Here is a 288,358-nt window from a genome sequence, read left to right as displayed (position 1 = left end):
TTTGTTTTTTTTTTATGAAAGGAAAAAAAGGAATCAAGAAAATTATTTATACAGGAAATCATACAAGTTCTTTCCATTCTCTGCTGCATTTGAAATTTTCTAGTTCTCTGCTGGTGCATCTTGGGGGTTTTTTCCTCCTTATGACCTTTTGAATGGTCCAAGGTCATAACCTTGAAATGAAAAGAAGAAGAAAAGCTCCGGTTTAGGCCCTGTTGCTATTATAATCTGTACATAGTGCTTTTAATGAGGCATAAACAGTATCTGTAGATTGTAATGGAGGGCTGCCGTGCTGCTGTACTCTGACCTCTTTTTTAAATTTATACCCACGTGACTATGAATTTCAATTTGTTTGCAATTCTGTTCCCCTTCCCTGGTGTTTATGGGCCCTTGCTAGCTATTAAAAGCAAGAAGGGAGCATAAAAGTCAGCCAGTTAAATGCCTAGTGCTTTAGTTAAACAGTATTCGTATTGTACTCAGTAGAACAGATTTCTCGTAGTGAGCCATACTACAGACATTTGATGTAGGTCCCACTTGCCCAGGTTACAATATAAAGCTCATGGTCTCTTCAACTGCGAAAGGAAAAGAGAGAGACTTCCCGGGAGCATTGTTAATTACGTATGGAGATCTAGTAAATAAATGGTGTATGGAACACAGTTGCATGCTCCATTGTGTCCTACTGCTTACCGGCAACAGGCTGCTTTTGGCCAGCTGTGTTCTTTGCTGCATTGTGTTTCCCACAGGCTGCTCCAATCCGAGGTTTCCTCTTGCAAATAACTCAAAACGGTATTAATAGAATCTATTTTATTCACGTTTCATGTTCCTGAAAGGGGTTTATTCCTACAGTGCATGGTGAGACAAAAATGAAGTCATGCTTTGGTCAGATTAGGAACCATATCTTCCTTAGAAATGCACAAGAGGTATTTCTCCATTCTAACAGATGACTGCTTTTGAGGGCAGGTTGCTTGGACTTAGGTGTGTCACTCTGGGCTAACTGTGATCTCCAATAAGATACAGAGTCAGGCCTGCCATCTGTGCCTTTTCTTCAGCTCTGGCAGTATGAGGTATTATGCCAAAGTATTATGGCTCCAATTCTGCAGAATTATGACAAATTGTAACATGAAATTGAAGGCATTTCTCCAGGAAATGAGGAGTGCCGTATGGCTCTCCATGAGGGCAAGTCAGTCCTCTCCAGTGTGGGTAAGTGGAGATCTAGTGATCCAAGTGGAGGTTCACAAGCCCCTGCAACAGTAGTTACTTAACAAATGCAGTTTTCTTTTCCTTTCTGATCCACTCTGTCTGTGGGCAGACCTGGTCAAAAAAAGGGCCATTTTGAATATGTTCTCATTTGCTGAATTTCAAAGAAGCTTTTACCAACTTCCCCCGATGAGCGTCAGCACTGCTCTGGGTAGAGTGGTTGTCATTATGTGGGACCCTGGAGCACACTGGAGGTCGGGGGCCAGAGCCAGGGGTTCACTTCAAACTCCTTTAGTTCTTGTCTAGGTGATAATCGCCACGCTGGGGTGTGCCTCAGAGCCATAAAATGCTATGTGCATAATCTCTCTCACTCGCACCCACACACTCTTCCTGCTCCTCCTGTTTTCATACATTTGCCTGGATAATGGATAATCCCCTTCCTGTCACCCCACATCGTCTCTCAGTTGGAGACAATATTGCTTAATTGTAAAAAAAAATATAAAGCCCCTTGTACAGCGTTTGTTTGGAAAGGAAGGTTTCTCTGATCTCCACGGCTCCTTTATCGTATGCAGTGGAGTTAAAATGTCCATACTTCTAAAAAGCTTTCTCAGTAGTAATTATTTTACTCTTCTGCCAGAGGGACTGCAAGTGCCTTTCTACTCTTAGGCTCATGCTTAATCTGCGGTTTGTTACCCACATTACAGCTGACCCAAGGCTCTTGTCTTAAAATGACTTAGGCATGACTTGCACGGATATCAGCTTCGCATATCCAGTACAGAGGAGTCGTGCCTTTCCTGGGATTTTTTTTTTTAACCGCCTTTATTTGGTGTGATCTATGTATTTTTGCATAGATATCATGGATAGGATTTTCTAGGATCCTAATATGGCTTTGTATCCTTACTTGTGGCATAAGAAAGGGAGGTAGTAGAGTAGAAAAGAGATGAGGCAGACAAGGCATGAGTGGGTGGGTGCGAATAAAAGGATTACGGAATGGAAAAATGATCTGTTTCCAGGAATTAGAACTACATTTTTTACACCTTAGAGTCGCTCCATCTCCAAGACTTTGTGAATTAAAAAGTGATTCCTCCATCTCCACTTCAAGGAAATAATAAAAAAACAAGCAGCATGGTTTCACATCTGGATGAAACAAAGCTGAGTGCTCTGCTAATGCACCAGCACCGAGATAGTCTTATGATTATGACAAACTGCATATTGAACATCATATACTTGATGGTTTAACTCAGTTTCCCAAAAGTTCTAATCCAAGTGTACCATTCCTGTTCCCAGTAAAACAGGAAAATTCATACAGAGCTGGACGAGCTGGACCGTTAATCGCGGCATAGCACCTTTACATTTCTTTCCTCAGTAACAGGCTCTTGAAATGGGTGTAAACATAATTTAGGACAATTTTGTTGCCTATATATGCTCCCAAAGAGGTATTAAGGAGTATTAGTATTCATTAATCGTTACATTCAGACCTACTGACATGAGTGAGAGTAAGTCTGAGGTTTCTTTCCAAAAAAATGTATTTTTCCTAGTTTTTCCTGCTTTTCCGTAAAGTTTGTGAAAAGGATTTTCTCCCCAGGAGCATTAATACTTTTTGCTTCCAGTCAGAGCAGGTTTGTTGTTATTTTTCAGTTCTTCCTCTTTGTCCTGCTAAAATACTGCAGTAAATAATAGAAGAGGGACCACCCTATGGGCATAGAAGACCTACCTCAAATGAAAAAGCCTCTAATAAATATAATTCTGAAACAGCTATGAAGCTGACTGAACTATCTAATAGATCTATGCCCTCTTCCCTAGTTGCATGAAGAGAGAGAGAGCAACCAATCTTTGGTCTGTTTTTCTTTCTTTTAACCTTAAAAGACAGTTTATCTGGAATGTTAAACCCAGTTTCGTTTGTGGTTCTTTTATCTTCTCCAGATGAATTCATCTAACACCTACTGACAGCCTGTAATTTTATGTAGCCAGCAATGGGTAATAAGCTTTAGGTGTTTCTTGCATGAAATAGGATATTTGTTATAACTAAATGGTCCTGGCTGCAGGCAAAAACCGCGTGAAAGACAGGACAGTCATCTCTGAAATAATGTGTTGGATAAAATAAAATGGAGCTTCAATAGGAGTGAAAACAACCACCATAATTTCTCTGATTCGTCACAGATTTAGTGTTCTATGCACACTTTAGGTGAGTACCACAGAATGTAGCTTTGAGAACGAGCAACACGAATTTCTACCCATCGACACATGAGTGTTCAGTGGACCTCTGATGGCTTTGGACCACTCTTCCACCTTCTGTTGCCTCCAGAGTTTTCCCAGATAGCACTTTCTTGGATATGCAACAAAGCAGCAATTACCATGAAAGGGAAATGCCAGGAAGCAGAGCTAAAAAGCAGCATTTATGATTGACAAGGAGATTCAAACAAAATAAAATTTTTGAATTCTAGATTTAACCTATACTTTACCATGATAACAGACAGCACATAACTAGCACAAGTGGAAGAAATTAAGTTCCTTGGAAATGATTTATTGCCTGCAAGTTATCTTGGCTTTCAGCCAAGGTGTCAGGGTGTCAGAGCAATTTGTAACACATATTTACTTTTTTTTTTTTTTTTAATTTTCATCGTGCTTCTCCTCAGCTAGCATGTGGGTGGCAGGAACACTTCATTCAATACTTCTGTTTTCAGTATTGTACCACTGGGCTCTTTTCACCTGCCTATATTTTATCAGTTCCCTTTGCACTCATCCTTCACAAAAGCTGTTCACTTCATCACAGCCCACGCACTGAGACGTATCCCCTTGATAAAGCTGGGGGAGATCTATAAATAGTTTCATTAACACCTTGTCCTCCTTGAAGAAAATCAAGCAGACCATCCATAGGCCAAACTAGGAACAGGAGAGCTAATTCCAAACTGCCAGGTAACTTTGGAGTACTTACTGTAGGGACAATCCTTCCTCCAGCAGAGTGAGCAGGCGATGGTATAGCTCTACACAATGAGAGTAAGATAAACCCTTGAAGAGATTCCTTGATTCCCCGTATGCTGAATAGTTTGTAGTGTCAGTCTACATCAGCTTGAATCATATCGGCAACTCCATAGGGAGCTGTGTTTTTCTGTATTTCAGTGCTTTGGGATAAGTAGTGTGGACAAATAAGGTCATAACTGGTTGACATGTAAGTCTTCCACTCCAAATAGCTTTATTCCTGGCAACTCATCATTTGTCGCTAACATCAGTGTTGTATCATTAGGCAAGTGGCATCATCTGACAGTGAGACTAACACTAACATTTAATTAATTGTTATAAACTGTGGTTTCATGCAGATGCCCGTTCAGTGGATTTGCCCAAATGACATCTTGCCCTTTAGACCCTGAAAAAACAAAGAGGTGTGGCAAGGTAGTCATTAAAGAAGAAAGCACAAAGGATCGCGTTAATGGTAAAAAGCACCAGTCGTGTTAATGATTATTGAAACTTGTAGGTGGGCAAGGAGAACAGAGGGGGAGAGAGAGGTAGTTTGGAGGAGGCTGAGTTAATTTGATCCCTGGTTCCAAAGTAGATTTTGGTTCCTGAGATGCAGTACCATTCACTAGCTAACAAAGGGGATCTTGGCTGATAACACTTCCTATGCCATGTGGTAGGTACATATGCTGCTTCTCACTTGGACAGCATCAGATACCCGCTCTTGTGCTGCTTGCTCCGCAGTAATTTTAGACAGGGATAAGTATACATGCATAGACAAACCCACACTCATACATATAGACTATGTATATAACTTCATAAGACTGATAAAATATTTGAAGCCACAAGGTGTGGGGACTGTATTTGTCTACCAGCATTTTTTCTTCTTGGTTGTGGTTCTGGGAGGTCCTTTGTTGAACTATGGCAAAACACACAGATGCATATTTTAAGCTGTTCAATTGCCCTGTTAAATGGGAGCCCAGGTGCTTAAAGAAGTTGGGGAGCACTGTAAAAATTACTGACGGTACTATCCTGCAGTTCTGACCACATTAATTCCAATTGTTTTCATGGCCCTCATCCAAACTCAAATCCCAATTCAGTGGCTGATTAGAAGAAAAATTCTATCACATGCTTCTCGCCATGACTGAGCATGGATGCTTTTTTAAAAAGCAAGCAAGACGGATGTTCATTTGAGATAATCACCAACTACGTGTCTGAAAAATTTAAAAGGGACATTAGATTTTGGATGCCTGAAGTTTTGGATGTCCGGCTTGAAAAGTAATAAAGGGAACGCATTTTCCATGAGGTTCTGAGCCTGCCGTTTGAAAACCAACCTTCTGAAAGCGCATTACCTGGTTCTTGTAAAGGAAGCAAACACAAATCCCCAGACGTTTTTAAAAACTCGGGGCTTCTCAAGCCTCTAGTTAGAGAAACGATGACTTGTCTCAGAAGATCAAGTCACAGGCTTCAAAATTAAAATGAAAACTGATGACAGATATCACGGATGTAGACACTAAGATTCACATCATGGGCTCTCTCCTGGGGACTCCCAAAGATAGACTTATTTAAATACATTTGCAGGCTCAGTCACAACCTGTCTTTTGTTCCATGGTTTCACGTGCTAGACAGATCTTCTGTGGTAGTGGTAGAAGTGGCAGTGCTATCTAATAGGGGCCAATGGTTTAAAAAAAATCCATCAGCTGACAAATTCTTCAGCTGCTATCTTGTACCAGGCTTCTTCCTCCTCCCTGAAGATGCATCTGTGATAAAGTGGGTAAAGCTTGCCTCACAAGCTGTAAATTAAGGTTTTGGGAAGGACTAAGAGGACAAAACAGTGAAGAATTTCTTGAGTAGGGAAGTATTTGTGAAACACTGGCATCTAGGCATTGTGCTGTGACATGATAGGAGCCTCTGCTTGCCATTTATAGTAAAAGAGGAATGACAGTGGAGTGTTTCTGTGTGATTCTGTGTGTTAGAATGACCTGCACATACATTTTCTTTTTCTAAAATAAGGCCACAGCTAGTTAGCAGATTTATTTAGAGTTACAATGCCTTGGATTACATAGAGCTGGTTTGGCTACCTCCCGTCTTTCTGTGCTAGATGAGCTGTGGAGATAATGATTTACAAATTAAAATATGCTCTTATTAATAGATTTTCAACAAATGAGCATACAGGGACAGTAGAGCCACACAGGATGTTATTTGGTCCATGAGGAGAAATACACTTTATAATTAGTTTCATTTACATGTGTTCAGTGGCCACTGCACAAGTAATTTTTTATCCCTATCTCCAGAAATCATTCTCAAATAACTATCTGTATATATGCAACACTGATGAAAAGGGAATAATATGCTGCCAATGTTGGAGAACATAATAAATTGTTGCATCCCCTGGAAGTCATCAACACAGATAAGGAAATTGCAAAGGCTGATAGGTCGTTGTGAATGTTTTCTTCTTTGGAATTAAATGTCCAGCCTACTCAGATATTCAAGGAAATAAAGGGTTTTATAAGACAGGGTTTTAATTCATGAGAACTAAAGCTATTTCCTAAAACATTCCCGTGCTGTCAGTGGAAAGGAACGTGTTGATGAAACCGGAGGCTTTTGTGCCCCGTGTGGTGCTCAGAACTCTGCAGAGCTCCCACTGGTTTGATCGGGTTACAATAAGCAGACGCAAGAAACTAAAATGAGATTTTAAAAAGCCTGTAGAGAAAAGAAACTCACTATTGCATTATATTAAAGCTACAGAAAGTTTATCTTTTTCTCTCACACACGTGCATATACCTGGCTTTCCTCTGTTCTACAGCCCGTGCACGGAAAAGCATTTGCCCAGCCCACAGGTCCCTAGCTATGGTTGTCATTTGAACACCAGAAGGCATGGAGGAATTTTTGAACCCTGCTGAAGCCACTGGAGGTGCCTTACCATGGCACGGGATTAGTCTTTTGAGGACAAACATTGTCATTCATTGTATGCTTTACAGTCTGAAACACAACACAACCCACTTCTCAGCTGGCACATAAGCATTACTGGAGTAAAAGAGAACAACAACAACAGTAAAATGTTTTAATAAACCAGAACCAGTTACTTTTATTCATTTATTTTCTTGCCATGGCAGAGAATCAAAACTTCCATTATTTGCACGTTACAAGAAGTCTTTTTCTGAAGCTGGAAAAACTGCCATCAACATTGATTTACTGGGATTATTTTTTGCTGGGCCACAAGTCTTTTGAGTTACCACTGCCAGAACTGAGCTTGAGTGACAAGAGGCTGGTTCTCTTCTTGGTTCATGGTTGCCCTTGGCCGTGTCACTGTAGAATTCAAGTGTGTTGATACTCTCAGGGCTATTGCCAAGTAAATACCTGAGGGACTGAAAATAAGCGGTGTTACTATAAGGTTGAGATGTCTTAATTTCTAAACATAGGACTATGTCTTTTAAAGTTATGAAAGCAAAACCTAAGTTTTGCTGGAGACAGTAATAGCACTAGTAAATCATCATACATCATCGGGCATTTCAGTAAGATACTGACGAATGCTTTACATGCAGGAAGAGAATAACTTTAGTAGTAGAGTCCTGTGTGGGCCAGAACTCAAATATTGCAGGGATAACTGCAATATAATTTCCAAGACAGACAAAAAATATCTGAACTTCAGAAAATCATGTAGGACTTGGGAAAGCATTCCGGCTACCTCAGAGAACCTAATGTGTAGCTCCGAGATGAGACGAAGTCCTTGACGATCACCTGAGAAGAGCCAGTCCTGTCCAAGTCCTTGACCTTCTGACATAGTTCCCGTTCTGGACTGCCTAGAAATGGAAAGTGAAAAGAACAATCCCGAATATGTCAAAAGCCTGAAGAAATAATGAGCTCGATGCTAAATAGGGCTAGGGTTAGGGCTAAGGTTAGGCTCAGGGTTAGGGCCAGGGCTAGCATTAGGCTCAGGTAGGCACCTCAGCTGTCTCAGTCCACGGCAAAAACGATCTCAGTGCAGATGGTCATGTTGGCGGTGCTTATCAGCAGGAACTTGCAGGACTGGGAGGAGGGCAGCATCGTTAGCTGGCAGTGGTGCGACTGAGGCAGAAGCAGCCAGGCCGATCTCAGCAACCGCTGGGCCCAGCAGGCGACTTTCTGCATGTCTAAGTAGGAGCTTGTGCAGAGAGTCCGTAGGACGATTGAGCTCTGGTCCTTCGGCAGCTTGTCTTCGTGCTGGTGCAGAAAGCACAAAGTACCCCTCAGCAGCTGCTTCTTCCAGCACACGCACTCCAACACCACACGGATGTTGGAGGGCCTTGCTGGCAGCTGTCCCGTGGTGTCCGGCTCTAGGTGGAAAGAGTGCCCGGGGGGTGGCCGCAGGAACACGAGCAGCTGGTAGTCAATGCTGTTCTCCTGAATACTCCAGGCTTCACAGGTGTCATCCATCCCAGTGGCTGGGTACATCTGCGGCATGGAACTGCTCTTGCAAACCACTCGGCAGACACCGAGAAGGTCGCCCACCAGCTCCTTCAGCTCCTTGCACTTGTTGGGCAGGCCCTGCATTGGCGATGGGGTGAACGTAGCCCAAGACCTGACACCACTGTGTAAACCATTCAGACCTTCCTCCTCCTTCTGCTTCTCCTCCTTGCTGCTGGAGCCCTCCCGCTCACTGCAGCCGTCAGAGGGAAATATCCTTTTCCGGTGCAGCCAGCAGACCAGCGCCAACAGGACCAGGGCTCCTGCAATGGTCCAAACCAGCCAGTGCCATGAGGCAGAACGGAGTGCTGTTTCCTCTGCGCTCCTCTCGATCTCGTACAGCAGCTGAGTCATCTCTCGGTTCAGATATTCCTCGCACTGCTTCACACACTCAGTCGTGGCCACGTCGATCTGCTGACTGCTCTTCAGCCTGTGGTGGAGGGCCAGCACAGCCACGCCAAGGGCAATTGCCGCAGCCATGGTCTGCAGGAGGAGGGAGAAAAGAGGGCTGAGCAGGGCTGGGTGGGAGGGAGCAGGGGCTGGGGGAGGCTGGCAGGAGCCAGCTGGAGCTGGGGGCCCGTAGGAGCGGGGCTGAGGAGAGGAGGTGGGAGGGAGCAGGGGCAGGGTTTGTGAGCACTGCACAGGTGGGAGCCACGGGCTGCCCCAGGAAAGCCTTTGGGCACTGGTGTCGACAGGCTTGAAGGGGCCGCAGGTCCTGGCTGGAGACAGCGTGGGGCCCATCCTGCCCAAGCCGCCCTGTGCCCCGTGAAATGATAAATGACACCCAAGTAGAGTCTCCCAAGGCCCCATCCCTGCCCCCCAACAGCGTCCCAAGGAGCCACGGGCACCCGGCCCATCCCCAAAGCCTCTCTGGGCACCTGTCACCACTGGCCGCCCTGAGCCCCTCTGCCCCCAGCCCCGAGGGCAGCACCGGGCCCTGCCCTGAGAGGCTCGGCTCTCGCTCAGGGTTCGAAATCCCCTGGCCACCCGCCCCGTCCCCCATCCAGCCCAGCCTTCCTCCCGCGTGCTGCACTCACCGATCACCCAGGTCAAACAGCAGTGGGACTGCCTGGTGGTGTCCCTGGGGACACCTCCCATGGTGACCTGTCCTCTGTGCTGTCATAGCCACCAGAGCAGCATCACCCAGCCAGCAAGCCCCACCCTTCGTCACCACTGCCCAGCTCAGTGGGTCCGGGGCATCACACCAAGTGCCATCCTTGACACTAAGATAGAGACGTCTTAGTTTTTAAACACAGGACTATGTCTTTTAAAGTTAGGAAAGCAAAACCTAAGTCTGTAGGAGAGTAGGGAGAAAAGAGCAGGGCTGGGTGGGAGGGAGCATGAGGCTGGGGGAGGCTGGCAGGAGCCAGCTGGAGGTGGGGGCCGGTAGGAAAGTGGCCCCAATACTATCACTGAAATGAAAACAGGGACTGTATGTGGATGTCCCTGATTTAGGTAGAGAGGTGCCGAGTTTTCTGGGCTAGGTAGTCTGGCTGTGTATTTTCTTGAAAAGTAGCGCTACGAGCCCTCGGGCAGAGATAAAACTCCGCCTCCCTCTTCGCCTCTTGGATTCCTTCTGCCACGGCAGGACTTAGCCCTGCAAACACTGAAGATCAAGCCAAACGCAAATCGTGTCCCTAGTGCAAGTGGCAAAGATCCTGCAGCTCCTGTCTCCAGCTACCAACTTGCCCCCTGCAAGGGCAAATGACGGGGCTGGAGAGGCCATGCCGTGGCCCGCCTCTCTCTGCTCCCCTGAGTTCAGGGGAGGCTGGTACCTCTGGTGTACATCACCATGGACACTAAGCTGGAGCACTTTGCTGTGGATCGTGCCTTCCAGAAATGTATCCTGCAGCACATAAGTGCATCACTTGAGACCCAGACACTTCAAAAGCTTTTTTTAGCCTTGCCACATATGTGCCAAGACTGACATGGGTGGCATGCTTCTGTCAGTTCAGCATGTGCAGAACCGTACATCCAATGCATCTACTGTCCAAAGCCTTCTGAAGGCAAAAAGAGGGAGGGGATTTCAGTAAGCGGGAGCATGCCCTGAAGTTCTTTTCTTTGTTAAGTCTCTCTTGTCGAGGTGGTGGGGACCTGAGGTCCCAAGTGGAGAGAATGTTTCTTTGGTCTGTCTGCCTGTGACCCTAGGCACAGCCACCCAAATGATTTCAAAGGGTGCACAGGTGATGTGGCCTGTGGATGGTTTATTCCTGCTCTGCCACCCTGTGAGATGGATCGACTCCCTTGGTGCTGACCTTCGTGCTTGTAGACATGATGGTGCTCTTGGTGCCTTCGTGACACTGATAGGGGGTTGATGGTGTCTTTCCCTGTGCTGGTATGAGGACTCTCCATGTCAGGGTCTCTGCTCCTGCTGTGCTGGTGAGATAGCAACGTTCCAAAAGCGACTATTTCTGAATGGCGATGAGGGGGTGCAGGAGGGGAAGTGTCTGGTGCTGCAGGACACTCCTAAGAACATTCTTTATAGATAAACACTTCATAAGCACATTATTTATAGATACACACTGTATAAAACCACAATATATACACTATAGGTGGACACTGTATATATATATTCACTATATAACTCAATATTTCAACAAAAATGAAACTTAGAAACATTTAAAAACCTAGAAGTCAGATGTTGTACAGCTAATGCTGAAGCAGATGTCCGACTTTTCCTCACATATGGCAATGCTGCTCTCTATGTTGTAGATGGAGAGAATCGGGTGTCTCGGGGATTAAGAATCTCTCTGTAGCCAACAACTGAGAAGCTCTGAGAACCCTCCAGTCTTCTCCTGACCTTCAGCACCTGACACAAGTGTTTTGGAAAGTAACTTTCCACTTTTAGGCAATTAGTTATTCTGAAATGCCAAATATCATGCACATCGCTTCCCCTTCCCTGCTCTGCCCCCATTAAAGATTTAACATTTATTCACTGTTCATGGGGCCAGAAAGAAAACGGGTGATTCAGGGATCATTGTTAGAGTGAGTATCTTAGAAATGTTTTTTCTTTCCTTTCTTGGGCAGCAACAATACCTCCCAAAGTTTGGGGTTCAGACAACAGAGATGTCTAACTTTGTTTTGTATGTCCAGTTGCATACGAAGTATTTGTGTAGGGCTAGCAGACAGGATGTGGGACCTATGGGATGCCATGCCTTTCTGGATTGGCAACTGGAAGGCGAAGCCAGCCTATTTTGCTTCCCATGCCCTTCAGTTTTGCATTTGATTTGGATGCAGCTGGGTATCTAAAACAGTAATAGACATCCCTATTTAAGTAACCAAATCCCTGTCATGGTGACGGGGTTTAGGTGTTGGTCTTAAATGCCCATCTCAGCTGACAGGTCATGGAATGGGCCCATTTGGCTTTGTGATAAGACTGAGCATCCACAGATTTGATGGGTCAGTTTACTTGAACATTCTTAGTTTAAAAGACACTTCATTTTCCTGGATCACCAGTGCATTAGTTGCACCAAGCAAGGCTCATGTATTTATTATCTTTTGGCTCAGTACAAATGGGAATGTAAAGGATAATTGCTGAGTAAGAGAGACTGGTTTAAGAGAAAATGTTTCTCAATCTGTGATGGAGTTATGTTCAGAAACCTGCATATCCCTTATTTGCCACAGGGGGGAAACAATCTCAGGAATTCATCTCAGTAACATAGCTGCAACAGTTCAAATGTAACAGTTAAATACCATATGCTGTACATATGAATGCAGATGCAGCTGATCGCTTCGAACAGCTCTGAACAGAGCCCATGATACATTTTTCAGTAGCTGCCCGAATGCTTCTTTACACCAAAGAGGCTCCTCAGGTTCTGTTCCAATCTAGTATTTAAACAAAATACTAGTTTTGTATTTTACATGGAATAAAATTCCATGGAAAAACTGTTTTTCTTAATAAACTAGATAACTATAAAGAGTCAGTGTACTAATAAACTTCCAAAAGGAAGAAGACCTCAGATCCACAAATGTATTTAGGTACCTAATGCCTCTACGCATTTGTCTCCCATTAGATTTTGAATGGGCAAATTAGGACATTAAACTGCACTTCTGAGTTCAGGCCAGAGGTTTTCTCTCCTATATCACTAGTTTGGGAAGATTTTCCAATGATCAAAGGCAGATACATCTCTAAAGATAGTCTTTTGATGGTAGAGAGAGAGAGGGCATAACACACATCCCTTTTTTCCCTCTACAGACTTGAATAACTGATTTGAAGAGGTGCTCTGAATGCTACTGTTCCTCCCAAATTAGGGACTAGCTAAACTCATTTGACTCGAGGCAGTGGTGTGTGTTGCAGTGCTGGTCTGCTGCTGGTGAGCCAAGCAAGTGATCTCTACAGTCTCCTTTTTCCCACTTGCTGGAAAAATAGAAGATTTCTGTTCCCTAGAGATGCCAATCCAGCAACTTTACAATCTCTTCATATTCAGATTGGAATGAGAGAAGGTTTAACTTTTGACACAAATTGATCAAAAGCCATGACATCTTGCCTGATGCACGCCTACCCCAACTCAGTGTTTTTATACACAGCTGCCTGTGGGTACTTCATTCTCTTCCTTTTACATGACATAGGAGTAAAGGACTTTTAATCTGGGAATCATATTCAGTTTGTATTTTAAAGCAGGTGACATTTCCAGTACAACATCAGGGGGCTTAGTATAAATGGGAACTTTCTCTGAGAAAACAGCAGATAAGTAACAAATGAGCTAATCTGGAGCCTTTACAAGAAAACCTGTAGCTTCAGAAAACTCCAGTTTTAGGCCTTTTCTACTTCGGGGAGACCTTGAAGTATTTTTCCCCCAGTTCTAACACCAATCCAAGCTTTGCAGTGCCAGCAGTACGGGGAGCCCTTCAAGACAATGTGCTGTCACTGGCATTTTAAGGGCTTCACAGATGAGACTTGCTCTGCGCAGGGTTAGGCCTGGTAAATAACTGACAAGAGAGACATTTGTTGTCAAACTCTTTTCTGCCACTTTGCCATTCCTCTCCAGATATGTCACATTTCTTACAAATGTGGATTTCCACATGCATCCGCACTGTAAATGCACTCTGTGCAGTTTCAATTTAAGGCACTGCGGTTCATCAATGGCATTTCAGCATCTGGAAGCCAGGGAAGGCTGCTGGGCCCTTCTGCACAGACCCGAGTATCTGTTTGCTTTCCCCCGTCCCATAAAGCAAGGGAGAAAAATGGTGACAAGTCATTAACAAGATCTTCTGTGTTTTGTTTTATGAGTGCCAGCTGTTCCCCAGCAATCACTCTCATAAAACCAGCACTGAAACGTAACTGTCGTGGGATGCGAGCGAGGACCACGCAAGCAGTGAGCAGCATTTAATTAAGGACAGAGTGGACAGTGCCACGGTGCCGTGCGGGCCAGCAGCTCCCCAGGACCGGGGATGCCGGGAGCTGCGGGGTATCCCCGGGCTGGCAGGGAGGGAGTAGGGCAGCCTGAAGGACACTGTGGCAGCCCCAGCCCTGGACATCGGGCATCTCCCTGGGGATGGAGCAGGCCGAGGCCAGGCCAAGATATGGGCTTGTGGATTGGGGTGGCCCGTGGCCAGGCAGGGCAAGGCTGTGGGGAGCTGGAGCCCAGCCCTGCTGGGTGTCGCTGGGGCAGGGCCTGACTGCCTCAGGGGGCTGACATGGGGTCCTGGGCCATGGGCAGGGTAGGGAGAGCCCTGGAGGACTGGGCAAGGGCAGGCGGGGCTGGTGGTGGCCCCAAGGCACCTCTGGGATAGACGGACTACTCTGGAAATTGTGGAGGACTTTTACAGTGAGGGAGGCCCTGACTTTTTTTTTTTTTTCTAGCCACACCTCAGACAGGTGAACATTTCAGTGCTGCTGCAAAACAGTTGCAAGTCCATGACATCTGGTAGTGGCTAGGCGCAAGCCTGGTTTCCTTGGTAATGAAAATTAATGAAATTAATTGGACAAACAGACAGAAAATTGGACAAAGTTGGACAAACTTCCGGCCCTAGTAAACTCCTCTGACTATTACCCCCTCTTATTATTTCAGGTAGGTAGCGATGAAGTGGGTAGAAGGAGCCCAAGATCGATTAAAAGAGATTTTAGAGCCTTGGGGTGGCGGCTTAAGGGATCAGGAACGCAAGTTGTATTCTCCTCTATCCCTTCAGTGGCAATCACGAATGAGAAAATTAACAGGAAGAGGCATCAGGTCAACTCGTGGCTCTGGGACTGGTGTTATCGGCAGGGCTTTGGGTTTTTTGATCGCAGGCTGCTATATGAGTCACCTGACCTGCTGGTGGCAGGTGAGATGCACCTGTCCCAGAAGGGAAAAAGAATTTTGGGGCAGGAGTTAGCAAGGCTCATTGACAGGACTTTAAACTAGATATGAGGGGGGAAGGGGAGATAACTGGGCCCATCAGGAATAAACCCAAGGGAGGCATGCCAGGGCTTGAAGGATGCTTGACTAGCGAGGACTCTCACTCTGCCATTTCATTTGAGAGAAGGGACAGACATTTAGAAATCACGGAAGCACCTGAGAGGGGTCTGGTAGGAAATGGGGCCCACACTCACAGAAAGGTGTTGGAATCATTACCACATCTGAAGTGCATCTATATCAACGCACGCAGTATGCGCAACAAACAGGGGGAGTTTGAAGCCGTGATGCACCAGGAAAACTACGACATAGTGGCTATCACAGAAATGTGGTGGGATGCCTCACATGACTGGAGTGCCACAATCGATGGCTACAAGCTCTTCAGGAGGGACAGACAGGAAAGGTGAGGCGGTGGAGTGGCCCTGTATGTTAGAGAATGCTATGAGAGCTCGGAAATCAAGTATAGTGATGATGGGGTGGAGAATGTTTGGATTAGGTTAAGGGCCAATAAAGCTGATATCGCTGTGGGAGTCTGCTATAGACCTCCCAACCAAAGCAGTGAGGCGGATGAAGCTTTCTATAAGCAGCTGGGGGAAATCTCGCAGTCACTTGGCATTGTTCTTGTGGGGGACTTTAACCTCCTGGATATCTGCTGGGAATACAACACAGCAGAGAGGGAACAATCCAGGAGGTTCCTGGAATGTGTGGAGGGTAACTTCCTCACACAGCTGGTAAGTGAGCCGACCAGGGAAGGTGCCCTCCTGGACCTGCTTCTTGTGAACAGGGAAGAACTTGTGGGGGAAGTAACGGTTGGTGGCTGTCTAGGGCACAGTGATCATGAGATGATTGAATTTCTGATTCTTGGAGAAACAAGAAGGGTTAGTAAAACTGCCACCTTAGACTTCCAGAGGGCAAACTTTGACCTGTTCAGAAGACTGCTGGACAAAATCCCTTGGGAAGCTGCCCTGAAGGATATAGGAGCCCAGGAAGGCTGGACATACTTCAAGAGAGAAGTCTTAAAGGCACAGGAGGAGGCTGCCCCCGTGTGCCGAAAAACAAGCAGGCGGGGAAGGAGACCGGCCTGGCTAAACAGGGACCTTTGGCTGGACCTCAAGTACAAAAGGAGAGTCTATGACCTTTGGAAGAGGGGGCAGGTCTCTCATGAAGACTATAAGGATATAGCGAAGCTATGCAGGGAGAAAATTAGGAGAGCCAAAGCACAGCTAGAGCTCAACCTAGCTACAGCTGTTAAGGATAACAAAAAGTATTTCTATAAATTCATTAACAACAAAAGGAGGATTAGGGAAAATCTCCCTCCCTTATTGGATGCAGAGGGAAACATAGTCACAAAGGATGAGGAAAAGGCTGAGGTGCTCAATGCCTACTTTGCCTCAGTCTTTGGCAGTGGAACTAGCTGTTCCCTGGGCACCCAGCCTTGTGAGCTAGGAGACAGGGAGGGGAAGCTGGACGAGGTCATCACAATTAAAGAGGAAGTGATCAGTGACCTGCTACACCGCTTGGATGTGCACAAGTCTATGGGACTGGATGGGTTACATCCAAGAGTGCTGAAAGAGTTGGCAGATGTGCTCGTCAGGCCACTTTCCCTTATCTACCTGAAGTCATGGCTAACTGGGGAGGTCCCAATGGACTGGAGGGTAGCAAATGTAGCACCCGTCTACAAAAAAGGCAGAAAGGAGGATCCAGGAAACTATAGGCCTGTCAGTCTGACCTCAGTAGCCGGGAAGGTCATGGAGCAGATCATCTTGAGTGCCATTACAAGTCATGTAATGGACAAGCAGGGGATCAGGCCTAGTCAGCATGGGTTTATGAAAGGCAGGTCCTGCCTGACGAACCTGATCTCCTTCTATGACAAGATGACCCGATTATTGGATGAGGGAAAGGCTGTGGACATTGCCTACCTAGACTTTTGAAAAGCATTTGACACTGTCCCCCATAGAATTCTAATGGAAAAACTGTTGGCTCATGACCTGGATGAGCATTCGATCTGCTGGATCAAGCACTGGCTGGATGGGCGTTCCCAAAGAGTGGTGGTCAATGGAGTTAAATCCAGCTGGCGGCTGGTCACAAGTGGTGTCCCTCAGGGCTCAGTGTTGGGACCATTTCTGTTTAACATCTTTATTGATGACCTTGATAAGGACATAGAGCGTATCACCAGCAAGTTTGCAGATGACATGAAGCTAAGCGGGAGTGTTGATCTGAATGAGGATAGGGAGACTCTACAGAGACACTTGGATAGATTGGACAGATGGGTCAATGCTAATGGAATGAGCTTCAATAAGGCCAAGTGCCAGGTCCTGCACTTGGGCCACAACAACCCCATGCATCGCTACAGGCTTGGGGAAGTGTGGCTGGAGAGCTGCCTGGCAGAAAAGGACCTGGAGGTTCTAATTGACAAGCGGCTGAACGTGAGCCAGCAGTGTGCCCAGGTGGCCAAGAAAGCCAATGGCATCCTGGCTTGTATTAGAAATAGTGTGACCAGCAGAAGTAGGGAGGTGATTGTCCCCCTGTACTCAACACTGGTGAGGCCACACCTTGAGTATTGTGTCCAGTTCTGGGCACCTCAATACGAGAGAGATATCGAGGTGCTGGAGCGAGTGCAGAGGAGGGCAACGAAGATGGTGAAGGGCCTGCAGAATAAATCTTACAAGGAGCGATTGAGGGAGCTGGGACTATTTAGTTTGAGGAAGAGGAGGCTGAGGGGAGACCTCATCACTCTCTACAACTACTTGAAAGGACATTGTAGAGAGGTTGGTACTGGTCTCTTCTCACAGGTAATTAGGGATAGAACAAGAGGGAATGGCTTCAAGCTGCAGCAGGGTAGGTTTAGGCTGGACATTAGGAAAAAATTCTTCACAGAACGAGTGGTCAGACACTGGAATAGACTGCCCAGGGAGGTGGTGGAGTCACCATCCCTGGATGTGTTTAAGACTCGTTTAGATGTGGTGTTAAGGGATATGGTGTAGGGGAGAACTTTGTAGAGTGGAGTTGATGGTTGGACTCAATGATCCCAAGGGTCTTTTCCAACCTAAATGATTCTATGGTTCTATGATTCTATGAAAACTATCCTGAGTTTAGCCAAGAGGGGCCAGTTGAATAATAGGTACAATGTTAATAACCATGGAGTCAAAGTTGGCTCCGTTCATTTATCTGGGGACTCTCCCCTGAAATCCAGTGCTAGTGTCAAACCAAATCCCTTCTGCTAGTGCTTAGAAGAATGCTTGACCTGGAATATTGTGCGTCAGACAAACAACATTCAACATGTTGCTTGAAGAGTTGCCTAAAATAACCAATAAGACATATCATGGGCAAGGAAGCAATTTAGATCATAATTTTCTGAGTTTGCATCTTCAGATTGGGAAGGAGCTTTAGTGTTAGTTACTGATTGCTATGAACCTAGACAGAAACCCAGCTTGGGAGTCTCCACAGACATTCCCATTACATGCACAAAGATCAGGTCATGCTTCATTCTGTCAGTAACATAATTTGGATGAAGGAAAAGCCAAACAAAAAGGAAGACCAAAAGACCCCATGGTGGAGAGCAGAGGATCTTCTGCAATACGAGCTATCCGAAATGAACATGAAATGGCAGCAGCCTCCAGCAAACACTTGGAAGTTTAAAGATGCAACACACAGAAAATGAAGCAGTAATTGTTCCCAACAGTAGCAACATAAGCCATAGCTAGCAATCACCTGAACCATCTGCTCCCCTAAGTAGCAGCTCTTAGCACAGGCATGAGATTGAAAGATCCTCTGACTCCAGGCATAAACTCAATTCACATCAGAAAATGGCAATAAAAATCAAGTGGTTTTCCCTGCACTTCAACATGCGGGAGATGCAACACCAGGATTATCCACAGAAAATACAAACATAGAAATTGTATCAGTCATGAAAGTCTCTGCAGCACAAGCCCAGTCCTGTTTCACACAAATGCTGACAAAACTGATAAGCATATTTTCTCCTTACAGTCAGAATTTATAACCTGAAGTGGCTGTTATAATGGAAAAGTAAATGATCCCTTAATACTCAAATCAATCTTGTGAGAAATAACCTGAATAACGAGTTACAATTGCAAGAGGTGAAATTAAGACAAGAACAGTTAAATAAGGATCTAAAGGAACAGATAACATTTAGTATGGTATTGGGAACCTAAATTAGACTTTAAAATGTATGCAGAGACAGAGGAAGAAGGGGAGAAAATAAGGAACTGGAGCAGAGGCCTCAGATAAAGATGAGCCTTTTGATGAGGAATAATCAGAAGCAATGCCAGATTGACATTATTTGAGGAAAAATCCCCACTTCAAATAGAATTTTTGATGCAACTAGCTTTTAGAGCTTGGAACTATAGGAGGATTTCCATTTACAGTATAAAATACTCCAAAATGCTTACAGCTCAAATCAATTTGTTGCAGATGTGATTAGAAACTGTCTCTAAGAACGTGCCAAAGCACAAGATGTGGCACCAAGCTAGTAACATCTCTTTCGCCCTGTGCTGTTTAGTGCCTTACACTGATGGATGGACTTTACCCTAATGACAGCACAATGAGAAGAAAGTATTACCCCCAATTTAAAGGAAGAGAATGGAATAGATGACTTTTCTAAAATCAACTAGAACACTAATGACTAACTGAAAGCATTTATTGTGGAGGAGGGAGATACAGGATCCTGAGATAGGATCTTGACTACAAAATCAAATTTGAAAACCAAATAATTCCAGCAATAAGACATCTTAATGTTTACCGTTGTTGGGTTAGGTACCATGGTCCATCCAGGTTTAGTAAAACTTTGAGTTTTCCTAGAAGTCCTAACAAAAGTTGGAGCATATGAGGATGGGATTTCTCTCATCTTTATATCCAATGGGGAAAAACAGGCACTCCTAGGAGGTGATTCAACATGCGCTGAAGCAGATGTCTAACTCAGGTCAGACGCCTGATGTTACTGAAGTTCCTATTTCTCTCATTGTCCGCAAAATGAACCTAGTGGGATTAGTGCAGATGTTACCTCAGACACTTATGCTACAGATGTCCACAAGATGAGAGGAGCACCTCAGGCACTGGACAGTGAAAATTAAACCCTAGGCAAGATGCTCTGGTCTGTATTTGGATTATGACACCACCACCCTACACCCATCCCAAGTTCTCCATGTTTCTGTTCTGGCCATTTTTAATTACATCCAATAATAATACAACTGAATCCAGTACCAGGGAAATACAAGAGGAAAGAGACCAGGATCATTCAGACTTTGTCTAGAGGGTAGTGGGGAAGTGAAAGGGAGAAGTTTTGTTAACTGTCGATGGTAACACATAGTGCTTGATGACAATTTTCATCCAGGTCCTCCTGCTTGGCACCTTAAATTAAGAATGTCAGAAACATTAGCAAGAATCTTAAAAAGTACTATTCTGCATTGGCAGGGAAATAAGGATGACATAATAGATCTTCACTACTGTTTGCCTATTTACCTATTCATCCACTGTCTAGCTACTTACTTATCTAGTTATCTCGCCTATTTATATATTTCCCTATGCAGAAGATTTTTAAGGAATCTCTCAGGTTATTGGCCACCTTGGTGGCTGAGTACTTGTGCTGAGTCCCATGATTCTGTCCTGCAGACCATGTGATTGGTGAACCCTGAGGAGACAAGGCCATTATTGAGAGGTTAAACAGTGGGAATGAGCTAAGCGGAAGTTTCGACAGATTGTTTCTGTCATGAGGCCAGTTACACTTGCTTTAAATTTTCCAAATAGCTCTTTGCAACCATAAAAATTGAAGAAATTCTTCTTTACAATGGAATGGAAAACATTAAAGAAAAACTGTGAGAGAGGGCCACTACTGTCCAATTCGGAGCTGCACAGCTTCCCTTCAGGAAACAGTGGCTTAGAAGACCCATAATATTGCCTGCAGTATTTAGAGCTGTGTTTTGTTTTGACATCGGCTGGCATTAGATCAGGTCCTTCTAGCACAGCCTTGATTATCATGCAGAACCCGAAAGATGTTGTAATAATCAAGCTTTCGTATAATCAAGGACATATTTAAAGTATTAAAAGCATACCTAGAGACACGACTGTGTAACAGCTAACAGGCAGTTACAGATCATTGGTGTTGAAAAATCAAAGAGAAAAACAAGTCTTTTATTCCATATTATTATTATTTCAGTGACGTTCTGTAATCCAACCAAAGCCCTATTAGAAAATAATTAAAGAACTTTTTATCTTTATTGTATTGTGTTCTTTAATTATTGTCATGGCATCAGGAGAGACTCTCCTAGCTGAAGATGATTATTAAAAATAAAAGACATGGTAAATAATAAAACAATCCCTAATAGCCATCTTTTCATAAATGGCGAATCTCTAAGTACACGTGGAGGAAAACCTGGTATGTTGCAAAAAGAAAACAAGCATGAGAAAATTTTGTGACTTTTCCCCAAGAAGCTAGTGGCAATAACACCACTATAACCTAGACCATCTGCCTCACAGTCTTATTTTTTTCTGACTAGAATACAGATCTGAAGTGATTCCTGAAGCGAGTCCATTCCTGTTATCAATGACAGTGTTAAATTGCTTAAGCCTGAAGACGTAAAGCACTAACTAAATATAAAGAAGCATCCTAATTCCTGCTTGCTTTTAAATCAGTAGCCAAGACTCTGTGTAGGATGGGATGAAAAGACATGAGTAATTGGATACCAGTAAGGTTCAAGACATGGATTAGATTTCACATAAAAAATAGGGCTTGCTAAGTCATATGCTTGTAGCCAAAATCATATTAATGTTGGCTACCAATCAGCTAGCGTTCTCAGTATCTGATGACTGTGGGTGCTTGAGTTATAAACGTGCCAATAGATGAAAGTGCCTCTTTGGTGTGGAGGAAAAACAGCATTTCATGAGAGGTGAAAGATTTTGGGAAGAAAAAAAGAAATCTCTGCAATGCCAGTGATATTATATGTACAGTTTGTAAGCATGAAAAGGACAGAAATGTACCTGCTTTGCAAAACGAATGCTCTATCTCAATGCATCAATGCATATGAATCAAGGCCGATGTATATGGCTTGAAGATTATGACATTTCACAAATATATGGTTTTGTTGTAATTTTTTCCTTTGCTACAATTTTTAGCATTGGGGACAATATCAGGAAATAGTATCACACTTGGAGGCCAGGATTGAGCTCCGTGGGCTCTGAACTCTGTTCCTGATGCCACTAAGTATTTTTTCTGTGACCTTGTGTATTTTTCTCTCTTCCTTTCTTAAATTCTACTGCATATCCTGGTGATAGGTAAGAAATACACACAGATAAAGCAACCAGTCACTTCTCTGAAGGCTTGATAGCTCAGCAAAGCAGCACAGACAAAGACAAAACAGGTGAAAGGGCCAAACTAAAGCCAGCCAGGAGGTAGAAGGGGGGAAAATTGAATCACTGAGCAGATTTTTTTTTTTCCAAACCACAGCTGTCTCAGTGCAATGTCACTCGCCGAGACAAACAGGTCCAGTGCTGGCACGTTGGCAGCGGAGCTGGGTGATCACGACAAAAAGGGTGCAGAAAGCTGAGGAGGAGAGCTCAGCCGTGGTCTCTACCCGAAAGATGCAGCTCCCTGCGTCTTCTGCGCTTGCCAGAGCAGGCGTAGCCGTGCAAACAGAGCTCCCCTGGCAGCGTGCAGCCACCCAGGCCTCTGGCTGCAGGGAGTGCCTCCACCTCCCCCAGCTAGTGGGGGGTAGAAGGGGTGACAGCTGTGTGAGGTGCGACCAGGTGCATGATCTACTCAGCCTGGTAGCAGAGCTAAAAGAGGAGGTAGAAAGGCTGAGGAGCATCAGGGAGAGCAAGAAAGAAACTGATTGGTTGAATCAGGCTCTGACCTCCCTGGGTAAAAAACGAGAAGAGCCACCCAAAAGAACCCTGAGCCAAAGGAGATCTGGTACCCTCCCCCTGCCGGACTGAAGGCAGTGGCCAATAGGAGGCTAGCGAATGGAGGCCAGTCTGTACTAGGGGAGCCCAGTGAATCCCCTCCTTGCCCACATCCCCTAACCAGGTGCCTCTGTATAATAAGTACGGACAGTGGGATCGAGGGCACCCTCAGCAAGTTTGACAATGACACCAAGCTTTGTGGTACGGTCAACACGCTGGAGGGACAAGTTGCCATACAGAGGAACCTGGACAGGCTTGAGAGGTGGGCCCGTGCAAACCTCATGAAGTTCAGCCAGGCCAAGTGCAAGGTCCTGCACCTGGGCCATGGCAATCCCAGGCACAAATACAGGTTGGGCGGAGAATGGCTTGAGAGCAGCCCTGAGGAGAAGGACTTGGGGGTGCTGGTGCACGAGAAGCTTAACAAGAGCCAGCAATGCACACTTGCAGCCCAGAAAGCCAAACGCATCCTGGGCTGCATCAAAAGAAGCGTGGCCGGCAGGTCAAGGGAGGTGATTCTGCCCCTCTACTCTGCTCTGGTGAGACCCACCTGGAGTACTGTGTCCAGCTCTGGAGTCCTCAGCACAAGAAGGACATGGACATGTTGGAACAGACCACAAAGATGATGAGAGGGCTGGAGCACCTGTGCTATGAGGACAGGCTTGGGGTTGGGGACAGAGTTGGGGTTGTTCAGCCTAGAGAAGAGAAAGCTCCAGGGAGACCTTATAGCAGTCTTCCAGTACCTGAAGGGGGCCTACAGGAAGGATGGGGAGGGACTCTTTATCAGGGAGTGTAATGATAGGACGAGGGGTAACAGTTTGAAACTGAAGGAGCGTAGATTTAGGTTGGATATTAGGAAGAAGTTCTTTACTGTGAGGCTGGTGAGGCACTGGAACAGGTTGCCCAGGGAGGCTGTGGCTGCCCCATCCCTGGAGGTGTTCAAGGCCAGGCTGGATGGGGCTTTGAGCAGCCTGGTCTAGTGGGAGGTGTCCCTGCCCAGGGCAGGGGGTTGGAACTAGGTGATCTTTAAGGTCCCTTCCAACCTAAACCATTCTATGATATTCTATAACCTGAATTATTCTTTGTGTAAGCATTATATTTACCATTGATTCTCTCTCTTTCTTTTGCTCTCACTTTTTTAACTTTCCTCCTCCAAACTTCAGTCCCAATGGCAGGAATTCATAAAGCCATTTGGATTACATGAACTGTGAAATGTTTTAATCAAATGATGAATGCAATTTTCATTTCACTCCAGTCGATTATTTCCTGCAAGAAAAGGTTAGTAGCAATTTTGCAGCACACTGCATCGTAAATCCTAATTTGTGTATTTTATTTCTATTGCAAGGCTATGGACTGTAGTGAACTTGACAGAATTCACTAGGCCCTCTCCAGAGAAAGTCATAAGAACAGAAATAGTGTAGGGGTCTACCAAGTCACTACTTGCACAATGTCCTAGTATTAAAATTAGTTTTGACAACTGTGGCTTTAACCTTCCATCTGCTATTCAGGGTAACTAGGCTGAACAAGTCAAGAGGATACATTTGTTACTCCTCAGCCATGCAATAAAAATCCTATGGGACAAACTATTTTCAAAATAGTCTAGGGAAGGAGGTGGTAGAAATCACTTTACAAAAACTTACTGTTCTCTTCTTGTGAAGAAAGATTTGAAGGGATGAATCAACTTCATACAATTTCTGCTAAGCTTGAATCATAGAATCATAGAATCTTCATGGTTGGGAGTCCAACCAACCAACCAAACAACCTACAATCTCTGCCACTAGAGCATGCCCTGAAGTGCCACATCTAGATGTTTCTTAAACACCTCTAGGGATGGTGACTCAGCCACGTCCTTGGGCAGGCTGTTCCGGTGCCTGACCACTCTTTCAGTAAAGTAATTCTTCCTAATATCTAATCTAAACCTCCCCTGCCACAACTTCAGACCATTTCTTCTGGTCCTGTCATTATTCACCTGGGAGAAGAGGCCAACACCCACCTCTCTCCAACCTCCTTTCCGGTAGTTGTAGAGGGCAATGAGGTCTCCCCTCAGCCTCCTCTTCTCCAAACTAAACATGTCTAGCTCCTTCAGCCTCTCCTCATATGACCTGGTCTCCAGACCCCTCACCAGCCTGGTAGCTCTCCTCTGGACACACTCCAGCACTTCAGCGTCCCTCTTGTACAGAGGGGCCCAGAACTGAACACAGTACTCAAGGTGAGGCCTCACCAGTGCCGAGTACAGAAGCACGATCACTTCCCTGCTCCTGCTGGCCACGCTATTCCTGATACAAGCCAGAATGCTGTTGGCCTTCTTGGCCGCCTGGGCACACTGCTGGCTCATGTTAAGCTGGCCGTCCACCAGTACCCCCAGGTCCTTTTCTGCTGCATAGCTTTCCAGCCACTGAAACCCTGACATGATCCAACCACATACCCACATTCCAACTTAAGCCTGATCTGGATAAAAAAAGTGCTTGTTCTGTGTGCCCCTGATTGAAAGGATATGTAAAGCTTGAGTCTGACTTCTTCCAGTGGTCTAGTGATTACAACACAACCAGTTTTGACTGCTCAGAGCAAAGGCCAACAGTAAGCATGCCTGATGTTCTGAAAGAAACACCCTGAAATAATCTGAAAAGGACTAAAAGCAGCATGAAAAGCAGATTCAAGTTTGTGGAAAAAAAACCCCAAACAACAAAACCCAACCCAACCAAAAAAACCCCAAACCCTCTGTGGGAGTTAAGAACAGAAAAAGAAAGCAATTCTAGATAGAGCTTACGTAGAAGGTAAGATGGTTACTCTCCTTCCGTTCCTGCCCACAGCAGGGGAAGGAAGGAAGGAAGACTGCACCAAGCATGCCTGGACAGTACATGACATTCCAAAGATTACTGAATTTAAGAATAGGTAAAACAATTCCTTGGGTTCTTGGGTTTTTTAGGATGAAAGATATAAGTTATATCTGGGACTATATACCCCGTATATAACTAAATACTAGCAAAACAATAAAAATTCCTGTTGAAACAAAGAAAAGAGAAAGAACAATAGAAATTTCTGAGAATTCACAGGGGAAAAAAGCAGGTGACTTCAATGGGACAATTATAATTTGCTGCTATTGCTGAAGAACGAGCTAGAGGGGGAAAAAAGCACAGGAAAAGGTCGACTTGAAGGAAAAAATATGCCTGAAGTATTGCCCCAATGAACAATTATGTCCCTGTACAGCAATTAGAGCAACGGTTTTCTATTCAGTTTATTCGCTCTGTCTTATCACTCAAGAAAATGGAAATAAATCAGGCTGTTGGCTGACCTTTAAGAAACTCTGGTTCCCAGTGAATCATCCTGCCACTGACATCATTTGATTGTCTCCTCAAGTCTGTTTCTACACATACAGCAGCTGGCAATAACAGACCTGTGGGCCTCGTGTTTTCATGAAACAGCCTTTTTTCCCTTGCTTCTTAAGGTAAATAAAGTATAGCAATTAGAAGCAACTGAAAGAGAAATTTGTCATCGTGTCCACTATGCTTGTAGAGAGAAAATCATTAACAAGAATAAGATCTGCCTCTAGATAAAATAAGATGAATAAGAACAAGAATAAGATGAAGCTCTATCTGAAAACTCAACATGGCATCAAAACATTACATTTTAAAGTACTGAAACCTTTGGTTTCTTTCTCCTCAGAGTTATTTTTAATGTGTTGTCCTGGCTTCCACAAAGCTGAGGTGTCCAACCACCAGAAGAAAAACTCTTATAGCTTGACCTGACTCACAAAGGTCTGGAAATCCCAGAGAAAGACAACTTTAGGAATTTTTCCAGAGAAATCGAAGAGACAAATGAAGGAGCTGGTGGGCGACCTTCTCGGTGTCTGCCGAGTGGTTTGCAAGAGCAGTTCCATGCCGCAGATGTACCCAGCCACTGGGATGGATGACACCTGTGAAGCCTGGAGTATTCAGGAGAACAGCATTGACTACCAGCTGCTCGTGTTCCTGCGGCCACCCCCCGGGCACTCTTTCCACCTAGAGCCGGACACCACGGGACAGCTGCCAGCAAGGCCCTCCAACATCCGTGTGGTGTTGGAGTGCATGTGCTGGAAGAAGTCTGCTCCTGTGTGTTTGTCCAATCTCAACATTGAATTGATTAGATTAGAATTGATATATGAAAAGCTTTTGCCATGCAAATATGACAACAATGTAAAAGAGAGACCCGTAGTTATTTGTGAATATTACAAGGTTCATAGTTAGACTGGATATTATGCCGTCATCAAAAACTAAGAATCTGCTAAATTTGTTGCACCATTTTGTGTCATAAACCATTGGAAGAGCAAACAGTCGCAAGAGATAAGCTGCCTTCTGCGCTTATCCTCCTTTCCACCTCTGCCCTAACCATTTTTTAGGCCAAAGGAGATGATGCAGAAAAAGAAGTAAAAATGAACTAAAATTTATTGCCTTCTCTGGAGTCAGAAATGCAAGGAAAAACATTTGCTTTGGACCTTCAATGTAGTTTCTAGCAGATATGATGAGGTTATGCAGTTTGTGTAAGACCTACATACCTGACCTGTGTAGAAAACCATTATTTGTCCTCCAACTTGGTGTGGAGACACTACTGATACTTTACTGACTGTATATGGAATAGAAATGGAAATAGGAATTTAGGGCAAGTGTAGACCAAGAAAATGCAGCGGATAGAAGCGTATAAAACTAATGCCTCTTTCTTCACATTGACCATTGTGTTTGAACTTTGAAAATCGGTTCATCAATGTTCTGCACATGCTGAATTGACAGAAGCATGCAACCAATGTCAGTCTTGGCACATATGTAGCAAGGCCAAAGAAAGCTTTTGAAGTGTCTGGGTCTCAAGTCATGCACTCATGGGCTGCAGGAAACATTTCTGGGAGGCACGATCCGCAGCAGACCGCTCCCAGTGGTGACGAAGGGTGGGGCTTGCTGGCTGGGTGATGCTGCTCTGGTGGCTATGACAGCACAGAGGACAGGTCACCATGGGAGGTGTCCCCAGGGACACCACCAGGCAGTCCCACTGCTGTTTGACCTGGGTGATCGGTGAGTGCAGCACGCGGGGGGAAGGCTGGGCTGGATGGGGGACGGGGCGGGTGGCCAGGGGGTTTCGAACCCTGAGCGAGAGCCGAGCCTCTCAGGGCAGGGCCCGGTGCTGCCCTCGGGGCTGGGGGCAGAGGGGCTCAGGGCGGCCAGTGGTGACAGGTGCCCAGAGAGGCTTTGGGAATGGGCCGGGTGCCCGTGGCTCCTTGGGACGCTGTTGGGGGGCAGGGATGGGGCCTTGGGAGACTCTACTCGGGTGTCATTTATCATTTCACGGGGCACAGGGCGGCTTGGGCAGGATGGGCCCCACGCTGTCTCCAGCCAGGACCTGCGGCCCCTTCAAGCCTGTCGACACCAGTGCCCAAAGGCTTTCCTGGGGCAGCCCGTGGCTCCCACCTGTGCAGTGCTCACAAACCCTGCCCCTGCTCCCTCCCACCTCCTCTCCTCAGCCCCGCTCCTACCGGCCCCCAGCTCCAGCTGGCTCCTGCCAGCCTCCCCCAGCCCCTGCTCCCTCCCACCCAGCCCTGCTCAGCCCTCTTTTCTCCCTCCTCCTGCAGACCATGGCTGCGGCAATTGCCCTTGGCGTGGCTGTGCTGGCCCTCCACCACAGGCTGAAGAGCAGTCAGCAGATCGACGTGGCCACGACTGAGTGTGTGAAGCAGTGCGAGGAATATCTGAACCGAGAGATGACTCAGCTGCTGTACGAGATCGAGAGGAGCGCAGAGGAAACAGCACTCCGTTCTGCCTCATGGCACTGGCTGGTTTGGACCATTGCAGGAGCCCTGGTCCTGTTGGCGCTGGTCTGCTGGCTGCACCGGAAAAGGATATTTCCCTCTGACTGCTGCAGTGAGCGGGAGGGCTCCAGCAGCAAGGAGGAGAAGGAGAAGGAGGAGGAAGGTCTGAATGGTTTACACAGTGGTGTCAGGTCTTGGGCTACGTTCACCCCATCGCCAATGCAGGGCCTGCCCAACAAGTGCAAGGAGCTGAAGGAGCTGGTGGGCGACCTTCTCGGTGTCTGCCGAGTGGTTTGCAAGAGCAGTTCCATGCCGCAGATGTACCCAGCCACTGGGATGGATGACACCTGTGAAGCCTGGAGTATTCAGGAGAACAGCATTGACTACCAGCTGCTCGTGTTCCTGCGGCCACCCCCCGGGCACTCTTTCCACCTAGAGCCGGACACCACGGGACAGCTGCCAGCAAGGCCCTCCAACATCCGTGTGGTGTTGGAGTGCGTGTGCTGGAAGAAGCAGCTGCTGAGGGGTACTTTGTGCTTTCTGCACCAGCACGAAGACAAGCTGCCGAAGGACCAGAGCTCAATCGTCCTACGGACTCTCTGCACAAGCTCCTACTTAGACATGCAGAAAGTCGCCTGCTGGGCCCAGCGGTTGCTGAGATCGGCCTGGCTGCTTCTGCCTCAGTCGCACCACTGCCAGCTAACGATGCTGCCCTCCTCCCAGTCCTGCAAGTTCCTGCTGATAAGCACCGCCAACATGACCATCTGCACTGAGATCGTTTTTGCCGTGGACTGAGACAGCTGAGGTGCCTACCTGAGCCTAATGCTAGCCCTGGCCCTAACCCTGAGCCTAACCTTAGCCCTAACCCTAGCCCTATTTAGCATCGAGCTCATTATTTCTTCAGGCTTTTGACATATTCGGGATTGTTCTTTTCACTTTCCATTTCTAGGCAGTCCAGAACGGGAACTATGTCAGAAGGTCAAGGACTTGGACAGGACTGGCTCTTCTCAGGTGATCGTCAAGGACTTCGTCTCATCTCGGAGCTACACATTAGGTTCTCTGAGGTAGCCGGAATGCTTTCCCAAGTCCTACATGATTTTCTGAAGTTCAGATATTTTTTGTCTGTCTTGGAAATTATATTGCAGTTATCCCTGCAATATTTGAGTTCTGGCCCACACAGGACTCTACTACTAAAGTTATTCTCTTCCTGCATGTAAAGCATTCGTCAGTATCTTACTGAAATGCCCGATAATGTATGATGATTTACTAGTGCTATTACTGTCTCCAGCAAAACTTAGGTTTTGCTTTCATAACTTTAAAAGACATAGTCCTATGTTTAGAAATTAAGACATCTCAACCTTATAGTAACACCGCTTATTTTCAGTCCCTCAGGTATTTACTTGGCAATAGCCCTGAGAGTATCAACACACTTGAATTCTACAGTGACACGGCCAAGGGCAACCATGAACCAAGAAGAGAACCAGCCTCTTGTCACTCAAGCTCAGTTCTGGCAGTGGTAACTCAAAAGACTTGTGGCCCAGCAAAAAATAATCCCAGTAAATCAATGTTGATGGCAGTTTTTCCAGCTTCAGAAAAAGACTTCTTGTAACGTGCAAATAATGGAAGTTTTGATTCTCTGCCATGGCAAGAAAATAAATGAATAAAAGTAACTGGTTCTGGTTTATTAAAACATTTTACTGTTGTTGTTGTTCTCTTTTACTCCAGTAATGCTTATGTGCCAGCTGAGAAGTGGGTTGTGTTGTGTTTCAGACTGTAAAGCATACAATGAATGACAATGTTTGTCCTCAAAAGACTAATCCCGTGCCATGGTAAGGCACCTCCAGTGGCTTCAGCAGGGTTCAAAAATTCCTCCATGCCTTCTGGTGTTCAAATGACAACCATAGCTAGGGACCTGTGGGCTGGGCAAATGCTTTTCCGTGCACGGGCTGTAGAACAGAGGAAAGCCAGGTATATGCACGTGTGTGAGAGAAAAAGATAAACTTTCTGTAGCTTTAATATAATGCAATAGTGAGTTTCTTTTCTCTACAGGCTTTTTAAAATCTCATTTTAGTTTCTTGCGTCTGCTTATTGTAACCCGATCAAACCAGTGGGAGCTCTGCAGAGTTCTGAGCACCACACGGGGCACAAAAGCCTCCGGTTTCATCAACACGTTCCTTTCCACTGACAGCACGGGAATGTTTTAGGAAATAGCTTTAGTTCTCATGAATTAAAACCCTGTCTTATAAAACCCTTTATTTCCCTGAATATCTGAGTAGGCTGGACATTTAATTCCAAAGAAGAAAACATTCACAACGACCACAGTCACCAGATCGACGTGGCCATGACTGAGTGTGTGAAGCAGTGCGAGGAATATCTGAACTGAGAGATGATTCGGCTGCTGTACGAGATCGAGAGGAGCACAGAGGAAACCGCACTCCGTTCTGCCTCGCAGTGCTGGCCATGACTACATAAAAATTTAGAGCCTTACCATCACCATGCATCATAATGTGTATGAAACACAATGAATATAAAACACTTGTTTGTCTGTGTGGTAGAACCCTTTCCAATGTAACAGTTTAGATAATCTAAATATTCCATATTTTGTCTATTGCTTTTCTGCAGAAATGAACACCGGAACATTAAAAGAATTGATTTTTAAATGAAATCTGATTGAATTGGTGTTGTGTTTTTTGTTAGTTTGTTTTGGGTTTGGGTTTGGTTTTTGGGTTTGGTTTTTGTTTTACAAAGAATGAAGGAAGAAGCTTATGTTCTACTGTTTTCTTGTATTGCCTCCTTGCGTTCATAGTTTAAACCCCTAATCTGAAAGACAACAAAAGGATGAGAAAAGGAAAGAACCAAAAGATTACGCTGTAAATAAATTATGTACTGAGGTTTTATTCTTAGCAGTACTCTATTACACCTGTTTCCTCTACCTGAAAAATAAGGCTAACCAGTATTTAACTATCTCACAAGTACATTGGGAAAATTATGCATTTATTAATCTTTTGAAAGCTTTCTGACATTTTCCGATTTAGAACACTTCAAATTGCAAAGCCTTGTATCACCATAATCATTATTTATGGTGAAGAAATTCTTCAATTTCAGATGTCCTGTTCCTCTATGTCTTTTCTAGTTTTGGTTGTCTCTCTAAACTTCACCAATATAGAGGGGCAGGTCCCTGTACGTTTTATGGATACCTGTAGTTCCTCTACTCCTGTGACGTAAGTAAATCCCGGGCATTGTGATACCATACACGTGGCCACTTTTCTGTGATTTGCACCTTTGCATTTTTAGGAGCTTCCTCCCTATCGGAGGAGATGACATTTTATGTCAATCGCCGAGACAAACAGCTCCGGTGCCGGCACGTCGGCAGCGCAGCCGGGCGACCGCGGCGAAAAAAGGGCTTTTCCCGCGTTTTGCTGAGGCCGGGACACGGCCGCGCAGCCGCAGGGAGCCCGAGGGCGGCTGACGAGGCCGGGGCGGAGCCTGCAGCAGCGGCGGCAGATGTAAACGAGCCGTAACGGCCACCAACGGTCCCTCGCCAAGACGGCGGGGTGGGGGGGGTGGCGGGGCGGCCTGCCGCGGCTGCGGCAGACCTTAGCGAGGCGTACCGGCACCAACGGCCGCCCGCCGAGACGAGGAGGCAGGGACGGAGCCTGCAGCAGCAGCGGCGGCCAGGCCCCACCCCCTTAAAAGGCGGGCCTTGGCAGCGCGAGCGATCAGGAGCGCGGCACGTCAGTTTGGGCCGAAGGGCGCGAAAAGCTGAGGAGGAGAGCTCAGCCGCGGTCTCTACCCGAAAGATGCAGCTCCCTGCGTCTTCTGCGCTTGCCAGAGCAGGCGTAGCCGTGCAAACAGAGCTCCCCTGGCAGCGTGCAGCCACCCAGGCCTCTGGCTGCAGGGAGTGCCTCCACCTCCCCCAGCTAGTGGGGGGTAGAAGGGGTGACAGCTGTGTGAGGTGCGACCAGGTGCATGATCTACTCAGCCTGGTAGCAGAGCTAAAAGAGGAGGTAGAAAGGCTGAAGAGCATCAGGGAGAGCAAGAAAAATTGATTGGTGGAATCAGGCTCTGACCTCCCTGGGTAAAAAACGAGAAGAGCCACCAAAAGAACCCCGAGCCAAAGGAGATCTGGTACCCTCCCCCTGCCGGACTGAAGGCAGTGGCCAATAGGAGGCTAGCGAATGGAGGCCAGTCTGTACTAGGGGTGGCAAGTGAACCCCCTCCTTGCCCACATCCCCTAACCAGATGCCTCTGTGTAATAGGTATGAGGCTCTCAAGGAGGTAGGCTAGCCCATGGATGGCATGGAAGATGGTTCGGCTGCACCAGAAGAGATGCCAGGACCAGTAAGGCCTACCCCCCTTTTAAAAACTGCCTCCGCAAGGAAGAAGAGGTGGGTAGTAGGTGACTCCATTCTAAGGGGAACAGAGGGTCCAATATGCCAGGCAGACCCTCTTCATAGGAAAGTATGCTGCCTCCCTGGGGCCCCGGTCAGGGACGTCACTAGAAAACTTCTGAATGACTTTTTTGCCTTAGTCTTCACTGTCAAGGGCTCCAACCAGTTGCAGAATCCAAAGGCAGTGTCTATGAAAATGAACAACCGCCCACTGTAGGAGAAGATCAGGTTCGAGACCGTCTGAGGAACCTGAAGGTGCATAAGTCCTGATAAAATCCATCCACGGGTCCTGAGGGATCTGGCAGATGAAATCGCTGGGCTGCTTTCCATTATATTTCAAAAGTTGTGTCAGTCTGGTGAAGTTCCTGCTGATGGAAAAGGGGAAACATAACCCCCATTTTCAAAAAGGGAAAAAAGGAAGACCAAGGGAACTACACACTTGTCAGTCTCACCTCTGTGCCTGGCAAGATCATGGAGCAGATCCTCCTGGAATCTCTGCTAAGGCACATGGAAAATAAGGAGGTGATTGGTGACAGCCAACATGGCTTCGTCAAAGGTAAATCGTGCCTGACAAATTTGGTGGCCTTCTATGATGTTGCCACAGCATTGGTAGATAAGGGGAGAGCAATTGACGTCATCTACCTGGACTTATGCAAAGCGTTTGACATTGTCCCGCAATACATCCTGGTCTCTAAATTGGAAAAGCATGGATTTGATGGATGGACCACTCGGTGGTCAAGGAACTAGCTAGATGACCACACTCAAAGGGTTGCAGTCAGTGTCTCAATGTCCACACGGAAGCCAGTGATGAGTGGCATTCCTCAGGGGTCAGTACTGGGACTGGTGCTGTTTAACATCTTTGTGGGTGACATGGACAGTGGGATGGAGGGCACCCTCAGCAAGTTTGCTGACGACACCAAACTTTGTGGTACGGTCAACACGCTGGAGGGACAAGTTGCCATACAGAGGAACCTGGACAGGTTTGAGAGGTGGGCCCGTGCAAACCTCATGAAGTTCAGCCAGGCCAAGTGCAAGGTCCTGCACTTGGGTCACGGCAATCCCAGGCACGAATACAGGTTGGGCGGAGAATGGCTTGAGAGCAGCCCTGAGGAGAAGGACTTTGGGGTGCTGGTGCACGAGAAGCTTAACAAGAGCCAGCAATGCACACTTGCAGCCCAGAAAGCCAAACGCATCCTGGGCTGCATCAAAAGAAGCGTGGCCGGCAGGTCAAGGGAGGTGATTCTGCCCCTCTACTCTGCTCTGGTGAGACCCACCTGGAGTACTGTGTCCAGCTCTGGAGTCCTCAGCACAAGAAGGACATGGACATGTTGGAACAGACCACAAAGATGCTCAGAGGGCTGGAGCACCTGTGCTATGAGGACAGGCTGAAAGAGTTGGGGTTGTTCAGCCTAGAGAAGAGAAAGCTCCAGGGAGACCTTATAGCAGCCTTCCAGTACCTGAAGGAGGCCTACAGGAAGGATGGGGAGGGACTCTTTATCAGGGAGTGTAATGATAGGACGAGGGGTAACAGTTTGAAACTGAAGGAGCGTAGATTTAGATTGGATATTAGGAAGAAATTCTTCACTGTGAGGCTGGTGAGGCACTGGAACAGGTTGCCCACGGAGGTTGTGGATGCCCTATCCCTGGAAGTGGTCGAGGCCAGGCTGGATGGGGCTTTGAGCAGCCTGGTCTAGTGGGAGGTGTCCCTGCCCATGGCAGGGGGTTGGAACTAGCTCATCTTTAAGGTCCCTTCCAATCCAAACCATTCTATGATTCTGTGAGTTTAGATGTAGCATGTTACCAAGGAGAGACATGTGTTGTGTCTTTTCATAAAAGATTTTTGTTGTCTCCTCTTTTTTTCTTTTTACCTTACCCCATACAAGTCACTCAGGATATGAAAAGAAAAAGACAACTCTTTGTTTATGGCAAACACAGCATTAATGTGTATCTTTCTCTGTTGCATTTTCTTTCTGATCTTCCAGTGTGCAGAACAATTTGCCTGCTAATTCATTTAAGGCTGCTTTTGTGAGCCTGTCTGAACGCTTAGTAGAATAGGAAAATTTGCAAGCATAAAAATGCAGAAGGATTTCCTCCTCTAGCCATTTGGAATGATAAATAGCATCTCCAGCAGAAGGGCTACATGCGTGTGTGCTACTGTGATCGTGGCTGAGCAAGGGGCTCATGGGATCCTCTTGCTGCTCAGAGGTGAAATTGAGGGCAAGATCACACGTGCCCTTCTTGCTGGACCAGATCACCTGGGGACATCCTTCCTCCACAGTAAAACCTCTCCTTCTTCCCTTCAGCTCTTGCAGCTGCCTGATAAGTTACTGGGTCCTAATTTCTAACCTCTTCTAGTCAAAGCAACTATTTCTATGGCTGGCCTTTGCTGATCTTTGTCTGCTGGTAATCCCTGGGCTGAAGAATCTGTTCATCTAGTATACCTGTAAGTGAGGAGAGCGACTGAGCTGCTGCTATGGGGCAGAGACTCATTATACAAAATGATACTGAACCCTCAGTACAGGCATGACCCAAATCGTGGTACCTGACCCTGCAACATGCAAAGCATCCACTAAGAGGCACTGTTTTGTACTGTCAGCGGGAGACGGTCACCTTACAGGTGAATCAGGCTTCTCTGTTGCCATACTGTAGGTATAGAGAAAATTTCTGCTTAATTTGGTGCCACTATCCTCATATACTTGCCAGACACTTCTCATTCACCTGCTCTCTTGGTGTTTCTCTGCAGGTTTATTTTCCCACTTGCTCCAGGCAGTGATGATTGATTCATAAAGCACAGAGCTCTGCTTTGCAAGGTCAGCATCAGCAATGTTATTACTGTGTGCATAGTTTATAAATCCAACAAACTTATTTTAAACATTGAGCACAGAGGGATACAGTGCCTGTTAATTGGAAATCTCCGGGTCTTTTTTTTTTTTTTTAAATGTATTACTAAAAAGCAAGCATTCTTTCTTGTATAAATTGAGAAGCAGGTTTTATTTGCATTGTGCTTTCACAATGCTTTCTGGCTAGTTAAGCTGAGTCATGACTGATAATGACAGTGGTTTTTTGTAGCAGTAGAAACACAGCTAAGGTCTTCTCACACTCAGAGCCCAGCAAAAGAATTTATGAAAACATGGTTGAAGAACCAGACTGTTTGTGAAATAACAAGGAAGAAAAACTGTCTTGGAAATGTGTGATCTTGGGTCTCTGTCATGGGTTGGGTTTCAATTCTCTGTGAGCAGGGTTTAACTGGCAAAGAGTACATGTCATGCAACCTACTCAAACACCAGGGGACTCATCTGTGCCTTTGGATTTGGGCTCCCCACTGGACAAAGTGGAATTTCTCATTCTGTGAATTGTCCAAGAACTTATTAATTCAAGGTCAGAATAAATTGATCCAGTTATGATTTCCAGACTTACCAGAGGCCACCTCTCTCCTTTGTCTAGGGATATTCTAGGGAGAAAAGCTGAAATGTTCAGGGGAAGAATAACACACCTTTGCCACTTAGCTTATGAAGGAAGACAGTAGGTCTGGTGTCCTTAGCTCTGTACTGGGTAAGAAGGAAGAAGTTTATTCCTGTAAGCCAAAGGAACGCATTGAGCAGCACATTCCTCAAGGGAAGTAGACAACCTGCTCAGATTTCTCATGAAAATCAGAAAGTCCTGATAGATCCCTATCTCCATGACACATGCAGATAGACTGTTCTGAATTCTTTATTCCAAGTGTTTTGCCTTGGATATGTTGAAAAAGAGAAGAGGAGGGTGAGAATGAACAAAGAAGGGGAAGGGAAGTTGACAAGAAGGCAGGGAATGAAGGAAAGAGGACATTATCAGAAGAGAAGAGAATAACATAGTAAAAACCAGGATGTGTATATGTGAAGGAACAAGTTTGTATCTGAAGGTCTAATGCAGGTGGTTAAAGGGAAGCAAGTGAGAAAGACACAGAATTACGCAGAATAAGCTTCAAAGAGATGTTTCAATATTTTCACATTATAACAACTCTCTCTACAGAAAATGTTGTTTCATTAAAGCTGATTTTAGCTCCATGGTTTGATTTTTAAGTGTGGAAATGAAATTGACAAATATTTTTTCCAGTTTTCCTTTTAATTTAAACAAATAGAACGTGTTGTAAAAATATGCTTAAAATTTAATTTGCAGGGAAAGAAAATATGACACTTTTGTCAATTTAATTTAATTGAAAATATAAACATTTGTTGTTTGGAAACTTTGGAAGCCAGATTGCAGCATTTTTCAGAATTGTAAAACACAGCGTGTTTGGTACAGTGGTGGTTTTTTTGCTCCAACGTGAAGGAAAAGTAATTCTGGAATATAGAAATCTCCAGCCAAAAGACATTCCATTCTTGCACAGTGCCTTAGGTGCTGCAATCACTGTGGAGCTGAGCGCATCCCGTTTGCTGCTCTGCAGCCTGCCTTTGCTCAAAGCTCACCGTAACTGTTCACGTGGGCCCTTGTGGCAGGGCTTTCCTGAGCTGCCAGGGCAGTATTTTTTCCCTTGTTTCATTCTGTTAGTCTCACATGGTTTCCCTCATGGCCTTGTAACCACAAGCCCACATACTGATCGTATAGATGGTTCTTATGGGATGCAATTGCCATTGGCACGGAGAATCGCTCTTCCTGGCCTTTTTCTACAGATCATCTTATGGCTTTTAGTTTATATTAGGGGAGCCCAAAACCTAGAGCATAGCAAAGTAGAGTGGTCATTTAGATACCTGGACAGGATTATCCAATGAAACACATGCAGAAATGTTTAGTGCCAATCCTGTGTCCAACTGAGCAGTCAGCATGAAGAGCATCATGAATGGGAACAGCCCCCAGGATCTGGAGCAAGTCCCGATGGAAGGTACAAAGTGTTAGGATACAAGGACAGTGATGGCTGCCATCACTATCACAACCTGCTATACTGGAGAGACCACAGAGGGGGATGCTCATCTGGCAATGACTCCCAGCTGGCCACAGGAAGAGGCTTTCCTTTTTTTGTTCTCTCTCTTTCTTTTCCCATTGTTTTTAATACCTTTGGTAACTTTGAAGTTTGTGTATGTAGCTTCACCTCCAGACCCCACTAATAAAGCTTTCTGAATTAAGCTTGTCTCAGGATCCTTCATGCAACACTCTTTCGAACAACTACTATTCAGTACAAAGGCTGACTGTTGGTAAATGTGATTTATTGCAAGGTCTGCTTGCTTTGAGTAAGACATACACATCTCTCTCAAACTCTTCCTGATTTGACCAAACAAAGAGTTTTCTTCTTGCAGGATATAATAGGCACCCAGGAATTTATCTGTATCCTTATGTGCATTCTGTGCCATGCATTCCTGTTGTTTCCTCCCTACACAGAGTGAATTTCAGCTTGAGGGGAGGATTAAGCAAACCTGCACAGTCACAGCATCAAGTGCCAATAGGTGGATTGCCAGGAAAGATCAAAGCTGAAATGGAGAGCCAAAAAAGCAAGCTGTTTCTTACTCTTCTCTCATCATTGCTTGCTTTCCCCCATGTATTTCCCCAGTACTGTCAGGTTTAAACAACTTTTGCATAAAGTAGTCCATCCAGGTCCTCTGACAGCGTTAATTCCTTGGCTAATATGGACTAATATATAACCAGTCAAAGGCAATGGAAGGAGTATGGCAGTTGTTGACTAGTCATGCCCAAAAGGATTTCACTATCTTTGATGCTAGTGGCTACCCAGAGAGTGTTTGTGGCCTATTTGCGGGAGACGACATCATCCTAGTTCTGTGAAAGACACCCCTATATAGCACTGGTGGAGTGGAAAGGATTGATCAGCCTCTTGGAGTGCATCCCTCTCTCTGCACAAATGCTGCAGAGGGAGCCTAAATGACTAATATATGCTAGGCACTTAAGTTTTAGATAGCTAAAAGTAGGTAAGACGAATCCCAACCTAAGTGCTCTGCTCCTCTTTATCGTCTGCTTTCCTTAACAGTGCTCCTGCTCTAGCCTTATCCAAAGAGCATGTAGTAGCACTATGTCCTGGCAAAGCACTTGCTTCTGCTCTCCCTGAAGTCAGTGGGAGTTTTTCATTGCTTTTCATAACTGCAGAATCAAGCCTAATGCCCCTTCCCATTTGGTACAAATGCAACTACTAAATAGCGAAGACAGATGCTGCTATCCCAGCAGCAGAGCACGTTAAAGGACTCAGCCCGTGGATCTTCCTGTCCTTCTCTCGGCTGCCCAATTCCCTCCCCACCTCCTACCCTGCAGGAGATCACCCAGGGTAATTATGCACTTTGTTTATATCTGCTTCTTAATCTAACGGAGAATTGATCACACTTACAAAGTAGTTACCACCCAGGGGATGGAAATGGAGCCGCATTTTTCTCCTGATTGGGTACACCTCATTAGGTCCACGACAGCCTTCCGCTGAACTCCCTGCCAGGGTAATTGGTAGTGACAATGGTATCGTTTTGCCACATAGCAGTCAGCATTGGCAGGAACAGCCAGATCTCAGAAACACACAGGAGGAGATGAATCAAAAAGATTACAGAGATGTCACGAGATTAGTAATTAAATAAGACCTCCAGAAAGGCGTGTCTTAATTTTATTAAGAGCTGTTGAGGACAATCATCTGTTTAAAGTAACAGATGACCGAGCATATAATTATGAAGTGCCAGTTAATAGAATTAGCAGCAGACCACAGAAACTTCCAGTATTGTCTGTAAATAGAGCTCAATGGAAGAGATAAACTCATCTTCCCTTTATTTTCCTCCTAGATATGATCCAGAAAGACTTGCATGTGTGGGCTTTTTTTTCCACTGCAAATAAACTTCAGTGAACTGTTTACTGGTGACTGTAAGACCTGCTGGATGGAGTTTATTGTGAAACCCAAGAAGGTGACTATATTTGGCTTACAATGACAGAGCTGCTGTGAAACCGCTGTTAAAATTGTCAGAGATGATATAGCAAGGCTAGATTGACATTGATCTGACCCAGTCTGCTGCTGCTGTACTCTGTGAGCAATCTCATTTGACCTCACTTGCGCCACTTACATATGATCTTGGTGCCACGTAGGCAATTAAATTATCACAACCGACAAACTGGTCACTTCTTTCCATAAAATATGGGAAATTTTCTCAAAAACTTTAATGTTTGATTTGCAAGTAGAGATGCCAAGCGTAAACAGGATCCAGGAATACTTTGATCATAATTTCCAGGATTATTGTAAGAATTTGGCTGGAATGTGACAACAGCATTTTCTACGAATTTTGTAAATACATTTAACTAAATTATATTGCAGTAATGTGCAGGAAAACCTGCGTAGTATCATTACTAGAGCCCATACAGAAGTGCAACAGAAGACAATGCCTGTCACAAGGATCATAAAATCTGAATATCATACTTAAAGGCTTTGCCACCACAACTTTTTACTAGTTTAATTATATTATATACAGAGCTGTTCAAACAATGTGTGGACCAGTCAAAACATATGCTAAATATATAGTTTCTATTAAGCTTTGCAGCATAAACAAACCACATAGCACAGCACACTGTCTGCCAAAAGCTGTCGTGTGGCTGATATAGTCTTAAGGGACATATAAAATTAGAGCTTTTGGAAGTATGGCATTTTTTATGTCAAAGATGATGGGTTTGAAACAAATAAGATTGATTAGCCGTATAGATGTCTTTATTAATACTTCATAGGAAGTGGGTTTCTTCCATGAAAATCTAATCCTGAATCCACTCCCCATTCCTTTCCAGCAGAAATACAAATAAAAAACATTCTTTAATTTATTTTTCATTGTTGAATTGTATTTTATTTCATTTTATAACAAAAAAGAACCCCTTTTAAATGGTAAACTATGCCTTTTATTCCTGAAAAGGAACTGAAATGCTCTGTTTTGACAGTTCTGCAATATTTTCTTGAAAAAATGTGTAAAAATACTCAGAAGGAATGGCCTACTCACATTATTTTTTTTCTTTATTTAATTAATCAGTAATTTCTGACAGGAAACTTCAAAAAATCATTTCATTTCTAGTCAATATAACGTATAGAAGTCTGGGATAATGCCATTGCCTTTAATTGCTTGTAATTTTCACTATCGTATCATGTCTCTCAAAATTTTGCTGAAACTGTGTAAATCATGTAACCTTCCTGATGCAACACTGATGTATCTTTGATAAAGATCTATTTCCCCCCCAGAATCTGGGAAGAAAAGGCATTTTTCCTTCTTTTTTTAATGACATTTTCTGAATCTTTAGTTTCTGCCTTTGTCTCTAGTGTTTGTTCTCCCTTTTTATTTTCGTTTCTTCCAACCTTGATCCATTTTCTTGCATGGCACCAGGTTCACCGTTCCCCCTCCTTTGCTCCCAAACTTTAGAAAGGCAAGGAGAGCTTTTATTTTAAAAGAGTTGAACTGCAGGTGCAAGTAACGTGGAAAAGCATGCTCTCCTCTGTATATTATTTGAGGAGGCAGGAACAGGCCTTGACTTCACTTGGAACCATATTTTTTTAATTTCTCTAAACTAAACATGGGGACCAACACGTTTGTTAGATATACATTGCTTGATTATTTCCTTATGTTTTCCATTATGCTTCATTCACAAGGAAAAGTGGGCACCTTTAAGGTAGTGCCAGCAGCTGTTTAGAAAAGGAACCAGCAAAGATTATCTGCACCAAAGGGGTATTATATAGGTGTAGAAGGCATAAGTAAGCACACCTGCTGCCTCTCAAACTTGAGTGCTGGGCAGCCGTGGTGGGTAATGACAACTGGGTTCAGGACAGCCTCTCCGGGACTAATATGTATGCAGAAATAAATCAAAATAATGATGGACTGTACAAAAAATACAGGCTCCCGAAACCTTAACAACAGGCTTGCTCTACAGCTTTTTTTTGTTGTTGTTGCTCCCATGCCAAGGCAACCACCTGAAAAAGTCAACAAGGAAACTTCAAAAGTCAAAAAGGATATTTGTCTCCTTTAGAGATGTGATGGGAATGGTGCTTAAGGACATACTGCCTCAGATTTGCCTGTTCCCCTTATGTACTCTTTCTCTCTGTAAAGCGATTACGAATCCAGTGCTATTCATGTTGACTGATTTGCCTGCCTGTGTCTTTCCTTACCTACAGAGAATCCCACATGGAGCTTTTAGTACCTGCCCTGACCTTTTTTTTGTGTGCTGGGGCTATCAAAACATAGGCTGTCTGCTGAAGTGTCATCTCTCATTTAGGGGGGCCATTTCTTTTACCTGGTTTTAGAAGCTCTTCTTGTTAACTGCCTTTCCCAAGTGAGTGAGAAAGGCAGCCCTTTCCTCTAAGCCATATTTCACATGGGATAAACCCATGTCACACAAACAGCAAGAAGGGATTTGCCTGTGCTGTGTCTTTAATCCAGACTAATTCAGAGCAGATGGCTCTGAGAGGCATGCATGGCAGTATCTGCAGTACAAGCCTGTCCCTCCCCATGCCAGCACCTGCTCACCACCAGCGGGGCGGTCCTCAGCTGCCCATGCAACCGGAGGGGCAGGCGGCTCCCCTACTCTGTCCCCTGCTTGCAGGAGTCTAGAGTGTCTTTTCACTTGCCTGCCTCATCTTATTATTTGTAATCTTCTGGAAGAGGTTAGTTAACCTTAAACCTTCTTCTGTCCCTTAAAATCCCATGACCTGGAGGACATGGAGGAGGGAGACTAGCTGGTTAGTGGCTTAGGGTGCATGGAGGCTGGAGCCCTCTGAGAGGCAAGGAGCTGCAGGTGCAACATGTGATGCTCAGCTGAGAGGTGACATTGAATCAACAGTGAGAAGTGATGGGTTAACTTGTTGTTTTCCTCTTTCAGAATTGCACTGAAATACCCTTGGAAAATACCTGGTGATGGGTTTCTCCAGCAGGCCCTGGGAAGGACTGACTGCCCTAGCGGGTCTCGTGAAATCTCTAGTTTTGTGTCCTATAGCTGGCTGTCAGTCCTGCCAGATGCTGTAAAAGACAAAGTCAACAGGCTGCATCTAAACTAGGCTTTCTTCTGAAGGGAGAAAGGATGTGGTTTCCTTCTGACCCAATCTGGTACCCAGGATGGATGGCTTCAAGTTTTCAAAAATCATGAGCAAGACTCACTCCAACCCAATAACAAGGTGCTAAGATCATAACTTTGGCATTTGAATTACCTTCTGATTTTCAAATTTAGTCAAGAGGTTTTTTGCCTCAGTCAGGAGGGGTAAAAACTTTTTTTTTTTTTAATGGAAGCTGACAATCTGTCAGAAAATGTAAGTATAGAACCTTTATGAAAGACACCAAATATAACAGTGTCATGATAAAAATCACTGACACTGGATCCATTTTTTGCCCTGAAGCGTACAGAGTGACAGCCCTTAGAAGTTTTATGCCAGCAAGAGTAGCTGCAGATCCTATCATTATTTACCTAAATGAAATGTATAATCCTTTTACTGAAACATTTTCAGCTAGAAATCAGCCCTAATAATTTAGCGGATTTGGCTCAGGTACTTATTCTGTCCCCATCAATCCAGTATCTGAGCAGCTCATAAAATTATACTAAGAATTTCAAGGTCACTGCTTGTTGGCAGTAATTAAAGTAGTCTCTCTTTTCCATGAAGAACTGATTGCCCTTTTTTTTTGTACATATGATTCTACACTTGGTTTTGCATGTCGTCTGTAAATGGCAGAAGATTATGGGATGATTTTGTTCAAAGAGGTCAGATTTGAACCTGAAATCAGGCTAATTGTGCAGAGTAAGGTCAGCTATTCCACAGAATTTAAGTGTGTTTATGATCTCTGTCTTGGAAGGGAAAAAAAATATCCCTTGCTCCAACAAAACAGGAATGCTAACAGTGTTCAAAGACTAAGGAGGCAAGACAGTTTTTTTAAGTCTCCTACAGCATTGATGACATGAAAAATGAGACCAGGAGACAGATACACGTGAACAACGAGATGTCTAAAGTGTTAAATAAATACTTCGTGTATCACCTCCTGGATTTAGAGATTTGAAAAGAAATCAGGCTCAATAATCTAGACGCTTTTGTAAATCTTATTCTTTATTTTTCTTCACAATTAGGTGGCCTAAATACCTTTGTGAAGGCCCTCTCTGTCCTAACAAGAATGTGATCATAATGCAAAGTCTAAAAAACATAAATAAGGTTTGATTAGAGAGTCCCTTCTGTTAGGACAGTAAGCTTCTGGATTCAGCTTTTCAGATAGGCCTAAATATTCTGGATTTAGTACTATGACACCACAAATATGACACGATAACGTGGTCATTAACCCAAAGGACGGAGGACAGTTCTCCAGGTAATCAGTGTTTTGTGATACTCTGGGCAAAGAAATCTTGGTATTTCTGCAGAAATGGCTACTGCTGCATTAAATACAAGCTGTAGATGTATATCCTCTGTCACTAGCATGGTGCAGTGCTGGGCATGGGCTATCAGACTCTGTTCGTTCTCTTTCCTCACTAACCACTCTCATGTTGTTAAGGACTGAAGCAGGGAAACTAACTGCATCTTCTGTCCCCTCTACCAAGTCCCCCCACCATGGGTTACCCAAATAGTACTGTGTTCAACTGCTGTCCCAGCAGTGGCAAAGGGAGTTTGTGCCTAAGGGGTTAACAAGAAAACACATTCAAATTCCCAGAAACTCTGCAAATCCACCTTTCTACTCTAGGAGTCAACCCTCACCACTCCCCTGTGAGGTAATTTGCAGTGATCGTGTTGGACAAACCTACTTTGTTTCCCTTGATTCACAGATCAAAGTCGGGGGTACAATTCTTTGGTATCCAATACATAAATCCCTCCCGCTTCAGAGGCATCCACTTAAAAGAATACATTGACCATATATATGTGTAAGTATATATCAATTTAAGAGATTATGTTTCCCATACAGCAGACAGAATGAAGAGCAGAATACCATGCTAAAAGGTGTACCTGAGAAAAGGATAAACTCCGTAATTAAATATTCAAATTCCAACGCACCCGGTGGGGATGACCTTAGAGACCCAACACTGATGCAATGCATTTATTGCTATTGAGTTTAATTTCACTCTTCTGCCCTCACAGTGCGTAAGGGAAGAAAGTCATGGGAAAAATCATGTAAACCAAGCCAGAGGCACAAGCAGGCTGTCATGGTTCAGCCTCAGACAGCAACAAAGAACCACGCGGCCGCTCTCTCAAACCCCCCACGGCCGTGGGGGAAGAATTGGAAGAAAAAGGCAAAACTCGTGGGTTGAGACAAAGGCAGTTTAACAGAACGGCAAGGGGAACAGGAAAACAACAATAACAACGCTGATAAAGGAATGTACAAACACAATTGTGGTACCACCGCTCACCGACTGGACCCTTCATGCCCCATCCCGCTCCCAAGTGGCAACTTCCCAGCTACAGACTGGGCATGGCTCAGATGGGATGGAATACCTGTATCTCCGCCAGAGCCTGAGGAAAATTAACCCCATCCCTGCCGGAACAAGCACACGGACTCTTACTCATACCTCTGTAAAACACTCTAAAGCTGAAAAGGAAACAACGGGGGTAGGTACTTCATGGCTGCACAGCAGGAGAGCTATTAGGGAGCAGTTGTCCTAAAAGGCACCCCTGATTCTCCAGTCACTCCATTTTAGTTGAACATAGCAGAATTCCCCATTCCCTCCCTTCAGCATCTTGGATATGCAATGGAGGGAGCTGGAGCAAGGAGCCTGCCAGAAGCACTGCCAACTGCAGGTGCATGATGACCTGTGGTAACAGGGATGTATGAGATGTGAAGGTGAGGACACCTACACAAAGTGCCACTGCTGCACCCATGAGTTGATAAGCTCGCTTCGCCTGCCTCGGCTTGTTGGATTCTCATTGTCCTGTCTCGTATTGACCTGAATCACGCTGGTCTTGCAACAAAACTAGGATCCTGATCCCCGAGGCTTTTTAGGTAACTAGTCACCACTGAAATGAAGGATATTTCATTTCCAATGAAGTTAATGATCTTGTGCCATGCAGTGGACTGCAAAAAAACTGTCCCCTACACATCGAGAAATTTCCACCTGCTCTCACTCCAGGGTTTTCTGCCAAGCCCAGCACTGCCAGGCCATTGGCACCCTGCTATCATGATGGCAGGGACCCCCAAGAATCCAGGAGAACTGTAAAAATTGCAGATTATCTCCCAGAAATATGGGTGATCTCCTTCTGGGGCCAGGGGAAGGACCTAACAAAATTTGTGGGGTTTGAATTCACTCAAAAGGTTCCCATTTGAGTCATATGTTTCTAAGTGTTATAGGCTGTCTGCAGTGATTTTTAAACACTGGGATTAGACGTCTCATGCAGCTTGAGAGGTCAAAATGTTGTGAATAGGAGACCAGGTCAATATACATCTAATGATTATTTTTTTTTTGCCTGCCCGATGGAGCAAATGAGTTCTTCTAGGTCACCAATTTTATTCACAGGCACCCTAGGCCAGATTCTTCAGTTGGAATAAATGGGCAGAAGTGTCCTTGAGATTATACCCGTATATACAAACTGAGAAGTGGCCCTGACGCCTCTAGCATTTCTTCACTAGTTTTAAGAGAACTCTGCCTTTGAGGGAGATGACAGCCAGAAAAAAGGGAGAGTGAAGTAAAACTTGAATACAGACTAATTTGGATGTTTTTATAAAGTCTTGCAGACTTCTCTCCACAAACCATTAAGTCCTAATTGCCACACTAATGTTATTTTATATTGTAAGTGCAGCTCCCAACTCCTGATATTATGGCACCCAGTGGAATTAAAGCAGGCATTTAGCTTTACCACCTTCTCTGCTGTAACCTTTTCAATCCGTGATTATTATTCTGTCAACGCACGCTTCTTCATTATTACTTAAAGGTGTCGTCCCTTCCACCGGAACGACATGCTGCTGTGTAAATTAGGGCCATAAGTAACCCGGTTCGGTGCTGAAGCAAGCACCTTTCTTCTGACAAGCCATGAATTAAGGGCTTCTTTCCTCCCAGTGGAAGGAGCCTCTCTCCTTCGTTCTAATAAGGGCAATGCTGAGGTGGATTTAAAAGGTTCTTTTCTGTTAAAGGGGTTTGATCTGCGATAATCTCCTATAATCCGGAGACTAGGAGCAAACTGAGCATTAGGCCTGGATTGCGAATCCACTCTCAGCCTTTTTTTTTTCCGTTTATTTATTTCAAACCTCATTTAAATACAGTACCTTCCTTTTCCTTTCCATAAGGGACATTAAGGAAATGCCTTTCCAATCAGGATTCAAATTTGATTAATTATTATTAGTTAATCCCAGTTCCGGTAATTGAAATTCCTCCTTCAGGAATTTCACAACCCTTTTAGAAATTATACAGTGTTGGGTTGCAAACTGCATGCTATAACTCTATGTTAGCCTCACAGCTGATTTTCTTGCTCTGACTGTATATGGAGTGGATCGTGTGCAGTTCAGGAAACATCATCATTTCCATTTTAACTCACCATTAAAGCTCTTAGACATACATTTTCCAAATAAATCATCTAATGAACTTGATTTGTTTTGTTCTTGTTGTGTTTTCACTCATGAATTGCTTCTGACCTACCCTAATGCTAGCAAATCTTAGTCTTATTTGCACATAATTTTGGAGAAAGACTTTTTATTCTAGGATTTGTGATTATGTTGATAATTTCAGCTGTTACATTCCCTATATAGCTACTCGTGGTAGATCAAATGTTATTACTTCTAGTCCCTTGCTGGATGAGAATAACTTTTTCTATGGCCAAGTAATGAGGAAGACATGATGAACAGCAAATAATGAATGAAGAATACTTGTACTCACGCGGGAGTACTGTATGCTAATACAGGCAGTGGTAGAAGGACCATTCCCTGTGCAGTCATACAAATGAAAAATAACTGACATAAATATTTATGACTTGAAGATAACATGGGATAGAGAAAGCACGCCGGAATCAAACACATTTTGAGTCTGGCTGGGTTTGCACCAACACAGGTGATAAAGAGAGCCTTATTCCTTCATCAGCGGTTTTGTACCAGGTAAAAAAAATAACAGGGAACAAAACAGCCAAGGGAGACTCTTACCACTGCATCAAAAAAGTATCCCCCAGCTGTTTTGGGAAGGGCTGCTAAACAAATCCTGTTGGGTGTGCTGAGGATGACAGAAAAGGAGACAAAAATTTCGACCTGTAGAACTGCTATAATTTATACAGGTCTCTAGCACTGGCTACGTTATAGTAGGGGTTATGAGGCAGGTCAAGGGTTGAAGTTCTGTGCAGCCCCAAAACATTTGGGGTTCAAGTTTTGTGCAGAAAGCATATGTGCATATTTCTGTCAAGAGTTACTTCATATTTAGGTCTAATTGTCCCGCTCCAGTTTTTGTTTGGGGTATAAATCCAAAGAATATCCATTCTTGAAAGACTGGAGATTTACTCTGGTGGATTTTGGAGGATGTTTGGTCTAATGTACAGGATTTCACTCTGAACAGTAGTATCACCCATCTATGCCCACCACAAGTAGAACAGATAAGGGGAACACGCCACACTGCACTATTTATAGGGATAAAGTTATATAGATATGTAAAATAATGTATACAGTAATTAGCTCATTAAACTGAGCAGATTCTCAAAAATATCCAGGAGAGGATGAGAACTCTGAAGGGTATGAGATCCTCTCCTCACTAAAATGAGATCCAGGTCACCTGTCCTAGAGATTAATTCTGAAGCTCTTCACCAGGTGTAATCCATATTAATGCCAGATACAATTTAAACATAGTGGCATTAACAGTGAATCTAACATACCTGACACAGTAATACCTTTTAGCTGTTTGAAAACTGGGTCACCAGTTTGATATTCCTAAGGTCTGTACTTTGTCTCCTGCTGGAACAATGACAAACCAATGGGTCTGTTTAGTCAGTGTATTTATTGTCAATTTGTTTGTTTGTTTTATAGTTGTTCTGAAGAAAGCAGCCTGAACTGGCCGTTCCCAAACTACTAATCAGGAGCAAAAAGATAGCAAGATCCCCAATATTGGACTGTGTTCTTGCCACCTATTTGGAGAACACTGAAGGATGACAGGTATCTCTCAGGAAATTTGGGTCTTTGGTTTGTGAGTGATGAAGGAGCTCGGTTCATCTGGTTGTCTTGTTACGCTGAATAATTGAAACCACTCTAATTGTAATCATCAGTCACTGTAGTCAACAGTGAAGCTGCAGCAGGGTAACTGAGAAAGGAGTATGTCCAGAAAGCACATCAGCCATATTCAGCCTGCCCGTACTCCTGTGGTGAGCAGTTACTTCATAGCATCAGCTGGGCTGAGGTGTATGGTAGATAAAAAATAGCCTGATCCTTGAAATAAAAAGATAAATTAGTGAAGAAAGGGAACGGAGGAGGTGTGAAACTTGGGGGGGGGTAGGGAGAGCGGGGAGGAAGGTTCTGGGTCCCAGAAGGCCAGGCTAGAGATGTACAGTCCTTCCCTCTCAAATAAGCTGAAGCTGTCACAGGCTGATCTAGATAGCAGAAGCAGGGGGCCTCCTTCTGGACCGAGGTCCTGGAGGGATCTGCAACCTACATTCCCCAAGGAGGAACAAGTTCCTCAACCTCATTCAAGATCATGCTTGGTGGTCTTTATGGAGGAAGTCCAACCCAGGTGGCTCTGACCCTCAGACTCTGAATGGCCAATGCCGGCAGCAGCACAGTGATTTGGGCACCCGTCAGCGTGCAGATAACTGTAGTCCAGAAGTCGCAGCCAAAATTGTATTGCTCTCATCTGTATTCATGACTTCTAACCAATGCTAACTATTAGCCAACACTCAGTGTATTATGGGCAGTTACATTTCAATCATTTGAGTCTGTGTAGTCGTTTTGGATGTGTTTGTGTAGCAGCCCAACCATACAGCAAGCTGAGGCTCTCTGGCAGCTGTTCAAAGCATTTGTACTAATGGCCCCAGGACTGTTTGCATTTTCATGCACTTACTGAGTTCTGCACCAGCCTCACAACCCGGCTTTAAATGTCCACAATCCCAATGGGGTTTCTTCAATAGAAAGTCATCATCTTGTGGCTTGTATTAAACAGGAAGATGACAAGATGTCATCTTCTACTCACCTTAAATCTAGGGACATATGTTTCTTAGGATCAAATTGGTGCTATACCAAGTTTTTCGTGTCTCATCTCCAAATATTACTACACAACCTGGTACTGTGCAATGGTCTTTTGGAAGATGGGATCTTTTTTCTATACAAATTTTGTATTATATGCATTGCCAGAGGGGTATTTGAATGGAAGAGAGAATATCTAGTCTTCTGTTTCTCAAAACCATGGGGTAAAGGCACTTTTTGAGGTGATGATGGATTTTTTTCGCATTATGGCAGAGTTTCATATATGATAAAGTTGCTGCTGGCTTTAATGTTCTTGCTGTGTGCTTTGGTCTGTTTTTAGAGACAGTGAGACACACAGGATACACTCTGGCCTTCTTGCAAATGAGGAATGTTCTCATCATCTCTGTAAATACTCACCTGTCCATTTTCAAGCTCCTTGGGCAACCCAGTCTCAGATGACAAGGACTTTTTTTGTAAAGTTGGGCTCGACAGGCTCAGAGGCAGAAACCCCAAAACAGAAGGAGTCATTCAGAGCTCATTCTTGTCCTAGTTTTAGTTCTCAGTAGTGCTTTAATTGTTGGGGTGTGAATTTTGGAAGAAATTCTTTGATTCCTTATAGAGAACAGGACAAGGACTCACAGACCACCAGGCTTTGGGACAGAGCTCTCTGAAGTCTTCCTGGAGGTACTTTCTCTGAAACACTATCACAGGACACTAGGATGAGACCGATTTATTGGCCTAGGCAGGTCTAACATGTTCCTACATCGCCATGCCTCCTGTCTGTGCTGTGACCTGTGCAGCCATACCCTCCTGGGGGTCCTGCTTCACCAGGCCCAGCCTTTGTGCGTGACACCAGTTCCACCAGTGACCAGCATGTAGCTCTCTGCTGTAATAACTCTTAGATCGTACCAGTCCAATGCCATTTTTCTGTCTATGGTACATCAGGTTTATAAGCTAACTATTTGGAATTTCACATCTCTGACTCATGTTCAAAGGAAGGAAGATTAACACATCCACTCTCTGCATTTCTGTTTAAGCCTCGTTACCACAGGTTAAAAAGTAGACATTTCACTGCATGCAGCCCTGCTTATGCCTTCTCAGCTCCTGCATTTCATAGTGATGTACCAATAACATTGGCAAAGAGACCAACTTCCCTGAAACAGTAGCATCTCTTTTGTCCTCTGCAGACACCCATCCTGTGATTTGACTCATAAATGGTACAAGTGCTAATTGGCTGCTCAGTATTAAAATATTCCTGCATTGTTCATTGCAGGGAAGAGGATAGGAGTACTGATATTTTTAAAATAAACTAGTTCCACAGAAGGAACTTGAAAAATGTTGCAAAAGACATCCATTCAATTTCTCATTCCATGAAAAATATTATGGGCAAACATGGCTGAGCAGCTTTAACAATAAGTTGATGCCCACCTCTGTAACTGTACAGGTAACTAATAGAGCATTCTCCTCTCCTATTTCCAAACTAAAATTTATGGATTTTAAAATCAGGATTTACTTTCTTCTAGTGCAGGCCATTGATTTTGCAATGTTTATGTTTCCCACTGGTTTCTCTAGCCTTGTGTCCGGGCATCTCATATGACTCAGTATACCACGATGCTGCCTCTTCATAAAAAAAATCAACTAACAATCTGAAGCACAACATTGTCAGCACATTTAAAAGAGCACCGACAGGGTACTACTGTAGGAACAGTAGTTCCCTACGGCTGTTTACTTCCCTGCAAAACATGGGTCCTCATTGTCAGGAGATTTATCTGTAGCATGTGGTGAGAGAATCAGGTGATTAAATGCCCTAACGTAGGAGTTGAACCTTTGCTGTGGAATCCTTTCACCTCCCGTTAAGCTCATTTGAAGCACTGAACTCTCCCAACTGGGATGAGATGCAGATTATCAATTAATCTGCTTCCTACAAAGAGAAGATTTCTGTTCTCTCTCTCCCATAAGTATTTCATAAAAAAAGTAAATGTTCCTTTATCAGTCAACAAGGAAATCTGTACATCACAAACCATACAATTAAAGACCACAAATGTACATGTGTGCATGTGTTCACATGAACATGTACGCATGAATACAAATGCACGCACTTGCTGACATATCTATATCTGGATATATATTTATATCTCTGGCATTTACCATCTGTTGGGAGTATAATACCGGGAATAAGCATCTGGCACAGTTTCGTATAGTAGGGCCTTTTGACAGCTGATGCTAGGGAATGTTGTTCCTTTGGGGATGAAGGAATAATTAATTAGGACAAGGAAAACATACTGCAGAACATAAAATTCATATATTGAAAGCAAGAGTTTCAAGAAACTCTTTGATTTAGTTTTCGTATGGCCTACAGCCTAAAACCAAATGTAATTTAATGTTTTTGCTGGAATCCCCTCATCATGTTTAGGGGAATTTAAAGGTGAAACATGTAAGATGGTAATAATATCACTTGCTAATTCCACATCCAGAATATTATTACACATCCAGAATTGCCCAAGTATTGAGTTACAAACACTGAACACAGAGGGGAGAGAGACACTGGGAAATAGTTCCAGAGAAATAGGCTGCAAGGGGTAGAAGGGGGTGCTGCATGAAGCATATGGTGTGCTGTGGGTTACCCACGGGTTAATGGGTACAAAACAATCCAAACAGATGTGACATTCAAGCTATTCAAAGAATAAAGTGTTTTCTTGGTTATAAGGTGGAATTAGTCATTGGCCTCCAGGTTAGAAAGTGCGTAAATCTTTGCTGCATTTATTGCACTCGCTTGGAGACTTCCAAGGGCTCTTTTTGGTCATCTGTCTTTGCTACCCTTTGCTGGGTGAAGAGCGAGAATGAAGCAAGCAGAATCTTTTGCAATATTATTTTCTTCTGTTTCCAGAGTGAATCAATCCCATGGTACGGCATATAAACAGGTTTAGCAAAGGAAAAGCTACCACTTTTTTAGTCTTGCATCGTGCAGGGCAGAGGTACCTTTCATTGCTTTGTTGTTACGCATTGCTTTACACGTGAATTAATCCGAATTGTAACCAAGTACTGGGTGTAGTTTGGAAACATACGAAATGGTTATCTTCCTCTAAGGATAAGGGGAAAGTAGATCAGTTACTGTTCTCCAGAGCTGGCAAACTCAGAAAAGACATTTGAAACCAGAAATATATTCCAATTCATGAAATCTCTAAGGAGGATATAAATTGTCAGCAAATAATATTGTCTGCTTTGCTACGCGTATGCACATATGCAGACATACACACGCACATACATTTTTATTTTCATTTCGTATAACCATTTGGTTCCTAGCAGACATCAAATGAAATCCACATCATCACTAATTTCAGAAATTTCCATTTCATCAGCTTGTTTAATAGTCTCCAGGATGATATTTTGGGTATTTGGGTTGGGTTTTTTTAGCAGGACTGTGTGCAGAATTTCACAGTGGAATCATATCCTGTTCTTTCAAGTAAATGGCGTATATTTTTAGGAAAAAAAAAAAAAAAGCAGCTTATTCCACTATTATAAAACATGTCAAAAAAATTAACTTACAGAAGTTCCATACACATATGCAGTTGTCTTCATTATTCCCACAGGCTTCACTTTAAATTCTGCAGCACCTTTAATTTCCCAGGCTTCTCTTTCAGAATGCTCTTATTGATCTCTGTTGTCCTTCTGACTGCCTGCTCTACCTGACACTTGCATCTAAAGCACAGCTGGTACAGCTGCACATCACACTACCACACGTTAATTTATGAGGCAGCACAGTTACTTGAGGTCTGCATAAATTTCTTGGTGTAGGGTTGTGAGATGAGGGGACTTGGCCACTGGAGCTAGCTCAACTCCTCGATGATGTGTGAAAATATTTATTACACCCAGGTAAGTGGATATCTGTATATCATTTCACCAGCCACCGATGTGCAGTTGCACTCAGAAGTGGAACAAGGAAGAATCCCTAGGACACAGAAAAAAATACCAAATCCAGAGATGCTGTGTGAGGTGCACACATGAAAATGGAGGCAAAACAAAGGCAAGGTAGAAATTGGTCAGATTGCACGTGGAGGACCCTGGAGTCACACTTGTTCATTAGCAATTAGGGCATGGATTCAGGATATAACCCAAAAGACAGAGCTGTTTTTAGCAGCTCTCAAAGTGATAAAGGGGGAGCCATGGGATAATTTCAGAAGTCTATTTGGCTGGCTGTGTAAGCAGGGCAGTGGCTGGTGGCACCTGGTGGATGACCACAACCCAGCTGGTGCCCAGGCGCTGGCACCACCGCACCGGGCTGGCTCCATCCCTCTCTCAGGGCTGGCCACTCGCTGACTCGCCATGGGGCTCCCCTCCTCACCTATGAGTCCCTGAGTCCTCTTCCTCTCCCAAACGCTGTGAGCACCAAAAGAAATTACTGGGCACTCATTTAATTTTGCTCAGTATTTGCTAATTTGCTGATGTGGATTGAGCTTCATTCATTAAAGCTAAATGAACTAAAATCACGATTAACAGTAATAAATGCAGCTGTTAGATTGTGGATTTCATTACTTGGGTTCTTTGGCAGCTATCCATTATTTTAAAACAGCATCTGTTGGCTAACTTGCTCTAATCTTGTATGAGAAAGTGAAAGAAATGTTTTCCTTTTTAGTAAAGAAAATAGGATAGGATATTGCTTTTGAAAATTCAAGGCTGCATATGCTACTAATATTGATGGTTAACTCAATGGCTAGATTAAAAACAACTCAGATGTCACGTTCAAAGTGAAGCAGCAACATAATAAAGAAGTCCAACCACACCACAGCGTAACAAGGAAAAGAAAATAATTACATGAACGTCTTTAAGAGTCTTCAGTAACACATAAATGTAAATATCGCTAATGGTTAACATGAATGTGCCATCTGGACAGTTGAATGACGTAGATTCTGGCACTAGAGGTGTCATTCCTCTTGGAAAGCATGAGGAAACCAGAGACTTTGAAAGATGTTGCAAACAAAGTTTGACTAGATCTCTTTTGAATATCTTAATGTTGGCTGTGAACAATAATCAGAGCAAAAACCTACAAAGTCAGATCCTAAGCCTAAAAAGGCTTCCTCTTATTTCTGCAGATTTTGGATCAGGGTTTAGAATACATTAGTGATATAGATCTGCATAAATGTAACCACTGAAAAATAAGTTAAATGCCTTTTTACTAGATTTTTTCTCATGCATTCCAAAAAGGTCTGTATTTCTTGATTCCCGCTTCATACCTAAATTCGTGAAATGAAAGACAGTGTGAGGGAAAGGGAAAGCAAACATCTCCATTTTCAACATAATTTAAAAAATAATTACTGCTCCTTACTTAGGTTTCAGAGCGGACCACAGAACATCAAATAAATGAAAAACAGGTACTTTTCTTTTCCCCAAGAATGTTTTTTACTGTACATTTTGTAGCAAAAAAAAGAAAATAAAGGAAAAATATTCTGATCACAGGGATGTCATTTTCTAAAACTCCAAGTAGGAAACGTGACGAATACAAGATCAAGTACACAGCCATGTCACAATATATTTCTGCACCTTTAAAAAAAAATATACATAGAGTTTTTTCATGTGTTATTTTCTCTGTGCCTTGCACCCTTTCTCCACATCTCTTTTACAAAATCGTAGTAACAATGTGCAATTTCAGAATGGTTCCCAGCAGCTGATCATTGGGAGCCAGCAAATAAATAAACAGATGAAAGGACAGTTGCAGTAGCCACCAGAATGCTGGAAATCACAGTAAAGTTTTCAAGGACAATGACGTCAGCTGGGTGGGCCATGTGCATTTCCACAACCACAGCAATGCTCCCCAAAAACGAATTTGAGAATCAGTTTACAAGCCCTAAAGAGTTCCTGTTAGTGAGCAAGTACCTCCATGAGGGTGAGAGAAGAGGGGGGCAGGAGGACACTGGGGATGGGGGAAGGGCTATCTGTAACGCAGGGGACACATGGGAGACCCCCTGCTCTGAGACACTCACATTGAACTTGGTTTCCGTAGCTAATCTGGAACATATCCAATCCCCTGAAATACACAAAAACTTACATTTCCTGTGATGCTACTGATCCAGTCGAGCCATGTCATGGCGACTGTACAAAGAGCTTTTGTCACAATAGGGTGAAAGTTTGTGTTTTCTTTGTCAGTTGAACAGAGTGACAGTGTGACTTTTGCCAGAAGCCATTGATATTCATAATGTGGAGAGTTCATGGGAGCTACTTTTGTTTTCCCTTTCTTTATCCTTTACTAGGCAATCTTGATTACTATTTTTCCCATTTTTGATAGCAACACCCCTACAGATATCAATAGGTGCTGCAATCTGCCTTGAGCATTGACAAGCAGAGACTATGAAGAAGATGGAAGAAAGAGGGTGATTTTTTAAAAATTTATTAACCCCTAGATTTAATTTTTCCTAGGACATAAAGGGGTTTTATTGGAGGTGGGTTACACAGTACATCAGAAATTTGACCTTTGTACATATCCTCCTTTTCATCTGGGGGATTTTATGTGACTGAAAGCAAAACCAAAAAATGCATTGAAACATACTTTCTGCTGTGGGGAAAAAACAACTCAAAAGCAGCAACAAGGCAAAACAGAACAGAAATCATCAAATCCCAACCAAAAGCCCACTCAACAACAAGTATTCTTTTCCCAGATGTCACAGTTAACACCATGAGATTATGCTGAACAATTTGCTCTGATCTCTCCCTGTGGATGCCCTGCCTGCACTTTTGAGAAAGTCATTTGCAATGACAACCAGATTTATCCTAGCACCAGTCTTATATACACAGAAGTGTATTTCTGTGGTTAAAAGAAAAGAAAGAGGTGCCCTTAAAAAAAAAAAAAAAGAAAAAAAACCTGTAAAATTAAATTTGTGCTGTTAAACCCCTTTTCATCCTCATTTAATCCCGTGTGACGGTTCACCAAGAGTCTGAGTAACTTTTGGAAAGCAATGCTAAATACAACTAGTAAATTCCTTGAAATATTCACGCATGGTTTAGTTGGGGCCAGACAAGAATGGTGCCATACGTGCCTATTCACATTTCATGACCTTCTTTCGCTTTTAGTATCCCTGTTACTTATTTGTTTACTTATCTTTTTGGCCAGTACAACTGAAAACGTTTCTTCCCCTCTCTTTCCAAACGCATGGCCCTGCAGCAAACCACGCTTTATAACACATGAGGGGAGAAGAGGAGGGGGGGAGACACTGATATTTACACTGTGCTTTCCATTACCCACTCCGAGCTCCCGAAAGTCCCTTTCGCCCCTGTTAGGTCATTGTCATCATACTGCAAAAGCATGCCATTCACCGAGAGGCTCCTCTTTGTCCAAATGTTTGTTATCTTTTTTGGGTAGGTGCAACACTGAGATGTGGCGAAGTCCCCCATGTCAAAAGAATGGCTACGCTTAGTTTTGCCCTCCAGAGGCAACATGAGGAGGCTGCGAAATTTGGACTCCGGCTGGCCCAGCAGTGGCTCTTTGTCCGAGTGGCGGGCCACTGTGGAAGTTCTGGAGTCTGTCATCTCCTCCTTTTTCTGACATTTCAGTTCCAGGGAGGCAAAAGCTCCCATTAGCCGGTCAATATTGTGTTTTGACCTGGAAGGAGGCCTCCACTTACTGGACAATGTGCCCTGTTCACTTTGGAGGCTATAGTCATCACAGTCGCGGCTATTTGCAGAGCTGGAGGAAGAAGAGATGCTGCTCCGCGCAGACTGACAGTTAAACTCCATAAGTTCATTTCTCACCACCACTTTGGGATTGACTTGGGGCAAGACTCCGTTCTGAACCGGTTGTGCTCCATTTGTCTGTGAGTAGACGTTGCTGACGTTAGACATCTTCCCCTGGGAATTGTTGCAGACCTTATAGCGGACCATGAGTATTACAATGAACACCAGCAGAGTTGCCACAATGATGCCTCCAATGATCAGAATCATGGTCCCACCCAGGAACTGGCTGTGCATCGACTGGCACTGAGGGTAGTCCTCTTTGGTGAAGAACTGGGCGCATCCCACAATATTGGTGGCAGTAAGGGTCGTGGCGGTGTCATCCCACATTGCCAGGACACAGAGGTCATAGCCTGTTCCAGAAACAAGGTTGTTTACAACAAAGGCTTTGTTTGTAGCTGGAATCATCCTTTAAAGAAAAAGAAAAAAAAAAGAGAAAAAAAAATTGGTTACTCTTCACACTAAGGGAAAAGAGAGAAGAAACATAAGAACAGTGTGGTGTTTACTGTGCTGGGTATTGGCAGAGAGGAGCCAGAGCCATAAAATTCAAACACGCATTCAAGATTCCCAGCTCCTGTGGGTCCAACATCTCGGCATTCAGTAATGCTCAAGTTCTGAGGGCCATCTCCCAAATGTGCAATAAAGGGAATAAGAAAAAGCAGACAAAACTAGACAAGGGTTTTTTTCTCTGCACTTGAGTCTGCCCTAATCTTAAATATATTCAAATCTGAACAAATAGCTCAGAATAAAAATATGTGCCTACAAAGAGCAGTTCTTTCTGAATGTGCAAATGACCCTCGCACTTGCTGAGTCTGAACCTGGCAGTTGCCATATCGCTTCACAGGTGCCTGGATATTTACTGTGTAACATCAGCAGGTTGCTTACCTTGTGAAGACAAGAGGCTACTTTTAGTTTTCTCATTCGCTGAGAATGCAAGGCAGGCAGCCACTTCTCTCTCCACTCCCCACCTACTTTCCCCATCCTCCTACTCTCCACTGTGGAAAATATCTCCTACAAATGCAGCTATCATCTTTGCCAGAAATTCTTCCCTGCAACCACCTTCCTCTGTGTGAGTGAAAAAGAAATACTTGCATTGGCAGTATGGACTGTGGATGTGTAAGGAGAGGTAGGAAGATGCAGGGATGGAAACTAGAAAGTTTCTTTGAAATAAAAAATTCTACTCAAGTACAAATCCATTTTCAAAAACCAAATAGCTAGGCCGAAGCTGTGCTCCAAGTTTGGTCATTTATGGATATTATTCTTTGCTGCCACAAAACTTAAGCAATCATTTGAACTCATGCAATATTAGAGCATCACTAGCATTCAAAATTAGCAGATGGGAATGAAGTTGGTCTACCCCCGCTTCAAACTGGTGAAAATTGCAGCACATTAGTGGAATACAGTGGAGAACCTTAGATTCTGTGCCTGGTGGGTAGCCAAGACTAAAACCAAAGAGATAGCCCATGCATGTTTCTCTTTACTTCCACGTAACAGGCTTGAGTGAGAGAAAAAAAGCTGAAATTAAACCCAGCCCGTTCTGACTTAGAGCTGCAGATCTTTAGCACCAGCAACTAGGGAGCCCTACAGGCACTTACACCACACAGCAAGCTGGCGTGGCTGTAATTGGGATGGTACGGCCTGGCCAGAGGAAAAAGGCATACTCCTTGTGGGAATGCCAGGCTTTCTTAGCCTCAAATCACAGCTAGCATAAATTGCAGCTTTGCAGAGGCCCTTCTGTGCAGTGGGAGGGAACAGGCCTGCACAGAGAAGCGGCAACGTCAAGGCACTGCAAAGATGAGCTTCTGATCATCTTTGCATTTATGCATTCACGCCACTTACACTACCCTTCAGTCTGGCCACAGGCGAGGATGTGGCTCCTTTTTAAAAAGCAAACAAACACACGGAAAAATTCTGTAAGGAAAAGAAACATCGGTGAAAGGCACCTGGAATATAAATATGACCTGGCAGGTTTACTCAATGTTAAATTTGAGATTCTTGGCACATTTATCATCCTAATGGAGATATTCTGCACAGACATAAATGAGCTATTCAGAATGAGCCAAGAGGTCATAAAGCAGTCCTCCTGGGAAACTCCAGATACAGTTGCTAAGATGGTTTCTAATAGCTGAATTGGTTGGTCTCAAGTTATTTCTAATTGTCCTCCTCTCCCTGTGGCTCTGAGAACAATATATCACTGGCCACAGCAGGTGGGGCAATACCTGCACTCTGTTGAATTGTTCAAGGTATTTCATATGCACACACCAAGGATGATACATGGAATAACAGAATGCTATTGATCTTCAAACGTATGATCCTCAAACTGTTGAACAGTTTCACCAATTGCTTCATATATCCTTCCATATCACCTAGTGATATACTCCACTTTCCACCATGTGCTTAAAAAATTCTGCAGTGCGTAAGTCCTTCAGAAATTATTTTGCTGTGAAACCTCATTACAAACAAGTAGCACTGTTAGCAGAAAGAACCGTCAGCCCTATAAACTAGGTCTTGGACTCAGGTCATAACTCTGGAAAAACAGAGCTATAGCACCGTCTGTTAGAGTGGTTCCTTTTGCTTTGCACTGATGAAACACACAGAGACCTCTATATACTCTCCAAACAAACAGCAAACAACTGGGTTTACACCGTATATAGCTTTGCACATATCTTACGCATATAGAAACAGTCTTTCAGCCTAACACAGTATGCCAATTTATATAGAGTGACCATTGATATCTTCAATCGTTTATAACTTGTTTTCTTCAAATACGATTACACACAAGCTTCCAAGGAAATGTAACTGCCTGGAACATTTCAAGGACTGGCAGGCAGTGATAGTGGCACAAAATGTAAAGCCAGCTCATTTTCAAATGTACAGCAGTGAGGCCACAACCAATCCTAAAGCTTGGCCAGGTTAACTGTATTGAAACTTGCCGTAAAAGCTCATCTTAGCCTTTAAAAGAAACTGAGTCATTTCTAAACTCAATCAGTCCTGGAAGCTACAGCTGTGATAATATTGGGACTAATAATAGCTTTATAACAGATGACAGTTGCAATCCCAATTATGGAAAAAGCAATCAACTCTCCATATACATCTAAAATGAAGAATTTTGGATGTTTCCATAAATAAATTTCAAATGTTCTTGTAAAATATTCAAATTAATGTTATTGTAAAAGAACAGCTGAGCATAGGAATAAGCACCAAGTTCAAGAGTACTAGGAGTTAAGTAAGTAATCTCAGACTCAGTTTTCTAGGTTGCAGGGAAGACGATCTCGTTTTCATGAAGATGCCAAACTGTAAGAGTATTTTGGCATTCCTCCATGCTTTAGCCCACCCTCCCCAAACATACTGCCAGTCAGCGATGATGGATGACATCTCTTAATGTTCCCCACACCTAAAATCGATGCAGACACATTTTTACTCTGGGATATTGATGACTCTTTGATTGTCCCCAACACGAGTAGCTGCAAGATGACGCTTCAATCTTTGCTTTGCTGCCTAACAGGAGGAGTCTCTTCATGGCTGCTCTGTATGTCTAACACCATCAATCATGGACCACCATGTGCTGCCGTTGGGACTCAATAGCTAGGGGCTGTTACAAAACAAAAAGGCCACTGAAACTGTGTCTAGGCAGAGATCCTGCAAGGCTTTGTTCAGTCATCTCTTCGGCGAAACACAGAAAGTTGATTTCAGGTAGCAAGAATCTATAGCTTGGTTCACTGGAGATCAAAACCAGCTTTTGAAAGTTGTTAGCTTTTGAAATTCGGAAGATCCTAGTCCTTGCTTGTTACCCCTCAGCAAACATACTTATTTGCAGCAGTATCTTCAGGCAAGGAGCCTGATATTGTCCAGCTGCTCTTCAGGGCAGTGTGATCTTGCAGAGATGCTTCTTATCGCAGAAGAGGAATAGAGATCTAAATTTGATAACTTTCTTTAAGAAAAAAAAAAGAGTAAGAGTTGGCAAACTACAAGAGGAGATCAACCAGCGACACACTTGCTTATTTTTAAAATAATGATAGGTTATAACAGGTTCTAGTGTGTAGAGTTTAAGGACCCTGGGAACAATGAGGACTGGGAAAGAAAGCAAATACTCAAACATATTAACAGTGTAAGTGTAAATATAGTCCTAGCAAGGACAACAAGAAATTTGAAAATCTCTTTATGGAACTTTCACTGTCCAGACATGTAAGACACAGTGATTTCTGTTTTTCTCCTCTGGTTTATTTTCCTTAGGGTAGGAGGCGCAGACAAATCGCCTCCGCTTTGGTGACATTTTGTCTCCTGATTCTTAAGCTAGTTTCTGAATCCTATCTGAAGATCAAAATACCCCAAGGAAAATTAGTCATATAAGAACATGGTTCTGACCTCTCTGAAAATCTTGCCTCTAAGGAACGAAATGAGTATAGGGGTCTTACAACTGACCTTCTTAATTTACAAAAAGGGCCTCTTCTCTCACCCTTTGGCACAATAGCATCACTTATTGGAAGAGGGGGAGACCACTGGCCAGGATTGGGGCATGGCGTAAGCATCTGAAATAAAACAGCAATAGGCAGATGCTCCTCTGAGAGTTTATGTGTGATGAAGAGCTGTGAAGCTGAGATGAAAGTTTGCAGGGCTTTTGCAAAAAATACATTCCCTTCAATCCACGGAGATTTAGTTCTCATTTTGTAAAAGCACCAAAATGAGACCGTGAGCCCCTTTTTAAAAAAAGGAAGGATCCTTCTTTGAAGTCAACCTTATTTTCTACCACCACCACTAAAAAGTCCTTGTTATGTCCTTGTAGACACAACATACGGAAAGCAAGCAATTTTGTAATTACTCACTTCAGTGTGTGCTGATATTAAGGAAATTAGAAAAGAAATTACTTAGAAATGCAGGAGGAAAAGGTTTGCTGCAGACTTCACTCATAATCCCAGATGCAAGTGAGCACTGAAGCTTGCAGGAAGTGAACTGTGCTGAGAATTTAGTAAACCTGAGTTTTATTCTTTACTTTATCAGTTACACTGATATCAGGCTCTACTTTATCAGTAACTCTCAGTTCCTGAGAAATCATTTTGCTGTACTGTAAATCTCCTCATTTATAAAATGGGGATAATGCCAGCAATCTCCTTTCAAAAGAGGCCTGTAGTGTATGGAAGGAAATTAGTAGATATTATGATTACACTGTAATATACAAATGGGTTCTTTTCTTCTTTGCAGCACTGGGGATTAGCAGGAGTGAACTGCTGGTTAACACTGTGGTTATGCAAAACAGACAAATTAGAGAAAAGACAGATTAGGCTAATTGGCTGGGCAATTCTGTTCCTTTTCTCCATCGCAAAGAGGCATACGATACCATCTACTTTTATCCAGAAACTGCTTTAATCACAGAACTTGCAGGGAGCTGTCAAGGCAATTCCTTTGGGAAGGCACTTGCAAGTCCCAAGACTCAGTTTCTCTACCGACCTGCGAGACTACGTTGCCTTTCTCATGGTCCATTTTTTTTGTATTTTCCAGGGCTATATACTAATGTATTGCAGTATGATTTCTCCTTTTGAAATGAATGCTAGGAGTTTGAAATGGAAAGTCGTGCTAATTTATTAAATGATTGTATCTACTAAAAAAATGATTGTATCTATACTAAAAAAGCCTAATTGCTTGCGTGTGAATATTCCATGCCTAAACTGCCCAACTCAAACTCTTCCTGTAAGATTCTATGTCTACATGCCATGTCCCAGGGCAGATACCTTACAAAAATGGTCCATGTCTCTGCTGGTAAGTTCTCTTTTCTTCCAGAGTGACTTCAGAAAGCTGTATATCAAAAATAGCCCTTGGAATATTAACTCCTGAACCATGCTGGAAAAAAAAAACATGCAAGGAACTGCACCAAGACATTAGCAGCATAGATGATGGGGTTCTAATGCATGGGAATGTTTCTAGGCCCTCATTAATTTACCAGCACAGCTGTAGCCTATACACTGATTATGAAGCAACTGCTAAGCATTAGTGCTAAACACTGTCACGGTGCACTACAGTTTGTAATGAAGAGGGGAAAAGGAAGGGGAAGATGGGTGCCAGGGTGAAATAGCTAGTGTTCTGTAAAATCATATTGCAGTTATTTACCACATTAACTTTCCTGCTTACTAATGTCTTGGTGTGAAAATATCAATCTCACCGTACATTCCTAGTCTTACACTTCCTCTTATACAAAGGCGAATTCACGTAAGTGCAAAATATTGCCCTGATTGCTCTCAGAACTAGAAATCAATCCAGAAAATATTAACACTGGAATTTGACCATTTTTCATTTTTTAGTGGAAATCTCAAGCGAAAAATGTTCATTTATTTCATCAATAAGTTTGTCCCCTATTTTAAAATCTCTGGGTTTTTTTCTTTGTTCCAGTTTCACAGGTAAATCTGAAAAAAATAATGATTCCAGATAATCTTCCTTAAAAGTGTTGTAGAAGGCTCTGTTAGGGTCCTACTTTTCAGGCGGAGCGCCCACCTTCAGTCCCAGTGGGATTAAAGTAGGATGGTAGAGAAAGGGGAGAGGGAAAGTATCAATGGTGAGATACTGGAGAAAGACTGGCTAAAGAGCATGTAACAAGAGATGGTAGTCAGAGAATGGAGTTTATTGCCTGAAGAAAGACCGCATAAAGTATCCTTTAAAGCCTGGTGGATGTAGCTGAATGGCACACAGATCTTGCTTCTTACCAGACAGAGATAGTAATGAGGTGTTATTTCATTGAGGACAGGTAAGGAAAGAAGAAGGAAGAGAAGGTTGAAGTGAGAGAGAATGCAAGAAGAAAAGAGCCACCAGTGAACATTGGTGGCTCCGGCAGTGTCAGACCAGCAGAAAATGAGAGAAGGACAAACAGGTTCAAAGCAGCCATTGGCAGGGCACTATCAGGCTACCACCAAAATGATTGAAGAAGTCCAGGTAGCCACCAAATGGGGACCAAGATCACAAAACCAGCTCAATAGATGGTCGAGTGCAATCAAACACAGGTGAAGATCTTTCAGCAAAACCAAGACAATTAGAAAAATAGCGAAGTGAATCAAGGCAGCGGAAAGAGTTCAGATGGTGGACAGATATTAAGAAGGCTGGAGAAAAGGGCAAAAAAAGATCAGAGGAAGACTAGAAGGATCTAAATTGCAGTGAAAATGTCACACGTAACGTATTGCCTGGGAGCAAGAGCACGTAATTGACAAATTCGGACTGCACAGTTGGCATTCTTCTCTGCTGTCAACTTTTGTAATTTCCTTGAAAGTTTTATGGTGTACATTGCTGTCATTTTTTGCTGTGTTTTTATCCTGGAAAGCCCCAGTTTCTGCAGTCATGGAATGAAAGTAGAATCTAAAATGTTATTAAAAGTTAAGTAAGCTAACAATGGACATTAATTTCTGACCCTTCAATTTACAAAAAAGCTTCTGAATATATATCTTCGGATCATCCCAAAGCCGCAAGAATCAAAATACAAAGTACCAAGTATACTACTATGTGAGATCTCACAGTCTTTTGGCGCCTGATTCAAGATTTTTTAATCTAAGAATGTGAGAAAGACAGAGACCTACTGTGACCTGCATCTAGAAAAAAATGACAGTTATATTTCTGGTGTCCTGGGGGAAAAAAAAAAAAAAAGTTGTTAGTATTAGCAACAGGGTGTAATTCCTCTGTCAGTCATGTCAACATAAGGAAATGTCAGATAATACCAGGAGGTAGCCAGACTTGTTCAGTAAACACTAACTCAACCCAGCATGAATAATTTCCTGTATTTTTTATTTTATTAGTTTGTGGGGGTTTTATGACATACAATCATAATTTTGCCTTCAGATGGAACATTTATTATTAAACAGAAATCCCTTCCTGCTTTTCTGAATCTTGTCTCCTCATCACTCATGCATCCAGCTGCCCTTCAGAGAATCTGTCTTGTCAAATGCAACACATAGTACATATCATTTCATTATTATTTCCTAATTTGCTTATGCTCTTTTGTGCTCATTTGGAAAAGTGAGGTGGGGAAGAGAAGACAGAGCCAAAAGCAATTGATATGTCTGTCACAAGGCGGTGAACCAGGGAGATACTGATAATGAATATATCCCCTGTGCTACAGGGGAAAGCAAAAAAAAAAACCCAAAACCAAACAAACATGAACTACTAGCTCAGAGAATATAAATTTCTGGTGATATCTCATAGGCTGCTGAACAGTGTCCCCTGGGGATGCACTGAAGTCATTCGGCAGGTGACAGAACAAAGCGTAGGCTTCTAGGGGACATTACTGCACAAGGCTGAGAAAGGGGGAACCGTGGGACAAGGTATTCTGCTCCCCTCCACCAGCCATTGCTCTAAGAGGGAACGCTCCTCTCTATAGTATTCCCAATCAGATTCTTGCAAACAACAGGGGGCCATAAGCAGGCAGAACTGGTGAGACACTTCTGGATGAATGAAGACCTCCAAAACCAGCCCATAATGCCCTACATCAATGGAGGTGCTCGGTTTGGCTGTCCAGGTGCAAGCTACTGCACGGGGACAGCCTTGTTTTGGTTAATTTTGGTATGACAACACAAAATTAGACTTTCAAGCTCCCTGATCTATGCTATCATTTCTTTCATGTGGGCACAACGGCAGCACACATTTAGTGCCCTGATCATTAAATTTTTTCTTTAAAGGGAATGCAGATATACCTTAGGAACATTTGACAGCACAAAGGATAAATCCAGTCACACCCAAGCTATTCAGCTACTCACAGAACGCCTCTCACCTTAATATATCCAAGATACTAACTGCCTCAGAAAAAAAATCCTCACGCTAACTCAAATCCAACTAAAACACATTTAAACTCATTAGCAGAGTAATTGAAAGATCACACAATATTTCTGTTAGTAAATGTGAAGCTGAAGCGTTTATGGAAACAATGCATAACCATACTAACAAATTCACTCTGTATCGTGTTAATGTAGAGTTAGAAAGTATCATAATTCACAGCAATGTTTCAAAAAGCCAGGCAGGAAATTTGAGATTAATCAAAAAATATCTAAAAACAGTAAGTTACTCTACTGATAGTCACAACAACACGTTACAACTACCCCATTTCTAAAAATGGGAAGAGACCAAAGAGTTATCCATGAAAGGTGTGTTATCATCAAGCAGAGTGTGGGACCTGGGACACTCTTTCCTAGGTTTTTATAGACAAACGGTCCATCCACTTGGCTGAAGTGTTGTGCTTATTCTCTCAGACTTAAGTAATTTTGAACTCTTTTCTGCAGAGTTGGTCAGTTACACCAGAAAAGGTCATCCTACCATACCAACAGAGGTGGCCTACCATACCAACCAGAAGAGAAGCAACATTAGAAGTAATGAGCGCATTTAGGAGCTCAGAGGAACTTAGTTTGCAAAAGGGATTCTAAACACAGCTGTGAGGTTCCGCTATAAGCTGTCCTTTCTTGAGAGTCACAAGTGGGGCTTTCCACTTATTTCCAGGCAGTGAATTCTGTGCAAATTATAATGATAGGATCAAAGAGAGCTGACTGCGATCCTATAGTGGTTGACAGCTTCCCATCCCCTTTTTCTGTGAGAGCTCATGTCAGCTGAGGTGAAGAGGAGGATCATCAGTGACTTACTAGCAATTTCATTCATGCTCACTACGCAGAGCACTTATGCTAGGTTGCAGCTCGTATGTCCTGCAGGAGCTCTGTGTCCTGTCACACAGGCTAGTTTCATCTCTGGAAGGTTGTGTTGGAACGACAGAAACTCCAGGCACTGCTTGAAGTTATGTTTGCCCGTGTTTTGTAATTGACTGGTCAAAGCAAACTGCAGCGTGCTGTTTCAGGCTCTTCTGTCACAAAATCTTTGTGCACTGGTGGGAGAACTGTGGTGCCAGCTAATAGCTGACAGGACTATTCTAAGTATTCCAACCAAAAGAAAGAGTCTTATCAAGTGAATCAGAGGTCTCACTACCCATAGAAATGCTGACGTATCCATTTGTATAAAAAAGTGTTTCAACATCAGTTTAAGACATAATTTATGCGTTATTAAAAAGTTTAATCATACATCATGTGAGTGTTCCCCCACCTCAGTGACTGAACTTGTGGGTAATCTCAAGAGATTGGGGATGGTTATCTACCAGAATTTTGAGAATCTCTCTCATTGTGAAGTTGAAAAAATTAGTTTAATTCCCAGTGGAGATGAGGAGAGAACTACATTTACCAATTCTCCAAAAATGAGCTAAAGAAATACCAATTTACCGAAGATACAGCCAGAGTATACCTATATTCAGAGAGGAACGTAGCCACAAGTTAGAAACATGAAAAGGTGTTTATATGGAGACATTTTTAGCATCACAGGCAGGTTGAAAAGCAAACAGGAAAACTAAGATTGAGGACCCATCCCTCTAGCCTCTCAGCAAACATGGGAAATATCTTTTACTATCAAAAATGGATACAGTAGAATAGCTTGCTTCTTGTGAATTAAGAAAATGTACTGGAAAACAATGTGAGAAAGTTTGAATAACAAACTTCTAGTATCAACCATCAAGCTTTTAGTTTCTGAGTTAGAAGTGCGAGAAAATCTTTTGCAACAAAAATCTCGGTGAAACATGCATAACAATGCACAAGGTAAAGCGAACCAGGATGATTCACGGTGACTTTTGCAATAACATTGAGAAAAAAAAATGTTTTTTTCAATTGCAGAATGAGAACACGGGGTGCAAAAATCACTAATGGTCAAAAGCATTGTCTCCTAGGGGGAAAAAAAAAGGCAGGGAAAATCAAAAAAGCAGCATAGATATGTAATAAAGGCATTTCCTAAAGCAGTGGTTTGACATTTTACCACTTTCTGGGTATTGCATATAAAGCAAAGGAAAAGGAAGGCTAGGACTAGATAGCTGGAAAGACATGGAGACGTTGAATTTCAGAATGCTCTACAGAAGGCCAGAACAGTTACATCCTTTCAGTTTGTGATACCAAAATTAGATAAAAGCATTTCTCAGCAACCAGAGACATCCTGCTTCTTTCAAAGCTGAGCCTGGACCGAAACCATACTGTGTGAAGAGTGACAAATACATTATTGAAAGGGAAAGTAAAATCCATCCAGTAAGAAAACAAGTTTTAATTTATAATGACCTCAGGAGGAAGAAATGAGAAATCAAGGATAGATTCCATTGGAAGCATGATATTACCACCTAGAAATACGTTTCTCTGCTAAAGGATCTTAGGCAAGTGTCACAGATTTCTAGTATACGACCAAAGTGCACTAAAAAGTAGTCTGCTAGTTCCTTCCATGTCATAAATGAGACTCAGAAAACTGATGGAAGCTGTCATGAGACATCTGTTAGGCTAATGGCATAACCCAAAAACTGAACTTAAGCAGTTCAGAATCCCAGGGTGTGCATTGCAATAGTGAACCCTTTGCAAAGAGGAAAAGCATGAGCAGTGTTTGTTGGATTTTCTTCTTCCAGGCACTAGACATATACTTTGCAAATACATGTTTGGCCCTCCTCATGTTAGTTCTCACTCACAGAAAGTACACAGAAGGTTTGGAAGTACTTGCAATTGAATTAAATCCTACTTTTAAGCAAGGTTACCTATTAAATGAGTTTACAAATAGAAGACAGCTCAAATTTGGTGTCACCCTTTTATTTCAGAGAACCACAGCTGATCTGTTTTGTAACATTAAGAGATTAGAATTTCTTCTCATGTTTCAACTTCTCCAGTTGATTAAAGTTTTACCTGGCTCCTGAGACTTACCCACTTCTAGCTTAAGTTACGCAGTTTTGCTGAATATGATTTTAGGACCAAATAGGCAATGAGCAGCTGATCAGCAAGTTAATAAGCTTTCACATGAAAACCAACTACAGCAAATGCTAGGTATGCCATCAGTCTGTTGATATAGCTACATCCAGCTCTGCTAAGTTTATTACTTCTTTACCATGATTAAGTATTAGTCATCATACCTGAAGGTTTTTGCAGTCATGGATATTTCCTTGTCCACCAGTAGAACAAAAGCTTCTACATGTTATAGGCATCCATATGAGGTCATTACAGATAAGAGAAAACAGGTTGTGAATAATTTCATTGAAAAATTCTATAAATACTGTGGCATCGTCTGTGTAAGAGCACCCTATACTGTTGAAAGTGAAATGAAAGAATAGATTTTTTCATTATCTTTGCTTGAAAAACTTTCAAAGCAGTGAGTAATGAAGGAAGAGACTGGCAGATTGCTCTGCTCTGCAGCTTCAAGCATAAAGCCTGCAAAACTCTCTCTTCTTCACTCTGTAAAATCTTCTCTGAGCTTTCCTGCTGTAACTCCAGATAGCACAAGTAAGTAGGACATGCAAAAATGACCCTGAGAGCTAAAAAAGGAGAGCATGGAATAAAATGCAAATTAAATACACAAAGATACCAAACCTACAATTTTTGCCTGCTTGGAGAATACAGAATCATTTGTCACCTCTGCTATCAGAGAAGGCAATGCTGTCCTCATCCTGCCAAAATGAGCAGTAGTAGAAATTTGCCAGATGTTTGTTAATATTTAGGAGCAAAAAAGATGGGCTGAACATTGATTCATAATATCAAGCAGCATCAAAACCTCAGTGTGACCCCTCCAAAAAGACTAAGGAGTAAAAAGCCAGACTCAATCTTTCCTAGAAAGGAGGGTAAAATGAATACTCTAAAGAAATCATTACGTATAAGATTCCAGGCTTCTTGGAGAGTGCAGACAGCACTGCATTTTAGAGTATGTTAGTTCTATGACTCTGTTTTCCCATACATATATTTATCATGAGTATTATCAATAAAGGCACTCGACTCAACATTTCTAATAGCCAATGTAATCCTTCAGAGGAAACTTAAGCATGTCCCTCCTTAACCACTACATGGGCTGTGAGAGTTCCTTACGTCTGCAGTTGAAAAAGAACAAAATCTGCTGCCCTCAGTAAAGCGTTTTCCCTTCTGCAGCTCAGAGTGTATGGTCAAGAGAATAAAGTAGATAAGAACTTTACTCCCTTACAAAGTCCTGCAAAGCTGTGGTCCACTAGCAGAACTGCTGATTTCGGCTTCTGTGCAGTGGGCTGGGTTGGGAGGAGTCCTAAACTCGCCTCTGCACCACTTGATACACAGCTGCTGGGCTCAGAGCTGCTGGGCTCAGAGCTCCCTTCTCTAAATGATGATTGTGTCCCCTTTCTAGGTCGCACCAAGGCAGTGCTGTCCACGTGTCGTATGGAATTTGGGTAGGCACTACCATCAGTCTGTGGCAGGACTTCAGCAAGGCACAGTGTTGATCTTTTTGCTTGAGACGAGAACGAGAGCTGCACTCAAGCATCCTGGCTGACAAGATGGCCTTTCCTACTTTCTTGCTGGAGAAGTCAGACAGCTTTGGAGAGAAGGGACTTACATATTTTTTTAAAGTTTAATTTCCTTCCTTATTTCTATGCCTCACCAGACAGAAGGAGGGAGAATCACTAGCAGAAGAAATGAAGCTGCAAACCTGCTGAACAGCAACTCTGACTAAACAAGAGGGGAAGATGTGGCCTGTACCCAGGTGTCTGTAAGAGGGTTGCCCACATTTCCTCCAAAAGATGTAGGAAAAGAAGCAAAATGGGAATGGTCTAACAAGAGCTGTCTTTTGTTGTTAAAGTCTGCTTGGCAGATGGCTTTGTTCCCACAGTCCCTGGAGACATCTCAAGCGGAACACACCCCTGTTTCATTCCTTATGCCTTTCCCATCAGATTGGAAAGGTAAGAAGAATCCTGTGTCCAAGCACCTCAAGGGCTTCTCATCCACTTTAAGATTCAGGATTTCTTTCAGAAGAGACATTTAGGGTGTAGTCCTTTCCTGGCCATGTGCACACTGTCTTTGCAGGTGTATATTTGTACTATCCCCCCACATTCAGTGCAAATCTCTTCCCTAGATCTGACTTGGGAGATATTGGCCTTATTGTGATGGTGACACAAATCATTATTTAGTGATTGAAAAGTGGGATGAAGTGGAGATAGCTCTGGCACTGCAGAAAACTTCTGTGAGTTTTACGTAACTTGAAGAAGTTACTATCTAATGTGTCTTGTAGGCAGATTAAAATAAACTTCTCTCAGCGAACAGAAACTACAAACGGATCCAAATGATTCCCCACAATACATGTGTTTCTCTCTTCCACATTAGCCTGACTATAAGCCAGAAGCCAAAGACAGTCTTGTCCTAAATTCATGTGGCCATGCACCTCATGAAGGTATAACTGACTTGCGGTAATTACATTTCAATGAAATATTGAAGAATGCTTAATTGGTTTTACCACCTCAGCAGTAGAAAAGAATTTATTCTGTCATGACTAAATTGTAAAACTATGTTTTGGAAAATTAGTTGCTTTTTAATGACCATGCTGGCAACTTTTTGCAGTGCCATAGAAAAGGTGAATGGATGGAAATGTTTTTGTAACCATGAGGGCAGTTTCTCGCTCCATAGTGTAAATACAAGGTGGCCTGCCACGGGTTTCAGCTAGGTCTTGTTTCCTCATGTGCACTGGGTTTGTCTGCAGATACTGGCCTCTCTATTTTCTGAAGTGTCCCAGAATATTCATAGACATATTTCTAAATCCACTGCTCCATGGATTCTTAATTTTTTTTTTTACCGTGCTCTGGAAAGAATCACTCCATCCTCCCACCAGCACGAAGACAAATGTGATAGCTGCTCCTGAACATATGGTACAGCCTAAAAAAAGGGCTATCTTGTAGGAGTTTATCTGTATGGATCACTTATCACACATTCCCCAACGGAGGACTTAGGAGATAGCATCTCTTTTTTGTTCTCAAACTGCTCATGTTCAGCATTTTTCTGTCTACTGCTTTCCAACATGCTTATGATTCCTCGAAAGAGAAAAGCCCACTCTCGTTACAACTGGCCTTTTATGTATTGCGCAGCAAACTTGGATCTGCTCTACTGCCAGGGACTAGTTGCATAAATATGCAAAACTTATCCTCCTTTGCGGGTTAATCATCGTAGATTGGTCTAGATTTATTCCCTATAAGAATGAAATTCAGATTCTGCAGTATTTGGTGACATTATGGCCCAATTTTTTGTCTCTGAAGAGAGCAACCTGTAATCATGTGAAAAGACAGATTTTCAAAGTTACAAATTTCTATGCTGCCCTCCGTTCGAGAAGGAAGATGTTAGCATGATATTTTATCCCAAACCAATTTTCTCAGATTACAATGTTTGTCTCCCTCAAGAACCTATAAACATTTTCAGAGAGACTCATGCGATGAAAGCAAAGGGTCATTATTTCACGGGAATTCACTACAGTTTTAGGCAAATACTTTGAGGATTTCAGAATGCTTTAACCGATATCCAAAAGTATCTAACTAGAATAGTCTCTGAAGGAAATCCTTTATAAAATTCAAGAGACAGGTACCCTGAGTTGAAATAACACGTGGCTCTATTATTGGCTATAAGACAATCCTGTACAGGTGGAGTAGGCTCCTCCGATATTTCTGTGCATTGGCTAAAACAGATTTAAGGCTTGGTAGAGCAACAGCTACCACAGTTGCCCCCACAAAATTTTACTAAGGCATGACAAAAGCAGACCTAGCTAGGAAACCTGACTGAAACACAAACCCCTTACCTAAGCAGAAATTGCGAGTTTGATGATGGCTGGTGTCAGGAGTGCACACTTTTAAGGATGACAGGAAGAAAAATTTACCATGGGTGCAGGATGACTCAGATAAAGGTGAATTGGGAGTATATGGGAGAGTGTGGGCATAAGAGATGATGCACAAAAAATGCAAATGCATCAGCTGTTTTCATCTTGGTTTAAATCAGAGTAGAGTCATGGGGATGTGCACAGCGGTCCTAGGGAGCCTTTTGGTACTGAGACTGTTCACCCAGCCACCAGCACACTGTGCCTTAACTCTTCCTTCAGTCAGTATCAGCAGAAGCGTTTCAAGGCTCTGCTTGTGCTCACTAAACCTGGCCAAACCTGCACCACCGGACTGAGTTTGTTATTATTTCTTAAGAGAAACCTGATACTGCAGTCTCTCAACTGCAGCCCTACTGGCATTGCGGTACTTGAGACCTTGACACGGGCATATCCATAACACCAGCAGAAGCAGCAAAGAGGAAGACACTGATGAACGACTCTGGGGACCACAAACAATCCCAGACAACAATACACCCAAAAAGACAGATCTAGAACAAACCTCTTCTACAATGACTAATGGCACAGAAGGCAGGCTGAAAGGCAGGGAGATCTGTCTGCAGTGCTCAAAAGAGCCTTGGAAACAACTGTCCAAGGGATTGGCCAGTAAAGAGCATCCCTACAGTCAAGTAAGAAAGAAGTACACGTTTTCATGTTTTTCACTCTCAGTTGCAGCCCAGTGCAAAGTATCATAATACACTCTTCTCAGTTTATTCACAAGTACAAATGTTTCTTGCATGCTGGATCTTGCCGAGATAAAATCCACTGAAAAGATTCCAGGGGAAAGGATAGGAGACACTTAATGGACCATAGCTTAATAGCTTACCCAGGGACTAAACAATGAAAGAGAGAGTCTTTGATCCTGTCATGTGCTCTCTGCACCTGTGGACATTGCTTAACGCCTGATAGGATATTTCCTACCAGAGTTCTAGACCAGGAGTCTGAAATGATCAGTACTTTTTTCCATCAGCCTTACTTTCAGGACTGTAAGGGGAGGGCTGGTACTTAGAGACAAACACTGTCTGAAAGCTTGACAGCATTCTACCATGTCAGTTAAAAAGGCTCTTCTTAGTTCTCAAGGAAGGTGAAGCCATGTAGTACCTATTTTTGATACAGCCTAAGAAGATCCACTCAGCATATGACTGCTGTGACATAACTGCCAGTTAAAGTAATAAAGAGTCACACTCACAAAAGTTAAGGTAATTGAAATTGTAATGCATACAACTGTAGCATTAGTGTACACGGAGATGTTCGGTTTTATTGAACCTGCTGACTTTACCAGAAGGCTTTGGTTGACAGTTTGACTGCTTTTACGTTCTTGCCTTTGTAGGTGGCTGCTTCCCAAATGTTAAAAGCAGTACAGGTACTCACGATCATCTAGTCTGACCTTCTGGACAGCAGAGTCCAGCACAGGCTGAGGAGTTTATCCAGGGATTCTTCCGCTGAGCCCCAGCACAGCGGTCTACTGGACATACGGTCTTAAGGATTTCGCAGGGGATTAGGAGTTGATGACTCTACCTCCTCCTACTGGTTCAGACCACAAGGTTAAAATGCCACAGCTCATTTCCGATTTGAATATATGTCTTCACTTCAGACTGAGAAATATAAAGAGTGGTTTACACATCTGCATATAAAGCCAAACCAATAAGCAAGTAACAGACTTTGAGGCAGGATGGAGACAAAGTCAGCCTATTTAAAGCTGTGGTGAATTATTAAAGTTGTGAATTTTGCTTTGGGAAGAGTCAGAAGATCGTATGAGTTTCTGTACTTGGAGGAGTGCAGGGGTTGAGGAGATATGGAATATAAAGAATAATGTCATGGGTGATGGATAGTCTGTTATTGGCTAAGATGACTGGCTAAATAGTCAATGGCTCCTCATAAAATGGTTGAGAGAGAGGCTTGAGAAAGCCCGGGTGGCCACAGGCAATCTTCCCAAGGCCATGATAAACATGGAGACAAGTATCCAGAGTTTATTTATAGGAAAAGACCTAGGACAGCTGGTTGAAATTAAAGGGTATGCAAAGACACCATGGAAAAAGGAAGACTATAACATTTCATGTGCAAAAGGAAAAAGGAGGTAGTCCCAGGTATTTAAAGCCAGTTCTGGAGTGTCCAGAGATAGGTCATTTGTTTTGTATCCAGCCACTTCCACTTGAAACATGCCTGTGTCTGTGAGGTACTTCTGTGTGTTATTATCACTATTAAAAGAGACCTAGAAAAAACCCCCAAACATTTAGAAGCTTTTTCTGAAGGCCACAGGACCACATGAACACAGAAGAACATAAACCCAGTGTCTTTTCAGCTTAGCATGTTAGTTACGGTTTCTACAGTACTGTTCAGTTCTAAGGTGCCTCTACTGACACTTTGATCATCAGAAAGTCTGTGGGGGAAGCCAGTATCGTTCAGCACAAGGGGTTTGTGCAGCAGATCTTTAATGCTTTCATGAGAAGCCATTTTCAAAACTTTTGTCGTGTAGATGAAATAAAGATGACCTTTATCCTTTACTTTTCTCCATTCAAGGTCAACGGCAGTTCTGTGATCTACTGACAATGGCACATGATGCCCATGGAGGATATCCCATTGCTGCCAATGATTAATAGTTGCAGTTCCCTCTCCTCAGCGCCATAACTCACTCAAAGCTTCAGCATATGAGAATGATGGAACATCCCTGGAACAGATAAATGCATAAATCCTTCGAAGCCAACAAAAAATTGCCAGCTCTCTAGGAGTTTCTTCACAAGTCAGGCTATAGTTTTCAGATTAATACGTGCATGTAACACAAGAGGGGGAAAACCAGATAACCAATAGGATAAATCAGAGAAGTAATTTAAGGCTGGTTATTGTCACTTTCTATACTCTGTTCACTGTTGTTCACTTTGCAGGAAGAAAATGTCAGACAGGCACACATCACTTATTGTCCACAGTATCTGCATCTGCAACAGTCATTTCATTTGCAGTTGTGCTGGGAAGTGCATTCTGAAGCACACGACTTATCCCAAAAGCCACCGTATAATAACATCACGAACCAGCCTTCAAAAGGACTGTCTGTGGGAGTAGTGTATCAGTCATGTCATTCGGAGATATGTCTGCCAATTTTAGGCAGCAAAAGTTTTTATATCTGATAGCTCTGTAGAACAAATTAATCTATCGGAGAAAGCTGGACTGTGTTTAGGCTAGTGCATTGTCTACAAATGGCGCAGCCACTAAAAGCTCCACCTTCCTGGCTGGCCAGAGTTCAAAATCGACCACTGCGGAGAGACAGAGTCTTGCCCCTATCCTGGGGCCATCTGAGACGAGAGCCCCAGGGAAAGGGAGGGCGGCTGTCACTCCGCTCTGACTGCGCGCCAGAGCTGGGGAGAGGAGGAAGGGCAACCCGCCTTGAGCTGCCTCTGCAATCGCTGTCTAAACTAGATGCTGGAGCTAGGTGGTACGGAAAGCTCTCCTGGGGAGCTGGGCAGTCTGTTTGTGTAGGTTGTCAACTATATGCACTTTTTCGTAAACAAAGCAGAAGGCATGTGAGATTGCCCAAATGCCAACTGTAGGAACTCTCAGTTATACACTGTAAAGTTCTGCTTTCAAGTTAACAGAGCTTCTCTGGACTCACGACAGAGAAGACTCCTGTAGTTCTCAGAAGCTGTGGTTTATTTAAAAAAAAAATTAGAATGAAGTAGTTTTATTTTCATCTTTTATTTTTAATAAGAGTGTGCACAGGTTCAAGAAAAAAAAATTAGCCTTTTCAGCTATCCATTTTCAGAAGCAGAACTTAGGAAGCTCTTTTTTACTGCTTGTTTTTCAGTGAAAACTTCTAATATTTTAATGGAATAGAATATTATTTCCTACATATTTTTCTTACATGTTGTATAATTTCACTTTTCATTTGGGCGAATAAAGATCTACAATTTTCTGAGTTGTTCTACCTATAGATATTTAGAATTTGCAATGGCCTAATTAAGAAAAGCTTAAATGTTTCTTTGAACAGTCAGTCTCTGCAGAGTTTTGGTGCTTATCCAAACCTGACTGAACAGCAGTGAAATTTCCATAGCTTCTGAGGATGCAAAATAGGACTAGAACCCACAGAAAAGGCTGTTCTGCTTCTATTCCTGGCCTTCGCTACAGCAAAAGAAAGCACCTCATGTTACCTCTGATCTGGAGTAGCGAAAATACTGAATTTTTAGAGAACTGTGTGTGTTAACCCATCCTTGGAAGCAATATTGCATTTCTTATCTCTGAGTCCTCATGGCAGGTTGCTTCCACTTGCGATTATCTCAAGTGTAGTTGCCATTATGTAAATGCTAGGTCCATGTAGCAGGAACATCCTATGCTGACTGACAAAACTGTGTCCTAAGTATATATTCTGCTACCTGTGCTCGCTAAAATAATGGTTAGTGTAGAAAGGTATCTCAAAATAGTGAGGTGAGAAGAGAGAGCATAAACATAAACAGCCAGTCAAATCATACAACACAGTCACAAATAATTTATCTAGCAGAAACATTTAAACAAGAAAATCTCTGCACAGAAAAGTCAAAATTTATAGGTCTCATAATTACACTAGTTAGCAAGAAGCCTCACAAAACCTCCAGCTTGGTAATTCTGAATAGAAAATAAAGCTGAATACATCTCAGTCTGGTCATGGATTAAATCACAAGTGGAAAAAGAGGATCCAGTCCCGACAAGTGGTCTGTTGTCACTTAGCTCTACTCGGCTCCTGATTTGTAGAAAAATCCGTAGGGGAACAAAATGAAAAGAAATAAGGATTGCATTAAGCAAAGTTACATGTAATTCGTATTTGGGAATGGCAAGGGGGAGGAAAGATAAAGAATATTTTTCCCCGAAATTGATCCCTCTGTCTTCATGTACCTTTTTATGTATTCACATGTCACCCTTTTCATGGTGTATCTTCCATCTTCATTCCTCTGCCTTTAGCTAAATGTTGTGCAGCTCTGCCTTTTTGAACTGTCATGAAAACAACGTGTAAGAGACAGCACTGCAGATAAACAGCAATGCGTGTTGCCTGGTAAGTTGTGCTGTCACTGCAAGGAAAAAGACAAAACACCATGCACTCAAAACTGAGCAAAACATCTGAAAATGTAAGAGCGGCTTATTGTTTCACTGAAGTGCAAACCGTAGCGGCGAGGGTGCAGCTGGGATGCGACAAGTGAGGCATCCATTGCTAGTGGCGGAGAATGACTGAAAAATGTGATAGCTCCCAGGACACAAACTTCAGCCGGAGGTTTTTGGCTCCTGCAGCTGCGGCTCTGTACGGCAGAGCCGTCTGGTTTCCGTCTGGCGGAGGGATTCATTACTCATGCCAAATCATCCCCTCCCTGAGGGAACTTGTGTAAAGTGCACAGTATTTCACATCAGTTGGATGTCCCTCGGATTACATATTCAAAGCTTTTACAGGCACTAACACTACATGCATCTAGCAAAACCTTGGTATTCTGACGGCAAAGCTGGTCAGATACCTCAAAGGAAACACATTTTTAGTGTTAAAACAGGGGTTTCTGCTAGATGCAGTTTTTTCTTGTCTCTTGTCAGGAAAATGAAAGGTACAGCTGTGGGGAGCCACAATGCTCTTCCTCTCCCTGGGACTCGTGAGGGATGCTCTGCTTCCAGCCCTTGATGTGTTCCTCTGCTCCTTTCCCACTCTCCCATGCCCCTTCTCCTTGTACGCCCCGACCATCCCTTCACCACTGCAGAGGCTCAAAGCCGGGACAATATGAAAGGAAGGAAGACCTCTGTGGGGAGAGGGGAGAGAGCAAAGTGAAGGTGATGAATTTAGGGAGCTTTGCTTCCAGGAGGAGAATAACTTCCCAAGGGGCATGATGTATGGTGGGGATGGGGCTGTCACTCCCAAAGCTGTAACATCCACAAAGAGACTGATAGCAACACATTCCCAAATGAAATACTTTTAGAGTTTTCTTTCCATAAACAAACAAAGCCACTGTTATGGAGAATTTTCAGACTGATTCTTGACAGAAACAGATGTTGCAATATTGGAATTTCCCATGGGACAGATATTCCAGGGTTTATTCCATTTTAAACAGGGCTAGAAAATAAAACTGAGTTGATATACGGTTTGCGTCTTCATAGCCATTGCAGAGGCAGGTGGTTGGAGGGTGTGCTAGACAGATGTTGCACGCTGCTGCAATGACTGTGAGACCAACTAGTGTGGATCTTCTTTTTTTTTTTTTTAAATTAGTTTTTAAATCTACTCCTTGTTCAGTGTAAGGAGCAATCAATTACTTTGTGGTTCTGTCCCACTATGTCACAGATTAAGGTTTGCTTTGGGTAAACTGAGGTACTAGCTTCAAAATTTCCCCACGACAACAACTCTTGCTTGGGAACTACTAAATGTGACCTAATTTAAAAAGCGGCCTGTAGCTCTTTTTGGTATATGCCTCCCTGTCACCACTAAGGTTAATCAAGGTTAAGCAGAAGGAAGGAAAATGGCAGAAGCCAGGAAAAAACTTGCAGATCATGTCCTCAGGGGCTTTCTCTAAGTAGGAAGAAGGACTCTGCTTCTATCGCTGTTCCTGGGCTCCCTTTGCTACCCTAAAAACATGCAAAGTTTCTGGACTGAAATCACGTAAAGAAAGGTAGAAAACAGGTGTTAACCTGGTGCCGACATACACAGTCTCACTAACTGATGGACATGAAGCTCAGCAGGCAAGCATGTTAATCCAGTCTTAACTGGGGAGGTAAGGGGACCAGCAAACCGTTGGGAGGTGGGTCCCCATGACTAAGAAATCTGGAAAATTCTCAGCACCATGTAGCTGTAAGGTCACAGCTTACTAAGACTTTGCTCGATATCGCCTTTGATAGTTGAACAACATCTCATGACTTTAAATGGACAACTATGAAATAGCAAGGGATGGAGTGTGATCAGCCATCGCCATTACAAGGTTATATGGATTTGGGCAGGAAGTTGTAGGACTTTGCCGGAGTTCGGCACCACTGGAAAAAACGCACATTACAATTCCACGTTACGGCAACATAAATTTTACCACTATGTGTCCTAATCTGGCCAAGAAACAGCTCTCCTTGCCTGCTTCTCTGTGCTGCTCCTTGTCTTTGCGTTTTCCAAGAAAGACCAGACAGCTTTGATTCCATTCACCTGCAACCTATAGTTCAGCACCTCAGTGAACACCTAAATCTTTGTCTACAGTGTACAGCTAGCAACACAGGCAAGACTTATATACCGACAATCTGAGCCTGCTAAGAACAGGGGAATTGTGGTTTTTTGTTTGTAGATGCAAAGGCCAAATTCAAACAGCCTTATGCTTGTTAGGTAAAATGTGTCCTTTAAAGATGTTAATATGAAGGTTAAAATAATTTTTTTCTGGTTTCTGGAGTAAAGCTATATCGTTATTATTATTTTCTACTCTAAAGTCAAAATATCAACTCAATTTTGCAGGTAGTTTTATGTAAGTGTGCTACTTCCAGGAGTATGCCACCTTTGCCCTCCAGAGTGCTATTCCTTTCACTCCATTCAGATAACCAGCATATTCATAAATCCCAATGAAACCAGTTATAAACACCTGTACTACCACACAATGAAATACAAAGAAAATTCTAGGAGAAAACCCAAATGGAAGCTGCTTTAGAACAACTAAATAAAAGGCTTTACTCTGAAAAATACTCCAGCTCTGGCATAATTAGCTAATTAAACCACAGCCACTATAATTATCTACCAGGAGATAGCCTGGATGGGGAAAACAAAAAGAAAAGGTGAAACAAATAACAATATTATGTTTTAGTGGGGAAAAAAAGCCCAAACAGTTAAAACCTCATATGTTTCCATTAGTCAGAGTTTGTATAGCATAAGGTTTTGTCACCTCTTCATCCCACTCCAACCTGGTCTTGTGCAAAGGTGCAGCACAGAGCCCTGAAGTGGGACTGCTGCAGCCCCTCAGGCTTTTGTTAACACTCGTCACAGGCATGAATCCTGCTCCCAGCGTTTATTTCATCCTTCCCTTTGCAAACAGTCCTTCACCTCACAAAAGGTGTTAGTGTCCCCAGAGAAGGAAATTAGAATTTAAACCACTAGCCATACGTATAGCCTTGATGTGGCTCGTCTCCCTAAGTGAATCATACAAGTGCCAGGCGTCCATCGGAGCTACTTCTGCACTGTTTTTCCAGCAGAGAGTTTGCAGCTTCGTTAGTGCCACTAAGGGTGCAGGAGGTTTGTCTGACACTACCCAGAGAAGATGGGTCTGTCACTGCCCTCTGCTCAGTCAGCAGCCTGTGACAGCAGCCGCTCCAGGCACTGTGAGGCCCTGGATGGGAGGAGCCAGGATCTGAAGATGACTCCTTCCATGGTGGCCATTCCTCCTTCTGCTTCCTCAGAGAGCTGGGCACAGTCACGTCATTGACTGGAACAGCAACCAGAGGAGGATGCAAGGATCAAGGGGTGGAGGAGAGAAGCAGGGGTCCCCTTAGCTCCCTGCTCAGCTTACATGAACATCTGGCTCCCTTTTAGGGATGAAAGTGAAGAGGCACAAAGAGATGGGCCAGTTTCAAGACAGTTACCTTCACTCCTCCTCCCCTCTCCCATTGCCAAACCTTGGCAGAGCTGCCACCTTCCTCCCCATGGCACGCCCCGGCTGCGAACGTCTGCATGCAGCAGAGAGAAGAGCAGGTACCAGGCCAGTAACACATCCTTGCCCCAGCATAACCGAGCTGAAATACTGCCTCTACGTACTCAAATTAGCAAGATTTAAGTTGACTTGGACGTTGCCGTCCCAACTCTGCAGTACAGCGCGCGGGGAGGCTCAGTGGTCGCTGCTGTGTCTCTTTCTCATTCTGCAGCAGCCTTCTGGAGAAGAGGCGCAGACGGCCCCCACCCTCCCAGCACCGGCAGAAGGACTGATTCATCAAGCCTGACTCTCTGAGGCAGCCTGCCAGACGACAGAGCTGCTGGTGGGGTGCCTCGATGCTGTCAGCTGCCCATATGTCTATCGGGCAGCTACTGCCTGTGCGATCCCCATTCTGAGAGAAATTCAGAGCACGGTTTTGGATATCTACATAAGAACCAATTCCACAATCCAAGCCGATTAAATAAACAAATAGATAATTAGGGGGAAAAAAAAAAAAGTTTTGGTTTGAGCAAACAGCTCTTTTATTTGTTTTCTTGTCAAAATGAAGTAAATTATGAGGTAATAAATAAATATTACAAAATTTAAACCTAGGCAAATTCAAAGTGATGTAAGGGGAAGGGGAGGGAGGACAGATGGGCAAATTCAGCACAAATTCACACCTAGTGCTGGCCGTCTCAAACTGTTCATGACTGCAAATAAACTAATCTGTAAACCAGGAGCAGCTGAACAGAAGGGGGTTAGGGTATAGGCTTACCTTGGTGTCCACAGGGATTTTTTGGCCACCCTAAAGCACAGCTCTAGCCCCTACTGGATAAGCTCTTTCCCATCGGAGGATGCCAGGCTTGGTATCTCTCTCACTTGCCGGGCACCAATGCAGCCCTTTCTGTTACCATGGCACAGAGCTGATTTTGCTTCCACCCTACAGTACCTTACGCCAAAGGCTGAAGGCAATTCCTGTTTCCTTTCTAGGCAGCATCACTTTGTGGGATTCTTGTCAAATACGCTGGGACTTAATATGATCACGCCGTGCCTCTGCGACATCGGCAGGGCTGCGGCAATAGGGCAGATCAGCCTGCTGGCTGGGCTGCTTTTTCTCGGCTGTGAAAATCAGAACATTTCATTTTAAACACAGAAATTTCTCAATGGCGTTACAGTTTCAAGGTTTCTTTAGACTGCAGTACTAGCCTGTTATCCTCGGTTAGGACTGGATTACCTTTGTGCTTGGCCCTTTTACAGATTATTAAGGATTACAGGGTACATGTCTGTACTGCCCTCATATTAGACTATAAAGCAAGATATGTTTTGGGGGGAAAGGGTAATATGACAATGAAATAACCCATATCATGTTCTCAAAGACATCCATTACCTCACATTTTCTTTCTTTACCGTTGAAAATTTGAGCTACATTTCTACTGTGCCCTTTTAAGAACAAAGAAAGGATAAAAGGCTTCCTTGTAGTATGAGACTTCACTGAAAACCTACAACACTCAAAAAATTACATGTAGCATGAATCTGATTTCTGCCTCGAGTTTTAAGTTCTCAGCTTGTCTGAAATCCTCCTCTTTCATCCTCCCCTGACCAGAGCATTAACACAAAGATTACTCACCATCAACATCTTAATTAAAGCCTCAAAATAGGTTTAAATGAGAAACAAGTGTTGCATTCACCTTGCACTGGATCACCTGAAAAGTATGATTTTTGCTCATACTGAGTACATATACTTTGCTCAGAAAATCTACCTATTATAGGCAAATCCAAAAATAACCAGGCTTGTAGGAACTAAAGGTAATGAAGACTTACTTTATAATTTATTTAGTCTACTGCGTTTTTCTTTTTTATTTTTCCAGTGCTGTGTCTTTTCCAGTTCTATATTTTTCAAATGATGAGTCTTAAATCATTTCTCTAAGGAAACAAACCGTATCATTGTTATCATATGTTAGGGTTAACCAGTGCAATCATTGTACAAAAAAAGTACTTTTTTTTCTGAAAACAATCTGAGCATACAAGCAGAAAGCCTGGTATGAAAGAGAGAGGGTGTAATAGGAAATTCAGAACAAGCAATTAGATGGGTGAGTCTGGAGCTATGGCAGTGAAATGAAGCACCAGGTTTTGGCTGTGTTTGTAACTTTAAGTTATTCTCCCTTTGACATCCTCCTTGTCCTGTCTCATGTATTTGATAGGTAAAATAGTCCTACATTAAAAAAATGTAACATAATTTCTTGCACGAAGCCCAAAGCAATTCCCGCAGTCAGAACGCAACTGCTCAATGCTGGAGAGACAAGGAGTGTTGGGAACCTACTGCAGGAGGAGCAGGTGCCCCCCTCCAAGTACCTCCTACCAAAAATCTAAAAGAGAGAGACAACTTTGGATTGGGTAAAAAGGCTTCATGTGACTTCAGAGGGGAGCTGTACGGGGTAGGGTGTCAGATGGCTGGGGAGGCAGGAGCTGTCAAGGCACCCTGTCTCACCTACCCACAGCCTGGAGTGGCGCGTGAGCAAGTGGGAGCTAAGTTAAGCAGAATGATCTCAAACTGGCAAGGCAAATTTTAGGAACTCGGTATGTTTTAGGAATACAACATGCTTTTAAGATTTTTTTTATTATTATTATTATTATTATTTGTAACTCTCTCACAAAACACCCGCGGATAAAAATAAATCATCCTCTCCTTGAGGCAGATAGCTCTGAGCCGCTGCTTCTACTAGAGGGTCACCACTGTTGAAGGAGATTTCTTAGTAGTCTGGAGATTACCTGGATTGCTGGCGTCCCAGTTAAAAAGAAGGGTGAAGTGAGGGGAGGGAGGAAGTTCTCAGATACAGATTTAGAAAGGCCAGGAGTAGTTGTCACACTCTGTGGTCACTGATACTATTTTGATGTCTCCTAAAAGGACCCAGATGTCGGTAGCTGTGACCCAAATTGAGGAAGGGATTAGAGTGGATCTGTGATGCCATCTGTAACTCACTGGATCAGCACCATAGAGAAAAAAAGTGTTGGGAACCTGCTGCATGTACCAGCTGAAGAAGTGAAAATTCGGACATCAAGTGGAGCATCTTGGGTGCTTAAATTTGCATTACGTGTATAAACTATGTAAGAAATCAAGCCTCATTGTTTTTACGATTCCTTTAAGGAGACAACACACCTCTGTTGTACAGATACATGCTCACAGTGAAGCCCTGATCTGAGTTTGATACTACTGAAGATGCCTTTCCCAAGTCAAACAGATTTATAATCTATATTTAACAACAGTAACAACACCAAGAATGCTATATTTTCTCCCCTCACATTTTAAATGTGAGGAAGGACTTTATTAGGAACGCACTGAAAGCTAAATCAGGACTACTTCCAGCTGTGATTCTGCAGGCATGTTGTTTCTTCCACTGGCTTATTGAATTACCTTAAGCAAACTATTTAACCTCCTTTTTCCTCCATCCGCCTCTCTAGAAAATAATGTTAATCCCTAAAATGCAAGATTTTCAGGCTGAACCAAAGCTCTTCAGTGTCAATGGTGGATACTCATTTCTGAGGGCTTTGAGACAAGCCTTCGGTCAAGCATTTGATCAGTTAATATTTGTAACTGTCCGTGCTATTATCACTTTGCATGACTAACTATTTTGCATGACTACGAATGACATGGGAGGATGTTACTGCTAAGCATTCAGCAAATGGCATAAGTTTTTTTGCACAGAGAAGCGCGTGAACTGCTATAAGTCTGCCCTAGATTTAAAATAGGAAAGATGGTGGTAACTGTGCATCTGTGTGCTGGCTTCTTAATATTCAGGAGTAGCATGAATCTGAATGCGTCAAAACTTTTCATTTAGACATCAAATTCTTGATTCACCTGAAGCTTAATCAAAATCTTCTTTCAATGGTTCATTTTGGCATCAGACGTGTAGCTCGTTATTGCAGTGATGGGTGGGGACAGCTCTTGGCATTTGTGTTCGGAGCAGCTAAGAGAGGGGATGTGGCAGATGTTATGGGCAAGCATTAGCTCGTCCCGAATTCCCCTCCAGTAAAAATGCTGAGCCTTTGATGAGCCAAATAAATAATTAGCAGCGGAGATAAAATGGGAGCAGCGCTGTCTTATGCTGAAAACAGATTCTGATTTCCTTTCCACCCCGTGCAACACCCTTGGCCGTGGTGGGATTACTTCCCAGCAGCACAACAGGGGCTGAGAATCAGGCTCTTTGCCTTTGTATTCAGCTCCTGAGGCAGAGCTCAGGGGTAGAACTGCAGCATACAACCTCTCCTCATACCTCACTAAATGTTATTTGACAGCTGTTAAGCTTTGAAGGAAGTGGGAATGCCTCCAAGCCAGTGAAAGATGCTGTCCTGCCCTTCTCTGCTCTGCTGGGGCGCTGCGGTGTGGGCAGCAAGTGCCCTCTCACATGCTGTCACATGCTTCTCACATACTCACATAAAGGGACATATCTCCTGTAGGGATAAATGGCCATTTAGTATTTTGCCTTTCTGTCGTGGTTATCAAGCAAGAAAACATTGGTCTGGGTGGTGTTTGCACGGTTTACCTCTGCTCATGATGAACTGGATGTCTCTGACCAATGGATTTCTCACGAGTTTCTGTGCGAGCATCAAGTGGATGACAGTTTGTCAACAATCTAGGACAACTTTAGTGACAATGCTAAGATGTACAACTACTTTTCTTTAATTCTCGCTTATTTTTATATTTTTATTATATTTATTTCATAATCTATATTTCTATTTTCTACTTCATTATCTGGCAATACTTGTAATTTTTGTCCTTTTCACTGCATTTTTTTTCTTATTTTTCAAAGATTTCTCATATTGCAAAGGGAAAAAAGAAGAAAAAATCGACAAACCCCGACAAACAAACAAAAACCAACACTGAAATACGCTTTGTCCCTGAATTTCTCCCATTAAGACAAACAAAACAAAAAGAAAAGGCTAGATGAAATTTTTTTCAGCAGAAGCGAGTAAAACCCCATAATCCCAGAATGCGTGCTTCTGTCAAGCATCCTCTTCATTATGTCTGATGCCTTTCAGCAAGCCTGCACTTGCTAAGGGTCCTCTAGAAGTCAATGCACACTACTGCCGCAAACCAGTCTCAAATGACCTGAAGTATCAAATGTTCACGTAAGACTTTCCCCTGCTCTGCTTATATAAATTTTGTTTCTCTTTGGGACTGTGACTTCACATTTTTATTTTTATACAGTTTCTGTCTCAACCTGTCAAATACAAATGATTAGTACGTGATGATTAATGTCTTCATGTGATGTCCTTCCTCCCAATGGTTGTTTTATTCCGTGTTTAATTATATAAATGCTTTGACCAAATCAAGGTTTGTATCCTGGATACAATGCAGCTAGAATAGCTCCGTTCACGTGTTGAGGGTGAGGAGGGGTTTTTGCACCAGCGGTGAGCCACGGAGGAAGGTTACTGCATAGCCAGGTTGGAGACAAGGGTAGAACTGAAAAGGGGGTAGAATAGTGGCAGGCATTTACCCCTAAGTCTTCATCTGAGTGCACCCTCAGCAAGTTTGCTGATGACACCAAGCTGTGTGGCGCGGTCGACAAGCTGGAGGGAAGGGATGCCATCCAGAGGGTCCTGGACAGGCTTGAGAGGTGTGCCCATGCAAATCTCGTGAAGTTCAACATGGCCCAGTGCAAGGTCCTGCATGTCCAAATCATGAGTAAGGATGGATGTTCAGGCCTTTTCAGAATAAATTGATCCTCTACCTTTTCTAAAATTACCAGAACTCTGTATTTCTAACTTTCCTCAGAGACAAAATAATGTAATCACTCTTTACTACAGCATCAGGATGTTGAGATTATTTGCCCTAACAGCAGCAGGGCAGGGCTTCCTCTGTTTCCAGTCTTTAGCTGGTAGACCTCCACACATCAGGCCTTTGTTGCAAGAAGCATTAGCAATATAGAGAGTGGCATCCCCTCCGATGCACGGTGTTCAGTGTGACACCGCTGTTTGAGAGAACATCCTTACATGAAGTTTGCAACACCTTAGTCATAAAGCATTCTCTTATTGACACGCAACGGACTAGAAGAGTGCATGGGTATATTTATCCCACTATGCTGTGGGAAATTCAAATTCCGTTAATTACTTCCTACCTAGGTTAAAGTATCCGTAAGTGCAAATGCCCAAGTTATTTTTTGCTCATAAAATGGAACTGCACTATCACCTGACTGCCAAACTGCAGCTAATATGTAACTGAGAGGTGACAGGATAGCAGTGGTTGGTGGAGTGATCTTCGTTCAGCCGGTCTGTACAGCACTTGCAGTAAAAGGAGCTGTGTAAATGTAAATCATTGTTATATTCTCTAAGTAATCAAATCCATGGTGCCATTGTTTAAAAAGGCTGGAGATGTGGAGCCATTTATTCATATTTTAATGCTTAGACTGCCTGCTGCATAAAATATATATGGAAAAAATAAGCTTTCAGAGATACATTTTTTTTTCCAGTGCTGAATTTATAAGCTAAGGAGACTATAGTGCTACAGTAATTCTTAATTTGTACAGTTGTTTTTATCACTCTTAGTAAGAAATACCACAAAATAAACCAGACCTAAATCTCTCATAAATCTAATGGAAGTGTCGCACTTCAGATGCACATTTTTAAGCGGCTGCATCATTGCTTTAATTCAAAACACAGCCAGCAGGCTCAGTATGACCTGGGAAGTTCTACAAAACACTTGCAGATTTATTCATCTTTTGAAATAGTGGTGAATTTATAAATTACACCAATGCCCGATGGCCAAAACTGAGATTTGGTCCCACATCATGTAGGGTGCTCTACACATAAAAAAGACACAATCTCTGTCCCCAGATGCCTTACTTGAATTCAAGTGCTGCAGTTATGTAATGTTGCATCTTAATCATTCATGACTATCCGGGTTGCTGCAGACCACACAATGATTTCAAAGCAACAGTCTCCCTATTCATTTCTGTGGGCTCCTGGTTCCACAATATTTTCTAATGTGTTTATCCCTATGATGCAAGGCAGTGCTATCACCCCTGCTTACAGATGGAAAACTGAGCCCCAAAGATACTGTTTTCAAAATTTTTGTATATCAGTTCAATCCCTTATTCAAAATGAATCAAGTATGCCAGTGCCTAAGTTGCATTAATCATAAGTCTGATGCTCTTAAATGTCTAAAACACTTTTGAAAGGAGAGTCTAGACTGACGAAAATGTACCTTTAACTTTCCCAGAAGCAGGTAGGATTTCTGTGATAGAGCAGTGACACTCTGGATTACAGAATCACAGAATGGATGTGGTTATAAGGAACCTCTGGAAGTCATCTTGTCCAATCTCCCTGCTCAAGTGCAGCCACCCAGGCGCAGTTGCCCAGGACGACGTTCAGATGGCTTTTGAATATCTCCAAGAATATAGACTCCACCACCTCTCTGGGCCATCTGTGCCAGTGCTCAGTCACCATCATAGTAAAGAAGTATTTCCTGATGTTCAGATGGAACCTCCTGTGCACCTTCAGATGGTGCCTCTTGTCCTGGCACTGGGCACCACTGAAAAAAGCCTAACTCTGTCTTCTTACACCCTCTCTTCAGATATTTGTACATATTTATGAGTTCCCCCCTGAGCTTTCTCTTCTCCAGGCTGAACAGTCACAGGTCTCAGCCTTTCCTCATATGTGAGGTGCTCCAGTTCCTTAATCATCCTAGTGGCTCTTTGCTGGACTCTCTCTAATATGTCCACATCTCTCTTGAACTGTGGAGCCAGAACTGGGCACAGTACATCATATGTGGCCTCATCAGTGCTGAGTAGAGGAGAAGCTACAACCTGCTGGTTATGCTTCTCCTAACGCAGCCCAGGATACCATTAGCCTTCATTGTGGCAAGGGCACATCACCGGGTCATGTTCAATCTCATGTCCACTAGGACCCCTAGACCCTTTTCTGCAAAGCTGCTTCCCACCCAGAGGGACCCAGCATCTCTGGTACATGGGGATATTCCTCCTGAGGGGCAGGACTTGGGATTTTCTTTTGTTGAATATCATGAGGTTCCTCTCAGGCCATTTCTCCAGCCTGTCAAGGTCCCTCTGGATGACAGTATGACACTGGTCTATCAGCCACTCCTTACAGTTTTGTGCGATCAGCCAAATTGCTGAGGGTACACTCAGCTCCATCATACATGTCATTAATGAAGATATTAAATAGGATTGGATGATAAATAGTTGTGGACCAGTATTGACTCTTGGGATATACTGCTAGTTACTGGTCTCCAGCTAGACTCCATGCCACTGATCACAGCCCTCCTGGCTCAGCTGTTTAGCTAGTTTTACGTCCATCTCACTGCTCATCCAGCCCATTCTGCATCAGCTTCTCTACAACGATCTTATGAGACAGTTGAAAGCCTTAGTGAAGTCAAGGTAGACATTTACTGCCTTGTCTACCAACCTAGTTATTTGATAGTAAAAGGTTATCAGGTTTGTCAAGTGTGACTTTGTGAATCCATGCTGATGAATCCCAGTCACCTCTTGTCCATCACGTTCCTGGAAACGGTTGCCAGGATTAGTTACTCCATCACCTTCCCAGGAATTGAGGTGAAGCTGACTGGCTTGTGGTTCCCTCGGTCATATTTCTTGCCTTTTTTGAAGATAAGAGTGATATTTGCTTTCCTCCCGTCCTCAGGTATCTTTCCCAAGTGCCATTATTGTTCAAAATTAACGGCCTCACTCTGACATTAAGGCGGGTCCCTCAGCACTCATGGGTGCATCCCATCAGTGCCATGGTTATCCAGTTTGCTGGATTGGAGCAGCATCAACCATGGCTAATTGTGTCACCCAAGGGACCTTATCATGTAACAGTAGCTAAAAAAATTGCTTGCAATTCTCAGAGAAATTTCCACTTTTATAAACCTGTGTGTATGAACAGAAGACTTATATAGCAATCTATCATCTTCTCTCTGTGGCACCTGCTGGCCATGATGTGGTTTCATAACATTATCAACAATTTCCACACAGGGCAGCATGGGTTTGAACAGCACAAAGATGAATAGGACAGTCAAAGAGAGTGAAGAGGAAAGAAAAGTTAGAATGAGAAAGCAGCATAAATCAGAAAAGGGAAAAAATACAAAACAAGAGAAAAAAAAACAAACAAGAAAAGGGTGTCAAAAAAACCCAAACACGCCAAACCACAAGCAAAACAAGCTTTCACTCTGCCTAGGAAGAGAGAAATCCTGGTTCTCTTCCAGGTGAAACAATATCATTATCTTGGCAGCAGGATTACTAAAAACAGTGCAAGGACAAATCAGAGAGAGAGAAAGAGCTCATTGGGAGCACACATAGATCAGTCGAGCAATGGTGTTTGCCTGTGCGTGACACACAACTCCAGCACAGGCCCCTGTTGTAGGATCTTTTTCAATTTGAGAACAGGTCAAGGCACAAAAAGGAAGCTCTGAGATACCACTAAGAGTTAAGTGCATGCTCCATTAAAGAGGGAACGTTCCCTTCTGCCAATGAAGTGGAAAGATAATATAGCATGTCACCTCTGAGCAGCTTCAGGATATTGATTTGGTACCAATCTTAGGGGCAGACTTTGTCTTTGCAAGTTGACATTGACCAAGCTGCCTCTTTGAGACACTTGCACAAGCTATTGCTCCCTTTCCTTCAGCTTCTCCTTCTCAGTCTGAGAAGCCGTGTGGAACAGAGTGCTGATCAGGACCATGCTCATTACATCAGTGTCAGAAGCATGCATTCTGAATCCACTGAAAGAGATAAAAACATGCTGCTAGCTTCAGCAATGGCCCTGAGACGACAAATACAAAGGAAGGTCAGAGGGGGAAGGGAAACAGTGCTCCTCCTGCTAATCCTCGTTATGATGGCACTGGTGTATCCGGAGCCAAACTTCAGATTCTGATACCATTTCAGTTCAGTGAAAATCAGGAGGCCCAACAAACAACACTTGTCACTATCTCCCACACATTTGAATTTGCTTGGGGCCATCGCAGCCCCTTTTGTACCATCTGCAGCTCCTGCAAGTGGAAGGCCACAGCTGGGATGGAAGTGGGAATGGGACTGGTGTCCTGGGTAATGATGAGGAGAGACGTTAAAATCAATGCGGGGGGGAAGAACTGCTTTCACACTTTCACTATGAGTTCAACGTTTATGAAAAATTCTTAGCAGAGAATGCAGCAAACCTTTGTCTTTTGTGCATACATTTCTTGGTAGTGAGGCAGGATTCCTTCAAGCTGAGTGCAGACAGTGTGCCTCAGACCTGGCATACTGACATATCTTAACGTATATTAAGTGCCCATCATTTTAGCAGCTAAGCAGTATCACATCCCATTTAGCACATACACAGCATTTTATAGAGCAGAGCGCTGTAGAAATCCTTTTCCCTTAGGTTTTTCTACACACTCATTGCAGTGACATGCATCTGACCAATTAAAGCAAAACAGCTTTAGTTAATTAACTCTAAGGGACTGAGTGGTTCCCTGGCTGAAAGTCATGAGAGCTGGTTTTGATATTATGAGTGCCACTGATTAACTCTCAGACGATGGACAATTCACTTCATCTTTCTGCGCTTCATTTTTCCCCGGTGCAAAATGTAGAGAAATAAAATTTGTTTTCTTCGTTGAAGTGCTTTTGAGAGCTGTGAATGAAAAGAGCTATGCATCATCAATGAATACTCAAAAAGGCCCGATGGGAGATTTATAGAAATAGCACTGTCCTCACTGTGCTTCTGGAAAACTGAGCCACAAGCAAGTAAAGCAACAAAGGGCCAAAACCTCACTGAGAGGCAGCATGGGGACAGGATAAGAATTTAGGGTTCCTGACACCTCGACAGCCACTTGTTCCTCTGGACCAGGCTGGCAAGACAGCATCTTTCTCTCATCTTTCCCCACGGCACCTGATTCTCACCCCTCCAGCTACCAGATTGCATGTCTTCACTTCTGCATTGTTTCGTTTTATTTACCCCAACTATCCTCCTCCTCAGCAAATCAATACATCCGATCACTTCCAGCACCTAACGACCTCCACTAATGTCTCTTTCTGGTTGCAAAGATTTTCCTGTTCACTGGGCGAAATTCTCTATACAGTGTCAATATGGCTATACAGAGGATTTTTTCAGACTTCCACTGGGCTCAAGATCTTAAACACTGTTGAGTTTTTGCCAAAAGCTTTGCCTCAGGAAAAACTGACACCAGCATATTTTCTTTCATTCTATTCCTATTATTCTATCATGGTTTTGTCTTATCCTTTCATTCTACTTAACTCCACATAGTTGCAAGTCCCAAAGCTAACACACCAGTTCCACAGTACGTTAGGCAGAGCAAGACAAATAACTTGTACCTGCTAACTGATTTGATTATTTCAACATCTTTTTATAATTGAGGAATGCAGGTGAACAGAACTGAATTTCCTCAGGTTTTTTTCAGTATTTGAATACATATAATTTAAAAAAAAATATTCTTTGGACTTGCTGGTCAGTATTCCTACTTTTGGCAAAGAGTGACTAAGTTTGGAATAGCTAAATAAATAATTTTATTATTTCTGCTCTACAACTGTTTGAGATAAAAGTAGTTCTGACACAAAATTTTGTCCACGTCAAATAGAGTTCTGAAAACAACTTTAAAATTAGATTTCATTGTAGGAGAAGGGTGAGTGAAAAACGTCACACGAGCATTTACTACCTCTTATTTCGAGTGTCTTGTGTTAAAGAAAATTACACAATGGTAAAGAAGAAAATAGCAAGGTCTGGTCTAGAGGCTGAATACCATGGCTTGACTGGTGCTTCAGCTCTCACTGCAGGACAGAGTAGTCTGCAGGCCAGCAGATAATAACCTCAAGCCTACTGAGAAAATCAATGTCTTTGACTATGTTTCCGCCAGAGTTAGTTCTCAAATTGGAGTCAAAACCCAAATCCCATCATTCCTCTGCCAGACCCAGTTTTTCTCCACTGGCTTCAGGATGCTTGTAAAGCTGTAGGATTTTATGTGTTTTGTTCTACTGTGCCCTTAGATTCTGACTTCTGCTGGTAGCTCACATACATCCAAAGACAGAGTTCAGCTCAATGCATCTGATACTGCTGCCTCTGCAATAAAAAGGCAGGAAAGGGTGGTTTCTAGGGATTCACCATTAGCATGAACATACTACGTCAATCATTCTTCCAAGACAGAAGCAAGAAGCAGTAACACTGTTTTCCTGTACTCTTAAGCAGTTTCCTACCCATTTTTAATCCCTAACATTTATTGCTGCTTTCTTTTTCACAGTTAGGTTCACTGCAAGAACGACTCTTGCTTTACATCATTAAAAGTCAGAGGTGTTGTAGAACTGGAGGAGCATAATGAACATTCAGGGCTTGCTTTTGAAATTATCTCTATCTCTTCTTGCATTTAGTATGCTGTAAAACATTAAATACTCCAAAGTTGTCAGCCATTACAGTTGTGTAAAACAGATATTAGTGAAGTAAGAAATGAGCTTTTTCATATAGGTGAAAAATCTCTTGCTAACAACCCTGAATCTTGAATCGCAGAATAATTAGAGCCTGCGTTACGGGTAGACAGCACAAACTTCCTCCCACGTCGCTTCCTCTCTCAGTAGTATGTTTCAATCCCACCTACAGGAGGTGGAAAGCAAAACTTCTGACTTCTAGTCTGTCAAGTTTTTCTTTCTTTGTTAAGCCTAGTAAGGAGGATACCAACTGCAGTACTATTTTTTTCCTAAATTGGAAATTTTACTGAAAGCACCTCTTGTTAGAGAAGGAATACTATAGAGATTTGTAATGCATGACTTAGAAAAGTGGTGAACAGACCAACAGATAAACTGACAAACACAATGCTAATGCTACAGGTGGCAGTGGCAGCACTACCTCGGTTCAAAGTCAAATCCGTGACCTAAGAGTACAAGAATTCATATCCTGCTTTCCTCCCCCTACCACCATCAGAAGACAAAACAGCACGCGCATTTACCTGTAGATCAGGACTTCATCATCCGAGCAATTATACTGCAGTTGATACATTTTCACCCGAGGGGCTGACTTGCTCACCGTCCACTTGACCAAAGCTGAGGTAGTGGTCACATCTGATACCAGGACAGCCCTTTCTGGTGGGCCTTTTGTTTCTCCGCGATTAGACTTGCTGGAGCTGGTGATGTCCGAGAGCCTGGATTTCGGTGGGGCTGCTCGGCCTGTGCCATTGCTGAGATGGGGGAGCTGAACAATTGAGAGCTCGATCGTTGCGGTGGACTCTCCAGCAGCATTGGCTGCGATGCATGTGAAAGTCCCATAATCCTTGGAGGTGGTGATGAGGATATCTAAGGTGCCATTGTCATAGACAGCTGTCCTTGAAGAGTTCCCGATGAGACGGTCATCGGGGGCCACCCAATGAATAATGGGAATGGGATCCCCAATGGCTTTACATTTCAGTGTAGCGGTTTGCCCTTCTAAAACCAGCAACTTGTGGGTATGTTGTGTAATAAGAGGAGGCTCACAAACAAATTCTTCCTCCCGTACATACCAGAAGTACCTTCCCTTTAGACCTGGAGGAGAAGCACAAGTTTCCATATCGTCATCTCTGTCAAGTCGCCTTAGCCACAGTAGCTCGCAGTTGCAATGTAGTGGGTTGCCCCCAAAGCTGAGAGACAAAGGTGGAGAAAATGGGGTAACGGCTAATGGAATTACTTGAGATCTGGCAAATATAGGGTCAGGGGGGAGCTTCTGAAGTCTGTTGGATGTTAGATCCAATCTGGCCAATTTCTGAAGATCTGCAAACGTCCCCTCTGTAATATAATCTATCAGGTTATGATCCAAACTGAGCTGGTGCAAGTTTATCATCTTCCTTATAGATTCCCAGGGGATGCTTCGGAGGTTATTGTAGGAGAGGTCTAAGTCTTCCAATGTCAGCAAAAAATCCTCAAAGGCTTCATCAGAGATGCTGCTTAGCTGGTTGTTGTTTAAAATCAAATGCTGAAGGTTAATTAAGCCTCTCAAAATATCCTCTCCAATGTCAGGCAGCCTGTTGCTGTCCAGATGTAAAGACCGAAGGCTCTCCAAGTCAGTGAAAGAGTAGGGCTGTATGTAACTGATGGTGTTTCTGGACAAAGTAAGGTCAACAAGTCCAGACATATTGGCAAAATCCTGTCGTGTGATGTTAATAATAAAGTTGCCCCCAAGTCGGAGTTCAACAGTCCTTCGATCTATGTCTAGTGGTACAAATAGGAGACCCTTGGAGGGACACAAAGTCCCCAGAGACTCAGACAGGTTTTGACAGACACAGTATTTGGGACAAGCGTTGACCATGACAGCCATTCCAAACACCAGGATGCTGCAGAGCAATTTTTCCATGGTAAATCACGCAACAGTACCTACAAGAAATAAAAAGAGTTACAAGGAACATCAGCAGCTGTATATGTATAGCTACCTTTCCTCTTATGTTTTACCTAATTTCTACCTCCAGATAGACATAGCGCCTGCAGTGCTTCCTCTCAGGAGTCACACCTAAAGCAATCAGCACTCTGTGATGGGAAGGTTAAGCGTTACAACGACGTATTTCTCCACATAATGCTTTTCTTTAAAAAAAAAAAATCCTGAATAGGATAGGAATTGTTAGTGCTTATACCTGGTAATAGGGTCTTGTGACTACCTATTTTCTAGTTACAGTTTTATAATTTTTATTGGGTAGCTAGTAGAGGATAAATCCTGCCGTCACATGCATGGCTTACTTAAAACCCTGAAAGATTTCATTTGGAATAGTGCCTGCTTCTTTGAGGGTAGACGCTGTCTTATAGTAATTACATACTGCTGCATAATAATGCGGAATTAGTCTTAGGGTTGAAAGAGCTGATTTTACAGATAAAAATAACTGCGTATTTACTCCTCAGTAATGTGGTTAGTAATGACCATGTAATTATGTGGCCAGTCCTGGGGTGAGACAGTTCACTTGCCCACCCATAACAAAATTCATGATAGGCAGGACAGGAAGCAGATATCGCTTGCATAGTCATCACCTGGATTCACCCTGCAGTCAGCCATAGGAAGGATGACATTTTCTAGCTCTGAAGAGAAGAGATGCAGGGGAAACCTGTGCTACCTTAGGCTCCTGGGAAGCTTTCTGATGCCCTCATGCTCTCACACGGCGGTCCTTTCTGTTGTAGCGACAGCAGGGTTCTCACCTGTGTCCAAGGCTCTCTCTTGCGTCCTGCCCATTTGTCTTTGCACCGTTATTTCTCTTTTTTTTCACAGCTCTTGCATGCTTTTCCAGCTTGAGCTGTAAGGTATGTGTCTTTGAAGAGTAAACTAAATGTATATATAGGCTGACTCAGAGGGCCAATTGTGGCCGTGAGAAGTTGCAGCCCTGCCTCAGGTTTGGGAATATCTTCTTACATAGGTTTGCTGACCTTCTTCCCACATGTGCAGGAGGTAGGTAAACTTGTTTTCTTTCTGTCTCTCCTTTGCCCAGACCCTGTTGTCAAGGAGGGCTGAGGAATGGGCACATCATTAATTTGTAACCATCGCTCTCCCACTGCGGAAAGGGGCAGGTTCACAAAGAGCTATATTTTTGTACAGGATCTCCCAGGCTTTTTTGCCAAGATACTGTGTTCTAGTCTCCAAGGCCCTCACTTGTGGCAGTAGCTACAGGCACAATTCAGGCTATAATTGCCAACATGGCTGTTTTGCCTCAATTTAACCTACATTACCCCACCATGAAACTCAGCATCACCATCCTTGGTACTTAGTATATGCCGTATTTCTTCTCAATCACACAGGCGCTCGTACACTTAGCAGTTTTTGGCACTCATGGTTCAAGAGCAGTCATGGCACAATAAAAGATGAGACACCCTCACGCTTCATCAATTGACCCTCCAGTGCCCAAGCAGTGGATGGCCGACAGTCGACTGTGCTTAAGCTTGTTCTCTTACTGCCGTACGCCTGACGGGATAATACGCAGTGTCTCATAATGATTCCAATAATTATTACTACTAATCCACTCAAACTTTAGCAAACATATGATGCAAGAAACCCATTTCACAAAAAAGTCACATTGCAATTATTTACACATCGTCACACAGCTGAAATGACAGTTACGCAGATGTCTTATAATAATTAAAAGAAATTATAAAGGTTAATTATTAATCCCCCAGCAGCACACACCAAACACAAAACAAAATCAATCCCTTCAGTAATTATTTTTTTAACTCTTTAAACAGGTCTTGCTCCACCTCCCTGTGAAAAGAATGAAAACTAGGGCCCTATGTTTCAGGCTCTGCCCAGAGGTGGATGATTCCTCTCCTTGGTAAGGTGGTTTGGTTTCTCCTTTATAGAATACGTAAGATGACTCAGAAAGAAGGAGCTGTAGAAATGCAAGACATTATGAATGCTGCACTATGTATAGTGCGTTCTTTATGGCAAGGTTTTCTGCATGGTCTGATGTTAGTAATTATATACCATTATCACTATTTCATAGGAGAGGAAAGGACTGAAGCATCTGTGTTTGCTGAACTCTGCAAACAAGATGAAAGCGAGATACTTTTAGAAAGGATGGCTTGAGAAGAGTAATCTTACCTTCAATAGTAAATAAAAGGCTACTGAATAAAATGTTTGGAGATTAGCAAGTATGTGATTGATGCAAATCTGTGGCATACTTAGCAAAGAACTATAAATATCCCTTACATTATTATCAATTGGTAGTTTACTAACAGGCAATTGGCTTTTTGAATCTTAATTATAATAGCGTTCTGCAGCTTTAATTTAGTGTATTACCCTAGCAGCTGAAATCATAAACAAAAAGCAGTTTAAAAGGGTGAGAAATAGATACAGTTAATTAGTAATAAGCCCTTTCATAGCTTCTCCCTCATCTACATTCCCACCCTCTGAATATCTATTCAAAAATGTGAATGCACACTTACGAGAGCAGTGTCTCCTTTAAGTGTCCCAATTCTCTAACCGCATTTTTTCCGGATGCCGTTAAATATCACAGTGCTTTGGGGAGACGGTTGACTCTAAGCATCAGTGTGAAAAGTGTTTGCAAGAAAAAAATGGGAGGAGGGACAGAAGTTAATTACAGAAAATAAGGACTGCAACACTGAGAAGAGGCTGTGAAGCAGGAGATCTAAATGGCAAAGTAAACCCTCATGGGGAAACCATCTGTGGATGGCTTGAAAGCGCATCATCTGCCTGTGTGTGATTGCACGTGTGCATGAAAAAGACACAGCAAGTGCAATATGTGCTTTTACCAGCAGGAGGACAAATCAGTAACAACCATACTAGCATGAAAATATCATGGCTGCTGTCATTCCAGCTATTGAACGTATTTGAAAGTATTAATGTAAATATTGGTTGCCTGTAGAGGAAACTTCTAGCCTTTGTGATGGGTATTTCAAGCTTCTGAGCCTTGGGTTTCTCTACAAAGTACTCCTGAAGTGACCAGTTCATGATGCAGCAAATATGTTCCAAACCAAAGGGCGACCTACAGGACATTGGAAGGAACAGAGGTGGGTAGGGCTCCTTAAGAAGAACATCTGGGGTTTTAATAGGGCAGCTGGATTTCCTTTTTCTCTCCAGACAGACAAAACACCTGGGCCACAAATAAGGTAAGAATTCATGAGTCTGCACAATTATAATAGTATCTTCTAAAATCTAGACTCTCCCACAAAGTCATGGTAATTGCTAGTTGCCAAGGGGATGGATGTATAATAAAAAATGTTTTGATTTTGGTTCTGATAACTTTCATATAAGACAGAAAATAAAGCGTCGAGTTTAGGGTCTGTTTTTGCTGACCAGTTTGCTGACCTTGTTCCAAAATCTCTTGTGACCTGCAACATCAAACATTTCATGGGCTACTACTGGTAGCCTTGTGATAAGCTCACCATTCTGATTTACATTTTAAAGGTGTCTATCAGCCAGATAAAGTAGATTTCTCACAGCAAGTCAGTAAATCTGGCAGAGTTCCTGTCTCAGCCCAAGATGAAAAATAGCCCCTTTAGTCCTCTTATAACATGGATTGGTATGAATTAATATGTGCAAGAGTCATAAACCTTGGTGTTTTGTATTCAAATTTTCCTCATAAAGATACAACTTCTGAGATTTGGCATCTCATTTCAGGAATGTCTCTGAGGCATTTTTTAATTCTACATTCATTGAGCTTTGCATATAAATTCTAATAACCTTTGCAAACCACAGCATCAAGTACAAGGTAACTGTCAGACGAATGAGCTACAGCTGCAGCATACGGGCTGGGGGAAAAAAAAAAAAGACAAAAAAAAAAAAAGGAGAGGCAGTAGTGGCTCTGATTCTACTGTCTCCAAGTGCTCTGGGACCCAGCTTCCAGGGACTATATAGGTGAGTTAATATACTTTTCTTCAGCTTTGTAGGTGCTGTGAAGGAACTGGATTTTCTTTTCTGGGAGCTGCCCTTTTCCTTTTTTCTTAACCTTCTCTTATCTCTGTTTTCAGTGGACCTCTGTGACTAGGAAATCTAGCCCCCAGCTACAAAGCTTGAAGGACTGCAGGGACGGGTGTCGTGCATATTCTCTGAAGCAGTTTAATTTACAATATGCAAAAGGGGATGGGACCCTGTCAGGACAAAAATTACCCCTTAATGCCTTGCATTGCCAAAATCTGTGTGGAAAAGGTAGGTCTCATGTACTCCCTGGCCCCTGCAGGTAGTTTATGCCTAACTCACCAAGGGATGACTATGGCAGTGAGGAATGTGAATGTCTGCATCTGAATCTGTCCTCAGTACTGTGGGTGGGATGTTAAGTCACTGCTAGCTTTGTGAGACCGTTCAGGTGTTTAAAGTCAGTTACGTACCTATGTGCTTACAGGTTCAAACTCAGGAAAACTACCACTACTTTTGTTTAGCTTTTGTCTTTTGCGTCTGCCTAGGTTGCTGCACTCCTTAGGGGCAAAGCGTGGTATCACCTGGAGTACTGTGTCCAGCTTTGGAGTCCACAACATAAGAAGAACATGGTCCTGTTGGAGCAAGTCCAGAGGAGGGCCACAAAGATGATCAGAGGGCTGGAGCACCTCTCCTACAAAGACAGGCTGAGGGAGTTGGGGTTGTTCAGCCTGGAGAAGAGAAGGCTCCGGGGAGACCTTATAGCAGCCTTCCAGTACCTAAAGGGGGCCTATGGAAAGATGGGGAGGGACTTTTTATGAGGGACTGTAGGGATAGGATTGGGGGTAACAGTTTTAAACTGAAAGAGGGCAGATTTAGATGAGATATTAGGAAGAAATTCTTTACTGTGAGGGTGGTGAGGCACTGGAACAGGTTGCCCAGAGAAGTTGTGGCTGCCCCATCCCTGGAGGTGTCCAAGGCCAGGCTCGATGGGGCTTTGAGCAGCCTGGTCTAGTGGGAGGTGTCCCTGCCCAGGGCAGGGGGGTTGGAACTAAATGATCTTTAAGGTCCCTTCCAACCCTAATCATTCGATGACTCATCAGGTGTGCATATATACAGTGCAACCTAGATTTTGGCAGGGCCTTTTTAGGAGCCAGTTTTATTGAAAAGAATTAATAGCTTGCTTGCTTTCTCCAGCCACCTTACAATTTATAAAATCACCGAGGGGGAACATTTACAAGCATGCACTTCTTCAGGTATTTGTGACTGTCTCTACTAAGCTCCACCCATATTAATTTCACTGATACTGCTTCCACAGTAACAGAAGAAAAGGAGCTCTGGGTGAATTGTAACAAATTTATTGCCCTTTGTAACACTTGAATATTCTTGAATGTTGCAGCTGTAGCAAGGTTGCAACCAAAAATATTTTACTGCTGCAGTACCGTCATGAGGTTAATTTATGCAGTTTGCTTCGTTTGAGTGCTGTTCCCTTGTATTCACCTTTCCAAGCAGTTCAGGGTCCGTCCTACCTGCTCGGTGCTCCCCAGCCCTGGAAGCAGTCCTGGTTTGGTAGTATTCAGGAAGAACTATGCTAAAGAGGTGCATGCCTCCAAATGAAATTAACTGATACAATGATCTTAAATGTAAGAACATTTCTGTTATGGTTGCGGTCTTTAAAGAACTGCTTGTGACTGGATCCAGAACAGAGGTAAGGGTAATCCATAAAAGGCAATTTTTAAGAAGGCTCACTCTGTGAAGGCTGATTTAATGCATCCAACAGATCACCAAGGAAATAACCCAGTATTTTCCGAGGCAGCGCTGTATCACACAGGAAGATACCGGTCTTTTTCAGTCTTTCATTGGCAAAACTTGTGTCTATTTGTGTGCATTTTTTGGGATGCACGGGAGCCTCACAGCTTTAATGCAGATAAATATTTTCATCCTTTCATGTCTCCTAGTTTACTAAGGCTTCTCATTTCTTCCCTTTGAAGTGGTACTTTCCATACACCCTAAAAGAAAAAAATCCGTATGTGTTCCAGCAGTCAGCCCCTGCAATTAGTCACCTCTTCACATTTCAGGCTACTTAGGCCAAAAAAAAAAGAACCTTGGACACTTCTATAAAGGTTTAACATCTGTAATACTTGATAAACAATAGTAACCCCAAATCTTATCAGACAAATTTCAGAGTCGGTCAAAAATATCAACACCTTTTTTCTGTTTGACATAGTTAAACAACTAGCAAGTGCTGCTCAGGTGAGCTCGTGAAATACATGGTACAAATTCCCTTCCTAGAGTCACTTTCGTGCAGTATGTAGACATCACCTGGAAAGGGTATTTTGAGCACTAATGGAAGAATGTATGTGCTCACATAAGTGTGTACATGAGGATTTTCATTTTTCACAGTGTTTTTGATCCAGGAGAAACATATGTTTGTAGCTTCTCTGCCAAAGATATGGACCCCTGAGTTCTGGAGACTATGCGTGTCTAGCAGCCTTGGTGACCCTAGAGCACTTGCATCCTGGGATGTGCTTACATCCTAGGTTCCTAGGAAATGCAGCAAGATACCTTAAGTCAGGAGGGAGGAAACCTTGTTAGATCCCACTTCACACTTTGCTGAAATGATGACATCATTATAAGCCATTTGGTTTTAAGAAATGTGCAAAATTAGTCAAGCTTTTGAGATTCATTTTGTGCAAAAATAAAACTCAGTGAACACATTCTGTATACTTCTGTGCATCTGCCTGTCTGGCACTTCCCTACAATACATTTGGGACATTTTCATCACTTCAGATAAAATATGAAGTGCAGAAGCCTCAGAAATATTTACTACTCACACATTTCAAGAATATAGAGTAACTTTTCATGAAAGAAGAGGAGAGTGACTTCATTAGCTTTATTAGACTTCTGCAAAGGAAATAATGCGTTATGAGTCCACCTTTTGTTGGGCATCAAAGAATCCACATGGAAAAGAGACATTATTAATATCCTGGCTGCTGAAAAGGCTTTAACCCGAGTTCAGCTTTTTTAGTCAAGAGGCAGTCCACTCTGCTCTTAAGGTGGTCTGAGCTGTACAGGTTCTCTAGTGTCTAATAAGCAGTAGGCTCACTCTGCGGTCCCAATATAATTCACGAGTAGGTCCATCAGGGACACACATCCTTTGGAAATGAGGCTTTCTACAAGTTTCCACAGAAAAGTGCATGACAGACAGCTCAGGGATGTAAATGCTGAAGAGTATGCAGACCTGGAAAACTTCCAGTTCACTTCAATGGGCCTTAAGGTCCATGTTCCTGCAATGTTTTTTAAAGAACTGGCACTAGATAGTAACACCATTCTGTGAAGATAGCTACACTGCTGTTGTAATGGGGGCTGCTGTTTCTGCAAACACACTGTGCAAATATGAGTATTATTTAGCAATGTGGTTAATAAAATAAGAGAGTTTCCACCCAAAATGTACAGGGGCCACTACTTCATTGTAACTAATCTCTAGACCTTGTCTGATCTGGCATCATGCCACTTCGAACTTGGACTGAAAAGCCTTCATGCACACACACACAACAGAGTAAGAGAAACATGGGCTTAAAATTCCACTTAGCAATTAGCCTTTTGTGCTCTGGAATGATGTTTACCTTCAGTGCCAAGGTCAGTTTCATTTGTATCTGTCCTGAAGCTTATGGTTCAATTTTTAATTCCTGAATGCTGACGGTAGTAACTAAATTAATTCAGTCCTGTAGTGTGAATCCAATAGGCTTGTTTGATTTACTAATTCATTAAAAATAATGCTACTTTAGGCAAATACCTACACAAAACACGTCATTTCAAAATGAAAACATTGCACCTCAGAAACACTAGAAACAAATATTTTGAATGCTTCATTTAATACCTTTCCTAAAGTGGTCTTATGAAACCTGAACAATCTCACAAATAGGTTTTGTCAACATGGACTGATACGTATCAGTGGGTAAAACTTCTGGCCAAATAGAAAAAATTATCTAGCTCTAGCCAGAACTTGTGAGTGGCACATTATAACCTTAATAATCTTAGCCAGATTTTGTTCACAAGTGTGATTTCACCTGTAGAAATAGCTGCACTTTCATTATTCTACCTTCACTGACTAGAAATCACAAACTTGAACTGCCTGATTTGCTGGGACAAAAAACTGCTTAGCTACGTGCATCTTTTTTTTTTTTTAATATGCACAAAATTTAAACATGCAGACAGTTATGTGTAAGCATACAAGAACAAACTGAAGAGAAAGAGGCCATTTAGAAAATCCAAGTGTAGACTTAGGTAACACCACGTGATACATGCATAAGCATCTGTATTTACTTCAGCTGCATGCAATGCTGCTTTTCTTCAGGGTCAAGACACTGACCCTGAATTGCCTGAGCCAACTGACGAGAAACTGCAGGTGGGGGGTAAAGAAGCCTTGAAGCAGCTGAGCAGCTACCTGGTGGCTCCTGCCCAGGGGAAGAATTAATCCATTCCCCAGGCAAGGGGATGTGTTGCACCAACAATAAGTCTATTTGACCTGTTTCTTAGAGCTTTCTGGTGCAGCCACATCTGTGGAAGATGGTGCTTTCCCAATGACAGGGACACGGGAAATGCAGAAGAACATTTTCAACAGCACTAATTAGAAATGGCTTGGGCTGGTTTGTTTTTTTTCCCCCAGACCGTTTGCAAGTCCGTTCATTTTTGTTTGTTCATTTAATGTCCCCCAACATTTATCTTTACCTCCTATTTTAATGCTGTTTGCCAGTCTCCATCGGATTTCATCTGCAAACTCATGAGTCAGCTAAGCTGAGACCCTTTGCTATTTTTAGCCATCCAGTTCATTTATTTATCTGTTTCTTTACAGCAATCCTGCATTTTGCTTTATCAGCACAATAGAGAACTTACCAGTTATTCCATCTCTTACTCATTTTGAACACATAGGGAAGCTGCACAGGTACTAAGGAGCAGCGCTCTCTGAGATATTGCCTATGGTGTGAAACATAAATGCCCATCAACAGACCCTATTGCTTTCTGCAAATACAATTGAAGGCCTGTTCTCATCATCTGAATCCAAATTCCCCTCGGCTCTGAGCCATAACAGCAACTCCTCAACTTTATCCCTAGCTTACCTTAATTCTTATAAAAGCCTTTATATAGTCTTATTTCCTTACACATCAAAGGAAAAGGGGGATAATTAAAATTGGGATTCTCTTCTTTATCTGGGCTTGTTATCTTTTTTTTTGTTGTTGTTGACCCCTCATTTAGCCCTAGAGACAAACTCTGTCCAATATCCCTAGGAAGTATTCCTTATTTGCAATACAGACTGCAGTTTTCCTTTCACGTATAACCTACACTCAAAGAGGCACTGGTAGGAAAAACAAGGCATACATACAAAAAGATCTTCTTCTGATGCTTCTCATAAATTTAATTGGGCACAGAAAGTCACATGCAAAGATTTGGAGATGCTATGAAACATGGGCAAGGCAAACTGAATCCACACTGAAAAAAAAATAATAAAAGAATAAAATTTTGCTGAATGCCCTAGATTAGGATTCCTAAGCATGTTAGCATGGACATTCAGTAGCAGAGGTCCCCTATTACAGGGAATACAACCCCAGTGGTTTGTCGTTGTGGTTGGCTTATGGTTTGGTAAGAAACCAACAGACGTCTGAGAAGGAAACATGATCCCTGCTGTGCTGTTGCATGACACAACAGAGTCTGCGCAGCCTCCGGGCTCTTTCTTCAGCCCAGTAAACTTTTTACTGTAATTTCTTGTTTTTCACATGTATCTTTTCTTTCTAGTCACTCTCAATTTCCAATTCCCATGCAGGAGAATAATTCACTGTTTCTCTGGAGGACTTAACACTTCCATTATTTCTGCTGTGTGAATATTGGTTTTTTAAAGTTGTAGACCATGTCACATCTGGTTATACAGTTATATATTTCCAAACTGCTGTGTCACTGTACAGAAAAGAAAAAGGAAACATGGACTTTTGGTAGTAATACCTGTTCTTTCGTATCAGGTTCTTAATGCACTTTATAGAAGAGACTACCACTACCACTACAACCTCTTTTTTACAGGTGAGTAAGAAAAGGCACAATCTGGCGCAAATATCTTGCCCAAGGTTACTCACCAAGTACCTCCTGGAAACCCCAGCTCTCTTGGCTCTTATACCTTCTTTTGCACATTGATGTTTCCACACATAAGACACGTCACTGTACAATACGTTAATGCAAATCTAGTGTCGTGGACAGTGTTTGCATAGTTATATTGAAAGGAGAGACTGTGAGCCTGCGTCTCTGGGGAAGAAATCTAGCCTTAATGCTAACTCCTGGGTTACTTTACCACTGTCTTGATAAATAGCCTTGGATAAGTTTCATTTAATTTTTCCTTGTTCCCTGAAAGACAAAGATAAATATACCTATTGACTTCTACAGATCAGTTGTTTGCAAGGGACCTGGAGACTGTGCGTGTGTGTAAAGACCGTTTATGGGGAATTCTGTTTTCATTGCACAGAAAGGGAGACTGCAGAAAAGAGACAGCTTTTACTGCACTTTCTCTAGCTCAGTCACTGGTTCATTATTATCCCAAGGCTGGCAGTCAACAGCAGTCAGAGGCGGTGGATGTCTGTCCACAGCTGGAGTGACTCTAGTCCCAGGTGCCCCGTCTGCTGCCCCGAGTACCTGCAGCACAGAAGCCCCTGAAAGAAGCTTTGCCCACTTTCCTGACATCTCAGATTCTTCTACTTCAATGACTTAACCATAGCTCAGAGTCTCAGCTTTCACCAGTAGGAAGTTCACGTATAGTGGAGTATGTTTCTAACTCTCCTGGCTACAGAGAACACTTGACTAGTGCAAATGAGTACACAGGGAAACATCGCCGTGAAAGCAAATGGAAGGGAAACAAAAAGCACCCCTAGGCTATTACTTTATAAATGACAATAGTACAAGGGTATCATCACATTTCAGTCATGCTGACGAGGCTGGAGGTTTTGAATGTGAAACCATACAAGGTACTGCTATTTTCCTGTCAAACACTGACTGGTCTGCAGAGACCTTGTCCCAGGAAAGACGGAAAGTCTGCCAGGTGAAGCTAGAGGAAGGTGAGTGGAAGGCAAGAGGAAGGTAGCTGCTTTTCTGCTACACTTGCTATGTTTATTTATAAGGAAACAAAAGCCTTCAATCCCCAGGGCTCTGCATATAGCACCTTTCACTTGCACTAAGTCAGCAAAACAGAACAAGTCTCTTAAAATTAAAATGAAGGGAAAACATACGATAAAATAAAACATATAAGCCCCAAATATTTCAAATATATATTCTGCTTCACTTCGCAGTTTCTGCTCACCAACTACTCACAGAATGACAGCTGTCATAAGAACGGCCAGCTGCTATACGCTGCATTTAAATTTATATTGCAAACAACAGGCTCCATTACCCAAGGATTTTCTCGTTGCATTCCTAATATTGTCTTTCGGTATGCGTTATTGTTCTTCATTTCCTTACATGCTCTTTGCTTTCTAGCGTGTGCCAACACATCCTGGTATTTGTTTCAAACATTTTGGTTTTTCTACTTAATCTGCCTTTGACTATATTTCCTTTTTTCATGCCTCTAAACACTCTCTGCTTCTCAAACACCATCTCTAAAGCTGCTGTCTCATACACTCTTTGCTGTTTTTTTTCTCCCTTTCTGCTGCCCCAACCCGCCCCCCCCTTCCTTCATCCCCTAATCATTTGATCACTGCAAGTCTTTGATGTGTGAGCCTTCCAGTTCAGGCCCAATTTAATTATGTTTTTCAGAAGACTGACCTCTGTGGTCCCAATTTGTTCAAGACATTTCCTTCATTGATCCAGGGCCAGATCCCTGTACTGCCTGCTCTAAACTAGATTCCTGATATTAGAAGCAGCCATGTATTAGCTCTCAAGGTCAGTTTGCATATATCAGCAGTTAATTGCACTGATTTATTTCCAGTGGATACAATACACTCTTCCCTGCCCTTAGGTCTTGATGCATTAACACAAAATCAAGAGGAAACAATTAGAGGTATTCTCATACTACAACTGACGCACTTGCTTCACTATTCATAAGCATCTTCAAAGAATAGCATGCGTTTTTCGGTAAATTGCAACACATCCCAAAGGTCTGTAGGACATTTAATTTCTGTTGGGCTATTACGAAAACAACATCCAACGCTATCGGACTTTCCCTTCTTAAATTCTCCTCTTGTCATTCACTATTTTGGAAATAAGCAGAAAGAGGTTTCAACCTTTGAGGTGGAAAGGCAAATGTGTGGTTTCACAAAAGAACAACAGTCCTGTAGGACATTTACAAAGTAAAATAATCTGTCTAGATGGTACCCAGCTCTGTTTATAAAATACCAGTCTGATACACATGAAAAACTCCCCTGTATAAGCACACAAACAGCTGCATTCTTTAGCAGAGCAATACAAGCTTCGTGTCTGCATCAGAAAAAGTTATTGAAAACTAAAATACAATTTTTTATCCCAGGAAGGGAATACTGCCATAATCCAGCTAAGAAAAGAGGAAAAAATGTCCACGGTGATTACTACTATTCATTGCTTCCATAGGGTCTGCAGTTAGTGGAGATCCAGAAGCATGCAGAGCTCAGTGACAACTGCACAGTAACGGCACTGTGCCACTGAGCTGTGCGTGTTCAGTGAGCACGAGGTGTGGCAAAGGTCTCTCTGAATTAGATTGAGCTAATTAAATACAGCTCTGTGCTTGACAGGATCTACAAATGCCGCAATCCACTTTGTCCAGTTCTACCCAAGGATGATGTCAAATCTAGGCAGACCAGCACGAGCACGCTATCCCTGCCTGCTGCCAAAAGCTAACAGCCTGAATAAGATCAGCACAACTGTTACGCTTGACCCTGACTGAAAAGTGTCAAGGAAACTGAGCCTCTGGATAAAACCAGAGCTGCTTCAGGACCACAGCGTCCATTCCCCAAAGCAGAAGGCTAAGACTGTGATGGCATATCTGCTACCGTGACATAAAAGGTGCTGGCCTCCTGGACTTTAAAATGAGAGGTGTTGAAATCCAAAGAGATCGTGACAGTCCCTCCTTCCTCACCGTGACCATCACAAGATGTTGCCTTTCATGTTATTGGAAGATTTTTTGCTTGGGTTGAGTTTTTAATTTTAAACACAGGAGAAAAGTACTCTCACCACCCTTATGCTATCTGTATACTTACGACAACATGGTGTGAGAAGTTATGGAAATTCTTCCCAGGAGATAGGTGTTCATATATAAAGGAGATTAAAACAGATAATCATAATTCAGAAATAAATAAAAAAATAACTCTTGGATTATCTATCCTACTATCTCACAGTTCCCACTGATTTTCCCACGTATGTTTAAATGACCCAAGAAGCACATCTCTTACCTCAACCAAGCAGCTCACAGCGTAACACCTTTCAGTCTCAGATATATTTTATAACATCCAGCCCAACCCGGCTCCCTGATGAAACTTATCTGCCCAACACACACCCAACTCATTCTCCTACTTCTGAGCTCACTCACAGCAAGGTCTTCAACCACACGTGTATCCTTGTAACGGCTACTCGAAATGGGAAGAGAGAGCGAAGTGTCCATCCTGCAGGGATCAGTTCCTGCTTGATACTTCCCCACTTGTTGCTTCATGGGGGAGGTTCTGTCTGTATGATTTCTGGAGATTGATCTGTCCCCTCCTTTTTCTGGACTGAGTTCTGCAGTCTCTATTCTCAAAATCTGTGGGAGGTTTGATGAAGTAAAATGGGAGCAAGGATTTCAAGACATGGACCTCTGAGCCACAGACTCCTTGAAAAAGGCACCAAAAAATGGCAAAAAAACCCTGTCCAAGTAATGTTAACATTACATTAACTGGGAGCTAAGTCACAAGGACATTTCAGTTCTCCCAGTACAGAGCAACTCAGTGGTGCCTGCTGACAATAATAACAGAGATGGTGAATACAGTACCTGTGGCAGGGCCTCCACAGGGTGTCACTGCCAGGACATCAGTGAGTATTTGACACATATTTGCCCAAAGAAACATCGTGCAGTTGGCTGTAGAGCCCTAAACGATCACAACAGTGAAACCTCCTCTGAAGGTTTCTCTTTACTTCATTCAGATAATCTCATTTACTTTCTCTCTTTTCAATAGCTTGCTTTTTCTTGAATCTCTGACATGCACTGGAGTATACTCATGCTCCGTTTTCTATTCATTGATAGTAAGGATGCACTGTGGGCGTGCTAGATGCCAAGGAGTCTCTATTTCCTTGGTAACAGCAAACAGTTACTAAACCGGAACAAATAAAAGTGAAATGTAATGCAGACATTGAGCTAAGCATTAGAATGCTTGATATCCTTTGCTGATAATTTAGTCTGTAACCTCTGTTTGGCTATCCCCCTCTATTCTTTATTTTCCCCAACAGCTTAAGAGGCAAATTATGTTGCTTAGTATACAGCACTGAGTGTCAAAAAAATAATGTTCAATATATATAAGGGATTAATAACACTTTAGTGATGACATATTGGGACCTAGAAGAAAGACAGCACAATAGGAAGTGTTAAGTACACGTCAGTGTTCACATGGTTAATTCAGCTGCAAGCCACATTTTTGCTGGTGTGCACAAGCACAGTGAACAGAATCAGCTGATTGATAGACACAGCATTTTGTGCATGAAGCAAAAGCAGCTTTGCAGAAAAGGACCTGGAAGTCTTGGTGGATACCAAGTTGAACATGAGTCTGAAATGTGCCTTTGTGGTAAAGAACACCAACAGCCTCCTGGGCTGCAATAGGCAGTGTTGCCAGCAGGTTGAGGGAGTTGTTCCTTCCCCTCTACTCAGTACAGGTAAGGCACTTCCAGAGTTCTGGGTCCAAGCCTGGGCTCCCCGGGACAAAAAACACATGGACATACTGAAGCAAATTCAGAGAAGGGCCATGAAGATGATTAAGGGACTGGAGCATCTCTCCTATGAGGAAAGGGTGAGAGCTGGGACTGTTCAGCCTGGAGAAGAGAAGGCTCATGGGGGAATCTTATCAATGTGTACAAATACCTGAGAGGGGTGTGCGGTGGGGAGTAATAAAGGAGATGGAGCCAGAACGACAAGATAGGAGGAAATGGGCACAAACTGAAATACAGGAAATTTCATTTAAACAATAGAAAAAAAAATTCTGCTGTAACTGCAGTTGAACACCAAAACAGGCTGTCCAGAGGAGTTAAGTCTCCATCCTAGCATATGTTCAAAACCTGACTTACACAGTCCTGGCTAACCTGTCCTACTTGACCCTGCTTTGAGCAGGCAAGTGGACTAAATGATGTCCAGAGGTACTTTCCAAACTCAACCACTCTGATTCTGTGGTGTAAACTGGTTGCATATTTTTATGCTACTTATCTAAAGGATATTCCTATTCTCAGTGCAGAGCCAGAACAGCTTCTGCCCTTGTGCTGTCTACAACGTTACCTCTCTCATACACAACTTTGAACACAATGGAGATGAGTAACTAAACTAGTGGATTCTACAATAATGAACTCTCCTCATATGGAAATTAATTTCTAGTGAAGATGACTGTCAAACTGGCTCTTATTAGAGCAAATTCCTCTCTCCAGAACACAAGCTAACAATTTCCCCCGTCCATCACACTTTGTAGTCCTGGCTCAGGTACCAAGCAGAATCGAGAAGAGTCATGAGTAAATATTCCAAACATAAAGAGGGGTCAGATTGCACTAGTTGATAATTTATGGTAAAGCCATTGCTAGAAATCATTCCCTTGTTAAAATGATTGAGAATGATTGCAACCAAATGATGGTCAGGGAAGCAATCATCCTAGAGTCTCTCTTTTGAGATTATTGCCAACTTTGGAAATCAACTGAAACTGCACATTTAAAAAAAAAAAACCTTTCTTTTTTTTTTTTTTTTTCAGTTTAGGTAAATTGGGACAGCAAGTGAAGTCATCATCTCACTTTTTCCTAAGCCTATCATAGGAGTGGGAGTGCAATGGGTGGGGAGGAGGAGGAGAAGGAAAGGACACTTGTGCTCATCACTCTAAGGAGGGAAAGTGAGAACAGTGATAAAATAGGCTTTGTTATGGCACGGAGATGAATGAAAGGCAGGCAGTTCAACCTCTCTGGCTTGTCCCAACTAACCATCTTTCCTGGCCTGACGGTTCAGTGAATGTGGTTCATTGCAGCAATGCCCCTTGCCTGAACATGTAAATTTTCTCTGGCGAAAGGCGAAGAGTAAAGATCATCTGGAATTAATGTCATTTCCAGAAAAAGTGCTGAATATAAAATGCCTGTGAATACAATCTGAGGAATTCCAACATTTAAAGAAAGGCTCCATCTCCAGAGATACGGATGCATGTCTGGCACAGTGTAAAGAGCCACAGAATACTGTGTCCAGCTCTGGAGCTCTCAGCACAAGAAGGACACGGACCTGTTGGAGCGAGTCCAGAGGAGGGCCACGAAGATGACCAGAGGGCTGGAGCACATCTTCTGTGAGGAAAGGCTGAGAGAGTTGAGTTTGTTCAGCCTGGAGAAGAGAAGGCTCCAGGGACACCTTACAGTGGCCTACCGGTAGCTAAAGGGGGCCTACAAGAAAGCTGGGGTGGGGCTGTTTGCAAGGGCATGTAGCGATAGGACGAGGGGCAATGGTTTTAAACTAGAGCAGGGTAGGTTTAGATTAGACAGTAGGAAGAAGTTCTTTACAATGAGGGTGGTGAGACACTGGAACAGGTTGCCCAGAGAGGTGGTGGAGGCGCCATCCCTGGAGACACTCAAGGCCAGGCTGGATGAGGCTCTGAGCAACCTGATCTAGTTGAAGATGTCCCTGCTTACTGCAGGGGGGTTGGACTACATGACCTTTAAAGGTTCCTTCCAACCCAACACATTCTGTGATTCTATGAAAACAGGGATGACACAAACATGTTCAGAAAACAGAATGAACCTAATCAGATATATGGAAATACTTCCCTCAAGTATCATATCTTCCATTTGACCACAGAACACGGTCAGACACTACAATGAAAAATGACAGAGGAGAGCCACAGGGGAAACCTGCAAGCAGAAAGGCACACCCTAAATCAGCGATGGAACCTGTAGGACTACCTGTGAATTGCTTTACTGCTCTCCAGTACAGGAGGCCCGGAGAGCAAAACTAGTTTTGTTGCTACCTCTGGAACTGGGTACATTATCGCTGCAGTGACATACAAGCCCAAAGTATTTACAGCATGTTCCATCTCAAATACAGAAAGCTTACATCTCTGCGTCAAAGCCGTCTTACAGTCAAAATAATTCTTCTTTTCAACTGTTCATAACCTGACAGCCACAGCTGTTTTACTGAAGCATGAAAGAAATCTAACTTCTCTTAATAAGTTATCTATTGCTTAAGAGCCTTCAGTTTTTAGGAATTTACCGTCCTTAAAATCCAGTAAAAGCATGAGTTACTTCTTTACCAATATGAATCAGGAAGCATCTGGGAACTGCTTCCCATATGATGCAATATACTGAAATAATACAAGAATCTCAGGGTTTGGATAGAGTCACACAGTGCAGCTGCTTTTCAAAATAAAAGCAAACTATTAATCAAAGCACAAAGAGATGGGAGAAAATGCAGAAGGTCCCATCTTGTTTTAGTTGCCTAATTCACTCTTTTCCAGCATTTCCAGACCACTACATTTGTATTGGTTCCTTGTAAGAACATTTTATTTCAGCAAGAGATTGCTGGCATGGGGAGAATATTTTTTAATGCCAGGGCTGATTTTACCAAGCTGCCCTCCATTCTCTTTGTACAGACATGAGTTGAATGAGAGGTCTGGCAGAGCAAACATGGAGAAACAAATGCAAAGAACCGGGAACTCCTTGACTCCCATTATACCTCAATTATAGGCGTGCTGTAACTGGAATCAGTTAAAGTCTTCAGCGTTTAACCCTTTGTTTATCATTCTTCATTTAAAATAATCAATAAAAATAATTTGTGCTGGTTCCAACAGTTTAACAAAGTTTGGTCATCAGAATTAAGGTCAGATGAGATTCCCTGAGTCCCCCAGTCATATACAAATTTTTAAATGTTTTTTCCTTCCTGTAGTGCAAAAGTAAGGTGAAAGATAACTGTGGGGCTTCTTAAAGGGTGGTTTAAAGTGGTCACAAATTAATAGGACACAGAAGAATTATACAATACTTGCTATTTTTCCTGTGAGGTTTTTTCACCCTCTCATAATAGTAATTGTTTAAAATTACACTACTTCAAGAATTGATTTATTTCAGGAGATTCCTGATACCTGATGTTAGGAATCCTGGAGTGATGAGGTATGTATAGGGCCTTTCATAGCCTTGCTCTTGTGGGGTTGTCATGGAAATTTCCATGGCTGGAAATTGGAAGAAAGTCAGGAGACTGAGGACTGCTGCCAGTGGCACGGCTGCATGCCTGGAGCTTCACCTTGCCATCACGTCCCACCCTGACTGCTGAAAACTGCAGTCAGAGCACATTTCACTAAGGAGACAGCACATCATCGGTACATAGTCTTTAAATGTTTTACAGGGTATAATTTCACAGATGGATCCAGGGATGTTTTAATAGAACTATTTATATTTTTTTTAGGAGGACAGATTGGAATAAAAAACAACAAAAAAACGGAAATATATATAGCAATGACTAACTATCTACAAATAGTTGAAACATCTGACTGTTAAAGACGAAAAAGAATTGTTTAACACGTTGCAGAGGTATACAAATCATCAGAATTTAGTGTGTATAAAACAGCTGAGGATGAAAAGGAAGGATGATCTTGTCATGCGCAGGGACTTAATTTCACTGCTTTGTCACAGACAACTGGTATTTGTCCTTTGGAAAGTCTCTTAATATTCTTCTACGTGAGTTCTCTGTCGTTACAATGAAAGCAAAGAATTTCACCCGTCATTGTTTTTCTCTCCTGTCAACACAGTTGAAAGCAGTTTGGGTTGAAATTTTTTCTTTCTGTGCATTCACATAGTATGTGCAAATTATAATCCCAATTGCTTTGGGGGCCTCTCAGCACTGCCCTAATTAAATAATGATACTAGTACAAAAAGTGCCTTATAAATGTTAAATGTCACATTCTACCTATTCTAATTATATTATGTACCTAGTGTTATAATGTATAATAAATTACTATTTTCAAAGGATAATTTAATCTGAATATCAGCTGCCTCATTAAAGGCAAAAGCTACAATTTCAAGGTATTTTAGTGGTTTAGGAACTGCAGACATATTTCTAAAAAAAACTAAGGCACCTACAGACTCTCAGTATCATTGAGAACCTTTGGGAATCCCATTTTTGGGGACCCAAGTAATTTATGAAATTTCTATTTAGGTATGAAAGACGGTTAAGGACTTCTGAAATTTTGATCCATGAAATCTTGACCATGAAACAGTCTCCCAGGAAAGCAATGGGAGTCGCTTTGCCAAAAAGCATATTTAAATGGTTTGAACAAAGCACCCAATATTTGTCACATGCAAAATCCTAGAGTAATGAACAGAGACCCCATGCCAGTAGAAGGATAGATCACTATGAGTTAACAAGTCTTCTTTTTATCTTTTTCTTCAGTAAGTCTTTTGTAGAGCATTATTTTTTTCCGAATAGCAAAACTAATAGAAGAAACCTTTCTTCAGTACGGCCTTACACTCACTCTGCTAATTCACTGGAGAATAAAGCTCCTTTATTAATATACTCTACACTCTCTCACACATATCAAATAATACGTCAAAAGATAAGAAAGGAAAGCAAAGAACTTGGGTGACATTTGTTGACATTTCCAACACAGAGGAAACAAACAAGTTAGGCTGTTGCTGAATGTTAAAAAGGCCGCGGAGAGTGAGTTTCCCCTCATCAATATGGCCCTCGGGGCATTTTTAACGCAGTCTGATATTGTGTTCCCCTAGCAGGAGGTATTCCTGCAACACTAGGAGACAGGGATGGCTCCTCTCAGCTCTTTGGAGACCTCAATAAAAAGGTCACCAGATCTTTTATTTTAATTTACATTTTTAAAAGATCAAGGTCACTTTTAAAAGAGAATGATCAAGATACTCAGCCTGCATCTTAACAAAACATCAGCTCCAAACAGAAATCAAAATCAAAATACAAGCGTTTTCATTTTTATATAAAATTTAAAAAGAGGCTGAGCTTCTTTATTTTTCTTCTTTCCTCTTCTGAAACCACGTTAAGATCCCTTTAGAGGCTGCAGCCGAGAAACATCAAAAACCTTAATGTGGCCTGAGGGTGGCTCACTACAAAGCCATGTGCTAATAATACCTTACATTTATAGCTCTTTTCATCCAGAAGAACTGGATCCCCAGGCAGTGCAGACACTGTGCATGCAGGAATAACAACTTTGAGCCCCCTTACTGACGTGTGAGTGTTCCTGTGGGTCCCCAACACCCAGCCCCCAAAATGCCCCATATCTTTAGAGCTGTGGGAACACTTGGTGTTATGCAAACCACGGGGAGAAATTCAGTAGAGCAGAAAGCAAATAAATGAACTGGAATTCACTAGAAAATGGAAACTGTGAGCCCTACCCTTGTAGGTGGTGTCTTGGGAACCCCAAAGAAACAGCCATGCTGCTGCAGGAGGTGCCCTGGAGCTTTTAGGGGGCTCTGGCTCATCCCTACTGCGTATGGGGGCTGCCGCCTGTCATCCTGGCAGTGTCCCTCCCGGCGCGGTGTCCCTCACCCTGCAAGGCTTCCCAGATGAGGAGGTGCAACCCTCTGACCAGGACTGATCAATGATCTCGAAACCACAGCACAAGCCACCTCATTCACGTGGAAAATCAAAACCACTTTTTCATGTAACAAAGATGAATCTCACGCTTCCATTATCATAGCTTTACAGAGTATCTGCTCATCAGGCAGGAAAAGCTTACGATGAAATCTAATAATAAACCACCAGGATTACTCTGAATGCATTTTTACCACCTGCTAATTTTTGAATTTATATTAACTTAATGCTTGGCGTTTTACAGGTAAATATCCATTTCATTTTACACATTTTAAAAATAGTGAGGGAAAATGTGATATACTAATATATCTCAGGTAAAAGATAAACACATTTTCTGTATGTGTGGGAAGCTGCCTTTATATCTATGTCCAAATACTGAGCTACTCCTTGGTGATGCACATTAGCATGATCAAATTAAAAGTCAACAGAGCAGTGCTGATTTACATCTGATGTGTCTATTTCTAGAGCTTTAATACAACAGTAATAAAATAATGATTAATAACGATCACAGCTCACATTATTTAGTGGCAGTAATCATGGAATATCTCAAAGCATTTGTAAGCTATTTGCACAGGGAGTTGCACTCAGTTATGTACACACATAGAAGAATCACATCAGTTATTTAGAATCTCTAGTGTATATCTCATAGGTCCAGGATCAAATACTGATTTAATCCTGTCAGCTCTACCACCTACACTTTCGTGCTATGACTTTCCAAGTGTTTATCTATCATAACGACCCCTATATTTAAGATCATAGAAGCAATGTCCTTTTTCAGCCTTTCTGAAAATAATACTACCACCACTCATGCTGCTTTTATTTCAATTCTTCCTCATTTATCACTGTACTATGGCTCATGGAAATGTTCGAATTGCTCATTTTTAGGTTTAATAAACACTTTCTATAGCCCATAGCTTTATATTTTGGATATTGACAAAAGAAGAATTTAAACTGCAGAAAAAAACCTGTCAGTCATATTTTCCTATCATCTTCCCGAGTAAGCTGGAATGCTGGCACTCATTCTATAGCTCTAGTGTCATTTACATTTTTAATAAAGTAGCTTATTTACTGAAGTATACCCTTCCCCTTGCAGTCGTTCTATGGATTATGTCTCCTTGCATGAATCCTGTGTGCGCCAGATTTTATAGATGCTCATTCCTTTTCTTTCTCTTCTTTTCTGTGTATGCGCATAACACAAAATTTCCAGTCCATTTGCCTCAACCAGGTATAGATCCCTGCCCCCTGACTACGCACCACATAATTCAGTCCAAAATTCAGCCTCGTGCAAAGTCCAAGGAAACTTTCACCTACTGAAGGTAACTGACTCACAGCTGGGTGGCGTGGAGAAAATAGGGCATGACTGTCACTCACCATTAATGCTATTTACCACCGTCTCTATCGCTGCACAGCAGAATACCTCACAAAGCCTCTCTCTTAGGTGGGGCCAGCTAAGCCTGTAACTCTCTGTGAGCACTTGATGACAAAATGCACCCGAGAGACAAGCCGCTACCAGGCTTGGTTTCTTCAGTTACTTTGATCAATTCTATTTGATATGGGCTTTCACGTCCATAAGCCACCTAGCATGAAAGTACCTCGTCTCGAATGTGACTTTATAGCTTTTAAAAGAAAGGAGGACGTGGTAAATACAGAGGTGCGAGCTGTAACAGTCCTCTTGAGCCGGCAATCACGGCGAGAGCTTTGCTGGCTTATTTCCGGGTCTGGCAGCAGTCTCTGGCGTGGACAGTGCCACGTTTCTAGTGGCCCTGTCTGGGGGGGAGCAAGGGAACAGGAAAGCACCTCGTCCTCTCCCCAGACAGATTGCACGTTGTCACCGCTTGTTGGTACACTAGAAACAACATTGCTCCACGTTATCGCCGAGTCTGAGTGAAGGGGCAGACACCAGTCCCACGTCAGTGCCTCACAGTAGCTGCTGTCTCTCCGTAGCTCTAATCTCCAGCACAACAGATACCTGCCTAAAACACATCGCCTCCTCAGTTTCTCACTTCTGCAAACCATCCCTTCGTTCATCCTGTGATAGACGTGCAGCTACGTTTCCTTTTGTCCTCATATGCCACCACTATTGATTCTGAACGACTAATGTTTTGCAGCTCCTCAAAACTTGATACTCTTTTTGTGGTTTCAGATTACTGAACACCAGGCCTTTATTATTATTATTAGGTCTTTACTTTATGAGTTCTCGCCTTTTTTAAAGAGTGGTCAGCTCTGTTCCTGCAGTTTTAAAATAGAATGTTGCTGTCTGAGGGGAAAAGCCATAATAATTTTAATAAAAATAATGACTTCTTTATCAGTTTTCAGTAGATCAGTTAAAATTCACCATGGTTTTGCATTGCATTTCCAATTTCCTGTTTGTTTTTGTTTCAATGTTTGGTTTCTCATTCTCTTTTTCTCCCCACCCATCTTATTTTTCAAGTGCAGATAATGGGGAGCCTCTCTAATGCAGATGGAAGACCAGAATTCATGTTTAGAACTAAAACATTCTCTCATCTTTCTCCCAGCTCATTTACTCAAAGAAATTGCATATCTAGAAACAAAACAATTTGTTTTGTACTTATCACAGGTGAAACTTCAGTTGTCTTTAATCTATATAACTCCTTCTAATTCTTGGGACTTTTTTGAGGAAGTCAGGTTGAGAGTATGCTAAGGCTAAGTCGCCGTGGTCAGTGGACTGAGACGGGCTTTTCGTCATACCTCAAAACTGAATTATCATCTGGAGGTGTTTACCTCCATCCTTTGACAACAGATGTAAGCTCAGGTGACTACTATGCTCTCAGCTGCCAGAAATTGGACAGGATGAATCCAGACCTGACCATTTTGTCCTAGTAAAAGGAAATAAAAGGTAAACAGGCATTTTCCCAGGATATACGTTTTTCATTTTATTCTTACAGCAGCAACACTAATATTGGCCCTCTAACTGCCTCACCTTCCATCTTAAAAAGTTACAGGTCCACATGCCAGTTTGAATTGTAGAAGTTGAAATTCATTTTAATTTGATGGTTTTATACTATTGCCCGCAACTTTACTAGGAGTGGCTTTCTGCTTCAGGGAGCTTAGTGAACAGAGAGAGCAGCTGCTGGACAGTCTTCTAATATAAAAAAGGGCTTTGTAGAACTTCCTTGTGTAGCTCCCTGAATATAACTGCCCGACCTTGAGAAAAGAAGCAGGAGGTGTGTATATTTGACTTAAGTATTAACAGATAGGAACTGGCCAGTGAATCCTTCAAGTCCACTGAAAAGCAACAGAAATTCAACATAAAAGGAAAGCTCTGACCTTTACATTTAAGTCTCCTGAAGTTACTAGGGAAAAGAACTGTGGCTCCTCTATAATGTTAGTCAACAGTACCGTCCACTTCAGATGCAAAGAGATCCTCTATCCCCTACTGGGAGATAAAATAAGTAGAAAAAGGCCAAATCCTTCATAAATGACTCTACTAACCCCAAGAGGATGAACAAATGTCAGCCAGCAGCCCTGACGTACAATCTTTCTCCATTAAAATAAACGTTAGTACATTATCACTTTGGTCAGTATGGGATGAGGCACAGAATTTTCTCCAGCAGTAAGGTTTTAATCTTTGGTCTAGATTCATTCAAGTATCTCTGGAGGTCTCAAATTACCTATTCCATTCATCTGCAGGAAGTAATATGCCTATGAAGGGATTTAGTTCCATGGACATTACTGGCAAAAAGAACAAGTTTTCGGCAGTGAATATTTTGCTAGGGAAATCTTGACAATCTGAACAGCACTTCATAAAAACTTCGTGAATTGTTGACTGAATACATTTCCTGGTCATTTTGGGTATTCTTCACTTCTAGTAACAGTGGACGGTTCTGAGGTTGTACATACAGGAGTACAGATTGCACGTAAATTCTGTGACTCCTTTGGTTGAAAACTAGACATACATGAGATTAACTAAATTCATTCCCAGTTACTCATATGACAAGAGGCCAGGAGAGTGGTAATGACAATACTCAACGAAGGGTGAAAGAGATTTCATTTTCATTTTTTTCCCTCCTGATGCTACATTTCACAAGACGACTGCTCTTCTCCCAACAGCATTGTAGAAACACAGTTATATGCAGCACACTGAACTAATGACATGTGCAAGGCTGATTTCCACTGTAACCTTAAGCCAAAGCCAAACCCACACAGAATTTTAGACAGAACCAGAATTAGTCCTATATGTTAGCCAAAAAGCCCTCAAAGAATAGACAACCCCCCTATTCTTTACTTGCACTCAGATCTGTCACTGTGCCTGTTAACAAACAGCAGATTGTCGCCTGTACAAGCATTGCCACCCAGAGCTCAATTCAAGCATTAAGACCCAGTAGGTAGGAGCTCAACATGTTGCTCCTCAGTGAGTTTGAGATCTGTAGGGCCTCTTTAGGAACAGTCCTAAAAATTAAGCAAGTCAGGTGAACAGAACCATCGTTTGCTACTTAAATTCACTGTAGTACTGTCAACACTTTCTTGAAGTGATGGCTGAACAGGTCGATTTATTTCAGAGTGGCTGACAGCCAGTGCTCTTTCTATAAGACCTTTATATTAGAACTTGGCATTAAATCCTGCTTTAAAGTACTTAAGGAAAAAGAGAAGAGGAAAAAATATATATACGTTCACTTTTCCACATTCTTCACTTTGTTTCCTGCCATCACAGTGGAGCTGCACCTGCAGCAATCAGGTGGAAAAAGAGGGTTGTTCATCAAGCTGTAAATTGTTATGTTATTTTTCTCTGAAGATAAACCAAGTCCAACTGTTGTTTCTAAGCGCGAGGGAAAAGAACAAGTGCTGCAATGTGTACGTGATAAAATTTCCCCACTGAATTTGGTGCATTGGCATGTGATGAACCAGTTGCCTGGTAGAAAACCAAAACAACCAATCAAAAATCAGGCTAAAACAAGCTTGTTGTGTTACAGCTTTTGCTAGTTGTCTCAGCCAATATGTCACTGCTTAAAGTTGCAACAGTTACTTGAGACTGAAGTACCCTCCGCCTTTCTGCAAACATGCTGTATCTGAAGTGCAGCATTACTGGTACTGTAATGTTGGCTCCTCTCCTTCATCCTCCCCTCCTGCCACCCCAGAAAAAGCTATGTTACTGCTGTAACCTACTGTATTGATCCACATTTGGGGCCTCTGCATTTAAACAGAGCTCTGTGCATTGTGTTTGGGATGTGACCTCCTTCCCTGGATTCTCTCCACATACTTTTAATTGTGCAGCATCGAAATGCAATATAATTTGGAGGCTGAGGAAATGTACTACAGGTGTTAGGAACTGAAGGAAACTCATGCTACGCTCCCCACACACCCATATTTCACGTTATTGTCTATAAGCCAATATAATACTTAGAATCATAGAATGGTTTACATTGGGAAGGACCATTAAAAATCATGTAGTCCAACACCCCTGCAATAAGCAGGGACATGTCCAACTACATCATGTTGCTCAGAGCCCTGTCCAACCTGACCATGAATATTTCCAGGCATGGGGCATCTACCACTCCTCTGGGCAACCTCTTCCAATTTGTATTTTATAGAGTTAACCCATAGGCACCTTACAAGTGAACCAACAACAACAAAAAAAAAGACTTTTTTTTTTACAAAATGTCAAGATGTCATTTATGTACAAAATGTCTTACAAAAATGTCTTTTGTAAATCCATCAATGCAAAAAGGAATATGACGGGTGTCTGCATGGACTTGAAGAGTAAGAGTAAGGAAACTTTTAATAAGAGATCCAACGAAGAAGTGACAAGAATAAGATGAATAAGAAATTTCATTAAAATTTTAAAATTAAATTATGCCTTATGGAAATCTTCTCAGGAAAAGGGAAGAGGTCTGTCATACACAACAAGGAAAAATATGTTTACACTGACTGGTCGGAAATGGTCCTGCTCTAACAAGAGGATGGAGAAGATGACTTATTGGTAACACATTTTCCTGCTTCTGCGGTTCCACTACCCAGCTACTGGATTAGATTTTGAACATGAGGGATTCCACAAAGCATGTGTTATGCTCATACTCATGCACAGCCAAGTGGATTAAGGATTAAAACCTTTCTTAATTCACTATAAATCAGTGTAGTAAGATTTCTGCTATGATTTAAGTTATTTTTATTATTAAGACTAAGCTGATGGGAGAAACAGATGATTTTTGACCTTTAACTCTAAAAGGCTTTTTCAGGAGTGCATAAACTTTGATTCTTTATTTTTGCTCTTTCATTTTATGCTCAACCTTCCTTTCCTTTTTTGCTCATAATTCCAAGCAATGGTTTCAGGATTTATTTTTTTTTTAGGAAATGTCCATTCTTGAAATCCCTGGGAATGCTTTAAACTTTGATTTCTCTGAATACCTAAACATTCATTCTCAGCAGGGCATAGAAGATCTAATATCCCTAACTCAAAAAGGAAGGACCAATCTAGAACAAGGGAAGATTACCTGCATGGTTCTGATACACCAAAACAAAACTTTAAATTTTAATACAAACTTTGAAATGTGCACTTCGTATAAAGTTAAAAGTTTTTTTAAAGTAAAAAACCCTACCAAACTAACCAAAGACAAGAACAAGACTTTTTTTTTCATGGCAGATGAAAAGAAACAGCTGAGAAAGGAAGGTATTTCAATAAGTTAAGTGATTCCTATCAATCAACTCATTCAGTTTAGGTTTTCTAAGTAAATTTTTTCTGTTCCCTGAGTAAGATGTGATATTTACCCTCTCTGAAGCAGAAGTCTCCTTTTGTCATTTGAGCAGGAATAGTTCAGACAAAGCAAATCTTTTGTGCAACCTACATCAGCTTTGGACAAGGAAGGTGAATATTGCTTCTAGATGTCATTATTTCAAGTTTTAATGATTATATTGCACACTGGGGGAAGGAATGATGTCACCTAATTTTAATTTCCTAAAAGTAAAGCCTCTGGTTTAGAGATGATTGTCTAAGCTATTTTTATAGGCAAAGAGCAAACAGGCATTTCCAATAGATAATTCAGCTCATGTTAGAGTGAAAAAGACAGAACAGATGAGGCTATGTGGTGCCTGTCTTGCAGTATGGAGGGAACTACAACAATCAGCCTACAACACTTAACATGTTGGTATCTGGGCACAGTAAAGCCAGCTGGACTGAGCGCTTTCTCTCTGAGACACGGCCTTCATTCGCCTAAGTATCAGTTCCAAGTCAAAAGCAGACAATGAGGTATCAAATGCCAAAGATCTAGGTTAAGAAAAACATCAAAACAAATAACAAATAATTATTTAGTCTGGAAAGACAGAATGCAAGTTATTTTGAATATATCTCTTACCCTTCTATGGGAACAATTCCGTAAAAAAAAATACTTTAAAAAAAAATAATCAATGTCTAGTGAAGTCATACATACCTGTAGCTTTTATTATTGTGTTATTTCAGTTGAAAAAGAGGACATTTCTGGGCTTGATGGCTACACCTTTATCCCCTGGGTGTCTCAGGGAAATAACTGAAGGCAAAGAACATGCTCAGGGCACTTATAAGCTGGCAGCTATTACCTGCAATTCCAGAAAGGTCAAAACTTTCAGGAAGGAGCTTTTTATTTGTTAGCATGACTGGTTTTGTGGAGTCTGTTCATGGTCCTTAGTGGTGTGTAGACATGTTATGAGTTGCAATTGTTTGAGGAAGGTCAGAAGGCATATGATTTGATCATTTGCAATTTAAAGAGGGAATCATTCTGGTGAACCTGATTAGCAGGCCATCAGGGTGCTGGTCCTTCAGGTGATGATGCTGTCAAATAGATGTTTGGCAGCTTACAGGCCACAAGTCGAAGGTTCCTCACCATCACTCATAGACCTCCAGACACATCTCTTTTGAATGATGAGTTGTCCCTCCATACCAGTGGATTTTGGAGCAGGCCTAAATTCAACTTATGCACTCAGTGCACAGACAAAAATCACCAATAAAATGGACTACCCTGAAGGCAGTCTCAATAGCAAATAAATAAAATGAAAAAGACTGTAAGTAAGCAGCCTCATCACCCTGAAGTTTTCAGGGAGAGCAAGAACATACTGTTGCTGTTCATACACTACCTGCTCTTTGATAAAAAAAAGGACTCCAGACTCAAGGGCTGCCAATCTGCCACTTTTCAGCAGCACTAAAATTCTCTTCAAGAAGCAAAAGAGCTAATGATTTCTAGCTTCATAGCGCAATTATCTTCCTTTGATGTCATATCGTAAATGGTAAAAATCCGACCTGCAGCGCTGTTCCTCCTCCCCCAAGGCACACCAGCATCACTTGGCTGCCCATTCACGCTGCTGCCTGTTTCCTGTCCAGAGCCATAAACTTCAATATGACATAAAATGCCAATATCACCAGCCATAAAGCTGTGAGAGGCAGTTTGCTCGGCATGCCATCTGGGAAAAAGCTTCTTTACTGTTCCTCAAGACAGCCCACAGGAACCACCCACTTGCTGTTATTGACCTTGAGTTTGATCTATATGGATATTGTCAATCCTTGTTAACACATTTCTAATAGGAGCTGGAGAAGATGCTTTCTCAAACTCTTCAAGAGAGTTCTTGCATTCACTCTGAATGTGGGAACGGCGCCTCATGACTACAGCACAGTGCAAACAGACTGGCCCAAAGCCTTTGGGCGGTGTTTTGGCAAAATGTCTCATCAACAGAACATGCTGGTTCATCACAGCTGAAATCCCTAGTGGAAACACTGAGACAAGGTTGGCAGGCAGATTTCTGAGGTTCCAAGAATCGTTGCTCAAGTTGTGAGGAAAGAAAAGGAGAAACGCAGGGTGGCCTTCTGGAAGAAGATCCCATTCCACAGGCCTCCTGACCTCCTTTACCGTTTGGGCTTGGCTATTCAGAAAATACACTTCAAAACACTAGAAGCTGCTTCAGAATTAAATTCTAGTTGGGATTCTTACATTCTCTCCTGCCTTTTCCCCTGAATTTAGGGAAATAATTTAATCCCCACTGCATCGGTTTTCCCTAAAAATAAAAAAAGCGATGACCATCTGTCATACCCACTTTTAAGTGACAACATAATTTTTAGTTGATTGGGTTTTCCAAGAAAATTGAAACCTGTGAAGAAAAAATGCCAACCCTTGATAGTGCGCCAAGTGAGACAGAAGTGAAATGGCTAAGTCATACTAGCTTTCCTTCAGTTGAAAGTTCCTGGCTTTACACAAACAAATATTTTCCTGTCAGCATTTACCATTAACTATTTGAATCATTTGCATTGCATTTTCACAGCTAAGCTCTTTAAAAATAAACTCAACATCTCCTATGAACAGTATTTTCCTGGGATTTCAAAGTGCCTCTTACTCTCAGCAGTGCCCAGGAACATAGTCTGGTACACTGGTTTCAGATACACACTGTTGTGGTGTGCTGAGATAATGAAAGATGATGGAGAAACAGGGTGGTAACACCTATATTTTGTGTCAAATGGCAAAAATAGTTTCTCAAAATTAATTTCAGTGTTACAACTAAAGGATGCTCTAGGGAGAAGCTTCTTCTTTCTACTGTGGCTGCTAGGAACGTAAGAACAGCTACACTGGTTCACGCCTGATGTCCATATAGCACATCCTCTCCCCAATGCTGTTCACAAGCAGATGCTTAAGATAGCCATATATGATATTTCTCTCAAGTTTCTCCCATTGTGTTCTATCTTGTTTATTGCATACTCCTCCCAGTGAAGATGAAAACCTGCGCTTTTCCAAAATACCCATAGCCAGGTCTTTTGCTAAACCGTCAACCTAGTAGCATTTACCAAAACAATACACATGCAAAAGTGGAAATCTTCTATTTCAGAATGAGTGCACGGGGTCATTCATTGGTTGCTCTGGACCATTCTCTCTCCTCCCAGCCTTGTTCTGCCTTGGGTAACTAGAATGAAAACTCCGCAGCATCGGCTCTCTTTCTGCATGCAAACCAGAATGCAGGCAACAGACCTTCAGTTGCAATCGGGAGCTCTCAGTGCTGCTGCTAAGTAGTACAGATGCAATTACACAGACCAGACACTTACTCTAATCTCAGTTACCCACCTGTGCAGATGCAAAATTACTCAAAAGAAAACCCCTGGTGTCAGCCTGATAAAGTACCACAAATACTCCATCCAGCAATTGCTTTGGAGGTGGTTAGTTGCCAGTGCAGATGGCTCTGGGCCTAACTCTTTTCTTCCTTGCACTAGTGATTTTTTCCTTGTAAAAGAAAATCCTTCTGAAATAATTTTCTTGTTTTTCTAACAAGCTTGTTTTGAAGCATCTCCGTACCAAATCCTTGTAAGCAAACTGAATACACAGAATAATCCAAGGTTTATGCAAAGGCAGCCAATGACAGTAGTAGCTAAACCTCACTCCATCAAAGGAAATATATCAAGGACATCCTCTTCTTCTGTTATTACTAAAAATTACAAGGCATAGCCAAGAAAACAAGCCATGCTACAGGAGACTGACTTGCAGCAGACTGAGGGTGTAATGCTTTTCTGGCTTATCCAGCTCCTGGCTTTAAACATCTGGGACCAACACAAAGAAATTGTATCTTTTCTCCCTGCTAATTGTGAAGTAGCTGACTGATTGCTTATGACTGACAAGTGTTTGATAACAGGAAATGGCAACGCAGCGGGAGTTCAATGGGTTAAGAAGAATGAGACAGGAAAACCAATGATGTGATTCTTCATTTAAACATGCGTGCACACAGATTGAGAAATGTCAGCCTTATAGTTGTCAGAAGGACTTGGATGCAGGAGTTGCTGAGCACCAACCATTATCACTATCAGCGTTTGCACTGCTGTAGCTGTTCTGAGCCCTACTCACAAACTGGCTGCTCACTGGGTGAACGAAGCACGGAGAAGCAGCCCAATGAGCACGTTCCTCAGCTGCCTGAAATCACCTTTTCACCACAGTAATGCAGCTGTGTAGTTGTTCTCAGGGAGCCCCCGACACAGCAGAGATGTTCATTGGAAAGCCCCGTGTTAGCTCTGCTGGCTCTGTTTGAGCCTCCACAGCTGGGCACTAAGCTGGAGATGCTCTGAGGCAAGTCGATGATGAGAACACACATGGCTAGGGTGATCCCATGGGTTGGTGTTTCTGGGATCCCAGGGACGGTTTATCCCCTGTGGGGACCAAATCAGCTCTCAGGAGCCTCAGAGCTGGAGATGCACAGCCTGCTCCCCCCTAGTCCTTACGCTGCTGGTGAAAGCATCAGAGACATGAATCAGGGGCCAAGAGGAGGGTTTTCAGAAAGGACTCCAACAGATAAGGCCCCAAGAGAAAGGTTTGTTTTAAACAGATGTCTCATGGCTGGGGTTTATTGGGAATTGGTTCAGTTTCACGATAAAGAGCAAAGTCATGAAGAGAAGCTAATAAAAATAACTGCTCTGGCTCTGATGCACCCATCATTGAACTGAGAACAGAAAAGTGAGATTGATTGAAAATTCAAAGTGAAGCAGAGCAGTCCACTTTCAGGCCCAGCAGACAGAAGGGCAAAAGTAAACAAGTAGCCTGAAAGGTTGCCATTATTTTAGCAATATGAATTAGATGTTAAAATGTCAATTGATTTTTCATAGTCCAAAGTATTATTTATAGCATAGATAAAAATTTCTAATTTCCGATAAACAGTCCTGAAATGAATATTTTGTACAGAATCCTGCTTAAATTGCTCAAGCATATCATCGTATCGAAGTCATTAGGACTGTACAAATGAGTAATGGCAGCAGGAGCCGGCCTTTTATTGGCGTGAGTTTGAAATGGCTGCCTTACTCAAGCATGCCAATAAAACACCCTTGCCACGCTATCATGTATTCCATTTACTCCCCATTTAAGAGAGAGGGGAAAAGGTTATTTTAGAAATACTTTAGAGTAATAAAATCTTTATTGCTACAATTTTTTGTATCTCTTATGCCTGTGAAGCCAGTTGATTTAGTTATGTCCACGGTTCTGGAAGTGTTAGAAAGTCAGTACTTATGCATTTTGTATACCTCTAAATATTACTTAAGCTGGAGTGCCTACATATCAGGAGGGGTGTACAGTTTTTAAGGTCATATAGCTCACAACTTGACATAAATAATAATAATAAAAAAAGCACATGCTGGGTATATCACAGCCGCACAGTTCCTCCTTCCAATGGGATGCAGCAGGTTTTTCTGGCTCTGATGACTTGCAAGGCAACAAATCTAAACAGCCTGGCATTGAATTGAAGCCTGTGACTGTAAATGAAAGATTTGAAAGACTGGGAAGGAAAATCTGCCAGCGGTAGGGAAGAACATAAACACACACACACATACAGGTTTGGTATTTTCTGAAATCTAAGTTAGGACCACAGATACTTTCTAAGAATTATTAATATATAAACACATTACTGCGTATTTGGAACAGCATCTTCTTGCATTAAATTCAAAACATGCACTATTATCCAGTTTATCTATTTACTGTACAATGAGCCAAATATCTCTGCCATACCAGCTGAAAACTTGCTTTTTAATCATTAAAGCAGTACTATGCATTGTTGGGGAAGGTTCCACTTTCCTTCTACCACTCCTATCTTCCACCACTGCTGACATGCAGATGACCAAACCAAAAACTAACCAACCAAACAAAAAAAATCACTCCACTATTGTTATGAGAAGTGAGAAAAAAACTATTTTGTTTTGTTCATCAACAAACCTGTCAGCTAAATGGTGATTGTGGCTTCTCCTCTTGTAGTGGCACAAGAGAAGCAGAGGACTCCTGGTGCAATTTTCTAAGCCTGAGACTGCAATGCTGGCAGTTAGAAAAATCATTGTGTGGCTTATAAATGGAACAAACTCGCTAAGGAAGTCACAGAGAGAAAAAATATGGAACCCCACACTGCCGTTTTGACAATTGCTTTCATTCTGTAACTGCGCTTTAAAAGAGAAGCCAGCATCATTTGGAATAAGATATCTGCTTTCTCAGCTGACACCAGTCTGCTGAATAGCAGAATGAGAAAAATATCTCTGTGGTTATTTAATTATTTAGGGTATAATATGCTATTTTATTTGACAATCTGTTTGCTCTGTGGATAAACTGTAATGCTGAGTAATTTTTCCTTATGAAGGAACAAGATTATCTGCTCATTAAATAGCCTCATTGGCCCAATAGCAACGTTGCACTACGAATAGAAATGATGCTGTGGAAAGAATGGAGCAGAGATGCCTGGAAGTTACAGAAAATACAATAGAGACAACTCAGTCACTGCAGTGAGTGAGAGGAAAGAAAGCTTTAGGGACTTGCAGCAGCAGTGCTGCCTGTCTGGGCAGAGGAAGTCGGGTTGCCAGGGAGTTAGAGGTGAAGATCAGCTTTCACCTTTTGGCTGGTTGGGTAAGCTGGCTTACAGACCCCTGGGTGACACTGGCTAGTATCCTGCAGGGCCAAGACCAGCAAGCCTCGCTATAATTTCCTGGGGCTGCTGTACCAGTTGGTGGTTTGAACCAGAACCCCAAACAGATATGGAAGGTTCATTTTCCATAACTTGGTTCCGTCTGATGTGCATCTTCAGATGGAAATGTTCTGGAGTTCAAGAAGTTATGTAAGTGAGGACAGCAGGCATTTCACGATGCTCTGATTTTTCAAAGCCTGCATTATGCATGGTGATAATAATAAGCTCTAAGCTATCAAACAGCATTTTCCATTTTAATATGGCCAAATGGTTTCACAGAGCTCTGTCATCATCACCATCATCATTTTACAGATGAAAAAGCACAGAGAAGTATTTTGCTTGGGGCTGTATTAGAAACCAGTAACATATCTGAAACTAATACCTAGCTTTCCAACCTCCTAGTCTAATGCTCTAACTACTATTGTCCCCTAGAGATAAGAACATGGATAAAAAGCTTTGTCATAACACAAACAGCATAGTTTACATCACCTATATAAGAAAGCAATAATGATAAAAGATTATTTTAATAACTGACTGTTCTGGGCACCCAGAGATTTTCTCTGAACAGTGCTATGTCAAATGGCAAACTGAATATCTTTAGAGCTAATGGGCATATGAGAGTTAGATTTTGCATCCTGTCTCTGGTGAGAGGTCCAGATGAAAGAGCTGAGCAAGAATTTATCAATATTTCTCTAGAATATTCTCGGAGGCCCCAAAAACTTGAAGATGAGAGACTTTCTGAGACAGAAGATAGTCATTTGTATATAATAGCCCAATGGCAAGGAGTGCCATGCCTTGCCTGAAAGCTGAAGAAAGACTCCATTATTTTATTTTGAACACAAAACAAACAAGTGGCAGTTGATGCCTCATAATATTTGCATAAGAAGAAACATGAGTAATTTCCCATTTACCTTCTCTGTGAAAATCCTCATTTTCTGGACTTCTATCACTTGAGGTTCAGTGCAAAGAACAGACACTCAAAGTAAGTTTGGTCTATTCTGGCTGCTGCTAGCATTGGAGGAGGTCCACAGACAGTCCTGTGAAAGGAGGCACTCTGTCCCTCAGAGATTCAATAAAATATCACATATTGTCCACATATACCTTGCAACAAAAATACCTCTTCTTTACTCAGTTTGCTCAGGCTTTGAGATTGCTGCTAGAATGAAGCTTCCAAGATTTGGATATGGAGGTGGATTTTAGCTTTAAATAAGTCAATAGCTCTACATAATTAGCATGCCTTAAACAGAAAAGATTGCATTAGGAAAGGGAAATACCTGGGATCAAGGCCTACTCCAGGCCGTGCAACTGTTCCTGCACTATGCAATGCTGTTCAGAAGTAGCCAAGCTCAGGCTCAAGAACAAGAGTAACATAGATTTTTTTCATAGGCTAATGCAGCTGGGATTATAAGTGTATTCAGCCAAATAAAGCACTGTGTTAAGCTCAGCAAGATTGTTCCCAGGCTGTGGTCAGTTAGTCTGACTTGTGTGTGTGCATTTCTTGTGTGTTTCTTGGAATGGAGAAACAAGACCATCCTGAGGCCTTTGATGTGTCAATTTGTCTAACACTGCCTAAACTAAGCTCTTGTCTAGACTAAAATATAACATGTTTTTCTGGAGCACATGCAGGTTTTCAAGGCCTCAGTTTGCCTGTCTGCATTGAAGTGCCAAAATAATGCTATGTGGCATGCTTTAGTATAGAAAGGATTTCTAAGTATACAATCCCATTGGTAATAATTAGCAATATAATGCCTAATGATCATTAGTCAAAAGAGGTCTTGAACTACCTGATTTTCATCCAAAACTTGTTGATTAGTAATCCCTTGTAGCTGGGCCATAACACTCTACTGAAGAGAAACTTGGCTTGAATTTAATCATTTGATTAGCATTCACCCAAGCAAAACATCCTCTTTTGTAGAGAGCAAGCGTATTTCTACCTTTTGCTAGCTTTTGACAAGAGGCAGGTGCATTAAGCATAGAAAATGTATACAGTACAGAGTGTTCTTCGATCAGGCACATGGAAAAATACATTCTGCCTTGACAGCAGTGGCACTTCCTGGTACATCGGTAAGGTATCACTGAGCTGTCATCAGTTATGCTCTCAGATGGGAGAGATGCACACATAGAAACCCAGAAAAATAGAGAAAGGGATGAAAAACACTTAAAAAATAATTACAGATATGTTATCTAAAATTAATCAGAGGATTATTGTTGCTGTGGTGTTGCATTTTGTCTGCGATAAGCAAGCAGCTAGCAAGCTTAAATTGTCTCGTTTCTTCAAGAAAACATAGATCAACATAACAACTACCAAAATGTTGATTTCGCTCCTGTGCCTTCCCTACTGAAATCCTGGGAACCTCTTGGAGTGCATTGCGCCTACTCAGGCCTGCCTAAATTAGTCAGCTGCTATCAGTAACTACTGGTGCACATAAACTCCTGGAAGCTGATGAACACTTCAGAAGAAGTTGGATCAACACATGCATATACGGGGCACTGGACAGTGAAGTAACGTATGCCAAGAGTCAAGAAATTCCCTTTCAGTTTACACACACTGAAATGCTACTTTCTGCTCCAGATCACATTAACAGCTTCCCCTTGATGGGGCTTGCTGTGACCCCTGTACACCTGTCTGAGTTATCCTGATCAAGATGCATCTCATTTTCTGCTTCCTTCAACAGCTCTCTTTCCTGTCCAGCCTTAGGGTACTTTAGTCTCTCCAGTACTTACTTCTAGCCATTCTTGTATGCCATACAGCATAATATTACTATTCCTGTCTCTCAGATGATTATTGCTTTTCATTCATGACGTATTTTTGTATCTTCTCTGTTTGCTGTGAGTATTTGGAGAAAGTGAAAGTATAGTTGGATGTTGGGTGGAAGTTTCCACGTTCTGACACCTACCCCGTGCTCTCACAACTTTTAGATCTGTTTTTGACATCCCTTGGGCCCTTGAAATAAATCTCTGAATCCATGAGGCAGTGCTAAAAATGTACTCGGCAACTGAACAAGCAAGGAACTACTTTCACTACAGGCAGTAGCTACTTCCATACGTGCAATTTTTTATGTTTCTTCTGCATCTTCCAGTCTGATGGGTTAGGAGGGACTTTCTCACTCTTAATCGTCTTCCTCAGTTGGTGTTCACGAAGCAGCACAGCCCCTGAAGCTGCCCTGCTAGGAACAGATATGCTGTGCTGTCACCAGATTACAGGACAGGAGGCTTCTTGTTTGGCAGTGCCAAGTCCCTTCCGGCGACAAAAGGAGATGACCGCAAGAACTTGGAAGAGAAGGAAGATTAATGGTGTGTGTAACACAGTAGAAATAAGAAATTATCATACTCTGCAGAAAGGACGTGTCCAGAGGAAATGGCTCGAGAGAGGCCTATGTAGGAGCCAGTAACATAACTATTCATTTAGCCAGTTTATGCAACTGCACGATAAACTTCTTGCAGTCCCGTGATAATAGTTATCTTCTGACTCGAATGCTGCACAAAGCAGGGGGATCATGATCAATGTCTGGCAGGCACAGGGTACTTGTTACCAAGCAACATGACTTCTTTTCCAGAGCCAGATTTCTACTTTGATTCATTTCATTTGTTTTCTACAATTTATATATTAGCAATTGAAAGGAACAGGTACAATAAATATCAATGAAGCATCTGTTAACTCTCTAATGTTCATTAACATTCAGATCAGTGCTAACTGACACAAACAGAGAAATTAATTCACCCATAAAATTAACTCTTTCACAGATAAAACCTTTCAGAAAGAAACTTTGTTGGCTAGGCTAAGATTCAGTTCACTAGCTCTTGTGGACTACGTGGATGCTTTCTAGAGTTTTGCCGCCCAAAGAGCATCCTGTCCTTTGCCCACAGAGTTATACACGTAACATGGAGACAGAGACATTAGAAAGGGAGGTGTGAATGGCAAAAGCAATACAGAAGCTGCTGTATGTAAAAAAACCCCAATCACTCCATTATACACTTTGCTAATGGGAAAACAACTTTATCAATGGGATTTGCCATGATACAATCTCCTTGCAGAAGAGCTACTAATTAGAGTGGACAATCGCGTTATGAATTACATATCTTTCCCAGTAACCTTCTGTGAAAGAGCATAAGCTTCAGAAGGACTGTGGGTGGCTGCCTGATTTTAAAGAGTTAAATACTGCTCTGAACACCTGTGTCTAAGCTATGCCTGTGACAATGAGTTCTTAGATGATGTTCAGCAAGTTTCTTAAACATTTGCATGAGCGCTCACACTGGTTAGAACATTTTCTGATCATTCAACATGACATTTGGTGATTCAGTTTCTAGAAGTGCTGACATCTTCTGTCTACAACTGAAAATAAGGGAACTGTGCTCTGAGAAAACAAATTTATATAAAACAGTAAAGTGACAAACCGAAAGCAAAGTGTCCCAAAAGTTAAGAGATACCTGTAACAATTTTAATTGTCATTTCCATAAACTCAGGTCTTAAAAGGTAAAAGCAGACTAATGGAGGATGGCAATGTGGACTGGATTTGGGGCAAATAGTAATGCTACCTAGGGGTATCCGGAGGGTCCAGTTTGGTCTTTTTCTATACTATTCATCTCCTGGCCCTCTCTGGCAAAATCTAGTGATGTATCGCGTAAGATGGAAGATAGCAGAGTTCCAGAAGGGAGAGAAAATTGTGGATAAATCCACCTTTACTGTGAATAGCTGGTGAAGATACAGCCATGACATTTGAGAGATCACGAAACGTACTTGGAGCAGCTTTTCAGCTCTGATCACAGACCTGATGTCCAGAGTGTGAAGAGACACTCCTTAATAGCCATGAACCAAAAAAAGAAAGGCAAGAGAAACATCTTGCTTTCCCCAACCACAGAGTGAAAGTCACTTGCTAGGAAGAACAATTTCCCCAATGTGGCCTCATGGTGTGAAGAGGTCATAAAATAGAAACAGCAGTCTGCTGAAGTTCACTAGGGTCTACAGAAATCTTTCAGCTGTCTCTGAATCATGTGTTAGCAGTCATGATCACTGCTGAAGGCTTGTTATCCAATGAGCATTATATGCAGTTGTTGCAGTGTATCTTCCTTAACAATTAACAAATGAGGGCATTTTCATATGACCATCCCTTCTTTCAGATGGCTTGTATTAATGTCGCTCCACTGATAACTCTGTCTTCCTCCCAGATGAAAGGACTTTTTCCCGCCCCCAGACACCAAGAAACATCTGTAAATTCAATGAGATGTAACTATTGTTATAAATCAGCACAACAATTCATCTTTTAAGTGGCTGCCTTGGATTATTTTTCTTTTCAGATTTTCTGCATCTCCCAGTGGCTATTCTTTGGTCCTTGTGAGCCAGCTTGTGATCCTCAAAACTCTGTGAAGTAGAAATGTGCCCCACCTACCCAGCTATCTATATACGAAACACAGATTAATCATTTTGGGCCTTGCTTCCAGTAAACAGAGTTTGTCAAGTCCTGTCACAACTTAAAAGCAGGAATGCCCTGTCTCAAGAGGGAAAGAATCTCTTAATCAAAAAGTGACAACCATATGTCCTCGAATCCTTAGAAAAACTAACCACTCATGGAAGAAGTTGCCTCTATAGTCATAAATAAGATTTGGTTTTGTGCAGGAGACCTTGCCTGGAAATTTCAATGGATGGAAATGGATTGGTCTTTTTTTCTCTAGGTTTAAATGTCATCACTGAAGTTTGAAATATCCAGAGCACATGAAAATTTTACTATTAATTTCAAAAAGCCCAGCAGTTTTCCCCTCATTCTGGACTTTGGAAGAATGTGTTTGAAAACTTGAAAAAACCCACCTGAGAATGTGCAAGCGTTTGCTGAAAATGGCCAAACACAGTATATAACTTTGCAGACATATTTAGGGGAAATATTGTACCTGTGTCCTTTACACTTGCTTTCAGCAAATTTTCTTGAAAATGAACTCTCAGTACAAAAAAAAGTATTTCTTTGAGTTAAATACTTCTTATCATCTCAGCACCTCCTTCAGTTGTTCTTGTTTTGGATTATACCTTCGATTAAATCTCTAGGTTAATTTTTAGGAATGACACAGCAAATCTGGCAAGCCATAATCCCTTTAGTAGTTTAATATGTTTATGAGGGTTGAAGGATGTTAAATGTGGTGGTTCAAGTGCTAAGCTGAGTGATCAGTTCATTAGGAATTTGCTCAACATGTTCGCGGTCTGCGGCCGAAGCATGTAAAACCAGATTCACGTAATTCACCAGGCAGTACGTATGGTGGCAGAATGTGTGAACCAGACAGAAGGTATGAACAAGGTAAACTCCTCAAGCATTGGCTGACAAACCCTGGGACTTCTTTAGCAGAAATAAGTGCATATTCGCACCCATACCCATGGATAAAATATCCACTTCCACCATAGAGGCACTGTAATAAAACTGCATTTAGCAGCCAGGGCAGGTATGCACAACTCCACCTCCAAAACCGTGACCCAGGACAGCCTCAGTCAGCAAAGCCAGACTTCAGGGAGTTGAAAAGGAATCTGAGGAGTTCCATCACAGCCATTGAAACGTTTCTGTTGGTTGTGATGGGGACCACACGACATCTGTGTGGTGGACCTACAGACACCAAAATAATCAACCCATGGCTCTACGGTGGCCTGTCTTTCTGTCTGGAGGAACTATTGCAGAAAAAACCTGTTGCCTTCTTGAAGCTATCTCAGCCTTTTGAAATCAAACTTCATTTTATGCTGTCCTATTATTCCCCTCCAGTCTAGCCTGATGAATATCCATCCTGCAGCCTGAATGTTGCTAGCTGATTTTGGGTTTTTTCCCCCCCCCATACACATAAATTCTCTTTGACCCTTATCTCACTCTTCGCAGCAAACCTTATCTCTGCTAATGTTACAAAACAGCCACAGTCGTCAATAATTCAACAAAGCTCAGAAACAAATGACCCAAATTTCACCCGAGTCCCCATGCTAATATTTTTCTCTGACTGAGTTTATATCTTCAGACATTTCTAACCCCTAAGACGCGTGGAATATAGCAATTTAGGGGGAGTTCAAATCTCTGGTTACCTGTCTGATTTGACAGTCTCCAGATGCACCATACAGCCCCAATATGATAAACGCCCTTGCCCAGCAAGAGAAATTTGCTTGGATCAGTTACAGTGTGAAGAAAATGGCCAGAAAAGGCTGAACCACCACAGACTCCATAGTTTCCTGAGCATCTACCCCTTTCTTTGAGTAAAGGAAGATGTCTCTGTCACGGCAGTGAGATAAAGACTTTTTATATGCGTGCCTTAGATTGCCCGTGAGGATAAGCCTGAAGCAGGACCTCCTCCTCCAGCACTCCACTAGCATTCACTCGGTTCCTTGCCAGTGTCCTACTAAATGCAGAGTTCATTCAGACTTAGAAGCAATTCATGAAGCCCTGAGTATTCCACTGATCAAAAATCTCTTGAGGATCTACTTCTGCAACAAGAATTTATGTAAGGAGAGAAAGCTGGGGGCAGGGGAGAAACAGAAGAGCAAAACCCCGCATCACGGCTCAGCACGATAAACAAACCCGCGGAGGAAGGGTGCGCCGTGGGGGGAGGGAGGAAACAAGTGATTATGTGGCAGAGAATGATCTTCCTCCTCAAAATGCCTCTGGGAAGGAGGAAGCAAGAAAACATGAGAATCCTGCCAGTACACACAATGACCCTTCAAAGCACCATGGGGAACCCACTGATGAAGAGCTTCTCTAATGCCTCCTGCCAACTCGATATTTGCCAAATCCCATTTGCCTCTAATCACTCACAGACAGTTGCGTGGCCTAAATCTGCTCCCTCTTTCTCTGGTGCAAAGCTGGAGTTAGGCTGCAGAAGCTAGCTCAGTGCTGGTGTACGGGAGAGTAGGCCTGTGCCTGTCTTTATGGTCCACAGAGAAATGAAAATGCGGACCGACCTGCCTTCGCGGCTGCCTTGGACAAGTCCTGGAGAAGCAGGTGGGTAGCAGGGTGGGCATGCGGATCTGCCTGATATTATAAGGATTATCATTTCGGGAAGAGAGAATACACAGCTAGGATATTCCCAGTAGGTGCTCTGGTAAGAAATGGTTAACCAGAGACAATTACTTTTCTGACAGCTCAGGAAAAAGAAACTGCTTACTGAAGGCCATATTGACATTCATTTTGCTACAGTTTCTTCCATTACTCTGTCCTAAAAACAGAATTACCCTTTCTTACTCATCCAGTGACTTTTGCAGGATACTACACACAAGGTCTGGCTGCCTTTTGGAGCAAAGCCCAGTTTTCTGAAAAATCTGTCACAGCACAGCAAAAACAAAGAGAAAAGGGAGTCCTTAATGGGTGCTAGTCACCCAGACAAAGCACCAAGGCAAATCTAACCTGGATCTTAATAATATGTGCCGTTCTCTATAAGACCAGCAGTTCATCATGTCCACCTTCCTTCAACCCTTAAATTATGGCAATACATAAGGACAAGAAATTGCTTTCTGACCCTCCTCTGCATACCATCAGCAACAGAAGCAATCATCTGACATCCTGAAGCACAGCATCTGATTGCATTTCGCATGCATAATGGTGGCTGTTATTATTGGTAAGAACAACAGTTGTTACAGTTCAACAAATGTGTCTTAATCATTTTCTGCTTATGTAACACGCTATATACAAGTATTAATGCAATCAAGTGCACTCTAAATACCGACTGGAGAAATACTGCCTGCAGTCTCCTTTTACCCAATAAGGACTGTTACTGAATCTAAAGGTCTGAATAGAAAAGCACTGTGCTGGGTAATTTGAGGGGATTGGTCCCATGTTTAGATGTTTCATATGTAAAGTGATCCTTAATAATTATGATTTTAGACCTTAGTCTAAGAAAAGTAAACAAAATTTCTCCTATGTCTCTGATCTCTTTTGCCACTGGCCCATCAGGATTACTTGCACTAATTTCTGTTTTGTTACTCTGAATTTATAAGAGCAAATGAAGCCTGCATGCAGCAATAACCTTATCTATCCTGAAGAAAAAGAAAAGAAAAAAAGAGAAAAAAATCTCTGTGTGTAGATATAGAGATGCTCTGATTTTGCCTCTCATGCTCATAAATTAATTATGCCAGTGATCTCTTTAGTACCAAGAAGAACGGCTACAGACTGCTGTACATCTGTACTGTTGAATTCCCTCATCCTTCCAACAGGGTAGTTTCATCCAGGCTGCCTATTGGAGAGGCTTGTAGTCCCTGCTAACTCCCGAGTGATTGTCTTGAGAGAGTGCATGGGCCAAGTCCCCTCCACGGACCATTCTAGAAATGTAACAGTATGAGCAAGTAGATTCGAGTGCCCAGGAACCTTTTCTGGCACTCTTTGAAATCCTGAACTGTAATAAGCTCAGCATTGCTGTACCAAGTTTGCTTAAGCTATGATGTTTTGTATTAGGGATTGCTAGTAAACTGAAAATAAAGCCAACTTTTTAAATGTATATATGTACATAGCCATACACACACACGTAGTTCCCAGCTGGAATTAGATGACTTCCCAGGGAATTGTCCTTCTACAGACTTAGAAGTACCACTGCAAGATACACTTTCTTTCATCAGTGAACAAGTCATTACCCCTTTCCTTAATGTGAAGGAGGGAGAAGAACAAACGCACTCAGATGAGGAGACAAACAGTTCCCAAAGTGCCCCTGAAAACACATTTCTAACTTGCAATTATCTGGGGGATGCTTAACAGTCCTTGCTACAGTGTTTTTCATAGTTTACAAATGACAAGATAAACCTTCATGCCAAAAGTAAATATCACTTTGTTTTTTTGGTACAGTGTGGTGCAATTCGCACAGTTCAGATAAAGTATACAGAAGAATTCCTATTGCCTGGTTCTTTCTTCTCCTAACCAGGCTTTGGACCAGAAGAGTTTTGTTTTTCCCCATTCCTGGTTCTGACTCTTCTCTGCATTAAACTAGGCCATTTAATTGAATAATGAGGGATTTTTCTGTGACTTCCTCGGTGACTGAGAAAATGCCATCAATCCATATCTCAAGGGGCACTTCAAGTGGTTTGTAACCAAACTTCTAGACTGAAAAAAACCACTGAGCGTGTCCCCACTGCTAACTTGAGCACAATATACATCTTTTGATGAAACTATACAAGGTTAGTCTGGCTGGTTCCCTGTCAGCAGCAAGAAAGGCTTGCTCAGCCCCTCTAGGTCAGTTTTGAGACAATGACTGTCTTGCCGCTAGTGAGCAAGTTTCTGCAGTTGCAGTTTCAAAGATAGAAAAGAATAAGTTGCCCTTCATTAAACACTACAGTAAACTGAGCAAACAGGAGCAAAGTCAGAACTGAGACTGGCAGATATGCCTGTCTGCCTTCTACTTGCTCAGAGCAATGCTTAATGGCGTAGACCACCCCAGGAGTAGAGATCAATGTACCTACCGCACACGTGGTCACCCCGCTTAAAATCCGCTCAATATCATCTACTTTTGGACTCTGACAATTCTCATGAGCTTAAGTTATTCCTGAAAGTCTTTCAGATGTGCCTGGTTGAAGCAAGCCGTAAGAAGTTGAGCCACACATCTCCCCCAGCTCAGGTAAGTGCTGGGAGGAGAGTCCAGAGGCAGACATCCACTGTGCTCTTGAGAAGTTGTTTTGTTTAATGACTATAATGACAATCCCCAGGATTTTTGATTATTTTTCCATGACAGAAAAATGAACAATTTAATTTCCTTGCTGCTGGGATCAAACAGCCAAACAGCCTGTGGCATTATGATATAAATACATCTGAATAAATGAAAGGAGGATAAGGGAGACATTCAATACAAAGAACGTCCTCTTCTCAGAGGCACTCAGTGCCAGAACAACCTTTCCATGTAAGAATATGAAAGTTAGAAGACTTACATTATACTCATGCCCTCTCAGCTTCTAAGGATATTTTTAGAACCTCTGCTGGGGGTCTCATGGCTTTCTATAATGACAGGTTATTGGCAGATACCAGATACAATAAAATCAAAGGCATCTTTAGCTGGGGGATGTGAAGTTCCAAGAAGCGGATTATGCACAAATAGGTCTTTTTTCAGCATCTTGTGGGAGTGAGGATATGTGTGACTGGCTTTATTTCCCTAAGAGGAAATAAAGGCTTGGCTTTCAGGAGTTGGGATTTTTGAATCTAGAGATTTCTATAGCAGAAAATGCAGTACAGAAAATAACGATACCCACATGAATGCAGAGCAGTCCTTCAATGTTTAACCATGCATAACAACAACATATACCATTATGGGAGCCGATAAAGAATACAGTATTCATATGAAAATGCAGGGTGTATTTTAGAATTTGTATGTTGAATGTATTAACAGTCCCTGGACCCGGACCACAGCCAGGATGTTAAGTCTCACAAAAGAGGAGTTACCTTGCAGTTGATAATCACAAGGATGAACAGCTTTGTGCGTGGGGTATCAGATCTGGTTAGTGTCCCGATCACAGCCTTTCAAAAAAATTAGCACTTGCAAAGAGGAAAGTAGCACCTTCTGAGTTGCCAGCACCTGGATTCTCCTGTTCAGTAAATTCTCTTAGACCTGTTTTGGTTACAAAATTTGCAAGGGTACAACAGACAAGTGAAGAATTACTTAAGTGACAGCTTATCTGAATGAATCTGAACCTCTTGACTGGAGAGATGTCTGGTTTCTGAAAGGGACAATTTACCTTGTATCGGCTTCAGCTAGCGGAAGAAAAAAAAAAGCAGACGCGAGTACAGAAGAACTGTAAGAAGAGAGAATTAGTGGAAGTCACAGTAATTGGATGTAACTGCTTTAACAAAGTACTGGACAAACGACCTGGAAAAAATCCCTTGTTCAAACACTGTAAGAAATAGTGGTCCTGCATTCCCTCGCAGGAGTGGACAGAGTGAAGGGCCGGAGCCATTTCCTCTGCAAAATCCATCATTAAGATATGTCCTCTCTTCTGGGTGGTGCCTCGCTCTTTCATGTGGCTGATGCCAACTGAGCATGTTGGACTCTATGCAGTGCTGCAGGCTAAGAATCCTTCCGAATGATCATCCTGATGTTTCCAGTAACTGACTCTATGACAAACCATCTGCACATCACAGGCCTCACTTCTCCCACCTGTGAAAAATTAACAAACTCTTTAATTTGTCAAATTGACAGTGTTAAAATTAGTCAGCAAGAGTCAGAGCACAAAACCTTACTCCCTGGATGAACAGTTTTTCACCTAGCTAATCTGTCCAATTTTTCTGGAATTGGGCATTCAATTATTCTCTAAGACTGTAATATTTACACAGTATTTTGGAAGAAGTTTTAATAACACCATCTTGTAAGACTCAACACTGATTATCTTTTTATGGTTTCGGTGGGTTTTGGGTTTTCTTGTTGGTTTTGTGTTTTGTTTTTTGTTTGTTTGTTTGTTTTTTAAGGAATAATGATCTGTATGAGCCAGAACAAACATGACAGTTAACAATGGCGCCAGAGGGGATTCTATATCACTACCTTGTGGGCCGTATTCACAAGATGACATAAAGATGGAAAAGAGTTCTGTCATCTGAGGTTTTGACTGACGTGGTTTGAAAATAGAGTTCAAGTCTGAAATGACAGTCTGGTATGCTGGAAGTTGATTTACAACCCAGAAATGGACAAGAAGCCAAAATGTTAAAAGTATTTATGGAATGAAAATTAAAGATGTCCATAATAATTAGAAATATTGAAACTTAAAATCATGACCTTTTCTATTTAAGCAAACTTGATCATCTAGAAATGTTGATATTTTGATACCTTTAAAGGTTAATCTGGAATACCTTTTTTCCAAATTACCTCAAAATTGATTTTTCCATCATTTAAAAAAGAGACAAAACACTGTCTCTCTGGATAACTTCTACAGTTCTTTTTCTGCTTGACTGCAAATGGGTGCTGCACATGTCTGGAGTAGCAATTCAATTAGGAATCCCCAAACCAATTTTTTTATTACTGTAATTACACTTATTATGGCTTGGCCTAAAAATCTCTAGGAAGATCAAGATGCCAGAACGTTAGGGTCCATGCAAACATTTAATACACACCTTTAAAGAAACTTCTAATCTAAATAGGCAAAATGCTGGGAGAAAAAAAAAAAGAAATATTATTAACCTCCCATTTTGCATGTGAAGAGCACATGACACCAAGAGGAAGCAACAAGCCAATGGCTACCCAAGAACTCAGTGGCAGAGTCGGGGATTGTTCTGACTCCCTGCGAGCATACTGGGTGCAAAACCATACTGGGTCCAAAAATCCTTGCCCTCTCGAGAGTTATGTTGTAAATAAGTTACTCTGAGCAATGAAAAAGGAAAAACAGAGGCTATGTCTGTGTGCTACTTCAGATCCAGCATTAGTTTCTTACAGTAATGAGATGGCTGAGTAATTCTACAGGATTTCACCAAGGTAATCAAGTCCAGACACTCAGCATCTTCCAGCCTTTAGACACTGATGAACCCAAAGTCTTTGCTATTGTCAATACATGTAGTTAAAGAGCAAGAAAGTCATTTGAAAAGTACCTTCTGCTTAGAGCTGCCACAATTCTTTCCTAAAGCGTGCCCTGGCCAGAAGTGCGGTTCAGGCAGCAGGGGTATTAAAATCCTTTCTGGTAAGAAGTTGCCAGTGATGCTGGTGTATATATGCCCTTGGAGCGCCCAGGCTGTCAGCTGCAGCAGCTGCTGCTTCATTCATTATACATGAGGAGTCACAGGCAGCATGAAGCGCTGAAATTAATCCTGACAGAGTCATGAATAAAATGTAAATATATCTTGAGAAGGAAACATTTGCAAGGGAATTGGGCGGGGGGGTATGGGGGGGGAGAGGGGGAGGGAAAGCAAAAAAGGAAAAATTGTTCAGTTGTAGGAATATAGGAGAAGAATGAAGCAGTACAGTCTGCAGAGTGAACACCTGAGTTTTCTTGCCTCATTTCATGGGAAGCAGGCTCCCATACTAGCAGGACTGCTAGCACACACCACAGTGCTGCAGCTGCCTGGGAAGACAGACACAGCAGCTCAGGAAAAAAACAAAAAAACCCAAAAAAACCCCACAAAACCAAAAATACCAACCACAAACCAAAAAACCCATGTGTGCCTAGGGAGTTTTAAACCCAGACAAACTTTGGGACTATCCTTGAGGGCCACTGAATAAGGCTTGCTCTGTGCATGGGTTTGGCAGAAGAGGGAAAAACTGGTATCCACTTGCCTCTTAGCCATGTCTTCCCATTGACTAAGTGCCTAGTTAAAAAGTGTTGGCAGTTTGGTTGGAGCTTTAAGACAGCCTATCCCCTATCTGCTTCTGGTTACTATCTCTTTCAACTGGCAGTGACTATATGAGTCCTCCTAGGCTGTTTGACCAGTAAACCAGACCAATTAAATCATCTTTTGTAGAACCATGTAATCCAGGTGGGAGGCTGTTACCTTCCTGAGCAGCTCAGACTATATTGTAAGAACTCATCTGACTCCAGTCACGCTGCCTGCTATCTGGCAAGTTCCTTCAACTCTCCCTGCCTCAGGTTACCTGGTCTCATAATCCATCAAATGATGTTCATCTGCTTCACTGAGGGATGAGGAAGAGTTACAGGAATCTGTACCCTTGATAAAAAGTTATTATCTAGATACAAAGACTGACTATAACACTGAATTTTCACAGCCTCTTTCATTCCCTGTGGTTTGAAAGCTGCGGGTCAAATATTGCTCTCAGCTACGCCCAGGCAATTCCAAACAATTTCAGTCACAGGCAGGACAAAAATCTGCATATACAGGGCTCAACCTAACATCACCACAATTTGTGTATGTACATACGTGGAGGGCATGGGGGTGGCACACAGCAGCCACTCTCTGACAGCAGTAGTACCTACCCAGGGGGGTGGCAGGAGGGAGAAATGAAGAATCATTTTCCCAGTGGAAACTACAGGGAGAATTTTAAGCAGGCAAAATGTAATTACCTGAAATGGAATCATACATTATACCCATCACACCATCCGACATAAAAATTTAAAGCATGATTTGCAACTGAGGAAGCCACGGTGAATTTCTGAGTTTCATTAATTTGGCCCCTCCTCTTTCGCATGGTGCTGACGATGAAAGATAGATTCACCTGCATGGAGAAGCAGTACCATCTTCTCCATGCCCTGATCTGGAGGGAGAAGCTGGGAGGTGTGTTGTGCTAATTTCTGAGAGGACCTCAGCTAGAGATCTTCCACCATACTCTTCATACTGCTTTCACCCAACACAGCTACGTTATTTATACCTTATTGGATGCATATATGTTACTAAACCACAGTTCCTAGCTCCCTCTATTACATTGCACCTAGATGCCTCAAAATCCTTAAGGCCCTTAGCCTTCCAACTAATCCCCCCTGAGACACAGCCAATAATATTAAAGGAAAGAACTGAGGGTCAGAAAAACTGAGAGTAAGATTCATCTCACCTAACTTTAGAAGTCTGAAATGTAGGTGTCTGCACCTAAGCTGGGAAACCAGGTTTTTCCTTAGGAGTCGTTAGACAAAAAGAGGTACTTATAGGGCTGAACTGTCCTAAGTGTCTGGTTTAGGAGGGAATCATTCCCTGGAAATTCCTGCTTTCCTTCTTTGGCTATAAAGAAAGATTAACTAATTGCCCTGTTATTTAGACCCATGCAGTCTAAAGAGAAATCCATAGTGGATGAAAGAATTGAAACCACATCTCCTAATTCATACACAGATTTCTTAGCTAGTGAGCCATAACCTTATTCCTGAAACAATTATAAAAAAGCCTTCAAAAATATAGTCCTGCTAGGAAAATTGCCTTCAGCCTTCGCTCATGTTGTGTCCCATGAGTGAATAGGTAATTCTGTGTCAGCTCCCACCACATTTTCAAACAAACAACATGCCTTGCAGTGCATTTCCGAGGCAGAGGTGCATTGCCTCCAAAGCTGCAGTAGAACATTTGCATGTTAAAAAGATCAGCTTCAATCACATAGAATTTCCATCTGACTATACAGGGGAATGGGACTAGACTAATGAGTGCCTATAGACTTGTGGGTCACTCTACAAGTGCTTTATTGAGAGAGGAATTTGTTTCACTTATAAGACATATTTAATTATTAAATAAACAGACAACAACAATAATGAAAACCTTGGTAGTAGTTGACTGTTGCACTAGCAGCTAATAAAGGAAAATTTCCTACATACAACTTCAGGATGGGGAAGTAAAAGTTTAGGGGTGACCTAACCTTCCAATATCTACAAGAAAGTCATTGAGAAGACAATGCCAGGCTCTATACTGAGGAGCAGGATGGAACAACAAAAAATAGATGGTCATAAATTGAATCAGGAGAGGTTCAAGCCATATACAAGGGGACCCTTTTCCACAATGAGGACAGTCAAGCGTTGGAGCAGTCTCCATCTTTGGAATTTTTCAAGATCTGACTGGGTAAAGCTCTGATAAATCTCGGCTGACCCCACTTTTAGCAGGAGGTCAGTCCAGAGACCTCCTGAGTTCCCTTCCAAAAGACATTATTCTATGATTATATGATAAAGACATTGGTTATGGACTGGTTCCCATCCTTTAACAAAGCATTCAGAGAGTAAATAAACATGGTCTGTATTGAAGCTTCATGTGGTAGAGATCTACCAGAGAAACCAGTAACAAGCCCTTCTCAATCCTCTCTCTGTACGATGTGTGCAACACACAGGGGAGAGTAGAAATTCAACATTATGTTTTGCAGTCTCTAGCTCCTTAAGCAGCCTGAACCTTTGATCAACCAGAGTAATGAAAACTAGCTTGACAAATATTTGAGAGAGCCAAGAGGTAGCTGGTGTGATGACAAAGGTAGTGGCTGTGACTTTTGTCCCCAGTGCCTCAAGCTGCAGCACAATTTGCATCAGGGGGATCTGGCCTTAACTTTCCACAGAGAAAGCTAGCAGTGACGGTATCTGTGTGCTTTCAAGAAAAAGTGCTTTCAAGAAAAGAACTTTACTTTCCCTGTATGGAACAATGCCCTATCTTGTAGTATATCCTAAAAAAACCAACCCCAAACCCAAACAACAGTATTGCATTCCCTGAACAGCCAGAATTTTAATCCTTTTGGACCTACCTAGATATTGCATGCTCCAGAAAACACCCAAGGTTTCCTTTGGGTGTTTCTAACTCACAATGGTTCCTGAGGGGAAGGGAAATAATCTATTTTTCTTTTGTTTATCTCTTTGCTTTCATGGGAAATTACCGGAACCACTTGGTTGAAACAGTGAAACAAGCCACGTCAGCATTTGATACAGAGCTGGACTGCTCAACCATGGTGTCACTGAGCCTGAGTCCCTGGGGTCTTTCACTCTTGCCAAGTCCAAATAGGCACAGACATAACTCTCTTGTATCTGCAAAACAGCTGCAAAAAGCATTGAATCCATTGTGCTCTAGAGATGCCTTTGCATTCATACTCTTTCCTGTTTCATTAAGGCTTTTTAAATTGAGACTTAAATCACTTGGCTGGCCAGCAGGACATCTGCAGGAACTGCAGAAACCACGTTCACACCTCATGGGGTTTTTTTAACCTGGTGTAATTGGAAAAAAGATCTACATTGTACTCTTTCTCAAGTTGTGCCTCAGCTCGCAAGAGGAGGAAAACTCCTCTAGCAGAGAAAACTCTGCAAAGCTGAAGGACAAGTCATAAAGCCATTGAAATGGAAAATTAGAAAGCAGTATAAATAGGCTCTTTGGAGGAAAATAGGTCTTCCCTGCTATAGCAAGCATGAATAAACAATAAAAGATCATGTCAATAAGGAAAAACACTTGCTAGAGAAGGTCCTTCCTCTTCAATTGCAAATCTTTCATTGGGAGGCAGGGGTTCACAGGCAGGGAATTAACCTTGCTAGGCTCTTTGGATGTGTTAATCTCCTGTAGGATTTATTGCCACCTTTTTTTTTTTCCCCCCTAAAACAATGGGTATGGTACCTTGTCTACTGATGAATATTTGATCCTGACAGATGCAGGAGTAGGGAAGGTGATTTTGCTTTTTTAAGAGCACATAAAGAGACTTGGAAGAGCAGGACTTCTGTCTTGTCAACTTCCGTTAGAGGTGCACGGTGTCAACCAAATTTCAAAACATGTCAGCTCTTCCAAACCGTGTTTCTTAGGAGCACCGTAAATTCTTAAATTATTCAACGTCAGATAAGTGATCTGCCCATCTTAGAAGAGATTTGAGACTTCATACTGAAGCAATGCACAGCTGAACCAGATCAGCATAAAAAAAATTTAGCCTCTGACACATTGTTTCAGGTTGTCGAATGGTACAAACTAGAAGAATTAATGTGGAGTCATGTTGGTTACACATTAAATGATAACAACATTCCACTTTGGGGAAGAAAAATTAAATCTATTTTTTTTTTCTGTATTTATTTTTGGTTATCAGTAATTAATATTTTTTCAGAAAAAAATGGATGGAAAAAACAATCATTTCGTTGTCCAAAAAACATTGTATTTTAAATCTGCTTTTTTTCTGACAAAAAAGAAAGAAAATTGAAACATTTTAAAAGATAGTGAATACTTTCAATACAATTTCCACCCAATTACAAAGTCATTTTTTATTCAAATGATTACAGCCACTTTATTTTAATCTAGAATAAAGTAGTATTGTGAACACATATCTCCAAAATAAAAGAAAGAACTAAGACTAAGTAAAATTTCACATAAAACCAGGCTGAGTCATCAAGAACCAAGAAACTCTCACTTGTGAGGAGAGACTGAGAAGAAAAGAATGAAGAAAAAAGATTCAGGAAAGCCCGTGAATGATGATGAGATGAGCCACTAATATAACGCCGTATAAAATCTTTTTTTTTTTTTTTTCTTCTCTGAAATCTCTTTTAACACAGCCAAATGCACAGTAGTAGTGTGCTCAGGAATGCAGGCCATACATACCTGGGAAACGAAAAAAAAAACCAAACCAAAACCAAACAAAACATCCCATATCCGGGCAGACAGTGGCTTACAAATAAGCCTCCAGGCTATGGCTGATAAGCAACTTAGATTCCAGCTCCCAAAATAGTGCATGGTGGTAAAGACTAACAGGTAGTGCAGTTTGATCCCCTGATATTAAAGGAAAATGGTGTAATAAAAACATTTTTAAAAAATCAAATATGTTTCTCCTTGTTCAGGCTCATTTCATTGCATATTTCTGGATACTTACGGGTTCTAGATCTCCTTAGCTGGATATGGCATTATGTCATTAAGATTTTAGCTACTTCAGTGAGTTACATTCTTCAAAATGCCCCTGTTTCTAGTGAACTTTAATGCTGTACTCAGGATTGATTCTATTTTACTTTCTAAATGAGGTATAAATACTTTTGCCACTCTTCCCCATCAGCCTCTACCTCCTCAGTGGAATACTGAGAGAATTGGATATAATGCAAAGTTTAACAAGAAACAATTGTTGCTGGTGATTAACAACAGATCGACATTTTCTTTCTATGCCATCTGCAAACTGTGCCAGGGTAGACTCCTACTTGCTTTATCTATCCATAAAACTTATCCCCTTCCTTTTTTTTTTTAGATGAAAGAAATCCGGGGTTCATGTGTCTGACAGCTCCACTTTTGTAACGACGGACACAGTTTACTCAATCTGAAATATCATCATCTGAGGGTGAAAAGTGTTAATTGATTACAAATGCTGGGAGAGAAACACTTTCAGGTTCTTTAGAAGCTTTGAGTGGATGAACAGCCACAGGTTAGCTCCCATAAAACAGGGTTCCTCATTGCCATCATTGCCGTCATTGTGTGAATTTCTTCAATAGGAAGAAAAAGCACATGGAATATAAGATATTTCTGAGGATAATAATGAAAAATACAGCTTGTGAGACAGAGCATGAGGTCAAGCTTAAGGCTGTAATGAAAAGAGGCAATTTTCTCTGCTCATTACATCTCTTTTCATGAAAAGGGCTTTATTCTCCATTCCCATTTTTGTATTTATTTTTTTCTCTCCACTTAGAATGATTTTTAGTACTGAAAATGAAAATGCAAAACTTAATAATCCCCAGCATTTTTCGGATCAGTGTAATGGCCTTTGACACTGATTTTTTCAGGACGGAAATAGTTTGACTACTCCCCTAGCTATTAATTTCCCTCCCCACCTGCAAAGGCTTACTGGGATCTCAGATCTCCACCCATCCCTTTCCACTGTGTCCTGAGGAAGAAAACTTTTCCCTGAGAACTTACTATGTTACTATCATGCCTCACCTGTCTTCTGACTTTTCTAGAGATCAGCCCAGTAGCCAGCAAAAAATTAAGCACAATGCCATTAAATAAAGTTGTAACCACACTACAGCTGGAAGAGATATGGCCGTTCTCATGCAATCATAGGAGCTGTGTTTAATTGAGCCAGACTGATTTATAGTTACAGAAAGAACAGGAAAGAGGTGTCCAATTTTCCTTTCCACTCCATGAGCACTCTCTGGAGTTGCTGGGATGCTTGTCTGAATGGAAAAAGACATATCTGTAGGCTTGCCAAAGCTGACGGACACCTGCAAATCCTGGACCAACAGTGACTACCTGCTCATGTTGATCAGTAAAGTCAGCAAAAAATATGCGCAGCCCCAAAACTCTACCAGAAGTCCCATACTAGGATGGTTTCAGTGCTACAATAGCCCCATCCTGATACACTTTGAAGAACTGAATTACTAATGAGTTGGGTTGGACATTGCCTTCAGCCACAAAGCATGAGCCTCTCGCCTACACAGGAGACCTAGGATGCAGGGTCAGCTCACCATGGAGATAATGCAACAACTTTTGCGTGAACTTTGGAATTTCTACACCTTTTCTCCCCCTTAGTTGGGATCAGATGTGAGAGCTTGTTCACACTTATGTGCTACTAACTTTGGTAACAGACACCCAGTCCTAAACACATGGCAAAGAACTTGTCAAGAACAGCAAATTAACGTACTTTTTTGCTTTGCAGAAGACTGGGAATTCAAAGGCAAAAGAATGACCTCAGTGGTTATGTTTCATTCCTGAGATTCTCTGTGTAAGGAGAGAGAACTTGTTAAATCTGTATATTTATTTATTAATAGAGCAATTTATGCTAGCCTGAAATTGCCTCGGAGAAGTACAACTTGAGGGATATGTTTTTTTTTTTTTTACTTGATCAGAATTTTGCTATACATATTTATCAGTCACTTTGCTGGTGCTGAAGTTCAGTATCCTTCTCTTCCTTCCACTGCAACCCAGCAGATACCACAACAGCCTCAGCTACCCCTGAGATATATCTAGGGCAGAATCTTTCCCACACTAAACCATACTTATTACTAAATACTAGAAGAGAAGGGACTGAGATGCTGGGCTGGGGGTGCTTTTTCTAGTTCAGTGAGCTAGTTTCCCTCAGTTTCCACACAACTTGTCCCTTAGAGAGATCAAGCAGATAAAACTGTGGTCCTCTTGCCTTTAGGAGGGCTTGGACACTGCTGCCAGGGGAGAACTGTGCAGCATTACGGGTGGTTCTCTCTCTGCTCCAAGGCTTCAGAGCAGGAGTGTTAATTAAGGGAAGCTCACACCTCACAGTCCTTCCCCCTCTCCATCCCCGCCGTGAGCAGAGAACTAAGGGAAGGGAGTCAGGGATGCTGGTAAAACACAATCAGATACTTGACCCAACCTGGGCTGTCCTTGGCAAGGCAGCTGTCGGTAGCTCCAGCTCTCTGGTACATGGCAGGTTACTGGCCTGGGGAGGTGCTGAGGGCTACTGTTCCTTCCTACCCTACTGAGGGCCTGAGATAGCTCCTGTCTTAAATCCAGCAGAGGCTGACATGAAGGCATCCATAGCACTGATCCTGTGATATACCTAAACACTAGGGAAAATGGAGATAAGGCATCAGAAATCCCGATCCATGTTGTTTCTACGTAATTGCAGGCCTTACAGAACACTTACACGTTGTTGCCTTCTCAATGTGTGAATCCATGGACATTTATTCAGACAACACAGAGGTTTCTGCCTGTTTTGGGTATTAAGCCTTCACTAATAGCTCATCACTAAGGAGTTCTCTACGCAGTGAGAACACAGATCAGATGCTGCCTCCAGTTACATTACTGTCACTTTACAAATGTACATCTCTAACCTAGCTCAGGATGTAGCCCATCATCTGGATTCAAAGAAAGACACATAGAGATGTGCACATACAAATTAGTAAGTGATCCAGGCTTTCCTTGGGGAATTTAATCTAAATCTTATGCATCGTATAACTAAGATGGGAAGCAGATGCCTAATAATAGATCTATATTCTAATACCATCTGCTCAGACCAAATCCCCATAACAAACTGTGTCTGCCTGCATGTCATGTGTTTCTGCAGTTTCATCCTTTGCGAGGCTCCTTCTCCAGGTTGAACGAATAAATCCCTGTCATGTTCACCCAAAGCAAAGCATTAGGCCATCGGCCATCTGTTGTTTATTTGTGAGGTTATCTTATCTCTGCTGAGCCTCAGCATCCTGGCACACGGTGTAATTCAGCCACGTACCACATCTCTCTCTTCCCATAGCAAGACATTAACGATGTCCTGTTGAATCAAGTCAGCCGAAATATCTAAAAGAAGGTGAATCTCAAATGTGCTTTTACAATACAGAGTCAACAACACATTTTATTTCACTCAGACTAGAACAATTGATTATTTTTAAAATATCCTTACTGAGGTTTAATGACTGTGGAAGGAACTATACCCTCAGTTTTCAAAACAGCAGACAGGCTCTTTCATTTCCTGCACAAACACACAGTATTGTAAACTGCAAACTGTTTAGAATCCTAGTCTTCTTTCTCCTGCTAATGAGTCTCTATTTCTGACAAAGGGCTAGATCACAGCACTTAGCCCTTACCCTGTTTTGAAGAGGGTAAGCAGCTGTACAGATCAAGGGCTTGTTGAGGTCTGGAGGTATTCATAATGTACACTGGAGAGTAAATGGCTCTGAACAACACATTGTATCTGACACCCACAACTGGCCAGCTAAGCTCAACCGCTAACACCGTCCTCTCTCTAATGATGGAGAAGTTGATGGACCCACCTTTGGAGAAGAGGATGGTGGACAATAGGTATTCAAGCCAGCCATTCTGTTATCTGGACAAGGTAGGATGCTCCTTTGTTTCTATGGAGTCATTTAATGGCGAGAGTTTCAACAACACTAGTTTAGTTTGCTAATCAACAACTAGGATACAACTGGGATTAACAAGAATCAAGTTTCTACAGATATCTTTTACATGATGGTTGCAGGGATTCAAACTGCTTATACTAAAAGGGATTTTTTTTCTGGTTTTTTTTAATTATTTTTTTTTTTATCCCCAATGATCAAAACAAGCAAATCACTTGTCTCTTTCTACTTCGCATGCACCTAAATAAGCAGTGCCACTCTAGCCACACTTGATAAAGCACTAGAAGATTTTCACCGGCGAGAACTCAGGGTGGATGCTTAGGCTTCCCCCTCACATTGTTAGTCCCGAGCGTTTCTTTGCTGACACTGCTGTTCGTGGAAGGGACTTCTCTGTGCTGTACACAGACCAGTTGCTCCGGTCAGCCCCATAGAGTTCAGTGTAATGGGGCTGACTTATAGCCCTGCTAGATTTACACCACCTCCATTTTCTCTGTCTTCACTCCTCGTTCCCTGCGCCCCCCCCATGGTTGCAAGTTCAAAGCGTGGGGAGACGGAGGGTGGAAGTGCGACGGTGTCTGTGCTGGACAACCACCGGTAGTCACCCCTTGGGCAGAGCACGGATAGTGCTGCAGCCACAGGGTAAGGAGCTAATGCGAGCAACTCCTTCTTTGAGTGCCTAAGAAAAATCATCAGTACCAAAAAGAGTTTTCCCATGCCAAATAGTTTCTACTGCTACAAAATACTAACCATACACCAGTAAAATACTCCACCTGCTTTCCACAACCCTCAGTGCAAGGTCTAACTCGTCAGGCTTGGATCTGATCTCCACAGAACTTGCATACCTGCATTTAGCCTTCCCATGCCAACTATTTAAGGGATGGATCCCTTTCTTGGGTGCATTGCAAAGCCCCCTGAGTCCTTTGGATAAGAAGTGCAAAGCACCATTTTCAAACACTTTTGGCTCCATGGTCATTCAGCATGTGTCTGGCTTTGGCCAGGGTGACGTTTTTCTTGATGATCATGACATAATTGCCAGACGCCTCCTCTGTGGCCCATGGCTGTTGCTCCTGCCTTAGATGAGCTTGTTTTGCAGCGCTACCCTGGTAAACTTTCCTCACACACTCTACTGACGTTATAGAAGGAGAACAAGCTGTCCTAGAGAGATGACAGGCTGTATGATCAGCCATGGTTGTTATGAAAAGCAAAGATAGAGCTTGGAGATAGGATAGGAGCTCACATCCATTCTTTACCCAAAAACGCTTAATGGGTTTTGAAGCTAGCATCTCCCTTAGTTTGTAGAAGTAGAGCAAGTGACGTTCGGCTGAATGAAACTGTGATTAACCCATGAATCACAACACGGCAGTCATCATAAACCCTGGGACTCAGTGCCTGCTGCTCAGCAGCTCATAGGGTTGTCCTCCCTGGAGCTGTCATGCCTGGTTCACTGGGACAAATTTGGATCATGAGACACTGGAAGATTTGTCCCTATTATCAATCCGCAATAGCTACTATCCAAAAAGTAAACTGTGCATCACAAGTGTTAAGCCCCAGAAGGAGCACTACTTTGGTGCTCTTAACCAAAAGCAGAAAGCCCTCAGTGACATGGCTAATTTTCCTCAAAAGCCTCAAGACAGTCTCACCCACTCCCCCTTGCCTTTTGCCACTCTGTATCCTAATAGCGTTGGATAATGAGGATTGAAGTTTTTATATCTTTTGCAGCAGGGGACAAGGAAAGTCTGGAGCAGTTCTGACACCCTGCCAGGAGTGGCTGCGTGGCGTGCTCCTCGCTTGGGAGCACGGCGTTCACGCGTTGTGTTGTGATGCCAGTGTCATAATGCTGTGACACTGTAAATTGTTCTGCGCTCCTCAAACACGTTTTCATTACAGAAATGCTTTCACCTTTGCTGCCTGGTGAAAATGGATGGGAATCTCACAAATTGCTGAGAAAAGGAAGGAATGGAAAGGAAAAAGTGCTTCCCTGAGGCTAGAGAAAGATGAGAACGCGCAACTACAACAAATGATGACATAAAGTCAAATGGCACTTCTGCAGAAGACTGCTGAGGACTAGTATATTGATTGTATAGGGAAAGCTGATTTCAAGAGGTAACTCACAGTAAACTGAAAACAATATACCATAAGTCAAGGTTATTTTAATTTTCTGTTCAAGTGCCCAAAGATTTTTGGCTTATTTGTTGTTAGATTTTATCTGAGAAAGGTTAATAATGAATCCATTAACAAAAGTGTCTGGGGAGAGTTGGTAAGTCAAGCAGCAATAAATAAAAGGATTTCTCATGACCTAATGTTACTGTTTTGCATCCAAGAAAGAACAGAGAAAATATGGTTTGGATTGAAACAACAGTAGAAACAAAAACTGAAAACAGGAAATCATCTCTAAACTGAATGCTTCTCATTCCAGTTCTTTGGATTATGTGAAGCACAAAGCTTTTCTAATTCACAAATATCACAGGAATTTTCTTTTGTAACTGCACTGTTTTTCTTTTTTGGAGAAAAGTCTCTGACTTCTTAAGGATTATGATACCAGATTCAAGCAACACAACAGGAATGCACCTATGTTCTTGGCAAATTTAGCTGAGTACATTAGTATTGAAATTATGCCACTTCCTGATTTAATTTTTTTTAAAAAGCAAACTATGTATATAATACATATGACGAAGATAATTTTGCTGCATATTGAATACACAAGTCCCAATTCTGAGTGGGTTTTAGACCTCTCAACCATATTGCCCCCTTAGTTTTCCATATGTGTACCAGACTTTTCAGGAATGTTAGGGTACATCCCAATAATTATATCAGCATGCCTAAATTAGATTCCAAAGCTTTGATGTTAAAACGCTAGTTAACCTGCTTGAAATTTTCATCACAATTAAATCACAGTGACGTGAAATGCTAGTTGGTTTTGTAGGCTTTAATCCTCTGTGAATTCCGGAAACAGGTTAGCAATAATTTGTGTTAAGGTATCAGTCCAAACCAACCTCCCAGCAGTTAATGTAGCAATTTGAGATTTGCAGCATGTTAACTGAGGTTCTAAGATGGGTTATCGTTCGAGTTGAAAATTAAGGCAGCTTTCCATTATTGCTTTTACTCTAGATGAAAAAGATGAGACAGACCTTCAGAAAATATTTTAGGATGTAAGTGGGAACTTGAAAGAAAAAAAAAAAAAAAAAAAGAGGTGTCAAACCTCTGCTTGGTCATCTTGTGTAACAGACTCTCATTTAGTTTTAAAACCTTCAAAAAACTGTCAATCACCTGTACCACAAATATTTGTAGAAGCATTTGTGAATGCAGTTGAAACACCCTGCCATTCATCGGGGAAAACACCGCTGACCATAAACTGTCATTTGAGTTAATAATAATGCTAATAAATCTGAAGAGCTTCTTTCATTCTCAAGCCCTTTGATCTTATCAAATGCATAACGCTTGTAAACTGTCTCAGCCTCCTGGGGATAAATGAATGAAAACCCCTATTCTGCTGTAAATTGTACCACAGTTGCAGCCCTGGGTCTTCAGCAACAAAGCCGAAAGGCTGACTGAGCTAAGTCAACCGTTCTGCCGTCAGGAAGTTAAACACAATCTCTAGTAGTTGTTACGGCAGACAGTTACTAGGAAGAGATAATCTTGGCACAGATTACTGTTAAACATCAGTTTTATCTAAACAAATGTCAACTGTATTTACAAGGCACCTGGTCTCTAGGTGTGCACATCATCCTTTGGAAGCAAATCTGAGCAAGGGAACCCCACTTCATTCAGAGAGATTGCCTATCATGGACAACTGTGAAGCTAGCCTGGGGAAGACGGGAAGAGTTTCCACAGTGCAGACACAGCCATATGAGTCACAAAAGCAGCATTGCATGTTTTAGAGGGTGGATTTCCTTTCCTCCGATTGCAAGGACTTATTTTTCTCTCTAAAATTCAACACATTGTCTGAAATTATACCTTCCTCAGGCTCCCTATCATTTAGACATGTATGTAAATAAACAGAATGTATCTCCAAAGTGTTTATGCTGTTGAATATGTTAAGGAAAATATATTTTCTGGACCAAAAAAATCTAACCATTATGTTGCTATGTAATAATCCTGCCAATAGTCTAACCATCCATACAGTATAATTTCCATTGGGAATATAACAAATCAGAAAGCAACAACCAAGTAAAAAACCCAGATCTGCAATTTGTTCACAAATACTGCAAATCAGCCTTGTTATTTGCAGCAACTTGCTCATTGTTCACACAGTTTTTTCACTCATAATGAAAGTTTCCTCGGTGTTAACAGAAGCTAAGTATTTGTTAAGAGCCCGTTTCAAGTGATCGAAAGAGGAAAGAGGATATCAGGTGACCGTTTGCACAAAGGAAAAAAAAGCATTCCAAATACCCGAAGGGACCTTAGATAAAACAGAAGCTGACAGTTATTCCTTGATATTTTTCAAGGAACAATTCTGGGGAGCCAGCACCTTAAAAGACTGTCAGGATTGTATGACAAACACGACAATGATGAAGTTTAGACTGTGAATAAGGACACAGCAAGAGGCACTGTCTCTGCCATGTTAAAACAAAATTCTGCAGTCCTTATGCCACCCACTTCATAGGTCTAAATGCCACCTAAATTAATTTGAAAAAAAGCCTAAATTTAAAGCAAATATCGTTCAAAATGTATGCATGAATAAAAAGGTTGATGATAATATTATTTGGAGGAAACCTTCCATATCTTAATAACAGATTATGAATGACCTCTAATAAACTAACTTCGCACCTCTCTCTTCTGCACAGTTCCGTGTTCTAGCATTAAAATTCCAGAGCTATGCTGCTCTGTCACAATCCTATACAGCAGAGTAGGATGCTGTGCTCTGTATAAGCTATTTATATTAAAAGCCAATAAAGCTCCCCTTTGATTTCATACTCTGGGCTCCTGACTGGGGTACAGCCAAACCCTAGGAAAAGGAGTTTGTACTTAGCTTATCTCAGCCTACTGCAACGAAAAGTGAGCAAATGGCACATACCCTCACAGCTGGAGATCAATCTAGACCCCGGAGTTACCAAATAAGGTGGCGGAAATAATGCATTAAAAACAAGGAGACCTTACTGTGCAATGCTGTGTTCTGCAAACAACAGATAGCAATTGTGCCACAGTCTTAGTGGACATCCAGAACGTTTGTGCAGCCAAAGCTTGAAGAACATGAAAGACACCACCTCAAAGCTGGGGGATGCAATTCTTGAGAATATACTAATCTTTCTACTTTGCAAGCAAATAACATAAATTTGAGAACAAATGTATACCTCCATCCTGGATTCCATCCATATAACACAGAAAACCTGCTTCGCAACTTTCACAAGTCAATGGAAAAACTCTCATTGGCTTCAGAAAAGACTAATCAAATATCTGACTTACCAAAATGCTTCTGGGATATTTGCATTTTCTGATAAGGAAACTTATAATGTCAAAGTAGAGGTCAGAGTGAAAATAGCATCCCCATTGACTTCCGTTTGTTATTTTGGTACCACGTTTCTTAACAGTCAGATAGATACCTTCACTGCTTTCTTAGCACCACAAAGCAACCCCTTAAGTATAAATACAATACATATATAGTTATCTATCCACAGTCATGTTCAGAGACAGCTCTTTACATGTTACAACATCATTACTGAGACAAAAATGGTATGCGATTTGTTTTTAAAACCCATACCTGTCTGTTTAACAGCAAGGTATCACAGTCTTTCAGAGCTCAGAACAGAAAGTGTTTATTCAATCAAGAGAACACAATATGAACAAGTGGGGAAGGGCAGCAGAAGAAATTAACTGATTGCGTTAATATGAAAAATTTGATGGTTGGCATAGCAAAAAGCATGGTAGACGTGATCCCAACCAGTAGTTGTTGCATATGTTTGGCGTGTTCTCTGCTAAAGAATAAGAGCAATAAGGGTCAAGGGACCTTTGGAAAGGGGCTTTTCTTCATGATGCAAAATATTAGGAATAGAGAAAAGCCTTCTCACAGATTCACGCTCTACGTAGTTCCTCCCCCCACCCCATCTTGCCACTCTCTTTGCCTTCCTCAGCCTTTCTTTTGAGCTCTGAGAACATTTCCCAGCCTGTTTCTGTCAATCACTGTTGTCAGAACAGCAGCTGCACGGAAGTGTCCAATGAATTATTTTATGCTGAAAAAACACTAGCTTGATGTATCAGAAATCTGCAGGAATATTATTGTCAAGGAAAAGTTGCCCCATTGCCTGCCTGCCTGTTACTCCACCTCCTAAGGCATGTGGGCAGGTGGTTTGGTGGGACATCACAGAGATTGCTGCCCGACTGCTGGTACAGCGAGAACTGACAGACCCAGAAGTCTTCCCTTCAGTTGAAATGAAACTCAGTTTGGATTGGTTTTGATATTTTTGGCTCTAGGGGGAATAGCATTTGACCTGCAAATATGTCCATCTTCTAGAATGAAGATGATGAGAGGGCTGGAGCACCTATCCTATGGGGAGAGGCCGAGAGAGTTGGGGTTGTTCATCCTGGAGAAGAGAAGGCACCAGGGGAGACCTTATAGCAGCCTTCCAGTACCTGAAGGGGGCCTACAGGAAGGATGGGGAGGGACTCTTTATCAGGGCATACAGTGACAGGACGAGGGGTAGCAGTTTTAAACTGAAAGAGGATAGATTTTGATTAGGTATTAGGAAGAAATTCTTTACTGTGAAGGCGGTGAGACACTGCAACAGGTTGCCCAGAGAGGTGGTGGATGCCCCTTCCCTGGAAGCGTTCAAGGCTGGTTTGGACGGGGCTTTGAGTAACCTGGCATAGTGAAAGTTTTCCCTGGCCACGTCAGGGGGATTGGAACTAGATGATCTTTAAGATCCCTTCCAACCCAAACCATTCTATGATTCTAGCTCCTTTTCTGGTGAAAGGGCTTATTGCAGAGTGAAGTAATAGTGTGACTAGGGATAAACTGAGGCAAAAGAATGTGTTATAAGGATGTGACATCTGCCAACTGAACATACCATGTTAGCTAACGGTATTGCTGGAGATATGCTTTCTCCAAACAACACATTTGGTTAGAGAAGTTCTCCCTCTGACTACACATGTGTGATCCACCTTACTGGGATGGCCCACTGAGAAACAATAGTAGAGAAGGAGAAGGAACCAGGCTGGGGTATGCCTGGTTTTAGGAGCACGCTGTCTGGAGAGTTTATCTGCAATCAGAGAAACAGGGACTCCACTGAGGAGCAGAGCTGGTGAAGAGGAAGATATAATGACTGCCCATGGCTTTAGTTTCAGGTAAAATGAAGCATAACCTTCCTGAATTATTTCTGGCTGTAAACTCGTTCCAGCAATACTTTTCCTGCTGCTGCCCCTGGAACAACTCTGTATTTGTCTTTTACTTTTTAAAAAGTAAATCACAAGCAATGAATTGGCAAATATCTCAAACCTGACATCTTTAGCCCATCGGAGCATTCAAGAACAATGCAACAGAAAGACTAAACTGCCTCCCCCGGATCCCCCTTCACCTTTTAGTCACTCATTATTGGGTCTGTATGTAGGGATGGAAGTTTGCTCCCTCAGTGTTGTGTCATTAAAAAAGTGTGTCCTGGGCAATTTTGAGTTTTGCACACCAGACAGTTTCAGGGGAAACATCAAACCTTTCAAACAGTAATGATAAGGCTGTACATGAGCCCAAAGGTCTAATTCTTGCTGATGTACTGAAAAAAAATCAACTCCACTCAAAAACGTAATACACGGTTTGAGAACCTGTGCTCCGGGCTGAAATTTGGCATGCAAAGGTCTGATCCCAGGTATTTCCTATTCTGAATGAGTAGGACACAAGTTAGTCTAAATGTAATAAGTCTTGACTGGTTTGTGGGGTTTTGCTGTTGTTGGTATTTTAAATTTGATATCTGTAAAAACCATGAATGGACTTGGTTAAAAACATACAGCTGTATGGAAAAAAAAATAATCACAAGATGTAACTGATTTCTGAGGACAGGCCCCCACAAAAAACCCATTTAATTTCATTGTCTAGAGATTGGAAGAGACTCCAAGCCAGCACCAAGTTGCAGTAGCAAAACCAGAGAGCAATTCTCATTATGTTTGGTTTCAGAGATTAAGTGGGATTTATGGACTGCCTAGACTTTGTGGCTGGAGTCTCTGTAGAATTCCACCGTACAAAGGAAAAAGGGGAAAATAAGACAGAGAGCATGAAATGTGCCTACAGGTAGATTAGAAGTTTAAAACACAGCAGAAAGAGCAGTTTTGTGGGGAAAAGGGATGATGTTACAGAGTTGGTGTGAATTCAAATGTAGTTAAATCTATAATTAACAGAAGGAAAAGTATCACAACATTGAGGAATAAGAGTTGGCAGAGCAGTATCTCACAGAAAAGGACAATGGCAACCATTTTGACTTGACTCGCTTGACACTGCACTGGGTACAAACCTGGAGAAGACAATTACTGGACTGACAGATAGGGCCGTATGAAATTATTATGACCATGTACCCACGCAGAAAAGAGGCTGTAGTAAACCTGCCCTGTGTTTCTCCTCTGAGTCCTGTAGGTTTCTGTGCAAGAAAGAATGCTTCTCCCAGGAAAAAACACGTCAACTATCTTTCCTAGTATCAGAGGGTGCCAACACATCAGCCACAGGAGCTTTTCCAGTATTCTGATTTCTCTAATGAGCTATGAAAAAAGACAAAATCGTTCTGAGCACTTGGTTGGGAAAGAAGAGATATGATTTAACCTCAGAAAATGACACCACACACGTAACTACTAACCACAAGAGTGCTGATCACTGGCATTAGAATTCATGTTGCTCTTTTTCTAAATATGCATTTACAGGCATTGTGCTAGCAGCTGAAGGATGATCATTAGCAGCTTCTGCAACATGATTCACAGTCTTTTTAGTTTCCCCTTTTTGCACTTTTTTTTTTGGTTTGTTTTTAGCAGCCTGCTGATAACCACGTGAATGTAAGAGCCAACAGACTGAAATCTGTACAAAGAGAACGTAGGCCTTGGTCCACCTTCCCCACAACCTGGCACAAAGCCCTGCCCTATCACCATTCTTACTGAAGTCACACCCTACAGCCCAAATTGAAGGAATACTTTCCACTTCAGGTCATTCACAAGTTCTCGGTACCACTCCATGTCAACCCACGGGATTTTCAGGCATCATCAGCAAATCTGGAAAACCAACCTAACAACATGAATATCTGGAGAAAATAAATTCACTCACTTGGTCTAAATAGCGAACAAAGTAAAGAAATTTAAGCCTTTTTACTACTTCTCCTTCCTGCCTGCCTTTAGGGAGAAGGCAGCCCAAATTCACAAAAGAAAAAAAAAAAAAGTCAGCCCTGATAGACATTCTCATTCCCATTTCCCCTACCTCTCTCTTTCTACAACCAAACTTACATTTCAGCAGAAGTCCGTAGCATTATTAACTTCATTACAGTAATTTCCAGTAAATTTGCATAAGATTCTAATTTTCCTACTAGCAGAAATCCTGACTGCAAAAACATTACAGGGCAATGCTGAGAAATGCCTCAGATCAGGAGACATCTGCTGCTCAGATGGACTTTTTGACCTCTGCTGGCTTTCCTGATGAATTCCCCTCAAAATGCTCAAGTTTATCAATTTCTTTGTGCTTCTGGATTTAACCAGAAGCTCAATAATCAAGTGCAAGAGACACACTGGAACTGCTTATCAAAAATAAATAGAGAAAGAAAGCATTTGGCAGAATTTTTACCTATTTTCTCCCCAACTAATACTCCACCTGCTTCTCCTAACTGCTTGTTGGAGTTGCTATGAGTATCAGTGTCCGAACACCTCTGATGGCTGAAATAAATTTGGCTATCATAATTTTATCCGAACTGCCTTCTCCCCTTGGACTTAAGGAATTGGGCGATTCACACGTATATAACATTGGAGCAGTCTTTTGACATCCCTATTTATCATCATTGTTAAAAACTAAGACAGAAGATGGGCAGAAATTAAAAAAAAAAAAACTAATCTTTTAGTGAAACATTCCAGCTATAGATTAATTTCAGGGTCTGCTTTTTTGGACCCTTTAGGGAGGTCAAGCCAGAAACTTGGGGCATGCAAACTATGGGGCAATCAGAGAACATGATACTGTCGCATTACAGCATCAGACATTTTGGCACAGATAAAAGCCTCCCACAAGCCTTTCAGAAGCCAATATCGCTAACAATGTTATTTACCTGGTCAGAAACTTTCATGACCCAAAAGTGGATAGGTTCATAGGAAAGTTTAACAAGGATCAGCTGCAATGATACAACTGCTAAGGTACAGTTAGTATCTGAGTATCTCATTCAAAGGTTATTACTCTGAATTATTAATTACATAGTAATGTCCAAAAGAATTACTTAATGAGACAAAACAGAGGAGTATATAAATTACAGTCATGGCGAGGTGGAAGGATGTGGGGGAGCAGGAGTCTCCGGGTGATGGACCAGATGGTGGAACACCTCCTTGATGTAAGACTTGTCATTTGAGGTATGTGGGCATAGACTGAGCAAAACTTGGGAAACGGAGCATAAAGAGTGCCATTGGCTCTTGACTGGCAAAAGATACCCCTAGATTATAAGGTGGGGATGAATAAGATAAAATCATTCAGTTTCTTTATTTTTCATTAAGCTTACCTTTGTGCTATTGGACACAAATTATGAAGATCTAGGATACCGGTTTTGTGTATCTATGAAAATAGCAGTTATTGAAGTTTCTACAGCAATTTGAGGAATTTACGGAACTTCTGCCAAAGACTAGTACTGCTAAGTTTTCAAGTATGTTAATGTATAAGGGTTAGGTATTTTGTCTGAAACCCTTACCTGCTTTCCTAACAAATCTGGAAAACGTATCACAGCTTCAAATAATCAGAGTAGGTCCCTTATTTACACAGAAATCCAGCACCTCCTGGCACTTCTGATACAGTTTGCAGTGTAGTTCTCTAGGTGACACACCTGTCAATTTGATTTCTCCAGTAAAGGGATGGGAGGCGATGCTTAGAAGCGTCTGACCTTTCTGATACTTATCTAAATTGAAAACTCAAAATGCTCTGAAATTCACGAGCTGCTCATCCTAATCAATTAGTCCTCTACCAAGCTGTTAACCACATGAAACAGCCTGTGACCCAGAAGGAGACCGCCCACAGACACACCACAGCGCTCTTACAATTTGAACAATTCCTCTTCTATGATTTGGCTATATATAGGAGTGAAAACTGGCTGAAATGTTTTTTTTAGGACATGGAGCCAGGATTCCTGGTTTCCTTCCTGGAGTTGAGGACCAAGTGACCTACAACAAGTCACAGACATCGTTTTTCCCCCAGATTTTTTGGCAGGGTTTAGATGCTAACCTTGACTGATACTGGAGTGTTTAAGTTCTCAAAGATGCTGAAGTTTTTTTAGCTCTCGTTGAAATCAGTGAGAGCCCAGGATACTTGTAACACAAAAATATATATCCTATGTTACCTGGGCTACTCAAAAATAAAGTTACTGAAACTCCTTAATTTAAAGTAAATAAATAAAAATATATATAGACACATATATACACTTATGCCTTTATGGGATCACAGCCTCATTTGCCTCCTGAGCAAAAAACAGTACAGTCTTCCTTCTTCACTTCTCAACATGGTGTGGCTGAGCTGATTCATATGCCAGAATTGGCGCACAGATGGAAGACACTAGAGACCACGCGAGACTTTATCATTGATTTTCTTGCTTTCCCAAGAGCCAAGGGTCCACACACAGCCCTGCTTCTTCTGGCACCATGCAGCCCCTGCTGTCTGGATCCAGTAAGAAGCTGCTGAAAGCCTCTCTGCAAAGTGAGAAAGCTGGTTTTATGCTGACACTGGATTAGTCCGAGATGAACCGCTGAGCACAGCGCAGCAGAGGATAAAGCTCTTACGTCTGCAACTGTAGATTAAGCCTGGTAGGATAGAGCAAACCGGGGAAAAGAAAGGGACGTGCAATAGAAAAGGCATGCCTAGAGCCCCGTGCCTCCTGCAGAACTCTGACCCCCCTGCAACCAAATGGCAGGGCAGGTGACACTGCAGATGCTGCCCAGATGAGGGAACTGGCTGGATGAAAGTATGTCTTGTGTGCAGGTACAGCAGTAAAAATAGCAACAATATGGAATTTTTTAAAAAATCACAACCTGTAACTCAGAAAAAAACTCACCTAGTGGGTGATCCCATCCAAACTTTATTGGTGGTGTAACTTTATACGCAGTACATATGGAAAGGTGCCATTGCTACATCGGCTGGCCTGACAGAATCCTTTCCTCGCTCCTGAACATGAATGCAACTACGAATTTTTAGGCTGAATGACTGCTTAGAGACTGAATGACATCTGTTGCCGAGTCCCTTTTGCCATTCTTTTTGACCGTAGATACTCCCACAACTCAGTTTATTTACCTGTGAGTAATGCAATCATTCCAAGCCCACGCTGGCAAATCCTTACTATCCTATCTGTAGCTTAAAGAAGACCTTGATCCACAAGGTCAACAGACAGATTTACAGGATTACGGCTATCTGGTCTGATCTGCTTTATAAATTGAGTTCCTATAAGAAAAATATGTTTTCTACTGAGGAAGAGTCTCCATTGACTTCATGACCCTATAGGTCTGAATTTATGTATTTCAGCCTAAGGATCTTTTGTGTATCACACTGTCTATGTATGCGTGTCTGAAGACACAAGCACGTGAAAACAAACACAGAGCCTTGGTGTAACGCTGTATAGTGCTGGGATGTGAAGGACCCTTGATAAAAAAGTATGGAACCAGAGAGAAAATGAGATAGAAATGAAAAGGCAACACACCTGTGTCTTGATAGTACACTAATAGCTACATTAAGGTAAGACCCCGTTATTCTGACAAGAGTTAGGGTTCTGCAACCATGTAGCATTCTACCTCCTCGTGGCATTCCCCTTCTCTCAGTGCTATAACATCAGAGTTGCAGTCATAAACCACTTCCCATGCTTACTTTCCCATTTCTTTGACTCGTTTCAAATCTTTGATTCTTTCCCCTCCTCCACTTTTTCTTCAGCTCCTCCCATTTACCTTCAGAGGTACAAAGAAACAAACACAATAAACAACTATCTGTGGGCATTGTGTGAATGTTTTCATTTTTGGCTCCCATCTGTTGTGCACAGCTAGAACAGAAGCAGTTGCTGTATTTGCTCACAAGTGTGTGGAAAACTGATACATGCATTCCAGCATACGCAGAGGTTGGAGTGAATATCATAACAGAAGGCCAGGGGATTTAAATAGCGACTGGTAGTTTAAGGCGTATTCGTGACTGGTATCTAAACATACACGATGAGAAATTAGAACCTGGTCTCTCAAAAGAAAGCGAGGACTCCCAAAAAAAAGGCATCCAGACCCCTGATCGGGTCCAACATTCTTAATCCACAGGCTAATCTAAATTTGGTCAACACTTGGCATGCCCCAGAAATTAGCATATAGTCTGGTGTTTTGGGGTTTTTGGGGGAGGGGTAAAGGGGTTTGTTGGGGATTTTTTTCATATGTTTTTGGTTGGTTGTTTTTTTTCCCCAAAAAAACTCAACTATAGATGCCCTGTTAGCATGGTGAGGCTGGTTCTGTATATATTGGTCTCTCATTTCAAGACCCTCCTAAACCAAAAAGCAAGAAGAACTGATGTCTACTTTTTCTTTTTCAGAGGGTGTTATCTCTGACAACATCCTTGATTGGTTTGCCTTCTTGCACATACAGATTTTTCTCTCTTATCCTCCCCTTAAGGGATATATTATCATTGTATAATGACTTTAAACTATTTCCCCTTCGAGGAACTGATGCAAGTACCAGCATCCACTAGGTGGATCCTTCTGTCATTACACAGATCTGTGAAAGTTTAGAGCCATAGTTTTTCCAGGGATAGTATCAACTCTTATGTCCAAATCCCATCAACCCACCTCAGTGAACACAGGGAAGAACACTACCTTTTAGTCCGTGTTCTCCAACAACAGAGAACCACCGCTGCCTAAGTACATTCAGGGTGGATTTCATTCTCATTTCCAGCTGGAGACCTTAGCCGCTGCAAGAGGCATGATACTAGCTTTGACGGTGTTGTGGTTTAACCTAGCAGGCAGCTAAACGCTACACAGTCGTTTGCTCCCACAGTGGGATGAGGGAGAGAATTGGAAAACAGGTAAAAGTCGTGGTGTCCTGGTTTCAGATGGGATTATCTAGTGGACTTAAAGGACTTAATTTTCTTTCTAGTGGCTGCTATGTTTCAGGTTTGGTATGAAAGGAATATCAATAATGCATATTGTTTCAGTTGTTGCTAGGTGATGTTTATAGTATTCAAGGACTTTTTTCACCTTCCCGTAGAAGCTGAAAAGGAGCATAGACAGAACAATGGAACAGCTAATGGAATATTCTGTACCATTGATGTCATGCACAGGATATAAATGGGGGTTGGCCAGGAGCGGGAATCTGCAATCGCTGCTCAGGTCAGGTTGGGCAACCAATTCATTGAGCAGTGAGAGTGACTTGTGTCTTGTATATTCTTTTACCATTATTATAATTATTATTATTGTTATTTTCCTTTTCCGTTACTGTTGCATTAAACTATCTTTATCTCAACCTACAAGGTTTTTTTCCCCTTTTCCCACTCTTCTCCCCACCCTTCTGGGGAGGGAACAGGGGGATGAGTGAGCGGCAGCATTGATCCTAGTTGCTGGCTGAGGTTAAACCAGAACACGTAGGTTGAGATAAAGACAGTTTAATAGGATAGAAAAGGAAGGGAAAAAAAATAATAATGAAAAAAGAATACACAAAACGAGTGATGCACAATGCAGTTCCTTACTACTCGACGACGAGGTGATGCCCTGACCAGCAGTCCACCACCCTCCCTTCAACTCTCCCAGCTTTATATGCTGAGCACAATGTCATATGGTATGAAATATCCCTTTGGCCAGTTGGGGTCAGCTGTCCTGGCTGTGTCCCCTCCCAGCTTCTTGTGCACCCCCAGTCTCCCCGCTGGCAGGGCGGTATGAGAAGCTGAGAAGTCCTTGACTTAGCCCAAGCACTGCTCAGCAACAACTGAAACATCAGTGTGTTATCAACAATATTCTCATCCTAAATCCAAAACACAGCAATATACCAGCTACTAAGAAGAAAATTAACTCTATCCCAGCCAAAACTAAGACAGACAGGAGTCCTTTTCAACTTGATCGTATTATACGGTTTTAAAAATATACCTGGTCTCATCTTATTAAGTTTCTTCATTTCTCTTTCCTGTTTTTATCCTAATGGTAGTATTCCAAAGAATTCCTTGTGTAGAGTTTAATGCCATACATGCAGTCGGTTGTCCTGTATTATTTAACTTAGTGATGTCTTTTGAAGGATAAGGCCCAATTCTGAAGTACTAATCTGGATACAAATCTCTATTTGTGCCTGATTTTTTTCTGAGTTTTTATTTCCTTTCTGTGTAACTTCATAATTACAGCAGCTTCATAATTGGTACTAGTTATAATTGCTTAAAAATTCTGTGTTCCTTAATTTTCTGATGAATTTGCAGAAAATCCACCATTCATACCAATTGTAAAAGCCACATATTAGTGTTTTCACAGGGAAACAAACCCAGAGGCTTTCAGAGAAGAATCATGTCCAGAGCTTATGTACCAGTCTACCCAAAACACAGCTGCATTATATAAACAGCAATGCATTCACACCCCTGGGAAAATCAGATCACAAATAAAACTGTCACAACAGACAAAAATCTACATCTGAATGACATACATCCCAGCGAAACAAACAATAACAATCATCATCACCATTATTATTAATAGGCATTGCCTGGCAAATTCTTTGCAAACTGAGTCAAACGTTTCTCTATTAGCCCACTCCTTCTGCAAATGGTCCTGACGAAATCCCCTTGACAATCCTAATGTGCATAAGACATTGATGGAAGATACTGAGTTATGAGCCTCTGCGTGCTGAACCAGCTGTCTGGAAAATGTATCTTGGGGACAGTAACAATTTGAAATGCACTGCGAGATCCTTTATCATAAATTGCCTGCCTGCAGGATCATTCCATGTGTCATATAAGGACATAAAAGGGAAGTACAGGGATGAGCAACAGAATGGCCGGCAGCTGAACCAAAGAGGGAATAGCAAAACATTTTGTCTGACCATGGGGATCAATGGTGAGAAAATGGCAAGCTAGCTCCTTGTTACCCATACGCTCTTCTGGTCAACGGTAATGAAGGTGAACGCTTTTACTGTGGTACAGTAGACTTTTTCTTCATGAGGATGTAGAAAATTGTAAACTTCAGTTGGGAGCACTTAGAGTAAAAACAGGGCAGACCCACGTATTAAATTTGAACCAAGTACAAACCAGGAACACAGAGAGGGCAAAAGCCATACAAACCACCATGTTTGGCATAAAGCCTGGTTACTGGGCAGGGTTTGGCCTGGATCAGGAGGCAGAGGAAACCAAACAAATTCCAGTCTGAAGATTAAGATGGAAACAGGGTCAAAAAGTAAGATGCATAGGAATCCCTGTAAAAGTGAGGGAAAGAAGTTTGAAGGGCTGGAGCAAAACCAGTGGCTGGTCTCAGAAGCACAAAGCTGTGCAGGGATTTGGAGATAAGGACCAGGAGTAAAGTTGATCGGGACAGGGGGAACATATTGAACTGGTACAGGGCAGGTATAAATATGACTACGCTATTAAAATTGGGCAAGGGTGAAGCACTCAGGAGAGGGAATCAGGACTAGAAAGAAGCAGGTAAGATTTGTGTCACAGATTGTGCAGCAAGAGGGATTCCCCTCCCTGCTGCTCAGACTCAGAGGCCAGGCCTGCTACTGGACTAACTGGGGGCACAGCCTCCCAGAAGGCTGATTGCAGTCAAACCATTTATGAACGCTTGATTACCAAGGCAGAGCTGTACTAAAATGAAGGCAATCAAATCCTGACTTTCCAAACTATTGAGCCTGGTAATGCCATGGTGACGCTCCGTCATGCAAATAAAAAAACAAGGTTTGGATAATCAGCATTCAGACCATCTGTAATTTGATGAGATTGTGACTAGGAACATCTCCACTTCAAAAGGCGTGGGTGCTCTGTTCATGCAAGCACACAAACCTCAGATTTTTGTCCCAAAACCTTGGGAATACAAAATGCAAATAAGAATCCTACAAAGACAGAAAAGGTTTCTTAATGTTTTTAAATCTTGCCTGCTTCTACCTAGGTTGTGAAAGCTGCAGATGCTTTGTTTTCTCCTAATACTGCATCAGAATCCAGACATGCAACTAAAAGGACACAGACTTAAAAAAAAATAATTAAAAAAATCACATCAAATAAAGGCATCAATAAAGTACCTGAATCAAGATTTAAATTCTCTGGAAGTCGGTGACTGCTTCAGTCTGGGTCCCTGCCTTACACACATCTCTACATTTCAGAGGAATTGCCTGGCAGTAATCTGACTCAAGGAACTCTAATTGCAATGAATCTAAGTGCACAATATGTTTTGGGTGCTTTGAACATTACCTTTTAACATTTAAAATACTACTGTAAACATATTTCAAGGCAGAAGAGAGGAGGCTGTGTACACTGATTCCCAAACACTAACACCACCACTGTAAAAGAGTCTATGTCCTCGTTTGAGGTAACAGAGCTGATTTTTCTCTTCAGTAACTTTACTTTTCAGATAAACCCCTTCTAACTAACTGAACTCTGAAAATAAAAGCATATTTTTTCCAACAGCATCCGCTCCCAGATAGATAAGACCCGATTGTTTATAATTTATATCTAGGAACTTCCCAGTGCCTGCTGGTGATGCAATTGTCATCCTGGGAGCTCAATATGGTTTTGTATCTATTGTATATATTTCCTTATTTTTCTTTCTGTTATTTTATTAATATTTTCATTAAAGTAGTTTAGTTTCTTTTTTTAAACTCATAAGTCTCTTTTCTCTCTCATCCTTCTCTCCACAAACGGAGATGCTCTCCCTCCTCCGAAGCAGAGAGAAGTAAAAGAGAGCATCTGTCATTTGCTTCAGTGTCCAGTCTGGCCCAACCCACAACCGATTTATTGGTGCCCAACGTGGGGCTTGACCAGGGCTCAGACTGGAGTCAGTGATGGACGGGAAATGGATTCAGGAATGCACAGATTAGGATCAAAATCAGACGAACAAGACAGAACACAGTCAGGCAGAGAGTCCTCCTTGGATACTGGCCATTGAAGAAAGAGACCTGACCCCTTTGATCCCTCTACTGAGCATGATGCAGATGGGATGGAATACCCAGTTGGTCAGTTTTGGGTCACCTGTCCTGTCTGCTTCTCCCCACAGGTATGACCCTTGGCATTAAGGCACTGTTGGAAAAAGTATGCTGTTAATTTCAGAGAGTTCAGTTAGTTAGAAGAGGTTTAGCTCAAAATTATAGTTACTGAACAGAAAACTGGTTCTGTTTTACATCAAACGAGGACGGTCTGAAAACAGCCTGGTGTGGCATGAAATCTGAACTTCAGTTGTGGCCAGAGCTTTCTCTCTGCGATCTCTTTTGTCAGCACCTTACAATACAATTGTTTTTGTCATTGAACCATGTAAAACCTCAGAATCAAGGGTAGTGGAAGTCTGATGTCTGAGTCATCTGGATTTATACTTTGTAACTGTGTTAATTTCTAGTAATGTTTAACATGCTTTGCTTTTAAAACAAATGCTTCATCAGCCTCTTGTAATGACTCCCTGAAGCTCAGTCTTTACATGTTCATCTTAGTTATTGTGGTGAAAAGCACTGTAATAAAAGTGCATAGATATTCTGCTGTAAGAGGGGAATGGTCTCAGTCACTGCTCAGGACACACTACTTAAATCCTAAATGGTGATTTTATTTTTTTTAATTCCACCCTTCTTGACAAAAGAAGGATGTCAGGCTCATCAGTGCCTTTTCTCCTATAATCTGTTTCTTTTGAAGAAGAAAGGGAAATACGTCCTTCAACCAAAGAAAGAGCGTGTTTGGGGGATTTTTATTTCCTCCCCCCACCCTCAAGGTGCCTTTTACTTGTGAAAATTTTTATCGAGAACAAGAACCCAATGGTTTTGTAAAAAAGTTACGAACGGCAAATATCTACCTTCTCCCATTTTTCACATGTAAGTACCTCCATTGGCTTTCCAGGCACTAAAAGTCCTCCTTTACGAGCTGCCTTCACCACCTGGCTCCTCTGCACTTTGACAAGGACATCAGTGATGAGTTATAACATGCCTGCAAGACGAAGGACTGGTTGTTGAAAGGTGAGTCTCACAGAAGATGTTAGGAGCGTGTTGGAAACAGGAATGACCTAAGCATCTCTGAAGAGATACAGAGGAAGGCTTCCGAATTTAAATGTTTGGGTAGCTTTTTAGCTGACATTTTGCATGTTTACTTTTTGAGGTCGAAAGGATTTTATACTTTCCAAGAGGAGAAAACTCCTACTTTTTTCTGACAGGATCTCATAATTACCTTTTGCTTACTCAAGGAAAACTGAAACACAGGCAAGCGTAATGCTGTGCCTACTGGCACATCCCGATTCACTGTCAGGGCAGAAAGGGAGCTCATGAGCCTGACTGCCAGTGAAGTGCTGCAATGAAAGCCCTAGTGCAAGTATAGTCTGAATACCATCAGGTGATTTATGAGGGTGTAACTTATTTCTCCTGCTGAACTGGAATAAGATACACTGACATAAGCACTTTTACATCGGTAATAACTGTATTCACGCTACGGTTGTTTGCCAGTTTAATGATATCAGCACAGTTAAAAATCAAAACTTTCTAGTCTTGACAAGACCTAATCTACATATGTAAGGTAGCCATGTTTTCAACAGCAACCGCGGCAGGGGAAGGAGAGTAATTTATTTTGATGAAAAGCCCAGGAATTTATATCCATTCTCTCTCCTTCATTTCCCCCATTGGTCTCACCCCTAGATGATAAGTTCAAGTAAGATTGTATCAAATTTTTACTGACAATGCTGAAGTTAAATCTAACATTACAAAATTCACCTAGGATTTGGGTGCAGTTTTGAAGGAAGTAAATGATAATAATTAGCGTCTGTTGTTGAAGCGTGCTTAAAATCTCATTCCATTTGTTCTTTTGTTTCTCAACATGACTGGCACTCTAAAATCGAGTTAGTTTGGCACTACTCCATACACACAAACACAAAATTGATTTTGCAGGTAGTATTATGACAATGGAGTGTACAGTGCCACAAGATGCTGGTCACCGCTACGCAAAGAGAGACAATAAGTTGGATCATCTTCAAAGCAGAGACTTTGTTTCTGTTAACAACACTCCTTTACCAAGATACAGTTCCCCATGTTCGAGGGGACTCATGTGAACCTTTACGACACCTAATGCATCACAGCTTGTTACTGCGCTTGAGAATGAGGGGTTTCCAGCATGTTTTGAAGACTCAAGAATACTATGCTTCCGTCAAGGACAGGAGGACCTTGTCACAAGACAACTTGGGCTTGTACAGTAGATGGGCCTGAACAGACTGAAATCCTGTAGGTTAGTGAGACTCAAGAAGACTGCAGCATACAATGACTCCTTTGGGTCATAACCCATCTTTGTACATTGTCCTGATTTATTCTTACCCTGATGTAAACAGATATCAAACCTTCTAGTAAGTCTTCACTCCAACTTAGACTGAAGGTGTACTACAGCCTCTGGCCTGTAAGATGTCATGTTTGATAAAACCAACAGGGTTGGTTTTGGGGGGGTTTGTTTGGTTTAGTGTTTTGGGATTTTTTGTTTGGGTCTCTTATTTTTTTTTACCTTCTTCAATAAATCTGATATGCTGTCCATAAGTCTAAGAAGATGAAATCATTTCCTTTTCAGTATAACATGTACCATAGCTTTTCCTTTTTTACCTTTAACCCTGTATGTACCGATGGGCACAAAGATAGAAAGTTCCAGGGAAGCTGAACTATTTCAGAGTTATTAAAAGGGACCCAAAGCAGAAAGGACATGTGTAGTTTCCTGAGCAGTCCAGGGCTCAGCAACACAGACAGGATCATTCCTCGCAATGTATATATTCTCATGTTTACCAAGCTTTTTAAAAGACAAAGTCTCTCATTTGTATCAGCATGGCATTGAACCATTAGGATCCGATATTATGAAATACAGAGGAGACACTGATTTGCAGTGGAACGTCAGAACAGCTGGCAAAGTCCGAGTGCTGAATGACAACCACTGTGTGGAGATACAGCACCGTTGGCAGCATTATGCTTTAGAGGCAACAGTAATTCAAAATGCACAGCGCCTGCTCTTGTGGAACCTAATGGTCCCATGGCACTACTGTATAACCATGGTGCCTTGGCCAACATCTCCCTTGCCAATAAAACAGCTTTTATACGTTCCCAGCAGCGTATGAACCACTGTAGAGTACATCAGAGCAGTTCCTTTTGCCTGCACAGCCCCTGCAGGATTCTGCTTTCTCCTACCCTGCTTCAAATCAAAAGCAGTCTCAGGGAAGCTGATAGAGATACATGAGAGGAAATCCTGGTGTAAGAATTGCAACGGGCTGAGCCCTCATCGTGTCCTTGCCTGGGATAGAACCTGCTGATTTGAGAAGGGCTTTGGGGAATCCTCTCTGCAAGAAGAATGTGGTGTAAAAACCTAATCTATTTCTTTCTATAGTTTAGTCTATTGAATTCTCTGCTTTCAAAGGCCAAGGACTTTCTTCGTGGAACACATAGTCCTTTATAGCAACTTAAATATGATAAAAAAATATGTAAGACTTAAGAAAGCCCTAACAGTTTAGGATCAAAACCTCAGGTGCTACATCTGCTACATCGAGGATAAAACAGCTTTTGAGCTTTTGTGGTGCTTGTCACCTCCAGTAGATGAAGAACTAGTGCTACCAGTTTCGAGCTTCTCCTTTTTACAGCATTTGTTGCCCTCAAGTAAGATTTCTCAGCTGGATTTCCAATCCAGAATTCTACAGAGTGCCATACTCATTTGGCACATTTACTGCAGCACTAGAAATATGACCAGGTTGGTTAAAAGCAGCCCAAACCAATTGTTTGATTTACCTGGCTTAACCGCATTTGGACGTTTGGCAGGACAAGTGCAAACATGGTGGACAGCAAGGGGAAAACAAAGCATCTGTTTAAATCAAGGAAGAGCCTTCCAGCTGAATGCTGCAGTAAAACCAAATAATTTATATTTCTAACAGCTCCCAGAGCCCTTCTCTCCTTTTGGTGGGTTGTATTTACTACCCTCTGTCATATAGTTTAGGTTCAAAAACATTCCACAAAGGCTTGTCTTAGCTGATAAATCTCCTTGAGAGAAGCCAAATATCTTTCACTGAGTAATTTAAAATACATTATCAGGGTTATTCACTGCTAACACAGCACTGTGAGCTTGGTTTAGGGTTCTTTTCCTGCATTCTCCGCAGCCATCAGCTTTTTTGTATCGCTTGGACACAGAGATTTTCTTCCATGTAATCATCTTTGGGGAATACCAAGCATCTAGTTCATAACAACACTCACTTTTTAAGAGAAGTCCATCACATTGGAAAAATACTTGGATGCTGCTGTCAAGAACAATGTTTTTTCACTCTGGTTATCGCATCACAGAGGTGTTAAGCCTTGGATAATGCTTGGAAAATCCTTTCCAGATGGAGTTATAGACAAACCAAACTGCTAAATTTGAGTCTTACCAACAGGCACTCTTCTCCCCGCGTCCCAGAAAACATTCATTCATCGTCATTGCAGGCAGTCTAAACATCAAGTGATCTATAATAAATATCACCACTATCTTTCCAGTTTTCATCGCGGTAATCAAGGTTCCACTCTGCTGTACATTGTGTAAAGGATGACACCAGCAGTGCCCCTATTGTCAGGCAAATGTTGACCTACTCTCCCAGCTAAATCCCCCTAGGAGTCCCACTTCTAGCTCAGCAGCCCGCTCCGCAAGCCTGTGCGCTGAAGTTTGCCAGAGGCAGGGAGCCTGGAGAAACCCAGCATTATGCCTGTGTACTTAGGCAACCCTAGGCAGGCAGGACAGAAGCTGATCTAAGTCAGCTCCAGCCCCACCCAACAGAATTTTTTTTTTTTTTTTTTTTTTTTTTAAGAAATTCTAAGAACCACGTTAATGAGCTGTAACAGGAATGAAAAACCCTAGGGCAGCTGACCCTCAGTGTACTTAATGCCAGCTCTCATGCTCACTCTTTCTTTGCAGCGTTGATGTACTCAAAGCGCTTGCCACCAGCATCTGAACGGAAGAGACTAAAGGAGGATTTTACATATACACAAGAAAGCGTTTGTTAAATCCACACTACTTGCCCTGTTACTGTCAAAGAAATTCTTAGACAATACAGTTTGGACATGTCCTTTTTTTTAAAAAAAAAAAAAAAGCTAAGTAGCTTTCTCAGTAGTATGAATGCACCTGTGGTGGGACAATCCATGTGATAAAAGGTTTAATCACAGAGGCCAGGCATTCGCAGTTGGATTTCAATTAGTGTGTGTTCTTTATACCTTTTAATTCCTTGCCTCCAGCCATATGCAGCAACTACTTGATCATTGATGTAATAAAAGAAGGTACACTTGAAATGGGATATGGATGAGAACAAGGTTGTTATTAACTATGGGATTATTCATTGCGTAGTGTGTCCTAATGGTCTCCATTAACTCAAGGTCACTCCTCCTCCCTCATCCACTCCATTTCCCTTCATTTCTGTAAGTAACTGACAACTTATTAACACCTCATTTGTAAACACTGACAACCATATGGTGTTAAGACTCCACTCTGCCCAAGAAACATGTGTCTTGTGGCTGTTGTTGTTATTTGTATGAAGCTGGCACTTCACCAAGGCCCTCGTTGGTGACAGTTGGAATATACCTCCTCCACTTCTCCACTCCAGATACTGGGTGAGCTACCCACAGTGGAGACTTTTGGTACAAGATGGATGAGGCGAGAAGGGGAAATAGATGTTCCTGTGAACCCTGGACAAGCCAAAAAGAGTGTTCACTTTTTACGTGATTTCAGGTTATCACAGCTTGTTCTGCTCCTGATCATCACCAATCAACCAATGTTTCCTGGCTTCAAAGATTTGAGTGGCTGCAGGATAGAGTAACATGGATCCTTAGAAGCCACAAGGGAATTATACTGTGGGTCCATATTCTCTGTTCCACTCAGATCCTGAGGTCCTCACTCAGACACAGAACTGTCTTCACATTAGTTTGGGAAAAATTAAGTTAATATCTGTTCAAAGTGGGGATAAAATGCTGAGGCTACAATTTTAATGAAGGGTCCCCTGAATTTTTACTCAACCAAAAACCTTCTCAAGCTATTATGGAATTTTGTTTCAGGAAGTCTAAAATAAGATCTTTGTAATTCAGGGTTCTGAATGTCAACTCAAAAAATACAAAAGAAAAAATAATTATAAATTGAGCAAACAGAAAGGTAGAAAATTCAAAATTGGTATTATGCCAAGATGCTTTATTATGTTCTTTCTGGGTTTTGAGCTGTGGGGAAAGGAATCAAATCCCTAACCTTCCACTCACAACTATAAAGGTTAAGAATTTTATTTTTTCTAATTTTTTTTTTTTTTAAACAACAAATGAGATTCTAGCATAGTCTATTGTCTTCTAGGGATGAGTGAAGAGTACGTAGTTCAATATACATTTGTAACAGTGGAATACAGTTCAGAAGGAGTTCAGACTGTTGATGGAAACTTGTCACAAAAGAGGGTGACCAGGTAACACTAAAAATTAAGACTCAGATTATGGTAGGGTTCAGCCCACCTGCTTTTAGATCTAGCTTTCAGCTGTAGTAAGCTTTTATTAGGAATACAAAATAAATATGTACATACAAAACAGTGTGTGTTAAAAGGATGAAACAGCAGCAACAATAAGCTGATAATCACAGTTTTGGAAGCAGCAACTAAGACGCTGTTCTCAAGCTCATCCTTTCCTGGTGTAACACAACATGAGAAGTAGCGGGTATGCTCAGGTCCAGAGGCTGTCCAGAGAAACACAGCATCTTAAACAGATTTCCTAGTAAATCCAATCATTTTTCACCTAAACCCATGTCTATGTAACAGAGATGATTTCCACTTACAACAGCTCAGAACACCAAGGAAGATTTAGGCTTATACGTGTAAGACCAATTACAAGGTAGTAAAGTGTCTTTAAGGCTTTCTGCATTGAACCGCGGGTAAGCATACACTTTGGTAAACCTTGTGGTCAAATTGATTTTGGAAAGAGGTACAAAAGCAAACACTTTTCTTCACCTCAAGCAGAAAAAGAACTTGTACACCTTTATCCATCCACAGAGCTGGATATTTTTCATAACAAAAGCCTCCTCAAAGCTACCACGGTTTGAAAACCCAAAAGGAAAATCTCTGTGGAAACTGCATATTGTCCCTATCTGGAATTTTACAATGAAAAGCACCAATCTAGTTTCATGGGGTATTTGGCTTTCAAATGAGATCAATGTCTTATTTACATTAAGGCTCCTATTGGAAGGTAGGATATTGTGAAAAGTCTTTAGGATCGGTCTCGTAGGTACAACATTTGATATTCTGTTTGAAAGCCCTTTCCCCAAGAGCTTCGATATTCATATACCAGGAAAAGAATATATTCTGAAACTCTTGGACAAGGAGGCCATGGCACAAGCCCCAAAGGTTTATTATTGTCTTTTGTCTGTCCCGCAAAGTATTCTTGAGGAAACATGGGTTTGAATCATCTCTCTCTCCCTCTGGTGGCCCCTGACTAGCTATTTTACTAGTGGCGAAATTACTTTCATTCGCACCTCAGAGTGAAATGATCCTTGACCTTGAACTAGGTTTGTGCATCCCAGGAAGTAAGATAGCTATCCACAGTGTAAATACAGGTTGGGATTTGTAATTCAAGTCCACTTCCACACAGGAGCAGAAGGACACATATTCCTGTCTGATAATTTTCTGAACTGACACGCTACAAAGTTTCAGGTTCTGATTCTCCTTTGCTTAACACCACCAGTGCAAATTAATGCTATTGCCAAATCGATATAATAGCATTTTAAGTTCCCGTTTGCAGATTGATAAGTGATGAGAAAAAAAAAAAAAGAGTGGAGAATTAAAGCCTGATTCTGTGCAGAGAAATGGGCAAGCGTTTATTGACTTCTAAACTGAGCATGCATATATATATATATATACACATACATATGTGCAATTATTATTTTTTGTGATTATGATGTGCAAAGATATTTTTTTTTTTGGCTCAGGCATGCTTTCCTTTCCCAGCACACCACAAAAAACATGCAGTAAGAAACGCTTGTGAACTTTTGGAGACTTCAGATAATGATAATTTCAAGAATTCATGTTTGCCTGGACTTTAATAAGATTAGTGATACCTCACAGATAATTGACTATTTCTTAACGGTCATTGCAATATAAATCTATTTTTCATAAAAAAGTCAATTTAAGCTTAGAAAATTCAGCTTTTGTTTGTCTAATAATCAAATGCTCTGTTCTTGATGCCTGTCTTCAAACTCATAAAATTAACAATTATGGTTTTTGCCCTTTAATACAATACATATTTATTTTGGCATGAATCCTCCTTGAGGTATTTTTAGGTAAAACAGTAAGAGTGGACCACAAGAAGGATGCAGTCTTTTTTTCCATTTTCTGTGCATACTTTCTCCTTAAGTAATCAAAGTGAGAATCCAAGATTCAACATAAAGGATATCCCTAAAATCTAGGGAGTAACAGGACCGTTTGCATTTAAGGAAGGAGCCTGGGGCTTTGAATCCTCTTGCAGCAAGAATCATCAGCAGGGAAGTCCCTTGCTCTATTTGCTTTCCAAAACAACTCATCACAACTCTCATGGCAGAAGCAGTTCTAACTAGGAGTCCCTTCAGTTGTGAGCTCTTGGGAAGGCAGCACTGACAATATTCATCGCGTAACTACAATCGCACTCTAGGCTGGTTTTATTCACTATATGAACAGGTGGTTGCTGCTATTTCCCCATACTTTTCACGCAACTGACCCTATATGCAGTGGCAGTTTCAGCCCCAAATATGCCTCTGTTTTCCACAATCCACCCACCTTCTTCTCAGGTTAGTGTCATGGTCCTTGATGGAAAATTCTGTACAGGATTTGTAGCACTTATAGCCTGTAGAAAAAGGTCATATTTTGGCTCTTGACAAGGTATGTTCCCTTTATTTACGATCAACATAATTCTTTTGGTCTTATGATTCATCCTATGCTAGGACATCAGAATAGACTACTATGAAAATGTAAACTCAAAAGCCTTCTAACCAGATTCTAGACTTCTGCCTGAGACAATGCGTCATGGACATTCATTTCTAATATGCCTGACTGTGCTGTGATTGAGGTTGCTGTCAACCACAGACCTTGAAAACCCAAGTCAACAGATGCTTCTCCAAATTAAATCTACAAGCCTTTGGAGATTCTCCAAACCGAGTCTCTACCAACAACATATTTTAGCAAACCAGCTACCAGCACACAAATCCCATATCTTTTTCCAGAACCAAAGCCAAAACAGACACTGCAAGGAGCTTCAGGCTTCTTAGATTAACTTCTACAATGGACTTGGCAATAGCAAACAAGCGTAATTTTGAGAACAAGCAGTAGAGCAGTATTCTTGGCTGGCATGCACCTCAGTCTGCATACCCAACAACAACAATGATAAATAAGGGGAAAAGGGTGACAAAGGTTTGGAGATAAGATTCTGTCTGTTCCTTGCTTTCTTTTTGCTTCTCTTCAGGAATCTGATTGCAAAAGGATTGGAACAAACACTTGCCTATCAGGAAAATGGGAAAGCCCAACGGGACTCAACAGCTGCCTATGGAGATACTATGTTGTTGCAGGTATAGAATATAGTGTTATTTTCATTATGAGAAGAAAATCTAGACCAACATCAAGAAGTTTGCAAAGCATTATGTCAGTTTACCTTCTAGTTTAGAGGGATGGCCAATGTCATTCATTATTATGAATGCAGTGCATGAGATCCATGCTGATTTTTTCCACAGTCCTAAGTGGCAGCAGCATGCCGTTTTTGATGGACTTCATCTTTAATAAATGTATATAAACAAAACATCTCCGTGAGACATAGCGAAAAAAAACACCTCAAGCTTTCTTAGGCTCAGGTGGTCTACTACTTGCTTATTTCAGAAACTGCATCCTTTATCAGGTTACACACCACGAGCAGTACATCTGGTAGTAGGGAGCCTAGAACAGTGTTTTGCATCAGCTTGGCCGTGCAGGTCAGCAATTTCCCTGAACAGGCTATTTCTATTTAGGACACATCAGGCAAGTGTGGTGACATGCTAAAACCCCTTTGCCCAAGAGCAGTGATGGTCTAAAACGATTTTTCCCCTCTGCCTCTGGTTTTCAGGAGCACACAGGTACAGGAAATTTTAATTTTGACTTCTCTCTATCACGCTCTCATGGTTTTACACTGAGGTGGCTTCCAAGAAGACGAGTACAACATGCAGAAGTGTTTCACAAGGATACTATGTCTCCCATTCTCTTCTCACCCAGTAAAAGCCAGCTGATCATTGCATTTCACCTCCCTATTATGCATATTTTCCAACATATTTATGGGCTATGCTTTTGCCAGGGGGAAGGAGGACCTCAAACCATTCTTACATAAATTCTATACTCCTGTCACGTCATCATATTAGACTTAACCCTCTCTCAGATTACTTTTTTCCTAACAAAGTTCCTGATCTTTATATGCTTAAAGCTTATGAGAGAACTGGCTGAGGTGAGGCAAAACAGCATTTCTTTGACCTGTTCTTCTTGCGTGTACAGAACCTCCTCCTCCCCCCTACCCCTCAAAAAAATCACCCATATTTCTCCTTATTAAAAAATGAGTTCATTACCAACCATGCCAGCCTGACTAAGGAAACACTCAAGGTAAGGGTATGCCACATGCACCGTATGGTACATGTCTTGTTGCGGCAGTTTCCAAGTGTACGGTACAGATTGTACAAACATCTTTATAGAGCTTATCCAGAAGAATGTATTTCTTTTTATTTAACAGCAAATGCAATTGCCGCCTAGAAGAAACTGCTTCCTTGGCTTCGGAAACTAAAAACATTCCTGAAATCATTATGAGGTGAGATGAAAACAGGATTAAAGGGAAATAAGTGGCACATACTGCCAGGAGCAATTTCCAATAAAATTTGTACCAAGTGCCCTGGGAGGGAGGAGATGGTTGGGGACAGAAGTCATGTTCTTCCTTTTTAAAGTCTGCCTTACACGTTGATTTAGAGACTTCTCTGAACAGCAGTGAGTAAAGCTATTCAAATCTATAAAGTCAGGACAGTCAGCTAGATCTGAATGTCATAAGGAAAAGTCCATGGATTTATGGATCTTGTGAAAAACAGCAATGAGAGAACAGCCCGGTGCAGATACAGACTTTGTGGCTCACTGACCAGCATTCAATTAATCACCCGAGGAGGGGAGGGAAATGCAATCGTCCCGAACTGTTTTGTTAGGATATTTGTGCACCTGCTGCATTGCAATTTAGAGCAGTGTGTTTGGCTTCCCTCCTAAACAACTGGAGTCCTATATTGTCAACAGAGGCCAAGAGTACATGCTCCTTTATGCGGGGTTAGTTGATCTACTGTCATGTTCCTCTATAAAAAAAAATAAATTAAAACGGTTATGTTGGACTGAAACCTCCAAGACTTTCTTTCCTAGTACTGAATTCCCCCAGCCACCACACCCCAAATTTCCACTGATAGCAGCTTTAATTACCCCAAAACATGTGAAATTATGCCTTGTTTCCTCTTCCTGAAAGTAAATTAAAACAAAAAAAATAATTTGATCTCTTACAGACTGATCAAACCACCAGGTCTTTATCAAGTGCTCAAGCATTCACGCTAAGATACCTCTGCAGATAACACACAACTTCATAGCCTCATGAAATACGCAGCGGCTCGGAGCAGAATGCTCAAACTGAGATGCAAACAGGTGCCCTTGCCCTCCCCCTCCCTGAAGTAGCCCGAGAGTTGCCTTTTTTCCCCCATTTCTGCTGCTGAATTTTATTTCGTCACTTCAAAAACCCAACCATAATCTGTAGTGGAGAACTAGATCTTAGATCACAGACATAAAAGACAGAAGGGACCATCTTTCTGACAAGTGAGAATAAAGTACCTTAATAAGAGATTAGTTGGATATTTAGCCTCTCTCACTTGACGCCAGCCAAAATACCCTGTGTTAACACTTTACAAGAAAGCAAGAATTTCATAGCTGCTAAGAAGTAAGCACATGCACTATTTTCACATAAAATTGGGAATGATAAGAATTTTCTGAAATCAAGTCTAAGATATATTATTTTTCTCTCTTATTTTGCATATATTCCTGCTCTGACCTTCCTCCTTCCACAGACTAATTACTTTTTGTTTATAAAGATATTTGCATAACATTTTTAACCAGATCATAGTCATCCGAACAAACAGCAAATAGGAAGGTTATTAAATGATAACGCTCCAATTTCTGTGACTTTCAATTACTGAAACAATATTATGTGAATGCCACAGGGAAAACACAGTACAACGTTTGGTAAATACTGCACAGAACATTGGAGCAACTCTGGGAAACACATCAGGTTTCTCTGGATATTATAGAGCCCTGATAAACTTCTTTTGCTTTAGAAACTTCAGTGGACACTCTGAGGCTACTTCAGAGGACACTTTCCCAGGAAACAGAAGTCAGATCTCATGGGATACTTCAGGTTTAGACTAAGGGGTATTGATGAAGTTTAAAATTAGAAATACTGTGAAAAGGAGACATACAGAATCAGCTAGGGAAGAAGATTTAGTTTTAAGGATTTGTGACCTGATGGAAAGCACAACGGGTGACTAGCAAAACAGGAAAATTCAAAGTATTGCTGCAGTGTAGGTGAGATGTGCATTACAAATGCTAGGAGGATGGGGAGAAGACAGCAGTTGGGATTGCAGTGCAGGACTGGGGTACATTAGGCCTGTATTCAGACACAACTACTATCAACAAACCAAGAGAGGCACTAGAAAGACAACAATGAAAGAGGACAGGACACCCTTGACTCTTTGAGGACACTCTTGACTCTTTGAAAGACAATAGTCTCAGGAACAATAGCCTGGAAATGAAGAAAGTTACCGCTAGTAAGGACAAATAAACAATACAGTAAACGTTCTGATTAAACTCCAAGTGGCCACAACATCATCACTGTTTTATATTTTTCTTCGATGGAGATTTAAAAAACAATATGGAGAATTAAGTATTAATACAGCTAGCTATCATTAATATAAAAGCCTGCTAAAAAGACTTTTGTGCTCACACTTCAATGTAATCTCTCTTCAGAGGAATGGTACCTGTCACTTATCACCGGGCAGGATGACTGAACAGACAGAACTCCTCAATTAAAAAAAAAAATATGGAAAAGGCACAGACTCAATCTGTTCTGTGGTACAGAGGGACTTTTCCCATAATGATGGCATCAGCGACTCCCCCCCAGGTCCCACAAAGCAAAGACATAATGACATTAGCATGGGGCAGGGATGAAGAAAAATGAAAAACAAAGGAAAAAGGCAGCTTTCCTGGTCATGTCAAGGTGATGAACACAGAATGCTTCCTGTCCTCTTACAGCTTCTTTTGATATTTTATAGGGTATAAGGACATAGATTTCCTTTCTTCAGTTTGCGTTCATCATCTGGCTGGACTGACAGTGTAGGAGGCTGATATTCTCCATGCAGCCCCCAGGATCATGACGGAATGAGCTCCCTGGAGCAGCAAGACACCACACTGCCAAACGACCCAGTCCTAGAAAAAAAGTCACTTCAATGGCAAGAATTGTCAGGGAACTTAGGTACCTCTTGTTACAGCACTGCTCCATACAAGAGCTGTGTGTCAAAAAGGAACAAGATTCAACATCTAAGAGGTTCCTTCCAGTCCTAGGTCCCCATGCAAGCAAATAATGTTCACACACAGAGCACTGTATGCATATTAGCTTCTCTGGACTGAGCTTACTGCTGCATCTGTGGCCAGTCCTTGGCATTCCTCTGCTCTGCATTTACAGATTTCTTTTTCAACGACCTCCTGTTCCCTAACATTTCAGGCATGCCCTCATAGAATCATAGAATCATTTAGGTTGGAAAAGACCCTTGGGATCATCGAGTCCAACCACCAACTCCACTCTACAAAGTTCTCCCTTACACCATATCCCCTAACGCCACATCTAAACGACTCTTAAACACATCCAAGGATGGTGACTCCACCACCTCCCTGGGCAGCCTATTCCAGTGTCTGACCACTCGTTCTGTGAAGAATTTTTTCCTAATGTCCAGCCTAAACCTACCCTGCTGCAGCTTGAACCCATTCCCTCTTGTTCTATCACTAATTACCTGTGAGAAGAGACCAACACCAACCTCTCTACAATGTCCTTTCAAGTAGTTGTAGAGAGTGATGAGGTCTCCCCTCAGCCTCCTCTTCCTCAAACTAAACAGTCCCAGCTCCCTCAATCGCTCCTTGTAAGATTTATTCTGCAGGCCCTTCACCATCTTCGTTGCCCTCCTCTGCACTCACTCCAGCACCTCGATATCTCTCTCCTGTTGAGGTGCCCAGAACTGGACACAATACTCAAGGTGTGGCCTCACCAGTGTTGAGTACAGGGGGACAATCACCTCGCTACTTCTGCTGGTCACACTGTTTCTAATACAAGCCAGGATGCCATTGGCTTTCTTGGCCACCTGGGCACACTGCTGGCTCATGTTCAGACGCTTGTCTATTAGAACCCCCAGGTCCTTTTCTGCCAGGCAGCTCTCCAGCCACACTTCCCCAAGCCTGTAGCGATGCATGGGGTTGTTGTGGCCCAAGTGCAGGACCTGGTACTTGGCCTTGTTGAAGCTCATTCCATTAGCGTTGGCCCATCGGTCCAATCTATCCAAGTCTCTCTGTAGAGTCTCCCTATCCTCATGCAGATCAACACTCCCACTTAGCTTCGTGTCATCTCATGTCTCTCTATCCCATGTCAAGGTTCGTAAATGCTTCTCTTACCATTCTTTCTCATTCCTCTTTCTCTCCTATCATTTTCTCTGCCCTGGAAAAAATCATTCAATATGTAAAAGGGAAGAGGGACAAGAACTGAGATCATAGAATGGCTGAGGTTGAAAGGGACCTCTGGAGGTCATCTGGTCCAACTCCTTTGCTCAAGCAGGGCCATCTACAGCAGGCTGTCCAGGACCATGTCCAGACAGCTTTTGAACATCTCCAAGGGTGGAGACACCACAACCTCTGTGGGAAATCAGTACTTAGCAGGATGGGAGTGTTCATGAGTTTTCATGTTTAAAGCAAAGAAAAACTGTACCATTGTAAACAGGACCCTTATTTCTAAAGCTATGGTATTGTGGGCTACTGACTTGAACTCAGGAATAAGATCTGAGCTAGTAAGTTTTTCACTCCAGTCTACTTACACACCCATAGGAGAAGTAATTCCAGTAACGTCCGTGGTCACCACTACATTAGAGGTACACGCAGCTGCTCTATGTGCGTACACACCCGAGAGCAGCAACCGTGAAAGTGAAGCACACTATTATGCTCTTGGGACTTGCTCAGTCCCAACTGTAATTACTCAGTTTTTCTTGCCAGCAATGAAAAAAAGAAATAATATTCCACCAACATCAGCCACAGGAGTCTTGAAAAAAAATAAAATTATAAAACAGATAATTTAAGGTTGGAGCCTGGATTTCCCATCAAAGGAATACCCTAAAGAGACACAGGGTGAGCTTCAGAGACTGTCGAAGGAGAGCTATTTGATCTGTCTGTCATGCTGAACTGTCTGGAGAAATGGCAGTCTACCAGGTGTGGTGAAAGACTACACGATATGGACACCTGTGTTTGGGACTAAGCACAGCCCACTCGTTTAACAAGCGGTAATGATCATGCACTGTACAGATCATTTCAGATACGCTAATGACATTTGAAAGTGAAAAGCTATTTGCCCAGAGACATCCACATGATGTTCTGAGGAGATTCCTCACAAAAACACCACGGCAGAGCTACCGGTCAGAGGTATGGCAGGATGCAACGTTAACATACCCCAGAATGAGGAAAAAAAACCCGCCCACTGAAATCAAGTCCCAGCACCCAGAGCTCAGCCTGCAGGTGTGTGGCAGGCAGCCAGGCTGGCCCGGGAGCTCAGCAGCTGCGGCCACATATTGCCCACCTGCTAATGCAATGAAAGGCACTGCGGAGGATCCACACCACTTTCTTTGGCAGCAGGCAAAGTGACAACATGATCCTGTGTATCAATTACAGCTCTCTGCTGAGTGTCACAGCCTTAATTGCTGAAAGCTGAACAATTTTTCCGCCCTGAGGTTTCTGCGAGACCAGCTCTTCCCTCTGACCGGTCCAGTGGTGCTTGGACACTGTGAAACAGCTGCTCTGCTCCAGGCTGGAGGGGCTCGAGCACTGACCCAAAATCTGTGCAGTGCTTTGGGTCCCGCCTGCTGTCATCGCTCCCTTCACGCTGCTCGGAGGCGCACTGCGCTCACTCCTGCGGAGAAGGATTCGTATTACGGAGTCACCTGTGCCAATTTCTGCACTCACGTTTAACACGGCATTAAGTCTTCCCCTCATACTCTTTGGATGGAAAAGCTCCACTGTGCATGCAATGGCTAGTATTTGTGAATTATGTGCAAAACCTATGTCTTCCCCATACACTGTGGGGCTGCTTCTGTGCAGCACAGAGAGAGGAAAGGTGAGGCAGAGCAGGCTAAAGGCACTGCCTCAGTCCCCAGATATTACAGAAACATAGAAATATAGATGCTTTCACAGGGGCTGGGTGCTGCATGAGGAAAAAAAAAAACCAAAAAACCACAACCACCCAAAAAACACAACACACTCAATCTTCTGTGAGTGGATTATTTGCTCCAGTGCACCAATAATGCTCAGAAACTGCATAGCTATACAAGCAGGGTAGAGGAATCCCAGATGTTCAGTGGTGGATGAGGCCACCTCAAGGCTTTTGAGGGAGGCAGGGAGAATCTCACTTCCCTGAGGATGAAAAGTTAAGCCTCTAACTGGGATACATAACTCCAGCTATCAAAACAAATGAAATAAAGATAAGGAACAGAAATAGAGATCTAGAGGGTCAAATTTGCTGTTTGCCAGGAAGATAGATGGTGGCTGTGTTTCTTCAGCAGTAACTACTGCCTCTTTTACAAAATCCCCCTCTCAAGCTCAGCTTTCTGGGCTTCTAAACACAGGCAAAACAGCATGGACAATCACAAGCTGCTTTGTGGTCCCCCAGCTGCCTGCTTCACTGGCAAGCACCCTCTTTGCCTGTGCCTAGAGCCAGCCCCGAGAACTTTGCTGGCTAATACAGCAAAACCCACAGCACAGAATACAGCACACAGGCATAAACAGGTGCCACGTTTCTACGCAAAGGAACTGCATCCAGAAACCCATGGCTGTTCTCAGTTCCTTTAAAAAAAAAACAAAAAAAAAACAAAAAAAAACCCAAAAAACCAAACACCACCACAACAAAACATACCTTCTTGCTAAGAAGGTGGCAGTGACAAGTAGGAGGGACCTGTTAATGACAGGAGGCTGGCACTCAACCACTGTAAGCCCTCACACCGCTTGTCCCTAGGAGGACATGAGGAGCAAGCAGCTCCTGTCTTGCTAGGATGCTGACTGTAGAAATTAGTAAATTCATGGGGCCCAGAAAGCAATGCTATGCTTCAGTCGAGACATTAAAAAAAAAAAAATACGCTAACTCCAGCTGTAACGTTATTGTTGTAAGCATATTCCTACCAACAAGTAGTCCACATCGAAACGTACCAACATATTCGCTAGCTTGGTTGTGCTCAGCCAGAAACGACACAACGTAGATAATCAAGGCAAAACAGGACCATTAAAAACAAGCACATCCATCTGTCAAATAACAATAAAAGCCCTAGTCGTAGGAAGTTTGTGCAGCATTTGCTTTAGTTAATAGCAAAATGCTTTTCCAAGACAAGAGCAGAGCAAGATAATATTCTTTTTTTCTTTTTGAGAAGTGGGTTGGTTGGTTTTGTTTGGTTTCTTTTTCTTTTCCTCTTCCTTCTTCTCCACACCCGCCACGTTCCCCCTCCCCGAGATGCTCTAGGCAGCCAAAAATAATTACCCCCAATATGACCCTGTCGTTTCTGTAAACAAGTATCTTCCAGCCAATTAGGGTAAATTGCGTGCTTGGTAGCGCCTGAAAAAAAAAAATAAAAAATATTTAACCCATTTCCCATCCATTTATCTCTACTCATCAGGCAGGAAAGCTGAACCAAGGATTCCGTAATGTCTATCAGTGGGCTAAACAAACGCAGAGAAGCCTGGCAAATGCTTCAGATATTTAAAAAAAACAGGACCCAAGAAAGGTTTTAAAATTAATCCTTACTGTTCACTATGAACTAAAGTTTATGCCACAAACCCTCTTGTTTGTTTCAAGTAGTACTGCACCGCAGCAGGAAGCCAAATTGATATGGTTATGACTCCTAGGATAAACATTTCTCTTATGTAAGCACATATCATTTCAGATCTTATCTATGGTGATCTGCAAGAGAACTTAGGACCCCAGGTTTGCCAAATCTGGAACTTCTGATAGCATTAGTCTAATTTTAAGTTCTGAAAAGAAGAAAAGATTGACTCCTTCCGTAGGGGCATGGATATGACAATCAAACATCTACAGTGGGACTGCATAGCTACAGCTGAATAGATAATAGACTCCTGGGTTTGATATTTTAATTTCCCCTCTGTTAGTTAGTTTTTCTCCCCCAAAGTATTTCTGATTTGGAATGAGATTTTCACACTGAAAGTTTTTGGGGTGGCGGAATTCCAACAAAGAAAAAAAAGCAAAAAAGCAAATGAAGATGGAAGAGGTATCCCTGAATATTTAATTAAATCTGACGTGATTATTTTTTTTTTTTTTTTACATAATTTCTGAGTTCATTTTGATGTCCTTGCAAAAATGTAATTTTTATTTATTTTTTTGAGGTGGCAGGTGCCACTTCAAAGAGGATACTGCAACTGCTTTCTCTAACATCTCATGGGCACATAGACAGCTTTCAGCTGCCTGTACCAGCCAGATGAGCTAAAATTCCTCTCAATAGCTGGAAACACTGTTTGTTTCTTTTGTGAGAGGCTAGTCATAAAACAGAGCACTAGATATATACACTTCTTCTGCTCAAAACCACAGAGAGGGCAGAAAACCAGAGCCCTTTTGTTACACGGTAGTTCAAACTGTCATTTCCCCAAGGCAGGAGACTTGGTCCCTGCTCTTTCTGACTCAGAGGGGATACTAGAAAAGCACCTCTTGCATCTCTGATGCCCCCATTGCCAGTCATGCTCACTCACTCGCTCTCACTGGCCTGGTCATCTGCTTATTTTTAATGGCTCATGTGCAGCAGAAGAAACCAGGAGTAACTTTCAGAGCAGCCAGGAGATGACAGCGTCTAGCCGGAAGGTGGGAAACAGGGGCCCATGTTCCTCCCTGTCGAGAGGAATAGGGACTTGAATGTGGTCTGTCACATCCTAACACCCGAGTCTAGTTATCCCACCTTTCCACATGGGAGCAACAGGAAGATGTCTGAAAACACAAACCTTGCTCTGCAGGGTAAAACAGTTTCTAGCCCTCTACTAAAACCGATGCCTTTTGCCCTGGCCCTTAACTCCAAGGGCCTCCCTGAAAGTTAATACAATTTCTTCTGTCTGACAGAAGGCAATCTTTGGCCTGCAGTGAAATCGCGCTGTGGAGGTTTATCTAGCAGAAATAGCCTTTTCCCTGGACTCCAGCGCGCTCCTGTAATCGATGTTCACAACCTCAGGGAAACCCATGTATCAGAAACACCTCAGGAAACACTTATCACCTCCTTACCTTCTGAACGCCAGGTGAGGGGACAATGTATGCTTTAGCTCAAATTATCTGCTCTAGTGAGATTCAGGAATTGCTGTCAGCAAGTGGGACACCTACTGGGACTCCAGGAAAGGAAATACTTATTCAACCATTGTTGAGCCATAATTGAAGGTTTAGGTTTACTGGAGTGAGGTTCAAGATGAGAGTCAGGACATTTTATCTGTCCTCTGAGCCTGTACTCCTCTTCCTGTTTGTTTGTGAAACAAAACCAATCTGTTGCATGACTTGACAAACTAAAACAACAACGTATCATTAGCAAATTAAGAGACGATGAGTTACCTTCCTCAAAGCAGAAACTGATGGAACAATTTATATTCTAGGTCTCCAGTGTTAAGCCTCCTGGAACAGTGCAAGTTAAGCAAAGGTCTGCTGTACTTACAGTAACACCTTTTCAATACTGCTGCTAACGGGCAAGTGTAATGCACTGAGAAGGACCATTCTGTCCTAGAGAATTTATTATTTTAAATGGTCATGGCTGTGAATTATGTCTCTCTCTTCACATTAAGTAGTTTTAGAAAAAAATATTACCGATTAAAGATTTTAGATACAGACATAATTCTAACCTGAAACATCTCCCACTGTACTTCAGTTCCCAAAAAAAGAATAAATATGAGTCATAAATACACTCCAGTGCAAATCTCTTCCGTGTCTTTTTGTCACAATTCCTCAATTCAAATGAAGGTCTTTGTTTACCAGTAAGTACTGTAAAAGGATGACATATAACACTGTTGCAACACGACTGACTTTTTTTTTCCTGGTGCTCGTTACAAAACATGAATCCAGGTGACAAAAGCAGCCACAGAATTTAACTGTCTTTGTCACAGCCATTTTTGGCTACAAAGAATAAAACTACAAATACTGAATGAAGTCTTTTGTGGTACATTGTACAGAACTCAAATCCCATCTCAGTCAGAAGATTAGAACAGGCAATGGCTCTTCTGTCTGTCTTGCGCTTGTCACGTAATCACTTTTAATCGATATACTCTTTGTTTACCTTGGTATAGGTAGGGCAGCATAAGACAATGTAAAAGAGGACACGTGTTACAGAAAGCAAAAGTGGAATGCAAAGCAGCAAGGAAGGCTCCGCTACTAACAAACTGAAGACCAGAAAAAGAGTAAGGCACCCATTGCAAGGCAGGTAGGAAGCAAAAGGCACCACCATATTGCATTAGTGACCGTATCTCCCCAGGCCTTTCCTTCCCTGCGAGTCAGTGGTGACGATGACCATCCCTGTTCATGTTCGTGTCGAGGAGCAGAGTAAGGGAGCAAGCCTGGCTGTGTGCCTACATCACTTCACTTGTCTCCCGTGGTGGTGGAGACTGAGACCTCCTGCACCGAGAGCGCTCTTATTTTGCTGACTTTGTGCTTTAGGAGAGCCCCTGCTGCCCTGGCTCTGCAGCAGGTAGCTGAGATTGTGTGTTTGCCTGCAACTTTTTTTTTTTTTTTTTTTTTTTTTTTTTTAGTCTTTGTACTTTCCCCAGTTTCAGCAGTCCCACAAGGAATCTTTTCTTTTCACTGTGAACTAGCTCCTAACTACAGGGGGTTTGCGTAAGAGAAAGCCAGAAATATAGAGTAGCCATAATATCATGAAAAAATGTGACTCTTGTTTCCTTATGCTATAGTTTGCGACAACACTACAGATGCTTACACAGATCTGTTATTCAATGTCTGGGTCTCAGCTGAGTTTCAAAGTCCTAGTGACTTTCTGTGCCAAGACTCTGTAAACAAATTGCAGTTGCTTATTCATCATGCTTTGCAATATCATAATACAGCATTGAAAACACTAGTCTCAGATCACCTCGTCCCTTTTGGGAAGGGAAAAACAGACACAAAGTCAGAAGGCAGAGAAAGTTCCACATTCCTAACTTTTAATTTCACACAGAATCAAAACAAATGAGAACACTCCCAAAAAGTTCTGATACCTTTTATTTTCTGAGATTGCCTTGTATAGCTAGAGATCCCACATCAGCATCTCCCTTTATGGTCCATCCACAAACACTTCATGGAAGTGCTGAGAAATGACTTTTTCACGTTTCCAATAGGAATAAGTTTTGATCTCTCAAAATATCTTGCCAGCCAAGTATTCAATATCCCAACTGGTCTGAGGAAAACTCCACCCATTTCACTTGGTTGGCTCACAAAGAGCCTTTATCCCTTCCTCCAAATGGTATGGTCGCAGGTGGATTTCCTACTCTTTTATCTTGCTAACTTTGTTGAACTGAATGAGATAGACTCCTAATAGCAGTAAATACTGACAGATGTAGAGGAAGAAAACTAGGTACATTGCAGTTATTGCCACAGCAAAATAAGTTGACTAAAATACCACCACAGTAGAGGGCTTCTTTCAGAAACAATAAATCAGGACTCATATGTGCAAGCGATTACATTTGCAGTACAGCTTAGAAGATTGCCTAGCACCATAATTTGAGAATTTTTACTGCTAGTTTGGTTTACTGCTTGGCTTTAAATCCTATTTAAACAATCCTAGAAGGATTGCCGCAAACCTCAGAAGCACAAGGAGTTCCAGAACCAGCTGCCTTCAAGCGCAGGAAGGTTGCAAGCTTCAGTGCCAGCCACCCCTGGAAGCCTAATCCCGGAGGAACATTTCAGAAGGGTTCTTTATGTTTTAACCTATTAGTTTCCTGGAGGTTTATTAGGAACATGCAAGGTCAACCACTGACTAAATATCAATTTATTACCAAGGTTGGATTTATTGAATTTCAGGAGCTCTATAGCAGCTATGTACTGGCATGTATCATTATTAAAATTAATTTGAGGTCTAAGTTGAAATCCAAATCAAGAGTTTAATGAATAAAATGAAAAAATCAATCAATCATTCTCACTTGGATAATTTGCAACAGATGCTTTACATCTGATCCTCTGCTATGGGTGGCATCCTCAGCATATGCTCTAAAAAAATAGGAGGTAGAAGATGTGTGTGTGTGAAACTAAATAACAACAACAAAACCCAGAGATTTATACTGGCTTGTGATAAGTCAAAGGGAAAATATATTCCACTTACAGTAACAGAAGCAAAAACACTGATCTGCTAGGATCCAGCCTCTTACATCCTAGGTTAATCTGTTAAAAATAAAAATCTTCTCATAAGAAGAGAGAAAAATCCCGAAGCAGACAGACCAAATATCTCCTTCTGCTCATTGTCTAGGAATAATAGTGATATCAACAACACCAAAAAATAAAATAAAACCTAAGCAAAGGGTTTCCTAATTTAACATCTAGAGAGTTCAAGGAACATTAGCAAATAAAGGAGGGTATCATCATACCACAGATGGATACAATACTAAATATACGATGTCTTAGAGTGAATCAGTTAGTCACTGCTCCATTTCTGTGTCTCTGGTACTAAAACAGTCCCAGGGACAAACTGTCTCACAATGAAAAAAAACCAGACAGTTTTAAAGGGAAATGGCCATAACAGAGCATACAGCTACACAGCATCTGAGCTGTAGTTAAAGATTTCAGAAGCAATTAACATTACTTTTCCCAAGTGAAGCCAGTGGTGTAAAAATAAGGTAAGGACACAAAGTTAAGATAGAGATGAAGAGCTTTTGGACACCGAATGACGCCTATGTTTTCCATCCACATGACAACCACGTGCAGCAGTGGTTTTGGTCTCAGCTTTGGGGCCCACAGTATATATATTCACGTATTAGCTAGTCACCTGGTGACCTTTGTGGATGAATCAAAAGACCTACACAGTTCTCAGATGTGATTCATCAAGCCCACTAAGGTATCTATCATAGTAGGTTCTTCATTTACCATAGCTAAGCTGAACTGTACCATGAAAGTGAATTTCTCCTCACCAGTCCTAAAGGACTGCACATAGAAAACCTCAATATAGTCATCTAAATCACAAATGTCTGCTGTGGGTTTAGGCAAAAGCCAAAATTAGTATACCTGTTAGCAGGCTAAGATGCAAGTTGCTTGGTACCACGTGTGCCTGGTCCACCTACAGTACAGGAACACATAGCTTGGACTCATGCTGAGGCACAGTCTTGGTCCTCTGTGAGCTCAGATGAGGTTTATTCCTGAACATATACCTATGAACGAATAGTAAAGATGGCAAGCAGGACCAAGTGTGCAGATTGGCTCAGGTCAACATCAGATAGCATCAATTTAAGCTAAACATATTTTCACTGATTTCAATGAGAGCAGAATTTGGCCAATCATGAAAATGCCTGAAAATCCCACAACCAAGATATTTTTCCAAAATAACAAAAGGTTATTAAGAACCAGCATCACAGACCTGAGGCATTTACATAGAAGCTGAATTTTCAAAGTTATTCTGTACCCAGAAGTCCTACTGTAGGATCAATTAAAGAAAACAAAAACACAAACAAAAACAACCAACCAAACACAAAAACTGAAGAGCTTAGCACCCCATCTGCATTCACTATGCTGAGCACATCTGAAAAATCTGACCTTAAATTATTATCTCCGACAGGCTCAAAACGTGTTTTTTGAAGGAAGTGTGCTTGCTATCACGTTAGTGAGAAAAGGAACGAGGAAGAAAAGTGTAATCACAGTCATTTGAAACTGAGTATCTAGTTTGCCAAAATACATCTGAATATTTTTCCTTCTTATTCACTACTTTATCTTAGGCTGTCGGCTATGCTTGTGTCAGATACAGGCATGAAAGTATGATTTTTGTCTTGACAGAATCTCTGTATTAGAGAACAAAATTAAAAAAATATATGTATATTGTTAAAATACATATGACTCAACATCCCTCATTCAGGGCTACGAAAGACCTTAGAGCTTGATTCAAATTTGCGGGGAAGGAGGGAAGAAAAAAAAAAGAAAAAAAGAGAGAGAATGCTTTAATTTGGAAACCTGGCTTCTCTACAGCAACCAAGTTTTTCATGGGGCATCAGCAATTTATGAGAAAATTAAGTGATGAGAGTTAAACCAACTAAGTATCTTAATAACAACTCTCATGAGCTTTTACAGGTTTTGAACTCTTACAAAAGCCAAGAGCTCGTATTGATACTAATGTGAAAAATACAAGCGATGCACAAGTTAGAAGGAGCATGCCTAAATTTCTATGTATTTATTTTACATCTGACTTTTCTGGTTGTGAAAAGTAGGTTCAGGTAGGTCTTTTAAAATGAGAAGAGTCTAAAATATTCTCCTATGTTCCTTACACTAATTCTTTTGCATAGGCAAGAATGAAAGTATTTAAAAATTATTTTTCCACCTCTTGCATTGCTGGCTTTTATTTCATCTTTCTTGTCTTGGTCAGCAGGGGTAAACAAATCAGTTTCTCTCTCTCTCTAAGAATCCATTTTATTTCCTGTTTTTTCTGGACCAACAGGTACACTTAGATTCAAGTTTCTGGTTCTCAGAATACTTAAGCAATAATAAAAAAGAGTGTATTTGAAAAACAAAAATAAACAAAACCCCAACCTCTGCTGCTATTATATTGTATAATCTGTTTTTAACAAAAGGCTAAAAAAACCCCTAAGGAAACCCATAAAATCTCACATGCATTGTTTTGAGAAACTGTCTCATTTTAGCATGAGATACACAAAGAGAAAATAACATCGAACAGCCCCTAAAACAGGTGCACAGGGAGCACGGACAATAAGGACTCAGGGTTGCTAACTTCTGTGTTTGTTGCAAAATTCAAAAGGAGGAGTTTTGGTTTTACTTTGCCAGCTCTTGGAGTCTTGTGGTTAAGGAAGGCTCCTTTTTATATTTTTTTTTTTTTTAAAAGGTGGCCCATAATGGTTCAGAAACTGGAGAAGGGAGCCTAAAAATAGACAGCTCTACAAAAGGTAGATTAAGCCACATAAGCTTATCTCATTTGATGTTCAGAGTTGATGATTTCTGAACGCTTATGGTTAGCAAGACTTAATATTTCCTACCGTTTCTTCACAACCATCTTGCAGCCCCCCTTCCCTATGAAGAAAAAAAAAAAGAAAAAAAAGATGAATTTATTTGAAACCTTTACCCGTGTGAAACTGTGCAAGAAGCAGCCTTGCAAGAAGAACTGTGCAGAGAAGCCAGGCATTTGTCTGTCTTCCCACAAATAAAGCAGCAGCAGGGTACGTATGCCACAGAGCAGCCAGTACTGGTGATTCCGCGCCCCCTCCGAGGAGCACCAGCCCAGGGCTGCAAACAGTGCAGCCCTGCAGGGAGGCACCCCAGAGCCCACAGCAGTTTGTAACCAAGGCAAGATTTGTAATCTCTGCCTCCAGGAAAAATTGCAGGGTTTTTTTGGTTTTTTTTTTTTTTTGTTTTTTTTTTGTGTTTTTTTTTTGTCCTCCTAAGAAGCAAGTCTCTTTTCCACATACACCTATTTGTATATAAATGCATACATATATATATGTAATGCTTTTAAAATATACATAAAATTTATTTTTTACATATAACATTTATTATATATAATATATATTATCGTATATATAAAATTTATATGTATGTGTGTACTTATATATAAAAAAAAAAATCTTTGCTGGGAATTATCAGCACAAAGGCTGATGGCTCCTTTCAGTCTCCTGGTCATGCATAATGGACAGATATGGCAAGTGACAGCCAAAAAGGTAGAACTGAGACGAATTAAACTACCTGGATTCAGGTGTTACAAAACGAGGCGGTTAATCTCATCCCTCTGAAGGAAGCTATCACTGCAAGGAGAGGCCCTTCTTGACCATGGATGGCATTATCTTGACAAATGGGATGGGATGATTTTGCTTAAAGAGAAAGGGAGGGCAGATACTTTTAGAATTGCAGCAGTCATTCTAAAGCTGAATGGCAGTTTAAGTCTTCATCTTCCCTTGCAGCACATAATTGAGGCAATATCATTACCTCATTACCAGAGGATACTGCTGTAAGGTTTGAAAACGGCCTCTGAAGAGCCACTGACACCGCTTGAAGAGTTTTGAGAAAACATTGTGTTTAGAGACAAATTTAATTATTTATCATGTGTTTTCTGACTCAAATGAAAGGGCCTTTGCATCGTAAGCCACGGGCAGCAGACAGCAAGAACTGCCTGGATGAGAATGCACAAAGCGAGAGCTGTGACTGCACCATGGAAAAGTGGGCACAATTATTTTTTAATGCAGGTGGTGGCCCTCGGGACTGTCCCCCAGACAGACTCAAGATATGGTATCTTACGCCTACGCTGCAACACCATTACTTAATTCCTAGCTTTGGGCCTCACTTGCTAATATGGATGCATATTATCTCTTCCTCATCTCCAACATCTTTCATGCCATTTGTTTGCTTTTGGTCAGCTCTTGCAGTTCCCAATCCTCTTTGCCCATCTCCAGTGACAGTGACAAAACTCACACAAAATTGGAGACAAAGACCTTAGCAGTCTGAAGAAAATTGCAAAGCTCTTGCATTGACACTGGAACCACATGTATGGGTTTTATATGCATTACCAGTAACTCCCCAGAACAATTTATTTTTTTTTTTTAACTTCTTATATGAATGCATTTACAACAACTTGCAACTGCCTATTGAAGAGACAGCCTCCCCCCTTCCTCTTCGAGGTGTCTCCTGCTTCCCAATGCTGTCCATCTGGAGTACCTCCTGATGGCCAGGTGCAGTCATAAAACGATGCTTCTCAGCCCACTTAATTGTCCTCAAGTGACAGATGGGATTTGACTATAGCTGGTAAGCCATAAGCACATGAAGCAGATGAGCAGTTAATTAGCAATGCTCATGTTTCTGTGCAAATATCTATAGAAACTAGACATAAAAAGATAGCCTTATCAAGCCAGTTAGTCCATCCTCTTTACTAACACATTTTTTCCTCCTGTGGTATATTTTAAAGGTTTGGTTTTGGATTGGCTCTCTGCGCCACCCCCCCCACCCCCAACCTACTTTTAAAATCCCAAGTGACAAAGTTTCTCTGTGCTCCCTTAGGACACTATTCCACAGTCTAATAAAACTTGCTGTCAGGAAATCTTCTTTATGCTCAGCCTAAAGCTAGTTCTTGAAAAATTTGCCTTGCAACAAGGCAAAAAACATGAGGAAAAAAAAAAAATCTGATAACTCTGTAGAATAATTTCTTAAAAAAAAAAACCAAAACAAACAACCAAACAACCTGAGCCTTCATGTTTCCTAGAACACATTAGCACTTCTGTAAATAGTTGCATTAGAAAAAGAATCAGTGCAATTTCCTTTTGGAGACAAATTTCCCTTTATCATACCACACTACACAAATCTAAAGATTCTGGTCATAAAAAAACCAAAAAAACACAAAAAACCAAAAAACCACAAACCCAAACATATCAATAGGTAGAAATGTATGTGGTGATCCAGGAAGAATGGCAACACAGTCAGTCTTTCTTGTATTACAGATCAAAACACAACGGTCAATGCCTATGCAAGCAGACAGTCTCCCAACTCAAATTCACTTATTTAACCAGTATTCAAAACACAGGGAAGAGGCTGGAGAACTTTGCCTAAAGAATCCCCTCCTGGGACACAGTTATTCCATAAAATAAAATAACTCAGGATTTCCTTAGGTTTTCAGAGTAGCTCAACAACACATGAAAAATTGTACTAAAAACTCAGCCTAAGGAAAACTACTTCATGAAATCTCTGGAAATAAAGGCATACTTTAGTATATTACCTATACCACATTTAGCATGTTTCTTTTATATACATATGCCAGTCTTCTGATGTCCTTATGTGCGGAGCATCAGCCTCAAGAAAAGCGAGCTCCAAGTCCTGACAACAGTTGTCTCCGCCAGTCCTTTGGTCTCCCCTATCATTTTTCCCTCTTGCTTTAGAGCCCTTACTCTATTCTTTTCCATCTGAAAAGTCTCTTCCTAGAGGAATCCTCCACCAGCAACAGCAAAAACTCCCCTGGAGATGCAAGGCAGGTGACAGTGAAGTATTCAGCCCATATAAAACTCAGGTCAGTCTGAGAATAAACGCACGCCAAAAGTCTCAAATCAAAGCAGCACAGGCAATCGAAACCATATCTGTTCATCAGTAAGATGTGTACATGGAAGATTTTCCCCTATCTGCCATACCTTCTAACTTGTTACAGGGATTGACCCCTGTATGCAGGAGCTCAGACTCCTATACTGTCAGGAACCACAGCCTTCTAGGAGGCCTCTCTTCTATACAATCAGAAGTTATTGCTATTAGACTTGCAGATCAACAGTTTCTCAAGAGAGAAAGCAAAATGCTCTTTCTCTTCTTTTCAGCTTAAAAAGACATGTAATACAGGCTGACCTTTTCTTCCCAAGAAGTAAGTGAAGGCTTACCTGCTCCAGCCACCAGAGCTCAGCAACAAACCTTCTGGTGCTCCCACTAACACAGCCAACCACTGCAACTCTCAAGAAGCCCAAGGTGCAGATAGAATAATTTTCACCTAACAAGGAGTGAAACACTATAAAAGCTACCTGAATTGCTCAAGCCTGAGACTGAGATTTATATCAGCATCGTTTGCAAATCAGGGGTGCTAATAACTTAGTAAATTCAGCAGTGAAGGTCTGCCTCAATACCCTGGTAGAAGGTCACTGTTTCTGCCCACATTTGCAGGCACTGAGTAATTAGCACCTCTCTGCACCCTGCTGAAATACAGCTGTGGGCTCAGCCAAACACCGCATCAGGCTGTGCTATGAGGACTGCAGGAATTAGAATATCCTGAGTCAAATCAGTCTGAACAAATCTGAACTGCGTCATGCCTATGGTATATCCAGCCCAGTATCTTGTCTCCTCTAGTAGTCAATAAGGGAAACCAATCAAAAAACTTAAAAGCAATGCAAGCCTGCAGTGGTAATTTCCCAGAATATGCTCTCTCAGCCTCCTAGCTGCTTGTGGTCTAGCTAGCATTGTTAGCTGAAGATACTGTCTTTGCACGTAAAAAAACCCGTGTGTTTCTTTTGTTTAGTTCTCCAATTGGTCTATAAATCAATGCAAACATTTATCAATCCCTGCATTCTGAAGGAAAGGGTTTCACAGCTTTTCACAATCCCAAGTGCTTTATTTTGTCTGTTCTGGACCTGTCACTTGCCAGTTTAATCTGTTGTCCTGTAAGACTCGCATTAGAACAGACAAGGAACAAAAGTATCTTTCATAGTCTTAGATACCTTTATCATATCAAACCAGACTAAATCCCTTCCAGACTGAGGAGTAAAAAGGCTATTCAATCATTCGTCATGCAAAAACTTCTCCAGACGTACACCCAGGCTACGTTTCTCTGCATTTTTTCCAGTTCTCCTCTTCCAGGACCAGCTGTGTAACATCATTGATAAGAGTACTGAAGTCACTTCGCAGCTCAATCTGGACCTATTTGGGCTGTTGCAGACAAACAGGAAATTGTACTGGTTGATCCCCTTTACTGCATGCTCAGCACTAAAGGCAATGACCAATTTACTGTCACTGGATAATCATCTGCCGTACCTACAAAGCAGTATCACTTTGTACCAACCACAAAATCTTACACAGCACTTTCCAGGGTTCTCCAGGAGTTTTACATGGACTAGACCCCTAAACTTTTATTTTCTGAGCTAGGGAGTAGAGAAAGACACCTCAGCAAATAAGGAGATGTTTGCGGCATCAGCCAAAATCTCTTCCGTCTGCCATTCTATTTCATTACACAGAAAAGTAAATAAAATCATGAATGAATCATCACCTGAAAAATCTCGGGAATGCACAAATAACATTATTGATGACACAGTGAGTAAGCTATCTATATTTAATGACTACTACTGTTCTTACTTCTTTTATGGACTACATATGCTAATCACAGTGATTGTCTTTGAAGATTTATTGTCACTTTTTATCTCTGCTGTAGTCCCATATTAGAAGCTTTTGCATCAAGAAAAAAAAAAAGTAATCATGCTGCTGCTGACTGCATGATGAGGGGAGTTAGAGTGGGACCTTAAAAGTAACAGTTCTTCACAGGCAGTGCATCTTCATTTAACTGAATGTCATGGGGAGACAGAATGGGCCTGAGTAATTACGGGAACTATTAGTGCAACTAACAGACATGGAGGACTATCACCCTGTTTTGGGTAAGTGAGGTTTGGACGGCTGAGAGCGGGTTGTGGTCTACAGAATGAGGGACTAGTTGCAATTCAACCATTTTTGTTTGTATTTTTCTCAATGAATAACTATGCCAGTGATTTTGGGTCAGCTGAGTTTTCTGATGTTGCTAGATTGACCATTTTCACTACCAGATGCTGAGGTTATGTTTACCTGCACAGTAGAGCACAGAGAGATGAGAAGTCCTTGGGCTCTTCATCTAAAAACTAAGGGAATAACTCAGCCATGAGCTGAGATAAATTACATCCTCCAGAACTTCAACTGAAATAAGGAACCCCCAAAATTAAGAAGCCAAATAAATCTTGGGTGTAGCGTAATAAATACTCAAATCTTATATATGTTATATGAATAAAAGTTTTTTAGCCTGTCACTGGAGTAAAATAATGATATCAGTGGAATTTCTCCTAGTATGAAATTTAATCAGTAATTCAATATGACAATTCACAATAATAAGTAGAAAACATGTGAAGACGACTGGGTTTGCTTGGACATATACTTGGAAGATTTCTAGCATCCCAAGCAAGATAGGAAGCTAAGTATAGCTATTTCTGCATTTTCTGGATAATTCCAGATGCCAGTATATCCATATCCCTCCCAAATGACTATTAAATAAACCCATCAAAAATAAACAAGAAGATAATACATGTGATGACTACCTTCTTCAACTGTGTTAAAGCATGTAAACAATTGTACAAAAGGGTTCAGCGGCTTCTACTTTAGCTAATGCTTGCTATTTGAGTACTGTTTTCATAATGGCCTTGCTGAAATGAAAAGCCTAAATGAAACTCTCCTGTGGGCTTACTCATGTAGGCATAGCTGACGCTGTTGCTGCTGCTGCTGCTGCACAGCTCTGGGATTTGATCCCGTGCCCACTCCACCAGTTTATCGCTACCTTGCCATTGCCTAAGCCTCATCACAATGACACCCAGTTTAACGGGTGGCCTGATCAACAGCTCTGCTGCCGACACTGCGCGTGATCACAGACTAGTTTAAGCCAAAATCCATGCCGCATTTTTCCCGCTTGTAGAACAGTAACGGTAACCCAGTTTACATGGAAAGCATCAAGGATCAACTTATTCATATTTGCTCAGTCTTGAGTGGAAGATGCACTAAAAGTATCTGGAGTTGTTACTGCAGTGTCAGCATACTAATATACAGCCCCCAAAAGCTCTGTACCCTAGGAAGATTTTGACTTAAATCACCAGGAACTCCTCATTCCCCTTTCCCATGACTGAGAGAGATGAATCACCTGTTAAGGATAATCCCTAACACATTTAAAAGTGGAATAGTTGCGAGTTTCATTTTTAAGCATAAGATAATACGAACCGTGTACCAGCCAACAGGATTTCTGGTACGATGAGCACTGAACTGCTGCATGTGGCTGCTCTACCACGGGAAAATTTCCCTCTCTCACTTTTTTCAGCTGCCTCTCTTACTTTTCAGCTCTCACAGAAGCATTGGTGGTGAGGCCCTCTCTCGCCCCCATTGCTTCTGAATATCTAAAATTTCAAGGTTAATTCCCTCCAGAGATTAGGAACTGTGATGGCCTGCTTTGCCACGGCTCCAGCCTCCCACTCCACCACCATGTGTTCATTGCCATTTTACCTTCATATTATCCATCCTGTGAACCTTAAAGCAAATTCAGCATTTTTACAGCCTATTTTATTTGGAGATGTCATTGAACTATCTGTTGCCTTTATGCATAACCATCCAAAAAGAACAGACCTACTAAGCCAAGGAAACAAAAAATGAGAAAGAAGGAAAGAAAAATTCTACAACAAGAAGTGGCACCATCTCTGTCTGGCTATCAGCAATCCTCAAAATGTTAAGAAAGCCTGATTTTGTCAGACTTATTTAGATTAGACTGACTAATTATAATTTGAAGAGTGACTGTTTTCTACAAAATGAGAAAACTTATTTTCTGTAAAAATAGGACAATATACCACATTAAAGCTTTTCACATGACAAAAGTTCAAATTTGTTTTAAAACAAAATCCGCAAACATTCCAGCTGAAAAGATAAAAAAAAAAAAAAACCCAAAGAAAGATGTTGCTGAATAACCTCCCCACTTCTGCCCTCCCCTTCCCCAACATACCCAGTAAACTAATTTGGACAAAACCTATTCTTTAATGAAAAAAGTTGATTGGAAATTCTTCACCAGTTGTGTCTCTTCTTTTGCCAACATAGAATTGCTCCCCTGAGTGTATCCTTCATCTTCACTAGTCTATAAACACTTCATAAACATCAGTGCACTTAGGCTTAAGACAGGTCTCTGACATATGTTAGTATTATCTCCTATTACAAAAGCAGAAGTTTTATGCCTGTGGCCAAGAATGGATCTAACCATATGCACACACATAGGCAGCACGTGTATACAAGCATATGCATTTAATGATTTGAAAAAAGGAATTAAAAGGCATAGAAAGGAATTCAAAACGTTTTTTGAGCTGACTTGCAATGTTTTATTCAAACAGGAGGAAGATACTGTGGTTAAATTGAACTCATTTAACCTTTCCAAAAATATTTATTGATTCTGAAGTGGAAACATAATTGTGAATTATCAGAGCATTTCATTTCAAATTACCATTTCCATTTCAGAAGTGACCTAACATATAATATATGAAAGGGGGAAACGTTTCCAAAATAAAGCAAATTGTAGTCATGAAAGTTGTCCTCCCTTTTTCTTTGCAATCAAGTGTGGTTTTGACAAGTTTTAGTAAGTCCTGCATAGAATGCTTCTTGCAGGCTTACTTTGACTTTAAGACTAGAGTCTTAATTACAAGGTTATGCTTCCTTTCTGAGTTTTTTTTCTGGTTTTGTCCTACAATAAATGCATATATATTTATAGACATATATGTCACAGGAGCTGGTACTGCCATTCCTTTCCCTTGTGAGATGCCAGGATTTACTGGATATCAATATTAAAATGCATTTACTGCTATACAGTCTACATTTTATTTTTATTAATTTTTAATGGTGTTTATAAGTATCGATTTCAAAAAAATATTTGTTATGATTTAATCCTTACTTTATTTTTATTCATCTCAATTGTTTCATATATATTTGGCAAGCAAATGCCTCATATTCTAGCTGTGTGTGATTTGCCAGCTACTACTATTCATGATCTGCTTAATCACTGTTCACGTTGTGTTCAGATTGTTGGTCATCCTAATCACATGTGATACAGATGCTTCTGCTGATTCTCTGAATGACTAAAACACTTGAAAGCATGGACATTTGAATGCTACACTAGTCAAACACATCTCAGAAAAATTAATGGGAATCCAAATGACCAATGTCACTTAAAGTCACCCAAAGCTTAGCACCTATCAACAGAATTATATCTTCCTCCTGAGTATCAATTTCCAAATGCCTACTGGTAAGCTCATATGTCCTTTTCTTATCTGAGATCAATATGATTTTACTACCTGATGCCCTATCAGCATTGAGCAATATCTATTACTCGATTACAAGATGGTCAAAAAAGAACTGTGTGTTGGCAAGGTAAATATTTTTTTTCTTGTTCCTGGTAAGACTACAGAAATAAAAAAAAAAACATTAATAAAAGAACGCAACAAAAAGAAGTCCCCAAGAGATGTTATAAAATAAATTTATAGCTACAGGAGAGATTGCTTTGAAGCAAAGTGGAAATTATTCTGAGAATCACAATCTGAGATCCCATATTAATTCTTTCCAAACATCTCTCAGATAATGCTTTGTTTAAATGTCAGAAAGGCTCTGAAAATTCAATCAGGAACGGAAGAAAGGGAAGCAAAGGTCCAAAACTGTGTTCTGTTGTTCTCAAATGTTTTTGCACCTATGACTAAAGACTCTGTAAACATGGCATGATCAACTCGGGGCATGAACACAGCCTGGCTTCCCATCTAGAAATACAGTGATTGAAGAAACAGGCTTCTGAAAACAGACCTGATTTTTTGGGGACTAAGATTTGCTGCACAAACGAAGTCTCAAGCTACAATTTTGCCTTTTACCTAAGCCAGCAAGACAAGACATATTTAGGAAAAACAGCTGGCTCCAGACTTCATTTTTGTTCTTTATGTACTTGTCAATATACGGAAAAAAGAGGGAATGATTGTGAGAGCGTGTGAGTCCAACTACAGCACACACTAAACTTGGGAGGCTTTTTATTTAGGTTTTCCTAAAAGATGCTTCATTTCCATAATAGAAGGACTTTTGTGGAAAACTACACTTTTAATGTATGCATTAAGCTCATCACAGTTCCACGAAGAAACAACACATGCTATCAAAAAAACAAAGTTGAAAGCAATTCCTTAAAATGAACATGATTAGACTAACGTAAAATAAGTAAAAAAACCTCTGTAAGTAATAGAAAGAGATAGCACAGCCTAACAAAGACCTCATTCTCAGGTCTTCCTCCAGTGTCTGGGGATGTGGTGGTGTAAGGGCCTGTATATCTGATGGCCTGTGTGTGTAAAGTCTACACCAACTAGTTCTCAGTTTCAGTTTGGTCACTACGTGATCTGTCTGTGATTTAACGCTAACTACAGCAACGTGGGAGTAGCAGGATGTGTCAAATGAGAGGACGAGATCAATGAGCCGTGCTGGAAAGAACCTCAGCAGCTGTTCCTTGGCCTGAGGGCATTATTTATTTTTAAATGTAAATCCTATAGTTGAGATAGGATGTAGCGTAACTTTGATTTTTCCATTCTGTGGTAGGACACTGATGTAGGGTAAAAGTCACCGATGCACAGAAATTCATCATGTCCTATCTCAGCCTTCTTGCAGAAGGATGGATTTCTTCCTTTTCTTGGCACAATCTCAAATGCAGGGAAGTTTCCTGAGCCACAAACCCGCTGGGTCATTGCAGACCTTTGTTATGCTGTTCACAGAATTAAGCAGGTGAAAAATTTGTCAAAGAGGAAAACAAAACACTAAGATGGGCATGAAATGCAGCCATTTGACGTCCAGCACAGAAGAGACAGATCTCAGCCCATCAATTGCACTCTCTCTGGAAAAGACACCATATGAAGATGGACCTGTCACATTTTAGAGGCTCTCTCACATTAATTTCAAAGCTTGTTGCTAGGTTCTACTAAGAACTGAGGGGAGGGGTTATAATTATTAATGAGTGACTCATCTGCTCATTGATGATAAAAAACTCTTTGTGTTCAGTGCTAAGGAAAAATAAATAAACAGCATCCTCATTCCACTCACCGATTCAGGGAGGTGAAAGAAAGATGGAGAAAACAGAAACAAATGCATAAAGGTTTGAATAATTTTTTCCATGTTCACCAAAAGGCTAAAACATGTTAGATGTGACAAATAAAGCACCCCACGGTGGCTCAAGGAGGGATCAGCTACATACAGTGTCGTTAAAGACACGTATCATAAGCCCTTCTTTATCTTAGATTGGCACTCCGGCTCAGCGGCAAGAAGGGTCATACGAATATCTAAAGAGACAGAGACATCTTCTCAGCTGTACCATTGCTGATTCTTCTTTTTCTCTTCCCCCTTGTCCTACGAAAATTTCTCCAGTCTTTCTCGAAACATGACCCTCTTTGTCCTCAGTGCATTTACTCTCATAAATATGCATCGGGCTGCTCCTCAACTCCTCTGCTCTGCTCCTCTGCCAGTAAGGCCAGTTCCCTCCAGTTCACTTGAAACTGCTGTCACCCACCCCTGCATCTGAAAGAAAATGTAATTTACCGAGGCACCTGAAACTTCTCCTCCCATGGGCTGGAGGACCAAGGTAGGTCGCTGGAAGGCTGTGGGCAGGGGAAAGCTCACCCTCTGTCAGACTCCTGGCCACACTGCAATTGAGAAGCCTCACCTTCCCCCTCACCTCAAGAAGATATCACTGTCAAAATGCATCTGGGGAGCTGTGAACAGAAGATGCAGCCGTGGTGATAAGGAAAGGTGACACTGTCCTTGCAAAGTGGGTGTCACCTGAAGCCTTCGTGGCTTGGTGCGCTACTTGGTCATGTGAAACGGGATTAGAAAATATTTACGCACCTCACAGTGGTATTTGTCAAGTAACTACAAGATATTTTGATTATAGGCAGCCTGCAAAAAAACCCTTGATCCTCTCCTCCATGAGAGTTTCTGGGACCTAACACATTTTTCTACTGAACTTTTCCAGAGGAGATAAGTTATCTGACCTGACTACAGGGAGAAAGTGCAGTCAATAATTTGGAGAGCAAGGAATCAATGTTGTACCCTTATTTAAAAACCAATATACAGTAAATATCTGCCAGCAGCAGTGATAACATTCACTTACACTGGAGATAACTCATACAAAATGCCAACCAGCCATCCGTTTAGGAAACCAACAAAATGGTCTCAGTTCAGATAAATTACGTTCTCTCAATACAGTTTGGCCTTTTTCTTTTTTAGTTTAGTACACTTGTTTCACATACAAACCATGCAGAGCTTTCTGAGTATCACATGTATTTACCTAGTCACAGGAATATTCACAAAGGGAAGGAGATCAAATGGCTACTGAAATGATTGGGAAGGTTTTGATTTTTATCTCTGAGGAGACAGACATTTGTTGTTGGCTGCTTTCAAACCAGACAGGGACTGCTGAGCGAGCCATGACAGGCATTTTTTTTCCTCTCTACTTTTCCTTTTGCCATTTGACTGCTCATTGTTTTCACTCTGTACTGAAAGGGCAGATACTTTTTTGTTTTGAGGCTGGTAACAGAGCGATCTGATATAAATTCTGGTACAGTCAGTTTTTCCTTTCTAGAGCACATACAGGTTGCTGCCGTTTCACTGGTATCACAACCCACCCATCCTGCCACTGCAACAGAGGATGTGGCATGTTTAAGACATCCTCTTTTCCTTTCCTGTTCTTAATTTTTATCTTTAGGCTGTGACAGAAAAAAGGATTACTCATTCTGACTGACATGTATGCTGAAGCTTTTCTGAGGACTTTAGACGTGGTGAGAGAATGGCTGAGTACCCTTTGCACCTGGTGCCATTTTGAGCTCCCTTGCTGCTCAGCCTGCCAAAGCAAATTGCAACTCTAAAGGCAGGAGAGGGAAAATTCTGTACTTCCTCACCAGTGTGTGTATTTCCTCCCATATCGCACGTGTCTGATCCCCACAATCCATGTGGCTTGGTCATACTGAGGTCTTCCAAAGTCTGTCCTTCTCACAACTAAGTCAACTCAAACTCTATAGTCTTAACTGGACAATTGCAGCAATTTGTCTCAGTCCTGCACATAAAGACTTATGCTCAGCCCTGACATACGTCCTTCCTTCAGGCTTCAGGGAAAGAGTCACACAGATAATTTTCCGCACCAGTGCCCACACACGTGTTTTCCAGGGATTTTCAGTGCAACATTAGCTCTATTAAAATAGACAAGGTCTTTTCAGCCATCATGTACTTTCTGTTGATTTTATCCTTAATCCAGCTTTCTGTTCTTCTCAGAACCTATGCTGGTATGCACTGGGATGTACCAGCCTTACCTGTCACCTTCTGACCAACCAGGGTTCGGGACCCTGGATTTACTGCTATTCCAGGGCCCTCTCCTTATCTCACCTCTTTCCATAATGCCCCAGTGATAGCAGATCTGATGGAGGATTAGGGACCTGTTCCTTCCTGAGGTGCGATTAGCAGAAGCCTCCTAAATGCTGCATTGTACCGCTCGTACTGTGACTACAGCCATCCTCTCATGTCTATTCTTATTTACCTGGCACATCCTCTCAGCACATAAGTTTTCCACAGCTGGAAGAATGATTTCAAAACCAGACACTCAGAGGCCTTAATACCTCACAGCACTTGTTGGTGAGATGCTTCTGGAATAATCCCACTTGGCCAAGCAAATTGACTTCCAGGTAGGGCTTGGCAAGCAAAAATTTTCTGGTCCCATGAATCGGAATGAAAGTGCCTTGAATGAAATTTCCTTGGCCCAAACTGAGACAGAAAGTGTGCAAGCCTTCTAATGAGCTAGAAATATTTAGTTACAGTTCAACTGACAGATTTGCCTGTCATTTAGCAAAATGGGATCTGAGCACGGCCCCTTGTATCATCAAATTTCATCTGAATTATTTTCAGTTTTCTTACAAAATGCATGAACTGGAAAGAAATAATAAAATTTATCGTCCAGAAAAATGTAAGATGGGGTGTTCTGGCAATTTTCTTCCTTCGTTTTTTTCAGTGGAAATTCATAAAACTGACCATTTCCCAATCATGTTTCGTTCTGATAAATCTATATTTTCCTGAGAAAAACAAGAACATTTATCACTGAAAAAATCCCACTCAACTCTGCCTCCTATGTAGGTCAATAGGAATTCTGCGTAGGACCAAATCCTGACAGCACATCTCTTCCTTTTCTCCCATGTTTTGAAATCAGCATTTTTTTTACTGAAAAGATGTTTTCTGACTTTTGCTGCTGCTGCTCATTTCGTATGCTGAAGTTGGCATCTTGGATTTGTCAAAAATGTTTTCCCATGAAGATGAGGGTGTCATCAGAGACCCGGATCATGGGCAGGACAGAGCAAATGACAGGAAAAGAGAGAAATTGGAAACACTGTCATGCAAATATTCTGAAGTATGGAGACAACCACTGCTCTTAGGGAAGCAGAAATACTTCTAAACTAAATGCCCCTCTCCCAGTTTTCCATGCGGCATCACTGTGGGCCTTTTAATGACATGTTTACATCTGTTAATTTCATGCCAAGGTTTGGCAGTCACCCAAGCAGAAGGTAATTTGGGTTCCTAGAAGCAGAAGCACCGCTTACACGTTTCCCTCCCTCCTGTGCATCCTGGGTGGACGTGGGCTGGGCAGAGAGTGACAGCTGGCCCTTCGCTGAAGTGCTGCATCACACCGGGTGATTTGCGGGATTTGTTATTATTCCAGTGCACTCGAATTGAAACTTTGTCTTTAGTCACAAGTTTAAGTTGATGACTGGAAGCTGTTGAGCACTCTGCGAGCACATGCGGCCTGTGGTCGCTGATAGAGTAAATCCCAGCTTCCTGGTGAGATCCTTAGTCACAATAATCGAAGCCTACATGGTTAAGGCAAAGAGCAAACATAAGGGATAGAGCGATGGCTCATTTGGTGTTGGGCAATGGATTCCACAGTCATCAGGACTGACTCGAAGGAGCCATGGATGTCTTCCTTCTGCCTTTCGTAAGCAGTGTTACTGCTTTTCAGCCCAGCACCCAGAGGACAGTTACTCTCTACACAAAAACAAGCACATGACAACACACTACAAGACCAAAGAAAGTAAGGCTGAGCACTCAGGTCAGAAAGAAGACTAAGCACACACTTGGAACCAACTACCCTTTATATCTCACAGGTAATCTTTTTAGGTCAAGGCTGAAATGCAACAGCAATGCAAAAAGGGGTTAGGGGTTGAACAGGCACTGCCATCACCCCCTCCCTCCCCTCTCTGCGGGTGGATAGCCAATGCAGCCTCGAGGGTTTTATCAGTCTGCAACCCCTCGCCGGGGAGTAGGATTCACTCTAAGTCACCTGAAGTATATTCCCACCTACTTCCAGTTAAACCTTGATAATTTTGAATCAGCTTCCCGTTTTGCCTTTTTTTGACCACAAGGACAAAAAAAATAATAAAAAAAAGGGGATCAGATGGGTCTAAGATCATTACATTGCAAGGTTCAGTCAGTGGCCAGAATCCTCTGCAAAGACAGGGAGCAGGAGCACTTTGACAGGGATTGCCAGGGAACTGTGAGCTCGGGTCCACCTGAGCAGCAGGCAGAGCAGAGGCTGCAGGGCAAGGCTACACGTCCCATTTGTACTTCCCATTGGGAAAAATCATCAGTTATGATCTAAACGTAAATTTAAACAAAAAGCGCTAATGCTGTGAAGAGTGGTGCAGGGCAGAGAGAGAGCAGCAGCAAGCGGTGGCTCTGAGGATGGGTCACATTTCTCACCCAGCGCAGTGCACCCAGGGGTGCCCGCTTGCCTGCCTGCCAGTGCCCCACACGGCCAGATACCGGGGAGCACCAGGCCCAGAGTCACCCAAGAGAAAACAGAGCTGTGCTGGGGAGAGCAGGGCAGATGCCGTCTCTGATTTCGAGAGGCAATACAGATCTTTGCTGGGATTCACAGGTTAAAACGGCTCGGTTGAGCGTAATCACTTTTTTCTTCCTGCCTCCTAGCATTGTTGTTTATTTTTTATTGCGTCCCCTCGCTCCCTGAGAATTAGTAGCGGTTTCAGGGAAGATCTGAAGCTCTGCTTTGCGCTGCTGCGACAAGGCAGCTATGAGCAGGGTGCGCACAAAAAGCACTCTGTTGTGCTCAAGTGGCGATCTGTAGGCAATGCAAACCAACCACCAACCCAGCGCAAGCTGTAAACAAGGAAACTGTAACCAGCCTGAAACATGGCAAGAGTAAAAGTTAATTATCTGTCTCTCTTCCTTCTCACCACCAGCTCAAATTTCCCTTAGTACAGCCTCCGTATACAGCAAGGTCCAACAGAAAATTAATGCCCTGCGTGGCAATGTTTCCTCTTTCCCGAGGAACAGAAAATACCAGCAACAACTGTGTTGCGTCTGCTGGATTTATCCACGGTGAACGTTGTAATAAAGTTAAAAGGTGTCAATTTAATTAACTGTGACTTTATAAAATTAAAGTGATGCTTACTGTTTGCCTGTCTCTTCTTGTCAGAAGAGTTATTCTGCTCTATTAATCCAAAAGATGCAGTAGATAAAATAAATCCTACTCTTAGTATCTCCAAGACACTGCCCCAAAAAGACTAGATCAGCCCTGGCAAAAAATGATTCTTGCTTTAAATCAATGCTATTTGTCTCTCCTGGGTAGGAAGGAGTTGCCCAGTTTAAGAACATTTCCTTACATACATTACCACAACTGACCACTTTATGTTTCCAGTTTACTAATCTATCATACTGGGACTTGTTGACTTCATCACCGATTTCTGCTCTCCCCTTTCGTTTCTTACTTGGTTTTTCAGTCATGCACTTGCTTTGTGATGCAAAAGTGTGCACAGGTCCATGCAAGTCAGGGAGAGACTCAGTTTCCATTTTGCTACATCTTGTCTTGTGCTGCCATTTAGATGCTTCCCCCCACCCAAATTCTCAGTATGCTCACTCTTGCTGAGAGCATGTATGTCTGATGACGTCAGGCAGACATGACATAGCATACACCTGCTTGTGGACCCCATCCCCCGCATGCCCACCTTGCCAATTTTGGATGTCCATCATCAGTGGCATCACCTTACCAAGAACACCAACCTCTGCGAAAGCACACACTAAAGTGGGTGCCCACTGCCCCTCCACACCCCTCACTCCCTTCTCCAGCTGTTCCTATGCCTTCCATTTCTTCACATGACATTTGCCAAGGTCCCCAACTCTTTTACTGTGTGGTTTTATGTACAGCAGAGTTGATCTGTCCAGCAAAGTTCTTCCGTAGCTTTGCAGGATTTACTAATTCCTCCAGAAAGCTGAAATCACTTTCACAGCTTTACTCTATTGCTCAGCTTTTGCTGTATTAGAAACCAAATCATTAGCCTTTCTTTCAAACCTCCTCACATCGCTGTTTCAAAACTGCCGTGAAAAAAATCCCTATTGATGCTTAAAAAAATAAATATTCTTTTTGAACTGCCTTTTCATGCTGAGAGAAGCAGAAATCAAACTGAGATTGATTTCTCTACATGAACAATCTTATCTAGGCTAATATGAAAAGGAAGATAAAGTTATATATTTCTCCGATGCTTTTAAAATGCACAACAGATTTCTTTTGCCATCAGAGATAACTGTGTATAGATGTTTTGTGTACATATCTATATATAGTTTATGTTATAGCTATATACTTTATATATACATATGAAAGAAAACCTTGCACTTACCTTTGAGAAGTAACATTTATCCCAGGTTCGGTAAAACAGTCTCAGACAGGCACTTAGACCTTCTTTCTATGCCATGCATCCTTTTCCCAAAGAAGATATAATCAGAAAAATCCTGGTTGATCTCTGGCAAACCAAAATGAAGACTAGATTGTTTGCCAGATGCAGCCTGATTCAGTAAAGTCCAAGTGTGTGAATCCCTGAGACTCCTTTTTCAGTAATATCCAAAGCACAAAAAAAAAGAAGGGGGGAAAAAAAAAAGAAAAAAAGAAAGAACAAAAAAAAAGTGAATAACTTGTTCTTTTCTTGTTTGGTTTAAAAAACCCAGTCTTGGAGGACTAAGCAGCCTGCAGGCTTTTCAAGCATTCTGATCCTAGAGCATCCCAAGGTAACACATGCATTTTGGTACTGCGAGTCTTCAAGTTCATACTAGCAAGCCCAGCTTCTCTGTATGTGCGTGTGTGTTGGGGAGGGGGGTAGAGTTGTATCGCGGGGGGGAAGAGAGACAGGGAGATACACACACGCAGTCACGCAGAGATGGAAAAAGGAAAAACAGCAAACTGGAGTGATCTCACAAAGTGCTCTAGATGGCAGAGCCTGCACGGTTTGTAAGACAAGCGATGTGCACACACCAAAAAAAGAAAAAAAAAAAAAGAAAAAGAGAAACAAAAAAAAGAGAGAGAGAGGAAAAACCCGAGAGAACTAGCAGGCAGCTTCAGGAATTTCTTCTTACCTCTTCCGACGATGCAACATACAGCAAGTGCTTTGTGCTGCATAGGAATCCGTGCAGGAACGACTCAGTCAGACCCCTCACTTCTGAAATAAACAAATATCTAGCACAGGAAAGGGAAAAAAATCAGAAACCAGGGGGAAAAAAAAGGTACAAAAAGAAGCTATTAAACAAGTAAGAGTGTTAGGGAGGAGGCTTGAGTGGGTGGGAGGCGAATAGTTGGTACGGAAAGAAGCATCCAAACTCCCGTTCCTAATACAGATTGGCTCTGTAATTATGTGGCAAAGCACTGCCTTCTAAGCCATTGCGTAATAATAGAAACCTAAGCTGTGTAGACACAGCCTGACATGCTAAATCCTCAGGAGCTACACTCAATGTTTGTCAGTGGGAAGCGTGTCGGTCCTCTGAGGGCGGGGGAAGCTGAGGAAAAAGGGAAGGGGCAGAGAAATTTTACTGCAAAATGCACAAGCTGCAGCTGCAAAGAGCTCTCAGGTGGTGCCAATGCTTGAAATGTTATAGTGGAAGTTGTATATATCTGTATCTATATAGGGAGAGATAGATAAATACAGTAACGCTGTCAACTCCATTCATGCTATTCAATACTAGAAGAATTTTCCCTTGCTGTATTTTAGTAACTTAAACGACAAAGAGAAGAGCATGTACAAAGGTTTTCTGGTGGCGAGAAGTAGTTCTCCCTTTGTACTGAACGGTATTGGAATAGCTAAATAAAACCTGAATTAAGGTAAAAGAATGCAGGAGGGTAGAACAGCCTTTCACATTTACCAGCAGGTTCCTCTCTCCAGCCCTCCAGATGCAGAGACATACATTTTCTTCTACCTCCCTTGGTTGAAGAGGCTCCTAGACAGTGCCAGGGAAAAGAGGAGCACTGACTACATAAGAGTAGGCAAACACCCAACTCATTCAAACTACCACACACCAGTATCAAGACACCAACAGACAGAACAATTTGTAATGCACATGGAAGGAATAAAAAACTAAGAAAGAAGTATAATTTTGCAGTGGAAATTTACCTGGAAATTGTGGCCCTGGCTGACACTTATGGTCCATCTAGTCCAGCATCTTGCCCCTGGACAACATCAGTACTACACACCTCTGAGGAATCTGAATGAGTTTGTGCAGCCAGGGCTAGACAGACAGAGCTAACCTGTTCATGGGCAAAGCTTCTCCTTAATCCCTGTTCTTTAAAGATTAGTTAATGCACTGAAGCATGAGCAGGGGAACAGCCTGCCTCTGCACATCCAGATTAAACGTGTAAGGTCTGATTCTGAGGTCCTTTGTAGTTGGCATAAAGTACACCTCTTTTTAGGCACCCTAGATCTAAAGAGTAAAATCTTCTGATGCTTTGTAAACATCCCAGTGTGAAAAAAGGGTGAGAGTTCAGAATGAACTGTAGTATTTCAGTCTAGAGAGTGAAAAGTATATTTTCATAGCCTTGTCTAGCCTAGTTACTCTCCTCATTTACTCCTTACACTTGGTGGAAACATCAGATATATTTCAAGAGGCCATCCAGTGCAGGTAGGAGAACCGGGTCACTTAGCTAATATGTAGGTATCAAATTTGGCCTCTAGAAAGTCAAATGAGACTGAAGTGAAAACTTTGAAGATATTTTTGAGAATGACTGCATAGAGCGACACATACATTTTTTTGAGGGGCTCATGAAAAACATTCTGCTGCAAACTTCAGATCCCTTACTGTTACCAGTCTCGATCCTTTGACTTAACGCCTGCTGCGTTCCGGGGTGACTGTCTATACCCCTAAGGTGAAGACGGCAGATGTCACACATAACGGAGGGACACTGTGGTAGGACAGAGGAAGAAGGACTGTGGACAGGGCAATGGCCTATTTTGCAGTATATCCAGCTTTCCCTGGCTTTGTGTGGAAACAGTGCTGAAGGGCTCTTCTTGGGAGGAAGGTCACGAGTTACAATGGTCAGTAACCTTACTGGGCACTGAAATAAATGGCCTAGCCAAAGAAAGAGTCAAGCTGGTAACTGCCAAACTAGGCATTAAGAATCTTGAAAAATTACTTCATTTACTAGATGACTAAAACATGAATTTAGGAAGCTAACTTTAAACACAGCTCCTGGGAATCCTGGGCCGAGCATGTTGGCTAGAAAATCAAATCGAAGCTCTAATCATGTCAGTGCCTTATGAAATAAATGTCAGTGCATTGCAGACAGGGAAGACATCTCTTAACGACATCAGGAATTAATAATAGACTCTGGGACTAGTGTTTCAGAGTCTGTTTGAAAGCAAAGTATTGCTTGCAATGGCAGAAATCAATGAACTCCATCAATGCACTCCAAAAATCTTCCAAAAATCTTTCACCAGCTACAGTTGTGACAGTGTTGATTCCCAAGGAAAAATCAATGATACAACCCTGGTAAAAAGTGACCCAAAAAAAGGACTTTCATGTGCCTGTGGTGTGGTGAGTTCCCATTGTGCTAGGCTAGTGTGCTTTCTAGCTTTCCTTGATGTATTTTAGACTTAAATCAGAGTTCTCTGGCATTCACCCCATAGCTTCTTCTCTCCACTAACCATCCTTGATATATATTGCTTCTCTTCCAAGTAAGAAGCTTCACTGTGCATCAACCTCTTTCTTTTTTGGTCATTCTAGCAGGAAGAGAGATACTATTTCCATTCCTCTCTTTTCCTCACACCTTCCTTCTCTCCAATCCTGCCTTAGTTCACATTTCAACATCCAGGGAAATCCCATCACAACTCAAAGGAGAAATCTTGCTCTGCCTAGGTAGTCATCACCTCACAGGCCCACAGCGCTCACCCTTGGAAAGGGCTGTCAAGGTTCAATGTCCTCTTCCTGACTTAGATCTAGAAAATACATGAAAGACCATGACTATAAATTACTAACTCCATGCTCACCGGACCTTTAAAACTGCTGCATAGCTGAGCAGCTGAATCTTTCAGCAATGCAGCAATTCCTGTGCCCGAACACAGTGCATAATTTCTATATGAAGAGATCTTATAAAGCCCTTACAACCACATTCATGCAAGTTCCATTGTACAGTGGCAATCACCCAAAAGACTTAGCCTGGCACAGAAGTTTTCTAACGGGGATGCTCTCCTTTGACATACAGTACAAGGCATAATGCCCAAACCCAAGAAAAGTTTGAACTAGGATAGCAGAGCAAGACAAAAATAAAATTGAGATGCTTTTGCAACCTCCAGGACAACTTTACCTGCCACAAACAGAATTCTCCTTTCTAAGTCCCACAGACAACATACTGAAGCCTTTGACCATCTGATTGATAATACAATTTAGCATATATGTGTAGACATTGGCAATTCCCATTTCCAGTGCCCAACCCCTTCCAAAAAGGAGGAGTCAGCACTGGTCCACATGACTGTTTAATCAATGGCTGCCAATCAATTACCCTGATTGAAGGACGGTCTAAAAAACATTTGATCTGTGGCCCTACTGATAAAAGTTGCATCGACCAGCTTTCAAACATTGAAGATTTGGTGAAAAATTGTATATTTCTTGGGTGCTGTTCAGCTCAGGTCTTTACAAATCATTGAACGGCTGTTTACACATGTATATGCCAGTACAAAATATCCTTCTCACATCCTCCACCCACACATCCCCCTGCTTTTAAAAGCAGCTCCAGCCAACAGACAAAATGAATATGCTTTCTTTCCATTTTCTGCATCTTATCATGGGGAAGTCCTAGTCTTGAATTTCTAGACTCAGAGATCCAGCAGAGAACAGGTGCTGTTTCACAGTTCAGTGGAAGAAAAAGGATTCTTGAGGCTATTGATAAGACAAAGGTTGCATAGGAGCTCCATTTTGCAATGTACTGTTATAGAAAGCATAGGCCGATATCGCATAGGAAGTATGAAGATGAACTTCTTTAAAATACTTCAACAACTCCACAACAATCTTTCATTGTCCATTTTGTAGCTAAATGCAGAAGGGTTTCCAAATACCAGGAAGCAGTTGTTTCAGGTCATAGAATCAATTGCACATTCATAATCTACTGCATTCTAAGCATTCATCCCAGCTGGAATACCCAGGATACTTACGCTATCCTTATGAGGATCCACTGTAACTTTGTAGGTGCTCTGAAAGAAGGTCAGCATAATATTTTTATCACAGGGTTATTATTCTTTCCAGGTTCTCCCTTTACAAGCAGGGGAATCCTTGTACTTCTGTTTTGCATAATCACGTGCCCATCTCAGTGAGTGAAATTTAATGCCCTTTGATTGATAGGTTAAGACCCTAAGGGATCATTATGACCGTCTCATTTGACCTTCTGCATAACCTCAGTTATAGAATTCCTCTCTGTGGTTCCTGCATCTATCTTCATACTATTGGCTGATACAGAAAATATCTTTTATAAAGACAGTCTCTTGATATAAAAATTCAAATAATGGAGTGTTCATTCCCCACTCTTTTTATAAGCCTGTCCAAGCTTTAATTGCTGTCATTGTGAAAAAAAAAAGTCCACACCTCATTTTGTTAGTCAGAAGATTCTGGTAAGTTATCAAAAGCCTAAAGTGATAATTATGAATTATAGCTGGGTACCTCCTGATCAGAAAACTCAAAATGAGGAATAGCAGAAGTTTCTCCCAGATAAGTGGATTTGTTCCACTGGGGGCTAAGGAGTGCTTTTTGAGACGAGTGCAATCTATTTACTCAACAAACAAACAAACAAACTTCTTGTTTAATGGCCATCTGTTTCAGCACAGCGTTCATCAGAATAAAGACACTGACTTGGCAATGCTTTCCCAATTCTTGTAATTTGATGGAAAGTATAGCATTAGCTTCCACGGTACACCTGGAGGCAGCAGTACTCTGCTGCCTGCCCATCAGGAAGCAGGACCTCATCCTGGTGGGTTTGCAACCTCTGGCTTTGATGCTGTACACAGAACTCTCCCAGCCACCACCAAAATCCGGTGGGGCAGCAGATGCTCCGCATGCAGTCAGTGCATTAAAGGCATGGCACAAGAGGAGTGTGGATAAGAGTCTTCATTTTATATTTTGACCCTTGCCACGTAGAATAATGGATACTAACATTTTTGACTACTGGAAGGGGATACTTGGACTTGTCATGCAGCAAGACGTCCCTTGTTTGGTGAGGATGCTGTTAGGCTGCGATCCTCTGTAGCACTTCCACAGGCAGCAGGAGCAATGTAAGGCAGGCCAAGCTCCCGGCTGCCCTGGCTGGGGCTCGCTCCAGCCACTTCTCTACCAGTCCCACATTTGCACCAGCTGAATCATTTGTCTGGATGGACTGTTCATGCATGATACAAACCTTGGTTTGCTTTCTAATTGTTACTTTAAAAACTATTTGGAGGGGGAGAATGTTGTTTAAGGATTTTTTAACCTCTAAGGAGAGAGGAATCATGAGAGATTGCGGACAGGTAACCCTTAGACAGGATTTGTCAGCCAGGGATAATGTGAAACCAATCTTACGCTAATCATATGAGAAGACAGGTACTGAAGCATACAATGGATGAGAACCCATATCTAGGACAAGGTCAGCCGCTTAAACTGTTTACAAACCACCCTGATGCTTTTTGTATGTCTCAGTCATGGAAAGGAGTTGTTGCAATTTTGCATCTAAATGAATAAAAGTACAAGGGGGAGGTGAGAATCTTTTGGCCAGACCCTTGTTTTGTGTCAAAACTACAGCCATCACCATAAATAAAGTCAGTATTTGCTAACAGTTGCCACATAATAGCATGAAGGTGGCAAATGAATGAATCCATCAATAATCTCAATAATCTGCATTGTAAATTATGGGAAGAAAGGACCATTCTGCCCAGTCACAAAGCACTTAGTTTCTGTGGTCACAATTATCGACAACCTATTAGACTTGCCAAGGATGGGGGCAGGCACTTAATAGGAAGCATCTGAGACCTCTGAAAGGAGTTAAGATTTTATCACAGGGCTTGCAGTACACAGAGCAAAAGAAACAATACAAGGTGATATTTTTCTTAGTGAGGCTTAAGCATGGTGCAAAAAGTGGGTTTTGTCTTCCTAAAACAAATTTTACATGACTTCAACAAACTCTTTCAGGTGGAAAAGAAGGAAAGCAGCAATAATCCACGTAGAAAACCCACAAACTAGGCAGCATGAACTTGGGATCCGACTTGGAACCTGAGGGATACAGTAAAGTTTGATGCAGAAGGGAATGGGAAACAGAAAGGGGTGTGAAGGCCTCAGAGACCATGCCACCCCCTAGGAAGCAGCGTATAACCTCTGCCTGCTGCGCTGGGCCACAGCTTAGTGTGAAGATGGGCTCCCTGCTCCTTCTTCCTGAGCCTCACACCAATAAAGTGGGACCATGTAGGAAGGAGGACTCAACAGTTCCCTCCTGGCTCTCACCTGAGACCTTGGAAGCCTCTGCAGGGTGTGCAAAAGGGAGGTTCCTGCTCCCATTCATAACCCAGTTGGGCACACACAAAGAAAGGAGGAGGAGGAAATTTTGAGCTGCTGCACAGAGTGGCAGTGTCAGGATAGCAAGTGATTTGCATTCCTCTCTCAGCCTCTGTACCTATTTGATTCCATCCGAGGAAAAGAACGAAGGAGAAAAATTAGTCCATATCTTCTTACCTACTTACTCCGTATCTTCTTACCTATTTACTTCTTAATGTTAAGAGAAATCAAAGATAAAACGGCAGCTGTCTTAAAAACATTAGTGAATGTAAGACCTCTAAGTCAAAGTACCTAAATTTAAGCTGCGATCAGAAAGACACAGCAAGAATATACTTGGCTGTGACGAGCAACAGGGGGGACAGAGTAATTTCTGAAGTTCTGGGTTATCTCAAGCATGGTATGAAGATAGGTTAGCGTCTTATGAATGACCCCAGTGTAGAATATTTTGAGATGGTTTTTACTGTCCTCTGTGCTCTCAGCTTCCAAAGGGAAGTGGGACCTGTAGTTCTTCAGTGGGCAGGGGTGTTCAGCGCATCTCAACATCTCTTAGCTCTGCTGTTATTCTGCTTGGAGACACTGGAGATGACAGAGCATGTAAGCAATAAGCATACATGGAGGAAAACATTTCTCATGTATTAAAAACTTGAGCAACTATTACAAGGCATGTGTGATCCAGCTCGATATTGTAGCACCTAATGTAAAAACTTTGGGAATTTAATTTTTACAGTAAGTTTGCTCTGTAGAGGTTGGACAATCTTTGCATGAGCTGCTGCTTCTCTTCCGCAGCCACCTCAGCCTCTCAAGTTCACAGAGACAACACGGGGAAGACAGTCTGTACTTCCTAGAGCATCAGAGTGAGTAAGGCTGATTGCATTCCTGTATTTCCCTATAAAGTGTTAAATATTCATAGCTATGTCAAATTAAATCAGCTTCTTGTGCTGCTGTTCTTTTCAGCTCATCGGGTCCTCCTCAGATGATACCTGTCCTGCTACTATGTGATCTACCTCCGGAGACTTCACCTTTATCTAATGTTGTTCAATACGAGCTCGGTTTCAGATCAGAATAAAGGGAAAATACAATTTTCAGAAGGACTTGGTTACTGATCAACTGCTGTGCCTTTATCACAGTTGTATTATGGGAGAGATGGAAAACGCCTTTGTGGTTACAGGCATAAGAAAGACATACAATAAGGCTTGGGAGTTGGTACACTACAGAGCAAATAAATACTCTCTAGAAGTTAAAAGGAAATTATTCTGAAAGAGCTACAGAGATCTCTTAAGAAACCAGGCACATAAATGTACAAACTAGAATGAGCAATTCTTGCTTCTTTTTGACAGCTGCCCCTTTTTCTGTACATAGGATTGAACATGAGACACCAGAGCAGAAGCCTGAAATATTTTCACGTTTCTCTTGCACCTGGAAATCATTGTCTCTGTAATTGGGCATAAAATGGGATATTTAGAACATATTGACAACTACTGTAGAGCTGGATCAAAAACCGTGGAAAGAATAATTGTTTTCACAAGAATTAGGCAGATGAAAATACTAAAGGTAGAGGATATTGGGAGAGCAGGTATAGCTGGGCAGTATAGGATGAAATTTAGTCATGTGAAAAAGCCTTGGTCAGTGTAAGAAAAGGTGAAATTGTACAAAGTGTACATACATACACAGAGATGCACACAAAGGCTGTGATAGCTGGAGAGCTGCCTCCGAGACTTTGGGGTCCTTCAAAGGCTACAATACTCCACAGGTGACCGACTACATTCAAAACGGAGCCTTCCACGTGTACAGGCATTATAAACTTGATAGGATGTCGGACAGATGAATTAATGTGTGCCGACGAGAGAATTGGGCCCGTTGATCATCGGTTTGGTCCGAGTGGTCTCCCTGGCAGCGGACAGCCTGCAGAGCTGTGGGATCGCTGATGACCCAAGACCCCACTGGGAGCCTACTCCAGCCATCCCTGGACTGCCCATTAAATTAATGGATGCTGGATCGGGCCTCTAGTTAAGAGCACTTCACACAGAGCATATCTTTATCACTGCACTTTGTACTGCTTTAACTTAAACGGGTGTTGCTTTTCCTGCCTAGGAGCTGGCTACAGAAGCACTTACACCTGCTGCAAACAGATGCCATCAAGCTGACACCATCCTGCTTTACAAAGGGAGGAAGGTGAGGGCTGAATGCACTCCAAAGCGTCCCTGTCTCTAGATCTCACATCTGCACACACGCCGTAGAAGTGTAGGAGGACGTGTTGTTGCAGGAAGGCGAGGGTACAAATGCCCCAATGTGTTTACTCCTTCCATGCTGCTGAACAGCTTTGCAACCCACTGTAAGGGTTTAATTCCTGGTTTTCAGTAGAGGAAAAGGGCGAAAGAGAGGTACCATCAGGTCTCCCAGGGTTCCTGGGAAAAGAAAGGGAATCTGCCTGTCATAGCAGAATGAACATTAAAAAAAAAAATAAAAGGGGGAGTGATAGAGCCAAACTAACTAAATACGGAAAGAGATCAGGGACCAAGGGTATATGGGCGAAACAGGAAAGTGGAGCATGAATAAGAACATCACAGGGGGTTTTGACACTTACACGTACGTAAGAACAGAGAATTTGAGTGCAGAGAGGGGAGTCTAGAGCAGAGGAGAAAACAAAGGTAAGAAATGAAGATGTGGGAACTCAAAAAGGGAATTGGTGAGGGAGCCAAAAGGGGCAGAATGCATTCATGGTCATCTTCACAGAATCACATCTTCTCCCTTTCTGTTCTGGGTAGCAACTTAAATATGGACTGGTGGCTTTAGCATCACCAGGCAAAACAAACTATTTTGTGGGGCATCAGTGAGGTGTGCAGTATTTTTGAATGCTTTCCCACTATCTTGTACCAGTGTATTAACATGAGTGCCTTGAACCTGAGGTGGGTGCTTCTAAACCAATAAACATAACAAGAACTCCCTGCTTCACAGCAGATAACTAGAGATAATCTCTGCAATTGTAAAAGCTGTGCAACTGAAATGTTAATTTCTTTCATGCCAAAGGTTTCAAAACAAACAGTCACTTTAGTTAGAAGACTGTATTTTATAGAATCCAGAACAATTTCCCTTACAAAAATAATAAAAGCGAAATCCTTCCCTTGGTAATAAAACCATAATGTTTCCTGAATGTCTGATGAGAATGCATTTTGGGAAGCCTGATGTGCAAATCAAACACCAAATTATTTCTGTTTTCACGTGATGTGTGTAAGTGCTTTTCTCTTATGTATGCAGGCAGAAGAGAGGGGGCATTTATCTATATGTTTCAATTTTGGCAGTGGGTTCCTTTTGATCAAACATGCCATTGCTTAGAGAGAGCACAGAAGAGCAAAAACAGAGGCAGACATTAGGGAGCGGAGAGACAGCGCTCAGCGCAGGGAACCAGGGTGCAGCCCTCCCCTCCCCGCCCCAGCGCTTGTGCGGGGGCTCGGTGGTGGCTCCAGGACCACTTAGCATCACAGCGGACAGTCAGTGCACGGTCTGACACTGAAAAGCAGCTGTGTCACTCTCGAGAAACCTCTTCTGGCTGGGAACATGGTCTGCTCATTTACACAAGGACCACGGCTCAGCCACAGATGGCACCCAAAAAGGCATCAGCCAGGGAACAGACAGTGAGAGCTACACCACGAGTTGGCATAAAATATGGTCACGGAACATGAAATTCGCTCTCAGTTTTACGTGATTAAGACTTCCACTCAATTCTTGTACTAACCAGTCACTCATAATTGGAAATTCAGTCGTTGGTGCAGGGGTTTACCCTTATGGATCCACTTCGCATTTGGAGTCTTGCCGAGACAGGCCAAGAGTGAAATTATTTGACAGAACGCTGACCACCCTTCTTCCTGGATAAAGGGGACACCCATGCAAAGATGATGAATTAGGTATCTGGCTGCCACTGCTGTCAGTAACTGCCCCGCTAAAGCCGGGCAAAAGAGCCCACTGAGCACTCATCTGCACGGTCAGGCATGCAAATGTCTACGGAAATTTGATCTGAGTTGTCAAGCCATTGACATTTCATGGGCCAAAGCCCTTCAAAAATCACGCAGAAATGTACTGCACCTTCCCCAGTGGATTTTGGATCAGACCTTACTGAACACATAAAGCTGGCTATATACTTTGTTCTTTGATAAATTTCCTTCTCTTTGAGGTGTGTGCTTTAATAATTTAGCCAAATAGCCACATGCACTGCTAAGTATGTTCTTTTTAAGCAGCAGGACAGCACTGCTAGTGCTGGGAACCAACGAGTTCAGGGAACCAGCCCATTTACTGTGAGTCTCATTTGTCTACCCTTGTGCAGAGTACAGCTTTCCTCAGGTGCAGTACAAGGGCTGGGATGCCTAACTAAAAGGCTAACCCAGCCAGAGACATACGAAGCTTTCCAAAAAAAGAAACAGTTGTGCTCTCTACCTCTCCCTGAGTTATTTATTTAAAACAAATTGGTATCTTTTTCCTTCTGGTTTCCAGCCTGAAAGACAGATAGTCCAAATCTAAGATTCAAGCCTAAACCTTAACTCGTTCACCTCTGATGTGAAATCAGTGGTTTTGTCAGATTAGGTTTTTAAAACTATGCAAGTAAGACCAAACTCTGAGTCAAGTAGGAATGAACTTAACATGCAGAGTCCCTCAGAGAGCGGTTTTCTTTACGCGCACCCAGACAGAAGAAAGCAATCAGGGTAAAAATACTTCAGGGGCTTGGGCTCTTCTCGAGTGTACTTAAGCTATCTGAACTTGAAATTTCAATGAAAATTCAAAATACCCTTATTTTTCTCCTAGAGAGGCTGCTGTATTAAAAATAGAAACTCCCTTACAAATATTGCTTCTACTGATTTTCATATGAAAGTGATCAGTTTGGTATTTGTTTCCAACCATACCACTGTTTTCTCAAGATGGATTAAGTCACCGGATGTATAAATGCAAAACTGAAAATTAAATTGACCAAATTAAATTTCATTGAACTGTGCAATTGCCAATTCTAGTTCAGTGCTATATCTGAAAGGCTAAATCAAGCCTCAAAGTAGCACTGAAAACAAAGTCAAGATCCCAAGTGTACTGAAGCTCATCTCAATACATTGCAGCTGTGCCATGTTTCCTATTGAGTACTTCCCTTTGCAGACACACAAACTGCTATCCCTGATGGCAGCAAAGAAACCTAATTGTGCAAATTATTTAAGAAAAACAGAAGTGCATGTATTTATTAATCAGGTTCAGAGCATGAATGAGTGAAGTTCCTTTGGCGGGAAGTAATTAAACTGAAATTGAGGTCAAAGACAACCTGTAGAAACAGGATTTTGTTAGGCATTGTCAAGCAAATGGAGTGAAAAAACTTCAAGAAGGCCAATAACCACCTCGTGATTAAGATTCAAGCTCATCCTTTCTGCTATTAACTCCAGTTACAGCCTGAGTTCATGATCAGGAGTAACATCACCGACACAAGGCTATGAACGCATGTAAATCTTGCCACCTTTTTTATAATCTCTAGAGTCTGCTTGAAGTTTCAGTGAAGATCTGTGCCCAGAGTAGATATGAGAAGGCTTCATTCTTATAGAAAAAAGGGTATAATACACATCAAGCTTTAAAAACCTTTAGCAAGTCATCCTCCGTGTTATTCTTGACCAGCTCTATGCACATCATACAACTTCTGCATTAATGGCACTATTTCGTAAAACTGTGTCAAAGGGATTTTAAAGAAAAGCAGGCAATTTGGAGGCATATAAGACTGACTCTGAATTTACCATTTATATTAGAGAAGACTGTCCCAAAGGGAAGATACATTCAGCTGAAGGTTGGATGTCCAGATTGCAGAGTCAGATTCAGGAGGCTGCTGCAAGTCAAAATTTCCTAAAGAACCTGACACAAGGTCTTTATTAAAGGCAGGAAAGGTGACATCCTTCAGCTCACGTTCCCCCTTTGAAAGCTGCTGTTGCTTATCACTATGCAGTAGATGTGTAAAACCCGACAGGGTAAATACACGCAGAGCAGGCATGCAGCCTATGTGCCGTGCCCTCTCTGCAGTCTCCTGAAGGGAAACAATTTCAGCTCTGTCACTGCAGTCATTTGGAGCTCCCCTGGATGAGGCCCTGATAAATACCCCATAGAGAAACCCTGCATCGAATACGATGAGCGGGCAGGCTCTCTCCACCTCCAGCTTCTAGGTAAGGTCAAATAAGAAAGAGCAGGTTCACAATGGCTAAATTTTGGACCCTTAAACTGTGGTGAAGCACCAGATGCAGCAGAACTGATGCAATTCTACTATTCAAGCCACATGCAGAGACTAGGGAGCATGAACCAACCTGAGAGCACAGCAATGTCTCAAAGACCCTTAAAAATGATGTAAAAAGTGGTAGCAAAGGTTTCATGGTCTCCACCATACGGTTTCTTGCCTTTATCAAGAAGTGAGCTACAGCCCCAGTAAAGCCACTGTGGTAGCGAAGGTTCTGTGAAACAACTTTGTGGGTGTTCACCGTGTGGTGAGTGACTTCTGCTTGCTCCTGTGCATTTTGTGAAATGAACTGCACACATACTTGGGTGGGGAAGGATAGGGAACGCCAGGTCAAATGTACATCCTCTGCCTGTGGAGACGATTATAAGGAGGCTAACAAGCCTGGATTTTCTTCACAAGTCTGCCCACCTGTATCTATAGAGAGCTGAAGCTGTATCTCAGGTCAGGGTTATAAAAAGAATAGCCATCCATTGCCTAAAGATCCCATTCACCTCTGTGCAGAGAATCAGCACACTGACTCTGTCTTACTTATGCCTATTCTTGACGGTTTAGTGAATTGGTGACCCCATGCTAGCTGTTTTTAAAGGGATGCACATCACGCTCGAAAGGTACATCTCACAGGGAATTTACCAACATGCCATTGTCTCTTGAACAGCTCTGGCCAATTTTATAAAGTGAATTAAAGTTATTTTTACATGTTCTATATGTGGAAGGTTTAGAATTTACTTGAAAAGTATTTTCCCTCAGGAAAAAAAAGGCACAAGCCCACAACCATTTTACTCCTATTCTCATGTTGTTTAAGAAGCAAAGAATGCCATACTTAAGGCCTGTTTTCATGACATTTTCTGAGCTTGTAGAGTTTAGAGTTTTAGAGCTTGTAGAGGATCTAGGGAATACATTTTGTTAGACCTTATATTCAATTTTTGTTGTCATTCCCAATATACCTCTATTACATTGATAGAAAAATATATCCTCTCTTTCTCTATTGCCAAGCATTGTGCAGTAGGTGAAGTACCTGCTCTATATGTAGTAGTAACTAAGAGAGCTAAATAGAAAGGTTGCTGTTGCCGCCAGCTTAACTTCAGGTCAGAGTAAGAAAAAAAAATTCACAACAAGACTTCAGCCCACTTTTTCCCACCCGTGAAGAAAAGATGTGCTGTAATAAAACACAGCTTAAGCCTTAATTAACTGCACGTTGCCAGCGTCCCACAGAAAGGGCACAGGCACACTTTATAACCTATACCAGCGTGTGTTCTGGGGTTTATAACCTATACCAGGGTGTTTTTTTCTGGGGAAAAAACAGCTTTTCTCATTGTGTTTGCTCTGCCTTCATGAATGGAAAAGTGGTGTCCCTCTGTTGGGCAGCACTGCGCTGCATGGTGCTGCACACCCAGGAACGCTGCTGGGGCACAGAGCCCAGGCTGGGCTGCAGAGGCGCTGGGACTGCCCACTCCCCATGGAAAAGCCACTAATAACCCTTTCTTCTACCACTGCAAATTTAATTGGAAAGAACATATCTAAACCTCTCTCCGGGGTTCTTGAAGGGAGAGGTGCCGGCAGGGCTCAGTGACCCATGCCACACCGTGCACGCTGTCACTAGCAACAGCCAGGACAGAGCTGGGAGCCCTCTGCCAAAGGGTGTCCGGGCCCAGGGTACAAGCACCAGGATGCTCCCAAGAGCATATGCCTCCATGAGGGATCCTGTCTAAGCTGCACCCAGGCAAAGATCAGTGATAAGCACAAAAATGACATCCACAGCTTCCCTAACTCTGGCTTTACCTGGAGCTGGGCGGATTCATGGTGGATTAAACCCTACTCTGCGAGAGAGACGATTCAGGACATGGGAGGGGAAGAGGAGAGACAGCATCCTTCTCCAAAATGAGCTGGTACCATGCAAGCAATATAGTGCACGATAGTCCACCTAAAGCATCACACAAAGTGCCTGACAATTTCAGTTTTAATTCATTTTAACAGTGACAAGGCTGCTCCAGATGAGAGATCAAAAGCTTTGTAAAATTAGGTTGTGTGAGTGTTTGGCTCAAGGCATCTGGGTAGCTTTAAATAGCTGTTTAGGCCTGTTACCGCCACTGAAAAAGTCCTGAGTTGAATTAAGATGAAGTTCAAGCTTGCTTCCAAGAGCAGCCAAACCCCTGCCTCCAGAAAATGACTTTCCACTATCCAGTGACAAGCAGTGCCAGAGGTTCACTGCCCTGCGCTATATTCCTGCTACCTTGAAAAGTCTGGGGTTTGCAGTATGCAGCTTGGTGTTTCAAAAAGCAGAGAAAAAAAAATAATAACAACCCAATCCCTCACAGAGAAACCTAGCATTACGACACAGTGACCTCATGTGCCTCTGCTGATATTTCCTCAAATTATAAAAATCCTATATTGATAGCACAGAAAATCAAAAGAGAACAGAAACGTGCAATCTGAATTACAAAAAGAAAAAAAATATCTTAAGGATAAGGGTAAAGAAATACCTTAGGGAATGGGGACTTTACAGATAATACTCTTTCATCTTTCCCTCTTGCCTTTCCCCTCTCCCCATTCTCTCCCATTTAACTTGACTGACTGGCCAAGTAAATCCAACAGGCAGACAGAGGTCTTAGAAGTACAAAGAAACTACAAATGGCACAAAAAACAGCAGCTGGGAGGAGGAGCCACTATTTTGTCCTTGATGAGAGCAAGTTCTGCAGTGCTACCTCACTAAGTGCAAATTTTATAAATGACCCATCACAGGAAAAATGTTAACTGGAAGTAGCTCCTCTCCAGGCACTTGAGTCAACCATTCCCCACACGTAGCACCACCATATACAAGGATTTGGCGTGCACGATATTCAGGGAGCAAGCTATTTTTTTCTGCTTTGTGGAATATGCCTGTGTATTACAAAAGGCTTCTCAGTAGGAAAAATAAATCTATGTATTGCAAAGATGAATGGATAAGCAGACGCAACCCATCTGTTGACGTTGCAGGACCCTAGCCAGAATTGGATATTTGACCTGAATCACCACAACTCTGCTTCAGTTTGTGTGACGGCAAATCAGGTGTGCTGAAACTTCTTGTACATGAGCCATGGGACTGCTGAGAGATTAAAGTGAATGGTGTATAAAACACGATTTGATAACCCCAGCAAGGAATTGCTGCAGAAATTAAACAATTATGAATTAGTAATATATTTAAAAGCAATGTATCTATGTTTCCTTTAAACATTTAACTAGAATGAGCGCCAGGTGGAAGTTCTGAGAAAAACAGCATACGGTATGAGGACTGATATTCTGAAAAGCAGTATTTCTCTGTTTCTTCTCAAAAGTCACAATGTTTGCCTAAATACTGTCCTTCCTTTTTGTCATCTTAGCAGCCATTCTCACACCAAAAGCATTTCAGTACTCTGAGAGACAGATGAAGCAAGGTGTCTGTGCCCCACCTGCGTGAGGAGGGGCATTTTTCTTGGAGGAGCAGAGCTGGCACCACGTCACAGAAGTCACTGCAGACACCAGTGTGATACCAAATCACGGGGTGTCCCTCTTCTTGCTTTCCTGTTATTTATGAAGCATACATGAGAACTGTTGGCCTGTTTAGATTTCAGCATCAAGAGTAGACCTCATGTGCAAGTCTTCAAGAAGAATCATAGCCTTAGAAGTTGAACACGACATTAATGGGCTTTAATATTTAAAAAGTCATCATGGAAGCTGAGCTCTGTCGTCCCCCATCCCTCTCTTCCACAGGGCTCTTACATGAATGATTGCCCTTTAAAGCCGTCTGCAGCCTACGTACTACAGAAGAAACCAAGCTGTCAGCAATGAACCCTACACTTCAAAGTCTGTCAAGTACAAACAAATAAATAAAGCCATTTCCTTCATCAACAAAAATGATAGTTATGGCCCAAGACATGAATAAATAGATGTTGATATAAATCTTCTTTGTGAATTAGGACGATACTGTAGGCTATTTGCTGTTCTTCAATGTGGCAATACTGTTCTCCCCACAATCCCAGGACTTACTCAACCTCTTCAGACACAAGGAGATACAATGATTCCATCTGATGATGCAATGACAGCCTAATAGGGAATCAGGTCCCACAGCCACAGATTGAGACTGTGGAGGGTCTGGTACTACCACGTCCACAGGGCACTTCAGCAGCACAGCATCGCACAGTTCAGCAGCAAACTGTCATAAGCAGTAAATTATAGAAGTCACGAGGCTTGAACAACAAGATAATTAAGAAAAATGATTGATGCAGACAGGAAAAGAGCAACACCTTATTTTGATTACTTGTCTTCACACATACGTGTATTGGAGGATCATCTGTGGGTAGTGGAGCTATTTCCAGAGGCTGGTAAGGGCCCTGTTTCTATCCCCTTCTCGCTGCCATGTGCGAAGGAACTTTGCCTTGTACACTTCACTTTGCGCTGCAGAGCCTCATATGTAAACCTCATCCTCATTTCTGGGAAGTAACCTGCACTCGGTTAAGCAAATTTGATTGTTTAACCTACATTTGAGAAGATTTCTGTGTAAAAACTGTTTTCTCTTTAGCTTTTATGCAATGGCTTTAGTCGCAATTTATGTCTTTCTGTCAACAAACAGTCATTAATTTCTTGCAGTTACAGTCAATATCTGATGTCATTCTGCCCTCTTTACATTAGCGTCTGACCTTCCCTTATTCTATTCATAACAAACTTGGCTTTTATGCCACCTGTGCAGCAGTAAATTTAGAGGAACATTAAATCAAGCAAAATATGAAAACATAAAATAACAAGACTTTAAAACATAAACACAAAAATTAAAGTGAGACAGAATTCTTTCATAAGCTCCAAAGAGGAGGAAAAAATGAGCAGGTGCCTGAAAAAGAGGAGGTCTCTGAAGGGTCTTGCAGCTGCCCACCTGGCAGGTAGTAGGTCAGGTGGTAACATAAATAAATTTTCACTGTATTCGTTCAGTGAAGTCCCTTGAATTCACTGGATTTTCATTGTCTTAGGATAATGGAAAGCTAGGTCACCAACATCTGATTAACCACCTTATTTTAGTGCATTTCTACCATCTTTACAAGTCCTTTCCTGTATGGATCTTCACATGGGAGCATTATCCATTCAAGGAGACGCACCTTTAAAGGTCCCTTCCAACCCAACACATTCTATGATTCTATAGCTATTTCAGTTTTTCTGAGCCATTCACGTAGTGGCAGAGCATGCATTTTTCTCACACCAATGCTGCAGAAACCACAGCGCACTGGAAGAGAGGTTTCCCCACTCTTCAGATCAATAGTTAGTCTAATAAGCTCACTAAACAGCGAGAAATCTTTGAAAGGATTTGTTTACAGAGAACGGTCAAGATAACTAACATGATTTGATTAAAAAAATATCTGTTGTCATTCAGTTCCAGCTGTTCTAAATAACTCCTCCAAACACAAAATCTCATAATGGATATTCAAAACCTTTAGGGTCGCCTGTAGTGAGAAAGGTGAACTTTTTAAAAGTTTTGAAATACTCTTCCTCACTAAGGAAATGGTGCTGGGTAAGGAAATGGTTTGAGGTAATCAACCGGAATGTGAGATACGTACTACAGAGCTATTCTGGGGGAAGCTCAGATGAAAGTAAGGTGAACTCAGAGAAAACAGAATGCTGAAAATGACATGCAGGGGCAAAAACTTCATCACCCGAGGAGCATATAAGAAAGGACTCAAGAAGCTTGAAATGGGAAAATAGGACATAAAAGTCCACTGAGAAGGAAAACAATATGTTAAGAGATGAAACTGGAAAGAAAATTGATCGACTTGCAGAACACTTTGGATTTCAAAATGAATGGTGGGATTTATAAAGGAAAAGAAGTTTTTTGCATTCAGGGCATGTCATGAAATATGCAGCTACTATTCAAAACTCAAACACTTTCAGCTTGTAACTTTTGCATATTAATCTTTGTTACAAAGCTGTACAGCCTTGACTTACATTCTGTGGCGTAACTCATTGCTTGGATAAGGCACCCAATTAAATAAATATGGAATTGTCACAAGTAATAGGCTAGTGTAGTCTGCTTTCTCACTTCTAACAAGCACATTTGACAATAGCTTTTAAACGTTAATTGAACATAAAATAACTGTAAAGTTTCCCAAATAACTTTTTTTTTGTTGTTTCTAGGCAAAACATTTCTAAGTAAAAGTAAAATGAGTAATTGTTTTCAATTCCTTTGATACTGGAGAGTTTCGGTTCTCTGAAAGTTTTGTCTGGAATATAATTCACAACAGAATTACTTGGAAGACTAAATGAAATAATAAAAACTGGTCCTGTTATCCAGAATGATCTCTAGAAAGCTTCTCCTCCTTCATTAGAATAATTTTTAGATTTCATCACTACTATGAGACCTGTGCATTGAGGAGCAGAAGTGTTAAACATCGTACAAATTTGCTTTAATGAACAAAGGGTACAACAAGGATACACATAGATTTAGTTGAGAAAGCACTAGGTATCCTCTATCAGCTCAAGCTAGAATTAAGGCAATTGAAAAAAATAATGTTTAGCCCTTCTGTTTCTTTGCTACACCTGCATCTATTTCACTTAACCAGTCTTTCTTTATAAAGAAGTTTTCTAAAAATAATATCTGGAGTGAGATGAGATGCTGTGGAGATCTGGAAAGACAGCTGTTGGGGGGATACATGTGTTGGGATGTACAGGGAACAGATGGGAGGAAGAGAAGATGCTCAAATACCGTAGGACATTTAGAAAGCTATGGGAGGAGAACAAAAACACTTCTCTCCTCACTGGGAAGACACCTGATGGTTAGACAGTATGACATCGACTGTCTGATGGCATTTCATGAAAATTGCAGAGTTTTCCAAGCAATCAAAATTTCATACTAAAGTACTGAAAAATATGGAAATGACTTGTTGATTAAATGGAGTTTTGAATATTTTTTTCCCCAACTATTTCATACAAGGAATAAGTAATATTTGCAGAGAACTGGGGAGATAGAGCAGTTATACCATCTTGCTATGGTATAACGATCAAGAGATAGTAGGTTTAGACAGCCTCCAGACTTGTGCCGATGATCTCTGACACAGCAGAGAAACAGGGTCTGGTCCTTCAGGCTGAATGGAGAAAGGTATGAATAGCTTTGCCTCAAACCATAAGTCATTTGGCAGCTTACAGACAAGATATACCCTTAGCCATTGGATTATGTGCGCCATGTAGGAACAGGATGAAAATTGAATGTCTCAATTAAGTTTATAGATGAACTCAACAAGGCTGTTCACACTTTTCCATGTTGCTCTTCACAGAATTAAAAAAAAAAAAAAAATTGAAAATTTGACTTTTTTCCCCCCAGTCAAGGGGAAAACAAATGTTAATGTTAGAATTTCTCCAGGGATGAGAAGTGCAGTCCTTCCAACACTTCTGTTCCACAGACCTCTCTACATGCTATTTCTTCCCATCAAATATGGCCATGGTAATATCTTCTGCAACAGAAGTCGTCCCTAGCTGCACCGTGCCAGGACTGCTTGTAAGTGACATTCAGGAAAGTGGGAAGGACAACTGTTAGAGTCAGTAGAGAGAGCACACAGGGAAAGAGCAGGCGCTGCTTCTCTCCAGCATGACACTCACCTCCTTCATGATGGATTGAACAGCACAAAGCAGATGATCAGAAGGCTGGTAAATGACAATGAAATATTCACAAAAGATGAAAGGTAAGGAGATTAATAAGCAATACAATTTTAGAGGAGTCACAAGGTCAGCTGGTGAGACTTCATGCGCACAATAATTAGCAGGAGGAAGTATAAATATTTCTCAGTCTTTTTTTTTTTTTCCTTTTCTCCTCCCTCTCTGTTACCTTGGCCCTGCTGCCATCTTGGGTTTCACCCAACATCCACAGTAACAGCCCAAATTTACTGCACATATTGCAAAAGAAAGCGATAGAGCAGGTATAAATCATACATACGATGAGACAAATCTATTTTTCTATGCCTACTAAGCCTCTAAAACTAGGACTGGTTAATACAGCCATAACCCTGTGTTCACTGTGTGTAGACTTGTTCCAACTATGTATCAGAGGGTACCTCCACAGGGGAAATTAGGTGTCCTTATAATGGCCGACTCCCTACATGTCTCTCGTTTCTTCCATCTGCCTGTCAAATTACAGTCCGAAATCCTAAATTAGGCTCCACAGAAAGGGATTTACAAGAGTCAGTACACCAGTGGAAACCTTGTTGCGAGCAAGGCCCTGGCAAAACATGGGAGGTAGTTGCCTAATTGCTAAGGAGGGGAAGGTACCTAAATCCAATTTAGGAGAAACTGCAACGTTTAAGCCTTGCTTTGTAAACTAGGTTCTCAGGCCATCTCTTTCAGAAACAAGGCATAGGTCCCAATGCTTTTTTAAAGGACTACATTATTTTAAAGCATCTTCTCAAGAGAAGGGAGCAGTACTCCTCTATCGAGTACCCTTGTTAGAACTATGTTGTGTGTATTAGAAATTTCTCCAAAGCACCAGATAGATGACAATGTTCTAACCACTCAGCTATGGGCTAATCTGGGAGGGATGTTAAGCCTTTCCTACAAAATGATACCACTTTGTACTAGAAAACTGGATGAACTGAAATAACAAGTAGCAGAATGGAACCACCAGTTAATCCAGTTTCCAGGGGAGTCCTGGGATCCTGTCTGTGCTATAGACACTGTATGTGTATGTTATCTAATAGATGTCTTGAAAAAAACCACAAAAGACGAGCTCAGATTTGGAAGCAGCATTGAAATCGTCTTTCTTAGCTCACCATTACATGCAGAAAGAAGGGCAGCTTTCCTTCCCATAAGGTTTGGTCCTGCAGATGTGCAGGAGGCCAGCCTGGCAAACTGAACCTTTGCAGGGTCAGTTGGAGAAGAAAAGCCACAGTAGGTTTTGCTGTGCGTGACACCTATCAAGTTATTCAGGGCAGGCAAGAATAAGAGAGACCTACTCTGACACAAGAACATTAGGGGAAAATAGGAAAGATGCATCCCTTTACAAGCCCTAGATACGTATTACTGTGTGAGTCAGCATCAGCAGGACACAGGAACAACCACAAAACCAAGGACAAGATGGAAAGAGCAAATTTATTTTTGTTACCTTGTCAACCGGGAGATCCCCAAAGCAGCACCCAGGCAGATGCATAAAAGGGGGGGATGCAGGCACTGCAGAGTTCAGTCTGTGCTAGAGGATCACTGAACCTGCTGGTTGTGCCTGTATTTCAAGCATTCACGCAAGTGTAGCGCGTTCGACAGGGTACCTCTAAGTCTATCACACGCCTATGTTATCTCAACATAGGTGTACTTGTCCAACACACAAAACTAAAAAACAGTTAGTATATATGTGTTTTTCTGCACCTCAGCCACAAGTCACTTGAGTGTGTTCACAGTCCTCCTCGCCAATCTTCCATTGTATTCCTACTCCTGTGAAATCTTTAGTTGTATGGAAAGAAGAAACGGGTTCATGGATGTGGATCGGTAAAGACATGAACCATCATTTTCCGTATCTTGATTTCCACATAAAAATTACCCAGTACTTATTTTGCCTTGTTTATTTTATAGCGAAGGTAAAAAACAAGCAGTTGTAAGGACTAAATGGGGAAAACAAGCAGTTTAGTTTTTTAAGCTTATTAGAACTCTGATAAGAAAAAAAAAATGCTAATGGAAAACACACAGAAGGACACAAAAAGTTAAAAGACCATACTGGTTCAAGAACAGATGAATATAAGCCAGCATAGGTTTACCTCAAAAGAAATTTAGAAATTTTGTGACCAAGGGAGATACAACGATCTGGGATAGTCTTGCTGTAAAAATAGTAAGAGTGAGACTATATTGCCCTTTAAGATGGAACCCAGTAGGTTTCTGAAAGAGCTGAAATGTTGTGAATGCTGCAGCCAAGCGGTTTTGATTGCCCAGGAAACCACGTGGTTCCTCTCCGGCATTTTTACAGCCAAACCTGCATCCAGTGTTAAACTAAGAGGTGACAGGCACTTGAAGAGCTGCAGCAGACAGACAGGGGCACACATGCCACATGAGGAGCCACATCTCTCCTGCATTTGACTATTTCACACCACCAGTGCTCCTGACACTCTAAGTCATCCCCCTGCCTGTTGCTGAGAGCCTTGGTACAGAGTTGCTCAGTGCACTGAACCATCCCCTTTCGAGGCAGGGAGGGAGCAGGCACATGGGATCTCTCCTTCAAGCTCCTCTCACTCAGAGTGTGAGGAAAAAAGGAGGAGGGGAAAAAAAACCAAACAACCAAAACCAAACAAAACCCAGAGTCCCCATCTCCCTTCCATCTTGTGATTTTTTTCCTGTTTTTCCTGTCTGACTGCAAAGCAACACCAGAAAAGGGATCTGTTTTCCCAGTGAAGGATTTAATTTCTAATTATGATGTTTTTCATGTTTAAAACTAGGCAACAGAGTGTTTTATATTCTGGGAATTAAAGAAAGCAGAATGGCTGGCATTTATGGGCCAGGCTTTCGCACTGTTGTAGCTCAGCCATAATTGTAAAGAAGCCACACATACTGTGACAAACTGAAATCACCTCTAGGGAGTTCATCTGTCAAACAAGTTGATTCACATCTCATCTGCTTTCTGAATGAGATATGAAAATGAGTCTGCTACATTCTGCTGTCAAAGGAGAGGATGGTTTCAATCCCCTTTAAAGTGACAGTGAACTTTTTACTGTCTGTATCTGAAGAGCGAGTACATAAGGTTTGAGTTTATCTGCAGGGAATTAACCTTATCCCATGCGTAGAGAACAAGGAGATATGTCCAAAAGACTTTCAAATTTGGTCCTTTGGGCCTAAAGCAAAAATTCATTTAACTTTCAGTTCATGTCTGCCTTCTTAAAGTTTTCTGATTCAATTGATTGTGAAAGGTGTCTGAATGACAGCACCGTTTGGGAAGAGGCAAGGTCCCAGCACTCCCTGAGCACTTGTTTTAACCGGGAAATTAGAATTCAGCAGCTTGCCCAGGGAAGCAGGGCAGAGATACCAATGTGTCTGGGAGAAGGACAATTTAGGAACCAGCTGTGAGAAAGACCTACCTGTCCCATTTACGGAAGTGACTACAAAGCCATCACTATCCAGCATGAGACTGAACTGATGAACTGAAAATGAGTTAAACTCCATTTGCTTGCCCTCTATCAAACCTTCACTCAGTCTTTATTTTTACATATTTTCATTAATCATTTAGCTATCAAAGCTCCTGTGAGCTCATCATCCTTCCCCCAAAAATCTCTAGTGCCATCCAGAAACAATGAAGCATCTAGATCAGTTTAACACAAACATGCAGCTACCACAGTCTCCCATTTCCATTGCCCTGTGTCTGACATGCCACCTTTCTTGTCCCTTCAGTCATTCCATCCATTTTACGTATTCAGCCCCTGGTTCTGCGTCCTGGGACCTACTCAGGGCAGGGATCGACCTGTCTTCCTAAGATGTCACATTTGGCATACTGCAGACCAAGTATGCTGAAAACGGTTCCCCCAGCAGTGAATTCACAGCAATAACATTGTGACAGTGCCTGTTGGGTAGAGATCTAAACTCTGAAGGTGTCAGAAGGTAAAGACAATTCTGCTTTGTCTGAACATCTATAAGCCTGTGAGGTAGGGCAGCAGTTAGAAGCAACAGACCAGAGAGCAGCACAGAGGTTCCTGAGCTAAAAGAACCAGAAAAATGGTAAACACACAGCCCAGTATTGATTAAGCAGCTTAAGTTAGAATCTGTTCATGAAACACGTTTGCTTGCTAATGAACCCTATGACAACACTTTCTCCACCCATCATGTTGTAGCTGTGCTATTGCTTGTCAAAGAACGCATCTAGAAGAAAGCAACAGAGAACATGAGTGTTGTGTACAGTGAGGATGGTTTTCATTTAGGAGACAGTTCCTTGAACTATTTTTGCATGTTCAGCCATTCTTCAGTACTCTATGGCTGTTCAGGACTCCCCTCCCTCAGGAGAACTTTTATCTCCAGTCCATTTTTGCCCTAAAACCTATATTCTTCACCAGTTCGACCTTCATTTTCTTACTCAATAAGTGAAAGCAATTGTGACCACTGTAATTTGTGTAGTGTTCAGCATGGTGAACGTGCTTTAGGTATGGCAGACCAGGCCCCTCAGCAGCACTGTCAGAGGAACACTTAGGCTTCAAGATCTCAAATGGCTTCAGCAGGAGACATGCTGAGAGATTCAGCTCTGTCATAATGGATGCAGATCGAAGTATGTGAAAGAACACAGCCCTTGGCACCTTAGAAACCTTACACCTACAGACAGCTAGACATTAAACAGGAGTTTTCTGGGTCACACTGCTGATGTTAGATGCCTAAGTTGTCTTCTGAATCTGAGTCAGCACTGTTTACAGAGGTATTTAGGCACTTGTGTCATGGAGAACATTAGGATGAGTGTTCTGAAGTCATGAAAACTGCTTTGAAAAAAATACTATTTTTAAAAATTTACTACAACTATTGTGACCTCTCACCCTCCTCCCCGTTCCCCAGCCTTCCAAATCCCTAGGCAAACATACAGTCTTTGCAACACACCTGAATGACAACTCTTGTTTTTCACATACGCTATAGTCACCTAATATCAATGCAATACATAGATACTACAAGAAAAAAGTTGGGATCCATGGCTATGTTCACATTTAAAAAAAAAAAAAAAAAAAAAAAGAAGAGATAACACAACTTTCCTAGGACCCTCTGCTGCATGATTTTCTGGTGAAGAATAACGTACCGCAACATCCCAATGGAGGATAGATATCCTCAATTAAGATGGTTTTGATTCGCACTACCCGACTCCTTCAAAAAGAAAGCCAGAAGTAGCACTCCCCTTGGTACTCATGGGGTGAGGATCAAACCTGTTGCCGTCATAACGGTGCTTATATTATTTCTTTTCATTTTTGCTCCAGATGTAAAGAAAGACAACTCAGGTCACCCAAAGCAACTCCACATTTCCAGCATTTCTGTGTTTGCCAGGACATCTGGTCTTCACGTCGTCCATCCATTTGAACATCTGCTGCACATCTGTGGCCTGCACCCATCTGCCAGGCTGCACAGTTCCAGCCTCAAGGATCGCAGTCAGGTAAACTCCAGCCAAGTAAAACAGGTCATGGGTAGTATCCAGCATCATAGGAATCTCCTTCTCCTCATACCATGACATTGATATAAGCCTGGAAGACTTCCTGAAGGCAGTGAAATTACAGTAGTAGCACTCAGCAGGATAAAGGAGATTAACAACTGCAGTAGACTTTCGTCACCCTGTAACGCTGTCATCTATTTTACTGTTTCCAGGTTAAAAGATTTAATTCACAGTAAGACCTGTCTGTAGGACAGGTCATTTCAGAAACCTACATTAGCCAGATTTACAGTTCCCTTTCTTAATTTACAGCTTTACATCCTCATCTTGTTTTAAAACCTGAGAAAGTTTCTGTTGCAAACTGGGCAAAAACCAGAAATAAAGCCCACAACCATATCATCAAAGGGAAAAATCCATAGTCCCCAGACCAAAATTCTTACTGCTGTCACAGAGTGAACTTTGCCTGAGACAGCAGCTCTGGTTTGTCCTGCGTGCACACACACAGATCAGCTCACTTGCTCCTTAGGAAGAGACATCTCAGTTGCACGATTTTACCTTCTGAGACAGAGAGCAGACAACAAGGCACACGGAAATTACAGGGGGAATGTGAGGTGAAATTTTCAAAAGCGTTTAGTAATGATTTGAGTTCGCTTTCATTGAAGTATGATTTTATAAGCGATTTCAGTGGGAAGGGAACTGTACCCAGGTTCTTCCCTATGCAAGTGCTCAGATTTGAATATTTATTTACAGAAATACTTCACGGATTTTCAGCATAACAAGTGTTGCAAAGGTCGACTTAATATTTCCCCAGAAACAGCTTTTCCTAAGAATGAGAGACAACAGGAGTTTTGCTGCGGCCCTGCTTCCCTGTGGACAAGAGCAGAGTCAGAGGCTTGTTCGCCGAGGTACTCCAGCACACCCACAAATCGTTGGATCGATCTCCTTACTTCAAATACAGACTTAAGTAACATTTTATCATGTGTTTACATAGTACATTATGGACCACTGACAAGCCTTTGCCTAGAGGAACGTGTAGTTCCAAAGTCACAGCCAAGCGCTAATTAAACTGAAATGCACCACTTACTTGCCACTACAAGTCTCCTCTGCAGCAGATCTTTGCATGTGCCCATTATGGCTCTACAAAAGGCACGGAAACACCCTGGTGTTCAGAGCACTCATCAATTAAAAAGCAGAGATTAAAACATTAACATTATTACAGAAAAGTGAAGGAACCACAGACATTTAAGTCCTCGGGCTCCAAAATGTTTAATTTAAAAAAACAAGATGACTTTCTCTGCAATGTTATATTATTATGCTTATTACCTTCTCTGTCTCTCCAGTAAGAACTTTTTCTATAACCATAGATCTCAAACTACTCACATTACTATGATGATATAATTTGTAATGTTTAGCCGTGGGGTAAGCACGATTTCCTTTGTGAACTGCATACTTACGTTCATACAGTAAATTCTTTCTTTGAAAGCCTTGTTTAGATTTTACCACTATATGTGCAGTTCATGGACATTCTGAAAAGCTAAGCCAAATTATCTGTCTTAAATAATTAAACCTCTTATTTAAAATCTCTTCTGTAAGTGGCAATAATAATACCTAATGATTGTGTAATAATGGCTATGCTGGCTTTAGGTGGGACAAAAACCCAGAACTGGAAGTGTGAGCGTGGATCCTGGAAGCACTGCCTTGACTGAGTAATCCTTCCCCTGGTTGACATGCTTTGCTAATTTAAGATTTTATTAAAAAGCGTTTACTATTCAAATAGGATTTGTTTAAAGGTAAAAATCCTAAAACTGTGAACTAACCGCAATTAGCCTGGTACCATCAACCTGATGAAACCAGTGACTAAGAATAGCAGAATAGCTCAGTCCCTTAGGACATTGTTACAATGAGCTTCTGAGAGTGAAACCTATGGAAAAACATTTAACTGTCCCCACTGCTCCTGTTCTGCAGAACAGGATCTGCACTTAAACATCAAGAGAGATAATTTTACCTCATAATCTAAAAATGCCAAGCTACACCCTGGTGTCCCATTCTCTGCATTCAACCCTAGATATAAAAAGCCCCTGCGTTTTCTTCACCTAACTACAGCGTATAGAACTGATATTTACAGTGAGAACTAAATATGGAAACTGTAGGCACGGTTTCAAGGCGGTATGAAAATAAACACAAGATTTAGAGTATTGAACATATAGCTCATTTTTGTAATGATCACGTGTATGAAAATCTTCTCTGGAAAACCAGTAACGCACAAAAACTTTAGCCTGCCATTACAAGATGTCAAAAAGTTTCAGGCAGACTTAAAATATAATGCGCTGTGGAAAACGGTGACTGCAGCAAATGGATCTGATATAGAGGTTGCCGTAGGGTCTTCTCTGTGCTTTAGAAAGCTCCTTTCAGTCCAGTGTCAAGAGCAGGATCTGTTTCCTCTCCAGAGGATGAGCACAAGGACAGAGCCCGGAGCAAAACCTGAACTCGCCCAGAGTGGCTCCCATCCGAGCACTGCTGCTGCGCTCACGCTGAGCCCCTAAATTGCCAGGTGCTGACCCCAGGGCTGATGCAGGGTGTGTACAGCACAGGTGATGACAGAAGAGCTCTTCTTACACTTAGTCCCCAGCTGACAGAACTGCACTTAAGGAACACTACAGATGCTTTCCTAAGGTAGCAAATTGCTATACAGGTCAATACCAAGCTAAACAAAACTAAAGAGCCAAGACAGTTCTCTGTTTAATGTAAAACCCAAGTGACTGCTTTTTATGCAATGACATGTTAAGCACAGTAATGTACGGTTCTGGATGAGCACATCTCTAACTCAGACCATCGACAACAAAGTAGTTAAAAAGTTCTACCAAAAATAACATTTGGCAAGGCATGCCAGATGATTTAGAAAGCAAGTGATGTCACCAGGGCAGTGATTTGACTTTTTCATGTGCAGTACATATTAATGAAGAACAATGGCCAGGAGATTTTGTTCAAAGAACAGTTAAAAGAATAGAAAGTTTTCATTTCAAAGTAATGACAAATTCAGGTTCTTACACATGTCAACAGGGAGAAGGCTTAGCTCTTACAATTAAGGTCACACGCCTGTGCAGCTTTACTCATGCTACCCGATTGCTGAGGACAAGCATATGTGTGAACTTGCAAAATATGACTTCTATCTGACATGTCTTTTAATTTCCATGTAACAAAATATACAGTAATATTTTAAATATATTTTGTGTGTAACTGAGTACAACAATATTTAATTCCATGAATAATTAAAGGATCTAGTTGTGCTGACCACAATATTCCATGCAATGAAAATTATACACTGACAGCGTCACTGTTTCAGGAGGGTGCAATCTAAACAGCTACACCAAGAAGAAAAACTAGTACATACAAACACAAGGTTAAGAATGAAGTTAGAGAGAGATTTCAGCAATACCCAAGGCATAAAACTTGCTTTTGAACTCCTGCCTGCAAGGATTGAGGGGAACAAAATTATGGTCTATGTACCAGATAGAAAAACAAATAAACATTGCATAGGAATATAGTCATGAAAGCCATGCAAGCCCATGGTCGTGTAATAGATTTTAATCAACGGTCACATTAAATGCAGGATAGATACTTTGCTTTTTTTTTTTTTTCCTCATTTTGATACTGATAGGTCTATTTTTGGATACTTAAAATTTCAGGTAGGTAACAGAGAATCCCTCTTTCTGCTCGGACTTTGAATAAGACTTCTGAATTTGTTTGCGGAGAGAAAAACCAGGTTCTGAAAAGATTAACATAGTTTAGCAACCTTTGAGCAGATAACCCCCTCACCTCAATCAATGATTAGCACTCTTCCTGCAAATGTAATGGAAAAATCCCTTGATGTGATACTTCCATGGGGCCAGCAAACACCTCCAAATCAAACTTCATCTACCATGGGACAGGAGCATGCAGTTTCCAGATAAATAGCACACAGGAGATGACAAATAGTAACTGATTGCTTGTTTACATCATGTCACTGCTTGCAAATGTGAAACTCAGTAGTGGTGGTGTTCAGTATTTTGAATATGCTACCTAAGGTTACACACCACAAGGTAAATCTGCTTTTGTTTGCTATGTACAGCACTACTGCTTCCGATTTTCAGTTTCTTGAAGGGGTCTACTGATTTACTAGAACATATAATAGATTTCAGAGGGGTTTAATCCAACCTGCAACAATATCCCAAAGTAATTTTACTTGGCTGTGGAAGTACCACTTCAGAAACTGTTCTTCACTGTGATTCAGCTGTTCTTTCTTCCCCTCTCAACCCCCCAAAGCAGAAAAGGTTAATGATGGTGACTTCAGTAGATGATCATTTCCCTTTTCTTAAAGTATTATCTGTGAAAATGATTTAGCTGCAATTACTGTCTGTGTTCTGAGCTCTGTGTGAAGAATAGTTTCTAGATTTTATCTTACAAAAAGTCAGTGTAAAATAACTAAGCAGTTCTGGGAGCTGGGACTGAACCAGAACTCAAACTTCCCCTACTGCCCACTTGTCTACAGTTATTAGACTTCATGCACTGTCACAGTCTATGAAGCATAATGAGCAAGGAGGAGTGGAGCGAGTTTCTGAAAAATAGGGATAGTGGTTAGCAGGCACAGGGGAGGTAGAGTGCGTGTTAGATCTACCTTAAGCCAAACAAAAATTTGAGACAGACTCTCCTGCTTCCTAGGCAAAAAGCCTCACCAGGGAGCAATAATACATAAGAGAGCTAGACACTGGCCCCTCATCTAGTGTTTGTGTTTTCAAGAGGGATAATGACAATTTAATACTCCAAAACAACTTTTCTGGGCTTTTCACACTGGAGACATTCAAGTAGACAGAAGTGCCTTACCTCCACAGCAGCAAGAGGACCTCTCTCCTCAGCAGAGCTGACTAGCCCCACGCAGGACCTTCTTCCACGCAATGGTCTTTTCCACATTTCACTCAATCCCTCTTCTTCCACAACAACTGGGTCTCCTACAGGACACGTATCATTACTCATTGCAGAGTTCAGCTTTTAGGCACTGAAGTCTGTCACTGGTTCCACTTCTCACAGCTCCCTGGCAAAACTCAGCTCGCAGGCTGCAGGACTTCATTGACAATGAGAATTCGATTGCCTTCATGATACACAGACCCTCAAAGAAAGCCTGTTCGTGGTCACCTGGGAAAGCATGGGCACTATTCACTCCAGTATTGCCACAGACTGGATGTTACAGAGGTAAAATAATAGCTACGGGAAAAGTGAAAGAGTTTATTAGCATTGAGGTCGACATGGCAGAAGAGTTGAGCTGAATCATCTTTTGACCTGTGAAATTTTAGTAATGCTTTCTGATCTAAAAGATTTTTCTATTTATACAAGTTTACACTGTGGCCTTACAGTGCATTTTGTGCTCAGGCTGGTTCAGGGTGTTTTTTTGCTTTGGACCTTCAGCAAAGCAGGAAGAAATAGGACAGGGAACAAAGGAAAAATAAACCCACAGATATCACTTAGGCAAATGTGATGCCCACAAATCCATGGGCCCTGGTTGGCTGCAACCATGAGTGCTGAGGGAGCTCACAGATTTTATTGCAATGCCGCTGTCCATCTTTGAAAGGTCATGGAGAGCACAAGAGGTGCCTGAAGACTGGAGGAAAGCCAATGTCATGCAAGTTTTCAAAAAGGGTAAGAAGGAGGAAACTGGTAGGAAAGCAGGTAGGAAGTAGAAAACTGCAGGCCAGTGAGCCTCACCTCCATCCCTGGAAAGGTGATGGAACAGCTCATCCTACATGTCATCTCTAAGCATGTAGAGGAAAAGGTTATCAGGAGTGGTCAACATGGATTCACCAAGGAGAAATCATGCTTGACTAAACTGATAGCCTTCTATGATGGCATGACTGGCTGTGTAAATGAGGGAAGAGCAGTGGAAACTGTCTACCTCAACTTTAGCAAGGCTTTTGACAACATCCTCCATAACATCCTCATAGGTAAGCTTAGTAAGTGTGGGTAAGAATGAGTGGACAGTGAGATGCATTGAGAACTGGCGGAATGGGTTGTGATCAGAGGGCTGTAATCAGCAGCGCAGAGTATAGTTGGAGGCCTATAACTAGCAGTGCTCCCCAGGGGTCAGTACATACTCATCAATGACCCGAATGAGGAGAAAAAGCGTACCCTCAGCAAGTTTGCTGATGACACAAAACTGGGAGGCAGCACACCAGAAGGCTGTGCCTCCATTCAGAGAGACCTGGATAGGCTGGAGAGTTGGGCAGACAGAAACCTAATGAAATTCAACCAGGGCAAGTGTAGGGTCCTGCACATAGGGAAGAATAACCCCATGCACCAGTATCTGTTAGGGGCAGACCTGCTGGAGAGCAGCGTTGTAGAGAGGGACCTGGGAGTCCTAGTGGACAACAAGTTGACCATGAGCCAGTAATGTGCCCTTGGGGCCAAGAAGGCCAGTCTCCTGGTCTCCTGGGGTGCACTAAAAAGAGCGTGGCCAGCAGGTCAAGAGAGGTTATCCTCCCCCTCTACTATGCCCTGGTGACACCACACCTGGAGTGGGCAGTGGAGTCCAGTTCTGTAGTCCCCAGTTCAAGAGAGAGAAGAAACTACTGGAGAGATTACAGCAGAGGACTACGAGATGATCAAGGGACTGGAGCATCTCTTTTATGAGGAAAGGCTGAGACACCTGGGTCTGTTTAGCCTTGAGAAGACTGAGAGGGGATCTCATCAAAGCTTATAAATATCCAAAGGGTGGGAGTCAAGAGGATGGGCCCAGAGTCTTTTCACTGGTGCCCAACGACAGGACAAGGTGCAATGGGCACAAACTGGAACACGAGAAATTCCATCTCAACACAAAGAAAAATTTCTTTGAGGGTGGCAGAGCACTGGAACAGGCTGCTCAGAGAGGTGGTGGAGTCTCCATCTCTGAAGATATTCAAAACCCGCCTGGACGCGTTCCTGTGCAACCTGCTCTAGGGGAACCTGCTTTGGCAGGGGTTTGGGACTATGATCTCTGAAGGTCGCTTCCAGTCCCTACAATTCTGTGACTTTTAATTATCAGTAGGAGCAACCATGTGAATAGCTACAGTGTGCATCTCTTCTATGCTGCCTATTCTTACCTGCTGACAAAGTTAAGCATAAAAAGAGGGGAATATCTGGGGAGAGAGCAGACACACAGGAGCAGAATCGCAGTATCGTCACTGTTCCTTTCCAACTAAAGAAAGTTTTAAGCTCATTTTGATGAAAAGTACTAATGAAATACAAAATTACATTGAACTTTCTGGTGTTTGGAATGTGCTCTTAAAAACTCAGCCATTGTTCTGTTGATGGCTGCTCTGCCTGAATAGATTTTCCCTTTGGCCTCAGACACAGAGATGAGGAAGAGAGATACCAAATTGCCTTCCCATCTAGCAGCTCCTAAAGAGGTGTTGAAACAGGAAACTACATAAATAAGGAAATGAGCTGCAGCTTTTTTCTGCCTCTATTAGGCACAAGATTTGGATGAATTCAGGCCTGATGGGGAATATAAATCTATTGCACCTCAGATAAAGAGTCTGGTCTCTTTGTCTCAAAACTGAAGAATTTCCAGATGAGGTCAGCTCCCTGACAGTATAGAAGTACTTACCACACTGGAAAGAAAAATAGCAGAAGAGAAAGAAAAACACACAAGGGATTGCTATGAGATACCTCCTCAAGGTATTGTTCTGTAAGCAAGTTATAACTTAGAAAGAAAAAGAAATAATAAAGGATGGACAGTGAAATAAATGCCATGAGACTTAGTTCCGGGACATGGTAAGTGTCTTCATATCAGTTCCCAGTACATATCACAGTCATGTAGCAACCTCCCACTATTTCATTTTTCCCATGATATCCTCTAAAAGGCTGAAATGAAAATCTATTGTTATTATAGAGTGCCTAGTCCAAAGGAAGAGTCTGCCCTAATTAGTACAAAGGAAATGCAGAACAGTCTTAAGTACCACTGCTGTACCTAGAGATGTATGTGTCTATTTCTTAAAATTTAATGACCTTCCAGGTCAGTGCTCACAAAAGAGCATGGCAAACTCTTGTTTTAAATCTTCCACGTGGTCATTTTGTCAGGTTTCCCCTGCTTCTTCAACTGTGAGCATGGAACTTGTAATCATTATTTCTCATATTTTCCCTGTAATATTTTCTCATAGTTTATGATTATTTAGGTCCATATCCCCGTCATTTCTTTTATGACCTAAAGCATCCTTTTCAACCTGAGCAATGCTATCCAGCATTCAAAATGTGGGCAGAGAACCCTAGAATAAAGTAATAATAGAATGTATCATGGAATAATGATGAATTCTGGTTTGCTCTCTATTCCCTTCCTAATCACTCCCATCTTTTCAGTTGTCTTTTCAACTAGTGTTGAGTAGTAAGATATTTTGTATCAAACTTTCTGCAAAAGCTCCCATATTTCTTTCCTAATTCGATATAACTGTATTGATGGAGTTACCTCCATGCTCAGTCTCCTCACTCACTTTTTTTTTTTGCAAATGTCAGCATAGAACTTAGCCTTATTCTAACCAGTCTCCTTATTCACTCACTCATTCAACATCAGTCTGTTCTGTAACTCTTTTAAACCACCTTTAATTATTTTTTTTAATCCAAAAAAACTGTATCAGCAGCAAGTGTTATCATATCACTGTTCACTTTGTAGAGAAGCTTATGAATTTGCTAATAGTGTTGGTCCCAGCACAGATCCTTGTGGAAGGCATTGGAAACTTCTCTCACCTGTAAAACCTGACTATTATTCAAGCCCATATAAGTCATGGCTGACCAGATCACCCACATTTTTGGCTCCTTCTGAGAACTCAAATATGCGACTAAGACATGGCCTCTAAATACAAAATATATGGCAATTCTTTCCCAATATGTCATCTTCATTCATACACATGCTGCTAGAATAGCAGTTATGACCTGTACATAAGGCAAATAATCATAAATTTAGATGAGATACGCAGCACTTAAAAAAATCATTTTGTTTGTTACATGTCTGGTCCTCAGATAATAGAACAGATTTAAAAGATAAACTGTATATGGCCACTAATAGTTCACATCCTTGAATTGGGTGTTACTAAAAAGCAAGCCCAGAATAGAAAAGAATCTTAAACAGGTATATCCATAGCTCCCTTTTTTTTCCTCCTTATTTTTCATATAGTCCACATGATTGACCACACCCGCCATTACTTCCATTAAATGGCTCCTGAAATAAAACACACTTTATCCTGAATAACAGAATCAAAACCTGTATTTAATATGTCTATCCAATACCAGGCATATTTATGCTCTCAATTCTTTAATAGCAGGAAATTCCAAGCACTTTCCTGTGTTTTTCTGAGCTCTGTTTTTGACCCAATTTATTACTTGAACTTTCTTTTTAGAAGAAGTTAACCAACTGGAAAGTTCTGTCTGATGCTCAAAGTCAACAGTACTTGCTTGCTTGTACTGACGAGAAGAGAGATTGAAAGAATCTGAAAAGACCCAAAATGAAAACTGGAAATTTAATGGGGGGTTGGAGCTGTCAGCTTGTTTTTATCAGACTTCAACCTTATTGCAGGTCTAATCAACTGTGGCAGATTGATTAGGGCAGTAAGTTACATCTTTGTTGTATGAGGCAGGCTTCGCATTTCCCTAGCTAACCTTTTGTGTCTCACAAGTCTCCTTCTGTGGAAAGCAAAGCTGCTCACTGCAGCAACTGGGGTGAAAGAAGAACAGCGAGCATGAGTTTGGGTGCTGTTACAGCAAGGGCAAGCATGGGGGGCTGGTTGCATGAAGCACCAGGAGGTGCATGAGCAAAAGGAAGATCACAAGATAGTCACCTTGATTCCCCATTCCTGACAATATCTGTTTGGTGAAGGATGGTTAACAGCGGCATGAGTGAGCGCACTAGTGTCTACTACCATCTGATATGGTGGAAGACTAATTTATTACAATAATGTGAAGTGGCTGTGCTTGTTAGCAACCAGAGCTGCTGAAGAAGAGTGTTTTTAACTGATGCTCATGCAGGATCCGGTAGATTTACACATATAAAGTTATTTGATTGCATTGTTTGTCTCTGAAACTCTTCCTGAGCAAAAAGCAATACCACAGAAGTAAATTTACAGTATCCAACAATTAAGAGAAGAACTTACGAAAATCTCTTATCCCTGCCTCCACAATTTCTCACATCACTTGCTTTGCTTCAGAGAAGTCACATCACAGACACTGAACACCACCAAATGTTTTCCATACTCAAAGATATACTTTAAAAGTATAAATGATGATTTGGCAACTGTTTCCCACAGAAAATGAATGAGACTTGGTATTCTATTTCCCTGTGTACTTTTTAAAAAAAAAAAAAGTAAAATCACATTGAATTTCTGCCTATGAGAAGAGATAAATAAACTAAGACCTTGATTTACCTCTTTCATAGGGCTGAAATTCAATGAAAGTGTGCAAAAGACTTCCATCAAAACTCAGAAATCTCATCAGCTTTATGAAAGTCAACGATTCGCCAGCATATATTCTATTTATTGTATTGTATACTTGCTTGTATTACATGATAAAGTCACAGTTCTTCCCAACTTTCTTAATAACAATAAGGAAGTACATTTCTTTGAGTTGTCTGTCTCATTAATTCAGGAGAAAGGGTGGGTTTGTTGCATTGAAGTCAGGAAATAGGGCGTCTCTATTTGTAGTCAAAGAACCCTCATAAGGTTTGTCCTCAAATACTTTTTCCGCATGCTGACCAGCTTCCCCACGTCTAGGACTCTGTACTCATCGACCATTTTAGTTGTGTTAGTGATCTAATCCTCATGTTCTCAAACTACAAGCACCAGACTCCCAAGCATTGCTTTGACAGAGCTAATTTCTTAGAAGTCGTAAAAATCCCATTTGACACAAGGGAGTATTTGCCATTTTATACTGAGCCACACAAACAGCCTGCAGAGCAAAACAAGCACCATTTCCAAGCTGTAGTTTGCAAAGCAGGTAACAGAGCCTGAAATGATTATTAGTTCTTTACTGTAGCATTAGCTTCTACAGAAACCTGCCCTTTAAAAAAAAAAACCAATAAAACACACTGTTCTCTTTCTGTCTTCTCAGTAACCATGGAGCCATGTGGGAGAAAAAAAAAAACAACAACAAAATTGAACAACACGCAAACCCAACACTGACGAGAAAAGCTGTGCTGTATTGTGGTTTCTTGTATGACAAGAATTACTCTTATGACTTCACTAATATGTCTTAAAGATCAGTATTCTCTTTACATGTAAACAATATCTCCTCTTCATTGCCATTGTATGCCCATCTCCTTTTTCACTGTGTCACATTTTTCTCACTCCCTATAGGTCTGCCTTTCCACAGTCAAGCCATTTATATCAGAAACTGCACAGAAGCAATAACAAAAAAGTTCACCATTTACCATCTCACAAAATTATTTTAGCCAGCAGGCTTTTCTAGTAACATTAGTACAGACGAGATGCTGAGCACTTCAATATCTTTACAATATTTACAATTAGAAGGTTTTAATTACCTGATTGACAAGGGCATTTCCTTCCATGATTTATGAGGTGAATAATTAATTTTTTGAACACATGTTATAGGTGCAATTCACTGTGTCGGTCAATAGTCTACCATCAATACAAGTATAGGCCATATGATAAAAGTCAGCAAGTGATTCCTTGGTGCAATAAACCTGTGTTCCAAGATTTGAAATAACTCAACCATTCACAGAGAATAAGGAAAGGAACAAAGCAGCAAAGTGAAACATTTTCCTCTGTTATTATTCTGTTCACCCAGATGTGTTAACACATCTTGTTTGCTTACTCTTCTGAAGTTCTAAAGGACATTCAGAAGTCTCTTCAATGGTGTTTTGTAAACCATTTCAGTCTTCAGTGGAGCAAAGTTTGACCACATCAAAACTGATCAAAATTCCCATGCATTGTAACGCTAACAATTCACTCAGTGCAGAGGGGGTTTACAGGAGAATGGCTTAAGATGTCAGTCAGTTACTTGTTAAGAACAATCTTTCTCCTTTTGCATCAAGCATTGCTGTTTAGCTGCTATTGACCCTCCAGAAACGGTAACAGTTATAATTACTGCTGGTCTGTTTGGCAAGTTCTGCACCTGTGTGTGTTCAGCCACAACTTACGAACCAAGCTAAGTAAGAGAGAGCTGTAGAGGCAGATGTGCAGTGAAGGGTAGATAAGAATAAAACATGAGGAACTAGTGAGAGTAATCAATAGCTGTCACCTCAACAATGATGCCCTTCCGCAGTCCCCCTCCAAAGTCATTTGCCCGCTACAACACACATGTATGCGGTATGCAAAAGGCATGGAAACTGTCTCGTACAGTATGCCTTCAGCAGCCCACCATGTGGCCATGCAGTAACGTAATTTTGTCACATACTCAGCCCCATCTCACACAGCAGGTACTGAGAGGGTACACACGTTAAGCTACGTTTGACAAAACCTACCGGGAAACTAGGATTTTACTAAAAGAACAGCTATATTTATCTTATAATCTTTTATTTATCAGCTTGCTGCCCATAAAAGCTACACTTCAGGTTTGTTGTGATTTAGCGTCAGCCAGCAACAAAGAACCACGTCCCGCTCACTCGGGACTCCCCAATACGGGAAGAACCAGAAGAAAAAGGCAAAACTCTTGGGTTGAGACAAAGGCAGTTTAACAGAACAGCAGAGGGAACAAGAAAACAATAACACGGACAGAGGAATATACAAACACGGTTACGGAACCGCTGCTCCCCACCACTCCCCCACCAGAGCCAGGATGCCCCAGCCGGCTCCGGCTCCAAGCTTCGGCTTGCTGCCCCCTCCGGCAGCTCAGGGTGGGCACGGCTCACATGGCATGGGATACCTCCCTGGGGAGAATTAACCCTATCCCCGATGGAACCAGGACAAGGTTAACAGTAGAAATTTGTGTGTAATCAAAGTCAGTCTTTTCCAAAGACCCTTCCTGAGCCTCTTGAATTTTTTCTTTGCCAATGACAGCATTAACACCTTGAATAGAAATACTGCCTGCTCCCATGACATAGTCATTAATTTTTGTCTGACCTATAATTCCTTAAGTACAAGCCTTTAAAACCAGCATCTTGATTCTAGTCTGTTGCATTAATTTCATAATACAGTAGCCAGGTATGGCATTACTCCTATGCAATGAAGTCAGGAATTTTTTTTTTTTTTTTTTGCAAAAGGACACAATGCTCCTGAGAAGGGCAGACAGTTTCCAAATATGTCTGTGACATCTACAAGACCAGAAGTTCTTCAAAAACAACTGAGGTCCTCTTCATATTTCTGAAAGTCAAACTTAGCTGTCCTGGTTTTTTTGTAGCATTCAAAAATCACCACTTTCCTCTACAAAATCTATATTCACAGCTTAATGTGAATCTGTCCCTGTGGAAACAGAATAAAGAACTGTTGGTGATAGGGCAGACAAATATATTCTTTTTTGTGAGCTCCATGTTGACTTGTAAAAATTTGTTCGAGCAGCATCTTCTCTATCATAAAATCGAGGCTGGGATAATTTTTCAACCTTTTATTGAAATGCATCTGTTAGCTGATAGAGAATGGAACAAAAGGATTTTGCCGTTTTCCAGGGAGACTATGCAATACCTGAGTTTGGTCAAGCATGTCCATGCTAAGCATCATATACCTGTGAACTCATGATAGATTAATAGCCCACCTACAGATAACGGCCTTACTGTAAGGTCATGATTTCTTGTTTTATTGCCATTTGTACAAGAATATAGCCAAACAAAACCAAAATATTGTCTCCACAGTCTTGTAGGCCACTCAGGGCATTAAAGGAAGCAACACTGATTTGCTTTGCCAGGAAAAAGATCCAGCGTCCACAAAAGCTGCATGTGCCAGGATTTGAACGTGGGATGTTTTAAGAAACCAAATTTGAGGTATGGTACAAACAACTAGCTCCACCAAAAACCCCTTGGGAACTGTGATTTCAGCAGCAGAGTTTGAAAATCCAAAGGGGATTCAATATGAGACTCCGCTGAGCAGTTCAGTGATGATAGTAAGATGAGCAGTACTTTGATTTTTTTTTTTTTTTTTTAAGTAGCTTGAGACATACGTCTGTTAGATCTTTGTGACTGGAGAGCCATAAAGTCAGGGCCGATCTGCTAGAGCTGTGTGACAGCTAGGGAAGACAGCAGGAGTAGAGAGGAGTTTGCAGGTTGCATCAGCAGATCAACGTGGCGAAGGTTGCTGTGGACTCACAGCACTGTGTTGACAATTCGCAGTGGATCCAAAGGGGACTGCTGCTCAGATCTGAAGAGGTGTGGCAAAACAGCAGATGCTGATGGGTTACTGTTAGCTACATCTTAGGACTGAGGTTAATTAACAAAACCTTCATGACACCTGGCTCTAATGCTGCTATTAACCACTCAGAGGCAGAAGCAATATATTTCCTGAACAGAAGAGACAGAAATCCATTGTGAAATCCTGACTTCTGCCTTTAGCAATTGTTGTGAGGTTGCAACTGTTTTCAAGCAAAGCCTAGCTTAGCACAGTGGATCCTTTCCATTTTGAGAGAAACATCACTGCAGTAGAAGCAACTTTCTCTGGCCTCGATGCAAGAGTCTCACGTTCAATCCCAAAGTTCTGTGGCACTCAAACAAACCTAAGTGGCAAGTAATTTTCTGTAGTGAAGAACATACTAAAGATAAGGATGAAGCACAAATGAAAGAAATAGTGTGTTGATAAGCATTCAAAGTAATCCATATGTGTATCTGTACTGTCTTAAGAACACTTGAAGCCTACACTGCTGATGCTTATCAGTAAGCGCAATGATGCTTTGTGCTGACATGTCATACTGGGAGTCACCTTAGGTTTATGCTCACTATCTCAAGCTCCCCCTGTAGTTTCATCTAGAGAAGTTATTTTTACTTACTCGTTTGAAAGAGGATACAGCTTTTGCTTTCAAGCTACAATACAGAAGTTGGAGTGGCAGAAGGTCCAGCTGATATGTGGCTATTGAGGGACTAATTGTATGTCAACCATAGGATCCTAATAAAATAGTACAGATAGGAGAGAGGAAAAAAAGAATTGGGACTGGGAATGAGCAGGTCATAACTGCAACTGATCAACTCAACTCATTTGTTCTTGCAGCAGATGTAACTTGTAAATGGGGAGACATATACTAAAGGCAAAGAGCAGACATGAGCAGTTGACGAAATATGTAACCAAAATGAAACTTTAAGAAGTATAACAATACTTTAAATTGTCTCCAGTATTACTTAATTTTAAAACATGGTTTGGAGGTGCTGAAGCCAGAAAACAGGAAAGAAATTTGATTGAACAACCAGGCCTAGAATAGAGGATTTCTTTACTAACTCCAAATTCAAGACCCCTAAACAATACAGCCTCTAAATTTCAAGAAAAGCTGAGGATATCTTGTGGTCTCTGGGTCCAGGTTGCCTTGGCCAGAGGAAGGAACAGGACAGCTTGTAGGGAGTAGGCAAAAAAAGGCAATTGCCAAGGTCTCACCATTAGGTGTTTTTTAATGTGTTGAGAGTAGCTACAAAGTTCATTTCAAACATGCTTATGAATGTAAGTTATTAGCACTGGAGAAGCAAGAGGAAGCATCCAGGTCCATGTTTCCCCAGTTACTACACAGGCTCCCAGTAAAGATCACAAGGGGATTAGCAGGTGCAGAACTGCCAGGCAGACATAGCATGCACCCAAATGTAGGAGGCCAAGAGCCATTTTTCTTTATTGTGTTTTTGTTTCACTTAATTCCTTCATGTGCTCTAGTCCTCTCCAGAATGGGAATTATCAAGTTACTACAAGAAAAGGAAATTTTACTGTTACTTCCAGCCTGGCAAGACCATAATCTGCCAACTCTTGAGCTGATCCACAGGCACTCCGTACAATTTATTACCAAGGATTATAGAATGCCAACTGTCATGACTCAGTATGCAGCATCTAACTCAGCCCAGAAAGGCTTCCTGCCATGTTCCTGAAAGCTAGGGGAGATAACAGTAACTTAATAAAGCAGAGTTCTGCGAGATGTTGTTGTTTACTTAATACACAGTTGTCAGTCACGTACGTGCCACTCCAGGCAGCCAGTCCCTAAGGAACTAAAACTGCAATAGCTTTTCAGAAAGCATTGGCAAGAAGGGCCCATTTTCCCTGGGGCTCAGGATTCATCATCAATTGGCAGTCGAGATATCTAGTGTCCCTGATCAGCACAAGGGTTTCCAGAATGGATCATTCAATCCTATGCTTAGAATTTCTGGAAAAAAAAAAAGTGTCCAGAATGGTCAATCTCAAAAAGGACCTGCCGAATGTCCTGATTTAAGATCTAAAACAATTGGAGAATTTTAATGTAAAACCGCTAGAAATCTCGTCTGATCCTCCTAAAAAAAGTAATCAGGTAGTGTACCTAGTGGTGCACCCCAAGTCATACCTGAGCAGGAGATAAATTGCTGGACAAAGCATCAGGTCAGTCTGGTGGCATAGCTTGAAATAACTCTCACTGATCACTTATTAAAGCATTTGTTTGTCTGAATTGTGTTAAGTGTCCCTGCTGGATAAGACCTTACTTGTAACAGTCTACATAGGAATTTCCCTCTTTTACAGAAAGCAGCTCTCTGGACAGACACCCCTTGAAAATGTAGCTGATACCCTTTTATATTTCTCGTGTCTGAAACTGCATCCATGACAGGTACTTTCCTCAACTGGCATTAAAGGTGAATCAGCAAAAAGCTTGCATTGAAGATCACGACTACTTCTTATCTCTAGAGGCTCAGAACTTGTTTACTATGGTCTTGGACCCTGAGTATGGGTTTATTTTATTCCAGCAGAATATTATGTGGCTCCTTGGTACACCTGTTTACTACAGACATAGTGCCTAGCAGCTTGTTTACCGACTAAAAGCATACTGAGGTAGTCACAGCAGAAACAGAATCTGGTTTTAGGTATATAGTACATCCATGGGTAGGAAACAGATCATGCTCATTTGCATTAGCTCGAGTCCACATTTTCCGCGTGTCCTTGACTGAAATAATTCAGATTATTAATGACAATGTAGCTGGGAACAGAACAGGTTTGGACCTACTGAAAATTACATTTATTTCCTCTTGAAGAGACAGTTCTCTGAAGCTGCTGTGGCCTTTGTCTGACAGCATGAACTAGGATCATTCAAGCAGATATTGCTGAAAGAAGTGTAAATATACAACAGATGTACCCGCCAACGGTCACTGCACTGCTCATGTAGCAGTGTTTTCCAGGGCTTGTCTGCTGACAGAAAGAAATGGGCACTTAACAGTAGTGGTTTTGTACTTCTGATGGTACAAGAGACGAGGTTTATAAGTCAGGTTTTTTGTTTCAGTTTTTTTCTAGCTAGAGCTTCTGTTTTTAAAAACCTCAACAACCTTTCAGAGACAAAAACCCCATTCTTTTAGGTAGAACACCTTTTAACCAGCCCATCCATCTATGCCCATTTGCACCCAGACTCTTTTGAAAGAGTGTGTCAGATACTCAACCATCATACTTCAGCTATTACCCTGACTTTGTGCTCTGTTTCTTACCTTTACCGTTACTGTTTTCCTCTCGAGGCAGATCCTGATCTTACTTGCCAGACTACTTCACATTGCTTCCTTCACCGCTACACAATCTCTACGGGAAATTGTTCGGTTGACTTGAGCGTGACTGGTGGCCCTGGCCAACACCAGCATGCCCTGGTCTTTCCAGACACTCCAACCTCCCCATACCCTTCCAGTTTATTTTTTTTTTTTCCCCTCCAGGAATTTTAACTGAATTCAGCCAAGCAGCAAGTGATATACACTGCTGGAGACCAAAGCCATCTAGTTACCTGCCTGTCAAGTGCTGTGCAGCTGGGGTAGCGGCAGAGTGCTGCAGTCCCTCCTGGCAGAGGGGACTCACCTCCAGTCATACCAGGTTCACAAGTGGATCATTTAGCCCCTGTATCTTCAGAGCTTTGTCAGTACAGGGCCACTAGAAGCCCTGGACCAACTGTGGTAGGCTCCAGCTTGTCATCATTTAAAGATTAGGTCGTATGCCTCCGACTGTCAGCATTTCTCCATTCTCCACTATCCAGTGGTAACGCACAGAAGCGAGCACCATTTGCATAATGGAGACAGACAAAACCCCCCTGGTATTTCTACCCCTTTAAGACTCAGATTTGTTTCTAGTAAAATGACTCATCTTAAATAAATCATTTATCTATATTTTCAATTGTTATTTTTGGCAAGAAGCTTTTTTTATGAAATTTTTTTGAAAGAATAATTTAGCATAAAATTATTGGATAGTTAATATTCTTATAGGAACCATTATTGGAAACTTTTCAATAAACATTTCTATGCAGTAACCTATCATATTCTGAATGCTTCTACCAGAAAGCCACAAGTGCCCATGAAGAACATAAAAGGATTAATTTCATAGCAATTTAAATTCTCCATTTTTGTTTTTCCTCAGTGACAAAGCAGTCTTGAAAGACAACTTAAGTAAATCACTTTATAATCTACCAGGCCAGCCTATTCTATTCTCACCTGTCTATTACCTGTGCACACGCACATTTTTTTTAATCTTCATCTCCCTATACGTCACCTACAAAAAGATTCAGAATGTCAACATATATCCATGCATTGAAAAGATACTGAAAATAGAAACTGCTGTTTCCTCCAGACCAATTGAAAGTAACTGCATAAAGAAACAAAGATGGAGACATAAGCTTTTAACTTCTGTCATGGATATTTATCACATAGTATATTATGCATCTCTAAAACACACCATACTTGCTGGTGAAACACTGCTACCACTGATCACTTTATCCCTCATGTCTTTCAGGCAACACGTCTTTACCACAACAGCATAACAAAGCCCAGTTGCATTTGGCTCATGATCTAGCGCAGAGTCCAGATCCCTCCTTTTCACTGAGCTGCTTCCTGGCCAGGGCTCCCTTCCCACCCTGCTGGTTTGAAAAAAAAAAAAAAAAAAATTCTTTCAGACTTTCATGGTTTGATTCGCTTTCTCCTGCCTCCATTCCCCAAAGCCCATTCACCCACACACATATTCCCACTACTTCTCCTGTAAAGTCTACTTTCCCAAGGACTTTAGGCCCATTTTTTATTAATTCCTTCTCAGCAGAATTAGAGTTTTCTAGTTCTAGCCATTTTGACAGGAGGTCACAGGTCTCTGCCTGACTCCAGCACTCCTCAGCCTCCCTTCCTTTCTCTTAGAGCTACTCGTCCTGTGCACTTGCCAGTAATGTCAAACCCTTTAGCTTCCCCCATCACCCAGCTTTCCTAAGCATAACCACATTCCCATGGGGACTAAGGGAAGGAGGGAGGTTCACACTCTTCCACCTCTCTGGGCACTGGCAACTCTGAGAGGGTTTGCTAATTGCTGCCAGCTGCACACATCTCTCCTTCCCCTCCTACCTGTGACAGCGTGCTGTCACATCTCTTCTCACACACTGCCTGATCCACTGACAGAGAAGTGGTACAGAGTGCCCAGTCTCCGCACCTCCTTACCCACAATATTTAGCGTTCGCTCACAGGCACTCAGCTGCCAGACATGGTCTTTAGTGGTACGAAACCCTACAGTGCTCCCAGACCTCCCTGCTCCTTACATGGCTTCCAACAGCTTCACTTAATCTGCTTACCAAACATTGTCTGCAAAGTGCTTTTGGGAACTGAGAGCTGCCTAAGAGTAGAAATATTTTAAAGGGATCATCAACATAAAAAGCTGTTGGTTTGCAAAGGATAAGCCCTGTGCTGTTGCTCAGCTCCATCTTGCTGTCTTCCTTGACTGCTCTGCAGGAAAGCTATTTAAACTTCACCTAGCAGGTAATATAGTCACGCTTATTTTGTGGCGAAATCATAACATGCTCTGTAGTATTAAACTTAACACATTTCCTAAAGTGAACACTCTAGGAGGGATTTGGAGCTCTTCAGACCGAATTCATCATTCCTACTGAAAAGGACTATATGCCTTCAGCCAGTAAACTCTTTGTGCTTTCATCGCTCGCTAGTTCCTAATTCAGTGCCTAAGTCCGCAGAGGAGATGTTCTTGTCAAGGCACATATTGGCCAGCATAACCTAAACAGCTTGCATCTACTTGCAATAGATGTGACTCTGAAGTCTATCCCATGGCAAAGCAACTCTTTGGTGGAGCAGCACACCATTGAAGGGAACTGTGAATGGTCTGATGGACACCTGATATGTGTAATAAAGATGTTCAATGAATAAAACTGGAAGATCAGGCCGAGACAAAGGGTGTTACTGTGCCCCCAGGACCAAAGAGACCGATGCATTTTACCCAGAAGAACATGCATTGAAGTCAATGGGACATCAGTTAGAGAGGCAGAGGAGCACGTGGAAGAGAATCCACTGAGGTGGATTTTGTTCTGGCTGAGAAAGCAAGAGACTTGGATAAGTTGCTGCAGGGGAGAAGAAAAAAAGTAAGGTTACAGTAAGGTTTTAGCTAGATCACTGGGGAACAGAACAGATCTGAACTGGGAGTGGAAGTGGGTATGACAGAACAGGGGTGCAGAGACAATGAATCCGAAGTTCAAAACCAGAATCATATTGACAAAGTCTGTATTAATCTGAAGAGACATGTCAAATATCAGGATAACTTGTGTAACGTCAACATAGCAGGAAAAGTGGATGCCACTGTTTACAGTACATGAGGAAAAGGACACTGAATCATATAAGTGGAATACTCACCTAAAGCAATGCTTTTTGCCACACTGTATTTAGAAGGTGAAATTCTCTACCTCAAGATATCACGAAGGCCTTGCATTTGGCAAGTTTCTGGGAAGACGTAGAGTCCCAGGTACAAAAAAATCCCCACGGAGTTCCATCCACATAGAGTTCCACGTATCTATATAGACTGATGCTATTAGGAGGTCTAGATCCATCACATTCACAAATGTTTTTAGATATATATTTGTTAACGTGACTTCTGGAAGTATGTAAGTCTTCATCCCTCAGGAAATCAGCTAACCACTCACATAGGGGAAAGGATATTTTCTAACTGCCTCAGCTATTTCCACTACCCCCCAATCAATAACTGAAAGAACTCCAAAACAAAAAGGTATCTTTAGGTACATGAGGGCAGGGAAATAAAGAAGTCTGAATTTATCTACACAAGCTCTTAATTTGTTTTTAAAGCTACTTCCCATTAAGTAAGATGATATGGTTTTGATTAGAGCAAGTTAAAGTCCTCAAGGCCTAATAAACATTCTGATATAGAAACAAGAAGTTACACCATTATCTTAGAAGAATAAAAACTTAATGTTTAAAGAAGAGAACATTATAAAGCAAGTTAACTGTAACAGTGAAGAGAAACCTGCATCTTTACCTGACCCCTCATTTACCACCATATTGGTAAGGCAAAGGTACACAGACAGTGAAGATACAAAATCCCCAGCAGTCCAATTAAGGCAGGCTATTCAAAACAACCGAGAATCAGTTCTGAACAAGTCCTATAGAAAGGTAAAGCCCCTATAGAATAAAATAAAAACTGGTAATGTTTTTATAAGCCTCCTAATCCATTTTATAATATTTAGTAGAACCAAGTTTTTGTTTTAGACTGCCACTAGACAAAGGAAGAAAAATCGATACAGAGAGTATAGAGTGATATATATATACATTACAGAGAGACAGTCATAAGTTGTGTTTCCTCTAAGATTTACAACTAGCCACAGATATTTTTAACGGGGTTCATTTCAATCATCTTTGGTCCCATTTAAGTTACAAAACCACATAGTACAGGCACTAAACATGCACACAGAGTGATTTCCAAGTCCTAGGAACAAATAGACAGGCAAAGGTGTTCCCTCAGAACCAAATGCCAAGTACCAAGTAGTCCATCTGTGATGAACTGGTACATGCCCACAGAAAGAAGGTTAAAGATATACTGTTGGATATTGCACGAGGGAAAGCATTACATTCATTTGGCACACTATCTCCTACACACATGCATTAAAGCATTATCAGCTAGTTTTGCCTGTACCCTACCGCTTCTGCGTAGAAACGATGGACTACTTTTGACCTAACAGTACGTCAGCTTCCCTTACTACCAAAACCACCTACAGCCTTTATCCATAGTCAAAGTTTCAAGTTCCTTCCCCCTTCTTCCTCCCCAAGATAATATGAGCAGAACCATAATATGAGCAGAACCCTTTCAAATTTCTTTTTAAATGAGTTTGTTCATTTGAAAAGGAACGATCTTGTAATGGAATAATCAGGGGCTGTATTTTGCATAACAATGGCCTCTCTCAATATGCAAAACATGTACAAAAAGATTAGTTGCTGGAAGCACTGGTACCTGCTGTACTACTGTGTACACACAACTACTTTTGCCCTCCAGCTGCTAATGCAGCCCTCATCCTGATACACTTAGTCAAACCCTAAAACAGTAAATTACATAAGTGTTCATTATACCTGGCAGAGACTGATGTGTCAGCGGCAACTGACAAAATGCATGCGACACCAGTAACGTGTCATTTGTCATTAATGGACCCAGCTTGAGAGCATTGATGGCCAGTTTAAGAAACTTAACTCAGAACAAATTCATTCATACAAATGCAACAATCAAGGAAGTCAATCTCTCATAAGCTAAGTGAAGAATAAAAAGGATGATTTAAATATGAATTCCTATGAGAACATAGGTTTGGCATAAAGTGCTCAGCTCTGGAGAATAAAAACCTGTTTATCCACTGAGAAGTATCACACTAGCAGAGGCAGTTCTGCCAAAACTGCATTTATTTGACATGCCCCTACAATGAACTGGAGACAGTATTTTCAGAAGAAAGAGAAGCTCATTGTTTTTACCCTGACAATGCTGTTTAAAAAAAAATGCAGTTACCAGCTCTGGTCATGATACTTGATGTCTTAGGTCCCCCATCCTTAAGAAAAATAGCACAGTAATACATATCATGCAGAACAATAAACAGAAATATCTAAAGTCTGAGATGTGCTTAGTTATTACTATAGTGAGGTACCTGAAACAGAAACACTCACTTCTGCATTTCACACTTTGGGACACATTCATAATCCTGATGAGGCAGTAGATCATCACTGCTGTTGGATCTGTTCCCACAGAGAAAGGGTATTTTTCCAAGAGGTATTTTATATTAAGACCACATGGTACCAGCAAGCTACCCAGCACTGCTAAATTCTACCTTTAAAAGTATTAATATGTTTTTACTGATATACATATATTTCCCTCAAAACACCACTACTCATTTTTGGGATGATTCAGAGATAGAGAAGAGAACTAAATTATTTCTAGTGCATTTTGTCGCTTTAATACATCAATAAATTACAAAAGGATTGCCTCTCTTTAGCAAGAGGAGTCACCAAGTTACTTAAACCTTCCATTCCTGGATCGTCTTCCTGGTGGCAAACCGTATCTTACGGGTTGTAAGTGGTAATACTGAAAAGGCAAAGACATTTGCAGAGTCCAAGATGAGTGCAGCCATTCCTTTTACACAGGGGAATGGCAAAGGAGAGGTGCAGCAGGGCTCAGGAAACTTGCCCAGCAGAGAAGAAACACTCCCACATCTGAATTGCTGTCAAAAATCATGCGTCTGTGCTGGAGGCACAAGTGGCACATATGATTTAGCTCAAAGGCACGAGGTAGCAAAGTGACAACAGGTCATCTGCAAATAGCAGCTCCTAATTACTAAGTTACATGGTTGGAGGCTGATGCTGAGTGCAATTAAGACAAACCTCCTAATTTATACTTCCATGGCTAGTGGATGTTTATGTTGGCCACCTAGATGCTCAAATCTGGAAAGCAGCATTGAATTTATTCACAAGGAACCCACTGGTGCAATGCTTCTTGAAGCAGCATTAATAAAGAGCAGAAGGGAAGAGATGGGAAGCAGTCTTAAGCTTAATCAGTAAGCAATACGAGGCTCCAGAGGAGATTTTTATTTTTTTTTTTTAAACAAATAGCAGACATAGTTAATGCTAAGCACAATAGAGTTGAGGATACAGTGAAGACAATTTTGTATTGCATGAGATCTTATAAGGTACCGATTTAAAAATATTCCAATATCTATGAAAAAGTTTGTTCATTCCCCTGCCTCATGAATTCTCAGCTCTTGGTTCATCTGAAAGTTCCTACCTGCAATTCACAGTTTACTTTTCACTTCAATCTCATGTTAATCACTCAGGCGACAGAGCTACCAAATACCCAACAAGTGGAGTGAAATATTTAACAGGCAAAAAGAGTCCAAAAATATTCATCCAACAACTTCTGTAGATAAACATCCACATGTAGGTTATCCGCCAATTACTGACATAGAACCAGTGGCAGATTGGGAACTCTAAGTAAAAATAGGAATTCAGCTGCAACAAAAATGATTTAAAACTAATAGTTCAGTGAATCATGCTCCACAGGGCAATGGTAGATACTAAATGACTAATCCTGTCTCCTCATTTAATCCTCCTAAACCTTTTTCCTCGATTTCCTCTAGTCATCCATTCCAAAGATGACACTGAACATGCTTTCCCATATTGAATACTGAGCAGTTTATCTATGTCTGTGACCTACTTGAAAAAGTTTACATCTACCATGTAGGAAATGCTATTCTTTAAGGCCCAGAAAGCCAACCCCATCCTGAGCTGCATCCAAAGAAGCACACCCAACAGGTCGAGGGAGGCAATTCTCCCCCTCTACTCCACTCCCATGGGACCCCACTCGGAGCATTGTGTCCAGCTCTGGGACTCACAACATATGAAGGACATGGACCTGTTGCAGCAGATCCAGAGGAGGGCCACAAAGATGATCAGAGGGCTGGAACACCTCTCCTATGAGGACAGGCTGAGGGAGTTGGGATTGTTCACAGCCTGGAGAAGAGAAGGCTCCGAGGAGACCTTATAGCAGCCTTCCAGTACCTAAAGGGGACCTAAAGGAAAGATGGGGAGGGACTCTTTATCAGGGAGTGTAGTGATAGGATATGGGGTAACGGCCTCAAACTGAAAGAGGGTAGATTTAGATTGGATATCAGGAAGAAATTCTTTACTGTGAGGGTGGTGAGACACTGGAACAGGTTGCCCAAGGAAGTTGTGGATGCCTTAATCCCTGGAGGTGTTCAAGACCAGGCTGGATGGGGCTTTGAGCAGCCTGGTCTAGTGGGAGGTGTCCCTGCCCATGGCAGGGGGGTTGGAACTGGATGATCTTTAAGGTCCCTTCCAATCCGAACCATTCTATGATTCTATGAAAAATTTAACAAGGAATGAAAATATTTTTCAGTAACATCTGAGCTTCCATCTCTGACATCTTGTATTTCTCACCAGTCCAGCCTTACCATTTCCTTTACAATATCCCATGCCTAGAGGTTTAGCAGTTCTAGCTGGAAAATTCTTCATGCTCCTTCTAGATAATTTTATTCATGAAGAAAACAAAGCATCTACAGATCTGAACATTAGCTTCTCTTGACCATTTCACTTACATATATATGGTAACACAAAGGTTCAGAAAGAGGATATTTCTTCACAGGAGGTACACAGGTACTCAGGAGGTCTCTAATCCTTCAGCGTCACTTAGAAATCAAGGGGACTGGCACAACACAGGAACTGTAGGCAGTGCAAGGGGTAAGCACGGACAAGAAAAAGCAAACGGATGGTTCTTCTAGTGCAGCAAGTTGTCTTCCCTGCAAGAGCTAAGGAGGCAGAGGTGGCTTTAGGTCACCTTTTCAATTCCTCAGTCTTTAACTACCAAAGGAATAGGCAGTTTTCCAAAGCAGATTAAAGGAGCTATACATAACCCTCTGCTAAATTTTTGCTTGAGTTCAGCAGTTATGGAAGTGAATGCTGACTACACTCCAAGTATGAGCCAAAAAACCTCTGATCTGGATCCAAGTTTCCCTGAAGCTTAAAGGTGCTTAGATACAGCTTTCTGGGTCACATTCAATTCTCAACTCCTTTGTTTATCTCCTATACACTATTAAGTCTCCGTTAGACAAGGAATTTGGAACAGCAAGTAACAGCAGAGCCTTCCCTGGAGTACTGTGTGTGATGGCCATGCCATCCAAATAAGACATCTCTTAACTAGAAGAGACTCAGAATAGTGGTAAAAATGAGCAATTGCTTAGGAAAAAAAATATCATCCAATACAAAAATAGAAAAGACCTGAACTGTGAAACAAACTAGTGAAAAAAGGAAAGAATTTATAGAACGGTGCACAGCTTGAAGAAAAAGGGCTTGGAGCATCCAGTCCCCTGTCTCACAGGGTGAACACAAAGGAAGCTGAAAGGTGGAAAAAGAGAAAGGAGCATCACTCATGCAGTGTGAAATCAGGCTGGGGAACTCACTGCCAACATGCCAAGACTCAGACTGGATTCAAAGCGGGAGATTATGCATAGTAAAAATATCCAGAATTGTAACAGCTGCTTTTTAAAGGAGGAGGTATGTGGAAGGAAGGGAAAGGCAGTTGCAAAGGACAAAATCTGTTGCTTTCAGGCTTCAGTTGGTTTCTGAAAATTCAGGACACTATAGGAAGTACAAAATTATCTCACATCTCCATGGTTTCTGGAAACTCTGCCAAAATTCCCAGTGCTGCCCAGCATCAGGGAGGATACACTGGAACACCTTGATGCCACACTCCACTTACTGAAACGCTTCAACTGAACAGAAAGAGCAGAGAAAACAATAGATGTCTTTCAACATGAATTTAGAAGCTTGTTGAGCACTGCAGTATAAGCAATGTTTTAGCGAACTACAAGGTCTGTCCTCACTTGCTCGCACCTCAGTGTTATTTCCCCTTACACTGGTAGCTGCCTGTACGGAACAGTGTATACAGCCATGGAAAATGCTTGGCAAGTTAATGTGCCCAGAAAGCCCTGCACACAGCTGCCTGTGACTGAACAGTCACATCACTGGCAGTAATTAGAAACTGTGAGTGAAATGGAAGCAGAGCCTTTCCAGCCAGTGCTTCCCAGCCAAATGCACAGACACTGCCAAATGTCCCTGAAAGGGAAAGCCCTCTACAACCGGCAGCATCCTCTGAGGAGCACATGGGGCCAGACCTCAGCCAACAGCTACAGCCCGTTATGAACTCCTCTGGGACACACACAGCTTGCAATAATATGGACTTTAGTTTCAAAACAAATCTCAAAGCCATCAGGTTTATGAGTTTCACAGGAACCACTTGCACTGGGTCTGGGACTGCGTTTGCTGAACAAGTTACTAGGACCCCAGCTCCCAATATGTCCACCCTGAAGTGTAAGTGGCAGGATTTTACTTTTCTTTAGGCTGTGTTTTCCAGTCAGCTGCTCTGCTTCCTCTGCCCTATAGGTAACTCTCCATCTGTCCCCCTCATCCTTCCTGGCTGTCTATACAAAGGAAGGGCAGTGCTGGGAGAGAGATCAAGCTGCAGCCTACATGCAAAGGACGGGGCTGGGCGGGGGGGAAATAGCTGTCAGGTCTTGCATGCAGGAAAGAGCAGCTCAGAAAGATTCAACTCCAGAGCTGCAGACAAAACACGCAGTAAGAGACTCTGTCAGGCTCAGATGCTGGATGAGGTCTGCCGACTTCACCAGTGCTCCCCGTCACTCCACTCACTCCAATATCTTCTCCAGAATTAGGAATAGGATTTAGTTAGTGGTGACAGATGCTCATATAAGCTCATGTCCTTCCAAAAGCAGCTGCCTGAGACTAAGCATAATGCAGACAAATAGCAGGGAAAGACCAGCCCTTCAGCGTATCCTCCCTGCTGGCATACTTTATATATGATGTATGTCACATCTCACCACATGGCTCCTCACAGCATGTGGGTGCTGCTCAGTCCCAACACATAAAATACTCCCAGCCTCAGTCCCAAAGCTCTGCAAAAGTACTCCAGAGGCAGGGAGCACTTCTAGGTCCAGCTCTAAGACCCCACACAGCCCAGCCAACGAGACACAGCATGACACAAGCCAGCCCTCACTGTTACAAATGTAGGTATGATTAAAATGAAAGTGATGGCTATACTATGATATTCCTATTACCTGCCACACACTGGGGTTCAGGAGTGCCTCTGAACTTAGTATTTACCTGACCTATTCAGACACAAATTTACAGCCGCATGAAAGGCTTTGGCCCCAGACAGCTACCTCTGAGCTGCTCAGGCAGAATTTACATTTACCCTGTTGACCTCGAGTCTCTTCAGCTCGCCTCTGTATTCTACCAGTCCACTGTCGGCTATAGACTTGTTTTACCTTTACTGCAATGTTATTGAGATCAAAAACTGAACAAGACAGGCATTCAAGACCTAAGTTAGCAGGTCAAGACTAATTTATAATTTGTTTCCCAGTAGAACATTATGTTTCAGGTGTTTGAATGGTGGTGTTACACATTCGCATTTAAGTTTTCATAAAACAATTAGCAATGATTCCTTTGTATTTTTCATTTAAGAATACTTGTATTAAAATTAGCAAACTCTTAAAAAAAAAAAAAGCCCTCGGTAACCACGTTTATCTCATCCCAAAATGCTGCTTCTCAATTTTCTTTTTAAGTTAATGTTTTTTATTTCTTCCAGATAAGAGATGGTAACACATGGCAGACACTCGCAAGAGATTTGCATAGCAGCAACAACACAAGCTTCTCCCACACAACGACCCCGTAATTTTTCCTAAAAATAACTTGAACAAATGAAACCAGATTCATTTCTGGAGCAGCCTCACCAGATTTCCTGTGACTCTCCTTATGCTGAATCTGCCCGAATTGCCTCTGGAAGCTTGTCCCCTGGGCATTTCATCAGAACTGTGCCTATATCAAAACTTGCCAAGCAATGAATGTATGATGAGGCTTACAGATGCCTAAGACACTCACTGACATTCGACTCGTTTCAGTTATACACCACTCAATACAAGATCTTTTTGGTCACACTAATGCAGGTTGGTTCTTTTCTCCTTTGAAAGTTCCCTGGATTATTCTAATTTCTTTGCCTTAACTGTTCAGTCTTGAGCCACCATGTAGAAACAAAGATTATTAGTGCATTTTTAGTCAAGTAGCCAGTGGCCTCAGTTCACTTTCACCAGCAGCACTGATTTAAAAACATCTACTAACAACTCAGCAGCAAAGCACTATAAAGACAGATACCAGAGATAAAGTGTCCTGTAAGTAGCTCTTGGATTCCTCATCATAATTCACTTGCTGCTGAACATTCAGAGATCATAGTTATGATACTTGCCAGAAATAAGCGTTAGAGTAACCACTGTGCTGCTATACATGAGGAGCATTAGCCCAGACAATCCTAAGAATATTTATTAGACATAGTTGTCAAGGAACTGCTAGGGTTTAACATTTTTTTCAACCACACCTGCCAAATGTATTGGTTTCTAAACATCAGTGGCATCAGGTGAACTCAGGTATATAGAGAAGCCTGTCACTGTCTTCTGTATTTTGCTTCTAAAGGCAAGGGGACTGCCAAACCCTTCCATCTAGCAGTATGTACTGCAAACTCACTGGTGAACTGGAGAGGTGCAATGTCACAAGGCAATGTAACATCAGGAAGCAGTGGGTGCAGAACATCTGTTTCACCTAACATATATGGCGGAGAGGAAAGATGGTCCATATTTTTTCAGACAGAGATGAATGCAAGAAGAGACACAAGGCCCTAAGACCTTTAATGAAGATATTTTCTCCTTTTTTAAAATACAGTTCTCCTGCAGAACGCAGAAAGGTCTCTGCTCTTCCTGCATCCTTTACTAAGCATCAGAGATTGTTTCTCTTCCTTTTCCTTTCTGCTGTGACAGCTTTTGTTCCAGCCGAACATCTCCCGCTCCTGCCCACAGAGTCTGCTCCAGCACTGTGCCTTCTAGATAAATGAGCTCTTCCTTCACATTAATCATCCCTAATGAGGCAGATATTCTTTCTGTAAATTCACTCCCTCCTTAGCTCTTTTTTGAGCCTCACATGGAGGTCTTTCACTGCAACGCTGTAGTTAGAGGGAGGCAGTTCGGTCAGATCATGAGTTTTATTTGATGCTTTGTTTGATGTGACTCAGACAGCTGGAGGACAAGAAAGATGTGGTAGTGGCCAGGGGGAGTAATGGATTACTTTATGCTTTCAGGAATTACAGCACCAAGTCACATCTACCCTTGCTTTAGCACAGGTAGGGTGAACTGCGTTGAGTGTTGTTACCTATCTTCTTCTATAGAGAAAAATGTCCCCATCCCCTTCACTGGAAGGGGCAACACCTTTCACACAAGGTTTACCTTTTACAAATGTGGAAGCCCATCTTCTTTGGTTGTTATTTGGTGCCATATACTTAACCTCATGACAATAACCAAAGGAGGATGGCAGCTCCCAAGGGTAGTACTCCAATGGATACTCTACATGGGAGCTCTCATAAGCCTGCCCCTTCTCATGTAGGGCAGGAGGGAAACTAGGAATGCAAGTCCTGTACATACATACATGTACGTGAATGGCCACTTTGTTCATGTAGAAAAAAAGACAGAACTGATTCCATCATAGGGAAGTTCATTACATGCTTACTCTGGTCTTCTACTAAGAAGAGATCAAAGTCGTAAAAATTTTCCCATGGTTTCAATACAACTAGAATATTCTCACTGCAACCAGGGTGAGCAGGGGACAAAAAAACCACACCAAACAAAAACCAACAAAACCCTACTCTGTTAAGACCTAAAAGCCTGACACTCCTATATCTTTAAGTATCCAGTCCACTTAATACACTGTTTGAGTAACTTGCAACTTCCTTTATATCTTCATTCAATAATTTATTTTTTTTCCTCTTTCCTTCTTGACTAGCTGAAGAAGGAGACAGAGGAAAGAACTTTTATGGGGTTTTATTTTGTTCTTTTAGTGACCCCTTTGTGATACTGGACATTTTAAGATCTTTTACAGGAAAGAATTAACCATTTCAAATGGATGATGAATTTTTGAATTTGAATGCTTTTAAGAAAAAGCACTAATATATACTTAATCCCATCTTCAGGTCATTAAGGCAGCAGGTAACGTGCCGCTTTGAAACTCTTGAGTCTAGAGCTGTAGGGCTTTAGGGAAGTGGAGCTTTATTAAAGGTTCTTCAATACAAGTGTTTACTAAACTAGAATCAGGTATCTTGGATCCACCTGGGGACTATTCCACTGGCTTCAATAGCCAATCTACCCCAGGTCCTCAGAAAACAGTTTTCTGCTTTTATATACTGTAAGCTATTCTTCTATCAGTATTATCTGATACTTAGTCAGCCTTTAAGGGAAGTGAATGTTGAGAGTTTAGTTTGAATTTTGTGTGCAAATGGCCAGAGAACCCACATTATAATTTCTGAATTACACTATATATTGGAAATGTGTGAAATCTTATATATAAAATTTATATATAATATTTATATATAAAATGCTCTGTAGTAATTCCTTATGCTATGAGCTATAACCTCACTTGTGATAAAATAGGGTTTCTGATCAAGTTTAGGATTAATACACTTCTGCTGTAGTTTCAGGTGTAACAGCAGATAGGTTACAAGATGAGGGAGATCTTCCTCCTGCTCTCTGGGTCTGTATACAGCAGAAGCCACACTCTTTATCCTTGCATGGTGGAAATAATTCCAAAGCAGCACAGACACAGGGCTTGCTTTCCTTCCTTGCATAGCTTTTACCATAACACGTAATTTGGATTTCAGCTGATTTGGGTGGGCGTATGTGAGAAGATAACTGGGCCTCTATTGTCTCTAAACATAATGTCACTGCTACATTAATTTAACTAGTGGTGCTTCCTGGCAAATGGCTCACACTTCTGCAGGGACATTTAGGAATGACTTTGCACTAAAAAAAAAAATTAGGTTAATTAGACATCTGCTCTTCCCCCTGTTTTGTTGATCTGCTTTCTTGTTCTTTCTCAAAGCATTGGCACATACAAATAATTTAACTTTCCTTTCCTATGTTCTGCAATAGCTTCCCTCCAGGTTAAGTCCTGGTTTCCTCATAGCCCAGTGCTTCTCTGCTCCTCCTTAATCCTTCTGCTTCATTTCTCTCCTTCCTTTTCATCAGTAATGGCTCATCATCCATGTATTTCTCTTGTCTCCACTCACCCAGGTAAGAAGCATGTCAGCAGTGTAGAGTGCTGTGTAAATGTTACAGGGCTATATAAATGTTTTGAAATAACTCCTTTGGGGGAAAAGAGGAGGGAAATTTTCCTCCAGCTGAATTTAATAAGATGATCTTGCAAACAAGATGAGATGAATTTGTTTGAAGTTATATCCTAATATTATATCCTAAATTTATTCCCAGCACTCTCATTCTTTAAGCAGTGCAATAACAGTGGATCACCATGATTTCACTCTTTTTTGACAGAAGAATCATCCATCTCTGTTCTGTATCCATCCCAGCAGACCCCAGCACAACCATGCTCTCACTCCTAAGCTTTGCCATAGTATGACATAAACATCAGAAAATAGTGCTGCAAGGTAATCTTGTTTCAAAAACAAAGATGACGGGCTGCCCTACTGTCCTGCTGAGCTTACAAATGAACCTCCTTGACTTTTAAAAAAAAAGATATCCTGGAATAACAAAGAATTTTAATAATCTGGAATAATACTCTACTAAAATAACAATCAATTAAACTTAATATGATAGGTAGGTTTCAAAGGCTTCAGAAATCTCTTTAAGGGTTCCTAATGGAAGAAGAGAAAGCCTTACACTGAGGCATCCATATTGCTCCCCATAAATTGCACGCTTTCCTGAGCATGTGCTGTTCTGTGGATCAGCTAGCTTCATTAGGAAGCACAAGACCAGTCACCTATTCAGCATCCCCAGTATCTGACCAGTGTCCAAAGCCTGAGGTAACAGCATTTGGTACAGTGAGGATGCTAGCAATGATAGGAAAAAAAAATAAATCAAAGACTTAAAAACCAAGGGCTGCAGATGCTTTTTAGAATTAAAGCATGAGATCAAGAGGCAGGCCACAGGCTTGAATTAGAAGGCACCACCCCATATAACCAACGCTTATGTGGAGAAGAAGTTACAACTGTATAACAAGATTGGGTTTAAATTCCTGGGGAGGAAAGCGCAGAAATTTTCTACCTGACAATTTACACAGGAACCTGTGTGGACTGAGACAAAAACAGTGTTATTCTTCATCACCTTTGGAGCTTAGATCAACTCTGTGATAAAACAGAGCAGTAATACTGCCTTGAATAGACCCAGTTAATGTTCATCTCATCTGAACATGGTGACAGACATGTTAAAAACAATCTCAAATTTCAGTAGAGTGACGGTACTTGGGGACAAAGACATACAAGCCTGGAAACAGTCAGCTATTCTGGGCTCATTTCACTTTTCCAAGCTGTGGAGAAATGAGATTTAGGGGTCTTGTATTCACTGCTAGTACAGAAAACGCCAAACCATTTGAACAAGAAGAGTGCCAAAGGCTTCCTGGCACTTTCTCAGAGTTCACTGACTGGGATGTTATTCCTTGTGGGAATATGTGACAACAGACATTAGTCACTGCTGCAGATATTAACACAGCAAGCCAACCCAAAACTGCATGCACTGATTCTTCCTTTGCTTTCTGTGCAAACCCCTGTCAATAAACAAGCCTAAACAAAGGCTAGAAGCTCAGCATTTCCCTTGGGACGGGACTGTGCTTTGTTCTCAGGTTCTCTTCAGGAAGAATGATACTGCTTTCACCTGAAAGTGCAGTTTTGCACAGTGCGGTTTTGTTTTTCAAAGGAGTTTAGCAGAACATAAGTGTGCATGATCCTTTCACTTCTTGAAGACATCAACCACCTCTTACCTATTATAACACCCAAGTCAGTGCCGCCAAGATTTTCTGCTTTTCAAGTATCACTCAGCTCTTCCATTTCTGACTTTGTTAACGGCAACCTGCAGGGCTCAGCAAGACTCAAGAGGTGAGAACACAGGGCTGTAGAGCTGCGTTAATCTCTTAGGAGGATCCCTCATGAAGTATAGTTTAAGATTTGCAAAAGGGAAAAATTTGGACAAGCAAATCCAGACATTCTGCAAGTCTCTTAGACATTACCTCTTTGGGGAACGACACATCAGTGGTCTTACAGGGTTAGAGAAACAAAAGTGCATCACCAGAAGGAACACTATGCACAATCACTCAGGTCTTTCTCTTATTTTTTTCCCCACTTAAACTAATAAAAATTAAAGGACATCTGCAAAGTTTAGGTTATTAATATCCATTGTTTGATTACTGGGCAGTTTGAGGAAGGACTGTGATAGAAGTATATACTTGTAGCTGAAAGAAATACTGAAGCAACTGCCTAAGTAGAAGGAACAGTGGATTTCCCTACACAGGAAGGCAACGTGGTTTAGCATAGACTGGAATATTGAACTATCATGGCATTACGTGTTTATATACACTTCTGGAACATAAACGGTATCTCCATAAACCATCTGCACCCAAACTCAATCCACTGAATTCCCAACTTCACTGTTCTCACAAATCAGATTTCACCTAGAGATTCACATGAGATTGCACATACTAGTACAGTTCTTAATAGGCTCAGTGGAGATGCCTATGAACAAACAGCCTAGCCACTGGAACCTAGCTCAGATATCCAAATAGGCCAGAAAGGATGACTTTCTTGTTCTGTTGCTGTGATGAAAATTGGAGCGCTTGCAAGAGGCAACAGAGGTGCCTCATGTAGGAAACTATGCAAGCAAAGCTAGAAAGTAATCCATTGCAATATCCTTTGATACCACCCTGATTATGTGCAACTGACAGAAAAACACAGGGTATTTACTTCCATGATGAAAGAAATGTGGGATACTGTTAACCCTGTAGCCCATAACATGAGCAGAGGAATGATACTGGGGCTCAGCAGAGGACACAAGGGAAAGGAGCTGAGGATTCTCTTCAGAAAGTTTCCACTATGCACAAATCCTAGTGGTTAGAGACGGCATAAAGAGACTTTGAGAAGGCTAGCCACTAGACACAAGTGTTTTATTGGCCTGAAATATTTTGTGGAGGGTCTGGCCTGGCACCTATATTATTGCAAAAGGAAAGAAAAAGGAAGGATCTTCTTATACCGCTTCTTGAAAAAAAGTGTCACTCTCACTTAGAGAAATTCATGACTCCTAGAAAGAAGGTTAGACTTATTTTACTTGCTAAATAATCAGGGGCCTGGTAATTCATGAGAAAGGGTCATAAAAAAAACCAACACTTTTTCATGCCACTCCCAATATTCTGTGATCTTCTAATTTGCTGCCTTTGAAAAAAAAAAAAAAAGAGACAACCAGTGAAGTTGTTTGCTACACCTGGGGTCATGCTCACTAGGGCCATAAAGGAGAAGGATATACAGACCAGACTGTCCTCTTGCAGAGGAACATATTTTATTTGTTGTGCATACATATAACAGTAAGCAACTCCGCTGGTTTATTGTCAGCCTGGCTGGGATGCTCACAGGGCTTACAGAGAAAGAGATACGTTAGAGGTTTCTTCCAGTTCCCAGGAGGCTGCCTTGTCTGGCGCTTGATTTAGCAAGATGTGCATTGCTACCTAGAGTTAAACAAACTGGCAGTACTGTAGGAGTTTGCTACAAGAGCTGTGGCTACAGGAGCTGGAGCATCCAAGAAGATAATTTTGCATGAATTATGGTTTTGGCCACCTTCAACTCCATGCCCAACATGCTGCCTCCAGGGTGGGTATTTTGCTCTTGGCAGTCATCTGCCTCTCCAACTATGGCCAAGCCTAATTTATCAACTGCAAGCTGAGAAGTGGAAGATTTATGAGCGTTGTATAACCCCTTAATCAGTGCAATACAGTTTTCTCAAAGGAGGGACTACACAATAGATGAAATATATGGGAAGAGGAGGGGTTAAACCTTGGCATTTTCTCATGGCTAATGGTGCACAATGAGTTTGATAGAAAACAGATCTTGCCTGAAACAAACACCAAGCAGAGGCCAGTGATGAGAGATGCCAGGTCCAAGCCACTCAGAATAAGGAGTGGGCAGAACTGAGGCTGGATATCACAGCAGAAGCAGAAGCCAGGCAGGGCCTAGTGCCTGGGCAAAGCAAGAAGTACTTCAAACCTCAAAGTGCACATTAAGAGCATAAAGCAATGTAATAAACTCCCTGTAAGAGCAGGCAAAAACTTTTTCAAAAAAAGTGTTGTCATCCAGTGGTTGCTGCAGACAGGCAGCACAAGTTAAGTTTAGATTGTTTACTGAGCTTTTTACTTTAAGTAAAAGTGAGAAATATAAGCTCATTAGAAGAAGACATGTCTCCAGGAACCCAGAAAATATTGTATTTCTTAATGATGGTATTTTAAAGAGATTATAACTCCTATCCCTTTACGCTAGTACAAGTGAAGGGTACTGAAGTAACATGCTGAAGCCTTCCCTCTGGACTCCTTGCCATGTGGAGACAGTGTCTTGTCTTCAGACAGTTTTAAGACAAGTCTCACTGAGCTCCTTGATATCTTATAATTTACTCATGGAGCCATCTTGCTCAATTTTTGCTACTGAAGTCAGAGCACACTAAATAAAAGCTCTGGGAGCTAGAATAAGATGTGGCTGAAATTGCGTACAAGTATATTCTGCAAGATGTTTGAGCAGGGAGAGGGGAGAAAAGACTGAAGAACTCTAATGTTGTAACCCAACACTTTGAAAGACCTTTCATTTTGAAATAACATTTTCATATAACAAATGCTCACAACTGTGAGCTACCCATTGAAGATTGCTGTAAACCTTTAGCAGGCTGGTGGGGAGGACATAAAGAAACTGCACTTGGATATAGAAAAGTAAGGGACAGAGTGACCGAGTAATTGATTACTCAGATAACCTCCTAGATGAAAGCATGTTTTTCTACTCTTCTACTTCTTCCTCAAAGGCATTAACTCTCTCACCCTCTCTTATAACTTAGCAAAAGGGTCAATCTCCAAAGGTATAGCTATTTTAAGAATAATTTGGCCTCTGGCTAGCCTGCTTTGGGAGGAGGACTAGGGAAAGCTGCTTGTTTGCCTGGTAAAGGAAAGGCGATTAAGCTAACCACTGCCCTCTTCCCTGCATTCATCTTTATTAGGCAAACCTAAAGCTTTAAGAAAATGCCAAACAGGAAGTTTCATTATAAGCTGGCCTGAAAAAAATGCCTCCCTACCCTGCCCCCTCAGAAACCCCGAAGTCATTCCAGCAACTGTTTGTTCACTGAACAGGCACATAAGTCATCCCAGGAGCCCAGGAGATAACAAGTGCTGGGATCTTTCAGACTGCTGCCCCGCATATGATTCCAGCGTGACAGGTGCCAGCTTTATTGGGAGTTTCGCCCATGCTTTTCATGTGTGTGTCTGCAACACACTATGGAAGCCATCAGTCTCTCCCACGTGGCTTTTGGAGCTGAGAAAGCTCAATTTTTTTTTTAATTTTAAAATCATTTTAGGGCCTTTAGCCTACTCCCCATGACACCAACTCACCATTCCCTGGTGAGTTTAAATCACGTAATGGAACTGAGCTAACAGTTAATAGCAGTACATTAAGTCTTGTTTCCTTAAAAAGGCAATACTTGCCATTTACAAGCCAGCATTACATGTTCAACTGTGAAGGTTAATTCTCTTCACCTCCTGTTATTAAGCTGATTAATTTACATGTTAACTTTTCTACAAATTCTTAGAGAGTACGCTAGTGCTTCCCCCCTTGCTGGGAGCCTGTAGCACTTCTCTAGCTAAACGCAATGCCAAGGCATACAACACCAACTGCTTCATGGCCCCTGACATATGTCCTCAGACATGTCTACAACACAAGACATAAACATCACTGCATCCCTTCTGACCAGCAAAATGCCAAGAAAAATTGTTATTAAAAGCACTACTTACTGACACTCTGCTTTCCTGTAGCACCAACTGATCATCGCTGCGCTCCCAGACCCAGCAGCTGGAGACACACCTGAGCTGCAGGTTCATTATATTCCCTGACTCCCGAAGTTCTCCACTGGCTGCTACTAATGCAACTCAGCTGATTTCAGTGAAGCTGCTCTACTCACTCTCACATGGGACTTACCCTAATAAATTCCTGGAAAAGTGTCATTGCCCCAGAACTTTATCCGAGCCTGAACATAACTCTTATCCAATACCCCCAACAGCTACAATTGATCTTTCCTTGTTTATTATCTGGTTGACCCACTATATACTGCAGTAAACCAGGCTCTAAGTGCATTGGGTTGTTTTATAGCTTCTCTGTAGAATGTCTTAATTAGTATGCCTGATATTCTTCTAACACGAGTAAAGTGATAAAAATATTGGCAGTATTATGTGTTTTGCAATACGATCATTCATGTCCTTGTGTGGTTCTAAGAAGTGTTTTATAACTCAAAGGAGAGGAGGAGGAAGCACCTATGGCAAAAAGTTCCCTGATCCTGTGTAATGAAGCTGATGAAAGGTCGGAAAATCTTCCCCCTCTTGTGAATTCCTTTGGGCATCTTTGCAATATTGTCTCCTGGGTCCAACAAAAGCAACAACAAATATGTCTCAATAAAACAATGAATTATCACTCTTCTGTTTTAGACTGATACTTCTGTCATAGAGTCCTGCCACATGAGTTCCTGCTATGGGCAAACCATCTCTTTTTTCTGCTCAGGAGTAAAGCTTTCCAGCAAGTGATAACGGCGCTGCCTCCATCACCTTTATCTCTGTAATTCCTTCCATGGTGGCTTGACAGTGCTGTTAATATTGACAGTTTTCTGCTTTGCCAGATGGTGGAAATTCAACATAGACTTATTTCACTTTTCAAAAGAATATGCAAATGGTTCTACACAGTCCCTGTCTTACTTTAATTAATGGCTCTGTTTAGCATTACCTGTCAGAAAAAAAATATTAAACTCTACCTAACAGCATTGTCTAGGACTGTCCATCCTAGATTAGTTCAGACAGCAATAATTTCTAATGATCTCTGCATAATATCATGTCCATTTTTCCTCTGTAATAGACTATGGCTTAAAATGTAACATAAAAAAAACTATTGAGCAGCTTCTTAATGAATTTTGTCTTTGTCACAGTAAACTCGTCTCCGAAATGGCAGCCTTTCCTCCTCTATGATCAGTATGCATGTCACCTACCAGGTAAAACAGAGCCTTCATGTCCTGGGACCGTGTTCCACCATGGGGAAGTGAGGTCTGCCGGTGTGTGTGGACAGCAAGAACACCCGGGCTGTGAGAATACCTGCTTAGTGGCTGTGCAGGTGCAGCCTTGGAGAGAGTCAGCCAGAACTTCGTAGCTGCAAAGAAGAAGGGAAACAAAATCATCAGGGATCACAAGGACGAGAGAAAACTTATTATGGTTATTTAGTCTGGGATGTCTTAGAGGATGGACAAAGGCTGGAAAGGGAAGCATCAAGGTGAGCTGGGGAAGAACAAGCGTGGGGGAAAAGGAGAGGAAGGGGGACAAAAGTGACCAGGCACATGTAACAGACGCCAGTCGGTGCACTCGCCTGATCACAGCAGTCTGTCCTGTTGTCTCCTTAAATCCTGTTCCTATTTTCTTGACTTTGTTCTCTGCTCTGGATATGCATAGGGCAGTATATGTACGCAATTTGCTACCAAGCTTCAAGTTGGATTAGCCAGCGGTTTGGAAACCAGAAACTGAAAAACCCAAGGTTGGAGCTGGGATAAATGGGTGGAATTGTGGATGGACTTAATGTCTGGTTGAAAGTTTGTGTGTCTTTAAATCAAGAGAGCAGGGGTGTCTGCACACCCATTTGGAAAGTGCAGTCCTGGTGAGCTGGCGAGGAGGAGGAGGAGCAGGATCGGGGCGCCCAAGCTTCTGGTCTTGCTGTGCCTGCTGTGTGTGCATATGTGGGTGCTGATAAAGGCATCTACTCCCTGGCCACATTGGTGTGTGTGGTTGTCAGTGCATGTATTGTGTGGTGCCTTTTTTCACTTTTGGAGCTCATACTCGGCCTCACTACTAGCTGGATCTGCCAGGGGAACAGCAGCAAACAAGACCACGGAGGACAAATCCCCCGATCTTAAGTCCACCATATTCGGTTTCACTTAACAAGGTCCTGCCACACCTGCCTCTGGCATGGCAGATCAATAAATGTTATGGGACCCACTGTGGTGAGATGTGAAAATAATGGTGTAGTTACTTGCAGTCTTGCAGGACTTTCTAGCTCTGTCTTTATGCTTTCCCTTCCATATTTAAGCAGCTCTTGAGGAGCTGACCCATTTCTGCATCTCAACTCCCAATAATCCCCAGTCTGGAAGTGTTTGTGTCAAGCACAGCGATGGGCCCCGCACTCCTGGGCATATATGCAGCACTGCACCTGAGTGCACCTGCCCTTCCAGGCAGGGGAGCTCTGAAGAGTGAAGGGTTTAGCCATTCATGCAACATCTATGCTGGGAAATAAAATATCCAGGGATTGTTCCTGGGAACTGAGGTCAAATGATGCAGTAATGCTGGCCTCCATAGGGCACACCTCATCCCAAACACAGGGTGATTAACTCCAAAATGGCTGTTAGAACTGTTTACTTGTCCCTAGTAACCCCTACATTGTAATAAGCGTTATGCGGGAAAATCTTCGTTGGCCTGGGTGCATCAAGAAGCGTCCCAGTGGTTGTACAGCAAAGGTGATCATGAGACCATACATATGCCTGTGACCTTCCCCATTTAGCTTACCAGCATAGATGAAGCCTTGGGGTGTTTGTGTGATGTCAAGCCAAAGCAAGAGATCAACTGGTGTTAGTAAGTCTTGCTGTAGAGGCTGGGTCTGCAAGGGACCAGCTTGGGTCCAGCAGGGAAACATGCACAAACTGATGCAAAGAAAGAGCATTTGGACATGACGTGATCCTAAAATAATACACCTTCATTCCTGTAGTGCTCTGCCTGAGCATGAAGCCTACTCAAGTTGAGCTGGCTCTGCATACAGCCATCACAGGTGCCTTTGTATCTGCGGCATAATTAATCTACTACCTAAAAATCCACCCGTGAGTGGAAAGTTACCAGGACCATAGTGTCAATGGCTATAAATAATTCCCTTTGAGCTCAAGTGGTGCCAATCAGAGCTTTGTCAGGAGAACGACAGTCCAAGTCTTGCCTTTGCCCTTGCAATTAACTCCTGGAGGCTGTTGCTGTGCAGCTTCTTGCAACCATGAAACTCACAGAGTTTATACTTTCCTCGGAGAATTTATAAGCTCTGCAAAATCATTAGTTAATTACAGACATCAGTTTCAAAATTACATGTATAAATCCTTACTTGAGTTAACACCCTCGATCATTAAACCTGAAATAGGATTTTAAAAGTCTAATTTATTTTTTGCCATTTCTTCTGTCATCTCTTTTCCTCCAGCTGTCTTCTCAAGCAATGAAAGGAGGCCAAGAGGTTTGACTGTCTGCTTTTCCTGCTCCAGCATGGTTTTGCCTTATTGGGATGGTGACATTTAAATCCTAACAAGCAATCTTCAAAGTAGAGCATGGAAACCTTTGCAATTAATATTGGCAAAACATTACTTGGACTGCAAGCACTTTGTGTACAGACTGTGTGTACTGTTGTTTCATCGGGGTTTTTTAGGTGATAGTATAATAGAAACAATAAAATATTTTTACAGCCAAATTTCAAGTTTTCTTTAAACTTGTTGATTTCTCTCCAGCTTTGACAAAGGTGAACGAAGAGGGCTGCAAAAATTGGCGTTTTTTCCTGTTTTATTACCTGCTACTTCCCATCATAAGGTTTCTGTGCCGAACTGTTGCTTTTCTTGCTTTGTTTAGGACAGTGTGTGTTAGTTAGATATCTGTCCTTGCTTTTCTTCACTGTGTAACTTCTCTGTGAAGGCATATGAATATTTCATTGTTATGTTTTAATGGGAAAACTGACTCTTGCCAATAAACACTGTGGATTTGAAGCATTTAATATATTTAAAAGAACGCTGAAAAAATCTACATATTTAAGTCCTTGAAGTGATCTTATGTGAAGCCCACCACTTGTGGTGTCATGCTGATATCAGTGGAACTGCTCATGGGCATTAAGCACATGCCAGTCCTACAAATAGTCCTTTTCATTGCTAGTGCTTCAGCAACAATATCCCTATTTCACAAATGGGAAATCTTGCATCCAACAGGAAGCTGGCAACGGAGCTGCAGAAAACCAGCAGGAGGCCTGAGTTTCACTACCAGACACACTATCCAATTACATGCAATTTTTTTGTTCCATCTCTTTCTCTTTCCCATTAGCACTTCTAGTGTATTGCCTCAGTAAAGTACATGAGCATGCATTTTTGGGAAACAAGTGCTTGTATACTGATAATACGCCTCCTTTTACATTAAACTTCTAATTTGACAAAAGTGTTATTAAATGACTTCCCTTCAACACTGAAAAATGAGCAATTATTAGGACAGGACTCTTATTCGAGGTACTGCAAACTATAAACAGTTATAAGTGCTTATACTATTAGGGACCTTAATTTATACCTACTGAAAAAATAAGTTGCACAGCCAGTTAATCACAGAAATATATGTAGTGTATCCATTATTTTAATTCTTTACTTACGTTAGAGTGTTATATTTTTTTTAATTTATTAAGAGTTAGGTCTCCATTCTCTTATCTACAAAATTGCAGCATTGGACTGGGCCACTGCAAGGCTGCTTTTCCTATTTCTTTCATGCTTGAAATAATTTCCTGGCTTATTATATTTGTATAAATGAGGAGTGTAATGAGACAGAGATACTTCCCTTTGATACTTTTAATTACCTACTTTGAAAGCGAAGAGGGGGAAGGGCACATGGAAATCTTCTTCCTATGAGACAGCAGACCAGGTAGTTTCTAAGTTGCTTGCTGTCTGTGTGCTCAATTACCATCAATGATCATCAGTGATCCCTGGATACAACGGCCAGAGATGCACCCAATGGCCAGAGATTCACACCCAATGAAATCTCAGATAGAGAAACAGGTCTCCACTGGCAGTAAACAAATGTGATTTCATGTGAGGATGAAACATTGCTGTTTCCTCAGCAATAATTAGCACACTGCACACCAGGAAAGGTGCAAAGCCAAAGCTCACCAAGGTCTCAGGGAATTGTCTCCATTTTGAGCAGCAAAGGTCCTCACCAGCCACAGTGCTCAGGCCGAGCCAAGGTGTCACCCTTCCCCTGTGGATCAGACAACCAAAGGATGCCAGTGGATCTGTCTTCACACCACAGGGAGAGCTGTGCTCGGTTTGTGGCCAGACAGCGCACCTTGCAGCAGCCTGCTTTGGGTTCCCAGGGACCCAGCAAGAAGCACCCCCCATGGTGCTGAGCTGCCCTTGATCTGGGACTTGTCAGGAGTAACAGAGGGGATTATAAGATAGGAGCAGTAGAAGGGGATTTGACAGGACTGACGGAAACACGTGGCACTGGCCATCACAGGGCAGAGTATTAAGTGCTGGCACCCTCCTCACCCTGCATGGAGTGTCACTTTTCCTCTGTGACTGACGGGAAGAAAATGAGACCAGAAAATGATGGAAAGAAAACACTCACTTCCTTTCCCTGCATTGGATGCTTGAAAAGAGCACTGTAGTTTACTCTTCAAAGCTAGAATCTCCTATTTAATATATAAACTCTAGAGACACAGGGCCAAACTCCAGCCACATTAACTCACAGGGTTACCAGACTAAGAATCCAAAAGCACTCTCTCATTTGGGAAATGTCTCTCCCGCCTTTCACTCCTCTTTTGTTGGTAACTCCATCTATCAGTATATTGCAAACCACTCAGTCTTGCTGACCAAACTTACAAGGGTGAATGACTGAGCAATAAAAAGACAGGTGAAATTTGGTGTGGACAAACGTTGTCACCTATATCCAGGGAACAATACTGTGAACTTCACATGTAAAATGATGGGCACGATGCTGACAGTTGTATCTCAGGACTTGAGAGTTATAACAGATACTTCTATGAAAACTCCAACTAGGGTATTGTAGCAGTCAAAAAGCACACAAAACACTAGGAAAACATTAGGGAGCAAAACAGAGAATCTTTTTTTGCCACAATAAGAATCCAAGGTTTAGCCACATGTTGAGTATTGCTTGCAATTCAAGTTCTTTTGTCTCATAGGAGCACTGGAACAATATCATCAAAGGCATTGGGCAGCTTCCTCATGAGGAATACAGATGCAGGGGCTTTTTACTCTGGAAAAGAGACATTGAAAGGGGAATACCTAACAATCTATCAGAAGTGGCACAGACAGCGAAAAAAGGGATGAATGCTTGCTGTCACCAACAAAGCAAAAGCTAGAGACATCCAATGGTGCTTGTGGTGGTCAGATTCCAAACGAGCAAACGGTTTCATGTGACGCATGGTGGAATGCTGGCACTCCTTCCAAAGGATGGTCATATGGCCTCGAGGGGAAACTGGGAAGTGTTTGGAAAATAAATCTACTGAGGCTTAATAAATATGCAGAAACCTCATTTGCCTTAGGTCATGAAGTCCCTGACCTGAAAAAAGTTTGAGAGCAGGAGAGTAGAGCGGGGGAGAGTTTCATAGACTTTTTTATTCCTGTACTTATTCTACTGAGGCTTCTACTCTTGGTCAATGTTGGAGCACAGATACTGTGCTAGGTTGATTTTTGCCCTGACCCAGTTATGTCTGCTCATATATTCTTAACCTTTCTTACAGATGCCCAGTTACTGAAATCCCCATACTGCTTCTAGCAGCACATTCTGCAATTGTAAGTGGAGGGCTGCTGCCTCTCCAGTTTTGGGACTCTGCACGGCAAGCATGGCCGCTCCTGATCCACTGGAGGCAAGAGGAAGGCAAAGGCAAGGGTAGGAGATGCCAGAGGACCAGGTCCCATGACTGGGACCTTTAGACCTGGATATAGACTGACTTTTGAGGCTCTTAATAGAGGAGAAAGCACCTAACTTGAGGGCTCAAGCTACCCATAGTCTTTCCTGCAACCAGTTCAGCTCCACACCAGACATGAATGTGGCAAGTTTCAAGCAGTGACTCAGTCTAAGCAGACTGGGATCTTAGACAGTGAGATGACATAGTGATGTCTGAGTACAGTGTGGCCACCCCTGGGGTTATTTCCAGCAGCTCCCATAGATGTACATGTGCATAAGTACTAGGTCAGTTACCTGTGCTGCTCCTTCTGTTCAGGTGCAAGGAAGGAGGGACAAATCCACTTCTCTCAAAATGGCTTGGTCCACTCTCTGATGCTTTTGGCATTCATCACAGCCAGCTAACGTGGGCTACAGGAAAGGGCTATGCTGCTGAGACTTTTTACCATCTTAAACGACAGAGAGATTCATCATAAGTCATGTCCTGTCATTTTCACATTGTGAATTTTAACATAAAGCATTGGGATGCAAGACTAAGGACTCTCAGACTTCATCTTCCCCTTGGCATTAATTCTCCACACACCTTCTAGAGCCTCTTCTATCAGGCAGTGGGATCTGACCCTGGTCATGGCTAAATGCCTCCTCATGATGAGCAGAGATAGAAGCAAAGAAGAAAACCTTTTCCACAGATTTGCTGCTTCCGCATCCAATTCCCTGTCCACTGCTATTATTATTTCTAAGTGGTCCAATTTTTCTCTTGCTTTCCATAGCTCTCAGCTGCAAATATATTTGAAAACTCCATTATGATTACCTTAAATCAGCCATGCAATTTGACTTCTGGTATTTCATTTTACTCCTCAGATGACACTTTTAACTCATTTCTGTTTATTCCTGTAGCTCCCCACAACACTGCTTCCTGCAGGATTATTTGCATGTATTTGTTCATTCATTTATTCATTTATTTAGGACATAACCAGGAAGATGATTTAGCTATGGCTAATTGCAGATGCAGCTGTTTTCTTGTAGTTCCCACACACATAAGCCTCTGATTTTTTGTCAGCACCCTTAAATTGAACTGGATGGCTGCTCACTTGAGAGAAATCTGGAAGCACTGGTGGTGGCAGTTTTGGGGATTCAGTGGGTGGCAATCCTCCCTTTGAATTAGTACCAAACCACTGTTTCAGAGCAATGTTGTAAGCAAGCACCATGCTTCTAAAGGTGCTGCCTTTTGGAAAGAAAAAAAGAAGGATGAGGTTGTAACCCCTTAAGATGTCACGTAAGACAAAACTGTTAGACTGTAGACAATAGTCTTGCTTTAATGCTAAGAAGTCTCCATATTAAAAGTGTCAGCTTCTTTATTGATTATGTTTTTGAAGTGGACCTTCTTTATTTGAAGTAGACTTGGAAAAACCTTGTTCACAGATGCTGAACAAAAAGGTTTTATTTGGGTCTTGTCAATTAGTACCTAGAGTAACACTCATAAAATGATTATAGAATTTGATCGCATTCTTAAGCAATATTAAGACAGCATAATAAATCTCTTCAAAATCATGAAAGGTCAGAATTAATCTTTTACCTCTTGTCTTCACTCAGTTTATACGTGAGTTCAACACAGTATCATCCTTCCCCAGTTTGGACTGAAATTTCCACAGGAAGCTCTAACCAGGCACCCTGGAAAAAGTTCAGTTATACACACCTGGAAAGCTGGTAGGAAAAGAAATGATGGGGGTCAAGTCCTTTCCTGTCCCTATTATTGTTAGTGTAGTAAAGTGTGTCTACCAAACACTGCATGGTCTCCCAACAGCCCAGGACTCCGGAGTACTCCTTGGGTCCTGATAAGTTTGGGGTTTTTTGGGGCCACAGCATGACAAGCAAGGCACACATTAGGAAGAAATTCTTTACTGTGAGGGTGGTGAGGCACTGGAACAGGTTGCCCAGGGAGGCTGTGGCTGCCCCATCCCTGGAAGTGTTCAAGGCCAGGCTGGATGGGGCTTTCAGCAGCCTGGTCTAGTGGGAGGTGTCCCTGCCCATGGCAGGGGGTTGGAGCTAGGTGATCTTTAAGGTCCCTTCCAACCCGAACCATTCTATGATTCTGTGTGTTAGTTAGGGATGCAGCATCCTCTGCCGGGTGTGAAGGTGGCCTTCAGCGGGGGGAGACGGATGCCGACTCTCTGGCCTCACGCTCTGATTGATTTGCCCCTCGGTGTGAGAAATATCCAACGTGTGAGCAGCCAGCGTTTGTCAGGAGTGACAAACAGAAACCCACTTGGCTGACAGGGAGTAAACAGCCCGCTGGTGCCTGATTTCGTCTCTGTGTAGAAGCAAAGCTGATTTAGGCCTTTCAGCAGTTTGGATGAGTGACCGCTGTGAATAGCTGGTAGCCTCTGTTTTGTTGCTTCTCTGTGCTTGCTCTTAATGATTTCTCATAAAGAGCTGCTTCTTCTGCACAATAGGTAGCCCTGCTGCTCTGAGATGAAAAGGTCCCTGGGTCAATTCCTGGCTGGACTTGCAACCCTCTTTTAATGCGTTCTCACTTGGTTGCTTTCCTGTATTCTCCCCTGCTTGTATTTTCCTTGTCGTCTTGATGTACCCTTATCAGACAGCGTGCTGCTTTCGGGAAACTGTCCAGTTTTGTGGTAAGGAGAGGAACGGGGAATAAAAAGACACAGGTACTAGTCTAGCTCTCACAAGATCTTGTTCTATGACCTTGGGTGAATCCTTAAATGCCCTTGTGCCATTGTTTTCCTTTCTAATATTAAGAGAGAACAACAAATTCCTAACATAGAGGTATTGCGAGGCTTATCACTCCAAAGATTTTTAAAGTGCTCTGAGATTGGAAAGTGGGAAAAACATATTTAAGAGATAATTAGTGGCACCAGTTTTGCTGTTGATTATTAGATTTAGTTAATAATTAGCACCTGCATAAATTCATTGAGATATGTCAATCCCATTTACTAGCATTAAAGAACTTAAGACACATAATG

The 288,358-nt window shown here is 42.0% G+C and overlaps 1 protein-coding gene across 7 annotated transcripts; it reads right to left on the bottom strand.

The window, feature by feature from the left end:
- Positions 1-55,402: 55,402 nt before the first annotated feature.
- Positions 55,403-278,491, bottom strand: LRFN2 (leucine rich repeat and fibronectin type III domain containing 2). Of its 7 annotated transcripts, XM_074579690.1 has the most exons (5): positions 278,445-278,491; positions 214,935-215,017; positions 214,205-214,410; positions 94,907-96,299; positions 55,403-58,142 (listed from the first exon to the last, which is right to left on the bottom strand). In XM_074579690.1, exons 4-5 carry the CDS (start codon positions 96,277-96,279, stop codon positions 57,224-57,226), a joined length of 2,292 nt encoding a protein of 763 aa, XP_074435791.1. In that variant the 5' UTR covers positions 96,280-96,299; positions 214,205-214,410; positions 214,935-215,017; positions 278,445-278,491; the 3' UTR covers positions 55,403-57,223. The 7 variants fall into 7 exon arrangements, with proteins under 7 accessions (XP_074435791.1, XP_074435790.1, XP_074435789.1 ...); XM_074579689.1 differs by lacking the exon at positions 278,445-278,491 and having other exon boundaries at positions 214,935-215,311; XM_074579693.1 differs by lacking the exons at positions 55,403-58,142; positions 278,445-278,491 and adding exons at positions 77,345-78,098; positions 78,251-78,423 and having other exon boundaries at positions 214,205-215,248.
- Positions 278,492-288,358: the final 9,867 nt, after the last annotated feature.

Source organism: Larus michahellis, chromosome 3, assembly GCF_964199755.1.
Source record: "Larus michahellis chromosome 3, bLarMic1.1, whole genome shotgun sequence".
Taxonomy (NCBI): Eukaryota; Metazoa; Chordata; class Aves; order Charadriiformes; family Laridae; genus Larus; species Larus michahellis.
Note: the sequence above shows the minus strand (reverse complement) of the source record. Positions and strands in the feature narration are given on the sequence as shown.

Excerpts from the sequence above, each read along its gene's own strand:
- LRFN2 (XM_074579690.1), bottom strand. The coding sequence starts at position 96,279 with ATGGAAAAATTGCTCTGCAGCATCCTGGTGTTTGGAATGGCTGTCATG. Across the intron at positions 58,143-94,906 it reads GATGAAGTCCTGATCTACAG|GATGATTCCAGCTACAAACA; the intron begins GTAAATGCGCGT and ends TTTTCTTTAAAG.